Raw genomic sequence first — 288,358 nt, 5'->3', positions numbered from 1 at the left:
GGTTTATATAGCACGTGAACCTCTAGAAAAGAATGCCCAGGCAGGCCTGGTTGCACATGCGCTCAGGAGAGTGAGTCAGGAAGATTATGTTAAATACAAGGTCCATCTGGGCCTCAGGGTATGCTCCTGTCTCAAAACAAAAACAAAAACAAAAACAAAAACAAAAACAAAAAAACAAAAAACCACAATACCACAAACTAACACAGTAGCAAAAACTGTCTGTGCTGTTTGATAAAGAGTGGGCATGAGTGAAGAATGTGGCTGGATAAGAGTACCCCCACAACTGGTGGCAGGTGAGGGCCTCATACCTCCCCTACCCCTTTGAGGACTTCCCTTTCAGATTCTCCTCAGCTTTTCATGGAGAACTTCATCTGCCTGGGTTTGGGGCAGGAATCTTCTGGCGTGTGCCTTCTTAAGAGAGAGAAGAAAAGGGAGAGAGACCACTCCAGGTCTTAATGGCTTGCTTGGGGGAGGGTGGGGGAGCTCAGGTCCTCTGCAAGAGCAGCCAGCTCTTTACCACTGAACCATGTCTCTAAACCCTAACTTTGATTTCTCCACCTCAGTTCAGGGGAGACAGGCAGTGAATAGGAGGGCAGACAATCAGAAAGACCTTGCTTCTGAAATTACAATTTTCATTGTAAAGTATTCAAGATTCCAAGGCGCCATACTTCAGAGTATCTCACTGCCAAAAGAGTAAGTCACATCAGAAATGTTGATGGTTGAGTTTGTTTCTCTGTGATGTGAGAATTCATTGAAAAAAATAAATCTTTGTCAGTTTTATTGGCTTTGATTCACCAAGTGCTACCCATTTGGCTGTTAGCGGTCACAAGCACTTTCATTCAGTCTTAATTACTGATATTAAACTTTTAGATCACACACTAAAGTTCACATAATGATATGTGTATATGAGATATAGACAGGCACTAAAAGGGTTAAAGAGGTGACAGGTTCAAAGAGACCTTGTTGAAAGCAAGATCAGAGAACTGAAAACAATGCCAAGAAAGACACTGCAGGTGACTAGAAAAGATACAGAGAGACCAATCTGAAAGGAGAGGCAGACCCCTGGTGGTCTCAGGCACTGAACAGGTTCAGGATGCAAGTTTCAGGGCTGGGTCTGGATAAATAAGGGTTTGAATAGGTCACATTCAGCAATGAAATAAGTTGGAAGCTGAGCCCCAGGACTGAATCCAAGTGAAGAATTAGTTGCCTGTGGATCATGCATGCCCCTGGAGTGTTTGATGATTAGACAGTAAGATATTACTGTGTCCAATTGGGAGTGTCCCTCTGGTGAGGGGGTTGCCTCCATTGTTGGTCTGGTATGCTTGATCACTGCACAACCTGGCTTTTCTTATACTCCTCCCCCACCCCCGTCATGTGTATGAATGTTTTTTTTTTTGCATGTATGTCTGTGTACTACTTGCATGCCTGATCCCCTTGGGGGCCAGAAGAGGGAGTCTGATATCACTGCAATTGGAGTTACAGACAGTTGTGAGCTGTCACATGGATGCTGGGAATTACACCCACGTCCTCTTCAAGAACAGGTAGCACTGTTAACAGCTGAGCCATCTCTCCAGCCCCTCTCATGTTTCCATGTGTTTCTTATTTCATTTGATAAGTTTAAAGGAGGCAGCATTTTATGTTCATAAATAAGTTACTTGCCAGTACTGTGCCTTATGGTTTGTGCTGGACAGAGGGTGTTTTTTTTTTTTTCTTTCTTGTGTCATTCTGCTTCAGTGTTTGTGCTCAAAACGGAGCAAACTGCTCCATGAAGTATTAAGGGATAGATTTAGCCTGGTAGCCAATGTTTTCTGAACTATAGAGCAAGTTTGAGCAAGGGCCAGCCTGAAAACTACTGTTCTATTCAGCACGGTGTAAGGAATGGCAGGCCAAAATAAGCCATATTGCTGATGCAGTGCTGACAAATACACCCCTGGCTGCCAGAGGGCAGAGGCAGGAGAATCCCAACAGAGAAAAGAGTGGAACCCTGCCTGAAAAGCATAAAAGGTTGGGGGTGTAGCTCAGTGGTAGAATACTTTCCTAGCATGCATGGGGACTTGGGTTTGATTCCTAGTATTGAAAAAAACAGAAATAAAAAAGATTTAAAATAATTAAACAAAAACAAACCGTATAGACTAACCATAAGTGAACCCTCATGCTTAAATTTTAACCATCCTCAAAAAAGTACCTAGGGGATTTTTTTTGAGTAAAAGTTAAATCGAAATCTTGAGACTTAAATACATAAACATGAAAATAACAATAAAGAAAGGGAGATACAATCAAAACACTTCCTTGTCTAGTCTCTGTCTCCCAGGTTCCTCCGGAGAGCAGTGTTAACAGTTCTTTAAATATGCATGCCATATACATAGCAAATGCTGTAGAAAGAAATATGTATAGCATACTTATGTATCACATATTCTTTTTATTATTATGGAGTTCCTTGTACATATAAAAGACTATGTTGTGTAAGTGATGAACAAAGATTATGACTAATATGAATACTGCTGCATCCGTCAGGGTCCTGGCAACAGATGGCATGCTGAAACTGTGAAATTGGGGTAGTTTTAATAAAACGACTGTTTGCAAAGTTGCAGGCAGATTTAGGGAAACCAATAAAAGAGAGAGCAGCACTCGGTAGCTTATCCGGGCTTTGTGGTATTTAAAACATACTCGATTCTGAGAATGCTCTTTAAGAAAAAGGATACAAAATTTCCAGTGGAAAAGTAGATACAAAAACGAATTCAGCATGAGGACGAAATCAGGCATAACAGATCTCAAACTTATAAAACTTATATTTTAAAACATCACAAGATTTAAAGGTCATTATCATATAACTACCAGTTGCATCTCTACCGACTTATTTCCTGCTTTGTATGAATGTGGAGTATTTATGTGTGTGGGGGGGCATGTGTATATGTGAGTGTGGCGTATGCATGTGTGTGAGTGTGGGGTATGCATGTGGATGAGTGAGGTATGCATGTATGTGAGTGTGGGGTATGTGTATATTAGAGTGTGAGGTAAGCATGTGTGTGAGTGTGGGTATGCGTGTGTGTGTGTGTGTGTGTGTGTGTGTGTGTGTGTGTGTGAGTGTGAGTGTGGGGTATGCATGTGTGTGAGTGAGGTATGCGTGTGTGTGAGGGTGGATTATGTGTGTGAGAGTGAGCTCTGTGTGTATGTGAGTATGTAGTTTGCTTGTGTGAGGGTGAGTGTGGAGTGTGTGTATTTGTGAGAGTAAGGTATGCATACATGTGAGTGTCACGTATGCATATGTGTGAGTATGGGGTATGCATGTGTGTAGCACATGGTATGCATGCATGTAAGTAGGGCATGCATGCATGTTAGGGAAGGGTATGCATGTATGTGAGTTTGTGCATATGGAGGCCAGAGGAGAGACATCAGATGGTCTGCTCTATCCCTCTGCCATTCTTTGGGGACAGGGTCTCTCACTGATGCTAGTGCTGGGGTGGCACCAGGAAGTCCCAGAGAAGACTCCTGTCTGTCTCCCGCAGGGCTCGGTTACACTCAGTTATCACATGGGTGCTAGGATTCAAACTCAGACCCCATGCCTGTTCAGTAAGTGCTCTTATCCACCAGACTATTTCTCTAGCCCACTCTTTTGTTTTTGTTTGATCACCACTTCATATGAGATTGACATTATTTACCAAAGAAAGAATGGAAAGCTAAATTTTTCTTTCCTCTGTGTAGAAAAAGCCAACGGCTTTCCTTTTAGGGGAGCATAACTTTGACATTTCAACATGTTCATTGTGCTCAAACACCATGCAGCTGAATACAAAAATAAGTTAATAAATAAATTGTAAAATAAATCACAATGTTTTAAGAAAGTTTAATGTTTTCTGTTGGGGCGCATTTGTAGTTATCCTCGGCCACATATGACCATGGGAAACATATCTGGACACTGTTTCTGGGTGTGTTTTCTATCCAGTGGGTCCAGGAGTGTCTCTCAACAAGGGAAGAAGGGCACTGTAGAGGTGTGACTGGGAAACAAAGCACAGCACCTTGTGTGTGTGTGAGTGTGTGTCTGTGTGTGTGCGTGTGTGTCTGTGTGTCTGTGTGTGTGTCTGTGTGTGTGTGTATGTGTCTGTGTGTGCGCGCATGGTTGTGTGAGTGTGTGTGTCTGTGAGCTTGTGTGTACATGAGTGTGTGTCTGTGTGTGAGTGTGTGTGTATCTCTGTGTGTGCGTGTGTGTGCGTGTGTGTGTGTGTGTGTGTGTGTGTGTGTGTGTGTGTGTGTGTGTGTGTTTCAAAGATCAAGGCATTTTGCAAAGCTAAGAAAACACCCAATTCATTTTCATGTGCAGGACTAGTTTCGTCACTTCCTTATCAGGAAGTACTCAGCCTCCTGCTCCCACAGGATAAAATTGAAAAATCCTTTCTCAGCAGCCTCTTTAGCACCATTCCATCTCATCTTCTGGATTCATCCCTCATCTCCCCCACCCCCCTGCCACACACACCAGTTCTTCATAGAGTACACCTGAGTAACACCCAGCTACTCACTGTCCCCAGCCTTTGCCCGAGAATTTCTCCTCAGCTTGTCCACCCGGGGAACTGACTTCTTGCCTTGAGTGGCAGACAAAATCCTACCTGCCAGAAAAGCCTTTCTCAATACAGTGTCCAGGCTTTTTTCTTTGTCATGGTCTTCTTCTCCGACACAATTGCTGTAGGTGTAGCTCCTCACTAGCCTGCAGAGTTTCTGAAAACCATGAGCTAGGACTTCCAACCCTTATATGCTGTCACTGCTGCACAGGGCCTAGCACACAAGTAGCTGCTTTGTAAGTGTGTGATTTTGTTTTGTTTAAACAAATTCTCACTACATAGGCCCAAATTGCCTAGAGTAATGATCCTCTTGATTTAGCCTTCCAAATTGTGGGATTACAGGGGTGTTCCACTGTGCCTGGCCAGTAAAATGGGCTTTAAATATGAGCATAAAGCAACTGCTATATGCCTGAACTTTCGCCAAAATCCTGTCTCATTTTGTGCTGTTAACAATCCATGAAGCAGTGTTATTATCTTTGTTCTTTTTATTCTTGTTTGTTTGTTTGTTTTGAGACAGGGTTTCTCTGTGTATCTCTGGCTGTCCAGGAACTCATTATGTAGATCAGGCTGGCCTCGAACTTAGGGACCCACCTGCCTCTGTGTCCCAAATGCTGGAATTAGAGCCATTTGTCATCATGCCCAGCCTATTATTCTCTCTCTCTCTCTCTCTCTCTCTCTCTCTCTCTCTCTCTCTGTGTGTGTGTGTGTGTGTGTGTGTGTGTGTACAGGTGCACGTGTGTGGAGGAGAGAGTACAACCTGAGGTGCTGTTCCTCAGAAACTGTGGTCCTTGTTTTTTGTTTGTTTGTTTGAGACAGGGTTTCTCTGTGTAGCCCTGGCTGCCCTGGAACTCTGAGACAGGGTCTTTCTGGGCTGGCTAGCCAGTGAACCCCAAGGATTTTCCTATCTCCACCTCCCTAGCTTTGGGATTATAAACATGTCTTTAGCCATGGTCTGTAAAGCTCTCCCCATTCTGGTTAAACAATGACAATTCCCCAGGACTGATGTGACTTGTTTTTCTGCATTCATGCCCATGTCCCTCTACTGGTCCTCCATGATAGTGATACTGGCTACAAGAGATGTCTATGAATGCCGTACTTTTCCTCAGTCCATCTCCAGCCTTATTTCCCCAGACACACCTCCTCAAGCCAAAAGGGACACATTTCAGTTCCTTTCCCCTTCTGCTCTATAACTTCCCTAAGAGGCTCTGATTCTTGGACTGAGGACTCCTCTGCAAATATTTCTTGTATATAGCTAGTGTTGTCATTCATTTCTTTGTCTGTCCTACTCCCTGACTTTATAGCATTCACCAGCATGCATGTTTATTATTATTATTATTATTATTATTATTATTATTATTATTATTATTATTACTATTTATGTGGTTTCTGGGGGACCATACTCTTGTCTTCATGCTTTGCAAGAAAAGGCACTTAGCCAACTCTGCTGCCCCCAGACTATTAACGTCCTGATCCTTGTAGAGGGTTAGAATCCCAAAATACATCACTTCAACATATGGCTTATTTTAACTTAAAAAACAATGGAGAAACAGCACAGGCAAAAAAGTCCCTGTGCCCTCCTCCCTATTTCCCTAAAAGCAGGACATAAATTTCCATTTGTGATTCTGTCTCCCCTGACAACCCTAAGGTAACTCCAGAATCACCAAGAGGAATCAATTTAACAAACTTTACTAAAATAGCCCTCATTTTCTGCTAGTCTTTGCTCCCCATGTACTTACCTCCCACAGTTTGCCACCCCTAAAAGCCCTTGCTAGTTCTCTACACATTCACTGCCTTTTGTTAATGCTGTAAAAGAGCCTTGATTCTAACCACCCCTCTAGTTACTATCTCTGAGTTTCTCTCCTAAGGCAAGGGTACCTTGGATTTGCAAAGTCTGTCTTTTGTAAGTCAGTTTCCAGCCTCCACTGCAGAATCTGGGGTTTGGGGAAAACGGGGGTTTTGCTTTAAACTCCCTTACAGTTTACAGAGAAAGAAACTCAATACGTTTAAATAATATGGCCACAGCTGTTTCAACCCAGTTCTGTCTGATGTCAAAACTGTGTGCTGGAGCTGGGTGGTGATGGCAAACACTTTTAATCCCAGCACTCAGGAAGCAGAGACGGGAGGATCTCTGAGTTCGAAGCCAGCCTGGTTTACAGATCAAGTTCCAGGACAGCTAGGGCTCTTACAAAGCAAAACACTGTCTCAAACCAAAACAAACAGGCACCTTTGTTTCTCTAAGCAGTTAAACTACAACTTGAGCAGCCATTGGCATCTGCCTATGGCAGGGCTGACCCAACTTCTGAAATAACAGAAGTAGTAGATGACTCTCGCTTCTCTGAGAGATCACAGCCCATTAAGCTTCTATCCCATCCACCCCCATTGACACTCTTCTTTTCAAGGTCATGGGTGCTCTGTCCTCTCAACCCAATGACTACTTTCATCTTTTTTTTTTTTTTTAACTTTCGATGGAGTATTTCATCTCCTTCCCTCCCTTCTTCCCTCCCCTCCTCTTCTAACTCTGCTCTTTCATCTATCTTTAAATACTCAACTTCCTCAGAGAGGGCCTTGAACCAGCCTCTCCCCTGTCCATCTCTTGCCCTTGGTGATCTCTCTCAGTTCTGTGAAGTTTAGGGGAATCCACACGCTGTTATGGCTACAGCCTCCAGCCTCGATGTCTGCAAACTCAGATGCCTAAATTAGTCCATGTGATTACTCGTTCCCTAAGTGTGTCCTCAAATTTCATGGCAACTCCTTGTTTCTTCCCTGAGAGATTTCTTCTCCCACTGCTCCAGTCACCTCTGCTGTGTGACAACCTATTTCAAATATTAATGGTTCCGGAATCTAGACAGAGCATCATGGGACTGACTTATTTGGGCTCCACATCTCAGACCTCAACCAGGAAGAAGCTGTGGTTGAAAGTGAAATACCTGCCCCATAGGTGTGTGTGTGTTTGAACTCTGATCTCCAGCTGGTGGTGTTTGAAGGTTGGGGAACCTTTAGGTGGTGGAGTCTCACTGGAGAAGTGGGTCACTAAGGGTAGGCCTTGAGCTTATAAAGTCTGACTCTACTTCCTGTTTTATGCTCCTACCATGCATGCAAACAGTGTGACTGGCTGCCTCATGTTTCTGCCGCCATACTTTTTCCCTTCCACCATGGCCTGTAAGCCAACACAAACCTTTCCACTTTTAAGTTGCTTCTTGTCAGGTGTTCGACAGAGTTGCTAACCAAGTATAACTCATGAAGAAGACTCGGAGATGAGGGTGACTGAACAGAGGGAGCTGGAATCGCCTGGAAGGCAACTTCACTCATATAGCTAGTAGTTGAGGCTGGCTGCCAACTGGACCTTAGCTGGGGCTATTGACCAGAACATTTGCATGTAGTCACATGACATAGCCCAGGCTCCTTTCAAGGTGGGCAACCTCAAGTAATGTATTTCCCAGGTCTATCAAGCAAGGATTCAGTGTAGGAAGATAAGACCTACAAGGCCAAGAGATGAGCCAACCTGGAGTCTACCTGAGGGCCTAGCGACAGGCACTGTCAGAGGTCTTGATCATGCCTGCCTAGCCAGTGAGGGGCAACCATTCAATGCCAATGGATCAGAAGGCAGCCTAGGGCTGGGAGGAGGGTATATAAGGCTCTCCCCATTGTTGAATAAATGAGTCTGCTGTTTGCCTTTGATCTGACTCTCTGTGTTTGAGGCCATACCTTCTCACCCACTTCCCCGAGGGAGCTCTTAGGACCAACCCAGCAACAACTCAGCACAAAAAGTAGAGTTTGCATGGCTTTGTGTAGTATAATTTTGAAAGACCACGTTACTCTATTGGTTAGAATGGTATTGGAAGGTCTTAGGTCTAAGGGAGGGACAATACAGCACACTGAGGCAAGAGAATATCGGTTATAGTAAGGTCTAGAGAGCCTTGCATAAAGGCTACAAAATTAGTGCAGGAAAGAAACTAGTTTCAAAGAAGAAACACTCACACTCCCTCTACCACCACTAAATACAGCCACTGGCATAGGCACAGAAGCCCTCCAGGGTGTCTGAAAGTCCCTAGGGTTCATTATAATACTATAATATAAACCCCTAGGTGGAAATTTAATACTAGTGAAACCAAAATGCATGAAGTTGTATGTAGAACTACATGTAACAGGACATGTGTGAGAAAGCCCGAGAATGACTGCCCCATTGTTTACAATGCATCAATGTTGAGTTTCTAAACTTTTTTTTCTTCTCTGGAACACACCTCCCTTGGGAAGTGTACCTTTTAATAAACTATCCCTGCCTCCGACACTAGCCTCCTGTTTCTAATCCTCCGTTCCAGGACATTAGAACCTGAAAGTCCTCCAGACATGCCCACTGAACCCCCAGAGCAGCCAATATCACCCCCCTCACCGGGTGGCATAAATAGTACAAGCCTACGATCACTTCATATCACTCACTGGTCTCATTGCTTCCATATTTATCACTTTCTAACACATTTTCCATCTAGCAGTCAAATGTGATCTTGCTAAAATGAAGCTCGTCATTTTCTCTCAGGCAGCCATTTGCAGCCAGGACTTACTCTTATCTTTAAAAGCCCCCAGTAACATCTGGGTCCTCTCAGAATTTAAGGTCACTTTCTTGTCCCTCCACCCTCACCCAGCATCATTTCCCCTGGACCAGGCCACACCCCAGCTATGTCAGAGCATGGCTCAGTTTCTGCTCCATGGGTTTGCTCCAACTGTATTTTTACTGTGGCTTGCCACCCCCCTTCCCAATCCAGTTTTCTCCTTTGTCTAGTTGTGGCTCTGTGAGACCTGAGTACCCACTAAGGTGACTTTTACATATTTATTCCACCTCTTTATGTACACTTCCACATTGCCCCATTTATTTTCTGCAGCGTTCATTTTACAATCTAAGATATTTATTTAAATATTCACTTTTTTATGTTGGACTCTTATTAGAATGTAAACTCCATGAGGGTCCTATCTGACAGCTTTATCCATAGCATCGATCACAGTGCCTGGCACACAGGTGCTGAAAAAAAATACTTGTTTTAATACAACAAAAGCAAGAAGGTGGATAAGTAAATATTCTATTTTCCCAATGGCAGAAAAGAGGAGCCATTTCCTTCTGCATGCCTCTTTAGACAACGAGAAAGAATTCCCTTAAGAGATCACTGCCTTGAGAGCCAGGGGCCAGATGCAGCCTTTCTGAGGTCCTGAACATCTGATCCATGCCATGAATAGACCTGGCATCTTGAATCATAGGCTATCCCTGAAGGAGGCAAGCCTGCCAAGTGATCAAAACAAGTAAGTCACCTGCACTCCGTTAGTGACTGACGTAATTAAACCAGGCTGCTCTCTGAAGCTTGTGGGGGTCTGTGATGGGTTTCCCACGAGCCTCATTTTCTTTCAGGCACTCATTGGCAACTGGGCCTGACCATTGCTTTCAGATAATCATCTCTGCAATCATCCCACAATTCCAAACATTCAAAGTCACCCACATGATGGTTTCCAAACTCCCTGGACTCATTACAACACCACACTTAGGCTTTTTAATCCCCTACCCCCATCTGTGAGCCATAGGCATCTATCTGAGGAATCTAAAGAGAATCATAATGAAAATCATAAATGAAGAGTCATAATAAAGTGGCTGTGAAACCATCCTGAGACTTCTGCCAGCTTCTTTAAGCTTGTAAATAGCCTTAGGCATCAAAAGACCAGCACACTTAGCTACCCAAGGCCTAACGACAGTCTCATTAGACCCAAGTTCCCAGGTTCGCTTTACAGGTTCATTTGGCCTCATCAAGAAGTTACCTTCCTTCCTTTTTATCCACATCACATCTTCAGACAAGGAAATATACCCCCAGCTTTGCTCCGAGGAAGCTTCTGCTCTCTCTGTATTTTACCTCTTACTGTGGGCTAGCTCGCCATGTTTCCTCTCTGTTTTATTCTTGAGAAGGTGTTTAGGTCCCTCACAACCTGACACCTTAATTGATATAAAATGGAAGCTTATTTATCTCTTTTCTTTTGAAACTCGAGAAGCGTTTGTCATTTATGATGTGAAAACAAAAACTGCAACAAGCACACTGTATCTACTTGGCAAAGGTCCCTGTTGAGTTTGAGACACCCCCTTCCAATGTTATGTTCTGACCGTGCCAGCTTTTTGGTACATTTCACTGGCTGCAGTGTCATATGCTTGAGGTCGCAATTCATCTCAATGGCTTGGTACCAAGTGTGCAGTATGAGAGTCACAGAGACCTGAGGAGTGGTGTAGCTGGCTCCCATGCTAAACCTGTTGCGACATCAGGGTGGGGTGGTTTCTCACGCCATTCTGGGAACAGTGTGACTTCTGAATGTGGAATCTGCTTAGCTCTCCCCATCCCCACCGGGCGTTTAGACTTTTAAATTTAACTTTTCTGATATCTAAAGAATGGTTCCATGGCCAGGAAAAAGAGAAAAAATGTTAATGAGCAACATTTTTATCCGTTCTCTAAGCCTTACCCGAGTTGCCCAATTCAGATTGGAAATCTTTAGTATCCATGCCTGATAGAGCAACCTGGAGAACAATTCATTGTGACTGTTTTTATCATCCCCAGTTCCTTCAAAGAAAGGCAAATATTTACTCCATCCGATACTTTGTCTCCAGTCAACTGAGTTTTTTAAAGACAAGGTCTTTTTGAGTGCTTTGTTTCTCTTAAGTACTTTGTTAAGTTTCCTGTTCTGCAGTGGTTTGGTGCTGCTCCATCTGTTCTGGGTTTCCAGAGTTTTCTTTTTCTTTTTCTTTTCTTTTTTTTAATCTCCTCAGGAAATTCAATGGAAAAAGGTAAAGCTTGACTGCCAGTGGATTTTTGTTTCTCCTCTTTCTGGGAAAGAGCCAGTGTGTGTTTAAAAATAGACTGGAGAAATATCTACAGCTTGAGATTTATTCAATTCTCTATTTGCTGTAAAATAAAAAGCAGAATTGGTACATCTGAACTAAAATAACCCTGTAGTTTTCACCTTTTGGAGCAAACAGTTCACCACTGCAGTCTTCAGGAGATGCCAGCTTCACTACAATAACCACATATTCTTACTTTTTGTTTAGCCTGACAAAAGGAAAGAGGAGATTTAGATTATTACAACTGTTCCATGAGAAACACTTGCCAATCAAATATGTACATATATATATATATATATATATATATATATATATATATAGTTATTATGATCCCAACGTCAGATATCCAGGGAAATAAAAATATCCAGGTAATAAAAAAAAGAATGGCTTACTTTTAAAGTTTCCTTAGTGGTGGGCAACATTATTGAGGTATGACTGACATATAATAAAATTTATAAAAGCTAAATATACAGTTAGAGGATACAGAGTAGTTGATAAAGCAAACAGTGTTTTTCAAGTCATCCTCAGACACCCCTGAAGGCCTGTGTTAAAAACCCAACAAAGCACTGGGATGAGCATGATGCATGGACTTCTAGTGACAGATGTGGTTTGAAGGGAAATAGCCCCATGGGGAGTGGTACTATTAGGAGGTATGGCTTTGTTGGAAAACTGAGGGGGGCCATGCTCCAACCCCAGTAAGCAGCAGAACTTGGCAGCTTCAGCCGCAAAGTTCTGGCTTTAAGAAAGGGGTTATGGAATCTTCCTTCTTGACTAAGGAAAGCTGCTGAGGTCGGGCATGTGTCAGGGGAATCCCTGTTAGCATCCAGGCACACCTTGGGCCCCCTTGGGGCACCTGACTCTGTACACAGGTGCAAAAGGTCCCTTTAAGAGACATGCTCTGCCTACTCCCACTCTATTTCTCTCAATGTTTCTCTGAAGAGGCAAGCAGCTCTTTTCTCTCTCTCTCTCTCTCTCTCTCTCTCTCTCTCTCTCTCTCATTTTTCTCTCCCCTCTCCCTTCTCTTCCCTTACTCTCTCCCTCCCCCCACTAAAACTTCTCATATAAGTTTTGTCTGCATAGTATGTTTGTCCCTCACCCAATGTACTTTGGATTCACCTGCCAAGGTCCAATCTCTCCCCATATAACCGTCCCTGCATGGAGGCCTAGAGAGACCATTGTGTGAAGCTGTGAAGGTGAAACCTGGATTACCTTGGAGACCCCAAGATGTTGGATATGCCAGAGCCATAGGATACCTGTGGAGGAGAGCTGCTAACAGAATGGAACTAGCCCAAGAGAAAGCAGTGTGTTGCAGTCAGTTATTACACCCAGATCTCAGAGTGCCCCAAAATTAAACAAGGAGACCGAATCCTGTATATATAAGCAAAGAGGTTTTATTCAAGTTCCAACTTGGACTCTCCATGTGTCCAACACATTGGCATGATCAGAGAGCCTCGAGCTCAGTTGGGGTGGGGATTTTATTAGCAAAGGTTGGTGTGGGGGAATTTCTAAGGTTCAGGACCCCTGATTGGCTGACATTTGTCTAGGGGTGTCTCAGAGAAAGGGGATAGGTGTGTGATGGACTAAAGGACATCTTGTAATCCTATCTACAATGGTTGGAATTTAGGTATTTTCTCCTTGGATGGTCCCAGGTAGTCCCAGTTTGTGTTATTTCCTAGAGTCAGATATTGTCTTAGGGTGAACTGAAACTTCAGGCCTACTTTCTGGTTGGTCTCTATTGAGCCTGCTATGCAGCTTTGTACAAAGCTGCCCTGGGCCCTACATCAATAAAGCTGAAAGGAGTTTTATATCAGACATGGAGATGCAGAGTTTGGAGTTTGCCCAGCTGGATTCTGGTCTTGCTTTGGTTCAGTGTTTTCTCACTATGCTCCCTTCCCTGCATTTTGAAATGGTAATGCGTATCCTGTGCTATTACATGTTGGAAACGTGTGATCTGCTTTTTGATTTTACAGGGATTACAATTAAGAGATTGTATGAATCTCAGAAGAGAGTTTGAAATTTAGAATTTTAAGTAAGTTTGAGGCTGCTGTAGACTATGGGGACTTCTGAAATTGAACTGAATTCATATTTGAATTACGATATAGCTGCAAAAGCCTATGGGGAGGCAGGGAGTGATTCAAAAGAAAATGGCCCCTATAGGGTGTGGTACTATTAGGAGTTTTGACCTTGTTGTTGTAGGTGTGGGCTTGTTGGAGGAAGTGTGTCACTGTGGGGGTGAGCATAGAGGTCTCCTATGCTTAAGCTACACCTAGTATAGAACACAGAGACTCCTTCTGATGCCTACAGATCACAATGCAGAACTCTCAACTCCTTCTTCAGCACTATGTCTGCCTGCTAGCCATCAAGTTCTGGCATGATGGTAATGGACTAATGGACTAATGCAAGCTACTCTGTGGAATATTCCTTTATACTGTATGAATATGTGTCACTATGACTGGTTGAATAAAGAAGCTAGTTGACCAATAGCTGAACAGGATAAAGTTAGGCAGGAGAGCCAAACTGAGAATGCTGGGAGGAAGAAGGGTGGAGTCAGGCGTCTCCAGCCTGACACAGAGGAAGCAGGAAATGTATGAAATGAGGTAGCAAGCCATGACCCATATGGTAGAATTTCGAGAAGAAAGATGGGTTAATTTAAGTTCTAAGAGCTAGTTGGTAATAAGCCTGAGCTATTGACTTACTATATTCATAATTAATATTAAGACTCTGAGTGGTTATTCGAGAGTGGCTGCTGGCACAGGAAAACTCTGCCAACATTACCCCAACTAAATATTTTTCTTTATAAGAGTTGCCATGGCCATGTGTCTCTTCACAGAAATAGAAACCCTAAGACAACAAATTAAATAAGGTGATTCGAATACATTTGTATCCATTGAGCCATTTTGTCAGCTCTCACCTAAATTACTTCCTTAAAGATTCCATCTTCAAAGTCCACACCCAGTGAGATACACTTCCTCCAACAAGACTACGCCCACTCCAACTAGGCCACTCCTCCTAATAGAGCCTATGGGGCCATTTTCATTTAAATCACCATGGGGGTGAATTGAAATGAGAAGAGTATGGATTGTAGAGGCGAGGTAATCCAAAATGACAGTGAAGCCACACCTGAGAACAGACAAGGAAAGAAAAAAAGCACTCTGGAATTTTATCCAGTGAGAACATCTTTCTAATAGACTTCTTCAAATATACCAAAGTTGTAAAGGCTTTAGCCATAGGTCTGGCATGATTGAGGAAGCCCTTTGGGCACAAGGGAACTAATGAGAAATGAATTCCAGGGTCACATACCCTTTTTTTTCTGTTATTTAATAAGTCTTCAAGGGCCAGGCAGTGGTACCCCATGCCTTTAATCTCAGCACTTGGGAGGCAGAGGTAGTTCCAGGACATCCCAACCTCCCCTGCCCCCAAGAAAAAGTCTTCCTCTAAGGACAAAAGTGAAGTCCATTAAGACTACACACTGCTCCTGCTGAGGACCAGAGTTCAAGTCCCATAACCCATGTCAAGGGGCTCACAGACACTTGTAGCTTTTTTTTTAAACAAACAAAACAAAACAAAAAACTCTTTCCAAAGTAGTTTCATTACATAGCAAAGGTGACTGCTGTGTTTGCTATATTTACTACCTTTTCCATAGGGCATAGTGAAACCCTTTGAGCATAAAGTCACTTGTCTGGGAGCAGAAAGGCTCTGAGATCCATGTTTACTGACTTCTAACATGGTCATTCAAAATGAGCTTTGAACCTGGTGTGGTGACCATATCATTCAGAAGGCTGAGGCAGATGAGTTTAAGGTCAGCCTGGGCTACAGAATGAAACTCCCATTTCAAAAACCTAAATATAAACAAATAAGTAAATAAAATGAAGTTAGGATTAGACCATAATTCTCCTTCATGGAAAAGTTAGGAATCAAGTAGATAAACAAGTAGAAGGACATCCTCAAAAGCCAGCAGTACATTTGTATTTTGTGTTTTTGAGGCAAGATTTCACGTGTCCACAGCTGCCCTTGAACTCATCAAAACCTTCTGAGAGGCAGAGTTGTAATCGGGGGAGCATACCTGTCACAACTAACTCAGGACTTCCTTTGTTCACTAGCCAGAGGGCACAGAAAGGACTGAATCTTCAGGTTGCTTTAAAAGTTATGTAAAGATCTGCCAGAAAGATGGCTTAGTGGTTAAGAGTACTAGTTGTACTTGCAGGGCACCCAGGTTCAATTCACAGCACTTACATGGCAGCTCACAACCGTCTATAACTCCAGTTACAAGGGATCTGATGCCTTCTTCTGGCTTCTTTGGGCACAGGGTGCCCACATATACTCGTAGGCAAAATACTCATACTAATAAAATAAATCTAACAAAAAAGTTTTTTATGTTAAGTGTACAGCCATAGAGGAAGATCCCTGATAACCCCTGCCTTCTACATGCTTAACACACACACACACAAAAGAAAGGGCCGGAAAGGAGGGAAGGAATGGAGGAAAATGCTTTTTAATGAAATACACAATATTTCCATTTGTAAAATAGTCAGATTGTTTCCTTATTAACACATATACCCTCCTTGGAAACACCACTTTGGATCACTTTCCTATAAATTCAGTTGTATTTGCCCCAAGAATATGCAGCTCTCTCCCCAAGAGGAAGGCAGACTCTGGTGGACAGGGCTGCTTCCACCTTGAAGTCTGTGGTAGAGGGAAAAAAAAAAAAAACAAAGGATGAAAAGTACTTTGTGTCATGTAAACAAGAGTTCAAAGTTGGGCTTGGGACAGAGATCAGCTACCATTTTGAAAGATGTCCTACACTTATTAACAGGAGGATGTGTAGGGTATGTTGTTGGTCAAACAACAAAGCCAAGATAGTGTGCACTGGGGGAAGATAAGGACCAAGTGATAGGAGTTAAGGTTTTTGTTGTTTGCTCATATTTTGTTTTGGTGATGGTAGTAGGTTAAGATTTTGTTTTGACTCCTCCTCCTCCTCCTCCTCCTCCTCTTCCTCCTCCTCCTTTTTTTTGGAGATAGGGCCTCACGATGTACCCATGCTGACTGTGAACACCTAGCCCTTCTGCCTCAGTCTCCCCACTGCCAGGATTGCAGGTGTGTGCTCCTCTTTTCTTCTTTTATCTTTTTGTGTAGATATGTGTGTGGTGTGTTGAGTATGAGTGTAAGTGTCACATATGTTTATGCTGCATGTGAGCTCTTTGCACATTTTTATTTTGTACTTTTTTTGTAGGGTACATTTGTATAAAGCTGGGGAAAATCATGCCATTAAAGGCAAATGGGATTCTGAAGTTTCACGGGGAATCTGAACACTCAAACCTTTCACAGTTTTTTTTTTTTAATCTTTTAAAAATATTTATTTATTTCTTTATTTGCTGGGGTACCTTTCAGAAGTCTTTCACAGTTCTTACCTCTTCCATGGCCAAGGATGTTCCTGTGTAGAGGAGCAATGTAGATGAGATGGGTGGTCCTGAAAACGTCCTGGCTGGTTCCTGAGGGAGCCCAGCTGACGAACCCTCTGGAATCCCCACATAAGCCCTAGGGAATGTTGGGAACAACCTAATGGCGCAGCATTATGGGATTTTTAGAATAATTATGTTACCTATGAATAAAAAGAATATTTTCAGGCATTGAAATCTCAGGTTTTTAAGAATATTTAGTAACATGGGGAAATGCTCAAATGGTAGCATTAATTTTAAAAAGTCACATGTGGTGTTATGCTTCTTGGAAAGAGAATTATATATGCAATTTAGCTTCTTAAAGGAAATAGACCCAATTGTTAATAAATATTATCACCAGATGATAAAAATACAAATACTTTTGACTTCTTTACTCCTTTCTCTGTTTAAAAAGATCCCAACCATGACTTAGTTTTATAATTAGAACACAAAACATTATTGTTATAAGGGTTTTAAAAGAATGTAACTTATGGAATGGAGACTATATCATGGCTTCAGTGCCGAGCACACAGTCTAGGTAGAGATATTGGCTCTGCCTGCTGGCAAGCCGCTTTCCTCTGTGCCTCAGTGGGAGAGCAGCTGCTCAGCAGGCCCTGGGTTTAGTGTCCTGCATTGCAAACAAAATTGAGATTACTAACCTCATAGGATCACTGTAAGAGTAAATAAGTTGCCAGGCGGTGGTGGTGGTGGCACATGCCTTTAATTCCAGCACTCAGGAGGCAGAGACAGGCAGATCTCTGTGAGTTTGAAGCCAGTCTGGTCTACAGAGTGAGTTCCAAGATAGGCTCTGAAGCTACAGGGAAACCCTGTCTCAGAAAGAAAAAAAAAAAGTAAATAAGTTAGGGCACTGGAGATATGGCTCGGTGGCTTCCAGAAGACCTGAGCTCTGCACGCATGTCACATGGCTCACAACCACCTGTGACTCCAGCTTCAAGGGAACCAATGCCTCTATTCTCCTCAGGCATTTATACATGTATGGCATATACTTTGTCTCTGTCTCTGTCTCTGTCTCTGTCTCTGTCTCTGTCTCTCTCTCTCATACACACACACACAGAAAATAAATCTTTAAAAAACAGTAAATAAATTAATTTTAAACAGTTCTTGGAATAGTACTTAGCATATTAAAAGCACCCTTAATTAATACTATTATTATTGTAGGTTCAGAACTCTGGCTGTTTCCTGTTATAAACTCAACTACTCAGGAAAAGGGGTATTTGCTGAATACAGTCGCAGATTTCCAGAATGTAGAGGAGCCTGCACAGGACATTTACCATAAGAAGTTCCTACAGCTTCCCCAGGCATCAGGTGTTCCTGTTAAATTAGGCAATGGAGGTAAACAGTACAGATAGTCAACTTGGGTTGGTCTTAATGCTGGAGAGGGTGTGACCAGTGAGTGGCCCCTGTTTACTCAGTGAATAGAAGGGTAAAAATGCCTGACTTCTTAGTGGCCTCCAAACTTAGAGTGGTATCCCACATTTTACAGCTGGGTTCAATCCCACGATTCAAACCAGTAGCTAGTACGGGGAGAGTGCGCCGGCCGAGGGTGGGGGGCGACCTGGGATGTGAACCTATGATTATTGGGCTCTGCAATTTCGTATCTGTGTTATTTTTTGTCGCTGTAACGAAAACAATCAGACAAATAACCTGATAGGAGCGACTCAGGAAGGAAGGATTCCTTCTGGCTCATAGGTTTGGAGGAATGTCAGTCTGTTACTGGAAGAAGACAATGTGGGCAGAGGCACTGAAGGAACAGTTGTCTGCTGGCAGAAGCACGTGACAGAGATTCCTCACAAAGCATCAGAGCAGGGTGCTGACCACAGGCCGGAAGCGGAAGCAGCTATAAACTTCAGAGGCCTGTCCCTTGTGACCTATTCGGCCAGTCCTCCCCACCTCCAAAGACTCTATAGCCTCTAAAATAGTGCCTGCCACAAGCCAGGGAGCGAGCATTCAAACAAAACTCAAGTGTCACAATTCAGACTCAAAATTTAACACCACTTAACCAACATCACCGCCTAAGTCCTTCTAACTGAGAAAAACCAGAGCTGGTCCATAGAGACAATCCGTGTGTAGCTGTGTGTCCCTCCTGAATCCCATCCGAGTAAAACAAGCCAGGTTTCAACATGTGTAAAGACTAGCGGCTAACCCAACAGACTGCACAGAAGAATGGAAACTCTTCCTTCATAAAAGGAAGTATGACTGGGAGGTGGTGGCGCACCCCTTTAATTCCAGCACTCAGGAGGCAGAGGCAGGCAGATATCTGTGAGTCTGAGTCCACTCTGGTCTACAGAGTGAGTTCTAGAACAGCCAGGACTGTTACACAGAAAAACCCTGTGTGGGGGGGGAGCAAAAATAAAACAAAAATTACAAAAAGGAAGTACGATTAGGCCCAAGCCCACTGTGACTAAGCATTCTGAATCCTGTGTGCTCTTACCATAGGGAAATCAGGCTTCTTCGTCAAGATGAAAGGCTTAGGGGTTTTCAGCCCCTGCAGCCATTAATCTGTACCATCATCTCTACCATCCATATTCCTACCTGTCTGATGGCAGCCTCTTTTACCTCTTTATTCTTAAATACTAGGATGCCACCACCTCTGTGAAGCCTGCTGCTCTCTCTGGGGACAACTATTCACCCTCAACCTCACTCCCATCCCTACCTTCACCCCCCCATTATAGGATTGCCATCCCTGGGACTGATCCTTCATGACATTAACTCTCTCTGTGTGTAATTGTTCTTTGAGCTGTCACATCTGAGTTATCAAAGACCTCCCCTTTATTTTTAGTAATGGAAAAATAACTTGAGATAACATGAGTGCAATGATCAGCATTGACTGGTATACAATAGGTGCTCAACAGATGTTTTCCACTGTCATGATTCTCTCAACTGGTAAACCCAAACATCAGTGAAACTGCTCAAAGCGCCTGGTTCCTAAGCAGATTTTCCTTGAGTAAGCAAAGGAGCAGACCCCGCCTCTGTCTTGCACACCCCACCTCTGCCTTGGAGGAAGGTGTTGGGTCCTATAGTGACTTGTGTCTCCTGGAATACATTCTTATTTTTGTTTATACCCTCTCAAATAGCTGTGACAAGTGGTCACATGACTGGATAAAATAACCTGGCTGATTTTCTCTACTTGCAAATGAGATTGATAGATTGAAATTTTACCTCTGGGGCAGCCACAGGAAACAGGTGTCCCGCCATCTGTTTCCTCTTGAGTAGACTGAGGCTGCCAAGGGGTTGTACACTGAGCTAAATAGAGGTCTCCAGGAGGACTTCACTTGGCCCACTTGCCAAGTGCAGGCTTCTTTCTTTTCTTCTTGCTGGTTTATTTATTTAATTTTTTTTTTTTTTTGAGTGTCAGTAATTAACGTCCCCAAAGGTGAGGATCCCGGAGAAGTCCAACTTCTTGCTTTTCTGATTCTCAGCAAAGCCTGGGAGATCTCATTTATTCCTCACCCATCCAGGGCCAGCCTAGCATAGAATGCAGAATAGATGCTCAGAAAGTATTTCTTTGATAAATAAAGTTGCTTTTAAGGAAACAAAGAGAAAGAAATGTCTAAACACTAAACCCTGTAACTTTGTGATGTCCATGTCTTTAAAGCCACACAGCAGAGGACAGATGAAAAAGAATTCACATGTCTAGGTAAAATTATGCAACTGAAAGAATGCTTTGTTCCATAGTGGTATTTACATCTTAATTAATTAATTAGCATTAATTGAGCCCTTACTGAAAAATAGGTGCTTTAAGGCTATTGTTTAAAATTTTTTCCCTTGAGATAGGATCTCACGTAGCCCAGGCTAGCCTTTAACTCCTAATCCCTCTGCCTCAAATTCTGACTGCTGTGATTACAGTTACCATACCTGGAATGTCTCATCTTTTATAAAAAATTACTGTCTATTCATTGTACAAAATAATAGGCTCCATTATGACATTTTCATGCAAACATACCATGTTTTTATTACATTCATATACATTCCTCCTTCTTGTCTCTCCTTCCTGGTCCTTTTCTTATACTCAGATAGTCTCCCTTTTCCCTTCATGCCTTGAGTTTTTTAAAAATCCAGATGTACGAGAAAACATGTAAAATCTGTCATTCTGTGTCTGGCTTGTTTCATTTAACATAGTGATTTCCAATTCCATCCATTTCCCTGCAAATTATATAGTGATGTACTTCTTCGTAGATAAGAATACTTCATTGTGTATATGTGTATATCTCACATTTTCTATCCATTTATCTGTCAATGGCTGCCTAGGCTGATTTCATAACTTGGCTATTGTGAACAGAGTCATCATAAAAACAGTGGACAGAGAGCTCTGTTGTATGATGTACTGTGTTCAGTCTAAACATCACATCTTGAGATGCTACAATGATAATGTTTTTATCCAACTATCTGTAAGATGGATAAGCAAGCTTGGGGGGGGCTATGTGATTTTCTCAAAGTCAAAGCCATAGACTAATTATACTGGAACACATATACACACACACATGTGCTTCAAAGACAGTTTCTCTGGCACCAAGAATAGTGTTTGGCATACAGCAATGCTACATAAATATTTGTTGAAGAGTGATCCAGAACAGTCTGACTCCAAACCGTTTCCATGACATTACCTGCTACTCTGTAAAATAGTCTTGTTAAGAATATCAGAGAAAGCAACCCACCTGAGGGGCATTTGGAAGGGACACATGGGAAGTAGCATTTGTCTACAGTTAATAACAGTGGCTGCACCAAGACTAAGGCTCAAGGTTCCAGGGCTCTTAGGATATTTTCCGTAGACTGTGAAACTGTGACTCACTTCCTTGCCCCAGGAAAGCCAGAACTCTGGAGAGAAATAAGAAAAAGTTAAGTTCAAGACTTCTCACCTAAAATTCAAAGCTGTCAACCGGACACTGGAGGACTTCGTCCCTTGGAAGGCTAGATAATTCAGGGTGCCTTTCTAACTCACAGAACCAGAGTTTGATCCTGAGGCAGGGTTCTGAAGGCAGGTGAGCTAGGCAGCTGCAACTTTATTGGAACTACTTCATCATGTATTGTATTTCTCTAGATCCTATCATCTAAAATGAGCATGGGCCTTGAATTGTGTGCTTGTGTGTACCTCTCCCTCTTAACCTCTCTCTCTCCATTGCTCCCTCCGTGTGTGTGTGTGTGTGTGTGTGTGTGTGTGTGTGTGTGTGTGTGTGTGTGTGAAGCCCAGGACCTTGCACATACAGAACACACATTCTGTATCACTGAGTCATATTTCCAGGATGGCCTTGACCTTGTGAATGAAACCATCTGTGTGTTATCTAGATAGCAAGAAAGAGATAGGACCTTGTTACATATACCAGGATGTAACTCACTATATGGCCCATACCAACCTTGGCTTAGTGACCCTCTGGCCTTGGCCCTCAAAATGATGACATGTAACACCACTTTAAGTTTCATTTTATTTTTAATCTCAAAACTATACCTTTGTATATTCTACTGTTAATAAAAATGAACAGCTAGGCAACTCATATCTATTTGTTAAGAATCTAACCAGGTGTGTTTCTATGCCAGGTATACTGTAAAGTAAGTATATACATATATGTGTGTATTTATATGTGCATTATATGCATATAAAAGTGTACATATTTATACAGTGTTAAAGAGACCATATAGAAGTGACCTAGAACATCTCACACCCACAGACAACCAAACAGGCTTGCTATCTAAAATAATAAACTATGGCATTCTTATGGCTTCACAGGCCAAGAGTAGAACTTGTGATTTCATTCCTCCCTTGCTTCCAAGATCCCCATCTTTCTTTTTCCATTAAAAGGAGGAAGGAGAAGGAGACAAAGGAGAAGAAAATCAGGACATAGGGGTGCACACCTTTAGTCTCAGCTATCAGGAAACACGCCAGTCTCTGAGTTTCAGGATAGCTTGGTCTATAGAGCCAGTCCTAGAACAGCCAGGGCCACACTGTCTCGAAAAACCAAACAACAGCAACAATACACACACACACACACACACACACACACACACACACACACACACACACACAAATCTTTTCAAAGCATCCCTTTCGGAGTGACAGTAAACCAGATCCTGTTGGGAGACATTCGGCTTGGGAACCACCATTCTTAAACTTCTAGAAACAGCAGAAAAATCTTCCAGAAAGAAGTCACTGACCTCATCGGAACCTCATGTGCCGACGAAGCCCCAACAAAGGAGAGGATGTGGGGCCACTGGAGCCACGTGCACCGGCTTTTCCATGGCTGACACAGAGGCCTGTCACTGCGTTGCCTGGATTCCTGTACTGTGTCCACGTTTTCCTGTACTGTGTGTCCTGGTGCATCCTCTCAGATCCGCAATGACTCCACTTTCCATGGAAGCAGAGCAAGCGAATCTGGATGCCCAGGATGGCTCCTGTCCTTAACAGGGTCTGTGGTTATTTCTTGCCCCTCTCTCCTCAGTGCACTCCTGCTTTTCTCTAAATCTTCCATCTTGTACATCTCATATTGTTTTCTAAATATAGATGTTCTCAACCTCAGCGAAAAGACCATCTATTAAGAGTAGAACGATAGAAAATAATGTGCCCAGCAGGCACAGCATAAAACAAACAGAGGGTGTATTCAGCTCTTCTTATTCTGCTGCATAAAAGAAGACAGATAAGGCTCCTGGAAATATGGGTTAAGTATTAAGTCCTTTTCCTGGTGTACAGCAGAGTGGCTTTGGAGATGACTAACTCGGCTCCGTAGTCACACACCTGCTTAGAAGAGGGAAAGAGAGACAAGGTGGGGGGTCCAACTTGACCTGCTTGTCCTCCTTTTGCACCTGCCACGACTTGAGAGCAGAATATCACGTCCCAGCTGGCCACTTGTGATGAATTCTGAGACCCCAAGACACCCATCGTCCTTGGAATTAAAGAATTACAAATGGAATTTTTGCACCTGCAAACTGGGAAGAAAGAAAAAAACATAATACAAGAATTTGGAAGGGATCCCTTGAAACGTTTCCATCACCCTTGTCAGGCTGTGTTGTCTGCCCCTGGTGAAAGCCAGCCATGCATATGAGGAAGGGCTCTTGAGGACCATTTAGCTTTTGCACTGAAATTAATTTTGGTTCGACAGATTAACCATAAAGATGCTTGTCGGCTGTAGGTGGGCCAAAGCCAGCATTAGGAGAAAATCTAGAAAAATTTTACAGGGATGGTTAATGGCTCCTGCAAAATTAATTTAAATTGAAATAGGATAAGAACATATGGAAAGAATCAATCATTCCCTATTTTGAGTGAATATTATTTTAGTATGCATAGATTTCTGATATAATTTTTTTCCTTTCCCTTAAGGGATGGGATGCACTAGCACACCAAGTCTTTTTGCAACAAGGAGGGTTCCCTCCTGCCAGGAAAGAGGAGAAATGTGTTTTATAAATCCTTTTCCTTCTACTGCCTGAGATGTACATCTGGGGCTCCACACACTGATAAAAAGCCCTCCTAGAAAATGCAGCTCTGCTCATGGGATAATTATGCTTTCCTAGGGTCTGGTCACTGGCTCTGGCTTCCATTTAGAAGCAGATCTGGGGCCACTTATTATGCATGTCCACATGAACTGGATGGTTTATGGAATTTAAATGTACAATGAGAAGAAACTGCAACGGCAACAGCAACAGGATGGAATTATAAATGTATTTTCCCAAGCATTTGGAAAGAAATGGACTACAGTAACAAAACCCCCACAGCCACACAGCCACACTCTTGTGCTCCCGTTCTGTGTGCAAAGCCTTCCCACCCATTAGCTCCAGCTCCTCGCCCCCACCACTGAGAATGGACCAGGCAGGTGTGCCCCTCTTCAGAGATTAGTGTAGTAGGCAGGAGTGACATTAATGTTGTTTCCTCTCTAAGGAATTTTCCTGGTAATATTTATAGTTTATTCACCTAAGATCATTTATACTTTGTCTCAAAAAAAATTAAAGACGTTTTATTTTATGTGCTGTGTTTTCCTGCATGTGTACATTTTACTGTGCGTGCAATGTCCACAGAGGTCTGAAAAGGGTGTCAGATGCCTTGGAACTGGAGTTGCAGATGGTCATGAATCACTGTGTGGGTGAACCCAGGTGTTCTGAAAGAGCAGCTGGTGCTCTTAACTACTGAGCCATCTCTCCAGCCCTCTCAGAAAATAAATATTTCAGATAACAATATTGGGGGGGCTGGAGAGATGGATCGTCAGTTAAGAGCACTGGCTGCTCTTCCAGAGGTCCTGAGTTCAATTCCCAGAACCCACATGGTGGCGCACAACCATCGGTGCCCATCACATTAATCCCTCTTCTGCTATACTCAAAGACAGGTCACTCATATACATAAAATAAATTAATAAATATTAAAATATTGATAGAAATCCACTTCCAGAGCTGGCAAGATGGCTCAGCATGCAATGTACCGACTGGGCAAGCCTGATGACCCGAGTCATCCCTGGAACCCACATGAAGTCTTGAACCCTTGATCCTTCTGTCTCCCAAGCACTGGAATTACAGATATGCACTACCTTGCCAAGCTGGGTATTGAACCCAGGACCTGGTGTGTGCTAGGCAAGCAACCTACGAACTGCACTTCATCTCCCATCCATGTCCCTCTCTTTTCACCTTGGATTTGTTGTCATGTGTACTCACACCTATTATGTGCCAGGCATTAGTCTAAGAATTGTTAATACAAATATCCAAAGAAGAATTTCAAAACAACATTCCACAACTCTGGCGACAACAGGAATGAAGCCAGAAAGACATCTATTTGCAGTATTGGGGCCAGTGAGGATATAACAAAGTAGTGAGAAAATTGGGGAAAAAAAAAAGTATTCCTATGTGGCTGGGAAGACATGTTGAGTTTTGCAGAGAGCAGAGGAACCAGGGTTGGGGTGTGAGCCCAGTGATAGTCTGTTTCAGCCTCCCTCGGGCTAGTGTTACAACTGTTCCGTCTATCCCCAGTGCTCATTGTCTGGGGAGCAGGGGCCTGGGGAGTAGTTAGTTGCAGATTCCAGTCAATGGGGTTCAAACATCAACTGTACAAAACCTGCAAAGCGGATGATGTGGAAATGGATATATAAATAAGAAAAGCAGTGGAAGCGTGCCAGAGAGAAGGGTAAGTCTTCAAAGAGAACTGGAGGACAGCAGGGTAAAAGAATCAGGCAGTGCCTGGCCAGAAGAGCAACGTTTTGGTCTTGCTGGGCAGAATCTCAATTGTGTCCTCAGCCAATGTCTGTAACTGTTAGTCTACCTACTTCGTAGCCAAGCTAATTCCTACCAGGCTGTGGCTGTCTTCAAACCTCTGCCTCGCCCAGAATTGGACTTCAGTAAGCATAACTTACGTGGTGAACGGATGTAAGGACGGAGCAGAAGTAAGACAAACAGTATGTGCTCCAAGCACATGAGGCCTTACCTATACCCTCTGAGTTCCATTTTCACTCATCAAAACATTTCCATATTTCTCTTTTGATTTCTCCTTTGACCCATTGTTCAACTGGGAGTGTGCTGCTTAATTTCCCTAATACTTGTGTTTCCCAGATTTTCCACAGAGAAAGGACAATGTTAAAATGTCTCAACTTGGGAGGCCCCAGATGAACCGGGGTTGGAGAGGACAGTAGGACACAGGGTGGGGGGAGTGGTTTCTCAGCAAGTGATCAGAATGAAGTCATATCTGTGAGCCTTTCGCCACACCCCTCAGAGGACACAGATGTTTCTTCTGTTTGCGGGAAGTCTACACATAGTCTCAGACCTGGGAAAGTGTGACATGTAGCAGTATGGGATTCTCTTAGATAAAAAGCTAGAGCTAGACAATGATTCTGCTTTTTTCTTTTTCTTTTCTTTTTATTTATTTATTTATTTTTTGGTCTGGAGCTCTTTGGACAGTTTCTTAATCTCCTTAAGTGTCAGTCCTCACCTATAAAATGAGGATGGTAGTCACACCTGCCTCATAAGGTTATTGTATAAACTGTGATAATTCCTATTAGACACAGCACCACAGAAAGATTCTTTTATTTTGAGACAGGGTCTTCTTATTCAAGACTTTCTTCTAGCCAGCTGGTGGTTCATGCCTTTAATCCCAGCACTCGGAAGGCTCAGGCAGGTGGATCTCTGTGAGTTCAAGGCCAGCCTGGTCTACAAAGCTACATAGAAAAACCCTGTTTTGAAAAAAAGAAAAAAAAAAAAAAGACTTTCTTCTTGTTCTGACAAGACACTTGACTAAAGTGACGTAAGCAAGAAAGGGTTTGGTGTGACTCAGTTTGAGGTTCAGTCCACAGGGTGGGAGGGTGTGGCAGCAACAGTTGCTCTGGCTGTGGCAGCTGGTCCCCTTGCATCTACAAAAGCAGAGAGACGTGAATGTGTGTCCTCAACTCACACTCTCTTTACTCAGTCTGGGACCTGAGCCTAAGGGATGGTGCTGCCCACAGTCAGGGTGAATCTTCTCTGCTCAGTTACAGTTCTCTGGAAACAACTTATAGACAGGCCAGAAATGTGTCTCCTAGGTGACTCTAAAACTTGTTGACTATCAAAATGAGTCATTACTGAGTCTCACTAGGTGGCTCAGGCTGGCCTTGAACTTGTGAAGTAGGACTACTTCAACCCCTGAGTGCTGGTTTAGTAGGGGAAGATTTTAGTAAATGTCAGCCAGGATTCTTACAAAAACCCTGAGGCCTAGGATCTGGAGCTTTTAATATCAACTCTGCTACAAACCCCCAACACTTCCTGGGTTTGAACACTGACTCTCCCCTGGAACAACCTGGTGGCTTTGACTGGTCCCTTAGTCTCCACGAGTCTCTGGACCTCAGTGTCCTTGTCTCTCCAAGAGGATTGAGGGTTGACGTGAGTGGATGAATACACATAAAACTCTTCCAATAGTCACACGTTCCTGCTACACTCACAAAAGTTAAATTCTTATTAGCTTTGGAGACGAAAACCAATAAAAGACAATTTAGCAAAAGCAGTTGTTAAGTTGTGATCAGTGCTAGGAAGGCCATAAAATAAAGCTATGGAGAGAGTGGACAAAGGTGTTTCATTCAGGGGTGATCAGGTAAAGCCTTTCCCAAGAAAGAGAAATCGAGCTGAGAGCTAAAGGGCTACAAAGAACTGAGATACACTTCGTTTTCAACTTGGCCAAAGATGGATGGAAAAGCCTTCCTGGAAGAGGGAACAGCAGATATAAATGTCCAGAAGCAATTTCAGATGGAATTCCTAACAACACCAGCAACAGCAGAGCTGCTGACCATGAAGGCACCACGTTTGCATGGGCTTGATAAAGCTGACACCACATGATGAGACACAGTACATGTGCTAAATGCATATACCCGAACTTACACAAGCAAGGCAAATGCTTTACCACTGAGCTATACAATAGTCCAGACAGAAACAATCTAACAAAGAACAGATTTATTTTGGTATATGGTTCCAGAGGTCTTGGTAGAGGTCACTTGGCCCTATTGTTTCAGGTCAGCCGGTGACACATAGCATCTTGGGGGAGGGGCATAGTGGGCCTGCTGTTTATCACATGATAGACAGGAAACAGAGTGCTGGAGTTCTAGGGGACATGGCATAGCTTTCCAGGGAGAACCCCCAGTGAACTATTTCCTTCAACTAGGCCCCACCTTCTGATTTCCATCACCCCCCACAACGCCATCAAAATATTAATCTGTCCATTAATTGGTCAATTGATTATACATATGTGTATTTATAAAATCATGTATACTCATATATGTTACATATAAAAATGTTTAATGCATGGAAGCAACTGTACATCAACTTGTGCTGCAGGTAAATTTGACTTTATGTGAGTCTCAAAATAGGAGTGAGTGCCTGTTGCCTTTTCTGAACTTGTTTTTTTGTTTTTTTTTTTCGAGACAAGGTTTCTCTGTGTAGCTTTGGAGGCTGTCCTGGCACTCACTCTGGAGACCAGACTGGCCCCGAACTCACAGAGATCTGCCTGCCTCTGCCTCCTGAGGATTAAAGGGATTAAAGGCGTGCACCACCAACGCTGGGCTCCTTTTCTGGACTTTTATCTTAATATCTTATGTATGTCATTTATTAGGAAGCCTCAGATCCAATCAATATTTTAAAAATATCCAGGTCTATTAGTGTCTACTTTTATGGATTGTAGATATTGTTGATATTAACAAACAACTCTAGCACACAGCCAGGAACCCTCAGGATACAACTACTTAGTGAGGATTGGGTCTATCAGCTGGGGACTAAGCCTTTTGGGGGACCTTTCATTTCCAAACTATAACATTGGCATGTAATTGGCCTGGGATTCTTTTTTCCCTAAAGACTCTCAGATAAAAAAAAAGAATTGTCTTGAGTCTCAGAAGAGACTTTGGGCTTTTGAATAATATTAGAACTCTTAGTGGGATCAAGATGCATGATGTGAAAAACACAAAGAAAAAGAAAATAAAAGAAAGTTAAAAAAATAAGAAGTCTTAAGATTTTGAGAACGCTAAAAGAAGTTTGCATTATGAGATGGATGTGGGCATTTGAGGATGAGGGGTAGACTGTTATGGTTAAAATGAACCTTTTTGGGTTTCAAGGAGTTGACAAGGAGTAGACTTGTGATGTCTACTTTTCATTGTTAATCTGATTTGGAATCAATTAGGAGACTCACCTCCAGGTGTGTATCACACTAGGGGGGTGTTTTCAGGGAGGTTTAACTGGAGAGGGAAAACACACCTTGAATGTTCGTGCCATCATCCCACGGAATAAGGACCCAAGTGGACTGAAAACGGAAAATGGAAAAACCAGATGACCAGCAGTATAGGTCTCCTTTCCTGGCTGCAGACACAATGTGACAAGATGACTTGCGCTGTGGTTGCCACTATACTCTCAAAATGTGAGCCAAAACAAGCCCCTTTTTTCTCAAGTGCTTTTTAACAGGGTTTTGTCAGAGCAACAAGAAAAGTAACTGATACATCTAAAATATCATCACCTTCACACATGATCATTATCCTCATTTTGTCTTAATTGTCAACATGATATAGTCCAGAGCCATCTGGAAGGAGAAGTCTCAGTTGAGGAATTGCCTAGATCAGATTGGTCTGTGAAGTGTCTATGAGAGAGGGTCTTGATTATTAATTGATGTAGGAGAGTCCACTCCACTGTGGGCAGCACCATCCCCCAGGCAGTGGTCCTGGGCTATACAAAAAGCTAGCTGAACATGATCCAAAGATTGAGCCAGCAAGCAGCAGTCTTCCATGGTTTCTGCTTCAGGCTCCTGCTTTGAGTTCCTGCTCCGATTTCCATCACTGTTGAATTGTGACCTGGAAGTATAAGCCAAACCCTTTCCTCTCCTAGTTGCTTTTGGTCAAAGTCTTTTATCACAGCAACAGTAATCAAACTAAGACAACCATAAAAACCAATTGATCTGGTTGGTGGCTCCCATGGTGACCTGTGCAGTTCTAGATGCTATATTTAGGCGAAAGATATGGGATGAAAGATATTGTTCATACCACCATGGAATTGGTGATCCAGCAAGAAAGATAGACAAGCAATCCACCACAAACAATACAGAAAATGCACAATCAGGGTTTGTTTTGGTTTGAATGTGAGCTGTCCTCCATAGCCATGTGTTTGGACACTTGGTACCCAGCTGATGGGGCTGTCTAGTGAGCTGTAAAACTTTTAGGAGGAGGAGCCTTGCTGGAGGAAGTGGCTTACTAGGTGTGGGCCCTGAGATTTAATAGCCTGGTGTTACTCCCTGTTTTCTCCCAGCTTCCTGACAGATGATACCATGTGACCAGCTTTTCTCCTCCATCTGTTGCCATGCCTTCCCCATCATGCTGACTGCAACTAAACCAAAAGAAACCTTGCTCCCTTCTGTTGCATCTTGTAAGGTATTCGTTCATTGCAACAAGAAAAGTAACCAACACTGGGCTGTGCACAAGATGTTACAGGAAGAGAGCATCTGTTGGTGGAGTTGAAAGTTCATTTTCCTCATGGAACATAACAGTGACCAATGGTTGGCTTAGTTGGCACAGATTCCTAGGCACAAAAGTCCAGCCTTGTTTTCCTCATTGCTTCCACCTTCTTTGCTATTCGATAAGCATTGTTACTGGATAGATACTAGAGCCTTTTGTTTCCTTTGGTGGCACTCTAGTTGCTGTTTGTCATTATCTCTCAGATGAGCCCCATTTTTTCTCATGACCTTGAGGATGTAAGAACCAGAGTCAATGCCCCTATAGTTTGGCTCCATCCTTTGAAAACCCTACTATTCTTAGTTGGTTGTGCCCTTTTCTCATTTCAAAATTCAGAGTGCTTTGGAGGTAGAGGCTGAAGATCAGAAGGTCAAGGCCAGCCTCAGCTGCCCCAGTGAGTTGGAGGCCAGTCTGGATTTCATGAGATCCTGTTTCCAAAGATCAAACCACCTGGCCATAAAACAAAACCAACCCTAAAACAATGTGAAGCCCCTACAAGATAGCTTAAGACATTCTTATTTCTCTGTGTGTGTGTGTGGGGGGGGGGGAGCATGGTTGCTGGCTCTGTGCTTGAGGGGAAGCTGTAACTTAGGTGATCCTGAACAAAGAATGGGCACATCTTTCTTGCCTCACTTAGCTTCTCTATATACCTTCTCTCATATTTTTGGAAGAGTTACTTATGTCCTCTAAATCCTCCAAACTTTACTTTCTAACATAAAATGGTAACACAGGGATTCATAGCCTTCAGCTTGAAGGTCCCCCTAATCCCTTAGGAAGAGGTAAAAATCCCTGCAAATCTCTTTGGGTGAGTCCCTGGTACTTAATGGTTGATGGTTTGGGGTTTTTGGGTTTTTTTTGTTTTGTTTTGTTTTGTTTTGAGACAAGGTTTCTCTGTGTAGCACTAGATATCCTGGAACTCATTCTGTAGACTAGGCTGGCCTTGAATTTAGAGATCTACCTGCTTCTGCCTCCCCAATGCTGGGATTAAAGGTGTGTTCCACCACCACTTGCTATTAGTTGGGGTTTTTAAGGTTACACAGCAGTGAGAAGAGAGGAAAGCGGGTAACTATTCCTAGGAGCCAGAGAAGAAGCATGGACTTAATTCAGACAAGCATTCTGGCGCCCTGCTATAAGTGGAGAATTCCGGATTTCCAGAAGGCTGGAGCTCTGTGGCTAGCTCTTTCCATCCTTTGTCTGCAACCATCAGATGCTACATCCTGTAGCCGTATTTTCCTTGTCTCCTTCCTAAATCAGCCATAAATCATTGTCAATGCTGAGATTTCCACAAAAATTCCCTGTGGTTTCTCTTCGTCTGGCACTCCAACTCTCACGTCGTGATTCCCATTGGCAATAATGTCGGCATCTGCTCTCTTTACCCGAACTGTTTGCAAATGCTTTGAGATCAAGTCCTTGATCACTACTCCAAAGTTCAACTTCTGTTCTCTCGGAGCCAAAACACACACTGCATTATCCAGTTTAAATAGTTTCCGATCCCCGTCTGATCGGCAGGCTTCATCAGCTCCCGCTTATTGGCATTCTCCTTCTTCATTGCTCTTAATCCTTTCCGTTCACTCACTGGAGGGGAGATTAACTTTGGTCTTGAACCATGCTAACAGCCATTCCGTGCTTCATTCCCTTGCATCCACGATATTGGGGACTTAGTTTGCACACTCTCAAAGGCAAGTTATTGGAGCCCATCTGTTTGGTTTTCCACCCCATTGGCCTAAGATGTGTACAAAGACCTACTGTGAAAGAGCATTTTCTGTAGGTTAGTTTCTTCTCTCTGGCTCAAAGCATGCATGGTTCTCATGTTTGAAATGTGTGTGTGGTTTGGTGTTGGTTTGGGATTTCTAAGTGCAAGTACGCATGCCTCCGGGTTCGATTGGTTTTGTTTATATACTCTCCTGAACCACTTAGCTGGACATTTCTTCAGTAGAGCGGGGTACACCATTCTGAGCACTGCCAGGAAGTGACATTTTTACAAGTGGTTCTTTGGGCATAGACACTGTTTCTGGTCTCGTGAGAAATACATGTTCATATGCTTATATGTCAGTACACACATGCAAAACTAGTACAGAAATTAATAGGGAAATATGCCTGGCCAAACCCAACAGCCCACAGGAATCACATCTACACCGGCAGAAAAGCTTTCCTCAGGTTTTCAAAGATACATTCACATTTATATGAATATCAGAGGAAATCATAAATTCAAATGAAACTCATTAATATTCTCATGCTACAAGTAGTAACATTTGGAAGGTGCTCCTGTATCGTTTGCTACCCTGTTTTGAGGCAGGACGATCATCACCCTGTTTACAGAAGAGAGCACCAGTGACTCATTCAGGGTTTCACAGTCAGCTTAGGGAAAAGGTACAAGCAGACAGTTGACAGAAGAGAAAATGCAATCGCAGATAGAAAAACACTCAATGCTTCTAGTAATCAAAGAGACATAAATTAAGTCCTTAGGCATCATTCCATCCTACACCTGGTTGGGGTGGGAGTGGGGAGGGGGAAGGGAGCTAGTTACCCAGTCACTCTGAGACACTTCAGCAGCAATGTCAGTCAGGGTAAGCTTTCAGGAAAACCTTTGTTAAATCTTAGGAATAACAACTTCCCTTTAGCCCAAAAATCACACTAGAAATTTCTTCTTAGAAATTTTTTTAAAAAAAGTATTTCTTAGTCATTCAAAAGAAAGGTCCAGATGCAGCAGGGCTGCTGGAGGAAGTTGGAGATGAAGGTATTCTAAAGAGACACTTGTGTCTGCCAGTTGTTCAGATTGTTAAAACAATACTCGACCCCACCCCACCCCCAGCCCCAAATGGGAATTTCCTGAGAAATCTCAAGCTCTGAGAAGGAAAAGGGACCAGACAGGGGTATCTTGTCTCCTGGAAAGAAATTTTTACACAGTTCTAACAACTTGTGGGACCATCTTACAGAATGAGACTGAAGCCCAGACAAGCACAGGTCCATGGTGCGCGGGACCACACCGTGACCTCGACCTATCTGACTATAAGTCCTTGGCTTCCTACTTAAACTTTGATTTTACTTCAGGGCCCCAAATACAGACTTCAGAGCATTGCTGGATCTCACTGTCCCTCTTCCCAATGTGGCCACAAGGAATAAATCTCCTTTCCATGCTTTTAGTGTTTAATTTGACTTATAATTGGCTCATTGAGGATAGGTGTCTGGACCTGACAAAAAGGACTAAAATTTTGGGGCTGCATCCTTCATGTTTTCAAACAAAGAGCAATCTGCAATTCCAAATACAGGCAATATGTTAATAAACTATGTAACACCATTGAACTAGAACACTACATGAGACCCACCTGAGTGCTGAGACCACAATTATGAGTGAGAATGGAAGCAGAAAAAAACCTATGCAACGGCGAGTGAACCAGAGTAGACATAAAATCGTGCCTGCTTTATGATCATAACTATATATTATTATACATACATATGGTCAAAGATCAGCATGGGTCACGAAATGAAAACTCCCAAGTGTCAGATGGCACTGTGCTGACTCCATTTCTTCCCATTTGGGTTTCGTTGTTCTCCACATGTTGTAAAATCAAGAATGGGGACAAAATTCTGTTCTTATCTTTTGGTAATACATAATTTCTCTGATAAGTCATAGAATCTTTGGGGTTTTTAAAATTTATTTTGTCTTTAACTTTATGTGTATGGGCATTTTGCCTGTATGCAGTGCCCTTGGAAGCCAACAGAAGATGCTGGATCCCCAGGGATTGGAGTTACAGAAGGTTGTGAGCCACCAAGTAGGTGCTGGGAATTGAACCCAAGTCTTCTGGAAGAACAGCCAGTACAATCACAGTTAACTCTTCAGCCCCTCAAAGTCTTTGACTCTGGGAGCTGGAAGAGATTTTCCTAGGCCTTGGTACAGCTTCCTAGTCGTGCAATCAACACTCTGAGGCGTAGACAGATTTTTCTGTCCAGCCCAGTCCCACCACCCCTCAGCTCAAATAAACACACAAAGGCTTATATTAATCATAAACTGTTTGGCTCTGGCTTCTTATTGGCTAGCTCTCTCTTAATTATTAACCCATATCTATTAATCTGTGTATTTCCACATGGACTTGGGCTTACTGGTAATGCCTGGTCCCCTTTCTTCCTCAGCAGCTACACGGTGTCTTTCTTTCCTCACTCTCTGCCTTTCTTTTCCCAGAATTCTCCTTGTCTGGTAGCCCCGCCTATACTTCCTGCTGGCCAATCAGTGTTTTGTTACACCAATAAGAGAACATATATTCACAGCGTACAGAGAGCCATCCCCATCACTGAGGCATGAAGGGATTGAGCTGCTCCATGGCTCACATTTAATTATCAGTCAGAACTTGCAAAGGATTCCCAGTGTGAGGGTGTGGAGCGTTCCCTGCAGGGAAGTGAGGTGCTCGATCCCTGACTTGAAATGTTAGTGAACAATGGCCATCTTAGCCCAGTTCTACATCCTTATCTACAGTATCAGCCACCCCCCTCTCCCCACCGGGAGGAAACTTTAAGCTAAAACAAAAGTCCTGTCTTACTCGGATCTAGCAGCACTCATTGTGTCTATTTTTGGCACTTCAAAAGATGTCAAAATATTTATAAGGAAGATGAATATTTCAATAACAATGGGAAAGCCGCTAGTCATTTTCTAGTGATGACAAGAGCAGGAATGCAATTAAGATTTGATAAATCAATTGAATTTCACCTTCCAAAACTTAAGAAGTTTTCTCACACTGACTAGCAAACCCTCTAAACTTTGTAAAAAAAAAAAAAAAAAAAAAAAAAAAAAAAAAAAACAAAAACAAAAAACCCTAGTTTCTGGAATAGAAATGAGGATCATGATCAGATACAGAAATGTTTGCACAGCCTTGTAGAGGGGCTCTCTTCTTATCTGTGACCACAGTAAAAGAAAACCCTCATGTGCAATCCCAGGCCTGGAGAAGTCGGCGTAGGCGGGAGTTCAAGGCCAGCCTGGACTGATGGCAAAGTTCAGCCTCAAAGTAACAAACAAAACCATAAAACAGGATATCCCCAGGAAGAGAGATCTATGTGGCTTCTGAGATGTTCTATGGTGTGTGTGTGTGTGTGTGTGTGCGAGCGCATGCACATGGGTGCTCAGGTGTCTTCCTAACCACTTTCTACCTTGTCTTTGGAGACAGGGCTGGCTTTTCATTGCACCCAGAAGTCGGAGGCTGGAGTGGCTGGCCAGTGAGCCCCAGAATCCTCTTATCTGCCTCCCCAGCACTGGGATTGCTGGTGTGTTCCCCAAACATGTGTTCTCTTGCTTTCATACTAAATATTTTACAGATTTTAGAGGAGAAATTAGTAGAATCAGTGTATCTCAGGTGAACATTCGAATGAAATAGTTGTTTTCACCGTATCTAGGGTAAACTTCAGAATGACTAGTTCTTTTCCTGAAGAAATCATTGTAGGCAACAGTGATTATTTTCTGTGGTTTATAGAGCTGATTTTCTGAAGGAACTTTGCAGCCTTGGCATGACTTTGATCACAGGATGGTCTGGCATACCTGGGTGTCTTGACTTATGGGGTATTGCAAACAGTACACAATAAGGACTAAAGTTGTAGGAGTGTGATGTTCTCCTTCAGAAAAAATATAGATTAGATCAGGGGCTTTGACATGTGGAACTCATTTTACCCAAAACAACTTTTGTGTAGTGATCAATAAATACGACTTTACATGGCTGTTCACAGAAATGGTTCCTCCCTGCCGTGTCTTGTATCAACACTCTTTCTTTGTCCCAGGAGACACAGAACACCCCACAATAGACTTAGCTATCTCCTCATCCCCTGAGACTCTTTGTTCTTAAGCTTTCTTTAGATTAAAATAGCTTCCCGGTGGGCTCCAGGACAGGTGGAGAAATGCTGAAGCAGAATTAGAAGGGGCAAATTGGTGGGGACAGCAAAGTTGCTCAGTGGAGAAGCAGGACGTTAAGTCAGCAAAGCTGATTAGCAGGAACTATGTGAAAGAACTCCGTGCTCACACTGATCACAACACACCTAAGTGGGTGGCTTTAGCTCGCTGAGTTCAAGGGGACTTTCATAAAAGAGCAGCAGCAAAGGGCAACTTTTTGACAGCCATGCCCTGAGGCTCTCTGCATTTCACCTTTAACAGAGTAGGAAGCCGCACTGGCTATGAGGAGTCCTGCAGCCTCACTGAGTCTGGTGGGAAGCCCAAGAACACCAGTGAGTAGAGGTTCTGGGAAATGCTAAGCAAACTGAAAATAAGAGAGAATAAGCAACAAGAGAGGGCACTGTTCTTTTTTTGTTTTTTTTTTTATGAGATCGAGATCTCACCTCTACATGCAATCTTGTAGAGTCATGTTGTTCTGTGTTCAGGATAAAAACTATTCAAATTTCATCATCTCCTTCTGCCATTCCCAACTCTAAGCCAGTTTATAATCCATGGAATTCTGTGATATTTTCCTTTAAGTTACAATTCAGTGCCTTTCAATCTAACTATATATCAGACTCTCCCACATAATAACAAACACCATTGCCTAGAATCTGAATCTAACAGTAGACCCAAGGCAGGAATGCGTTTGTAACTTCCGAGATAGTTCTATGAACAAGCAAGCAAGCGAGGAGATCCAGTGTCCCAAGAGCAGTGAGAAGCCGTCTCATTTTAATGTGTATACAGTCACCCGGGGAGCTTGTTAAAGTGCAAATACTGGGTGGGTTGGTCCACTGGGGACCCAGATGCTGAACAGCTAACAACCTCTCCTGGTGATGCTGTTGTTACTATGTATAAACTGCTTCAAGGTCTAGAAAGACCACAGGAAAACAAAGGTAGATTAGAAATTCTCAAGTAGAGTGGACAGAAATAAGAACAAAATTATGAAATTTTCTTCTGTCATCAGAGAGGCTTCACCCAGCAACTGATGGAAAGAGATGCAGAGACCCACAGCCAAATATTAGGTGGATCTTGAGGAGTCCTGTAGAACAGGGGCAGGAAGGGTTGTAGGACCCAGTGGTATCAAGGACACCACAAGAAAACCCACAGAACGATCTTCTGGGTTCACAGGGGTCCACAGAGATTGAACCTACAACCAGGGAGCCTGCATGGAACTGACTTAGGCTCTCTGCATTAATATTACAGTTGTGTAACTTGGTCTTCATGTAAGACTCTTAACAGTGAGAGCAGGAGCTGTCTCTGGCTCTGTTGCCTGCTTTCGGCACCCATTCCTCCTACCGGGTTGCCCCATCCATCCTTAAAAGAAGAGAAAGTGCATAGTCTCCCTGCAACTGGATATACCACGGAAAGCCCGCCTGTATCTGAAGACAAACAGTGGAGGAGGAGTGGATTGGGGCCGGGCACTGGAAAGACCAGCACTTCAATTGTGGTGTGAAAACAAAAATAAACAAACAAAAGTTTAAAACAAACAAAAAAGAAATAGAACAAAATTATCAAACTTTCAATGAAAAGCACAAAATAGAAAATGTACATGGCTTTTTAAAAAAAACCTATTATCTTAGCTAGAAGATTGAAAAGCAATGGGCTCTTTTTTTAATATGAGGAAGAAATGAGTGTGGGATTGCTGTGTTTTAAATGGCTGTGTTCTATACGTCACTCACCGAAATACATACATACATACATACATACATACATACATACATACATACATACATACACACACATATGCATACATACATAATACATGTACTGTGGTCTTTCTATTTTATACCCAGTATCGTGTGTGAGGAGTAAGGGGGATCAAATACCTTACCTTAGCTTCAGGCCCTCTCTACCTGCTCACCACTCTGACTATGAAGGCTGTGTGAAGGGCTGAACTGTACCAGGCTTTTCTAGTGAAGGGCTGTGCAGCCTGAGCTTTTCGGTGACTCTTAATTTCCTTTCTTTCTTTCTTTCTTTCTTTCTTTCTTTCTTTCTTTCTTTCTTTTTGCAGATTTTTTTATTTGAATTAGAAACAGGATTGTTTTACATGACAATCCCAGTTCCCTCTCTCTCCTGTCCTCCCCTAGCCCCCCCTCCCACAACTAAAACCCAACCTAACACATATCCTTATTGTTACACCTGGATTGTGAGGCCTTCCATAGGGCCTATCTTATCTTTTGGGATAAGGCCTAAGCCCACCCCTGTGTGTCTTGGCTCAGGGAGTATTCCTCTATGTGGAATGGGCACCCAAAGTCCACACCTATGCTAGGGATAGGTACTGAACTACTACAGAGTTCCCTGTTGTTCAGGTCAGCTGTTTCTGTGGGTTTCACCAGCCTGGTCTGGACCCCTTTACTCTTCACTCATCCTTCTCTGCATCTGGATTCCAGTTCAGTTCAGTGATTAGTTGTGGGTGTCTGCTTCTACTTCCACCAGCTGCTGGATGAGGGCTATCGGGTGGCATATAAGTCAGTCATCAATCTCATTATCAGGGGAGGGCATTTAAGGTAGCCTCTCCTCTGTTGCTTAGATTGTTAGCTGGTGTCATCTTTGTAGATCTCCAGACATTTCCCTAGTGCCTGATTTCTCTGTAAACCTAAAATGTCTCCCTCTATTATGGTATCTCCATTCTTGTTATCTTCTATTCTTCCCCTGACTCAACCTTTCTGCTCCCTCATGTCCTCTGCATCCCTCCTCTTCTCCCCTTCTCATTCTCCTAGCTCCCTCCCCCCTCTTCCCATGCTCTCAATTTGCTCAGGGGATCTTGACCCTTTCCCCTTCTCCAGGGGACCATGTATGTCTCTCTTAGGGTCCTCATTGTTTACTAGCTTCTCTGGCAGTGTGGATTGTAGGCTGGCAATCCTTTACTCTATGTCTAAAATCCGCATATGGGTGAGTACATACCATGTTTGTCTTTTTGTGATTGGGTTACCTCGCTCAGAATGGTTTCTTCTAGTTCCATCCATTTTCCTGAAAATTTCAAGATTCCATTGTTTTTATTTTTCCAATGAGTAGTACTCCATTGTGTAAATGTATCACATTTTCTCTATCCATTCTTCAGTTGAGGGGCAACTAGGTTGCTTCCAATTTCTGGCTATTACAAATAGTACTGCTATGAACATCATTGACCAGATGTCCTTGTTGTATGAATGTGCTTCTTTTGGGTATATGCCTAAGAGTGGAATTGCTGGATCTTGTGGTAGACTGATTCCTATTTTCTTGAGGAGTCACCAAAGTGGCTGTACAGGTTGGCACTCCCATCAGCAGTAGAGAAGTGTTCCCCTTTCTCCACATCCTCTCCAGCATAAACTGTCATTGGTGTTTATGATTTTGGCCATTCTAACAGGAGTAAGATGGTATCTCAGAGTTGTTTTGATTTGCATTTCCATGATGGCTAAGGATGTTGAACACTTTCTTATGTGTCTTTCAGCCATTTTATTGAGAATTGTCTATTTAGTTCTGTACCCCACTTTTTAATTGGATTGTTTGGTGTTTTGGAGACTAGCTTCTTGAGTTCTTTGTATAGTTTGAAGACCAGCCCTCTGTCAGATGTGGGATTGGTGAATATCTTTTCCCAGTCTGTTGGCTGCCGTTTTGTCTTGCTGTGTCCTTTGCCTTACAGAAGCTTCTCAGTTTCAGGAGGTCCCATTTATCAATTGTTGATCTTAGTGTCTGTGCTACTGGTGTAATGTTCAGGAAGCAGTCTCCTGTACCAATTAATTCAAGGGTATTTCCCACTTTGTCTTCTAATAGGTTCAGTGTGGCTGGATTTATGTTGAGGTCTTTGATCCATTTTGACTTAAGTTTTGTTCATGGCGATAGACTTGGATCTATCTGCAATCTTCTACATGACCGCATCCAGTTATGCCAGCACCATTTGTTAAAGATGTTCTCTTTATTCCATCATATAAATTTGGATTGTTTGTCAAAAATCAGGTGTTGACTCTTAATTTTTTATTGTTGATAAAATACCATGACCAAAAGCAACTTGGGGAGGAAAGGGTTTATCGCAGCTTACAATTCTCAGGCCACACCCCACTATTGAGGGAAGTCAGGGCAGGAACTGAAGCAGAAACTGAAAGGCAAGAGCTAAAGCAGAGGCAATGGAGGGGAGCTGTTTACTGGCTTGCTTCCCAAGGCTTGCTCAGCCTGCTTTCTTGTACCACCCAGGATCACCAGCTAGTGGTAGTACTGCCCACAGTGGGTTGAGCCCTTCCTCAGAAATCATTCATCAAAACACCCCCACAAACTTGCTTATAGGCCAATATGATGGACACATTGTCTCAATTAAGATTCCCTCTTCCCAGATATGTCTAGGTTTGTGTCAGTTGACAAAACCAACTAGTACAGTGACAAGACCTTACACCAAGGGTCAGGCACAGTCCATGGGAGTTATGCATGGGGAGGAATGGTTGGAAAGAGAGCACTGAGTATGAGCAATGTGGGTAGAAAGGTCAAGTAGTTAGGCAGAAAGCAACAAGAACCTGATTGTGTAAGGCTGGGCAGAACACGGGGGCCAGTTTGGTTTCTACTGTAAAGTACACATTAGCATAGCATCTCCCACCTTAGCCATTTTGCAGTATGCAGCTCATTCTGCACATTACACTGCTGTGTCATGATTACTGTCCATCTGCAGAATTCCTTCATCTGAGAGCAAAATAAAAGCTCTGCACTGACCCACTTTCCATCTCATGTGTATAATGATTAGTTTATATATCTTTAAGGTCCACATATCTACCCTGAGTTGGAATTTTTCTCTCCACTTTCTCTCTGTTTCAAGACAAGGTCTAATGTAGCCCAGACAGGCTTCCAACTTGCTATACAGCCTAGGGTGGCCTTGAACTCATGACTCTCTGCCTCTGCCCTTCAGTGCTGGAATTGCAGGTGTGCAGTCCTTCAATGAACAGTATTCCATTGCAGCAGATGCCATGTGCTGTTTACTTAGCTAGCTGACAGTCACTTGAGGTATTTCCACTTTGGGGCTATTACAAATAATGATACTACAAACATGGGTGTACAAGGAGCTCTTTAGGACTTTTAAAAAATTCCTTCTAGCTTCTCCATGTCCCCCACAGCACTTATTTCTCCCTCCTCCCCACATCTTCTTCTCCCCTCCTTAGGGAACTGAACCCAGGGCCATATACTAGGCAACGACTCTACCATTGAATCATTTTTTTTCCTTTTTAATTATGTGTCTGTGTATGGCCACATTCCTGTTGAGTACAGTTGCCCCTTGGAGGCTAGAAGGAGGCGTTGACTCCCCCTGGAGCTGGAGTTAGGGCTGTTGTAGATGCTAGGAGCTGAACTCAGGTCTTCTGTAAGGGCAGTACTTGCTCTAAACCACTGAGTCATCTCTACAGCCCCATTTTCCCCTCCTTTTTTGTTAGTACTCATTCTAATGGGCATGAGGTATCATCTCATAGTGGCTTTGAATTTTATTTTCTAATAATGAGAACCCTTAAACAATTTTCATGTCATCAGCCACTATTTATACATTCTTTTTGAAGACATGTTCATTCAAGTCCTTTGCACAATTTAAATTCCTTTTTCATTTCTTTTTGGAGACAGATATTCACTGTGTTGCCCAGGCTGACTTCAAACTCTCAATCCTCCCGGATCAGACTCCTGAGAGCTTAGATTACTGGATGTACCATCCTGTCTGGTGTCTTTTGCTTATTTTCTAATCAGATGATTTCTATTGTTGAAAGGTAAGGGTTTTTTTGTTTGTTTCTTATTGTTTTTACATAGGGAAATTCTGCCTTCTAAATCCTTTTCAGATACATGATTTGCTAATATATCCTATTCCATGGTATAAGCCACTTGAGGCATACAAGTGAACAGACCCCTCCCCTGAGGACTTCCAACTGCCAGGTTTTACCCACTGAATACTAACTCTTCTAATGGCTGGGTCCAGCCCCCACCCTACAGAGAAAAAAGCCCAAGCTCTGGACTTGAAATCCCACCAAACCCCACCTTGGAAAGGTTCACCCTGAAAAGTTCCACCCCTTTCCCCAAGAAAATCTACATAAGCCCTGCCTTCTGCTCAGATCTCTGCTGTTGCTTGCCTAGGTTGTTCCCTCATTAAAATCTCTTGTGTGAGGTTTGTTGTGCAGCGTGACTCTGGTATTCCTTGCTCCTGTCTGCCAGGATACCTTTCCATTTGAGTTGTACAGCTCACACGTGGCTCACCTCTGCATTGCTAAGTCAAACCTTCGCTGTTGTGTTGTGCATTCAGAGATGCTGATTTGAACTGTGATGTGATCCAAAATGTCTAATTTTTCTTTGTGTGTTTCTGGCCATATCCTTGAAATCATTGCTAAGCTTAATGTCATAAGATTTTCCTCTGCTTTTTATTCTAACCGTTTTATAGTTTTAGGTTTCAATTTACATTTTAATCTCCCTTAATATTTGTCCCTGGTATATAAGAAAGATTAAAATTCCGTGATTTGCATGCAGATAACCAGTCTTCTCAACATGATGTTGAAAAGACTATCGTTTCTTATTGAATGGTTTTTGACCCACAAAAATTGTGACTCTATGTGCATCTTCTTATTTCTGGACTTCACGAAGGCCAGTATTTGAGATTATTTGAGAATCAGGTGATAACTGAGAGGGTGGTCAAAGTGCATGCTGGGAGTCGCCTCAGGGGCATTCACCTCAGGTGAATGGCCTGTGGCGTGAGTGGCACTCTGTTGCTGCTCTTCACCTGCTGAGAGCCATCTTGCAGATTTCTTCCACCTGTGACTGGATGGATGGTGAAGATGCTGGAGAGGGCTGATGTTCTCTGAGCAGAGCCCTTGTGTGTAGCAGGGAGCTGACTCATGTGAAGCAAGGGGAGGCACTACTGCAGGGGCATTGAGTGCTAGACAGTAGGTGATATAGAAACTATGCTGTTAGGCTTGAGCTGGGTAGTACATGACGACATTTCGTCTTAAGGGGACCCCCAAAGGATCTTAAAATAAATATAATGGGGATGGCTAAACAATATGTGCAAAAGCTGGTGACTATTGGAGCCAAAACTTTTGAGTAGGGGTTGCTAAACTTGTCTGAGCCAATGGACATCCATTCTGAATTGTCAACATCTAAGAACAAGGGTCTACCCATGCTCATTGCAGTATCCTCTGTGTCCAGCAGTTTTTCACAATAGATGTGTAACAAATATTTGCTGAGTTGGTCACAAAACAAGAAATGACCATATCAATCAAGAAAGCCCCTTTTCACTGCTGGAGAGGGTTTCTTGGAACTAATAAAATTATTATTATTATTATTATTATTATTATTATTATTATTATTACTGTTATTCTACTGGTTAGAATCAAACCCAGGACTTCAAGTGTGGTATACAAGTGTTGCATCACTGAGCTACACCCTCAACCCTAATTTAAACTATAAGATTTCATTTCTCTTCTCAAAATAGATACAAATCTTAACCAGTATCTGTATTAAGTCATGGCTCACCAGAGACAGAACCAATAACACACAAACACACACACCAGATAGTAACACACACCCCCCAACACACCACACACACACACACACACACACACACACACACACACACACACACACACACACACGAAATAGTAGCACACACCAGGAAGGGATTCAGGATTCACCAGAGGAGTTGGCTCATGTGAATATGAAGGCAGACCATCTGGCGGTAAACAGTGCACGGTGGAACCTCAGCGGAATGGATGGTGGAACTTTCCGCCCAAGGTTGATGGCCTGAGAACTTGAGGAGCTACTGGCACAAGTCTCAGAGTCCCAGTACAGCAGAGTTCTCTCTAGAAGAAGGAGTTGGCCTTTCCTCTTCCTGTTTAATTCTGTCTGGACACCCCTCTGATGAAGCCTCCCCACACTGAGGGCTGATCTCCGAAATTCAGTCCACTCGGTTGTGCACCAATCTCCTTCAGAAACACTCACCCTCACACTGAGAGACAAGGATTTGCCAGCTATCTAAATATTCCTTTTTCTAGTCAAGTTAAAACCTAGAATTAACCATCACACTATTCTCCATAAAAACAAAATCTCTATTATAATCATGTAAGTCAGTATATGACCAGCTACTAAGAACTGGTCACCTCCTGGATTGTGTGTGTTCACTCATTGCCATAGTGTGCAGGCAAGCTGTGTCTTCATTTACAGTTAAGGACATTGGGGTCTGGAGATACTAAATGTCTTGTTTAAGGTCACACACAGTGGTAGTGAAGCCAGGATTTCTACCTACCAGAGCCCCGTGTTTCTCCTGAGAACTCTTTTTACTTCTTTCTACCTGGGAGTCATCATTCTTTCCCCTAGCATGCATTCCTATTAGGGTAAATAAGCACATTTTCTCCAGTCTCTAATCATGACTCTTATAAACAAGCCATTAATAATAATCTTTTATCTGTCTCTAGTTTTCCTTCTAGTTCTACAAGTTTGACACTAACACAGCATTTAAAATATTTCGTGAAACACACTCCCCCACACACTCACATACACACACAAATACACACACACACACATATAAACACACACATATGCACATGAAAATACACACACAAACACACTGTTGTTTTGAGACAGGCAGGTCTTGAACTCATCCTCTTGCCCCAGACTGGTCTCTTAGCTCAGATAATTTGGAAAGCCCCGGTCTAGAGCCAGCCATTTGTATAGAGCTGATAGGCAAGGCAAAACTACTGGCCCCCCTCGGCCTTTTATTTTATTATTTGTCATCTTAGCAAAGATTTTTCATGCACTAGAGTTCCCGGCATGAGCCACAAGTTACAACTTTGGAGCCCATTTAGTTTGTAGTTCTTATATTCTAATGGGCTGCAGATTCCTCCCATCTCCAAGACAGGGGAGTGGCCTTGGGCTTATGGGTTGATGCTGAAGAATATGATGGTGTGTCTCCTTGAGCATACTCCTCAGCAAAAGAAAGGAGGAGGAAGAGGAAAGGGTGGTGGGAGATGGGGGAAGGAGAGGAGGAGAGAGAAAGGGGGGTGAGGAAGAAAGGGGGAGGAGGGAAAGGTAGAGTGCGAGCACTCTGAACTCCACAGTATTGGTGAGTATGCTGTTACTTGGCATGGGAAGGGGCAGCAGCTGACACAGGTGGTTGTGGTCCTGCCCTCCTCACTACGGGGAGAGGAGGGACACCTTGCCTAATGTGAGAATATGGGACTGAGTCTTACCCACTCTTTCTCATGGAACAGTGTGCTCTGTAATTGGCTTCACATGAGTGCAGTCCTGTGACTGCCTGGCCAGTGGTCCTGATTCTGGAGTTGAGTATTAGTGATTGTTTCCGTGCATCCTAATTATTAGCAATAGAACTGATGTCCTAGCTTGCTTTCTGTTGCTGTGGTAAAAACACTGACCAAACCAACTTGGAGGAGAAAGGGGTGTTGGCTTACACTTCTACATCACACTCCATGGCTGAGGGAAGTCAGGGGAGGAGTTCAAGTGGGAACCTAGAGGCAGGAACTGAAGCAGAGGTCATTGAGGGACATTGCTGACTCGCTTGCTCAGCTAGCTTTCTATACACCCCAGGACCACATGCCCAGGGGTGGTACCACCCACAGTGGTCTGGATCCTTCCACATCAATCATTAATCAAGAGAATGTCCTACAGACATGCCCTAGGTCAATCTGAGGGAGGCACTTCTCAGCTGAGGTTCTTTCTCTTGTGTCAAGTTGATAGACACAAACCAGCCCAACTAAATGTGAACCCTGGTCTTTTCACATCTTAGTAGGTCTCTGTGATTCGAAATATAGGCAGGAAACATAGATGCTACTTTCTGGTCCCCTCTGAAAACTCACCAGATTATGGGGACTCTACCAAACTAGTCTTGACTATGGGTTATCCTAGCTATTCACTTGCCCTCCATTGACTTCCTGACAGAGGGATAGAAAATTTTGAGTCACCTGGGTGTTTCACTCTTTCTGATTCCTAACTGGTTCCCCAGGAAACAGCAATCTGGCTTTTCTCCTTCACTGGGTCTGAGGATTTTCTGGTTGGGCCAATGACTGCTCCCAATACCTCTGAATATATCTGATCTATATCTTCCTAGATTCAGGAATCAACACACTTGACATGTCATGGAGGAAAACAATCCAACCACAAGCCTAAGAACTCTGGAATAGTGAGAATCAGATAAAGGGAAGTGTCTATTCTAAAAATTGCCAAGATCAAAATGTCCTATCCAGGTAAATGGAAAAAAGCATATGCCCCTGCAGGCTCCTTAACTCTGTGGCTCAGTTACATCTCTTTTGATCTTTTTCAAGCTCAGGCAGGGGACATTTAAGGACAAAGTTCAGTTCCATGAAACTCAGTTGGGAGCCACTCTTGCTACAATTTTCCCTGACCTTGCATTTCCCTTTGGGTTACTGGAGCAACATTAGCTGATCTGTGACCGTGCCTTCCCCGACCCCTGCACCCCCACCCCACCCCCACCCCTGGCATGTGCCCCTTGCTTCTGCTGATAGCTGTGCCTCCTTATCACTCTGCTAATATGACATGCTTCTTCATCTGGACTTTGCCTATGCCATGAGCCTTGCCTTTGGCTGAACCTCCCTGAATATGGTATTTATTTGCCATATACCATATATTGTAGTTGAAATCCTTAAGAAAGATAGTGCCCACCACTGACAGAGTTGAGCCCTCTGATTTGTTGCTCAGTTTTCTATTCCCACCCCATTCATCACTCAACTTTCCCATCCCAAACATCTAATGTAGAAGAAGCATAAGTGTTAATATGTGACTCTAGACTTCAGCACATCTCTCTGGAAAGCTCCAACATAATAACTATTAGTACAACTCCTCAAGTAGGCTGAATCCAGAACTAATTTACTTCCTTCCTTCCTTCTTCTTGCCTTCCTTCCTTCCTTCCTTTTTTAATTATTTTTATTTCTTTTAGATTTATTTTGAGTGTTTTGCTTTTGTGCTTGTCTGTGTACCACATCTGTGCCTGATGCCCAAAGGGGTCAGAAGAGGGTGTCAGATCGCCTGAAACTGGAGTTACTGATGGTTGTGAGCCACCATGTGGGTGCTGGGAATCAAACCTGGGTCCTCTGCAAGGACAAGTGTTCTTAACCGCTGAGATGCACCCCCCCCCACACACACTTTCTATGCATATGAAAACTCAATTACAGAATATTGCTGTATGACTAGAGCAAAATTCAATGTAAATGGGCCACAGTGAAGAAAGTACTGATGGTTTCAAAAGCTTAGGTGAAATAAGAAAACGTTCAGCCACAAAATCAACTAGGTTTCACAAAATCAGGGACTTTGGACCATGGTCACCCCAGTTGTATATCTCTGGTGTTCCAATTTCCACACCAGGCCAGGAAACTGGCAAGAGCTGGAGCAGGGGTGACCCCTGCATGTGTTGGGCAGGGTGTCAGACTATAGGAAGACTTCCAAGGGGCCCTGTTTTGTCCTGGAGACCATCCTTGTGCATATGACCAGCTTCTCACACCCTGGATGACAGACAGCTCTATCAAATGTATTCCAAGGTGCCAAAGCTAGAGCAGGAGGAGTAGTGGAGAAGCAGAACACATGTCAAGTGTGCTGAAATTCAAAGCCAAGTTATATGCCAATAATACGTTCAATTGACATGTGTCAATTAGAAATTAGAAATATAAATGTATACTTTTTTCTTTCAAGTCAAACTAAATGACTTTTCATCTAAACTTGGAAGAACATGAAAAAAGAAAAAAAACAAACAAAAAACAAAAAACATGAGGGAAGGTTAGCTTGCTTACCCAGGGAATGCACAGGACCTAATTCTCACTTCAGCACAGGGCTGCTGGGCACCCGGCTCCTGGCACTGTAGGTGGCAAACAAACTCCCCAGGTCCCCACTGAACTAAACTCTAAAGGCCAGTGAGAAAATGAGCAGCACCTGGGATGGGGCCGCCGTATCCACCATTGGTCCCACCCCCCCCACACCCCCCAGTAAAAGATGTGCAGAGAATTTCCTTGCACCATTTGGCAAGGGAAGGCAGCACCTGGAGGGCGAGTTAGGATGGGAAGGCATACAAGAAGTGGAGTAAAACAAGCCGGCTATAATGAAGCTTTGTCTCTGTAATCTCCAGAGCCCCAGCATTCTATTAGGAAAGATAGCTGCTGAAGAGGAGAGTGGGTGATTAAGAATACAAGCGTGTGAGGACGAGGAGGCACACCACTTCCTGGATTCCCAAATCTTACCTTTCATTTAGATTAAGGGGAAAAAAAAAACACACCCTATCTTTTAGAAATTCAAAGTGATTGTATGTATTAAAATAAATGAGGACTGTGAGGGAAGAACTATGAGAAACGAGAAAAGCAATTATTCTTGGAGGCAGAGATTTTCCTCTTGCTTCAGTGCCGTGTGCTATGCAGGCAGTTGCAGCCATTTTCTCTCCGGCAATTTTTAGGACTGAGTTCCCAGTGCTGCCCAGGGGTGCTGTGGTCTCAGCTCACCTGCAGGAGCTACACACACAACTAAAGAAGGTGGAGAGGGACCATTGTGTTGGGCAGAAAAGGCCTCAGGAGGGAGACACATTACTCCAAGCAGGCAGAAATCAAGAGAAAGGAGGCAACGATTGCATCGTGTTGCTTGAGCTAAGAACATTAAAAAAAAAAAAAAATTAAAACCCACTAATACAATCAACTCAACAGCATCTCATCATGAATCTTAGGAAGTCACAGGTTAGCACAGTTTTCCCCAGTGAAAAAGCCTGGAAAGCCTGGACGGTGGACTAGGAACTGTCTCCAAAAGGAACAGTAGGTGGAGAACACTGCTGAGAAACTTTTATTTATTTATTTATTTATTTTTTGAGACAGGGTTTCTCTGTATAGCCTTGGCTGTCTAGAACTCACTAAGTAGACCAGGCTGGCCTGGAATTCAGAGTGCTGGGACTAAAGGCGTGAGCTACCACTGCCCGGCACCAAGGAACTTTTATAAGTATAATGCAAGTCACATTTTTCCTGCTGCCAGTCCCATCAGCCCAAGTAGGAGAGATGAGATCGGGGCTTATTACAGGCAATCAACAGCTGGCTTTCTTTGAAACATCTGAGAGCAGAGCATATCCTCCACCACCACCACCACCCTGCCCCTGCCCCGAGGGGTCCTTGCTCTACCAGAGAAAATCAGAACACTGAGATGCCAAGTTCACCGCTATTTGGACACTGTGACTACTTCAAGACCAGTTCAGACTCCCTAACCTCTTTATATAATGCTCAGTGGTTCTCAGCCTTCCTAAAGCTGCGACCCTCATGCTGTGGTGACCCTCAACCATAAAATCATTTTTATTGCTACTTCATTGCTGTAATTATGAATTGTAATTTAAATAACTGTTTTCCGATAGTCTTAGGTGATCCCTGTGAAAAAGATCGTTTGCCGATTAACCCCCACCCCCCCCACCCCCGGTCACGACCTATAGGTTGAGAACCACTACTCTAGCTGTTCCTTAGGAAAGGTTAAGTGGTTGTGAAACTCTGGGCAACAGGGAATCAAACGCTACTGTTTTAAGCTCTTGGCCAAGTAGTGGCGCCTGTAGCCTGCCTCTGACAGCCCCAGCAGCAGCCCGGGGTGGGCTGTCTTTGACCATCTGGAGGTTTTAATGTGTTCCATCCATCTCATGCCAATCTACTTTGCCAGAGTCGGGGTCACTGTGCTTGAGGCCTCTGATGTGTTGAGGGGAGCTGTGCCCTGTGGCCTCCTGCATCCCCCGTGCAGGGGCACTTGTGCCTTTCCTGTCTGATGCTATTTTTCTTGCCCTCCGCAGGCTCTCACCTGCAGAGCTATTATTTCTTGCTTGTTGCTGCATGTTGCTGATTCATACTCATAGGAAAAAGTAATTTTGTCTTCAACACCTCTTCCCTGTCATTTAAGGCATATGTTAATGAAAGGCAGATTTTGGCATCTACTCTCCTCTGTAGTTCTGAGGCCACAATACAGATTCATTAAAAAGGAAGATGCAAGTGTTATTTTACTTCTATTTATAGCTATAACCATACCAAAGGCAGCTTGCAGGATGCCTTTGTGCCTTTCAAATCCCATACCGTATTCCAAGAAAGGATACACATTTCATGTTTGAATCGGCATTAATGTGGCATTCATGTACATACAATGTTTTAAATAAAGATGTTTCACGCATGCGTTATCACTCACACTTCCTGATTTCACAGACTTTAGTTTACAGAGCAGCAGAATCCCTCTGAAAATGTTTTAAGGGCCTTTCCTCTTCCCTGAAGCATGGAATTTTTTATTTTTTTGTTCCTTCTAACTTAAACTGAGGAGTATGCAAGTGATGTGTACTCCGCTAGGAGGGCTGCCAAGTGCAAGGCCCAGCCTTCTGGGGGTGGGGTAGGAGCAGAGCTGGGCAGACTCAAGAGCTAAAGAGAACCAACTGAGGCCTTCTTGCATTGTCATTCCTCACAGGTCATTTCCCTTCCTTCCTTTCCCTTTTGTAATTTCGGACAAGTGCGACCTACTTATTCCACAGAACGACTGGATCTCCAATGAGAAGGAATCTTGAGGTTCCTCTGAGCCAAACTCCCATCAGCTTTGCAGCGGATTCAGATGCTCTCTCTTCTCCAGCATCTTTTCCGGCAGCCCGGGAGCCCACAACGAGAAGGGGTTTGGAGTCAGGCAATTCCAGGTCTACATTCTGCCTGTGCCACTCAATACCTCTAATATCCTGGGCAAGTCACCTAGCATTTCAGAGCCCCAATCTCATCTGCTAAATGGCCCTGATAACAGCTAATTCACAGGCTCTTGGGAAGCAAATAAGTACCTACTGTATACACAATCAACACTCAGAGCTGAATGGAGAGTATCGAAGTGTTTCAGTGGGACCTGGAACCTAGGCTTTCCTGGGAGACTCCAGGCAATGCCTTTCCGCAGCACTGTACTGTCTTTCTGTCACAGTGTCTCAAACTCCACTAAAAAGGGTCTGTGGAGTGCTGCCCAAACTGCCTTGTAGACGGTAAACGTTATTAATAACAATACCTCACACATTCAGTGCTTTGGAATTTACAGTGCACTCTCACAGGGGTGGGGGGATGTACCCCGCCAACGTGTAGTCTACTGATGACTAACAGGCAGGCAGGCAGGCAGGAGGAGGGGAGGCTTTGTAAGAGGTCCATTAGCGATGCAAATGTGAAGTCATCTGCCCTTGTGAGAAGCATAATAAACATCAGAACCAATTAGGTAACAAAGCTGATATATTCAGGCTTCAGATCTTCATGAGCTGGAAAACCATAGAAGGAGAGTGAAGCAGTTCCCGGAGAGAATGAAACTGTCGGGGATGGGCTCAGATGACTGTGGGTTTTGTCCCCAGGAAGGCAGTTATTTGCATATGGGTGAATTTTCACACACCAACTAGAGTGGAGGAGCAATGATTTACAAGTACTTCATGGAGGAATCAGGATGTGTTCAGTTTGGAACCCAAACAAGTAGTTAACAGAAAGTCAATGGCAACTGAGCGTTTTAATAGGGAACGGGAAACTTGTAACAACAGAAACCCCTGCCTTGACTTCCTCGACACCTTCCCAAACAGATCTCATAGGACAATGCTCCCAGGTGGACAGTGCTCCAAAGTGACTTTCAGAATTGGAGAACATAGAGCATACACTTTTAACCTGTTTTACTCTTTCCCTCTGTAAGAAGATGAAGGAACATACCTTTTTCTGTTAGAGGGAAATGAACTCTCAGAAAAGCAGCTCCCTCAGAAATGGATTTTAAAATATCAGCCCCTGCTAACCATGGTCCTAGCTCTATGGATGTGAAGGGAATTAAGATTTCTAGAAGTTATCAGCTATTTTAAGCTAATACCCAAACAGATACCTTTGTGACACCTCATGGTTTCACAGTACCTACAGGAGAAACTCCCTTCTTTCCTTGGCTTTCTCCTGCTTAAATCTACATTTCTGTCTGGCAGCAAACCTGAGAAAGGAGGCTGATGCAGGTAGGCTAAGTAGAAAAAGGACTGATAGACAAACAGAAGACAGTGGGGGTGGGGCTACTTTGGGGATGTTCAGAGATTAGGAGATCTGTGCTGGAGAGCGCCCAAGACAGCCCAGTTTGTGTCTCAGAGTCCAAATTTGGTTGATGTATTTTTGAAGCTTTTAAAGGTTAACTCACATGCTGTAATACATTATAGAAAGATATGAAGCTGAATTTTACTGAGCCAGTCAAGAGGCTGGCTTCAATCTGCTATTTAGAACTGAGAGAGACAGTACAATTTACATGTGTGAGAATGTGCGAATAATTTTACCTTCTGTTGTTTTTTAAAAACCACCTTGGGCCATGGTTTTTAAATGGAGACACGAGAAGATCTGTTGGGGTTCCCATAGCAACATTAACTTATCTAAACTGCCCAGTTGTATATAATACTTTCTTGACTGTTTTGGCTTTTAAATGTAGACTTTAATTATGAAATACAAGTGAGTTAAGACTCGGGGCAAATTCTGACTCTTCTATTTTACTGATGTGTGCATATTTAAACAGAAACCTTGATAGCTGTACTTCTAAGGACTTGCCACCAAAGGCAAATATATTCCAGAATCAGCCTGTGGTTTTCCTCACCACTGATCACTGACCCTCACACCACTTTATATGCTATAGACAAGTCTTCAACAAACCTCTCTAAATATGTTTGTAAAACACCATGGCTGGAATGAAACAGAAAGGAACCAACCAACTTGGATGGCTCCAGTCTGGAGACTAGAGTCACATGCTCTAGTCTGTTTACAAGCTGGCTTGCCCCAGCTCTCAGCACCATTCCTCATTAATGCCCTACATACAATGATCTAATTTGAGTACTTTGAGAACAGGCCCACTTCCTTCCAGAAGCTTGGCTCCTCCCCACTCTCCCCCACAGCTTCTCCCTCCTTAGAAGGGTGACTGCTGCCACCTTCACTGTGTGGTGGTGACAATGATGACTGAGCATTTTCAGACTCCATGTGTTCTGGGGATACCAGCAATTTAACTGTTCTGCCACAGCGTGCTAGGAGGTCAACCTGTTATCAGGCTTAGGGTTGCAATTTGTGCCCCAAGTCAGGTCTGACCATCCTTCCTCAATAAGCCAATTAAAAGAGAATGGGTGGAACTTGACTCTTAAAGAGGCCTTTTGTGCCTAGTAGTGATGTAGCAGCCATAGGACCCTGGGCTGGCCAGGGTACCGCCTGAGTGCATCCTGCCAGACAACAGGGGACAGGCCAGCATAATGCCTAAATCCTAAAACTATCGGGTTACAAACCCACAATCCCAAATGGACTTATTACAGTCTTCTAGGAAAGGAACTTCTAAGTGATTTTAAAAGTCTCACCTGAAAATCTAAGCATCATGGAGGCCAGGGCAGCAAGATCATACTCTGTGTTGAGGCTAGCCTGGGCTATGAGTCAGACTGTTTCAAACAAGCAAACAAATAAGAAAAAACTTTTGTACCTGGATTTTTCCAGACCATGGCTTTCAGAACTGTGCATTTATTTGTTCCAGATCAGTTCATCATTTGCTGATTGCATGGATCGGTTTATAGAGACCAGCTCTTGAATTCTTTCCTGGCACATCCTCAACTGTCTATTTAAACTTCAGAACCCCAAAGACTGAACTTGGGGAGGTCCCCAGGATCTATCTGTCATTCTTCCCAATGTGTCCACATTGAGTTAGTCTCCTTTTTCTGTTTTTTTACTTTACTTTGGCTCTTTCTGTTTGTTTGTTTTGCTTATTTTTGGAGGCAGGGTTTCTCTGTGTAGCCCTGGCTGCCCTGGAACTCACTCTGTAGACCAGGCTGACCTCAGACTCACAGACATCTGCCTGCCTCTGCCTCCCAAATGGTGGGATTAAAGGCGTACAGCATCACCACCTGGCTACTTTGGCTCCTTGAATTGACTTATTGAAGATGGATACACAGACCTGAGTTGGGGCACAAGTTGTGACCCTAACGTTTGATAATACATAATAGAAACATTCAGTAAACATTTTGTTAACGAGGGACTTGTTTTAGGAACTCTTGCTTTTTACAAAGGGCAAACAGGGAGCCAACATATTTTCTTTCTGAAGCAAGGGAACAAATACATTTCTAATTGTTAGGAGAATTTTCTTGAATATACAGTATAACAAAAATATATTTATTATTATTTAAATTGGTATCAATATACAAATATACACACCAATGTAAAATATTCGAGACTAGTGACTGTTTAAAAGTACACTCAACAAGTATAAGTACATTCTTTTATCTCATCATTTCTATGCTGTATCCCCCTTTTTATCCTTCAGAAGGAGATCCTTGAATCTAACTCCTTTGCTTACCCTTTTTTCCTGACTGTGACCAATATCAACTTGTAACCAACCCCCCTAAACGATGACAAACATCTATAACCCACCGAATGAGCAAAAGCCATCCATCCCAACTCTTGGAAATGTGGGTGTTGTAATCTCTAGATTTTTTTCCTATGGTCTGGGGGTACTGGAATATTTAGAAGACTCTGGGAAAATTGAGATAATGGTCAAATCCTGGGAGATTTAATTGTATTATTTGTTGTTCAATCTCTTGGTAATGGGGAAAGTGCAAGGCTTATCTGAAGACCTGGCTGGAATAGTCTGTGAGGCTGGACCATCTCCGTCAGCAGCCTTGAAGCTGTTCTGGATGTAGACCTCTGAGGAAACTGCAACAGACGCATTCTGAAAAGCTGGATCACCTGTTTTTATTGATGTCTGGTTCCCTTGTTCTAAAAAAACATATAAACTTTCAAAAGTAACATACATACGTGCATTCACACAAGTATGGAATGTGTGGTGTGCACAAGTCAGTTAAAGATGATTTTTTGTTGTTGTTGTTTTATGTTTGAACAGGTAAAAGACATCTGTTAACTTTGTAAGTCCATTTGTACTGTATAACCAAATTATAATATAAATCTCTATCCATCCATATGAAAGGATGGCATGTAATAATAAGTCACAAGGACTCTGTAGACAACAAGATTTATCTTGTCTCAGGGCTGTTCTCATGTCAAGGGATCAGTTTACAGGTCACCTGTCCTGTAGTCTTTTTTTGCTTCCTCCCCAATGTCTGTAGCCAAGATACTCAGGAGGTCTTCCCCAGTAAAATCTGATCTCTATTAATCTGGAAGGAATCCACAACTTTTTGTTTCCTCTCCCTCAATGCAACATTGTCCAACTTCCACTTTGAAGTTAAAACATTTTAAAAATATATAGGTTGGTTTAATTTAGCAGTTTCTATAATCCAATGTCTCTCAGCTACTATCATTTGTTCACCAGCAATCAAAAAATTCAAAGACAACACAATAACATACAGGATCCAGACTCCCTGAGTATTTCCCATCTCTATGTGGAGTATTCTTTGTTTTTGTTTTTTTTTTTAAATATTGCTTTACTCTTTCTTTAAAGACTTTACTATTTTTTAAACTATCTATTTACTTACGTTTATGACTGTCTATATATCCTTTTCCTTAAGCCTATTTAGAGTTTGTTTCCGTCTGAACCTGCTTTACTGCATATCTGTAATCTTTTCTGTCTGCATGAGCAAAATCTTAAACTGCCCTGCAGCTTAGCTCATGGTGCACTGGTGGTTAAAGCATGCTGGTAGCTGCCAGGAGCCGTGTCTCTGAACCACGGATTGCATGGTTCCAATTTTGAGTGTTTAGAACCTTTTTTTTAAAGCTCTCTCAGGTATTGTGTGAATATTATGTGGCCCCACATTGGACACTATTTGTAGTGAATCTTTCTCTGTCCTGCCAGACATCCAGTTCCCAAATCATGACATGGAGACTTACTATTAATTATGAAAGTTCAACCTTAGCTTAGGATTGTTCCTAACTAGTTCTTATAACTTAAATTAACCCATATATTTTAATCTACATTCTTTTATGTGGCTTGTTACCTTTAATCTGTCCTCCCCATCCTGCTTCCTTTCCATCTGGCTGGCAGCTCTCCCTTCTACTTCCTAGGGTTCTGGGTGCCTGAAAATCCTCTCTAGTTATTGGCCATTCAGCTTTTTATTAAACCATTCAGAATGACGCATCTTCAAAGTGTACAAAAAGATTATTCCACAACAGATGCCCTATTCAAGCAGAGATACTGATGGCCTCTGCAGGCAGTAGGCACATACAGGATGGTGCCTGAATATATGCAGCACAGACATACAGTCAGGCAAAACACACACACACACATATATTCCAGCAAAAGTAACTTAGGGGAGAATGGGTTTATTTTAGCTCACAAGTTCAGATTACAGTCCACCAGGTTACAGCAGGGAAGTCAGGAACACGAAGGAGCTGGTCACATACATAGTCAAGAGCAGAGAGAGAATGAGCACAGACATGCCAGGGCTCAGCTCAGTTTTTCACTTCCTACTCAGTTCAGGATCTAAAACCCAGGGAATGGTACTGCCCACAGTAGGCAGATCTTCCCACATCAATTAACGTAATTAATACTCACAGGCAGCTGACAATCTGCCTTCCCAGGAGAGTATAGCCTATGTCAAGTTGGCATGAAAACCAACCACTACAGCCTGATGATCTGCACATTTAAGAATAGCCAGAAAGGGATTTAACAAAGGCCACAGTTCCCCATTTTTGGAAAGGAAGAGAAACTAAAATTATATTTCAGACATTAGGAAAGGGAGGGGATAGAAAAGGGGGGTTGGAGAAAATAGATTAGAATGAAACAAAAACAATAAACTTTTTAGCTGGGTGGTGGTGGCTCGCACCTTTAATCTTAGCACTGGAGAGGTACAGGCAGGAAGATCTCTGTGAGTTCAAGGCTAGCCTGGTCTACAGAGCAAGTTCCAGGACAGCCAGAGCTACACAGAGAAACCCTGTTTTGAAAATCAAACCAAACAAAACCAACAAACCCTCCCACAAAAAACAAATAAAAAACCCCAATAAACCTTCATCCTGGGCTTGTAAGTTCCCCTAAAACAAGGCACGCTGAGCCTCTGCTACTGTGTGATGAGAGAGAGCAGTTCCACTGTTTGGGAATGCCTTCCTATGCCCAATAGTAAAGTAGATAGTTTTTCTTATTTCTAAAAAAATGGACAGGTTACATTTCTCAAAACTATCAGTAATTTAATTCAAAACCATAAAATTCAAGGGAACATGGTTAGATGAAACAAAACCAAACAAACATATTTCAAGTTCTGAAAACACAGAGGGTGGGTGGGATGATCTTTCAAGTCACTTCCGTATACTTAAAATGTCCAAGGAGCTCAGACAGCAGAGCAGCAGGGCCACGGATGCTCTTCTTCTTGCTGTCTTTGGAAAGAAGACTTTGAACAACATCACACCTTGGTTTCATACCTTAACATGATACATAGCTCTGTTGTGAGAAAGGAGATTGCTAATTTCAGCTCCTTTGAGTCCAGTGCAATGGTTTCTGGAATTTTCCTTGAACCCACACTCGGTGCATTGCCACTTGTTTTTTCCTGTTAACTTGCAAGCGATGATCAACCAGATTTTGCTTTTCATGTAATCCGGCCTCACAGAACATATGGTGGATTTCCCCTTTAAGACAAAAGTGGCAGTCAAAGATATAATACATGACAGGGGAGAGGGGAGGACCAATGTCCAAGGAGGATTGTTCATTCAAATTTCATTTATACCAAGAAGTACTATACAGTTAAGTGAAGGAAACCCACAAAACCAAGAGTGGCTCTTTTATCTTCTCTATATATTGCAAGTTTAAACACACTGACGGGGGCAGCAGGGTAGGGGCAGATTAGAGTGAGATGAACTATGGCTATAATGTTTTGAAATGTGACTGCTTCATGATCCTTTGTTTTACAACCAAAGATTACATATTATCAAGTTTGGGGAAGCCCTTGGATGCAGGATTCACTTGGTGCTGTCAAAAGTACTGGTTTAAGATAAGAAATTCACTAGTGAGAACTAATTTTCTTTATATGTATAAAAATAAAATTCTTTCCTGTGGCATATTCAATTTTTTTCATATCCAGGCTAGCAATATCTCTAAAATTACAGCCTGCACATTTACTCTAGTGTAAGTGAAACAAATGACTCGTGTGTGTGTGTGTGTGTGTGTGTGTGTGTGTGTGTGTGTGTGTGTGTGTGTGTTGTTTTTCGAGACAGGGTTTCTCTGTGGCTTTGGAGGCTGTCCTGGAACTAGCTCTTGTAGGCCAGGCTGGTCTCGAACTCACAGAGATCCGCCTGACTCTGCTTCCCAAGTGCTGGGATTAAAGTCATGCGCCACCACCGCCCAGCCTACAAGTGACTCTTTAAAAGTAAATTTAACTGGATTAAAAGGCAACGGTTATTTACATGCTTTTATGTGGAAGTGTTGCAAGCACCGGGGCATGAAGGCATTGGGTGTCCAATCGCTGCTGAGGCCTTGTGCTCACAGTGTCTGAGTGTCTCCCTGCAAACTGTTACTTGAGGAGAGTTTTCACAGTTCATCATTTACCTTGGGTAATAGATCAGCATACCTTTTGTAAAGAAATAGGCTCTGGTACCATCTCCTCGGACATAAAAATTTTCAGATAAACAACGCCCTAAAAAAAAATAATAAAAAGGAAGAACTTGACAGTTCCTTGAAAAACAAGATAAATCAAAATAATTTGACATGAAATTTTTTTATATTCCAAAACCACATTAAAACAACTTAGAATTCAATATACTATTACCTTTAAAAATTTTTATCTTTATTTTTAATTATGTATATATGTGTCTGTGTAGGTATATGCTCATATGTGTGGGTGCCTGGAGATGTCAGAAGAGGGTGTTGGATCCCCTGGAGCTGGAGCTACATGTGGTTGTGAGCTGTCTGGTGTGGGTGTGGTCTCCAAATCCCCATCTTCTTCAAGAGCACTTAACCACGGAACCCCTAGCCCCTGCTACCTTTCTTAAAGCGAAGCTGAGCATTATCATATCTTCCATGATCCCGAAATAATAACATTCCTCCAGGCTTCAGCAACCTGGACAGTCGGTGGACAACAGCTTGCATCCTAGGAAAACAAAGTAAGATAACCTGTGTGGAAACGTTTTATATGCTAGGGTCAACCTTCCTGGAGACAAGGTAAGAAGATCTCAATAAGCCAAAGAGATCATACATGTAACAGACAAAAACAAACAAACAAAAGACAACCCACAAAAGCATTTTGTATCCAAAGGAACCAAATTCAGAAGTCTAAGACTTTCAAGAACTAAACTCAGCTGGGAGCTACAGAGCTTGACGTCCTGTATCATAGCTGAACTGCAAACCACAAACTTATAATACCAGACTTTGAGGCTACAGCAGGAGGATCACGGGTTCCAGACCAGCCTTGGCCACATAGTGAGACCCTGTGTCAAACAAACCAAGCAGTCAACTCACATACCTGTCTCCACTTATGTTTCTGCGATTAAATACAGTAGGAGACAAAGGTAAAGGCACTTCATTTTCTGCAAAATAAAACAATATGCCAGAGCTACCCCAAACTTACCAGCTAAACAGGTCATCTTTCCTCCATGTTAGTTCATCTCCTTCCTTCCTCCCTTCCTCCCTTTCTCCTTTCCTTCCTTCCTTCCTTCCTTCCTCCCTCCCTTCTTCTCTTTTGTGTGTATATGTATGGCACATATGAGTATGCATATACATGTTCACATACATGTGTAAGCACACAGCTGACATCATGCAGGATTTCTCATGAAACCTAGGTTCTGCTTGTTTAGCTAGCTACCTTGATCCTGAGTCCTGTCTCTGCCTCTGCCTCTCGAATGCCAGGATTATAGGCAGCATCCATGTGTGTTTGGTTTTTCACCTGGGTTCCTGTAATCGAACCGGGGTCCTCAGTCACGCACAGCAGGCACTTTACCCCCAGAGCCATCTCCTTAACCCCTGACTTCTTCAATTAGTTGAAAGGTACCCTCATCCATCTCAAGATGGAAAGATCATTTTTCTTTTTTAACTGTCCTATCCACGTGCTCACCAATTTTTTCCCTCTTGCTTCTTCTCCCCACCCCCCCCCTTTGCTGTTTCCTGTTTCCCATTGGCAGTTCCTTGGCACTGCCGATTACCCCGCACCAAGCCCAGAAACAAAATAATTTCCTAATATACTACATATCCTTCCTGTTAATTCTCCATGGATGTTACCAATGAATTGTCTGACTTCAAACAATGGTCCTGGAAAATCACCTCATTGCCAAAAAGATTTTCATGATTTTAATCCAGAGGGCAAAGTTTTATTTCATACCGGGTTTTCAGGATTAATCCTACCAATGGTGTTTCTACTGCTTTCTAACCAGAGCTTTTCTCCCAACCAAACACGACAGCACAGTGGCCTCTGTGGTCTGTGCAGGCCTTTGTGTACATGGTTTCCTCTCAAAGAAAAAGAACTCTTTTTTCCTTATTCTTTTTTTTTTTTTTGACTGTAGTCACTTCTCAATTCCCAGCTCAACATCAGGAGACTCTGGCTTTATTCTTGTTAATTCCTCATCCTGCTTCTGTAGCATGCAATCAAATACGACTTCTAAAATAAATCCTGATGTAGTATTTTGGGTTCTGTGTTCATGGCCTATGTTTTGTGGCCAGAAAGACTCAGGTCTTCTATGGATGCTAAGTGACAGGCATTAGCTGCCCACAGCTCCAGGGAATAGGACTCGTGGAGCCCATAGGGAATGACAATGAGGGTACAGAACTTTTTGCCATTGCCTGATGTGGGAAGGGAGGGAAATGGCAGCTTACAGCACAAGGCTTTGTTGTCTCTCTTTTGTTTATTTGATTTTGGCTTTTAAGACAGGGACTTACACCATAGCCCAAGATGGTCCAGAATTCATTATGTAGACCAGGCTGGCCTCAAACTTGCCTCAGCCTCCTGCCTCAGCCTTCTGAGTGCTAGTGTTACGTAATAAGTAAAGCCACCACACCAGCTCTGCCTTTGCTTTCCTTAAGGCAATAAAGGTGCTGAGGCTTTCTTATTCTGAAAAGATGAGGTCAGCTCAGATAATTTATAAATTCCTTTCATTTAAAACAACATTCATGGCTGCCAAGAAGGCTCAGCAGGTAAAAGTACCTGCCACAAAAGCCTGGCAACTTGAGTTGGATCCCTGGGACCCATGTAAGTATGAAAGGAGAGAAGTGACACTATAAAATAGTCCTCTGGCCTCCACATACATGCTGTGGAACACACAGGACCACATACATCTCTCTCTCTCTCTCTCTCTCTCTCTCTCTCTCTCTCTCTCTCTCTCTCTGTGTGTCTATCTGTCTGTCTGTCTGTCTGTCTGTCTGTCTGTCTGTCTGTCTCTCTCTCTCTCTCTCACACACACACACACGCACGCACGCACGCACGCACACACGCACGCACGCACAATGTAAAAATCTTAAGAAACTATATTTAGTGGAATAGTGGGGTGGAATCCAGCTTCTGCCACACATAAAGAAAGCAGTCAGGTGGTGGTGGCACACACCTTTCATCCCAACACTTGGGAAGCAGAGGCAGGCAGATCTCTGTGAGTTTGAGGCCAGCCTGGTCTACAGAGCTTGTTCCACGACAGCCAGCGCTACACAGAGAAACCCTGCCTCGAAAAACAAAAATTAAAACAAGAAAGAAATGAAAGTACATAGGGAGAAAATAAAAGATGCTATAAAAATAAGTCTGAACAGAGGAGAAATATGACAGAAAGATATTGCATGCTTAGTGAAAAGTTCTTTTTGAAAACTGGAATATAAGCTGGGTATCCATGGTACCAATTTCCAATTTACCAAGCTCCATGGAAGGATTTTGGCCTGTAGCATGTGTGACCCCGAGTTCCAATCCCAGCACAAGAAAAAAAAGAAGGAAGCATACATACATGAAGGAAAAAAATTATATTCTTTGCTCATTTTAGGTCATTTTTCATGCTGTGCTTATATCCTTGGTCTCTTGACAATGAATTAAAAGTCTAAACCTTAAAAAATACAATTTCAAGGTAAATGTATTATGTGCAGAGAAAAATGTCTGGACTTATTAGTAAAATAAGAATGAAATAAAATGTAGGGAAAAAAATCAAACACTTCACTGTGCAGTCACTGTGTAAGTCCTCGTGTAACATCTGAGTGTGTATGGAGGGCAGTAGTGGGAATGGCTTCTCCTGCCATTCCATCTCCTCTTAGGCTCCTGGGAACCATGTAGGACCAAGCTGGGAATGGAGTAGAGGAGACAAGACTCGGACAAGGCCCCTGCCTTAGCTGCTTTCCCCTGTAGCATGAATTCTAATCAGTATTAATAATAATAAAAAAAAAACCCTGAGTCAGGTATTAGGGGGGAAAGCTGAAAAAGATCAGAGAAGCAAAACAGGCAGCCACTAGTTCTTACCTGTACTGAATTCTCAGACCAAAGGGGTGATCCTGTCTCTAGGAATCCTCAGACTGACTGCCTAGACTGCATCTGTCTCTACAAATCCTCAGACTGCGCTGAGCTCCTGTCTCCTCCCGCCTTATATTCCTCTCTCTGTCCAGCCATATCACTCCTGTCTTGACCTCCTCAGTGCTGGGATTAAAGGCATGCCACTCTATCTATGTGCTTGGATCACCTTTGTGTGAGCTCTGTTTCTCTTTTAGACTGGATCGATTTCATGTAGCCCAGGGTGGCCTTGAACTCACAGAGATCCATCTGCCTTTGTCTCTGAGTGCTGGGATTAAAGGTGTGTGCTATCACTGCCTGGCCTCTATGGCTAACTAGTGTGGCTGCTGGGATTGAAGGTGGGTACCACCACTGCCTTATCTCTATGGCTAACTAGTGTGACTAGCTTTGCACTCTGATCTTCAGGAGAGCTTTTTGTGTTAGATCATAAACAAAATATCACCACATTCCCTGCTGCTGTGATAACACACTTTGATAGGAGCAACTTCAGAGAGAAAGGGTCTGCTTTGGTTCACAGTTCAGACTCCACACTGCCATGGTGGGGGCATCAAGGGGTCAGGAGCTTGAGGTGGATGGTCACACCCCATCCAGTCAGAAAGCCGGCAACCATGAGTACACAACAGTGTTCAGTTTGCTCTCTCTGTCTTGTACAGTCCAGGATCTCTTGCCCAGGGCATGGCCCCACCTGCAGTAAGATGGGCTGTCCCATGCCAATTAATGTACTCAAGATTTAACTTCCACAGGCCCATCTTCGAGGTGATTCTAGGTTCTGTCAAGTTTGCAATTGATTTTGGTCATCAAGGCCCCTCGCTACCCTTGGCTGGTCTAGAACTCACAAGAGGTCCACCTGCCTCATCCAAGTGCTGGGATGCCAAGCCCTTTCTTTATTTTGTGCACTTCAGCTGATTATTGTCCTTACCCGGCCCTGGACAGGGTGAGAGGGAAGGAAAAAGAGAGAAAAACAGACAAACTATCAACAGAAACTCCCCAGTTTGCTGACTCCTCACTCTGCTTTTATTTATAGCATGTATCTTACATTTTCTTTCTTTTTTAAAGAATTTATTTATTTATTTATTATGTATACATAATTCTGCTTCCATGTATATCTGCACACCAGAAGAGGACACCAGATCTCATAACAGATGGTTGTGAGCCACCATGTGGTTGCTGGGAATTGAACTCAGGACCTCTGGAAGAGCAGCCAGTGCTCTTAACCTCTGAGCCAACTCTCCAGCTCTTACATTTTCTTTTACTTCAACAACCAGAAAGACAATTAGCTTCCTCCTGTAGCCTCTTCTGATCTATTTTATGATTTATGATTATCTTCAGACTCAGGACCTAGCTGAATTACTTGCCATTTATTTCTTTGTTTCTGCTCCCAATGAGTTACTTTTCTTGAATGTTCTTGGATGTACATGCACAATTATAGTCCTAAATGATCCTAAAGACACTGTTGAACTATTTCTTCATTTTTATTGCCTCTCTTCTATTGGTTCACCTTACTTTTACTCAGTTAAAATGTCTAAAGGTGGGGTTTCCCTGTGCTGTCCACGTTGGTCTCAAACACCCGGGGCTCCAGTGCCTTGTGTCTTAACTTCCCAAGTAGCTGGGACCACAGGTGTACCACACTACATCCTGCCCATTCACCTTATTTTTAGATCATGTCCATACAGGCAAAAAATATGTCTTTACATGATACATTTGAATTTATTTTATAATACACAGAATGAATACTCTATTATAAATGCAATCATCCTATGATATCTCTTTCCCCTTATTAATATTCAGGTCAAATCATGATAAAATACATTATCAGAACCAATTTCAAATAGTCTTTCTGCAGCCTTCTTTGGAATCTATGCATTTCCTGTTTTGAGTACCAAATAGGAACTCTTGCTCTTTATCACCTAAGTCATCCTTTTAACTATTCATATACACGGGGTGGACATTTTGACTATTCTGCAGCAGTGCCAACAGATGAACATACTATCAGAAAAGAAATGCATTGTGGAAATGTAGGGCAAAGTGGCTTAATGGATCCTAATCTATGCATCAGGTATAAATACAACTTCCTTTTTGATTAACTTGGGAATCAAATTTTCCCTCACTAAGTAGTAAAGTGCTCAGCTTTGGATGGGAACTAAAAAGCCAGCAAAGGCCCTAGCAACTTAGCACGTAGGACTCACGTTTCTGTGGGAAGGGATTACTCTATCAAGCAAAATAAATCTGATACAGATCTGTACCCTCTTCTCCAGGGGGCAGGGGAATATGAAATCTCACAAAAGCACAAGTCCTGTGGGCGTGCATGGCGGAACATGCCTGTAATCTCAGCAGTGGGGAAGTTGAGGCAGGAGGGTCACTGGGGGTTTGAGGTCAGCCTGGGCTAGATAGAGTTCAAGGTCAGCACAGGCTATACAGTGAGACTCTAAAAAAAACAAAAATGAAAACCAACATCATGTAAACGTAAGAACCTAAGTCATACTTACGGGGTTAGGGACACTCAGCAGAAGAGCACATGCCCAACATGCATAAGATCCTAAGGTTAATTCCTAGTAACACACACACACATACACACACACACACACACACACACACACACACCCATACACACACACACACACACACCCATACAAATGAACCATGCTTTGTCAAATCACTATAGCCACGATTCCTTAGCAAGCTTCTTTAAAATACAAGTTCAAAAGCCCCTCCCTGGACCTGTGCGAAACCACACAGATTGCAGCCCACCTCTCCCCAAACACGTAAGAAGACACTAAATCAAAAGATGTTTGTTTCTGATCACCTAGTACAATCTCCCTCCTGGGAGTCTATTAGGCTGTTCTGCATCTGTAATTTCCTTGAAGCGCTGTCACTTTTAATAGGTATGTGTCTTGCCAGAATATGCTCTCTTCATTCTGACAGTGACAGAAAGCTCGCTAATGAAGCATTTGACCAGTTTCTCTCTTAAACGTGTGAAGGAAGGAGAAACTGCATTTAAAAGGCTGCATGTTAAACATAGCAGAGTTCACTAATAAATTCTGGGATTGTCATTTCTGCTTTGATAGTTCTAAAAACCACGACTGATAAAGGAGCTTTACACATTAGCATTGCCCTTTCGTCTTCATTTACCTGTCAGGGTGAATAGAAGAGAGCACAAAGACAAGGAGAATGACATCTAGGATCCCATCTGGAAAAGGGTAGGCTAAGCCGTCATCGCACACATCGTGAATAAAGGCAGAACAGTGGGCCTCACTGTAGGACGCATGTGACTGTCATGATGAAGGAATAAAAAACAGGAGTTAGCAGACTTTCAGGGTTTTTTGTTTTGTTTTGTTTTCTTATCTTTTTTTTTTTTTTTAAATAAAGGTCATTTTTAAAATATCCTTTCTTGGATCAGTGAGATGGCCTGGTTGGTAAAGGTGCTTGCTCTCGGGACCCACATGGTGGAAGAAGAGACCTGACTCCCCAAGTTGCTCTTTCATTTCCACATAAGCCCCCTGGTATGTATATTCCCTATCAACAAAATAAGTAAGTGTAATAAAGATTAACATTTTTTTCTCTCTCAAGCATGTTTCATCTGGGAACTTGAACCAACTTCATTTCTAGTTCAGTATTCTAACTTATTTCAAGCTGTCCTGAAAAAACAAAAACCAAGCCAGACAGTTGGTGCCACACACCTTTAACCTCAGCACTTGGAAGGCAGAGGCAGGCAGATCTTGGTGAGTTTAAGACCAGCCTGATCTACAAAGTGAGTTCCAAGACAGCTAGAGCTACACAGAGGAATCAAAAGCAAACAGACCCTTAAAAAAATTAGATTTACATTTTTAAAAAAAATTATCTTTATGTGTATGAGTATTTTGTCTGCATGCATGCCTGTGCCTGGTGCCTGCAGAGGCCAGAAAAGGACACCAGATCCTCTGAGGATGGAGTTACAGATGACAGTGAGACACCATGTGGGTGCTAGGAATTGAACTAGGGTCCTCTGGAAGAACAACAAGAGCTCTTAACCACTGAACCATCTCTCCAGCCCAAAATTAGACCTTTTGATTTTATTTATTTATTCTATGTGTATGGGCATTTCTCCTGTGTGTATGTCTATGTATCATGTGCCTGCCTGATGCTCTCAGAGTGAGAAGCAGGTGTTAGATCTCTTGGAACTGGAGTAAGTGACAGTTGTGAGCCTCACCTGGGTGCTGTGGATTAATTAAATCCAGGTCCTTTGGAAGAACAGTGTTCTTAACTGCTAAGCCAATCTCTTCAGGATTCTCAAGTTAGAACTTTCAAAGCATCTATTTATTCATTTATTTAGTTTTTGGGTTTGTTTTGTTTTGCTTTTCGAGACAAGGTCTTGCTATATAGCTTTGGCTGTCCTGGAACTCACTCTGTAGACCAGGATGGCTTTGAATTTACAGAAATCCATTTGCCGCTGCCTCCCAAGTGCTGGGATTAAAGGTGTGCAGCACCACCACCCTGCTCTCTCTTTATTTTTAATTTATGTGTGTATACATGTTTGCGTTTGCATGTGTGTGTTTGAGTGTTTGTAGGCATGTGTGTTCATGTGTGCGTGCCTGTGTGTGTGTGTGCGTGCCTGTGTGTGTGTGTGTGTGTGTGTGTGTGTGTGTGTATGTTTGTAGGTCAGCTATCAATACCAGCAATCCTTTTCAATTGCCCTCTACTTTGTGTTTTTTTTTTTTTTTCCAACTTTTTTATTTGAATTGGAAACAGGATTGTTTTACATGACAATCCCATTTCCCTTCTCCCACCCGTCCTTCTACCTTGTGTTTTGAGGCAGTGATTTGTCTAGGTTGTCTGGCCAGAAGCCCCAGGATCTTCCTGGCTCTGGCTCCTCAGTGCTGTAATGACAGGTACACCCCAGCTTTTTAACAGCTAGGGATCTGAACTCAGGTCTTCCTGCTTGTGTGACAAGCATGGTCATCTCCTCAGCCCAAGCCACCCTTTAAAGATTTATAAAGCATACCTTTACAAGCTCCACAGCTTCAGGGGCAAAATCACAGCAATAAAGAAAGGATCCTGGAATGTTCCTATGCAAATGGAAAAGGCATTTAAAATGCAGAGGCAGCCATGTTCAAACTGGAGAAGGTGTGACAAGCACTTATCATTGCAGGTAACTTTGAAACTCCTGTCCTGTTGAAGAAGTGCCTGGTGCTGTCTTACTCCATGCTCACCTGGAAATTTCTAAGCCCACCCTCCCACCTTGTCGTTCTCCCCCATGCCTGGCATGCACAGCTCTGCCTTCTCCAAGCCCCTCCAACCCTGTGTCCCTCATTCTTTCTTTATTTGCAACTTGTTTGGCGTTTGAATCTTTCCACACAGGTGCTCTGATGTTTGGACAGGGCAGAAGCACATATAATTTTATCATGGCAATAAATGCAATTTCTAAAACAGAATCAAACTCTAATACATGTTATTATCAAGCATTTATTGAACCTAATATACACCAAGCATGAGAATATGAAGTAGGAAATAAAGTTACCTAATTCAACTACTGAGATTGTGTGTTAAGGAGCAAAGCAGGCCTGTATAGGAATTCTGGATTTGCTACTTCTTTATGAATTTAACTTTTCTGAAAATCAGTTTCAGAAATTTCTTTTTTTACATGGGAATGTTCACCCATGTGAAAATCTTGACTAATTTTAATCAGTCTCCAAACTTAAACACATTCTATTTGGCATTTGACATCCAGAAATGATGGCTGGACTCTGTGTTGTTCATGGACAGGCAGATACTACAAACTCTGTATGTTGGTATCAAACAATCTTTGTATCACGCTGCTTAGAAAAGTTCTGGATTGCTGAAAACAGGTGAGTATGGCACTATCCAGTGACTGTAGGTGAAAGCATGGGTCTGGCTCTTGTGGATTGTATATTTGGGGGCATGGCTGGTTTCATACAACTTTTAAAGGGGGAGAGGACCAGCATCCCAAAGTGTCTAAGTCTTGAAAGTTTTATTGGGACAGGTTGGGATTGCTAACTGAGAATCAGAGTGGCACAGGGCTTAAGGGTGGGATCATATGCTAGGAGTAAGAAGTACACTGATCTAAAGAGTCCAAACTGGCTTGTGGAGAATGTAGAGAGAGGTCTGAAGCACAGATTAAGCTTCTTAATTTGATTCAAGAGACATTTCAGGCAAGGTGGACTTCTAAGTAAATAAGGAATACAAGCAAAACTACAAATATAGCAGCCCTGACTTAGATTATACTCTTAAAAGCTACCTGCTGATAAATACTATAATTCACATATAATTCATCTATTCTGCGGCACTAGGATTTGCATTCGACTTAAGATCTGTCCACACTAGTAGAAGTATAACAAGAAGGACTTGATTATGGAAAGTCAGCCAGCACTAAATTAAAGTAAAAGATCACAGCTCGTGGTTTTGTTTTGTTTTTCATTTGTCTCCTATAAAAACTATGCTTTGTTGGGCAGTAGGGAACCTGACTCTCCTCCCAGCACGTAGGAGGCTGAGGCAAGAAGAGTCAATGTTCAAGGTCATCTGGGCCACAGAATGAGTGAGCCTGTCTCAAAAAAAGAAAGGAAGAAGTATGTAAGTACATCTTAGTACTTTACTCTAGCATAGACTTTGTGATATATCATGAAACCCATATCACTGTGACTTGTGAGCTACTGAGTGTTGTGTGCCTATGAAATGTGCTCAGTTAGTACTCTGTGTGTGTGTGTGTGTGTGTGTGTGTGTGTGTGTGTGTGTGAGAGAGAGAGAGAGAGAGAGAGAGAGAGAGAGAGAGAGAGAGAGAGAGAGAGAGAGAGAGATCTGTGGCTGAGGAGGAAAGGCCTCTGGAACCAGGCTGCTCCATGCCTAACATTTGGCTCCACCATTACTAAGTGATGTACTGGGGATGGTTTCTTAATCTGTCTGTAACTGTTTCTCCATCTTTAAATAGAGGTAAGTGTGATGTTTAAGGTAGCTGGGAGGGTTGAATGGATCTACATGGTAAGGTTTCTAAAAGACTCATGGCTCAGAAAACAAGCACTCAACAGATGTCAGCCATTATTATAGCTGTTGTTGCTATTATTGTTATTATTTTAAGGAAATCTGCTTTTGCCTCCCAGGAACTTAAGACTCAGATGGCCCTCTAAAAATGTCTATATAATTCAGAATGTCTTTCTGGACTCTAGTCCAGCTAACACATGTGAAAGGCCTGCCATCTACCTTTGAGGAGTGACAGAACACCTACTGGACCTAGGATAATCTAGCAGCTAAAGGAAAGCATGTGCCATGTGTCCGTTCTATCAAGGTGACAGCCTGACCTCTGAGATGGAATTCTGACTGCATCAGCATCCCAAGCTGCAGACTTGTGACCACCCCATGACCTTCCAAGCCTTTCTGTAAAGTCAGCTGACTGCCTTGGCTCTTCTCCCAGTAACTGGTGTGCACGTCACTACCACCACCACACCAGCAGACACTGTCTTGGAGGAGGTTTAAGAAAGAAATGATCCCTGGAGAATGATCTGACCCTTCAATTCCAATGTTCTAATTATGGTGAAATATTCTCAAAGTGTAACACATTAATCCTGGGGGTGGGGCGCTTAATTCTCCCTTTGGAAGGCCCGTCACTGTTGGCTTTTAAAGATAAATTATTTCCCCAGGTTATTAAGCACACCTGTAATCCCAGTAATGGAGGATAAAGATGGAAGAATCTTGTTTGAGGCCAGCCTGATGTTTATAGCAAAACCTTGTTGGATAAGGAAGATGAGGCGGAAAAAAAAAAAAAAGAGGAAAATAAGGAGGAAGGGAAGAGGACAGGAAGGGGTGCAGAAGAGGAAGGGATTTAGAACTTTCCATTAGGAATTAACTCAAAAAAGCGGTGAGGCCAGGCATGGTGGTGCATGCCTTTAATCCCAGCACTCAGGAGGCAGAAGTAGGCCTTGTCTACAGAGCAAGACAGCTAGGGCTATGCAGACAGACCCTGTCTCAAAAGACAACGAAACAAAAACAAAAACAAAGAAAAAGAAAGGAAGGAAGGAAGGAAAGAAGAAAAGAGAAGTGAAAGTGCAACTAATACAGACCTATAATCAATACATATTGAGCTCTTGTTATATCTTACTGTTAGGCTACCTGGAATATACAAAGTAGACCCTCAAGAAATTTAAGAACAGCATTCTTAATAATAGCTTGAGAACAGGCATAGAGCCAGTATGGGGTCACCAGGGTGAAGGGACCTGGCCATGTGATACAGGAGGATAGAAAACTTCATCATGGAAGCTGGAAAAGGGAAGACAAGACAATAAATACAAAGAGTATGACTATCCCGATTCGCCAGCACCTCCCGTGCCCAGCCCCAGCAGCTGCCGGTAGAAAACATTAGGGAAGCACTGTATGTTACACTGGATATACGAAAGCATCAATGAATAACATGATGTTTTGGAGATGCATCCTAAATCCAGAGGTGGCATGATTTTGACATTATGGTAGTAATTGTTGAATCAAGGTGGTGGATTTATGGAAATTCACTATACTGTTCTTTGCCTTCCCAAATGTGATGGAAAGTTAAAAAGATCATATTGTTAAGTTAAAAAGATATGCATGCAGACTGGAAATTGCACAGCAGCTATGTTAGCCCGATGGGGACGCCTCACCTCCTCCTGATAGAAGGTCCCCGAAATAGGCTTATGTTGATTTTAACAGGGAAATGATATGACAGGTATTGTATGAACTTAAAGAAAGAATTGGAGAGATCAGAGGAGATCAAAGATATAGAGAGTCTTGTAAGGGGTGGCTTCATCACTGAAACACTAAAACACCAAGGTGAGACTGGTGGTGACCTCGAAGGGGGCGTAAGGAGGACATCTGTGTGTCCTCATCTAGTTCTACCTTCCATCTATTTCTACTTTCCTGCTTGGGCTCAGCACTACCACTCCAGATGACTTTGAGTCGAGGCACAACAATGTGCTGTGCAAAGGGTGTATGTGTGTGTGTGTGTGTGTGTGTGTGTGTGTGTGTGTGTGTGTGTGCGAGAGAGAGAGAGAGAGAGAGAGAGAGAGAGAGAGACAGAGAGAGACAGAGACAGAGACAGAGACAGAGACAGAGAGAGAGAATGAATGTGTCTGTGTGTGGTGTTCTAGTGACACTGATACCATATGATGAGGAGTGAGGTGTGTGCTCCAAACCTAGTTCTCTGAGTAAGGTACCATCTGGTACCCAGGAAGAGCACACTATGTCTGATGTTAAGCAAAGCACAGCTTGGTGGAAGGATGGAATCTCTTGCTCTTTTCTCATTCTGTCTTCTACGTAAACACAAGTTTAAAAACTACTTCAAACCCATGGCTTCAGAATGCTTTTTCAGAATGCGTCCCAGTTCATGAGATGTTACTCACTAAGAATGTGTCTTTTGAAACTTGCTTTAGTCATGGTTTATATGGGAACTCAGAACTCTTGGCATAGGCATGACAAGGTATTCCTGAATTTTTCAACATCCCATAAATATATAAGATTTTGTAGGGGGAAACACTTCAAACTCACTGCAAGGTGTTCAGGATTGGAAAAACACTATTTCCAGCACCGCAGCCAACCTAAAATTGAGAATAAACAAATGTGAATGCACTACATTTCACTCCCAATATTGGATTTTCTATTTAAAAAAATAAACGATTACTAGATTTCTGGGTATGGAAGAACTTGTGAAACTCAAAGGTCAGAAGAAACAAATCACAACAGTAACAATCAAAGTTCAGCTGTGGAAATCTTTACAGACCCACAAAAGCCCCCTCCCAACTGAATTAATAAGTGCACAATGCATTGCAGACACCACAGGGCAATAAAGCATTTGCAGGAGCTATGATAAAGGGCAGTACTCATAAAACAGACAAGCCAAGGGGAGGAATGGGCAGAGCACAAACAACATGGGACCTCTTGATGTCTGAAGAACCAGGAGGCACACTGAGTGAGGAAAATGTATAAACTAAAGCAGGGTAAGAGGGGTCTGGAGATTCAGACCTGTAAGTTTGGAAGCTCGGGAGGCTGAGGTAAGAAGACCAGGCTATGGAGTGAGTCAGTCTGAAGTCAGCCTGAGCGATTTAGGGAGACTCTGTAGCAAAATGGGTTGGGTTGTAGAACTCATCTATCATGTTCAAGGCCTTTGGTTCAAACCCTATGAGTGACCGAGAGAGAAAGAAGGCTGTCTTGAACATGTATAATATTCTTGCTTCTGTCTCCTGAGTGTTGGGTTGTGGAACATGTCCCCATGTCTGGTCGTATTATATTAGTATAGCTTCTTAGAAAGCAGTTTGGGAGTCTGTTTTAAGAACTCTAAACCATTCCAAATATTATAAACTAGAGAATCTAACCCAAGATGGGAAAGGAAATGGAGGTAAAGTCTACACCCAAAGACATTTGCTGAGACAACAATTAATGCCAGAGTATGACAGCAGGAAAGTAAAAGTGAGTATGGTATCTCTCTTGCAGAAGACTGTGCAGCCATGAAAATGTTCATAGATAATGATTACAGGCGGACAACTGTTTATGATGTGATGTTAAATAGAACAATGCAAAGTCTCAAAGCTCACACACAGCCTAAACCAAAGCAGAAAATGTGGCTAAGTAACTTGTTCATGGGATTGTGAGTAATTGTATTTCTCTTATGTACTCTTGCAAATTCTCTGTAATCAACAACTGTTACCTGTAGAATTAGAAAGATGGGGTTTAGGTTCAAAAATGGAAAACCACTATCTACACTAGATTACAGCAAACTAAACTTCTGGCTTACTTTTTATTTTACCCCAACAGGGGTTAAAAAAAAAAGAAAGAAAAGAGTAAATATTAAAACCAAAAGTTTATCAGGATTTAAAAACTGCCCCCAAGTTAGAAAATTGCAGCAAATTAAAGGGGGAAAAAGTAACACAAATGAAATTAAAGCCACAAACTTAAAACTTGATTGATTAAAGATGTGAGTCTGCCCTGAGTATGGCTTCTGTGTGCACTGAGAGTCTGATTAGGTCTGGTCTTTCCACCTGGGCAAGCTGGACTATTCATAAAATAGTGTGGGCTGTACACTTTCATACCCCATCACCTCCTGTCTTGTCCCTTGGACACAGTACCTCCAGTATTCGGAAAGTGGCATTGCTACCAGGAAAGTGCTCTGTCTTTCCAAGCCCTGTGTTGTGTTCTTCCGAGTTCAGGTTGGAAAAGTTAGACCTTCCTTTGCTCAGTGGGTCTGACGAGACACAGCTCTTTCTACAATGGGTTTCTGTTCCCTGCATTCTTGAGAAGTTGCTTCTGACTTGATCCCAGGATGATTCTTCCATTTTCTCTTTAGTGTTTTGATCAACTGGAAGAATTTCAGGAAATTCCCTCAACAGCCAGTTACGATCCTTGAAAAACTTATTCTTATGAGTCTGGTAAAATGTGTCCCAGTATTTGTTAGCATCATCTTCAAACTTAACTGAAACAGAGAGGAAAAAAAAATCCATTTTACTATGAATTGTATTTACTATTGGTTGCTATTTTTGTAACTAAATACCTTTAATAATTAAATATTTAAGCCATATGTGGTGATGCACACCTTTAATTCCAGCACTTGGCGGGGGTGGGGTGGGGTGGGGTGGGGGGAGGGGATAGGGGGATGAGGGGGTGGGATGGGGGCTGAGGCAGGCAGATCTTTGAGTTTAAGGCCAGCCTGGTCTACAGCGCAAGTTCCAGGACAGCCAGTGCTACACATGTCTAGAACAACCTAAAATAAAATTTAAAATATTCAATAAAATACTATAAATATATTACATAAAATGAAAATGGCCCCATAGGCTCATAGGGAGTGACACTATTTGAAAGGAATAGGGTATGTGGCCTTGTTGGAGCAGGTCTGGCCTTATTGAAGTATATCACTGGGAGTGGGCTTTGAGGTTTCAGAAGCTTAAGCCAAGCCCAGTGGCTCACTCTCTCTTCCTCCTGTCTGCTAATCCAGATGTAAAACTCTCAGCTACCTCTCCAGCACCATGTCTGTTTACATGCTGCCATGCTTCCTGCCGTGATGATAATAGAATAAAGCTATGAACTGTAAACCAGCCTCAATTAAATGTTTTCCTTTATAAGAATTGCCATGATCCTGGTGTCTCTTCAAAGCAATAGAACACTGAGTAAGACACATATAATTATCAATAATTGCATTCTAAATTTAATAATTTTAATATTATTATAATAATTTTACTTATCTGACATAAGGCTAAAACATATAAAAGTTCATTAATTTTCCTCAAAAGATCAATATGTAAGATAGTTAATTCTACTCTTAAAAATCTATTTTTCTGCCAATAGTTGGCCATTCCATTTTGTGAGGAATAGAATCTTTGAGAATTATTTTCTGCAGCTGAGTTTTGAATTTTATATCTATCTTTCTCTCTATACATATATAATATGAGATACATACAAGACAGGATCTCACTATGCAGCTTTGACTGGCCTGGAACTTGTTATGTAGATCAGACTGGCCTCAGACTCAGAGATCTGCCTTCTTCTGCCTTTGAGTACTGAGGCTAAAGGCATGTGCTAACACACCTGGCCTAACAAATATATTTTGTGTGGCTTTTTATTTTCTTAGAGGAAGTACCCATTCCAGTCTGTCTCTACAAATGCACTTTAAACCTGACAAATGTGCATACTGGTGATCAGAAAGAATGTGGGAATTATAAACGACCTAACATTAGAGCAAGAGAGTTACAGTTCACTCTTACTGAGTTCCTGGTTCTACATTTGAAGAAAGGAGCTGAAACTGCTTGTAGAGGCCACCCTGTAACCGCATCCCTCACCACACCCCCAAATCCAGAGGCATCTCTTTCTATTGCTGTCTCCAAGAGAATTACTGATGCCTTCCTGAATAGACAAGCTCTTAGGGATGTCATCCCTGGGTTAAGGGACCACAGTTATGTCAACGGTCTCAGAACTTCAGGCATTTCTTAGCCTTCTGTTTCTTTCCATCTCTACTGCGCATTAACAAAATGATTCAAACCAAGGATAGTAACACAGGCCTGTAATTCCAACACTTGGGAGGCTGAGGTAGGAGGATCACAAGTTAGAGCTAGTCTGAAATACACAAAGAATTTGAAGCCAGCTTGAACTATATCAAAAAACTATTGCCACGAATAAATCATGGTAGCACATATCTTTAAGTTTAGTACTTGTGATGAGTAAGGAGGTTCACAAGCTCAAATAAAAACCAAATAAATGAAAGAATAAGCTAAGTAAATAAAATAACTTGCTCACTCTATCTTTTATTGAACGGCCATTTCTTGACTCCAATTATGTAACGAGGCTAATCCTTAGGCTTAATCCATGGATTAAGAATTACCTTTACACTAGTAAGCAGACTCATGACATTTTAAAAGTGCTTTTCAAGTCTGCAAAGCCTCCTAATGAGTATGTAATGATCTCCAGGGTTTAGTGTTGGAGAAGAGTGGGGTATAGGGCAGTATGTGTATTATACCATTCACTGGAAGGAAGGAGGAGAGGAAGAAAACTGCATGTGTACACAAGCATGCAGGCACATGTACTCACATCCTCACTAGCATGCATAGGTACACAACAGCACCAGGCATGGTGGCTCATGCCTGTAATCCCAGTACTGGGGAGGCTAAGCAGAGAACTGTCACCAGTTTAAGGCCAGCTTGGCTACAAATTGGGACACTGTTTCAAACAAACCACAAGACCAAACAAGCAAATTTTAGAAACCTGTGGTTTAATGGAGAATTTTTGTTTAGTTTTGATCCATGTGAATTTACCATCGATTCCCAAACAATGCTGAACCACAAATAAAACGAATGGAATCCTCTCATTCATAATTTCAAAGAGTCTCAACCTATCAATCATGTAGCTGCCTGCAGACAGTGTCCTTCACTTCATGACTGTCCTGAAGCCCTCATAGTTTTCCTTCATTTTTATCCTTATGGCCTTGTCCCAGAGGCCTTCACTCATCCAGGCACACACTTCCTGAGTCCACTCTGGCAACAGAAGTTAACAACAGGCATTCCATTTGCATTAAGGTCTGAGGAATGGCAGTGGGCCCTATCACTATAAGGAATTGTGTGCTATTTAGTCTAAGCCATCATCACATCTGCATTAACCAAAGGAAGCCTATTTATGGTTAGTCCAAAAGTACATATTTATCTTGAAAATAGTTCTGTCTGTGTTCACTTCTAACAATCAAAGTGCACCTGTGTACTGTGGAAGGAAACAAAACAACATTCTGAAAATTAGACTCAGGAGGAAATAGAAAACTTCTAGATTTCCCAAGGGTTTTCTTACAACTTCTTGTCTTCCTTTGTCTTAAGAACTCTCTGCATAACTCACTCTGTGCAGACAGATTTTGTACTTAAGAAAAAGCAGCCCAAAGACCTACATTCAGAGCTAATGAGACCCACATTTAGTCGTATCTCTAGAATTTGGTTGTCCAATATGAATCTACTTATGAAGTGAAATTGAAATGAATCACCATTAACTAGAATTTAATACTACACTGTGGATGATCTCAAAGTGTATTCCCCTAAGAATTAACCAGGGTGGAGTAGGGAATTCAGGAGAGTAATGTGACAAAAATATGTGCAAACAGCTCTATTTATTGTAGGAAAGAAGTGATAACTAACTCAAATGGTTAGCCTGGAAATGAGCAAGCAAACTATACATGCCAAAACAGGGCAGACCTATGCAGCACCTGACACATACAGGATAATAAGAAGAAAAACACTCATACAATAGCTAAGACATTGGTGGCAACTTTTACTTTATTTTATATTCATTCAGAGTGGATGAAAGTTTGGAACAGGGTATTATAATGATTATTAAATAGCTCTATCTTTTACAAAGTTGTTGGCAAAGATAAAGAATAGTAAGGGGGGGCTGGGGAGATAGCTCAGTGGGTAACTACACTTGCTCTGCAAACATGAGGACCTGAGTTCAAATCCCCAGCACTCACAGGAAAACCTCCCATGGTTGTGCATTTCTGTAACCTCAGCATTGGGGGGTGGAGACAGGTAGAGCCTAAGAACTCACCAGCCTACCCAAAAAACCACAAGCAAGCAAGCAAGCAAGCAGGAAACAGTGAGCTTCTGGTTTACTGATAGTAAGGCTAAGTGTACTAGAAGAAGACATGTAACCTCCTGCTGTAGCTTCTACATGCCCACATACAGGCACATACACTTGTACACTTACATGCATGGAACACATAAACCCAAACACAGAACCTCATGTGAATTATCCATTCATCTTGTCAACTTCCTTTAATAAGAATCAGCATATCTGTACAGCCTGTTTAAGTCTCCCATATATTTATGTATGTGTGTGTGTGTGTGTATAAATATACATACATGAGAATTTATGGAAAACAAGCATTATCAGTTATTAATCTGGAATGATGCAACTGTAATAAGTTACATTCAAATAAAAACACATTGGGCACCTAAATTCAACCCTAGCTAGGTGTAGTGGTATACCCCTTTAATCCAGGCCTCAACAGACAGAGGCAGAGGCAGAGGCAGAGTCAGTCACACATCTGTGAATTCTAGGCGAGCCAGGGCTATATAGAGAGACCCTGTTTCAAAAACAAAACCAAACCAAAAATCAAGCAAACAAAAAATGCCAACAGTGGCACACAATTTCAGGCTCTATGTCAAATGCGTTTCTTAGATGTTTTTCCCATTTACTCCTAACAGTATTGTTACCTAGTGACCTATTGTAACCTATTGTTAACTATAGTATTATTAGCCTAGCTGAATTTCTACCTTGTCCTAATCTTGTTTTTCTTTGGGAACAGGATGTTTTTAAGGTTAGACGTTCTCTTCAGGTTAGCCAAAACCAACTGGCACTAAGATAGCTGATCATGATTTCTGGAGGCCTGTTCTTAGTGATCTAATTTACATATGAAGTAACACCCTACCAGGCTGCCTTGGAAAGAATCACCATACTCTAAAAGATGTGACAGTGCCTGAGAACTGCCATTGCCAGAAAAAAACATAGATATTCCTCCCTACACTGACCTTTTCTTCCCATTAACTAACTGCACAAATAATGGGTTTCATTGTGACATTTTCATACATGCATATAAAGCACTTTAATCACAGTCATCCCATTAATCTTTCTTATCCTCCTTCTCCTCTCTCCTTGCTCCTCTTCTTCTCCCCCCATTTCACTTATCCCAAATCTATGGCTTACCTATGCCCCATGGGATGAGATCTATGAGCCCAAAACTCCCACTTGTCTGTGTGATGGACACTGAACAAACTTGGGTTCTTCCCATGAAGCTTCATTTTTACACTCTGGCTTTGCCACATCAAAGGAAGGAAGGAAGGAAGGAAGGAAGGAAGGAAGGAAGGAAGAAAGGAAGGAAGGAAGGAAGGAAGGAGGAAGGGAAGGGAGGGGGAGGAGGAGGGAGGGAGGGAGGGAAGGGAGAGGAGGGAGGGAGGGAGGGAGGGAGGGAGGGAGGGAGGAGAGCTGACCATGGGGGAAGCCAACAATTTGGAGTTAACAGTATTTTTCAGATAGACAATATTATTCCAATTTGTAGATAAGAAATTCAGTGTCAAAGAGCATGAGATATTTTCCCCAAGGTCACCTAGCTAAAAAAAGAAGTGTCAGGACTTAGATTAAGTCGGTCAAATTCCAAAGCTCTTGGTTCTTGGCCATCACATAGCACTATTTCCCTAACAGAAATCTAGTATATGCTCCCTCCAAAATATTCCTAAAGATAACCTTTTTTTTCTGATTCTTATTTTCCTCCCAATTACAAAGCAACACCAAGTTGAAACTAAAACTTCAATGCATTGATAATAAATCTAAAGTGAACCGTGAAACCAATGCTGACTGGACTTAGCCTTCACAAAGAGCTGTGAGTACAGAATCAGTTAAGCCCAGTTCTTTCAGTGAGATAAAATACAAGCTGGATGAAGTTATTGGATGAACTCAGGACTAGCAACAGAACCACACAATGTTCTAGAGTCAGCACCCATGGCGGGAACACGCTGGCATTTTCAACTGCACCCAGCAGTGTCTTCTGTCGATGCTGGCAAGTCCACAGTTCCCCAGAGTGTGCAATGGTTCCCAGGACTTTACAGAAGCACAATAAACTTCATCATAATTATGGACCTGAGACAATAAATACCTCCAGTGTATGACTGAATTCCCGGAACTGAAAGTGTGCCTGCCTATAATGACAGGGAACAACAGGTGCCACTCTCTAACTATGACAGAAAAACTTCAGGCTCACTCGGCTGTTAACTGCCACAAGTTCAGGCCAGGAACCACAAAGAGTCAATCCAGTTTGGGGAAGGCTGAACTGCCTTGACACTAACAGGTGTATGATGACAAATTTTCCTTGGAGGAACACCTTTTTCTTTTGTTGTCCTAGGTTGCTAGCTGTCCAGGATAAATCGTTCTATGCCAATGACAATAACAGGGTTATAGCGATCTGTTTCAGCATAGCCTGATGAGGAAAGTTCTCAATTATTCATTTATTAAGTCCCATACAGCTGAGCAGAACAAGGAATACAGCACACTAACCATGCTTACAGGTTCATAAGTCATCTGAATCACACTGAATATCAAAACTGAAAAAACAAAATTAAACCATTTATGTATCTGGCATATATGATGTGATTAATATGAATTATGAAAATTTATTCTAAGTTGCTATGTGACAAAAAGTAATTTAAAGTTATTTTTGCACATCAATTACGCAAATACCTGAACTCCCAAAGTTGGAAATTTCCACATGTCACTGAAGGAAGTTCACTGCTAATAAAAGAAGACTCTTAAAATTATAAAATTAAAAGTGTAACTCTAAGGGCACTGCATGGAAGTTTTAGAGCCAAGTTGTCTTTGAGGCAGGCACACTGCATTTATCAGCACAGGGTGTTTAATTCCTATGATTTTTTTTTTTTTTTTTTACATAGAACATTCTCTTCAGTGGTAAGGTATTCACAGCACCAAGTGTAGATTCCTTTATTATTACCTGCCGGATGTAGACAACTTATCCTAGGTATGACTTCATTTACAAAGACATTTTAAAGTTGAGATAGCAGCTGCTGTTGTTATTAAGTTTTACACTTGCTATACAACCTGCTGACATATAGCACATGAGATATATTTTAAGGAAATTATAAAATACAATCGTGTTAACTCAAGAAAATTCTGATTATATCTTTTTTATTTCTCTGGGTTAAGCAAGTTTTAAAAGAAATATGAGCTATAATAAAATTGAAAAGTAATTAGGAAAAGAAAACATGGAATTAAAAATCATTAATCTGGGCAATCTAACTGAAAGAAATATTGCTAACTAGAGCCTGGATGCTATACATTTTCATTATACAAATGAGCCCATAGCCATTCGGCAGCAAAAGGCGATTATCTGTCATGCGGAAGATCTTATTTTCAGATTGTGAGGGTGTTTTCTAGCTTCTGTTTTCACCAACAGCTCTGACAATAGGTGAGAAATGGGAGAAGGGAGAGTGACATACAGGGGCCAAAAGATATGTGACAGGGTTGGTTAGCTTGGAAGAGCAACCAGTATTTCCTCCCAGTGGCATTAATAAAGGAGATAAGATCAATAAACAGGGCGCCTGCTCCACAATGCTCTGCAGATAGAACCCTTTGTGATGGCAGAGAATTGGCTCTTTCAGACACTCTCGCAGATAAGAAAAGATGGTGGCTAGGTCAGAGCTCCTTTAGGGCTCTCACCAAGTTTGGGGCCAGAGCAGAGTGATCTATTCCCTTGACCCATATTCATCAGAGGCAAACTAGAAGCCTCACCCAAGACTTCTAGGGGGTCTACAATCCCTCGAAGAGATTCTGCTGGCTGCCTGTCACTGGAATATCCTGCTATTCACTGTGGTTGCTCAGAACACAGTTTTCCTTCTTAGCTACCTTCCTGGCAGTCCTAGCTACATCCTGCTTTATATATAATAGTCCCCCTAGAGTCTTTTCTTGCAGTGTAGTCCCCTGACACCTTGGAGCCCAGAACACTGAGCAGAGGGATGCAGAGGAGACCCAGCAAAAATCTCTACTTGTCTGAGTTATTTTAAAATGGAATCTTTAGTTCTGTATCTTTACAGTAGCCAGAAAAATACTCAGAAGAGACTGTCATAGTAAAAGCAAATCAAATGCCTCAAAGTGGTACTGCAGGCCTTCGTGCCCGCCTTTCCTCTTCCACAGAGAGGCCAGTCATCACCTTTCTATTTTGGTCACACTATGGTTCTGTAGGAACTGTCTTTTTCCTTTACTGCGGTTTCTGAGGCGCTAAAATAACCTCATTAGCTTCACTCAAGTTCATTGTTAACACAAATAGGACAAAGTAGGCGGCCACGCACAGCGAACTTTAACATTATCAGTCCTGCTCTATTTAAGTTCCGAACAAAATATTCAAATGGAAGTTAGGAAAAAGTCCCTGGTTTTTCATATTATAGGATAATGTGCAAATAATACTGTGGATAAGTTTTAATTTTCTGGGAATGAATTAAAACAACTGATAATGCTGAACTTAGTTCAGGCTGGAGTGGCCACTCATCCAGGTGGCCACTAGCAGAAGCTTGAGTAAAGTAGAAAATATGTCTGCGCAGCTGCTGGCAAAGAAGTGCAGTTCTCCTTCCTCAACAACAGTGACAGAGTTCCTGTGAAGGGATGTGATGCTGACTGACTTAAGGCAACACAGTCCCTGGTATAAGTCCAACCCCGATACTCGTTGGCAGTATACCACTCTGGGACTGCCCAGTTAGGGCTCATAAAAATAGAATAATTCCACTGGGGTCAGAGGCTCGTCTTTCCTGTCTGAAGGACTGCAACTAAGGAATAACAAACCGTGCCAAAGGATACAATAGGTCACCAATGACTCCAGAGAGCAAGGTAGGCTGGCACTGGCCCCTTTGCTAGCTCAAGGCTGAGGCTGTCTCATTATCTTAGTTTCTCAAGATACCTTTGCTTCAAATTCCAGCAATCACAGACTAACATCATTTCAACAGTGTTTCATTATGTGCCTTACAAGGAAGACTATAAACATTTTTCCCTGGGGAGCTTCTGAATAGCTGGTCAACCTAAGACTGGAATTCTAGCTTTGGAAGAGGCTTTCTATAAAGTGCCAGATAGGTATTTAGTCTTTATGTGACATTTACAGTCTCTTTGGAACCAAACAGCCCCAAAGCAACCACAGACAGTATGTCAACAAATGAGAACACCTGTGTTCTAATAAAACTTTATTTATAAAAGCATGCTATAGGCTAGGGAGATGGTTCAGTGGATAAAGTGCCTATGTAAGAGTTCAACTCCTCAGATCCTTAGAAAGCACATAAAAGGTGTGGCAGTGGGTTGATCCCAACATCAGAGAGGTGGAGAATGGAGATCCCTGGGGCAAATTTACTAGCTAGACTGGCCAGAATCTGCAAGTTCTAACTTCAACAAGAGACCTTGCTTCTATAAATAAAGTGGAGAGATACTGGGGAAGACACACATATCAACTTCAGACCTACATAAACATGTGAAAACACACACACACACACACACACACACACACACACACACACACACACACACACACACACACACACACACACACACACACACACACACACACACACACACACACACACACACACACACAACAAAACCTCAGTAAACTGGATTTGGTGCATAGGCACCACAGCCTGCTGATGCCAAAGCATGCTCTAAAACATGGATGCCGCCACAGGGTGATCAAGAAAGTGGAATGAGTAGCACCCAAACAAAGCCATGTGTTTGAAGCCTGGCGGAAGGGGGGTGGTAGGGGGGAAGTGTAGGGGGAAGCTGCTCTTTGAGAGGTATGAGGGGATGGAGGAGTCATAACACTGGTTAGGAGTATAAGGAAGCTGCTATGCTGCTGGTGGCCTGTCTCTCCATGTCAGCGCTGCTTACATTGATATGAAAATCTGGCAAACAACATGAGAACTCTTTTGTGAATTATGTAAATTTCTGTATATATTTGGTACTTCAATAAATTATTTATTTTTGACTTTTGAGATGGGATCTTACCAGGTAGCCCAAGCTAGTCGTAATTCACTATGTAGCTCATGTTTGCCTCAAACTCATAGTAACCCTCCCATCGTGGTCTCTTAAGTGCTGGGATTACAGATGTGCACCACTATGCTTAGCTCTTATGAACTATTATTTAAGGAAGGAAGGAAGGAAGAAGGAAGGAAGGAAGGAAGGGAGTGGGCTGAAGAGATAGCTCAGAGGTTAAGAGAACTGACTGCTCTTCCAGAGGTCCTGAGTTCAATTCCCAGCAGCCACATGGTGGCTCATAACCACCTTGAATGAAATCTGGTGCCCTCTTCTGGTCTGCAGGGCACATGCAGGCAGAAGACTATATACTTAATAGATAAAATCTTAAAAAAAAAAAAAAAGGAAGGAAGGAAGGAAGGAAGGAAGGAAGGAAGGAAGGAAGGAAGGAAGGAAGGAAGGAAACCCATGCATCCTAGCACTGGGGGGAAGGCAGAGGCAGGAGGATCACTGTAAACTGGAGGATGTCTTGGTTTACATTTTGAGTTTAGGTCAGCCAGTACTGTATACTGAGTTAGTTCAGTTGGTAATGTGCTTGCCCTGTAAGGAGTATTGTCCCCATCACTCATGTAAAATGAGCTGACCAAGCACAGTGGCATGTTCTTGTAACCCTGTACCAGGTAGGCAGCAGCAGATCTGGGGAGCTGGCTCAGCATGAGGACCTTCCCAAGCATGAGGACCTAAGCTGATCTACAAAATCTACATTAACAATGAACCAAAACAACAACAAAACCTGGCATGGTAGCATATATTATAATCCAGCAATGAAGCAGGGGTAGGTGGGTCACTGGGGCTCCCTGGCTGCCAGCCCAGCCTCCTTCCTGAGGCCTAGACTAGAGAGAACCCTGCCTGATCCCTCCCTGCAAAGGTGAATAGCTTCTGAGGAACAGCACTCTTGGTGGATCTCTGGTCTCCACATACATGTACACACACATATGTACCCGTGTACACATGAACATACACACACACAACAAAAGGAGGGAAGGAAGAAGATGCTTCAAAGACGAAATCATTTTAAGAAAAATCAGGTAGAAGATGGCATATAGAGAGTACAGCAGTCAGGCAGAGTGACTAGGGACACTGGCCACTGTCTTCTGAACATTTTATTCGTGTACTAATTTGGGGTAGGGGGATTTCAAAACAGGGTTTCTCTGTACAACAGATCTAGCTGTCCTGGAACTTACTTTGTAGACCAAGCTGGCCTCAAACTAACTGAGGTTCACCTGTCTCTACCTCAATGCTGGGATTAAAGGTGTGCACCACCACTGCCTGGCCTCAGAGTGCTATTTTTTAACATTGTGGTTAAAAACACACAAAATGGAGCATCTTAGCCATTCTTAGTGCATGATCTCACAGTGTCGGGTGTGTTCACATTGTGAAACAGACCTAGAATTTTTCCCAAATGCCAACTCTCACTCTAACCCCATTACATAGCTCCTCCTTTCCACCTACCAGCCCTTGGCATCACCCTCATGTAGAATGTTTTATTACCCGTTTATCTACAGTGGCCATGGGCCCCAGCCATCTCTGGGAAATGGCTGCCGAATCCATGTTCCCAGAATATCTGGGCATTGTTACATTATTACCCAGGTACTAGCAAGGCACAGTTCTTTCCTCTAAGGCTAAACTTACTTGTCTTTTCATTAACTTATGAACAGACATTCTTTAATAATATTGCTTGTTTTAAACACTCGAGTTTTGATTGTGTTTATCCTTTGCCTATCATGGAGACTGCTGCAATAGACATGCAATGCACATACCTTCTTAAGAGTGTGCTGTGAATCTTTTGGGATATAACTTAAAAGGGAATTGATGAATTATGGGGGAATACTATTTTAAATCTTTAAAAAGTTTTATTTTATTTGTATGAGTGTTTGCCTGAGTATATGTAAGTGCTCCACATGCATGCCTGGTGCCCAAGGAGGTAAGGAGAGGGCGTTAGTCTCCTGGTATTGGAGTTAGAGGAAGTTGCCAGCAGCCTTATGGGTGCTGGGAATGGAACCAGGGTCCTCTGCAAGAGCAGTCAGTATGGCAATCACTCTTAACTGCTGAGCCATCTCTCCAGCCCCTCCATTTTTAATTTTTAATGAGCCTCACAGCAGTTTCCATAGTGGCTGCACCATTCACATCAAATGTACATAAGGACTCCTGTTTCTCTACATCCTTTTCAACACTTGTCACTTTCTAGTAGTTTAACAGTAGCCCAAGCCAAACTTCACAAGCTATTTATGAAGTTGTCAAGGCCTTCCCTGAATTAAACTCAAAATACAAAGTCTCCCAATATAACTGCTTTGATCCCTGCTAAAACCTTCTCCTGGGCTAGGGAGGTGGCTCAGTAAGGGAAACAGCTTGCTGTACAGGCAGGGGGACCCAAGTTAGGATTCCAGGTGTGGCAGCATGTTTTTGTGATTTCAGAGCTGGGAGTGGGGGTAGAGACAGAGCTCACTGTTGGCCAGTCTATCTGAAATAGTGAGCTCCAGAGTCAGTGATAGATCTTGCCTCAAAAAAATAGGATGGAAAGTGAAAGAGGAAGACACTTGAAATCAACCTCTGACCACCCCCCCCCCACACACACTCCCTTATCCTAAAAGGCTAGTGATATTTTGATAGGATTTTTTTTGTTTTACTTAAAGTTTATGAATTTGTTAGAAGTTTCTAGCAAGTGAAATGCACAATAACACACTGAAAGTGGCATAGCTAGAAGGAAAATTTAAAGTTATATTTTCATATCTTGCTTAAAATGCTACCCATATGTATATCTCCCAGAAAAAGCAATATGACTACCAAAAGACCAATTATAGGGTGAATACATAATTTATTTCATTAATTTTGGTCCCACAACAAGGGAAGAACTGGGAATCCCACCAAAGGGAGCAAATGGGTTGACTGGCTGGGGTATGAACTGAGAGCTCTCAAATGCAGAGACACGGTGGGGAGCCCAGTTTTACCTTGTTCTTCTGGAGCAACTCGTGTGGTTGAGTTTTCCTCTACTTTTTTTCTAGCTGCTGCTTCTTCTTCTTTAGACCACTGCATGTGGTCCCTGTTAAGAAAAAAAAAAAAAAAAAAAAGACAGCAAAACATGGTTGACAAGTAGGGAAGGCAGAGCCCATGTGGCTGGGCACTCCATCTCACATCCTAGATCAAAGAATACAAAGTGCTCCATGTCAAACAGACTCGGTTAGTGTCGGATGTTCCTCCTAGTGCTAAGTGCCGCCCTGCACCTCCTGTGTCTGGCTGTGGGACAAGTCAGCACCTTTGGGAAATGGCTGCATTGGTCATGTCCTCAGAACATCCCAGTGCATGACTGTCTGTGGGCTGATATGGGGCCTGTCTTCTAACGGTAAATCTACTGCCTTTTGTTAACTTCAGAACAGGGAAATCTTTTATTTATTTATTTATTTATTTATTTTATTTATTTTGGTTTTTCGAGACAGGGTTTCTCTGTGTAGCTTTGGAGCCTATCCTGGTACTGGCTCTGGAGACCAGGCTGGCCTCGAACTCACAGAGATCTGCCTGCCTCTGCTCTGTCTCCCCAGTGCTGGGATTAAAGGTGTGCGCCACCAACGCCTGGCCCAAGGAAATCTTTAATAGGATTTAATGTTCCTGTTATAACAAACATTCTGATACTCTACTACCAGAAATGTGTGCAAGCACACACATGCGCACATGCACATATGTGTGTGTTTTATGTGGACATGCCAATATCAGTTGTTTCCCTCCATCACTCTATTTTTTTTTTAGATTTATTTACTTATTTATGTATATGAGTGCTTGCATGCACGCCTTTATGACAGAAGAGAGCATTAGATCCTACTATAGATGGTTGTGAGCCACCATGTGGCTGCTGGGAATTGAACTCAGGACCTCCGGAAGAAGAGCCAGTGCTCTTAACCTCTGAGCCATCTCTCCAGCCCCACGCTCTTCATCACTCTATATCTTATTTTTTGAGATAGGGTTTCTCACTAAACCTGGCATTCACCAATTTGGCTAGAATTACTGTCTAGTCAGTCTGTCTCCACATACTCCCAGCTCTGAGATACACATATGTATCACCACACCCTTTAAATGTGATTCTAGGGACCCAAACTCAGGTCTTCATGCTGCATGGTGAGCACTTTACCCACTGAGCCATTTCCTCAGCCACAAGATGCAAGTTTTTATAACATTTAGTTCCTCTCTAAATTTTAAAGTAATTTAAGTTTCACTTTTCTTCTAAGCTATCTCAATTTCTGGAGTAGATTAACTTATATTTAAATGAAAAGATAGTTTTGTTGTTGCTGTTTTATTTGAGACAGATCTCATTGTGTAGGCCAGGCTGACCTCACACTCACGACAATTCTGCTTAAGCCTGCTAGGATTATAAGTGTGTGCCACCATGGAGCCAAATGACAGAGGGCTTGATATGAGATGTAAAAGGCTCATTTTTCTTAAATCTCTCATCTGATGTATTTTTAGTTTCAGAATTTACTCTCTTTGTATGAGAACACAGTATTTTGTGCTGTAAAAATGTTTTTTGTTGTATACTGTGTATGAAGCCCTGGGTTTGAAACCCAGAACCGCAACAAAGAAGGAAGAGGGGTGGAGGAGGAGGGAATAAGAGGAGGAAGTATCTTCTTGAAATGAAAGTAACATCTATATTTCCTGAAGTGATTCATTATTCTAAACAGTGAAACAATCAAATATCCTATATTGAAGTTCCCTATAGCTTATTGATACTGTCTTAGTTAGAGTTGCTATTGTTGTGATGAAACACTATGAAAAAAGCAACTTGGGGAGAAAAGGGTTTATTTTAGCTTACACTTCCAGGTGACAGTCCATCACTGAAGGAAGTCAGGACAGGAAATCAAACAGGGCAGGAACCTGGAGGCAGGAGCTGATGCAGAGACCATGGAGGGACACCACTTACTGGCTTGCTCCTTGTGGCTCACAAACCTGCTTTATATGGAAACCAGGACCCTCTGCCTGGGGATGGCCCACCCACAATGGGCCAGGCCCTCCATCAATCACTAATTAAGAAAATGCCTTATAGGTTTGCAGACAGCCTGGATCTTATGGAGGCATTTTTAAAAAAACATTTCTTTATTGATTCTTTGGGAATTTCACATCATGCACCCTAATTCCACTCACCTCCTGGTCCCCTCATATCCTCCCCTTACCCCTACAGTGCCCCGAAAAAGAAAATCCTAAAAAATCAAGACTAAGCAAGACAAAGCAAGCAAACAAACAAAAACAAACCCTCTTCATTTCTCCTTCTTTCCCTCCTCTCCAACACCTCTTCATTAATCCTTGTGGCATTGGGATCAGTGTGTCACAGAGTATAATCTTTTGTCCAATCTACCCCATCTATGGAAGCATTTTCTTAATTGAGGTTCCCTCCTGTGAGATGACTTTAGCTTGTGACATAATACTAGCCATCACAGATAGCTATAAGAAACAATGGGGCAGGGGTGGAAGCTGAGACAGGTAGACCCCCGAGCTCACTGGCCAGTCAGTGTAACCAAGTCTGAAAACTTCTGTCTCAGAAAAACGAGGTGGACAGCAAATAAAGAAGATACTCAGTGTTGATCTCTGCCTCCATATGCACACACATGCACCTATACCCCCGCATGCACGCAAGACTCTGATCCTGTTATCATACCATATTTGTAATCATCAGAGCAATAAAAAGGGATAAATAAAATTCTTGGCAGCTCTGGTGCCTTGGCAAACATTAATCGAACAGTTGGCATGATCATAATCCCTATATGAATCATTGTCATTTACTATTTATTATAGGTCAGGTGTCACACAAAACACATTTCACATATTTGTCTTATTTGATCTTTTCAGAACTTCCGTAAAAGAGTTACAATCCTGCTTGTTTTATATGAGGAAATAGAAATATAGCCAGGCAGAAACTGAACTCAAACACAGGTTTGGGTCATGTGTGGCTGGAATTGTCTTAAGGCTGCCAACCAGCTCCCGAATAAACATGGAGACTTATTATTAATTTTGAATGCTCAGCCTTTGCTTAGGCTTGTCCCACTAGCTCTTTTAACTTAATTTAACCTGTTTCTAATCATCTACATTTTGCCTTGGGGCTTTTTACCTTTCTTTCATTCTGTATGTCCTCCTTCCCTGCTTCCTCTGTGTCTGACTGGTTGGTCCCTGACGTCTCCCTGGTTGGTGTCTCTTTTTATTTCTTCTCCTGAGCCTAAATTCTTCCTCCTACTTACTCTCCCTGCCTATACCTCTTCCCTCGCTATTGGCCATTAAGCTTTTTATTAGACCAAACAGGTGCCTGAGGAAGGCAAGGTAAAACAGCAACAGATCTTTATGTAATTAAACAAATGCAACACATCTTTGCATAGTTAAATATTCCGCAACAGTCATGTCAAAGTCCATCTTCACTCCTTAGTCCATTAGTGTCTATCAAGGTAGCTGGGAGTACTGGGTGTTTTAAGACTTACTGCTTATTCATCAAGGGCATGATTTTCTTACTGCACATAGAGAAAAGGGACATGATGACACAGTGGCATCACAGGGTTAGCACAGATGGGTGGAAATGCTAGCTCAGCCAGTCAATGCTATCTGGGAAAACAGGAAGAACAGAAAGGAGGGTTTGGGCTTGGGTTGGAGGAAAGGCAAGGGGGCAACTATTCTTCCCAGCAAGAGGTTGGCAATACAGACAGGATCTATACAGAGAACATTGAAAACATCCACTTTGACTGCTGCTCTTCAGCATCTGCTGGTCAAGTTGGGAGCTGGGTAATTGGGATTTCAGAGAGTGGTGAGCAAGATCATGAGTGGGAAGAGCTTCAGGGAGATCAGTTAGACTGCTGTGGTCCAGGGGTAATGAACCCTAGTACCAAGGTGGTGGAAATGGGAAACCAGAAGGAAGAGCTCAGGAAGACACTGAAAAAATCTGTTGTGATCGAGACATGAACTACACCGGGAAGAGTCAGGCATGACTGTAAAGGCATAACCATGAATGTCTAGAAAAGCAGGGCTAAAATGACAGAATAAGGAGTGACCTTGGGTGGCATGGTGAGACACTTGGTTCTATTCTAAGTGGTATTTATGCAATCAGATATGTGAGTACATTCTGGTGACCTAGTTACCTAGCTATAAACATCCCTATTGAAAGGTGAGAAACTGGTTCATTCTTTCCTCTCCTCCCTCCCCACTACCTTAAAAGAAAAGAAAGGAGGAAAAAAGAAAGAAAAAATGAAAAAAGAAAGAAAGAAAGAAAGAAAGAAAGAAAGAAAGGACGGACAGTATCTTGCTATGAAGCCCAAGCAGGCTCCAACTTGCAGTAATCCTCCAGTCTCCGTCTCCTGAATGTTGGGATTACAGACTCAAACCATCATACCCAGCTCTGTCCTTTTAAAAAGGATGTTGGGGGTCTCCATGAAAAGCAAATGAAAATAGAAAAGAATTTCACACGTGAAATCTAACTACAAGTATTTTTAAAGAACTCAATTACAACCCAAACTATCACTAAGCATCTTTGCCGTTTGTTCTAAAGGATGGAATTAGAATAGACTTTTGTTTTTATTTAATTACTATAAAAAGGTGATCACATAGAAACCAGGGCTGTCAACTGTACTTTATATACTGTTTATATGTACATATAAATACTTCTGATGTGACAGTTATAACATTAAAATCAATAAGTCAGTCATTTAAAAATTATGACTAAGGCTGGGGATGAGTTAATTATCTATAAATGTCTACAATATATACAAAAGAAAATGGAACAATTGTGATAGGAATGGTGCCCATAGCCCCAAACACTCAGAAGACCAAAACAGGAGAATTACTTGAGCAGGAGCCAGTCTCAACAACATGGTGAGACCCCATTTCCTAAAGAACAACAACACCACAGCAATAAAAAGATAGGAGGGTCAGAACTCAAGACCAGCCTCTGTTACATAGTCATTCTGAAGCCAGACTGGGCTATATGGAGAGAGCCTGTTTTGAAAAACAAACCTTCATTTAGTGTACAGAATCAAGTCCCGGGACAATGAGAGCAAGTGTGGTCTTTAAAACACTTGTCTTAGACTTGAGTTGTACGTTCTATTTCTTGAGTAGTTTACAGATGTGGTTATTTATTCAATTGCTCTTAACTTCCTTACATTGTTCTTACCTGTGAAGTGAGGAGAGTATCATGCAAGTTTGCTCTGAGGGAAAGAATACCCCACAGCAGTTATGGATACCCCTGCTGCATTTACAGGGACTCTGCAGCTCTTAGCAGCAGCAATCAGATTCCTCTGCAGGAGAACCCAGCAGCCAGCACTAAGGATCTCTTAATTTTTAAGCACGTGGCAATCAGCTAATCAGACAGCCAGGCATTTAACAACCAATGGAAAAGTATTTTCCACTGCTTGCTCATAAATTGCACACCTTGGAATTTATTAATAAAGTGTCTCAAAAGAACAGTGGAGTTCTGTGCAGGAAAATATCTGTACAAAGATGATTACAGGAACACTATAATAGCAAGAACAGGGAGGTGTCAGAAGTGAGTTCAAGGTCTCAAAGAAAAGAAAGACACTGCCATTCCAATTAACATGTCTCCAGGAACTGCATCTGATCAGAAGGGTGTGCTGCTTGCAAAAGTCAAGACGAAGGGCCCAGGGCAGAAGTTCACTTGGTTTTTATTCTAAGACAGCAGTGATCAAGTCTTCTCCTATTGGCTGGGATCCAACCTCACAGCTGTCCTCAAATGGCTGTTCTGATAATGCAGCAGGACTTCATGCTAACAACACTTTTACTTGGTGGGAAGAATTAAACATTGCATAAAAGTTTTGCAAGGTGAGGGGTTATAAAAAATTCAAATACAAAGTTTTACAACATTTAACAGAATCAACATTTATGGTGGCTCAAAGGGATATTACATAGACATTTAAAATATTTAACAAGTAGGCATTTATGTATGTATGTATATATGTATGTATGTATGTATTTATTTATTTATTTATTTATTTATTTATGGCAAGTTCTCACTATGTAGCCTTGGTTGGTCTCAAACTCACAGAATTCTGTCTCTCACATGCTGGGATTAAAGACATGGGTGCCACTGTGCCAGGTCAAGCATGTTTGTATATAAATATAAAGTTTAAAGAAAATTTATCTCAAGTTGAAGCAGTTTTACAATATTAAAGAAAATTTAAAAGTTTCCTATTCTAGCATAATTGTTATTCCACAATCCATAATCTTTAGTCAATATATGTATAATAATTTGTACTAGCATAATTGTTCATAATTTAGAGTCTTTATTAATGTGCATAATAATTTTAAAAAGATGTAATTATAAGTATGTAATTTTAGAATCTGCCTTTTTGCTGGGTGTGGTAGCACACATATTTATTTAGTCCTAGCATCAGGGAAGCAGAGGTAGGCAGATCTCTTTGAGTTCAATGACAGCCTGGTCAACATAGTTCGGGCCAGTTAAGACTGCATAGTGAGACCCTGTCTAAAAGAAAATAAATAAATCTGCTTTTAAACCTCATGTTATTTAATAAACTCTTTCACGTTGTTCCTGAATACTGGGATTATAGGTGCATGCCACCATGTCCACATATAACTTAACAAATGTATAAGGTAATTAGAAAATTAAAAAAATCTTATGGTTAAAGAAAGAAATAGTTTACCAGTTTCAGCCTAAAACTATTTCAATAATTCTTAATTCCATAACAAGGTTATTTTTCTATATGGCTATAAGACCTTCATTATAAATTACATTAGCTCTAAAGGACTTGATTTTTTATATAATATACCTTGTAGTGGGCTCAGTCTCCTGCTATAATTATTATAAAATTATAATCTGAAGTAAATATTTTTAGACACTGGACTAGACAGTGTAGCACTATGGCCCTTAAGGAAAAGAAATACAAAGGTAAGTCCTCATGGTCACCCAGGCATCCTATGTGAAGAAACATTTCTCTGCAGTGGGGTAGAGGTGGAGCCCATCAGAGTAGCGAGCTGTCTCCCCGAAGAGCAGGACTGCATAGACAAGCAGACAAGGGCTTCTGTAGTGGAGTACTCATAAGCTGCTGGTTAGAGGCCAGACGCCTATGGGCTGCAGAGAGCTCTTCTAGGTTTCTGTATTAGTTTCCTGTGTTCAGCCACTGGGGGGTGGGGGTGGAGGGTGGGTGGAAGCTCCAGAGAAGAGAGGACTCTGAGGGTGAGGGTGGAGGGGAGAGGAATGACCACAGAAAGGCAACTGCAATGGTGTGTGGAGACATTGGGGCTGTAGAATGGAGCAGGCTCAACACCTCAGGGGGCCGGGTAAGGCCATGTATTGGAGAAAGTGTTATGGTGAAAGTTTCACCCCAGCCTTATCTCTCTCCAAATTCTGCCACATCTCAGAAAGCCTGCCAAATGATGCCTCTCTGGCAGAGATGCTCAAGACCACTCCCACAGGGTATTTAAACTGCCCCTCAGAAAACAGACTCATGGTTTTTCTGGTCTCCCTTTCCCACCTACTCTCTGGAGGATTGGAAGGCCACCCAGGAGTGTTGTGTCCATTAAATGTGGGCTTTTTCTAATTAGGTTTGATTTGGTCTGATTTAGATTGCTGCATCGGCAGAGAGGCTTAAGGGGTTTAGAAACTTTTCAGAAGGAATTAAGAGCCACACTAGACAGCTAACAACACTTAAAAGGATAGCTTAGGGAATGGTGATCACACCTGTGATTTTAACACTTCAAACACTGAGGCAGGAGAATTCCAAGTTTGAGGCAGCCTGAGTTACCCAGCAATAAAACAAAGCCATCATAAAAACATTTACATATTTATTTAGTTGAGACAGAGTCTCTCTGTGTATTCCTGGCTGTCCTAGAGCTCACTACATAGATCAGGCTGTCTTGAATTCACAGAGATCAAGTCAGTGCAGAGACATAATGTGTATTATGTGTACTCATACTGCAGAGGGGAAGCGCTGGTGTGCCCTGTATAGAAACAGCAGCTTTCCTATGTGTCTGAGTACTGAGGCAGACTTAACTTTTCTATAGGATGCTATTTTTACTTGAAAGAACAACTACAAATAAAACTATAGTTATCTAGGTATTTGGCATATGTTCTCTCTAAGGAAAGTGAAATGAGCCTATCACTTGAATAAAAACAAATACCAGTATTTGTTGCCAGTGATAAATCTGGAGCTTTGAGTAAAAGTTAGAATTTTTGAAAATTTGTGTCTACCACCATGACTCTGATAGCTTCCTAATATTACAGAGTTTTCTGATGAGACTGGTGGTGATATTAATGAATGTGATTTTTAAATATCGTATAATGAAGTGTGTTAGCATTTGGGAATTTTATGCAGAGCAGAAAACCAATCCCATCCAATTCATCCACAATCAATGTTATGAAATGATTCACAGGTAAAGACTCCATCCAAAGTCCACAGTGCACTAACAGGTTCTAACACCCCAGAACATGAGAGGTCATTCTTATAACCCACACTGTAACTAAGGAACTGCCGCTGATCTCTGGTACCAAGAAGAACTTTGAGCGGGCCGGGTGGTACAGGCCTGTAGACCTTGGTAGCTGGGAAGCTGGCTGAGGAGGGCAAGTTCTAGACTTCCTTTGGCTACAGACCAATTGAAGGCCAGCATGGGAGCTCAAAACACAAAGTATAAAAAGGGCTGCTGGGGTAGCTCAGTAGCAGAGTATTGCCTGGCATGTTCAAGGCCCAACTCCTATTACCAAAGTAAATAAATAAACAAATATAAATTGTTTTGAAAAGGCTATCAAGAATACCCTACCTTATAAGTACATATCTGGGTGAGGACAAACTTCCTTCAACCTAAACAACATGTTACAGAATTTGCATGCAGAAGCAGATGTGAGACTCCAGCTTCCTCAGCTAAACCAGATGCTAAGAGACACGCAAAATCTTAGGACAGAAACATCTTTTTGCACTATATTTTTGAGAATTTATAGATATGTTCTTTAACACATGTAATTTGAGTTAAGATGTAATGGTTTCATTATTGTTTTGAAACAATATATTTGGGGGAGCTAAACAATATATTTAGTTTTTGGGACAGAGTCTCCTATGTAGCCCTGGCTAGCATGGAACTCACTATGTAGATCAGGCTAGCCTTGAACTCACAGAGATCCACTTGCCTCTGCCTCCTAAGTTCTGTAATTAAAGGTGTGCATCCCTAGCTTGAACAAATATTTTAATGTACTTTTTAATTTCTACTATGAAAAATATCAACAGATATAATTCACACAAATAATAGGTCTGTATGGTTCTTTGTGACTTAAGAGTATAAAGAGGTCTTGTGACCAAAGTGTTTGAAACCTTTGTCTAGAGAAACCCCTAAAATAATGCAGAAACATACAGCTAAAGAGTCAGTAGAAGGAATAGAGTACAAAGTATGAAATGTACTCAAATCACCGAGTGGTGGTAGCACATGCCTTTTATCCCAGCACTTTGTGAGTTTGAGGCCAGCCTGGTCTCCAGAGTGAGTTCCAGGACAGGCTCCAAAGTTACACAGAAACCCTACCTTGAAAAACTTTAAAAAAGAAAAGAAATTATTCAGATCAAGATAGGAAAAAAGGAGCAGAGAAACAAAAGAAGAAAAGATAACTAAGGATGTGCAAAGAAGTCACATGGAGCCTACTACCCATAGCATATGAGATGGGGGGCAGGGAGGGAGGGAGGGAGGGAGAGAGAGAGAGAGAGAGAGAGAGAGAGAGAGAGAGAGAGAGAGAGAGAGAGGAGATTGAACGGAGATGTTCTGCATAGCTGAATAATGACAATCCCAGAAGGGTGGTGTATTCTCTCTGAGTTGGTCAACAACCCCCCCCCAAACCACACAGGCTATTTGCCAGTGGTCTTGGCTTCTCACCAGACCTACATATTCAACCTATGGCTGAAGTTAGCACCTATCTTGGTAGCAAGACAAGAGAAATTGAGCTGAGACTGGATTGGAAGGTTCCTCCTTGCTTGGCAGATTGCATAGGACTAGAAGAGGCTGTTATGTGGGCAGCTGAGGGAGAAAAGTCATTAGCCGTCTTACCAACTCTAGATGATGTATGCTACAATACCAACCCACCAGGCAAGACATGCTCACTGGCGCAACAGTGGTATGAGTATTATGAGGGAACCAACTGCTGTTGATTGGATTTGAGGCTCCTTCAGAGGAGGGAATTCATGCCTAGTACTGTGTAAATCTAGTCAAAAGCATATGGTTGGTAAGGTCACAGAGACCCTTTCCCTCTCTTGGGAACACTGAATACTGGGAGAAGCCATTGTCTTCAGTGCTGTAGTCACTAATAAATAACCCATGCTTCTGTGGACAGCTCCATACCTATGCTCAGAAGAAGGCCCTGCTTAAACTCAGTGGGTCACAAAACAAAAAGAACAACGGAAAAGACATGAGGAGAGGGCTTCATGAGCATTGGTGTGGGGATAAGAGAGGACAGAGTGAGTGTGATCAGAATTCATTGCATATATGTGTGAAACTGTCAAAGAATAAATTTAGTAACAAAGAAGTGTAATTCACAACATAAGACTGCTGTCTTATGTTTCTTTTCATTTTATCTTTATTTTCCTTCCGTTTCCCTTCCTTCCCTTACTTTTGTGTGCAAATTAAATGTATTTTAAAAGGTGTCACATTGTTTCTGGTTTAATTGTTTTGTTTTGATTTTTGAGACAGGGTCTTAGTATATAACCTGGAATTTACTAGACCAGGCTGTCATCAAACTTGAGTGTTGCCTTTGGATGTGACACTGTGTCTGTCTAAAAAGCATCTTATTGTTTCAACTGATATTTCTTTTACTATTGGGCATTTCCCCCTGTGCTCACAGGTGTTTCCTCCTGGTTCAACTTTCTATATCCACTGCCCATTTATCCATGTATCAAAAGGTTTCATTGCTTTTCTAACAGGGTAACAAATACTCTGAATATACATCCTGATGTATGTGTCTCTCTGCTTTATATTAATCAAGTAAGACTAATACTTCTCGAAGCAGAATTTAAATTAAGTTCTTGAAATTATAATTATTCTATTTCATCAAACTAAGATGATATTATTTTCTGTACCTGTAAGAAAAAAACCTCCTCCAATTACAACTGTAAGATGTCATCAATTGTAAGAAGTGTCATGATTTCAGAGACGTTAATTAGTGCAAGAGTGTAACTCCCAGAATGGATGAGCTGCAACTGTTACAGGTGTATCAGCTAAGAAGTGAACTATTTTCAATTAAATCTTCTTTTCCACTATTTATGCTAATTTATATTACTGACTCCTGGATGCCCACTTCTCTTTTCAGCCATACAAGTATCTCAGTTGATTATTGTTATTAGTAAGTCAATTTCTTACTTAGGACTAATGACTTACAGACATAACATGAAAAAAACTGAAGCCTCCATGTCTAAATACAATGGGATGGGAGCCAGCTTGAGGCAGCTAGCAGTCTTGACCTCTCTAATTAATATTTATTGGGAATCCTATTACATATTAGATGGTGATCTGTGAGTCATTGATGAAGATGATGGGGTAAAAATTGTTGAAGGGTCCCAATCTCTACTAAAGCATAGACGATGGACCAGGCAGATAAGGAAGTGCCAATAGGTAAGGGACATTCTTTCCTTAAAATTAAAATTTAACCAATCCTATACATATATGTTGCTTATGCATGCTACTACCATCTCCAGAACTGAGAGAATGAGGTAGAAGTGAGAGTTTGAGGACAGCCTGGGCCACATAATGAGATTATGCCTCAAAAAAACACACAAAAAAACTGAAAAACAAGCAAAATCCTCCATCTCCCTCCCTCCACCCAGACTAGCATAGTAAACATGACCTCTTGGCTGCTCCACAGAACCTAGTCCAGCGTGGAGCCTGGATCTGTACACATACAATGATGAGGGTAAAGGATATCCCATGTGTCACAATGGTTAATTCTTAAATACCTGAAGAAGATCGAAATTAGTTTTCCCAAATGTTTCTTCCCCTGATCTTTTTAATGGTGCTGGAGATTGAACCCAGGCCTCATGGTTACTAGGCAGGATCAAGCAGAGTCGCTCAATCCTTCTTTCATTACATCATCCTTCTCACTATACAAAACCTCTCATCTAACCAAGCAGGTCTACCTGAGTGCTTCAGAAATGGTCTAGGGGGCTGGAGAGATTGCTCAGTGATTAAGAGCACTGTTTGCTCTTCCAGGGGACCCAAGTTTGGTTCCTAGCACCCACATGGGACTGACAAACGTCTGCTAACTCCAGTTCCTGGAGATCCAACATCCTCTTTTAGCCTCCATGGACATCAGGCATGTGGTATACAGATACACATGAAGGCAAGCACTCATTCACATAAAATAAAACTAAATCTTAAAAAAGAAAAGGAAGAAATAAATGTCTATCTGGACACTCCTCATCTCAAAGTCTGCCTGCTCACATACATTGAGGTTCTTGGCTGTGTTAATCACCATGAGAGTGCACATTTCTATGTGTTGTTTATTTATAACTATGCATCTCCACTCTCCACCTGACAGTAATGACAAGGAAGCCTTTAGAGCGCTCTGGTCAGAGCTGCTAAGAGCTATCCTTCAATTGTTTCCTCTAGACAGAGGAGTCCCATGAATGAACTGCTCATGTAGCTGGACAGCGATACACACCTGGTATGAATTCAGATCTCTTAGACTGTGAAGCCCACTGGGCAGAGAAGCACAAGGGATAGGAATTTAGATCTCGTGGACTCTGAAGTCTACCTTTAGCCACTATATTAATTTTTAGCTTCTGGTAGGCAGGAACTGATTCTTCCAATTTTACACCAATTCACTACTAAGATGTGGCTATTGGGCACCACTGTATAGGGACCACAGCTATAAAACAGAGCTGACTAAGTTCACTGTAAAATCATACAGACTAATAATGAACACAAAAACAGTTGTATAAATAAAGTGTATGGGGTTGGAGACACAGCTCAGCCATTAAAGGCTAAGCTCATAACCAAAAATATATATAAAATGTACATAGATCATAATACTAGTAAGATAGCTAATTCTTAGGTGGTATATTGTTTATTTACTATATACAGACATTTTACATTATACATAATCACTTAATCCTTACAATACTTCATAGGTGGTTATTATGGTTACTATCCCATCTCTCAGATGAAGACACTGAGCTTTGGATGGATCAATTGGCTTCTCAAAGTTAGGTAACTATTGAGTGTGTGCTCTCCATGTCTAGACAGAATCTTTTGTGGGAAGTCATGCTAGAGGAATCTAAAGGAAATATTTATTGATTAACTGTATTAAAGATCTAAGGCTCAGATAGTAAATGCAATGATTACATAAGGAAGATTATGTAATGAAGAACTCCTGCCATCTGTACCGCTTCTGATCCTGGAAATGGTCCATTATTTCCATGATTTATGTAATAGGTCACGTTGCAACATCCAGGTCTTACCTTGAGTCTCCAGAGAATGGCTTAGCTCGGTGTTTTCTTAACTAAAGGTCATAACCCTCTGGGGAGTCATGAAATCAATTCTGTTAGTCTGAACAACATTTAGAAATAGAAACAGAAAACATGGTGCACAGCTCCCATGATAGAGTTAACCACTGACTCTCAGTCTTGTTTTATATGCACACATACTGTCTACACATGCTGATCCATGCAGTAAACTGCACTTTTCTAGAAACATCTTTTTAAAAATCAGACATGTCAAAACAAGAAATACATTCTTAAAGAAGACGAGGAAGAAAATGAGAGATTTTGGATAGGACTGTGGACTTGGAGGAAAAAGAGAGCAAACTTATAAATCTTCTGAGAAGCCCAGCTGAGTGTGGCGGTGCTAATCAGTCTGTAACACAGCAGTCAGGGTGCTGCAGCACGACAGCACTGAAGCCAGTCTGTGCTTCACAGCGAGACCTTGTCTTGAAAGGGCCAAAATAGCAGTAACAGTTATAAATGTTGAAAGTCACATTTATTGATTGTGTATGTGTGTGCACTCACATGCATGCTGTGCACGTGTCTGGGGGGGGGGTTGGGTGGTGTAAAGCAATAGGAGGACAGCTTACAGAAGTTAGTTCTCCCTGGGGCTCAGCAATCAAACTCAGGTTCCCAGGCTTGGTGGGGAGAGTTTTCACCCGTTGTGCTATCTCTCTGGCCCAATAATAAATTTTAAAAAATAAAAAAGGGATGGGGGAGCTGGAGAGAGTTCAGTGGTTAAGAGCATTGGCAGCTCTTGAGTTCAATCCCCAGCAACCACATGATGGCTCACAACCATCTGTGATGGGATCTGATATCCTCTTCTGGTATGCAGGTGTACACGTCCTAGGTCTCTGCTTTGTTTAAAGTGGGACTGCTTTTACATCCATCCATCCACTCATTCACCTTGTTTTTTTGTTTTTTAAGATAAAGTTTTGCTGTGTAGCCCAGGCTGGCCTTTAATTCACAGCAACTCACCTGCCTCAAGCTTCCCATGCACTGGGATTATGGGTGTGTACCATCATGCCTATGTTTTTGACTTTTAAATATTGAAATTTCATGTTAAAATGTCACGTGAATAAGGTTTCACACTGAAGGAAATATCTTCTAGTTAGATCCAGGGCTGCTGACTCTAGATCCTGGACCATGTTCCCTTGTCTCTAACTGAGAGAAACAGTAACTCTCCAGGCCCCCAAAGCCACAAGCCCATCGGGACCAAAGGCTGCTGGATTCCCAAGAGTCCATGATGAGGCAGAATGTAAAAGTCACCACTGGACAGTGGTGGTAGAGGGAAAAGAGAGCAGACAGCTTAGAGAATGGTTGGGGACTTATGAAAATCCATGTGTTGATGGCCAGGAGTTCCTCTGGAGTTCTCATTGCCTGGGAGAGCACCCATGTTCTCTCACAGCCTACAATATCAAACCCTTGGCATGACAGTCAAGGTGGTTTAGTTTGCCTTTTGTAAATTATAAAGGAATATAATATGAGCCACACATATAATTTCAAGTTTTCTACTTAACTTTCTTCTTTTTAAGCCATGTGTATGGCTCACCCCTGTAATCTTGTTACTCAGAAGGTTGAAGCAGGAAGCTTGCTTGAGTTTGAGGCCAGCATGGGCTACTAGTAAGTTCTAGAACAGCCTGAGCTGTGATTTGAGATCCTGGTAATGTGAAAACCTATTGCAACCTCCTCAATAAAATTAACAACAACAAAACCCCAAACCAAAAACAAAACACACACACACACACAAAACCAACTGTAAGTTAAAAGAAGCTTCTAATTCCTATCCTGGGGAGGCTGAGGCAGGAGGGTTAGGACTTTGAGGCCAACTGGAGCTACATAATGAGACCCTGTCTCAGAAAAACAGAACAGAACAAAATAAAACAGGTAAAATTTTTCATAAACTTTTCCATTTAACTCAAAATAAACAATATGTCCATCATTTTAACATGAAATTCAATATAAAACTTGAGATAATTTACCTCTTATTTTATGCTAACTTTTCAACCTCTTACAGTACGTGCGTGCGTGCGTGCGTGCGTGTGTGTGTATGTGTGTGTGTGTAGAGTCCAAAGGACAAACTCAGCTGTCATTCCTAAGGGATCATCCATCTTGCTCTCAATGGCTAGAGAGCTATGCTGATTGGCCAGGGTGTCAGGAACATGCCTGTCACTGCCTCTTCAGTGCTGGCATTACAAGCATGTGACACCATGTACAGTTTTGTTTGTTTTTTCCCAGGTGTACCCTGGTGATGGAACTTGGGTCCTCAGGCCTGTATGACAAGACTTTACAGACTAAGTCCATCTCCCCAGCCCTTCCAGCACATCTAAACTTAGACTCCCCCCATATCAAGTGGCTATCATTATTGCCCAACACAGGACTCACTAATAAACACTTGTATTCCTAAGAAACCCCCAAATTGCTTTTCCATCTCTACAGACCCTGCTCCTCAGGCTAGGCCTGAGGCAAAAAGAAAAACAGGGAGAAGAAAGGACTTTCTTCTGTTGGAGGAGCAAGAGCCTCTCACCCTGGGATATAGTTTAAGTCTCTTAATTAGAACTTCCAGACCACCTGTAATAGACTACAATCTTTTTTTTTCTAAAAAATATCTTCTAAGCAAGATTATGAACCATATGTACATATGCCTTTTATCTCCTGTAAACGATGGATAAGAAGAATACTTTTAACCTTTAAAAATGCTATTACGCTTGGAAATTTATTTTTAAGTTGTGTTTTTCACTCTCATGTGTGACACAGCTCGAGTGAGGAGGTCAGAGGTCAACTGTGGCAGTTGGCCCTATCTACCATGTGGGTCCCAGGACTGAACTCAGGTCCCTGGGCTTGGCATAGCACCTTTGCCAAACCATCTTTCCAGCCTTCTGTGTTTTACAAGGTACCTCATAAAGCACCTTAAAATCTCAGTTACTAAGAAAAGTTCTTTAGATAAAAATAAGCATAACAAAAAATAACTTAAAAAGAAGCAAAAGGAAAAAAATAGGTGTAACAAGATAATTTAATCATTTAAATCCCCCAAAAATTTAACTCTAAAAGCCACCAAAACCGTATGTATGTATGTATGTATGTATGTATGTATGTATGTATGTATGTATGTATGGTCAAAACACAAGACAGAAGGCGGCACTCATTTTTCCTAAGGTTGGGCATTCTTTCTAACCTCCTCCTATTCTCTTCCTCTAAAAACACTTAAATCTCAACAAGTATTTTATTTATTTATTTATTTTAAGGTCAAGTCTCACTATGAAGCTCGGGCTGTCCCAGAACTCACTATGTAGATCAGGCTGGCCTCAAACTCACAGAGGCCTGCCTGTTAAGTTCTAGGGTGAAAGGCCTGTGCCACTACACCCACCCTAGCATGTATTATTTTTGTTCTTCATAAATCCCATACTATACTTAATAAACATTGACTTGGCTTGGTACTAACGGGTCCTGAAATTACTCTCTGTAGGGTGAGTCAAGACCACGAGCTCCCCTCAGTAAGGCTCTCTGAAGAGAGCTCAGTTGTACAGCAGGCAATGCCAGTGAGCTGAGTCTCCCTTGGCAGCCTCCTCGGGTACATCTTCAGCTCTGTCACACACATCATCTTTTCCCCAGCAGTGGGATCTGTATCCTAGGCATTTTAGTCACTCCTCAATTCTTGGCTATGATTCAGTGTGGTATTTGGACATTTGAAGCTTCTCAAAGCTTAGCTAAACTATCTACACAGTCTTCTTCCCAAAATAAACTGTGAGAGTTTACCTATTTTTACTAGTGACCTAAGTTCAAAACTTCAAAATCAAATTCCTCCATTGCCTTTATTCTGCCAATTCCTCTTTATTCTTCCTTCATGGTCTTCCTCACTGGCCATTTCTTGCTGCCGATCTGTCCATGATACTATCAGCAAGTACAGAATCTAGTGTCATCCCTCCTCAGTGACTCTGTGGGACCCGAATGCCACCTTGCTCCTACCCCACCTTTGTCCTACACCATTCCAACCTTATTGGAGATCAGATTTACTCATCTCCTGGAAGAGCTTAAAAAAAGAAAGAAAAACAAAAAGCAGTCAATTTTATTTAGCATCTCCTGAAGATGTCTTATACATCCTCATCTGTGTTTTATATTTCTACCCAGCAAGGATGCTCTTACTCCAGCTATGCTGTGTATATATAAACAAATACTTTTGGGGTGTGTGTGAAAATGGTCTCATTCCATAGCTCTAGCTGGCTTGGCACTTGCTATATAGACATTTGCATCAGAGATCCACCTGTCTCTCTTCCCAAATGCTGAGAATAAAGGTCTGTACCACCACACTTGGCTCCCAACAAGCACTTCTGTGTTAGGCACTGTCCCAAGTACTGGAGACAAAATAAATATTCCTAATTTCAGGTTTTCCCAATGTGAGAAATCTTCCTAGCTGGACATGGTGGCTCTCTCCCTGTATTCCCAACACTCGGGAAGTGGGGACAAGAAGACCAAGGGGTCAAGGTCACATCCTCCTCTGCTACAGAGTGAGCCCAAGGCCTGCCTGAGACACATGAAACCGTCTCAAAACAATAAAAAGTCCCTTTCCTATGTCCATACCGAAGCAGTTTCTCATTACTAAGTTGTTTCTTTTTTTTTAAAAAAAAAAAAAACTTAATTTATTTATTTATTTTTACATCTGGACCTTAGTTTCCCCTCCCTCCTCTCCTTCTATTCCCTTCCCAAGTCGTTTCTTATAGGGCAGTCTATAACACTCAACCCTTAGAACTTGAAGCACTGTGTTGCAATTATTAACCTTTTCATGAACACCCATCTTCCCAAATGGCAAGGTTTTCTTCCAAGCATGAAGTAGGGTCATGCTGAGAAGCAAAGGGTACTGAATGTACACTTGACAAATATCTGTGAAGACAGAAGGGCCTGTGGGGCACCAGGAGCTCTAGCCCAGTGGCTGAGGCCTGTAACACAAGCTACGCAAGAGGCTGAGGCAGAACGAATGATTTGTTCAACCAACAGGGCCACAGGGAGAGGGTCCTACTTAGAAAAGGGCCTGTTCCCCTGGCACCTATCAGTACAGGGGTCTGCAAGGATGCCAGGGCTGCTGGATGTACTAGGGAACTTCCACTTTCCATTTGCAAAGAAGTTCAGAATCTGTAACATGTTATGCTGGCTTCAGGACTTCTACAACCTAAATTAGATTATCAACTTAAAAAAAAAAAAAATCCTTCCTTGCCAAGTGTGGTGGTGCATGCCTTTAGTCCTAGCTGTCAAAAGGCAGAGGCAGGTAGATTTGTGAGTTCGAGGCCAGCCTGGTCTACATAGAGAGTTCCAAGGCTACAAAGAGAGACTGTCCAAAAAAACAAAACAAAAAACAAACAATAAAATCCTTCCTTGGTCATATTGAGAAAAATACATCTAACAAACATACAATATCAAATTTAAAAGTAAGAACTGGGCCAGCGAGATGGTTCAGTGGGTAGAGGTGCTTGCCGCTTGGCCTGATGAGAGTTGGCTCTTCAGAACCTACATGGTGGATGAAAAGAAAAGAGTCCCGAAAGTTGTCCTCTGCCTCCACATGTGCTCTGTGGCATGTGCTTCCCAAATAAATAAATAAAATGTTGGGGAAAGACTCACCACATGTTGTGCTCAAAAACTTTGGCTGGATCAGTTAAAATCCTTGACCCCAGAGGGGCCACTGGGTGGACACCACTCTGGTATCTGTGTGGCACCTTTCCTTGCCTCAGACGACAAATACAGTTTCTCCAAATCACATTCATCCTAGAAAGGACCTGCAAAGTCACAAACAGGTAACTAGTTAGTCAACAAGGATGAAAACAGTTTGCCAAAACCAAACAGACCACAATAAAAAAGAAAGCCACAGATGAACTTCTTTGATGAACATAGATGTAAAAATTCTCAAGAAAACAGTTTCCCAAATTTAGGGAAACAATAAGAAGATTATACGTTATGACTAAAAAGGCAAGGTCGGTTCAAAATATGTAAGTCAATAAGTGTAATAGAGCATAAGTAAACTTAAGGACAGAAACTACATAGTTATTTCAATAGATGCTGAAAAGGCATTTGACAAATTCCAACTTGTGTTCATAAGAAAAATTCTGGATATTTCAGGAATAGAAGCAACATGCCCCAAAGTAATAAAGACTACATACAACAAACTATAGCCAACATTATTGTAAATGGAGGCAAGCTGAGAGTATTCCCTCTAAACTCAGGGATGAGACAAGGATGTCCATTCTCCCCTCTCAAATTTTATGGAGTACTTTAAGTCTTAGCTGTAGCAATTCAACAAGACAAAGGCATAAAACAGATAAAAGTAGGAAAGGAAGAAGTCAAACTATCCCTATTAGCAGACAACATGGTTCTTTACTTAAAAGATCCTATTGAGCCCCCTAGAAAACTCCTAGACCTAATAAACAACTACAGTAAAATTGCAGGATACAAAAATCAGTGTTTTTAGAAAATAGACTCCACATATAACAAAAAAGTATTCTCAGAGGAGAACAGTAGGAAAATATCCCATTCAAAATTCCCCCTAGATTAAGTATTTAGGAATATATCTAAGTAAAAACGAAAAGGTCTGCTACAGACCTACTTCTGATAAAGGAAATTAGAGAGATACTAGATGACAGAACAACCTTCCATGCTCCTGGATTGGTAGTTAATACATGGATACTTTTAAGAATGGTCAATAATACTGTTGCAAATATAGTTCCCCATACAACACACACACACGTTTCAACTCTGACTCAAGAAAAGAATCATTAGTTAAAGCTGGCATTGATAATTAAGTTGACAATTTAAACTTTAAAGGCTATGCCATGCTAAATTTCTGGTAAACAGGTCACCCTCACATCTTTATGGAAAAGTGTTCAAAAGACACTCTCGGTGAACACTGTGCTGCTGTTTGACAGGTCAGCTGCTCCTCATGGCACTCAGCCTACTGCTGTAACCAGTCCACAGAAATGGCGCTAGGTGAGATGCATGTGACAGGCACCAAGTTGATCAGAGGTGCCATTAGACATCAAACCACAATGTAGTGAACACCCTTTCTACCCCGCTGAAAATGAACTTCAGAATGTCAAAAACATCTCACTATACTTTCACAGCAATTTTCAAGGTTTTTCCTGTTGGGGTTTAGTCAGGCAGTGAAAGGCTGGCTGGTCTGTTCCCTCAGTGAGCAGGGCCTGCCCCAGCTCTGGCTCCCTCAGTGAGCAGGGCCTGCCCCAGTTCTTGGTTTGTTTTCCTTCTCCATGCAGTACCACCTTTACTCTCATGTGTCTTTGTTCTTTCTATAGCCAGTATGCTATACAACACCAATAAAACTCTACCTACAAAACTATCTTTAGACCTTTCCACGTTAAATGCATTCATAAAATGTTCTGTATGCCGAAGAGCAGAAACTGATTACACCCACAAAGACAGGTAATTCATGCTCAAAAATGTAAAATGATACAAATGATTCCCACCCAGGAAAGCTGGATCTAAATGTGATTCCCACCTTTCTAATGATCATGTGATACTAACCACTGTTCAAAAACCAAGGAAAAGAAGGCAAAATTTCTCTCACTGTAAATGACCGCACACAAAGGACACAACTAGACTGCACAACCAACGAGCAAAATGTCAGGAGTGTGTGCCTTGCAGGCTGCTGGCTGGCAGACGCAGCTCGGCATGACCAGGGCCTGAGCGTGTGGCAGCTTCCTTGTTTAGGCAGCTGCTTCTTTAATTAATCACACAGACATCTATTTCTTTCACTTCTTTATCATATTTAATAGCCACATCTGGTGATGTACTGCTATTTATCTTCTTAATTAAATAAATATCTAATAAATCCAACAGAAACATAAAAATCTTTTAAATACATAATTTTAATGTATTTAAACTTCTCAGACTAAATTGCCAAATTCTTGAAATAGAGCATGGCTATTTGTGGATTGTTTGACAGACTACATAAAAATGGTACTTTTTGACATAAAGAAAGGAAAAGACCCCATAGACACTGGAAAAGTAAATGGATATTATAGACAAATCTTCATTTATTTATGGGAAAATATCTTTGAAAAACAACTTACTGATAATAACTTTCTAAAACATCACAAGTAAAAGAAAAAAAAACTAAGCAACCTAAACTTATTAAATGAGTATACAATTTAAATAAAAATAAGTTCATGATGACTAACATATACTTAGTGTGTGAGTGGGTATGTGTACATGCACATATATGTAAAGAATAAATCAGAAAATGCAAGTGTTGGCAAGGATATGAGGAAACTGGAAACCTTACACACTGCTGATAGGATGTAAAATGATGCAGCTGCTATGGAAACAGTATCATGAACTTCCCAAAAATTAGACCCAGAGCCAGCGATTCCATTTTTGGGTATATATCCAGAAGGAATGAAAGCAGAGAGAGGCTTGAAAAGATGTTTGTGCGCTCAGATTCACGGTGGCACTGTAGACAAACAGTGAAGTAACCTGAAGTGTTCTCAGAAGGAGGAATAAGAAATACCCAACACTGTATTTTGACACAGGCTACAATAGGGTTGGATCATAAAGACAGTCAAGCTAAGGAAACAGGACCGTCACAAAAGCTCAACGAGCTGTACTGTTCCTCTTAGAGACAACTCCTAGAGCAGTCAGATCCATAGTGACAGAACAGAGTGGTGCTTGCAGAGGGGAAAATAGGGAGTTCAAACACAGGTCAGGAAATGGGAAATGGAATGATGTCAGGGAGAACACATCCAGCTGTATGTAGGAGGAGCAAACCTAGAGAGCTAATGCACAACATGGATTTTCAAAGGCATGTGTTCTTCCCATGTATGAAGATTACATGATGAAATCCAGTATTTTATATGCCAACCTAGAATTTAATTTTAAAAGGTAGGTGTTCACACACTCATACACACACTCATACAAAGGGCAGCTAAGTGAGATTTCACTACATACATGCAGCGACATGAAAATGTCTTACTGCACACCTTAAAGAGACACAATTTTAAAAGGAAGCTAGCTAGATATGGTGGCACATGCCTATAATCCTAGCACTTGAGTAGCAAAGGTGTAAGGCCAGCATGGTGAGACTATGTCTCAAAAAGCAAAGCAAAGCAAAGCAAAACCCACGTCCCTAACAGACAAATACATACATGAATCAAAACAGAACAAGCTAGACCAAGAAACCGGGTGCAGTTTCCGTTGGGGAAGATGGAAAGTCCTAAAGATGGGTGCTGGTAATACTTGCACATGAATGTTTAATGCTTGTAAACCACACACTTAAGAAAGATTAAAATGGTAAAATCTTCTTTTTGGTATATTTTCCCACAATAAAAAACAAACAGCTTCCCTACAAAGAGAGCTGCAGGCCCACAAGTCCTCACCAGTGAACACCAAACATTTACGAAAAACAAAAACAAAAACCAATACCAACAGTACAAAACCCTACAGCAGATGAGAACACTTCTCAGCTCCTCTTCGGAGGCTAGCATCACTGGGAGAATTAAAATGAGTTTGTATGAAAAAAGAGGTTTGAATATGGCCATATCATTATGGTACAATTTTCCCACTGATGGTACTTCCCATTAGATTTTCAGGTTATAAAGAATTTGCTAGGAATAAAATTTGAGGATATCTAAGAGGGAAGGCCTAGGCAAGAGTTTTCTGAGCATTTCTTATTATACTTTAATTGCTGAGGCTGATATAGTCATGAGCTGCATAGCAATATGCTGGTTACAGACAAATTGCATATAGTAGTTTCTCTAAGATTACAGTAGAAAAAAAGATTATAGTGGGAAAAAAAATTCCCACCACCTAGTATTTTACCACACCTTTCCTATGTGTAGACAGACAAAGACTGTTACATTACAGTAGTCATGGTAGCAGTGCAGGAACGTTGTTCAGAGGATTTTTATCTAGCAGGACTGGCTACAACATATAGCTTAGGTATAAAGGGAGGCTATATCATCTATACTGGTGTAGTGCATTGTATCATGTGCACATAATGACAAACTGTCTATTGACATGTTTCTCAGAAGGTATCCCCATCATTAATAAACTGTTTTTAGTTTACGGCACTCCAGTTCCAAGCAGAGAAATAGAACAACAAGACCTCCACACAGCCTAGTTACCTGTTTTGAGCTTTGTTTACTTTTGCATCTAGAAATGTGGTTGCAACCCTTCCCTTAGCTCAAACAAATGTGCCACCTCAAATTCTAGCCCATGTCACCCAGTGGCATTTCTTTTCCTTCCTCTATCCCATTTTCAGCTCAGCGCCCAGCAGTGATCCTTCCACGTGAATTGTGTAAGGGCCAAGGTGAACTCACTGTGAACAAGAGAACAATGTCAGAGCTCTTTAGAGAGCTCAAAGCCAAGACTTCATAGACAACTGGTTGAAGCAGCCATTAAGGAACAGAAACCCAGGAGGGAGAGAATGCTCACACAACCATCAGATTGACAGTGTCACCAACAGTAGCATTGGTGATGCTACCAAGGTCACAGAGTTGTACTGTGATTAGCCAACAGGTTTCCTGCCAGCTCTACTTGAAGTTGGGTGTGGTGGTTTGAATAAGAATGGCCCCCATAGGTTCATATATTTGAATGCTTGGTCACTATGGAGTAGCATTATTGTAAAGGATTAGGAGGTGTGGTCTTATTGGAGGACGGATGCCACTGAGGCGTGGGCTTGGAGGGCTCAAAAGCCCATGCCAGGCCCATTGTCTCTCTCTTCCTGCTGCCTGTGGATCTGGATGTAGAACTTCCAACTTCATGCCTGAATGCTGCCATGCTCCCCACCATGATGATGTGTACTTACCCTATGAAACTGTAAGCAAGCCCCAATTAAATGCTTCCCTTTATAAGAAAATAGCACACTAATAGTACACTAATGATAACAGTAAGTATCTGCTTACATTGGAATGGGGGGCAGCGCATGAAATGGCTTGGGTCCAGTAAAGAGTGTGACAAGCTGAGGACAAGATGGCTTTGATACCCACTGGCCAGTGGCCAGCCATTGGGCTAGCCACCACCATCACCACTTACAGAAGTAGCAGTGCTGAAAGGATAGCTGTGGGAAACAGCTTGCTCTGACTCACAACTTTTGCCAAGTGCCTTGCCCTCTACTAAAATGTATCTTCCTTTTCAGTAATTCACACAACTGTAGATCCATACCAACTACAATATAGTCTACTGGGATTGGTAAAATGTATACAATACACATAAAAATGCTTCTTTTGCTCTCTCTCTCTCTCTCTCTCTCTCTCTCTCTCTCTCTCTCTCTCTCTCTCTCTCTGTGTGTGTGTGTGTGTGTGTGTGTGTGTGTGTGCTCGTGCGCACGCATACACTCACACCCATGTGCATGTTTTACTGGAAATTAAACCCAAGGTGTTAAACAAGGACTTTACCACTGAGCTATAGTCCCAACCACAAAAAAAAAGCACTCCTGAAATAACTGCAAATTTTATGCTTGTACAATAGTTTGATGTACTTTTTTTTTTTTTTAACTAAAAAGGAAGGTTTTAGTTACAGGAAATAGTCCATTATGTATTCTGCAAATTGAAAAGAAATTAAAGCATCAATTTCAATTCATCTGTCATGCAAGTTTCAGTTTAAAAAAGCAGTTAAATGTGTCCCATGTTCAAGGTGCTGCTCCTTGATATCCATGAGGGTTAGCTAAGACCCCAGGATCAAAATCTATGAATGCTCAAGTCTTTCATATAAATCAGAGGCATGTTCATCAAAAAGCCTATTGCACCCTCCCTTTAAAATTTAGTTCATTTTACTTTTTTCTTGTGTATATATGCACATGTATGTCCATGTATATGTGTGTGTTTGTGTGCCTGTAGGTGTATGTACACATGTGTTTGTGCGTACCTGTGTCTATGCAGACTCATACAAAAGATAGAGAACATTGGATGTCTCTATCATTCTCTTGAGATGGTTTCTTATTAAACCAGAAGCTTACCCTTGCGTTTGCTGGCTGGCCAGTGGACTTCTGGGATCCCTGTCTCTACCTCTCCACCTGAGCTACAGGCACACATGGCTTTTTATGTGGGTGCTTGAGGACTCAAACTCAGGTCCTTAAGCTTTCACTGCAAATGCTCCTACCCACTTGGCCATCTCCTTCCTGTAGGGGACAGTGAAAGTCACGCCTGCTAGAAGCTGGCTACAGGTGTGCCTGACCACACCTGTCAGGGTGTGGTCAAGGTGAGGTCAGGATGACGCGTGATAGGGTTTTAAGGGGCTGCAAGGCACATGGGAGCCCCTTCTCTCTGGCCTCCCTGTCTTGCTGCCCCTGGCACGCTCTGGCTTGCGTTTGGCTGCTGTTTATCTAAATAAAGATATCTTAACCTTACAGACTACAGATCATCTCGAGATACTTTCCCTCTACTTATTTTTCTGAGGGCAAGGTCTCCGTCTGGCCAGTGAATTCCAGTGCACTGGGGGTAAAAGCACAAGCCACGATGCCCAGGTTTTTTCAGGGGTTGTTTTTGTTTTGTTTTGTTTTTGACATGGATGCTTAGGACAGAACTCAGCTCCTCATGCCTATGTGACAAGCACTTTAGTGACAGAGCCATCTTCCTGGCCCTGCTTTATTTCTTGTTTTTTGGTTTTTTTTTTTTTTTTTTTTTTGGTTTTCTTTTTTTGTTTGTTTTTTGGTTTTTGAAACAGGGTTTCACTGTGTGGCATTGGAGCCTGTCCTGGAACTCACTTTGTAGATTAGACTGGTCTTGAACTCACAGAGATCTGCCTGCCTCTGCCTCCTGAGTGCTGGGATTGAAGGTGTGAACTACCACAGCCTGGCTCCTGCTTTATTTTTGTTGTGCTGTGGACACTGGGTACAAAGTGGAAAGCCAGGGCCTAAGCCCTTCCTCCATTGCATTTCCCCCGACTATTTATAATACTGAATACAATGTAAATGCTGTATATTTACATTATTACAGTTATTATACTATACAACTCAGGGAATAATGATAAGTAAACAGCCTATAAGTGCAAATACAGTCCTCACCCAAAATTTGTTTGTTTTGTCTTTTGGTGTGGTATTAGAGATTGAACCAAGGGCCTCACACGTTACTGGCAAGTGCTCTACTACTGACTCTTAGTCCCTTCCCTGATCCCCACTACCCTTTAAAAAGCTTTCTGAGAAGCCCCACTAGGTTACTTAGGCGAGATATAAAGCCAGTCTGTAGTCCAGGCAATTTAGAGTTCAAGAATCCTTGAACTCTTAAATCCTCCATGAGCCTCCTGGACTACCAGGCCAAGCTCCAAATATTTATTTATTTAATATGTATACAGTATTCTGCCTACATGTATACCTGCATATTAGAAGAGGGGTTCAGATCTCATTATAGATGGTTGTGAGCCACCATGTGGAATTGAACTCAGGACTTCCAGCAACCTGTGTTCTTTCTTAACCTCTGAGCCATCTCTCCAGTCCAGCTCCAAATATTTTTAATCACAATTAGTTATAACCTCCATTTCCATCAAGGGTATTATTTTAGGGGGAAAAATCAATAATGGACAAAGGAAACTCATGCTCTGACCTGAAGTAACAAATTACATATAGTCATGTATTACCTGACTAGAAACTGATTCCAGTGCAAGCAGTCTAACTATACAAGCCATGTTCTACCCTTCTCTCCCTCCCTCCCTGCTTCCCCCTGCTCTGTCCTTTTTTGTTGGGACAGCTTTAATTGATCTATCTATCTATCTATCTATCTACTCATTTGCCTACTACTTTTGAATATCACATATACCCAAGGTATCCCAGTACTGATTCTTGGGTTTCAACCAGTTGCTAATTTTTCAAAATTGACTTAAGGAGGGCCAGAGTTCCTTCTCTAGTCTCTGTAGCTTCTCTTAGGCCTTCATCAAACAGCTAACAAGGAGAGTACTTATTTTTTTTTTTTATTTCAGTGCTCAAACCTCAAGAGATTTGTATCTAGGAAAGAAAGTTCCATTTTACCAGTAAGCAAGCAGCACAGGTGAGGAATGGAGGAAGGAAGAGGGTTTTAACTTCCCCGCTTTTTAGTGATCCTAACTTAGGGAGACTGCAGTGCTGAGAGGAATGCCAAGGAAACAGAGCAAGAAATCCTGTTTGTGGGAAACTCTTAAGAATTACCCCTGGAGCACTGTGCTAGCTCCAGGCAAAACCTATTTGTAAGACTCCCCAAGAATGATTCCCAGTTGTGTCAGTTCCCTGAAACCCGAGGGAGAGAATCGTGCTAATCATATGCTAAGTGTCTGCCCACCACTTAAAAGTTAACTCCCCTTCAGAGTTTGCTGGGTTCTGAGCCTCTTTTAAATAAACAGATTACCTCTGTTAACTGTTCAGCTTTTCTTCTCAGCTGGGAAGCTGGTAGAGAGGTTTCATTTGGGGATGCAAAGTCATCCAGACAGAGCTGCACTAAACAGCACCTGAGAGGCTAGCATTAATGAGAGGGAATTAAAGTGCTATTGTTGCACTATTTTGGAGAGTAAAAGCCATCAGGTAAGAAACACTTAAGTATCGACTACACTAAGGCGAAAACTGAAGCTTCAATTAACCCTGGCAATTTCAGAGAACTCCAAGGGTGACCATCTGCAAGGCAAACAGCTCCATAACTCGCACATCTTGTTTTAATCTTTCCTTGCATGATTATAATTTCGGGGTATAAATAAGGTTATTAGCAAGAACAGAACAACAACAATAATTACAGTAAGTGCTTGCAGAGCACTTTGATCATGCTATGACGTCAGTCACCCTGCAGCTTCAAAATGGGAATCTCATGGTTAGTGTTTGCTCTCCAGGGCTGTCTTGAGAGGTGGCTACATCTTTTCCCACACAAAGGAAGGCTGCTAGGACTCGGGAATAAGAATAAATTAGGGATTTCAGGAAAGCCCACTGATCCAAAATATCTGAAGGGGTTACTATTTTAATCACTCTGGGAGTGCCATCATATACATTATGCAGGCTCAGCAGAATTAAACTGGTTTAAACTCATTCAATTGTCATTTTACATGTCTATGTCACAGTAACATTTGGAAGTATTAGCCAGTTTGGTGAGCTGATAAATGGCCCTCAGGCACATGCATGCTGATCTATTAGCAACCATTACAAGTGTGATAAATGCTCACATGGATAAGATCCTGGAGTTCTGCCCTGCTTTCCCATTTTCCTGTAGAGGATTCTATCTTTAGTTATACTAGGTAGCAGAAGACACTTGTACCAATACGCAATATTTACTTGGCCATGTTTGGACTGCCCTTATCAATAAGACTGTCCTAGCTGGGAATAGAATATTATATAATTTCCAGTCATAAATGCATATTAGATCTTTAAAAAAACTTGAACTGTATCCTCAATGAATAAAAGTGTCCAAATTACTTTATTTCTACAAATTTAAAGTAAGATGAAGTTTATACAGACAGAGGCTATAGCACAGTGTAAGTTCTATTTTTAAAAACTACAATTGCTGTGTATGGGGGCTCATACCCACAATACCAGCACTTAGAAGTCTGAGACAGGAGGATTTCAAGTTTGAGACCAGCCTGAGCAACACAACAAGTTCCAGGGCTGCCTTGGATATACAAGGAAACCCTATCAAAACAAAACAGAATGCTATAGAATTATAGACAGTATCTAGTACAGGCAAAGCACAGGAGAATGAGTGAGCTAGGTCACTGCCTGCATCTCAAATGACTGCCTGATACTTTTGGTATTTGTGTTGAGAAAAGAGGAATGAGTAGGGGTCTGAGAAGATGACACAGTGGTTAAAATACCTGCTGTCTGAGGACAGTTCAGATCCCGGGACCCAGAGTGAAAGTGGCAGCTTCCCTCTATTCCAGCCTCGGAAGGTGGAGCTGTATTAGCCTATTTGTTTTCCTTACTCATAATTGCCTTAAACCTGAATTTAGACAATGCCCTGTTAAGGCCAAGCCCATTCATATAGAACACAAGTGGTCTCTTAGCATTCTAGTTCCCAGTAGAGTCCTGACCCCTCTGAAATCTCATGAGCAGACTTTACTGTCTACATTTCTGTTGGCATTCTGGTCTTCCAAACTCCCAGAACAAGGGATACTGAGACTAACCATATCGGTGAGCTCTGGGTTTGACTGAGAGACCCTTCCTCATTGAGTAAGGCAGAAACCTAATTGGGAGTGGTTCCCAGGATCAACCTTATGCTCTACGTGCACCTGTGTACCCACACACGTGTGCTCACATATATGCAAGCATGCATACACACATATATATCATACCTACACACACATGTAAAAATAGAAAATAAAAGTAAGGGATAGTTGGGTAGATGAAGGTAAAAGCCAAGGCATTTCAAGTAAGGATTAGCATGCGAAAAGCAGAAAGACAGGAAGAAAAGAAAGAAGGGAGGAGAAAAAAAAGAAAAGATCGCTGATAAACAGGTCAGTAGGTAAAGGCTCCTACCATCAAGCCTGGAGACCTGTGTTCAATCCCTGGACTCTACATGGTGGAAAGAGAGAACTAACTCCTGTAAATTGTCCTCTGACCTCCACATATAAGGACCTGGCATATGTATGCGCCCCTAATAAATGAATAAAAGTGTAATGTAAACAGTGTTAACTGAATGTCTGAAAAGAAAGTTGAGAAAGCATACTAGAAAATAGTCCCATTTTTAAAAGCTGACAAACTGGGGGGGAGTTGTTTTCATTGGTTTTGGTGTTTCTGGAGACAGGGTTTCTCTGTGTAACAGTTCTGGCTGTCCTGGAACTTGGCTCTGTAAGCCAGGCTGGCCTTGAATTCACAGAGATCCGCCTGCCTCTGCCTCCTGAGTGCTGGGAATTAAAGGCGTGCAACAGACTGTTTTTTAAAAAGAAAGAAAGAGAAGGAGATGTGAAGACACATGGAATATTATGGGGATTAAAAAGTAATTTGGAGCCGGGAGGTGGTGGCACACGCTTTTAATCCCAGCACTCGGGAGGCAGAGGCAGGTGGATGGATCTCTGTGAGTTCGAGACCAGCCTGGTCTACAAGAGCTAGTTCCAGCACAGTCCCCAAAGCCACAGAGAAATGCTGTCTGGAAAAACCAAAAAAAAAAAAAAAAAAAAAAAAAAAAAAAAGTAATTTGGAAAACGGTGCTAATTTGAGTAATTCTGGATGAGTGGAACACACAGGACTAAAGACAACAGACAATATAGCTCTAGGTATAGTAGCTGAGAAAGCTCAACAGTCCTGAAAGCACCACGAGTAAGCCAGAATTCAGCTGCTGTGAACAGATGGTTTCTCACACTGGAGTGGGAGGTCAGAGACAAGGAAAGGGAGAAGGTGCCCTGATTCCAACAGTCCTAGATTAGAACTGAAGTCATCACTGAGAGGTCATGTTTAGTTTAATATAAACAGATGTAGATACAAATGAAACATCTGTAGATGTGTGCATATATATATATATATATATATACACACACACACACACACAAACTATACACACACACACAGGAGTCATATGTACACATCGTAACAGTTAGTCTTCATTGTTAACTGGATTATATTGGAATCACCTATGAGACACACCTCTGGGCATGATGGCTATGAGAGTGTCTCCAAAGAAGCTAAATTGAGGAGGGAAGACCCATCCTGGGTGTGAGTGGCACCATTCTGCCAAAAGGGTGACCAGACAGAGTAAAGGGGAAAGCGAGCAGGCCAGCCTGATGAACAGTGGCATTGACCTCCCTCTGCTTCTAGACTACAGATGCAATGTCATCACTAACTCAAGATCCCATCACCACGCTTTCTCCACTGTGATAGACTGTAACCTTCAAACCATATGTCTGAATAAACTATTCCTTACATTGCCGTGTCTGGTATTTTGCAAAGCCACAAGAAAAGGTAATGAATACAGAAGACTGGTATCAAATAGGACAGTCACCATGATGAACCTGACCATGTAGTTCACAGGCCTTCGGAACTGGTTTGAAGGAGAGGAGGATTCTGGGAAAGATAGGCAGAGTGAGCCCTCCAGACAGAGTCATGATGCTGCGGGTGGAGTAACACCATACCAGGCATTACCGGGTAAGCCACAGCCTTGTGGAAATACACAGATTGATAGAAATGGGTTAGTAATTAAGATAGAGCCAGCCAATAAGAAGCCCTAGTCATTGGCCAACATATTATAATTTATATAAGTCTCTGAGTGTTCATTTGGGGCTGACACGTCTGTGGAACCAGGCTGGTGGGAAAGAGTGCTTGTTACAGAATTTAGCAGGCCATTTTGGTGAGAGTTTGGAAGACCAACAGTAGAGCTCATGAGGTTTCAGAGGGGTCAGGACTCTATTGGGAACTAGAAGGGTAAGAGATCACTTAAGTTCTATACTAATGGACTTGGCCTTAGCACAGCATGGTATACATTCAAGTTGGCAGCAATTATGAGTAAGGAAAACTAATATGGTGATAAGGAGTTATCACCCATGGTTACATATCTGGATTTTCACTTAAACCAATCCCACCTCTATATCTCCATACTCCAACCCACCTCTGCTGGCTAGTCTTATGTCAACTTTACACAATCTTGGAGTTATCTGAAAGGAAGGAACTTCAAATGAGAAAATGCCTCCATAAGATCCAGCTGTAAGGCATTCCCCAGCCTTGCCCTGGTTTTTCAACACAGTGTTTCTCTGTGTAGCCCTGGCTGTCCTGGAACTCACTCCATAGACCAGGCTGGCCTTGAACTCAGAGATCTTCCTGCCTCTAACTCCTGGGTGATGGGATTAAAGGCATGTGTCACCATCACCCAGTGAAAGGCATTTTCTTAATTAGCAATTCATGGGGGAGGGCCCAGCCCATCATGGGTGGTACCATCGCTGGGCTGGTGGTCCTGGGTTCTGTAAGGAAGCAGGCTGAGCAAGCTATAGGAAGCAAACCAATAAGCAGCATCCCTCCATGGCCTCTTCATCAGCTCCTGCCTCCGGGTTCCTGACCTGTTTGAGTTCCTGTCCTGACTTCTTTAGATGATTGAAAAGGAACAAGATCGAACACCAGAAACATTATTAACTGGTAATTTATTAAGATTCGATACTCGCACGAGGAGCCTATAACCAGATTTGGCACTCCGAGAAGTCCAGTCCCAGATGCCTCAAAGGTCTGGTTTGTACCCCAAGAGAGAGGAGGAATGCCTCTCCTCCTCGCCCTTTATCCTACCCCTATATGTACGTCCAAATGGGTGTGGTCAGCGGTACAGGTATACAGGGTCTCTCCCTACAGATGATAAACAGCAATATGGAAGTATAAGGCAAATAAACCCTTTCCTTCCCAACTTGCAACTTGCTTTATGGTTGTGATGTTTCAACACTGCAATAGAAACCATAATCATCTTCCTTATTGAGCCGACAAATTCCCATAATCATGGAAATCAATTTTAGCTTTCTGTTAACTGTCACTAAATCTAGCCATTCTTTCTTTTTCCAACTTGAAACAAAGTCTCAGACTGGCTTGAAGTCCTGATCTCAACCACTGAAGGCTGGGGATGTAGTTCAGCAAGGGGGACATTTACCCAGTATGTACAAAGTCAAGGTCATTTCCCAGTAAATAAATAATTAAATAAGCAATAAACAAATAAATGAAAGCAGCATATGAAGAATTAGGTGGGTTGCTGGACTTGATGTGGTTGCAGCCCAGTTTAATAGAAACAAGTGGGCTGAGAACAAACAGGAGAAAAGGTTTAGCAATTAAGCCTTCTAAACTGGCTACCCTGTGTCTCCTAGTAACAAAACCAGTAACACTGTAACAAACAAGGACAACATGCTGTTTTGAGTGAGAGATTCTTGCAACATGGCTAAGACCACAAAACCAAACATATCTCTGAAAAGGAAACACTTGGGCATGGAGAAAAGCCCAAACCTGGACTCCCCCGTTCACCACCTTATTGTAGTCTTCTGAAAGGCAGTCGGCAAAGTTTCCCCATGGGCACATCTTCTCAAGGAGGCTTTGTCAAACAAAGGTTCTGTGAAAATTTCACTGGGTTTTTATTATGATGATAATAATCTAAACGAGAAATCAAGGGGAGCACACGTGTAGCCGCTGCTTCGTTCAACGCCTGTGTTTGCATTTATGATCTTGTTGGCAACAGCACAGATGTAATATGTAAATGATGCATCTGAGTATACAGCACACTGTAAAAAAGATTCCGAAGTATTCTGAATAGAGAAAGGCGGTGAGGGAATTGAGCAGACACACAGCACACAACAGCACAGATGGGCTGCAGTCAAAAGAACCTGTGTGGTGATGGCCACTGCCTTGTTTATAATGAGAGCTGCAATTTAGCTTCCGTAGGAAAACAGCAGTCACACTATAATGCTGTTTGAGTTTTATTGGGTTTGTTACAGTGTTTGTACTTATTCCGATTTTATGGTTGAATGAATAGGCGCTCTATGCACAAAGAGCACATACCTAGATTTGTGTTCACAGACAATATAGTAAACACATTTTACGTCAACCCAGGGGCCTTTGAATGTTTTCCCTTGAAACAGTCCCTTGTTTCTCAACATTGGGAGATACAGTATTAGGAAATTCTACTCCAGAAGATTGTACTCTTCCTTCTCCTTAGTAGTAGAAACACTCTAAGATGGGCAAGAGTATATGGACTGAAGTGGTTTCAGGTGTGGTGAAGGATTTGGCTTGAATTGCATCCAGGGTTTGTCACTGATGTCTTAGCTTGACAACTTCCAGCATGATAACTTTGATCACCTTAGTTCCGTCAATAAAATGTGGCCAATATGATGATTTCAACATACAGGAGACTTCCAGGAGGTACAGGTATAGCACATAGGGCATGGGCATACTGCTGGGTCCATGGTTAGCTTTTGATGCTAGCCAGTGTTACCAATGTTGGCATTAGTTTGGCCCTCCTTTAAGTGCCCACAGGGTTCTGTGGAAATAGGACCAAGCTTTCTGCCAGGAGGCTTCTTAATATAAAGAGCTCTAGCTAGTCCCCACTTCCCAAGGAGGCCTAAGATACCAAAGACCAAGCTTACTGAAGTGGGCTGGGGGAGAAGGGTAAGAGGATCAGCTCCAAGTTCAACCCCGATTGGTCACCTATTACCCCTAATTTTTGGAAGAACTACTTACTTTGCTTAAACTTATAAGTTCGGGTGTAAAATGTAGTCAATTCTTTTTTAGAAGATTTTGTTTTTATTTGTGTGTGTGTGTGTGTGTGTGTGTGTGTGTGTGTGTGTGTGTGTGTGCTCAATCACCATGTGCACATGGAGGATAGAAGGAAACTTGAGGAGGTTGGTTCTCTCCTAACATGTGGGTTCTGGTTCCAGGAACTCAACCAGGATCATCAGGCTTGGTCCAAAGTATCTTTTTCTTGGAGCCACCTCACTGGTCCTCCATAACATTTCACAGAGATCCACCTGTCTCTGCCTCCCGAGTGCTGGGATTAAAGGCGTGCACCACCAACGCCCCGCTCTCTGTAACATTTTTAAAGGCTACCAATTGAAGCTTGAAGAAGAGAAAGAAACACAATAAAGTTAATGAATAATTAATCCCTACCGACCACTTCAAGTAATTAGGTGTTGAAGGGCTCAGTTGGGGCAAGTCAAACTGACAGTGATACCAAGTCTCTTGCTGCAGCAGTGCAGGCAGAAACAGAAAGAGGAGGCAGCTGCCATCCATGTGTTCCATTTCCCCTAAGGAATAGCACAGGGTGACGATCAGGTGGGTCTTGCATCAATGAGAAACTACTTAAGGAGCCTAGAAAAATAAAGGCCTATTATAGACCTCTGAAGCTGGGAGCTGTAAATATGGACATGGCTATGTTCTCCCTGAACACCTGTAACATACTGGCTGGGCCAGCATCTAAGTGAGGAGGCAGCGTCTTCCCAGACACCTTCCAGGCAAAGCTTCACAATCGCTTATGTTTCACCCTGAAAAGTCACATTTGGGATGTGGGCAGAGAGCCTACAAACCAAGGATAAGAATACAGGCATATACGGCTTGACATAAGGAACACTAACCTCAGAAACCATATAAGCTAACAGACAACCCAGTACATGGAGAACAGCTTAGGGCTGGGGCCCCATAACTCGGCTGGTGGAATACCTGCCTAGCACAGTGGGGCCCTTGGCTTAATCTCTAGTACTTTAAACAAAAAAGTTCAGAGAAGTCCATGAATTATAATGTCATGACAGATAATGAGACTATTAATTATATTTTCATCTCATATACAGAAATCTTAGCAATCTACAGCCTATGAATGGTTTTATTCCTAAAATAATTTGTAAGATGGTGGTGAGGGCTCACAGCACATTTTCTCTTTTCCCTCCTAGAGGTAGGGTCTTCTAGCTGAGGCTGGCCTGAAACTCCATGTAGCCAGGGATGACTCTGGACTTCATCTTACTGCTTCCACCTCCTGAGTGCTGGGGTTACAGGACTGAGCTACCATTCCCACTTTCAAGTGGTGCTGGGGATCAAACCCAGAGTCTGGTGTATGCCAGGCAATCATGATAGCAACACAGCTACATCCCACTCTCAGCATATTCTCTATAGGAATATTTTAAGTGGTAATTAAGATACCAGGCTAGTTCACACATACTTTTTAAATCCATAATGTGGAGGAAAAGAAATGTGTTTGTTTATTTCAAATGGCCTTAGAAAGCTGGCAAATTCCATTTTCCCAGATAGCTGAAACACTGCCAACCCATACTGCCTGGGGCAACTTGAATCTTATTTAACACAAAAACAATCTGATTAAATGATGATTCTTTTAAAACAACAATAACAACAACAAAACATAAAACCTGTCAGCCATCTCCCTGCTGCCTGACAACACAATGGGTGTGCAGGAGGTAATGCTGTTTAACTAAACTATATCTGTGATCAAAATAAGATTCCTTTGAATAAGTCATAGCAAGAGATGGCTGTTTCCCAAATAATAACGGAATAGCTTTGAAATTCCATTTCAGGAGCTGCTCCCAGCAGCCCATTCCTCTCTTCCACAGTCTCAACCAGTCGAGCTCTTGGCACTAGGACAATATTCTTTGTTTTCTGAGAGTGTTGCTGTTCTTTTGCTACAAATGTATAAATTCCCAAAGTAACCTGCTCCAGAGATCAGATTCATTAAGGTAACAGTTTCTGGATGTTCTGCTTCCTTAAACAGTCTTCAACAGTCAAAGCTCATAAATCTGGCTCACAGCACATACTGTAACACCACAAATGAGAGTCCTCAGTGCAGGCTCTGCTTGAACAAGCCAAAGCTATCTGGATATATGAGCTGAGTGTTTTAAAAAATGTTCTGAAAGAACAAACATCAGGTTGCACACACTCTCAAGTACACACACACACACACACACACACACACACACACACACACACACACACACACACACACGGCAGGCTGGGCAAGATCTCTATACAAATGACACCAAGAAATAGCATACAGGACTGGTAGGAAGAAAGCTATGCTTCAGCTATGTTACTCTGTAGAATGGCATGGATGACAACTTTAATGAAAAGATAATATGTGAGCTTCTGGAGGTAAAGATTTATGACTGTTAAATAAAAGAAAAAGTAAATTTTCTCTAAAACCATCTATAAAATTAAAGTAATTCCAGTTTTAATTCTAAAAGTAATTTGAGAGTTCATTTGGAAAAATAAGTATATAGGAAGTGTCAGGAAAACACCAGAGAGAAAAAGGGTGATGTGGCTAGATTGGGCTGGACTTTTGGGTGGTACAATGGCAGTGGCTTGTTGGGCAAACCTTGTAGCACCCTATAAAAAAAAAGTCAGTCCTAGTCATGTATCTAATGCCAGGATAGAGCCACAGCAAATGCAGCAGGTTAGGAAGTCCAGAAACTCATCAAAAATACATATTAGAAAGTCTGTCTGTAAGAGCCAGTGTTTTGAATCAGTGGATTAGACAGCAATGGATTATTCAAAGAAGTATATTAAGAAAGTGGGCTACCTGCCATGTGGGGGAAATATTATTTCTCTGCTCCACATCATATATGGCAACTGTAGATAAAATACACTTTGAACATAAAGCAATCACATCTTAAGCTGATGAGGTGGCTGGGCAAGTTAACTATCTTGAGTTCCATCCCTGGGACCTGCATGGTAGATCCTGCAGGTTGACCTCTGACCTTCAAACATGCACCAGGACACATGGGCACACCACTCCACCAAGAACTAAATATATGTAATAGTAAAAAATTTGAAGTTATATCATCTGGGCTTAGGAAATTGCAACTATTTCTAAAAAGTATAGAGGAAAAAATCTTTTAAACTTGATACCAAACTGTAAAAAATGAAAAGAAATCAATTGATGGGGCAGGGGAGACATTTCAGGGGTAAGAACACTTGCTCTGCAAGCACAGAGACCTGAGTTCAAATCCCATATAAAAAGCCAGACACAGTTGTGGGAGCCTGTAGCCCCAGGAAGGAGACAGGCAGACCACAACAGCTTACTTACTGGCTAGTCAGCCTAGAGGAAACGGAGGTTCTGGTTCAGTGTTCAGTGAGAGGCCCTATCTCAAGGCAATAAGGGGGAGAGTGAGAGAGGAAGACCTCTGACTGACACATGCACACATAAGAGCGTGCACCTGCACACTCACATGTATGTACACACACTCACACACACACACACACACAAAATACATGAGAAAATATTTTGGAAATGTTATAAAAGATGGTGGGGGGGATTTGTAAGCTATTAGGATGTTTTATTACCATACATAAGGAATGCTTAGAAAACAAGGAGAAATGACCTCAGTAGAAAATATGCTAATGCCATGAACAGCCATTCACAAAATAAATGCAAATAGCCACTCAGAAATGTTTATCACTAATCATAAGTCTTTGGAGATTCTTTGACCTTTATCCTAAGGCTGAGTCATCTTGCTGGTTACAAGATGGCTGCTGCAGTTCCAGCTACCACACTGACATGACCACTTCCATAGAAAGAAAAGGACCACATCTTTCTTCAGTCTCTTTTTAAGAATGAGGAAACTTTCTCACAAGCTCCCCCACAAAAAATCCACTCTCAAATCTCATAGGAACTGAGTCACACATTATCCCCACGTTAATATCAGGTGAAAGAATGGACTGCTATGAGCCACTGAGAATTCAGCTTCTCAGAATGTGGTCCATGGAGGCCCCCAAGTTCCTATCAAGGATCTTCAGAGGTCAGAACTGTTTTCATATTGACATTAATATGTTACTTACCTTTTGTTAATCGCCATAGTCCACCAATGGTGGGTAGACAATTCAGGCTGGCCTGAATCAAAGAGAGTCAACAAGCCATGCTGAGAATTCTGTCTTCTTCACTAACTGTACTCTTGGGGGAGCCACTCATACTCACATGTCTCTTTAATGAATCCATAAAAAGTGTCTTCACAGAACACAATTTTTACTTTGTCATTTCCTCAAAAATAAACAAGGTATGCCTGTCAGGAAAACAACAGACACCATACATTGCCTTTGATAAAATTCAGGCTTTCAGGCAAAGATTAAAATTCTAATAAATATGTGTGCACCACCGTGAGGTAGTAGCTTTCCAATACTTGTGCACTGCTTTGCTAAAGGTAAGAAACTTTTGATTTATTTAGGACATAATGAAATGTGTCAACATTTGGAGGACCCACTATAATGGATGAACTATTATTTTCCATAGTACCAAGACATGTCACAGGGTTGAAAGCTTCGCTCATTCCACAAAACAGAATAATGAATGGCTGCCATATTGATTCTCTATATAGCTCAGGCTAGCCTGGAACTCTATGTCGACCAGGCTGGCCTTGAGCTCATAGAGATCTGCTCGGGCCTCTGTCTCTGTCTCCCTAGTGATGGGATTAAAAATATGCATCACCATAAGAAAACATGATGGAAAATTCCATTTTTAGAAAGATGTTCTGTAAAATAATCAGAATATATTAAGAATTTGTCACAGCACTGTTTGTACATATGCTGGAAATTAGTTATTTTTATAGTACTGGCTAGATTATTAAATGCATACCCATAGAGAGGAAAAACAAGTATCTGTGCAATATGTTGTCAAAACTTTAAACTTATTAATACAGAAAACAGTTCTCTGATTGAGTAGATAGGGGAGAAAAGCAAGCGGCAACAAAGGCTTCCAAATAGCCCCTGTTCAGGACCTGGCATGCCTGCACCAATGCAAATGTTTCTGACTCAGGTTTCACAGGTGGTCTCAGCACATCTTAAAATGTTCCCTCCTGGTGTGGTCTGCGGTTGATTGGTTTTGTTTGCTTGTTTTGAGACAGGGTATTAGGTAACCCAGGATGACCTCAAAATTGCAATGTGGCAAAGGCTGGTTTTGAACTCCTTATCCTTTGTCTCCACCTCTCAAAGGGGGGAAAAAATCCTCAAATTACCTTTGTACTTTATAAAACAAATTACTTTAAAAATGAGTAAGTAAACAAGTTCTACATAATATCCATACATAGAGGGAAGGAAGGGAAGAAGCTGGCCTGGGTACTAGGTGGTACTCTTGAAAGGTCTCAGAAGCCCCCACTAGGATGTCAAAGTCCAGTCATCTAGAAGCTTCCTATTCATCAACTGTAGCAGGCACTTGCTACCTTGACTTTTTGTTTTTCCTTCAAAATTATGCACATATATGTAATGATCAAATAAGGAAAGTTAACATTTTCTATCATTAAATATTTATCATGCCACTGTGTGGGGAACCTTTGAATGGCTCTCTTCTAGTTCTTTGTAACGTATACTAAGTAGTCATAACTACAGCCACTATACTCTGAGTAGAATGGTGGTTTACTCCATTTTTTGTACCAGGTATGGGATACCTCCTGGTGCCCCTCTCCCTCCCTCCTCTCCCTGTCCTCGAGTGACCACAGTTCTACACTGCCATTTGGCATTATGGCTGCTTTCTCTCCTCATTTAGCAACTGTGCTTCTGATGCACCACGATCTTTTTCATTTATAGTACTTGTTAATCATCAGACAGCAAACACAGATGGCCCCAGTCAAGTCTGCCCAGACCTGGGAAAGCACGTGTGCCCTCTGCTGGCATCTCCAGAGAGGCAACTTCCCAATCAGGCCTTTTATTTACCTTTGGTATTTGTTTTTGTTTTTGTTTTCAGTGAGGAATTTGGGAACTAGTTCCTGGAAGTACTTGCTGAAAGAGACAACTCCTGACTAAAACATTGCTTTGCTTTCTTTCTCCACATCGAAGAGAAACACCAAATTGTTCCGAAAATATATTCGACTGAAAGGATTGTGGAACTTTGTACACTAACTTAAAGCAAAGCGGTAATAAGATTCCAGCGGATGAGAAAGAAGGTTCCTGAGTTCCAGGCCAGCCAGGGCTACAGAGCTGAGCCTTGTCTTAAAAAATTAAAAAAGGAGAAAGAGCCGACAAGATGACTTGGTGGGTAAAGTGTGCTTACATCACATGCCTGGCAACCTGTCCCAGCACATAACTGCACTTGGGTGCCAGAGGCAGCAAGCAAGTTCAAGGCCAGCCTGGCTACAAAGGTGTGTTTCAGACCAGTCAGTGCTACATACCTGAGAACTTGTGTTAAAAACACAAAACAGGGCAGCTTAATCAGAAATCTGCTGAAGAACCAAAAAAGTTAACTTCAGAATCTCAGTGAAGGCATCTATCCTCATTGACAGAAGCCTCTGCCAGGCTCCATGGCTTTGGCATCACTCAGTCATTACCTCACCAAATCAAGAAACTAAGGTTAAGAATTCTCAGACTGGAAAGATGTCTCAGTGGTAAGGGGCACTTGTTCTTGCATAGGACACAAGTTCAATTCCCAGACCCACATGGTGGTTTACAAACATTCATAACTCCAGTTCAGGGGGTCTAACACTCTCTTGTCACCAAACTGGGCACTAGGCACTCACATAGTGCGCAGATATACATGCAGGTAAAACACTCAAATACATTTTTAGAAAAAGGAATTTTCAAGTTCTGGTCTTGCAAATTCAGCATTGAGAATACAGCTTCATTGGCATGCCAACCCCCAAATCAATATGTAGAAGAGGAGCAATGCAGTGACATTCAGCTGTAACCACAAAAATGCCCAAACTTAAACAGAACTAATATATACTGCCACACAGTCCTCCAAATCCTTTCCATGTATCATCTCAGCCAGACCGCTGAAGAACTGGCTGGAGAGATGGCTCAGTGGTTAAGAGTGCTTGCTTCTGCAAAGGGCCTAGACTTGGCTCCCATCACCCACATCAGGGGGTCCATAACCACCTGGAACTCCAGTTCCAGGGCATCAAACACCATTTTCTGGCCTCTGCAGAGACCTGCACACACATGTATATAATCACTCATAGGCACACAGACACATAAACATAAATAAGATAGCTCTTATGAGGGAAACAAGAAACAGCAGTGGAGACAAGGAGATGTGACATGACATTTTGGTTATTAAGGTGACCAATGACGCTAAGCAGCCTCGTATATGGGCTCATCTTTTCATTTGTTTTGTTTTGTTTTAAGACAGGGTCTCTCTATGTAGTCCTGGCTGTCCTGGAGCTTGCTATGTAGACCAGGCTGACTTTGAAAGCATGGAAATCCTCCTGCCTCCACCTCCTGAATGCTATAATTAAAAGTATGAGCCACTAGGCCCAGCTTGTGCTCATCTTAACCACTAAGCTTCTCTACAGAGGCATTCACCATATTCAAGAAAAGTTTAAATTTCTGGGCAGTTCTACATTTACTGCAAAGTTAAGGATAAACAGAGTTCCCAAATATCTGACCAGCCTCCCCTGTGCGGCTTTTGTATAAATTCGGTGAATTTGTTACCATTGATAACAGTAGAAAAACAGTATTACAACTTAAGTCCATACTTCATACTTCATCTGCGTGCCTTCATTTCCCCCTGGTGGCCCTTTTCCCTCCCAGAATCCCAGCCAGGATACCACATTACAATTGGCTTCGTATCTTCTGACCCTGTTTCTGAAAGTAATTTTCTTGTATTTCAAGGATCCTGTATTTTGAGGAGTGGGTATTTTGTAGAATATCTTTGGCTGATATTTACCACATTTTTCTAGAACCACAGTAAGGATGAGGTTTGTTTGGGTTTAGTCTTGGGGCCAGGAAGGAAACCCAGGCCTTAACACATGCTAGGCAAGCACTCTACCACTGAGCTACACCTCCAGCTACACTTCCATCCTAGGGTTGGCTTTTATGGAGGAATATCACCAAGACACACATCACTTCAAGAGCACTGTTCTCTATGTGGCTCATCACAGCTAATCTTGATCTTGATCACAAGGCAGTACTTAATGAGTCTCTTTACTGAGGCGGCACCCCCCCCCACCTTTGCACTGTCGTCTCTGGAAAGAAACTGCAGAGACTTAAGAAGGGAGGGGTTTGCAATCAGATGGATGCTGGTGTCAGCCTTGACTAGAGGAGACTGTAGACCCTTAACTGGTCAGAATACTGAGAAAAAAATGACTGCCAAATGTCCAGTCATAAGTGGGACATCTAGGGCTGGTGAGGTGGCTCAGCAAGCAAAGTCACTTGCTGTGAAAGCCTGGTGACCTGGTCTCTGGAACCCACACAAAGGTGAAAAAAGAGACCCAACTCCAATTGTTTTCTGACCTCCACGCCACTTCCACTCTAAAAATCAAGATGTTTTTAAGTGAGGGAGCTCTATCACCCCTGCTCCAAGGCTCGGAAAACACTGCAGAAGAAGGGGTGGAGAGAATGTGGAGAGCCTTAAGTGATTGGGAGCGGTGGAATGCTGAGCTTAGGTATGGCATGGCTACTGCATTCTTGAACTCACAGCAGCTGTGATTACCTGCACAAGATGCACACAAAATCCGGCTGATCAATACTGTGTCATGGGAGAGGAAGGGGCTCATGGGACCCCACATCCTTCCTTGAGTATTTATATACAGATGATGGTTGTTGGGGGAGAGAGAGAGACATTTTTTTCAGTGGTGTCCTAGTAGTGAGGTGCCCACCCTCCTGTACCAACACTAATAAAATTCACTGGGTCAAAACAAAAACTTGGAAGTAGAAAATGAATTGTGCGTGTGTGTGTGTGTGTGTGTGTGTGTGTGTGTGTGTGTGTGTGTGTGTGCATGTATAACTGCATACTTGCTGAGAAGAGGAACGGGATTAGCAGAAGTTGGGGAGACAAAAGGGAGTGATAGGGTGAATACGATTGAAATACATCATGTATGTGTATGAAAGTGGCTCAATGAAACCATTAATATGCATAATAATAAATGCTATTTTAAGAGAGAGAGAGAGAAGAAAAGGAACAGGGGAAAGGCCATATTTCGATACTGGGATATAATCTTCAAACAAAACATAAAAATTTAAAAACAAAAGAGGAGTGTGGGTTGGGGGCTGAGGGGGTGCAACAGTGAGTGAAGTATTGAGTGAAGTGTAAGCCTGAGGGTCTGGGCCTGAGTCTCCAGCACCTGCCTGAAATGCAGGTGCATCGGTGCATGCCTGTGACCCCAGAGCTTGGTGGGCAGAGAGAGGTGGACCTTGGGGACTTGCTGGCCAAAAGCCTGGCCAGAACAGCGAGTTTCAAATTCAGAGAGAAACCTGTCTCAAAACATAGAGAATGATAGAAGATATGCTGGATAGTTTTGTGTCAATGACAATGACAAAAGCTAGAGTCATTTTGAAAGAGGGAACCTCAATTAGAAAATGCCCTCACTAGACTAGCCTGTGGGCAAGCCTGTGGTGCATTTTTTTTTTTTCTTGACTGAGGATTGATGTGTGAGGACCCAGTTCACCGTAGGTGATGCTACCCTAGGCTGGTGGTCTTGGTTGCTATAAGAAAGCAGACTGAGCAAGCTATGAGGAACAAGCCAGTAAACAGAACTCTTCCATAGCTGAAGGAGAACTTCAGCTCCTGCCATCAGTTCCTGCCCTGGCTTCTCTCAGCAATAGATTGTGACCAGAGAGTTTTAAGCTGAAATAAACCCTTTCCTCTCCAAGTTCCTCTTGGTCATAGTGCTTTATCACAACAATAGAAACCCTAACTAAGACAGAGCACATCAGCAAAGCCCCCAAAGTCAACATATGACCTTCACAAGCACAGACATATATTCCTTAGATACACCTCTATCATACTTTTGTCTTTACCACTTTATACTTACTGATACTACAGGATGCTACAAGTACATCTTGTTTATTCTTGATCCAACACTACAACCAGCCATTTCTCCAAAGAATCTTTGTTTCTTTTATTAGAGTCTGGGCACTGAGTATGCTCTTTGCTATTAGGTTATCTTTGCTTCTGTACTTCTTGGTGGACAAATCAAACAAATACATGTATATAACAAACCAGCCAGATTCCCCATCTATGGCTCTAAGTGCTTACATATGCACACATTTTCATCTACATTGAACTAGAGGTTGAGCCTGCTACAGTCTATCCTCTTAGGATGGGAAAAGCAAACTCTATTTTTCCCCCTTCCCCTTCCTGTTCCTCCCCCCCACCCCAAGGTAACCTCCTAGTTTCAGCAAATGTATACCATCATTATAGTTTTATATAAAATAGCTTCTCACCCTAAAAAGAACAGTCCTCAGTGTACATGACTAAACCCTGTCCACTCCTGCTGTATTCCTCCTAATTGAGAATGCACCGGGTATCATATTTGCATCTCAGGCTTTGCCCTTACAGGAGGCTTATATCTATCTGTAAGCACATGTATCTCACTTTAGTCTTAAATGTATCCGCTCAGCGGATGATCGAATAAACCCAGAGAGAGGAGGTGGCTTTGCTCAAGATCGTAGTAGGTGCTGCTGCTGTAGCTACAACACAACTTTAACTCTTTCTCTGATGCTCTTTGCACTGCACAATCTTCCACTGCAGCCCTAAGTGGGAGTACTTGTGTGGTGCTGAAGGGGTGCTGGAGTCACTCGGATTCTATTCTATGTTGACTAAAGCTTTAATGGCAGAAATATGAAGAAATGGAATCTAGTTCTGGAAATTGGGTGAACTTGGCACCTCAGAAAGCCTCTCTGCTAAGCAACACCCCAAAACGCTGGGTAAACAAACAAAAATACATATTATGTTAACAACATATATCCCTGAGCCAGCAATCTAGAAAGATATTTCCAGAAACCAAAATTCCAGACCTGATTGAGCACTGGAGCCAGCAGCAACCCAAAGCCCACAATGCACAAAACAAAATATGTCACCACATTTAGCTAAATGGATTCATTTAGTCTAACATTATGGAGTGCATTTATGTACTTTACCACATAATCAAAATAGAGAGAAAAAATCATAGATCACAGCAGCAGATATGCAGAAAGTGCTGACAAAATTCAATGTCTAGCTGATCAAATAAACAAAACTTTTAGCCAATATGGAACAGGAGAGAATTTTATTGACCTGATAAAGAAGAGCCACCAGCAACCTGCAATGATAAGGGACTGACTAGGAGCTAGATTCCTGATGGGGAATGCCCTCTGTATGCTGTAACTATGTGTTTCTCTTATTGGTTGATAAATAAAGCTGTTTCAGCCAATGAACAGGCAGAATTTAGCTGGGTAGGAATTCTAAACAAAGAGGCAAGGAAAAGGAAGATAAAGGGCAAATACCATGTAGTCACTGGGGAGTCAAGAGACCCAGGCATCACCGGTAAGTCGAGGTGATACATAGATTGATAGTAATGGGTTAATAATTAAGAGAGAGAGAAAGAGCCAGTAAGAAGCCTAAGCCAAGGGCCAAACACTTATAAATATATATTAAGTCTCTGAGTGGTTATTTCATAAGTGGGCAGAGAAACTGGTCCAGTGGGACCAAGATAGATGGAGACAATCTCCCATTACAGATTCCCTAGTAGGCAGACAGATGGGGAGATCTACACAGATCAAGACGTGTTTACACAACAGTGTGAGAACATCAGCCATCTTGTCTTTCTCCAAATGACCAACCCTAAGCCAAAGGAGGAATATCCTTCAGAACTCCAGCCCTTCAGAAGAGACTGGGTTTCTCCACTTCCCGAGTTATCCTTTTGGGGTGGGGGGGAGGAGCTTTTTCTCTGTGTGTCTGCTGCATGAGTTTCCTCACCCCCAGTACAGTGCAAGCCTTTCTTCACCTGCTGATTCTGACTGATCCTGTTTGTGTGTTCGCCATTTCCTCACTGCTACCTGTTGCCCTCTTACTGCTTCTTAACTTTAACTGGCAGAGAAAATAAACCCTGTCAAGACCCTTAGCTGCTAGCAATGTTCTCCTCAGCGGTAGCTACTCTCTTTATAAATACTGCAGTGAATTATCAGTATTGTTAACTGAGTAGAAACTCAACTGCAAATGTAGGTCAACACAGTAAAAAAGGAAATTGAAGTAAAAGATAAAGGGCAGAGAAGTAACGAAACTGTCACAATTTCCTGAAGGATTATCAACATTGGAAAAACTCCTGAAACCCACAAGTGACGATTACCTTAATTAAAGAGGAAGCCTGACAAGGTTGCTCAACCTACAGAAGACATATGCATGTTTATCTTCTCACAAGAGTAATATTAAAAACTCTAATTGGGCGAGCAAGGTGGCTCAGCAGGTAAAGGTATTTGCCACCAAGCCTGATAGTCAGAGTGTGATCCTTGGGACCCTCATAGTGGAAGGAGAGAAAATTCACTGGGAGTTGTCCTTTGCCGCCATGTGCACCATGGCAAGCACATGCTCCCTTCCCCCAGTAAATACATTGTGTAATAAAACAAAATTTTGATCATATTAAAACTTAATTTTTAGCCAGGCATGTCCGTAATCCCAACATGGGGACACTTTGGCTGGAAGATTAAAGTTGAGGCCCAGGAGCTTCACAATGAGTCCCTGCTTCAAGAAAGCAAAACAAACATATACATACACAATTCATTTATAACATTTGTTAAAAATATGATATTCTTAAGAAAATGCAAAATATAAGTCCTTGAAGGAAAATCATCAAACCTCAAAGAAACTAAAAAAGATCTAATGAAACCAGGAAAGACTTTTTATAGAATAATTTTAAATGGGTAGGATGTTCATGCTCTTCAATTTGATATAATGTCACCTATCCCAATCAAAATCCCAAAGGGCTCTGGAGATGGCTCAGCAGTTAAGAGTACTTGCTGCTCTTGTAGAAAACCCATCCACAGTTTCTAAAGCCCACATGGCAGCTCACAACTGTCTATAATCTCAGTTCTAGGGGATCCAATGTCCTCACCTTATATCAGTGGGCCCCAGGCATGCATGTGGTGCACATACATACATTCAGGCAAGACACTCATACACACAAAATTAAATAATAGGGAAAAAAAACCTCTAGTGAGGTTTTCTGTGGAACTTCAGGGGTTAAAACAAAAAGTACAAATAGGGGAAAAAAGACATTTCTGAAGAGTTGTCGTAAGGTATAAACCTTGCCCGACAGCTGTCAAGTTTTGTTACAAAATTGGCTATAGTATCTAGTCAGCTATTAGCTTAGAAAGACAAAGGGCAGAACAGAGACTAGAAACAGACCCAACAATATACCACAGCTTACATATGGTTCAGATGTGTCCTCAAAGGCTCATGCATGGGAAACTTGGTCCCCAGTGTGGAAAGGTGGTAGACCTGTAAGAACAGGGTCTACTAGAAGGCTAGTGGATTGCTGGAGGCACTGTTCCTGAGAAGGACTAACAGAGTTTCCATCAAACCTCGGTCAGTTCCTAGTTCTTAGAAAAAGAGCAAGGATGGCCCCTGAATCTCTCTGGATTTCTGTCACCATATGATCTCTCGTTCTGATCCATGCTCCCACCATGATGCCATCAACCATGTTGTGATGCAGTCAAGGGAGCCTTCGCAAGAAGACACACAAATTCAGCCACTGGATCTTAACTTTCAGCCTCCAGAAGTAGGAATTAAATAAACTTCTTCATTAAGTACCCAACCTCAGCTATTCTGTTATAGCAAGAGAAGACAGATAAAGCCACCATGTATGAAATTTGATGTAGAACAGAGCTAACACTGCAGCTCTACACAGAAATGAGGACTACTCAATAAATGGTTCTGGGACAAGGGGCTACTCACATATGAAAAAGTAATAAAAATGGATCATTAATTTACATCACTCCCACATTTAATTAAAGACTTCAATGGAAAAAGACACTTTTTAAAGCCTTTAGAGAAGAAAAGAGGGGGGGTATTTTTGTGACATCAAGTTAAGGACTTCTTAAACAAAATCCACTGTTTTAATCCTATACAGAAATTCTACATAATTTTTACCTAATTTAAGTTGAAAGCTGCTTGTGTGTGTGTGTGTGTGTGTGTGTGTGTGTGTGTGTGTGTGTGTGTATGTATGTATGTAGGCACATACACATATATACATAGGCACATGCACATATATACATACATACATACATACATACATACATACATACATCCCCAACAACCACATAAAAATACAGCGTGTGGATGTGTATATCTGTATCCCAGAAAAGTGGAAGCCGAGATGGACAGATTGTCATAGGTAATCAGTGAGCACAGGGTTCAATGAGAGACCCTGCCTCAAAGGTAAGGCAGAGAGAAAACAAGGAAGACACCAGCATCAATCTCTGGCCACTACATGCATGTACACACACACATAAACACAGACACATGCACACACACACACACACACACACACACACACACACACACACACACACACACACCCCACAGTACACATAGGCATTCACACACGAGCTACATATAAATAAATAAGAAACAAATCTTGGGTGAGTGTTTGATATCATAAGATGCAGAACATCTTCAAAGTTTTCTCAAAGTTGATATATTTTTTATAATTATAAATGCTGAGATACCACTTTGCATAAGTAACTAGTGCAAACTGGCAGGAGGCATGTTTAGGTCCATTTCAGATATTGTCGGAAATTCTATCCTAATCACAAGCCAAAATTCATTTCACAACTTATTTATGAAACTCAAGTCTGCAATCCAAACAGCAAATTTCAAACAAACATTCCAACACGGAACAGTCTAATGATATAATAATTGGATGCTGAGGAATGATGGTAGGGAAATACGAAAAAATCTTGGTTTTCCATACTTAAACCATTATGATTCTGCAAGAACAGATGAGCTTGTATAGACAGCAAAAATACTGCAATTCATAGCATACAGTCACCTAGAGTCTGAGCTAATGCCTTTCAGGAAGTGTGCTGTCTGGTGTGACAGCATGTGCAGTTTCAACTGTGCACTCTGTGTGTTCAGAACTACGGCTGCAACATAGGCGGGCAGTGCCAGAAACCCCTCAGATCCATCCCACACCTGGTTTGTGAATTAATTCTTGGTTTTGCATTCAGAAACCTTTTCCTTTTGGCAAATTCCCCATAGCCCCCACATTCAGACATGAGATCCCATAAAGATGGGATTCCAATTTAAGAAGCTGGGCCCACCAGTACATTCTCCATACTACAGCCAAGCTGAAGTTATTAAAACAAACTAGATCACACTACTCCCCACCTCAAAACCTCTCGTGGCTTTCTGTCATGACAGAACAAATTCAAACTCCTTCCTTCAGCCTGAAAGGCTGGTCATGACTCCGTCCCTGCCTACTGCTCTGAGTTTATCTCCTTCCTGGATACAGAAGAGCCACACCAGACTTCTGGACAGCTTAAAACAAACCAACTTTGTTGTCACAGGCCTCTAGGACCCTGCAGTTGAGCTTCCCTTTGCCTGGGTGCTTGCCTTTGTTTGAGAAAGGTCTCATGCTGCAATTCCATAGCCCAGGCTAGCCTCAAACTCACATGGACTGGTCTGCCTCAATCTCTTGCATTCTGAGATTACTAGCATGAACCACCACACCGTCTCTTTCCTGATACCTTCGAAGGGCAGTACTCCTCATCATTCAAGGCCCAGATATAGAGAGGCCTTCTCTGACCACTCTGGCTAAAGTGGGGCTCCCTTTTTCCTTACAATGATTCCCATTACCTGAAAAATCAATGTTTTCAATCAATATTGATTAGATGCAATCCTAAGTACTGTCTAGCTGGTTCTCCTATCACAGTCACTGCTATGCCCTGTGCCAAAACAGGTCCCAGCCCAGGCAGAGGACAATAACTGTTGAACAGTGATGTACAATGGCCTTGCTTCAAATTTTGTTTCTGAGCAAAATATTCAAAAGCCTGAGGGCTAAATATTTAGCTAAAAGATCTTTCTTTAAGCAAATAATATGAGCAGATATTTTGCCAACATAAAACAAAGGGGTAAAAAAAACAGTATTTATTTTACACCCCTACACACAAACTAGAGAATCTGTAATCATAAGCTATGTCTGTTAATGCTATTTTACTTTCTACATATGAAAAACACCTACTTTCTTTTTCTTTTTCCCTTTTTCTCTTCCTTCCTTCCTTCCTTCCTTCCTTCCTTCCTTCCTTCCTTCCTTCCTTCCTTCCTTCCTTTCTTTTGATAAGGTCTCACTATGTAGCCTTAGCTGTCTGGGAACTCCCTGTGTAGACCAGGCTGGCCTCAACCTCTTAAGAGATCCACCTGTCTCTGCCTCCCAAGGGCTAGAATTAAAAGTATGCAGCATCATGACCGGCTTTAAAGGTAGACTTCATAGGGATTTGTATTTCTCATTTCTATTGTAGCTTCCTATTGATTTAAAGAGTAAGAGGAGACAAAAATCTGCATTGATGCTAAAAGTACTTCGTTGCTGGTAAGTTTGGCACATTGGTTTTGTAAGTCATTTGTCCATTCATTCATTCACTCATTCATTCAATATACACATGGATTAACCACATTTCAAGTAGTCTGCTAAAGAGGCAGAACAATATTACAGCTCATTTTCCTGCCCAGGTGCCACAAGCATATGCAGAGTAACATGGGGTCACATTCAAGGTTGCTTGGCTGGAGGGGTAAGGGGAAGGGTTCAAGTAGGACTGTGCCATCTGGGAAGAGTATTGAGCCTAACAGCTAAAAGAAGAAAGGGAGATCTAAAGAAAATCAAGTAGAAAGGCTTGAGCAAGTAGACAAACATTAGAATAGACACGAAGCACAGTCAAGGGATGAGACTAAGGTGTAGCCCTGTCCTACAGAGGTTCTGACGGATCCTCTATGAACCCTTAGGCACCAATGCATGTGTCCTCCAGTGAGCCTGATCAAGAAACCTCTATTTTCAAAGTGATTGAAAAAAAAATCTTCAGGGGCTGGAGAGATGGCTCAGCAGTTAAGAGCACTGGCTGTTCTTCCAGAAGACCTAGGTTCAATTCCCACATGGTGGCTCACAACCATCTGTAATGGGATATGATAACCCCTTCTGGCCTGCAGGGATATATGCAGGCAGAACACTGCATACATAATAAATAAATAAGTAAATAAATAAATAAATAAATAATTTTAATAAAGGAATCTTAACAAAAGGACAGTCAGGATCTTCGAGATGGCCACCCTTCATCTGAGTGTTGTTCAGGGTTTCAGGTCCTACATTTGGGATTATACTCAACAAGATGTACATTTGCCACACATGCAGAGTAGTGAAAAAGTCCTGCTGGTTTTATGTCAACTTGATACAAACTAGAATCATCTAAGAGGAGAAAAATGTCTCCATAACAGTGGTTCTGAACCTGGGGGTCCTGACCCCTTGAGGGTTAATGATCCTTTCACAGGGTCACCTAAGACCATCTGAAAACACAGACATTTACATTATGATTCAGAACAGTAGCAAAATTACAGTTAAGGGATAGCAATGGAAATAATGTTATGGTTGGTGGTCACCACAACATGAGGAACTGTGTAAAAGGATAGCAGCATTAGGAAGGTTGAGAACGGCTGCGCCATAAGATCAGGCTGTAGACAGGCAGACCTGTGGTGCATTTTCTTAATTAGTTATTGATAGGGAAGGGCCCAGCTCATTATGAGTAGGGCTACACCTGGATTTCTATAAGAAATCAGATTAAGCACTGCCATGAGGAGCAAGCTAGGAAGCAGCACTCCTCAATGGTGCCTACATCCATCCACTCCTGCTGGAGTTTGGGTGCCTGCCTTGGCTTCCCTCAATGAACTGATTCAGGATATATAAGCTCCATAAACCCTTTCCTGCCCAAGTTGTTTTTGTGGTGCTTCATTACAGCAGTAGAAAAGTAAGATGCTGATGTATATAAATGATGTTGTCCAGTGAGGGTCAAACAAAGTCCAGGCAAACTGCTGACCAAGGAAAGTTTTTGTTGGCCTTAAATAAAGACTGGGGTAAAATCTGTATCAGTAGAAAAACATGTATAGGTCTCAATGTAGGACAGTATGCACGAAGGGCAGGACAGACTGATTGGCTTTCTGAATTTTTAAGATCTAGCAAAACAGTATCAATGATCAAAATGAGTAAGCATCCACTTGAATTTACTGGTTGTAAAGTTTTGTTCATTGAATTTACAAATACCTGGTATTGTAGTTGCATAAAAGATACATAGGACTTTATCGTTTTATATATGCATATGTTTAACATACTAAAAATACTTTAACAATGGAAGATCCTGGGTTGGATTCTGGATTGAAACATTCTGCAGTGAGTGACTAGGAGCCGAGAAGAACGATGTGACAGCTTTGTGCATTAGTAAAAATCACTCTACAAAAACTGTGGCAGATTGGGATAGAAAATATCCAAGTATAGGCAGAAAGAACAATCAGAAGGCTAATTAATGATATGATAAAAGTGGGAAGGCACTAAACTACTCAGATGAAAAGACTGGACAGAAATAGAACCAAAAGGACTTGGTTGTGGGAGAAGCAAAGACAGTCTAATGACTTTCCTTGGGGAGCTTGGTGGTAAGATAAATACCACAGGAAGGGAACATTCCAGAATGCTTGGTAAAAGAGTGGAGGCTGCCCAAGCTGTGCACACTGTGCAGTTCCTTCTTGCTCCTCCACAGCTCTAGCCTGCTCACTGGCTGTGGAAAACGGCGAGAGAAACCACTTGCTATGATGATTTAAGGGTCAATCTTGATGCCACTCAGGAAGACATGAAAAAACACTTAGAGGTAACTGGCCTTGAAGAACTACCCTGGTAAGAGTGCAAGTGATAGAGAAACATATAAACAGACTTCCCAAGCTTTCAGGGGTCCCAGGAGACAAGCAATTGAATCTGTTAGAACTGGGGAGCTTTGATTCAAATCAGGAAAGGCAGTGCCATTCTACTGGAGCAGCAAATGATGGTGATGTCCATCATGTCTGGGAGTGGGCTGTGTCTGGCCACTGAATAACTCACTGCTGGCACTTTATATGCAGAAGCGAATGAGTGGAGGGCAGAATCACAACATGTCCACTTCTTGCTATTGTTTTTGTTGTAATATTCAACTATAGTGGTGTTCTGAACTATAGTGGAGATCTGAACTTCAGGCCCAGAGCAGCAATGTCAGAGGGAGGTTCGAGTTTCAGACCCCAAGCAGAGTCAGTGAGAGGCTTAAATCCAGCCTGGAAGCAGACTCAGAGGAAGGCCAGAGCTTCAGGCTTGGAGCAGCATTAGGTTGCCAGGAGCCTCAGACCCTGCAGCAGTGTCGGAGGGAGGTTCAAGCTTCAGGCCCAGGAGCAAGGAGCAATGACTTGGTGGAACCACAGCAGTGGTTCCCAGCAGTAGCTTCCAGAAGCTATTGCAAAAAGTTCCCGTGGGAAAGAGCACCTGTGTCCCAGCCAGCATCCATTGCCATTTCTCAGTTGCAGATACCTCACTACTACATCGACCAAAGCACCCTCAGCCCCATCTACACCTCCAATGGGAGGAGTGTCCACTGGCAGCTGTAGCCCCACCTGCACCTCAAGGAGTGACCACCTGAGCATTGGGCTCACTTCCACCAGGAGGAACGTTCACTGGAAGCTCTGCTCTACTTGTGCCTGAAGGAGTGGCCAACAGAGCCACAGCCCCCAACTATACTAATTTGAGAAAGAGAGAACCCCTGAGCATAAGTTCCACCTATACTGATTAGAGGAAGAGATTCATAGACAAGGTAAGCACACACTCAGCAATTATAAAGAGCAATACAGCACCACTAGAAATTAGTGGTGCTACAACAGCAAGACCTGAACATCCCAACACAGATGAAGTAGAAGAAAACAACCCAAAAAATAACTTTATGAGGATGATTGAGGCCCTTAAAGAGAAAATGAAAATTTCTCTTAAAGAAATGGAGGAAGTTGGGCGTTGGTGGCGCACGCCTTTAATCCCAGTACTTGGGAGGCAGAGGCAGGCGGATCCATGTGAGTTCAAGGCCAGCCTGGTCTCCAGAGCGAGTGCCAGGATAGGCTCCAAAGCTACACAGAGAAACCCTGTCTCGAAAAAAACAGAAGAAGAAGAAGGAGAGAAGAAGGAGGAGGAGGGGGAGGAGGAGGAGGAGCAAGAGGAAGAGGAGGAGGAAGAGGAAGAGGAGGAAGAAGAAATGGAGGAAAAAGTTGGGCATTGGTGGTGCATGCCTTTAATCCTAGCAATATGGAGGCAGAGCAGAGGCAGGTGGATCTCTGTAAGTTTGAGGTCATCCTGGTCAACAGAGTTCCAGGACAGGATCCAAAGCAATACAAAGAAACTCTGTCTCCAAAAACCAAAAAGAAAAGAAAAGAAAAGAAAAAAGAAACAGAGGAAAAGACAAACAAAAAATTGGAAGATATCAATAAATTCCTTAAAGAAAACCAAGAAAAAGCAATCAAGCAAGTGAAGGAAACAACTCAAGATATGAAATCTGAAATAGAGGCAATAAAGAAAACACAAACTGAGGGAATTCTGGATATGGAAAATCTGGGTAAATGATCAGGAACCACAAATGCAAGCATAAGCAACAGAATACAAGAGATGGAAGAGAGAATTTCAGGCATTGAAGATAGCTTGTGGGAAATAGATTCATCGGCAAAAGAAAATTTTAAATCCAACAAATCCTTGACACAAGACATGCAGGAAATCTGGGACACCATGAAAAGACCAAACCTAAGAATAATAGGGATAGAACAAGGAGAAGACGCCCAACTCAAAGGCACAAAAAATATATATTCAACAAAATCATAGAAGAAAACTTCCCCAACCAAAAGAAGGACATACCTGTGAAAATACAAGAGGCTTATAGAACACCAAATAGACTGGACCAAAAAAAAAAAAGTCCCCTCACCACATAATAATCAAAACAATAAACATACAGAATAAAGAAATAATATTAAGAGCTGCAAAGGAGAAAGGCTAGATAACACATAAAGGCAGACTTATCAGAATTACACCTGACTTCTCAACGGAAACAATGAAAGTCAGAAGGTCCTGGTCAGATGTTATGCAGACACTAAGGGACCATGGATGCCAGCCCAGACTGCTTTACCCAGCAAAGCTTTCAATAATCATGGATGTAGAAAACAAGATATTCTATGATAAAACCAAATTTAAACAATACCTTTCCAAAAACTCAGCCCTACAAAAGTACTAGAAGGAAAATCACCTACGTCCAAAAGAACACAGGAAATAGATGAGCTTATAGCATCAAACCCCAAAGAAGGGAATTGAACATGCAATGCCATCGTCAAAAACAAAAATAACAAGTACTAGTAATCACTGGTCACTAATATCCATTAATATAAATGGTCTCAATTAACCTATAAAAAAGACACAGGATAACAGACTCGATACAAAAACAGAATCCATTCTCCTGCTGCATATTAAGAAACACACTTCAAACTCACAGTCAGACATTACCTCAGAGTAATGGGTTGAGAAAAAATTTTCCAATCAAATGGACCTAAGAAACAAGCTGGTGTAGCTATCCTAATATCTAACAAAATAGACTTCAAACTAAAATCAGTCAAAAAAGATAAAGAAGGTCATTTCATATTCATCACAGGAAAAACTCCATCAAGAGGAAATCTCAATTCTGAACATCTATGTCCCAAACACAAGAGCTACTGCATTTGTAAAAAAAACATTACTAAAGCTTAAATCACAAATCAAATCCCACACACTAATAGTGGGAGACTCCAACACCCCACTCTCACCAGTGAACAGATCTGCCAGACAGAAGCTTAACAGAGAAATAAGGGAACTAACAGATGTTATGACTCAAATGGACTTAACAGAACATCCCACCCAAACACAAAAGAATATACTTTCTTTTTAGCACCTCATGGAACCATCTCAAAAATTAACCACTTACTCAGTAACAAAGCAAACCTCAACAGATTAAAAAAAAAAATTGGAATAAACCCCTGTACCCTATCAGATCACCACAGCTTAAAGTTACAATTCAACAGCAACATTAATTTCAGAAAGCCCACAAACACATGGAAACTGAACAATGATCAACTGAACCACCACTGGGTCGAGGAAGAAATAAAGAAATAAATGAAAGACTTCCTAAAATTTAATGAAAATGACCGTACAACATACCCAAACTTATTGGACACACAGTGCTGAGAGGAAAGTTCATAACCCTAAGTGCCTACATAAAGAAAATGGAAAAATCCTACACTAGTGAATTAACAGAACAACTGAAAGCACTAAAACAAACAAACAAACAAAAAAGCAAACTCACCAGAAGGAGTAGATGGCAAGAAATAGTCAAATTGAGGACTGAAATCAATAAAGTAGAAACAAAGAAAATAATGCAAAGAATCAATGAGACAAAGAGTTGTTTCTTTGAAAATTCAACAAAATAGACTTTTATCCAAACTAACCAAAAGAGAGAGACAGAATATCCAAATTAACAAAGTTAGAAACTAAAAAGGGGACATGACAACTGACACTGAAGAAATTCAGAAAATCATCAGGTCATCCTTCAAAAACCTGTACTCCACAAAATTGGTAAACTTTAAGGAGATGGACAATTTTCTAGATAAGTACCATATACCAAAATTAAATCAAGAACAGATAAACAACTTAAATACACCCATAACCCCTAAGGAAATAGAAACAGTTATCAATAGTTTCCCAACCAAAAAACACCCAGGCCCAGATGGATTCAATGCAGAATTCTAACAGATGTTCAAAGAAGATCTAATACCAATACTCCTCAAATTATTCCACAAAATAGAAACAGAAGAAACAATGCCAAACTCTTTTTATGAGGCTACAGTTACCCTGATATCCAAACCACACAAAGACACAACCAATTTCCCTCATGAACACAGATGCAAAACTACTTAATAAAATACTGGCAAACTGAATTCAAGAACACATCAGAAAAATCATCCACCATGACCAAGTAGGATTCATCCCAGAGATGCAGGAATAGTTCAAAATACAAAAATCCACCATATAAACAAACTGAAAGAAAAAAAATCACATGATCATCTCACTAGATGCTGAAAAAGCCTTTGACAAAATTCAACATCCCTTCATGATAAAGATCTTGGAGAGAATAGAGATACAAAGAACATACCTAAATATAACAAAGACAATATACAGTAACCCAACAGCCAACATCAAACTAAATGGAGAGAAATTCAAAATAATCCCACTGAAATCAGGAACAAGACAAGGTTATCCACTCTCTCCATATCTATTCAACATAATACTCAAAGTTCTAGCTATAGCAATAAGACAACAAAAGGAGATAAAAGGGATACAAATTGGAAAAGAAGTCAAACTCTCTATGTTTGCTGACAATATGATAGTGTACACAAGTGAACCTAAAAATTCTACCAGACAACTCCTACAACTGATAAACACCTTCAGTAGTATAGCATGACACAAGATTTACTCAAAAAAAAAAAATCAGTAGCCCTCCTATATACAGATGACAAACGGGCTGAGAAGGAAATCAGAGAAACATCACCCTTTACAATAGCCTCAAATAACATAAAATATCTTCAGGTAACTCTAACCAAACAAGTGAAAGACCTGTATGACAAGAACTTCAAGTCTTTAAAGAAAGAAATTAAAGAAGATAGCAAAAAAAAAAAAAGAAAGAAAGAAAAGAAAAGATCTCCAATGCTCTTGAATAGGTGGGATCAACACAATAAAAGTGGCAATCCTACCAAAAGTAATCTACAGAGTCAATGCAATCCCCATCAAAATCCCAGCACAATTCTTCACAGACCTTGAAAGAAGAATACTCAACTTCATATGGAAAAACAAAAAATCCAGGATAGCTAAAACAATCCTGTACAATAAAGGATCATCTGGGGGCCTTCAAGCTCTGCTATAGAGCTATAATAATGAAAACAGCTTGGTATTGACATAAAAACACATAGGTGAACAAATGGAATCGTATTGAAGACCCTGATATCAACCCACACACCTAATTTTTGACAAAGAAGCTAAAAATATAAAATGGAAAAAAGAAAACAAATGGTGCTGGTATAACATAGAAGAATGCAAATAGATCCATATCTATCCCCATGCACAAAACTCAAGTCCAAATGGATCAAAGACCTCAATATAAATCCAACCCCACTGAACCTCATAGAAGAGAAAGTGGGAAGTACATTTGAACAAATAGGCACAGGAGACTACTTCCTAAATAAAACACCAGTAGCACAGACTCTGAGAGCAACAATTAATAAATGGGACCTCCTGAAACTGAGAAGCTTCTGTAAAGCTAAGAACACAGTCAACATGACAAAATGGCTCCCTACAGAATGGGAAAAGATCTTCACCAACCCCACAACTGACAGAGGACTGACCTCCAAAATATACAGAGAATTCAGGAAACTAGAAATCGAACTACCAAATAATCCAATTAAAAAAATGGGGTACAGATCTAAACAGAGAATTCTCAACAAAACAATCTCTAATGGCAAAGAGACACTTAAGGAAATGCTCAACATCCTTAGTCATCAGAGAAATGCAAATCAAATCCACTCTGAGATTCCATCTTACATCAATCAGAATAGATAAAATCAAAAACCCCAATGACAGCTTACGCTAGAGAGGATGTGGAGAAAGGGGAACACTCCTCCATTGCTAGTGGGAGTGCAAATTTGACCAGCTGCTGTGGAAATCAATATGGCAATTTCTCATAAAATTAGGGATCAACCTACCTCAAGATCCTGCAATATCACTGTTGGGCATATACCCAAAGGAGGCACAGTCACACCTCAAGGACATTTGCTCAACTATGTTCATAGCAACATTGTTTGTAATAGCCAGATCTTGGAAACAACCTAGATGCCCCTCAACTGAAGAATGGATAAAGAAAATGTGGTATATTTACTCAGTGGTAAGAAACGATGACAACTTAAAGTTTGCAGGCAAATGGACAGAACTAGAAAAAACATCCTAAGTGAGGTAACCCAAAACCAGAAAGACACTCATAAGTGGATACCAGACATAAAGCAAAAGATACCCAGCCTACAATCCACAATCCCAAAGATGCTAGAACCCTCTTCCAGAAACAGATGGATGCAGATGCAGAAATCCACAACTAACTAACTACTCCTGGAGTACAATCGAAGTGAGGGAGGAGCAAAAATATGAACAAAGGAGTCAAGACCATGATGGGGAAACCCACAGAAACAGAGCTAGTGAGAGATCACTGACTCAGGTCTGACAAATGGGGAACCTGCATGAGACCGAACTAGACCCCCCTTAATATAGGTGACAATGGTGTGACTGGAACAATATATGTGGCCATTGACAGTGGGTCAAAGATCTAACTTTAATGTACAACCTGACTTAGTGGAGCCCATTCTATATGGAGAGAGATCATGCCCAGCCTAGACACAGGGGTGTGGGGGTGGAGAGGTGCCGTGGTCCTGCCTCAAAGAGATGATGGGCCAGACTTAGTACACTTCCTAGGGGAGGCCTTACCCTCTCCGAGGTGGTGGAAGAGAGTGAGGGGAGAAGGAGGAGAGGAGGGAGGGGGAACTAGGATTGGAGTGTAAAACATAAATTAATAAAAAAAATTCCTGAAAAAAAAGTTATGTGAAAGATAAGCACAGATATAAAAGCTCGGCCATGGTGGGAGAACACAGAAGACAAGAGCTACAGGAAGAAGAGAGATGATGAGTGCAATTCAGCAATGATTTGCATTTCACTTCAGCCAAAGAAAATCCAGATATATTTTTTCTGGGTTCCAGTTTTCTCAGTGACAGCTGCATTCATGAATGACCAAATTAACTATTGTAGAGCTTTCTAAAAATATACAAAGAACTCCACCCTATGCTATAAGCAAGTCATGAAATATCAGCAAAAAAAGCCAGACCCTGAAGAAAATGCATTCCTTCTCCTTCCTTCCTTCCTTCCTTCCTTCCTTCCTTCCTTCCTTCCTTCCTTCCTTCCTTCCTTCCTTCCTTCCTTCCTTCCTTCCTTCCCCGTCCAAAACAAAAAACCTTAAGCGCTTAAATTACAACCCAGCACACTCATCCGGTATTGTAATTCTAAGCTGTAGATCAGAAAGCTGGTATGATTACTGGCTTTTTCTTTGAACACCAAAGGAGTGACATTCCAAGCATATGTGGCAGATGTAGACACCACACTAACAAGGTAACGGTGGCATCTGGTATACAGTTACGGAAATTTTGGTGTGCTGGGAATTTTGAACATGCAGGCAGAGCTAGTTAACAGGGAATGTTATTTTTTACTTAGGGAAGTCAACCTGGATTATCTTAGGCAGTTCAATAAGAATGCAAGCATTTCCTATTTTATTCCCTATATGTGGGGAAAATGCAAGCAAGGAAGAGGAAAACACAGCAAGTACCATAAAACCAGCCAGTGTCCCCGCTGGCCACACTAAGGAGAACCTCTGGGAAAGAGAAATTTAATACTACTTTGGTGGGAAAACCAGCATGTTTCACCACTAATTACAACACAAAAGCTTAAGTGTTTATACAACCAAATGTTTAAGTCAACCTCATCCACAACGTCCCATGTGCGGCTGAGGGAAAGCCACAGGGCATACCTTTGGAGGGTCTCACTGGACAGACACAACGCCCCTCCGGACAGTGGCCAGAGCCTCGCAGGGCCACAGTAGGACTGATAGGTTTCCCACCACCAGGGCGGAAAGGAATTGCTCCTTGGGTGCAGGACCCAGAGATGAGGCGCCACCAGCAGGCGGCTGCACAGCGCCCCCAAGGGTCTCCCCGCTAACCTCGTGCAGCCCGGAAGGCGACCCGACCCACTGCGCAGCCCTACGGCGCAACCTATCAGGGCCGGGAGAGGAGGGCTGTGGGCGGGAAGGGGCGGGGCTAAATCAACCCTCGCTCTGCCCGACGGGAATTGTAGTTTTGGAAAAAAGAAACGGGGAAAGGCCGTGGGAACTACATTTCCGGGAGAGGGCGTGGCTACGGCGGGCCGCGAGGTGCAGCCTTAATCCCAAGAGTCCCCGAGCTGCAGGAAAGGCTGTGCGGGCGTCGTTGGTTCTCTTCCTTTGCACCGAACCCGAGTGGTGCTAACTCTTGCTCTCTGTCCCCGAGTGCCCAGTGCGGGGCTCCCGCGTCAGCCTTCCCTTGAGGCTAGCTGGTGGCATCTGTGAGGGGCGCGCCCCTCCACGGCCCTGAGGACCCCGAGTCTCCATGGGCCCGACCCCGAAGGCCAATGTGTGCCGCAGGCTGAGTCGCCGGGCTCTAGGCTTCTTCGCACGCGACGCGGGCGTGGTGCAGAGGACGAACCTGGGCATCCTGCGGGCGCTGGTGTGCCAGGTGACGCCCGCCATACTCGGCATGCCTGGGGTCCATCCTCCCGGGGTGCAGTTTTTTACGCGCTCGGCTTTCACTTGAGGGTCATAAGTGGGGAGGGGCATCCGTCTCCTGCAACTAGGATATTAGTAAATAGGTGCTTACAGGTCCGCCTCATGGCTTTAGTTTTTAAAAGCTTTTGCCTTTCTGCAGACAATCGATTTAAAAGTTGGGCATCCAGTTAAACCAACACGAGTGGGCAGAGGGAGGAAGAATAAAAGAAACAATGTACTTGAAAACAGGTTTAAACGACCCACTTAAAAATGGTTCCATAGAAGGGGGCTGAGTTCTTTCCTAAACTGAAATTCTTTGTATCTTTCAGGAGAGTACTAAATTTAAGAATGTTTGGACAACTCATTCCAAGTCACCTATAGCCTATGAGAGAGGAAGAATATATTTTGACAATTACCGGTGCTGTGTAAGCAGGTAAATTATTGGTGGTGATTTTTTTGCTGTAATTCACCTGAACGTAGTTTTTATAGAACCACGTGGCTTCTTTAGTGCTTAGTGAAACAGGAAAATGGAGAAAGAAGCCCATAATAAAACTAGGTGGAAAATGCATGCGATTTTAAAACCTCATTAAAACTAAAGTTGCAGGTTTCATCTTTGTAAATACTTATTTCACACAAAATTATAGCACAGGCAAAATAATACGTTGCTCAGCACTATTTGCTGTTTTATAACATTTAAAAGATCAGAGTCGAGAAAACATGTTATGAAATAATTAGATGCTCTTTGGGAGACAGGCATTTGTATTTTGTTTTAGAAGTGCTTACTTCACTCCCCCCCCCCCAGGAGAAAATATTCAAACAGAAGCATAGTATTTACAGTTGCATAATATTTAACAACCTCATCTACAACCATTCAAGGTCAGGCTGCAGGGAAAGCCACAGTAAATTGATGCTTCCATGCCAGTTACCTAGATTAAACATTATTGATTTGCCTCTTTCCTTTAGCCTCTTTCTTTTTCTTTCTTTCTTTCTTTCTTTCTTTCTTTCTTTCTTTCTTTCTTTCTTTCTTTCTTTCTTTTTCTTTCTTTCTTTCTCTCTTTCTTAAACTTTTGAAGCAGGGTTTCTCTGTGTAGCCCTTGCTGTTCTGGAACTGACCAGTAGAAAAGGCTGGCCTCGATCTCAGAGATCCCTCTGCCTCTGTCTCCGAAGTGGTGGGATTAAAGGGGTTCGTCACCACTGCCCCACCCTTTATCTTGATGGTAAATATTTTAAAGCATATTCTAAACACACATCCTTCACTTTGCATCTCTAAAAATTATGGATATTTCCTTTCTGTGTGTGCTGAGGAAATAGATCAATCTCCAGTGCCATTCCTCAGGGGCCACCCACCTTGTTGAGACAGGGTCTTATTTCACTTGACCAGGAAGCTAGGTTTCCAGGAGATGGTCTGGCCAGCAAGCTCTATGAATTTAGCTGTCTCCACCTCCTCAACTCTGAGATTACAAGTGGCAGAAACTATGAGAGGTGGGGATCTAAACTCAGGTCCTCTTGCTTTCCTGGCAAGCATTTTTTCAACTGAGATGATAACATCTAGGTTCTTGTTGGATTAGATAAAAACTAGAAGTCAGACTAGTGAGTTTTGAGGTTTGACTTGACCCTAGTGCAGTGGTTCTCAACCTTCCTAATGTTGAGACCCTTTAATACAGTCCTCATGTTGTGGTAACCCTAACCATAAAGTTATTCTGTTGTTACTTCATAACTGTAATTTTGCTACTGTTAGGATTCGTAATGTAAATATCTGTTATGCTGGATATCTCATATGTGACCCTAAAGGGGTCGTCGTAAGCCACAGGTTTAGGATCACTGCTTAATAGTTACCCTTTTTGGTTCTTTGGTGAATCAGCCAACCTACAATTTAGCCTTTAGTGCTAGTGAATCTACCCATGACCCCCCTATTCACCCTTGGACATGGCTTCTAATGATTTATAGAGTGTACATATGCTTGAACTCCTCCACATCTGTTGCAGATAAAGTCAGTTTTATTGGAAAGAACTGTGGGCTATCTGTTTTGGAACTGCTTCTCTGCCCAGGCAGTCTTCAAGCCAACTCTATGGAGCTGGTCACTGGAGGTGATGGCATGACTCCCTTAATAGTAGAGGCTGAGCAGGTGGGCTGGCTGGAATACTCATCTTAGGGAAGGAAGTTAAGGCCAGTCTGGGCCTTACAATGAAAGAGAAGTGATGTTAAGGTCCTATTATTCTACCCTGTAGAGCTTCCATGGGGCCAGGGCTGAAAGGAGTCCTACCTTTCAACTGCACCAATATAGGACTCAGCCTCAACAACACATGACTGGGGCTGGATGAAAATAATGTCACAGTCAAAGCAGCATGAAGGATCTTAGAAGCTTTGGCCATAGCACTTTAGAGCTGTGATACCATCTTCCTTAGCTGAAGGAAGGAGGGAAGGAAGGAAGGAAGGAAGGAAGGAAGGAAGGAAGGAAGGAAGGAAGGGAATGTGTCTGTAGACACTGTGGGCTCCCACTATTCTTACTGAATTCAGGGGGTTTTCTTGAGTAAACACTTCTCTGTGTGCTTTTATAAGAATAACCAAAGGCTTAAGTGCTTCATTTTCATCAGTTTTTCTGAAAACAGTGTCTGTTTTAAGGCTCTGATTCTGGCATTGGAAATCCGGACAATTTCTTGTATGGTCAGGATGTTCATCATACCTTGCAATGTTAACAGTGACCCTTAGGTACCATTTAAAACCCAGCTCATCACTTTTCCAAGCCGGAGACAGTTGTTTTGATTTTTAAAAGTGCAGTCAAAATAGATGCTATTAATTAGTGTCCTAGTGATAACAGACAGGTGTTCTTCACCATGCTGTTGAAGATGGAATCACATGAGATTGCTTTTGCTCCTGTGACATTGTGTTTTATTTAAACCTTAGAGTTACGGAGGGAATGTCAGAAGCGAATAAAATGCTATCCTAAAAAAATTGTTTCTCTTCACAGTAGTTGAAAGCAAACATCTATGGCCACATCTCAGTAGTTCTCAGAGAAGTAGAGACTAGCTGGGGGTGTGGCAGGTTGTAGCCCCAGCCCAGGGAAGCTGAGGCAAGGAAGATTGCTTGAGAACAGCCTGGGCATGGTAGGAATACTGTTTCAAAGTAAGCACCAAGGCTACAGTGTTCACTTTCTTGGTAGGGAGGGGGTAGATAGAGTTCTGGGGAGAGCGCCTGTCCCCTAGATAATACCACAGTCTAGCCTTGAAGTTGCTGGAAGATACAATGTTCAATGATAGTGGAACTAGACACATATTTACTGTTTCTGAAAAGAATAAAATATACAGTGAGCGTTTCCTTTTGTACCCACAAATATTTATTCAAACTAGTGTGTCTTAGGGTTATTACTTGCTGTGATGAAAACCACATAATTAAAGAAACTTGGCACACGCCTTTATTCCCAGCACTTGGAAGACAGAGGCTTGTGGATCTCTGAGTTTGAGATCAGCCTTGTCTATAGAGAGAGTTCCAGGAAAGGCTCCAAGCTATACAGAGAAACCCTGTCTTGAAAAACAACAACAAAAAAGAGAAGAAACTTGGGGGGAAAAGGGTTTATTTGGCTTATGCTTCCACATTACTGTTCATTCCTAAAGACAGTCAGGATGGGAACTCAAATAGGACAGGAGCATGGAGGCTGGAGCTTATGTAGAGGGGTGCAGCTTACTGGCTTGCTCCCACTGGCTTGCTCAGCCTGCTTTCTCATAGAACCAAGGATCACCAGCCCAGGATGAGCACCACCAACAATGGGCTGGGTCCTCCCTCATCAGTCACTGATTTTAAAAATGCAATATAGGCTTACCTACAGCCTGATCTAATCTTACAGACATTTTTCTTTCTATCTTTAAAAATTATTTATATTTTATATATGAGTGCTCTGCATGCCAGAAGAGGGCACCAGACTTTATAGATGGTTGTCAGCCACCATGTGGTTGCTGGATATTGAACTCAGGCCCTCTGGAAGAGCAGCTGATGTTCTTAACCACCAACCCATCTCTCCAGCCCACACATTTTCTTAATTGAGGTCCCTCATCTCTGATGACTCTAGCTTTTGTGAAGTTGACATGAAACTAGCCAAAACATAATGGGAACTTTTTAGTCTATACATTATAATTTTTGAGTATCAGAGCAATAGAATGAACTCAGTAGATCCAGCAGACATTTACAGTAAATGTTTAAGGATAGAAGAATTCAGTATAATGCTGTTTTTGTAAAACAATGTCCAGGTAGCTCCATTTACATAAGGAACATATAGAAAATGAACCGAAATGTGTGTTTGTTTTCAGTGGTTTTATTGTAGTATAAACTATATAATTTTAGTTATGTGTTTACGTGTGTGTGTGTGTGTGTGTGTGTGTGTGTGTGTGTGTGTGTGTGAGAGAGAGAGAGAGAGAGAGAGAGAGAGAGAGAGAGAGAGAGAGAGAGAGAGAGAGAGAATGTAACTGCAGAAACCAGATGCATCAGATCCCCTGGAGTTGGAATTACAGTTGTAAGCTGCCTTATGTGGGTGCTGGGAACCAAATGAGTCCGCTGGAAGAGCAGCAAATGATCTTAACCACTGAGCCCTTCTCCAGACCCTATTATTAACTATTTTAATCTTCTTTTTTTTTACACTTTTTCCTGGGTTTGTATATTAAGGAATTTGATCAGAAAAATACCAAAGAGAAAGGTTAAAGAAAACAAAATAGCAAGTTGTAATTTGGGGCTACAGGCATGTGAAAGAAATACCTCAAATCTGAGCAAAGACTGCCTCCATGTAAAACTAATAATAATACTTATTTTCTATTTTTCCCAGTGTTGCATCAGAGCCAAGAAAACTTTATGAAATGCCAAAATGTTCCAAATCAGAAAAAATTGAGGATGCTTTATTATGGGAATGCCCAGTGGTGAGATTTCTTTCTAGAGCATTGTTGTTGTTGTTGTTTTTAAAGCTCCCCCAAGTCTAAAATGTTTTATTTATTTATTTTTACATTTATTTCATTTTTTTTAAAAAAATCTTATACATGAGTACTATATTTCCATCATTTCTACCCCACCCACTCCCCATTTCAATTCCTTCCATGTTCCCTTACACACTCTTCCTCTCATTCATGGTCTCTTCTTAATTATTGAAAACACACACACACACACATTTTTAAAAAGTTAAATCTGTATTTGGAATTCATTTACTTATTTTGACCAGGCTCCTGTATGAACCCAGGCTAGCTTAAGACTTGGTATGTAGCTGAGATGAACTTGTACCTTGGACTCCACCCACCCCTGAGTGCTGGGATTATAGGTATGCACCACCATGTTCAATTTATTATGAAAACTTTTAAATTAGAGATAGTTTAGAAATCTTAAAAAGTTAGAAACTGATTAAAAGTTTTATAACAATATAGGGTAGTTTACAATCATTCTTGTAAACAACTATAATGTAGCTCTTTGGAAGTAAATTTTTGTAAATTCCATCTATGAATGTAATTAGGAAAATAATAGGAAAAAAGTGAAAACTGCAGTAGTAAAAGTCATCCCGTTAGTCCAGCATTGCCCTGTGTGTGCACCTTTCAGGACAGTGTTTCTATGGGATATGAGCATACAGATACCAGGGGAGCTAGGAGGAATTGGTCTATGGGGAAAAAAATAAACAAGGATATTTGTTAAGTTCCTCCTCAGTCTTTAATACTACTGCTTCTAATAATGCTTGCATGCACAATGATTCTCAAACCATTTGCCAAACTCTTTAATCACAGTCCTTTTTTGAGGGACAGTTCCTCCTTTTTTTAAGTTTTCCATGGCATTGTTTCTCGGAAATGCTCTTAGGACACACTGAAGTGAATTAATCATGTCTGAGAGTCTGGTTGGTTGCTTTTAAGAGAACTCCCAGTCTGTGACCAAAAGTACTATCTAAGCCATGGGCAGCAATAGTCTGAATTTAATGTTAAATTTTTTCCAGGCTGTTTTTCCATAGAGCTGTAATTTTTTTTTTAAACTGTCATTCTCCCTATAATTACTCTCTTTTCATAGAGGTCTCTTTTTTAAAAATTAGAAAGTTTGAAGCCTGTTTTCTTCTTCTTTAATTGAAAGCTGTAAATAATGTGATTTAAACAATTTAAAGCCTTTTAATCTATTTTCTTGAGGGGGATTAGGGAGATGATAGGTTTCTTAATTGAGAAAGTTTGAATATACCAATTCAAACACCCAAAATATAGAGCAGTCCTGGAAAAATAAAGTTAGCCTAATTCTTATTCTCATTCCATAAACATTAAAATGATTTTGTTTTTATTTGTGGTGACACAAGATTTTCTATGAAGAACTCAAAGGAACACTGTATTCCTAATATATGGATACAAAACTACTTTAAAATTAGCACTGTTTATTTTGTTTTGTTTCTGAGATAATGTATGAAATGCCATTTTGGGTTTAAGAAAATAGTTCAAATCTATAATATGTACTTGTTCCAAATGTCTCCCTAATGGACTAGGTAGGGATAGTAGATAGTTTTAAAACTCTTAAGGTCTACATGAGATGATACATAAGACATTATAGTATAAAGCATTCATGTTGTTGCTTACAAATTAAGTATAATTCAGTTAATAACATTTAAAAATTACAACATCAGTGTGGATGCAGGAGGACTAGTTCACAGTCTCCATTATACAGGGTCTGCCTAAGAAACAGCAAAAATAAACAAATAAAACCAAGCAAACTAAAAGCAAACAGTTGTTTCCCTGGAATTTGAGAGGGAAGACAACTCTTGTAGCTTATGCAGAGGTTGTGGCCTCTGCTTTCCTGTTTGTGTTTTACCAAAGCAAATGCCACGTTAATTTCAACTTCTCAGTTCATAACTTTACTAACCAAAATCAAAACATTTGCTCCTCTTTCCCTTCTGCATCAGACCTGTACCATGTCAAAACAGTGACTCTTACTGCTTGATTCTAAGAGCTTCAGTAGTTCTGTTACCACCGCAGCAGCATTGCTAATACTCCTGTTATTGTTGGCTACATTTGGGGAATACTTGGTAAGCGATATTGAGTGAGCTCTTCCAGATGCTGTGTAAATGCTGTGTGTTCATTTGTATATATACATGAATAAACTCATCTAATAAGTTTAAAAGACTAGTGATGAAATGGCCAGTGGGTAAAGTGTTTCTCAGAGACCTAAACCTGACAATCTGAGTGTGATCCCCAGAACCAACAGGAACGCAGAAGGAGAACTGAGCATGGTGACAAACGCCTTGAATCCCAGCACTCAATAGGCAGAGGCAGGCAGATCTCTGAGTCTGAGGCCATCGTATCTATAGAGTGAGTACCAACTGGCCAAGGCTACATAGGCTACCCTGTCTCAAACAAGCAAGAGGAAGAAGAAAACAGTCTTCCTGTTGTCTTCTAACCTCCACATATGCACTGTGATTTGTGCACCCATAAGCACACAATAATGATGACAAATTTTAAAAGCATTAAATAATAATGGCTAAAGTAACAACCCACAGTCTTGTTTTCCCTTGCCGTCTTCATTTGTGCAGTTAATAATTCTCTGGTTTACTCATTTGACGAGGTAACTAACCATTTTCTTTGGACACAGAGTACTGCAGATTGTTCATAGCTAAGCAGTTTCTTTTTATCTCTCTCTCTCTTTCCTTTTAGGGGGAAATACTTCCCAACCCATCAGATTATAAGTCCTCACTCATAGCACTGACTGCGCATAATTGGCTGCTTCGTATATCAGCAACTACAGGGGAAATCCTGGAGAAAATATACCTTGCTTCCTATTGCAAGTTCAGGTATCAACTATGAAGTTCTTATTTAAAGTTTTTTGAGACCTGTGGCCCAGGGAATCTTAAGCCCCTTTTCAGTCCTGCCTTCTGTCACATTTTTTTCCAGTATATTTTATGATCCCAGTTTATGAACTACTCTTTTTTGTTCCTTTACTTTGCTCTGTTTAAAGATCCGAGGCTAGCACCTGACATTATTTATCATTGTATCCCTAACAAGTAGCTATCCTATACATAATAGTTAGAGGTAGATGGCTAATGAGTTCTCTATTCTAGTATAATCCAAGAAATGCAATTTTAACTACAAGTTTATCATTAGATGTAAATTTTAGAATGGTTATGAGTATGCAATTTGTAAAAGTAGTATTTTTAATACTTTTTATATTAAAATTGGAAATAGTGAATGCGTTTAATCCCAGCACTTGGGAAGCAGAGCCAGGTGGATCTCTCTGAGTTTGAGGCCAGCCTGAACAAGTTTCAGGACAGCCAGGGTTACTCAGAGAAACTCTGTCTTGAAAAACTAAAAGAAAGAAATAAAAATAAATTAGGAATGGTTCTTTGTGTGCAGGAGGTTGTTTTATTTGTGTGTTTGTTTGCTTGCATTTTGAGACTGGCTCTCAAACTGACCTCCTGCCTCTTCTTCCCAACTGCTGGCATTGCAGGCATCCACCATCATATACAGTTAATTCTATACTGGTGTTGAAGCCAGGTTTGTGCTTGCAGGACAAGCACTCTCCCAACTGAGCTTCATCCCCAGCCCTGGTCATTTCACTTTCTAATGTTGGAATGCTCTTAGGTTAAAAATGTTTTTTATGGATATCTTCATTTTATTTATTTATTTATTTATTTATTTATTTATTGTGAGTCATCTTCCTTCATGTTTGCCCAGTACCCATGGAAGTCAGAAGGGGCATCAGATCCTTTGGAACTGGAGTTATGGATGGTTGTGAGTCACTATGTGAGTGCTGGAAACTGAACCTGGATCCTCTACAAGAGCAACAAGTGCTCTTAGCCACCAAGCCATCTCAACATCCTCCTCAGAAACTGTTTGTAACTGGAATGGCAGCAGATGCTCTTAATCCCCCAACACTTAGAAGGCTGAGCCAGGAAGATCAGACTTTCACCATTATCCACATATCAAGTGACATATCAAGTTCAGGACCAGCCTGGGTTACAATAGGTTTTGTCACAAAAAAATAAAAATTAATTAATTAATTAATTAAAGACTCTAGAAGAATTAAAATTTGCCAGTTGGTGGTAGTACATGCCTTTACTCTAAGGTAGCGGCAGGCAGATCTCTGAGTTCAAGGCCAGCCTGGTCTACAGAGTGAGTTCCAGGACACCCAGGACAATGAGAGAGAGAGAGAAAGAGAGAGAGAGAGAGAGAGAGAGAGAGAGAGAGAGAGAGAAATTATGTTTTAAGTAGAGATGTATGTATGTAAGCATCTAGAGGAAATTACTAAAGCTATTTGTTTTAAAATAGGTTACCCTGCCTTTATAATTTAAGTTATATTTAAAAAAAAAAAAAAAGCCACACATGGTAGTTTATGCCTGTGCCTGTCATCTCAGCAGGAGAGACTCTCAGAAGTAGGATAGCGGCGTCAAGATCAGCCAGCCTAAGTTACCTAAAGCGTCCTAGGCCAAATTGTATCTCAAAAAAGCAAAAATGTAAAACAAATGTAGATAGGTGAGTAAATGAAGAATAATGCTTTGATTTTAAATATAGAGGGATTGGCTCAAAACTCTAAATTCCTCTTTGTTCTTTCCAAAGGTACTTGAGCTGGGACACTCCTCAAGAGGTCATTGCAGTCAAGTCAGCTCAGAACAAAGGCTCAGCAGTGGCCCGACAGGTCAGCACACTTGTTAAAGCTCATGGCCTTTGGCGACTGATGAGTGCTGTTTAAACTTGAAGATATTTTTCTTCCAAAGCAAAATGTTCAAATGGGTGCCTCTCTGTTTTATTTTTGTTTATGTAATGTGGGGCTCTGGGGATTGAACCCAGGGCCTAGTGCATGCTCGTCTACTGCTCTATGCTGAACTATACCCCTCATCTGTTCTCTCAAAGAATCACCCAGGGTTGTCAGACATGGTGGTGCAGGGCCTTAATCTCAGCGTAGGCAGGAGGCCAGCCAGGGCTACATGGTGAGACCCTGTCCCCCACCCCAAAAAAGCATCACCCACAATTTATAAAGCCTAGACCTAAACTTATTTCTGTTGTAAATTATAAGGAAAGACTTATTGAGCATTTTTATAAAATACAGATTTTATTTTCCTCAGAGGTTTTCTTAAGACAGGGTTTGTAAAAACAACTGTATTAAGAAGCAGTTATTTTCTGTTTGCCTTTGGCAAGATCTGTCTTCAAGTTACTTCTTGTATTTAATGTAAAACATAGCCTTTTAAAAATTTTCCTGTAACATTGACTATCAGGTAAGTTACTTAGAATTCTAGGGTGGCTCTTTGGGGTGTTTTTTTGGTTTGGGTTTTTTTTTTTGTTTTTGTTTGTTTTTTTGATATTTTGTTTTTAGAGAGTCTGGCTGTGCCGCCTAGTCTGTCTTTAAACTGGGATCCTCCTGCCTCAGCCTGCCAAGTGCTGGGATTGCCAGGGTGTGCTACTGTACCTGACTTAGAAACTTTTCACAAATTAAAAAGTCCCTCTGCTGCTTTTACCTTATTTAAATAGCCATATCAGATATTCCATTATCAACTCCTCCCACTTCTGCTTTCCATTCCTCTCTTACCTGCCTCCTTGGCTTTCTGTATCCCACTGAACCAAATAAGCTACTGATTCACTTTTTAAACTTCATCTAAAATTTTAAATAACACTAATTTATTTCTATGTGTGGTGCGTGGAGCACATGGCACAGCAAACATATAGAAGAGGACAGCTTGCAGGAGTCAAACACCTCACCACTAAGCCATTTCACCAGACCTAAACTTACTTTTAATGATGGTTATTTATAAATGCTTCCCATACTTTGCCCAGTCATGTTAACAGCATAACTACATAACTTTCATTGGGGTCTCCTTGGCCCTTTCCTTATATTATCAAGGTGGCCGGCCTGAGAAAGGGTTGCTGTCTATTGTTGCTGTTTTTCACACTCACTGTGTAGCTCTCTGCTTTGGTAAAGGAAAGTTCATAAAAGTTAAATATTCTAATGAAGTAACACAACATTTCATGAGAATTCTAGAAGTACGTGATCTAATGTGTCTCTTTAGGAATTTAAATACCGGAAGAACGAGGACTTCTGTCTAACTCTGGAGGTTTTTATTTATCACCTGATATTGTAATTAAAAGCCTTGTCAGCATTTCTGCATTTGAGACCAGATCCCAGAATATATAAATATTTAGGTTTTAGGTACACGGAGCTTAGCTTAGTAAAAGTGTGTTTTTTTAAAAGGGAAGGTCTCTAGGACTTTAAACATCACACTCTGTATTTGTTTGTGCTTTCGCTTTTATTTCCTGTGGTTTTGATTGATAATCTTCATGTTCAAACCTAATTTCTGCTCAAGCAGACTTTTGCTGTGATGGGGCCAGCAGCTGTGCCACTCCTAAATTGAAGATACTCCCTAGAATTCTGCACTAGAGAAGTCAATAGATTATTTTGCATTTCATAATGAAAATAATTTTTAGGAGCTTGTTTTTTCAAGATAAAGGAGCTCAAAAAAAAAAAAAAAAAGATAAAGGAGCTCTCTTCTCCAAGTTGATAAATCACTCAACCTTTTATTGGCATAGTGTCTGTCTTCAGAACAGTCATAGAATACAAGTACTTTCAGTGATATGACCATGGTAACACCATGCTTTTGGTTAGGCTCATTGTTAGAACTCCAGTTTACAAACAAATACATAGCATTTTGATGGTAAGAAATGCTTCTGTTATGTTTCCCTTTGTAGAATTTTATGTTTATGCACTTTTGGTGTGTGAGGAGCTGGAAGATTGGTAGGCTTGTTAAGTATGTTTGCTTTATTGGTGAAGTAACTTTTCGATCTAAGTAGGTGAATATCCTCAATTCATGAAAACTTTTGTATAATATAAGGACAGATGGATATTCTGAACTTGTGAAGACAGTTGTTTTGTGAAGTACTTTGTAGAGCTACCTATAATTTTATTCTTTTCTTCTAGGTGGGCACCCAGCAGCCTGTTTTGTTGTACCTTGCAGTATTCCGGGTTCTCCCCTTTTCACTTGTAGGGATTCTAGAGATCAACAAAAAAGTAAGAAAACTAAATTTCTTCCTTTTTTTATTTTTGTTGCAGGATCTCACTATGTAGACCAGGCTAGCTTTAAGCTCAGAGATCTACCAGCTTCTTTCTCCAAAGTGCTGGAATTATAAGTTGTGCATCAGCACACTACAATTACTTAAGTGCGATATTTTATTGACAATTAAGTGTAATATCTTCATTTATTTATTAGATATTTTGATTGGGAATGTTCTGTCTATAAAATGTTTACTGATCTGTCTTTTTTCAAATCAAAATGTAAACATTTGACTTGGGAAGAAGCCTAAGCTTCCTGCATGTTTTTATGCCTCTCAGATGGTTAGTGTTATTAGTGTTGGAAATCTGTGGTCATTAGTAAACTGCTATTTTATAAAATCATGAAATACTTAAGGAATTTTTTTTCAAAGGGAATATGTCAAAGCTTGTTAAAATGATCATTAGGTTTCAACAGAATGTCTCATTTTAATTAAAAGGTACAGGTCTAAAACTTGCTTTATAGCATATAAACAAGACTTGTAATGGAATATATAAATTTTCTAACTCATGCAGTTTGGGCTTTTATTGTGTTCCCATTTGTCTTGATTTGTGGACTACATAGAGAAAAGAAGAGCCAAATTTCAATTGAGTGAAAGAGTCAATAGTCTACTTTGTTTTTAGAAATTCTCACTTTGTATAAAGGTTATCTTCAGGGTTCCTGTACTAGTGTTTAAACACTGAAAATATTGTAGGAGACAAGATCTTGAGAATCTACTAGTATTCATTAGCAAACAAGATAAATCTATTTCAACATTTCCTGTTATATAAGCTTATACTAAATTGCATAAATTGAAGAATAATAGTAGTTATCACTTATAGTTTATTTTGTGTTGCTAGTCACTTTAAAGTACTTTAAGACATTGTGACAGTGTATTGTATTAGAAGTTGAGCAGCTATTTACTAATTTAAAAATGTTTGAATTACCCAAGTACTTCTTTTCAAAGTGTGGAACCAGGAGTAGGGAATTAAGAAGCTAAGAGCTACACAACTCAAAGCAAACCATAATTATCTTTCTAAGAAAATGACAAAAAGCCCAACTTGTAACTCCATTGTTTTCTTTATGCTGTGGATTAAGTAATTATATGTGTATTACATTCTACAGCAGGAACAAATACAAAAGGACTGTCAAAGTCAAAGTTGTTCCTGTTTATTTTTAATGTATCCAACATAATCACTGAGGGATTTGGTTTTGATTATTAAAACTCAGGATTACAGTGCATCTTTCACTTATTATATGTATTAAAAGTGTACAGGGGTGAAGCTCTTGAGCAGTCATATGCTTAAGCTACGTTTACCATGCTACATCTTCACTGAGTAGTAATCTTCCTTGAATAGAAGTCAAAACAGATTTTTATTTCCTCTATACAGCTTCCAGTACTATAAATATTTGCCTGCTTTGCTTTTTGTTGAATATTAAAATAGGCACAGAATTGTGTCCTTTTTCAGAGCTGTAGAGAAAATCATCACAAGAGTCAAGAATAGAAATTTTAGGGAACAATAAGCCAAAACCTTATTCTCAATAAATGTCTATAGGGGTTTGGTCTCTATGGTTTTGCTTTTTAAGCAGTTGAGAAATCCAACCTCAGTAGAAATTCAAGATCATAATAGTGACAAAAATCTGGAGTTGGGAACTAGGGAAATGACTTGGTAGGTAAGAGTACTTGCTATATAATCATGAGAATGTGAGTTTAGATCCTCAGTACCCACATAAAGTCCAAGTGTGGCCATGTCTACCTGCAACCCTAGCACTGCCCAGGAAGGGTTTCCCAGGTCTTGCCAGGCAGCTAGCCTAGCTGCAAAAGTGGAAAGCTGTGGGCTCAGTGAGAGAGACCCTGTCTCAAGGAATAAAGTGGAGAGTGGTGGAACAGGACACCCAGTGTCATCCTCTTGTACTGCATACAGGAGCATGGATTTATGTACCTACTCACATACATGCACTGTACCCATGGCACACGAACACACATGGATCTGCAGCTGGCCATTTCTCTTGCAATTACTTTCCAAGGCCCAGTCTTTTTTGCCTTTAAGCAGCTATGAATATTTGTCTTTATGAAGGATATTTTAATGTAAATGAGTCTGTATTGGATATAACTAATAAATACTCATTTAAAATTACATGGCCTCACTATATACCACTGTTCCATGAAAAGTAGAATTTTTAATTACTTTGTATTGACAAAACTGTACAGTAAATGGATGCTGACATATCATTCTGAGCCCTGCATGCAGTGCTTCCATTGATGCTCCAGCCTGAGGATCTAGTGGCTTGCTGCTTGCCTCTAATAACACTCCAACTTCAAGCTGCTAAATTTTAATTGAGTTTTAATGTGGGGCAGAAACCTGAATGACCTGAATATACAGCAGGAAACAAACGCCTTGACTACTCGGAGGATTGGCCTTTTGACATCTGCCTTTCCCCTTAGGTTTTTGCGAATGTCACAGATGCTACCTTGTCACATGGAATATTGATTGTGATGTACAGCTCAGGACTGGTCAGACTGTATAGCTTCCAAGCCATCATCGAACAGGTAGAGAAAATCACACTCAGTATGAGGCTTGCACCGAAGTTTGTTGTTAATGTTTTCAACAAGTCAGGTACTGGCACAGTTATAATTTATAAAAGTTATTGTAGAAATATGAAAAGACACAGTAACCTTTGCAAGAAGGGTGGGGATGATGAACAGAAAGGCACTTGAATAAAGGCATTTTCTCTATCATGTACATGTAAATATTATTTTTCATAAATAGGCTCTAAAGCCACAATTTTTGTTTTGTTTTGTTTTTAGTTCATGCAGCAGAAACTTGACTTAGGGTGTGCATGCAGTCAGGGCGGGACTACTGGGACTGTAGGAGAGGCTCCTTTTGGCATTCCTTGTAATGTTAAAATCACAGGTATGGCTGCTATACAGGATCTTTCAACTTAAGAAAGTAAGTGCTTATATGAATAGTTCTGCATTGAAAGCACCCACACTCTTCTTTCTGCACACTGGCTCATTTTACTTCCATACAAGATGTATATCCCTTACTGTTGAATAAATGTCAGCACAATTCTGTCCATTTTTCACTAGGATGAAGGCCAGAGGATACTGAGCTTTCTGGCAAGTTATTTTACCTTCTTATGCCTTGATTTCCTTGTCTAGAAAATGATGAGTTGCGGGAATTCATATCATCTTAACTTCCTTATAACCTAAGGTTTTTTTGTTTTTTTAATTTTAAGTCTAGGCATTTCTAAGAATAGTGTTTTTCAAGGAAATATTAATGCTGTGCTAACTAAAGATAGACAGATCCTAGACCTATGAAGAATAAAAAGGAAAATTATACATGATTCAATGAGGACAGTAAAAACAGTTCTGCATTTAACTCACTCACTGAGCCAGGTATGGTGGCCCATCCCTCCATGCCAGCACCTGGAAAGTGGAGGCGGAGCATCAGGAGCTCAAGGTCATCCTTGGCTATATAGTGAGTTTGAGACCAGCCTGAGCTACATCAGACTCCTTCTCAAAAACAACTAACAAGCAAACAAAAACCACCCCGATTTATTAAATTCAGCAATGTAGTAAAAAGCCAGCAATTGATTGCCAGTCTGAGCTGCATGAGATTCTGTCTCAAAAAAAAAAAAAAAAAGTAAAATAATAATGTTCAAAAGCATAGCCTATGAAATTGTTTCCTGTTATAGAACAATATAATTTAATGTTTGGGGGGTGGTTATCTGCCAAAGGAAATTAACAAATTAGATAGGGTGTTTGAGTGTCTGTCGCACACTGTGGAGATAGCAGCTCTGTCCAGATCTCTTCTCAGGCATCCAAGATTCAAGGACAGCTTGATGATTGCAGTCCAGTTAAAAGAGGCAATTAGGCTGGGCGTTGGTGGTACACGCCTTTAATCCCAGCACTCGGGAGGCAGAGGCAGGCGGATCTCTTGAGTTCCAGGACAGCTTGGTCTCCAGAGCGAGTGCCAGGACAGGCTCCAAAGCTGCACAGAGAAACCCTGTCTTGAAAAACCAAAAAAAAAAGAGGTAATTAGATAAGTGGCATTATCCTAGTATTTTGGTCTCTACTCGTAATTCACTAAGAGTCACTCATTATGATGCTGAGAACATTTTCATCTATTTTTAACCAATAAACACTATGTTTTTTTAGGTTAACCTCCAGAAGGTTTTCTGATATAGCAGAATAAAACAGGCATTTTTTCCTATCATCATTTGCCATTGTATCATCAACAAATAGGTCAAAAAACAGAAATGAAAGATGCAAGAAAGGAAAAGACAGTTCTGTTTAGTGGCAAATGGTAGTCATATAAACTATGAAAAGTGTTCAGTATGACCAGTTATGCTATCCATGAAGTCTAAAATAAATGTTTTTTGTTTCTGTAGTCCTATGTCTTTTTATAAATGTTCCTATTGCTGGAAATGAATAATTTTGGTGTCACACAAAGAAACACATGAACAAAATGAAAGTAACCAGGCAAGGCAATTTCTTTTTGTGAAAGGAGTGTGCTATGAGCAAAACTGGGCTAGCAAACACGCAGCACCAAGACGGCCTATGGCTTTTATCCCCAACATGAAGGGAGTCCTAGCTATTCCTCAGTGACTGAAGTTCAGTCTTATGGACTATTCCCAACTGGATGATTTGTAAAGTGGCAAGAAAAGGGAAACAAAGGAGCCAGGGAGAGGAGGAGACCTGAGGATAAGCAGGCAGGCACACAGCCATTCCGTGTTTGTAAGAAAAGACTGGATATCTCCAGTCATTACTCAAAGACCTGTAAACTTAACGACCCCCCACATTCTTCCAGTTCTTGTCTAATGTTGTCTTGGTTTTCTCTGCTCCCACCCCATTCTTCTCTCTACTCCACACACTTACTGGATTATTTTGAGACCAATCAAATGATGATGTTATTATATTAACTGTCTTTTAGCATTTGTGTCTATAATAAATGCTTTTAAAAATGATTCATTTTTAAATGAATTAGTCAGTTTAATGAAAAGTTAGCAATACCTCCTAACCTCAGAAATAACCTCTGCATTCAGTACAAACATGTTGAGAAAGCTCTGCTGTATGTAAGTCACTGTATGTATGTCTGGAGCCAACAGAAGCCAGAGGAGGGTGCTGGATCCCCTGGAACTTTATTGTAGATAGAGTTCTGGGAACCGAACCTGAGTTTATTATCACAGGACATTTGAATCTCTTTCATGAGTTACTGATACATGCCTTTTGGCTGTTATTATATTGGAATATTAATATTTTTCTTTGATTTGAAAAGACCTTTGTTTATTAAAGGTATTTTCCTTTTCTTAAAAGTTTTGAAGTATTTTAATATATTTGCTATAACTATATCTATACCTGTTCTTTCTCCCCGGAATTGTTTGTGTGCTACTTTTAATTTTTTTTTCCTGTGTATAGCTCTCAGAAGTAAGAAGAGCCTTGACAAAGCACACATTTCCATTTTAACATGTAACTCCTACATGAGTGATCTTTCTGAAAGTAACCCCTTGAAGATGAGTGACTTTATAAACCAGATATTCTCAAGGTAGAAGCACAAATCAGGAGGCTATAGATGAGCAGTGTAATCTATAACCACAAAAGAAATTATGACCTCATTGCAATACCTTTTCCTTACAGTGTTTAGAGTGGATCTATTATGTTGTAATTAAAACCATGATCAAAGAGGAAGAGAAAAAAAGCACCAACAAGATTTCCTTTGATGTCCATCCCCAAGAGACTAATTGGATATGTCTGTAAAAATTAGCGTGTTTGATGGTAATACTGGTAGTGATGTCTACTCTTTAATAAAGCCTTAATTGTGGCAGACCCTATTCTAGACTGGCTACATTCATTCAAACTAATGTTCCTTCTATACAAGAAATGTAACACAGGACAGCTTTTGTATAGTTGCTGGTATATATCTGTCAGGCTATGAGATGGAAGGCCTCCTTGTCTTTGAAAGATTAGACCTAATTACATTCCTCACTTGTTCAGGGAGTTGACATTGTGGCTAACCCAGAGTCTTATACATAGATCCTTGGGGATGGCTGCAGTTTTATTATGTATTTGTCTCCTTCACCCCCATGATAAGCACCTTCAGCCTCACCCCCCCTTTTTTGTCTTCATGTAGGCCTCATGTTCCCACCAAAATACATGCCTAGAAATTTAACTAATAGCTTCACTTTGTTTTGTGCTATCTTTCTATTCTCTTAACAACCTTCTTTTGTGACTGCATTTTATTCCTTTGAACATAGTAATTTTTCATAAATGGCACTTCATAAAGTATATATACCAAGAAAAGATGAACTTAGTTAATGAATGGTGCAAGTCCACCTAAAATGAGAAGCTAATAAATTTCTCTTGCTCATCTTACAGACTCACCATGTCCACTCTTTGAAGTCTCATCCCTGGAGAATGCATTTCAGATTGGAGGCCATCCTTGGCACTACATCATCACACCTAATAAGAAGAAACAGAAAGGAGTCTTCCATATTTGTGCCCTAAAAGATAATTCCTTGGTAATTTATGAGTACTCAACTTTTTAGTAGTAAATTTGTATTAGAAATTTTTATTCCCTACTTCTGTTGTAGCTCTGTATGGCCAGGTATTACTTTCTCATTTAGACAGGGTCTCCATGTAGAGGTGTCTGGCCTGGAACTTACAGGGATCCTTCTGCCTCCGATACCCCAGTGTTGGGGTTAAAGGTGTACACCACCACATGCTGCACTTGTGAACAATTTAAAATGTAGAGAACATAGGAAATACTGTTTTTTTCACCCAGATTTTTAAAACACGAATTTTTGAAAGATTCTTGTTCTCCCTCTCTCCCTGTTTCCCTCTCCCTTTCTCCTTCTCCCTCCCTGTCCTAGACACTCAGGTAACCCAAGCTGATCTCAAGCTCACTACATAGGCAAGACTGGCCTTGAACATCTGATACTCACATCTTTGCCTCCCAATTGCTGTGACAGTAGTTATGTGTCACCATACATAGTGAAGGGTTTTGTTCTAACAGTTTTACAGCAGGGTTCTCATGGAAAGCATCTCTCAGATGCTGCCGTGGGAACTGTTGCTAGAATATACTCAGGCTGCCTCTGAAATTGCTGTGGAATGTGTTGTTGATTTTGAAGAGAGCAGAACCAGATGGAGTTCTGGAGCTCACAGTGTTGGCGCTGAAATGGTGGGTTTTCAAGGGTTTCCTCAAGTTGCTTCTGGCACCACAGAAAGAAACAGCTCATGGCAAAACAGTAAAAGTTTAACCAATTAAATTCATCTTAATTTTCATTCAAAGTATAATTTCTTTTCTTGATTTTCCATTTGATCATTTGAGGTCTAGCATGGCCAGACATGGCTGGGGATACATTTTCTTCCTTCAGATTGTTTATATTTCCCAAAGGTTCTTTCCATGTTTGTGTGTCCTGGGCCTGCCCAGAGAGCACCTTTACCCACTGACCCATGCTGCAACTCTCATCTTTCTTTGTACTGCGGACTTATGTCATTTATTCCTAGAATCTCCTGTTATATCAGATAAATTCACTTTTTATGAGGTAGACTCAGTGTATTCCACACCCAAGTCTTGCAGGATCCTTGCACAGTTAGTCACTATTGGCTCCAGTGGCTTTTAGAGTCACAGGTCACCACCTTTCACCATGTTGGAGGTCAGCATAGTCTTAGGTCCTATTATCCTCTCTTACTGTTGTCATAGTGTCTTGTAGTTTACTTTTGTAAGAACATTTTTCTCTCCATTTTCTCACTTCTTGGTCACATATAACAGCCTCTGTTGTCCCCCCTCCCCCAGTGAAACCCCCTTTTGTAACATTTTACAAAGAATTTTCTTGCCATTATAAGTCCTGGTGTGACTGTTCACCTCACAACCAGCACTTTCTTCAACCACCAGTACCTATGACCCTCTGTTCCACCTAATTTTGCATCCAGTCATACCTTGGACAATGCATATCCTATACATTTAGCATATATTCTTATGTAAGAATTTATCCTATGCGTTCTTTCATAAGTAAATAAGTGGTCTTTAAGCATACCCATCACATACTCTCTACTATAACAATTACAACATTTGGTCAGGCCTGTATATTAGCACATGTACAAATAATTACCAAGGCAGAAGTTAGTGGATGCACACTGCTATTAGTTCCCGGTACTGCTGTGTAGAAAGATAAAACATGAGTATACATGGATCATGTGTCATAGAGTGCCCACCCACCCCCCTTTCTTGAGACAGGATCTTACTATGTGCCCCTGGCTGTCCTGGAATTCACTTTGTAGACCAGGCTTGAACTCGTAGAACTCTACCTGCTTTCGCCTCCCAAGTAGTAGGATTAAAGGTGTGTAGCACCTACTTTGCTTTTTTTATTTTAATGTCTTAAGTATACCTGCATGTTTTAGAATCAGGCTATTCTTGTCTTAAATGTTCATCAGTATTAGACTCTTTTCTCAGATATGAGAGTTTAATATTTGACTTATTTAAGGAGATTATATGACCTGAGTCAGAGACTCTTGGTTTGGTTACGTGTCTATGTGAATGTACAGACTCTTCTGATTGACAGGCAGCTGTGGGTAGGGTTGGGAGGAGGAAGCTGGAGGGAACTGCATGTATATAGTAATGGAAACTTTGTGGACTTTGGAGTCAGATCTGCTGTTTAAGAGGTTCAGAACATTGGGCAAATATTTATTCTCTTTGTGTGTCAGTCTCTTAGCCGTCAATGGGATTTCAGGCCTCTGCCCTGGCTCAGCTATCTTCTTTCTCATCAGCCCTAGAAAATGAAGACCTGTTTAGGTGTGGGGTTGATATTTGCTTTGAGTGTTATTAAAATTCAATGCAACAGTGATGAAGCATCACCACAGCCGCCAATACACAGCACATGCAGGAGAGGTGGCAGCTTGAGTTACTGTTATTTACGACATGGCACAGGGTAAATCTGTGATGTTTCTGACTTGAAATGTTGTGAATTTGTGAATCCTCATTTGGCCCTCATACACGACCCACTTCACCTACTGTATATTTTCTTTCCTATATCTGAGTTACCAAAAAGGTTGATTTGAAATTTTATTTACCCTTCTAATCCCTGTCTTATTTCTTTTCCAACTTCAGGCAAAAAATGGGATCCAAGAAATGGAGTGTTGTTCACTAGAATCTGACTGGATCTATTTCCACCCTGATGCTTCTGGAAGAATTATACATGTTGGCCCAAATCAAGTCAAGTGAGTAATTTTGTTAGTACTTTAAAATTAAAAGCAATTTTTATAGCATTTATTGACATTTTTATTTTGCTTGTAGCCATTGTAATTTTATGAAAAATTTGCTTGTGCAGAGTATTTCCTGAGAGACTGTTGTCTACACAATCTGGTTTTATTCTTTAGCTTTATCATTACTGTCTGTAAGTATTACATACTGGCTGCATGTATCTGTAGCCCAGTCTGGCCTTGAGTCATGGTCTTTCTGCCTCTGTGCCCTGACTCCTGGGATTATAGGAATGTGCCACATACCTAAACGGGTCTTCATTTTCTAGGACTGATAAGAAAGCAGATAGCTGAGTCAGGTGGCACAGGCCTGAAATCCCAGCTGCCCAAAAGGAAGATTACAAGTTCAAGGCCAGCCTGGGCAACTTTGTGAGACTATATTTTTTAAAAAAACAAACAAACAAGAAAGGGGGAGTGGTGCTGGACATATATTTCAGTGGTAAAGCACTTTCCTGTGGTGAGTGAGGTCCTGGTCCACTCTCTGGTACCCTTAGAGAAAGATGGTGATTTGCCTTTGTTCTGACCTTATATACACTGGTGTTTGTTTACTGTCCTCTTTCGAGTCAACCTTCTACCTTAAAATGATCTTCAAGTGGTTTCCCTGGCATGAAAAATATTTTCTCCTGCTTCTCAGCCTTCTTTGTTATAATCTTTCATGGTTTTGCTCTTCTACTCAGACTCCCACTAACAGATGCTCACTCTCAGTATTTAGTTCCTCTTCCTCATTCAGGATTTTCTTCCTGTTTGATTCTAGCATTCCCTTGATTTAAAAGATTGGAAGTATACTGTCCTTCCTCCAACCCCCACCCCACTATCTACTAACTCAGACCATGCACCTGTCTCATACCAGAAACTTTTTTTTTTTTTTTTTTTTTTTTTTTTTTGACAAGGGCTCTATGTAGCCCTGGCTGTCCTGGAATTCAATATGTAGACCAGGCTGGCCTTGAACTCACAGAGATCCACCTACCTCTGCCTTCTAAGTGCTAGGATAAAAGGCATGTACCACCAAGCCTGGCTTCTCCCCAGGTCTTAAAAGATAAGGCCCTTTGACTATTTCCATTAAGTAACAAAACTTATCCATCGGTTTAAAACATTATCTGATTTCTTTGTCGTCAACTGTGAGGTATCCAGATGTCCCTGCCATGGTGGCTCCTCCTTGCTTGTTCTCTTTGCATTGGGACTTTAAAGCTTTTGAGAACATTGTGATTTTGAAGCTTTTAATGATGTGAACAGATTTCTGTGGGTGGAAAGCAAATTAGTTTATTTTCTCATGATTAATCAGCTTAACCCATGAGATCATTTATACTCTGCAAATCCAAATCTTTAAATATAATCCTAAAAAAAAAAGCATGGTATTGTTGGATGCAGATTTTACTCTCTTTGGAGAGTCCTGCATTCCAGTTAATTGCTGGTCCTGCCTCAGTCACTGTTAACCCTAAGTGCGATTCTTAGCTATATATGCTACAGAAACAACAGTGCAACTATCTACTCTACTGTAGATAGGGGTGGGACACGGGGGCCTGCTTCAGGAAGAGGTGAGGTTTGCATGGCGGTGTCATTAAGCTTGCTGAAAAATGATTTAGGCCTGAGGAAGCCACTGTGTTACCGTTTCAGTGGTGCTCTTCACAGCTGCACTTTTCCATCTCACAAATGTGAGTGTAACAGATTTTGGCAATAAATTAATATTATGACTAGTCAATGGAGGAGAAGTGAGTTGCTGTAGGTTTCCTTTGATGAGTTTCATTTGAGGACAGCTTTGGCGGTTTGATGATGCTTTGCAATCTTGAGTTCTTAGAATTCTTTTTTCTTTTCAGAGTCTTGAAGCTAAGTGAGGTAGAAAATAATAGTTCTCAGCATCAGATCTCTGAAGATTTTGTCATTTGGGCCAATAGAGAAGACAGAGTAAGTCAGAAATATTTATGTCCTTTCTGTAGAGCATCAAGGTAGTGTGTAATATGCATGTTTCCCTGGTAGGCTGCAGACACCAGCTCTGCAGAGTCTGCCTGAGTCACTGATCTAACCTCACAGATGAGATTTGAAGACAGTTGATTATACTGCATTTATTTTGCCTATTTCTTTTTTTTCTCTTCAATTTTTTTTTAGTGATGCATTGTGAATCTTTGGTTCTAAAAAGTTGTGCAAAATTAGGGCTAGGTATGGTATAAATCTTGTAAAACCAGATACCATACATTAACTGTAGCTGTTATTTTCTCTTTAGTGAATAAGCTGAGACCCTTGAAGAGGGAAGTTTCTGAAAGCAGATCTGCCTTTAGTTGTCTGTACTGTACTAAGGCAAAAGTCAGAAGGATGAATGAAGAACAAATCTATAACCTTTAACTAATTAATTTTTGCCTATTCTGACATTTTATCCATTTAAAACCTTTATTAAATTATTTTTCACTGAGTGAAGGATTAAAAATTAGATTTAAATTAATTTAATTTGGAATTTTCTCAGTCAGCTGAAGGATTGTGGGTGTTGGAAGGGCCAGCTGGTTTTACCACATTTTCTGAGGACTATTTTCTTTGATTGCATATAATGGAACATATCCTGATTTTCCTTCCTTCCCTCCCGCCCCCCATAGAATGAAAACTTAATCACTGTTACAGCTTCTGGACGAGTGGTGAAAAGAAATGTCAACCTTCTGGATGATGACCCAGAACAAGAGGTATTCTTTAGTCAAAGATAACAATCCAAGCCAGCAGCCACTCCTGGCCCTGGGGTCGACACTGGATAGGGGATCCCTGCAGTGGGATGGTATGTGTTGTTTCAGTCAGTGTCAGGCACGTCCTGTTTTCTAATTGGGATCTTCTGCATAATTTGTAGTAAAGTTTATAGGGCCAAATATGTTTGAAAATACAATTTAGCTTACTGTTTTTGTGAGGTATGCATTTAATGGTTAGCTCTCAAGATGGTTCTGCAGATAGAAGCACTGTGCACTGGCTGGTGCAGGCTGGATGGCCTGAGCTCAGTGCTTGGATCCTACAAGGCAGCAGAAGAAAACTGTCTTCCCAGAGTTGTCATCTGACCTCCACACACGCACCTGCAAGCACACACACACACACACACACACACACACACACACACACACACACTTTTTAAAAAGATAAATAGTTCTTAAATGACAAATTCTTCAGGGTGAATGATGAATGTAGTTCAACAGTAAAGTCAACTCCTCCTAGCTTCAATCCCTGTAGAAGTAAATGGAAAACAAAACACTGAAAGCCATAAAGTTGATGTTGTTCTGGCAGTACTTTTGGGCTGGAGAGGTGGCTCAGCAGTCAATCATTAGGACCAGTTTCAGGTCCCAGCACCCATGTTACAAACTGGGCATCCTGCAAAGGCCTGCAACTCCAATTCCAAGGGATCCAGTATTCTTTCTGGTTCTGTTTGCCAAAGTCTCCAGGATATTGCTTAACACCTGAAAATCTGGGGAATGACCCATTCGTTATAGGTATATACATAGAGAAACATTTCTACTAATTCTTTCACCCATTTGTTCTCCCCGCTGTCATATTTTTATAAGGGATAGAATAATTAAATTTAAAATATAGGAATATTCCTAGCTCATTAACTGTAATTGACCCAATTACAGACTTTCAAAATTGTGGACTATGAAGATGAGTTGGACTTGCTCTCTGTAGTAGCTGTCACTCAAATAGATGCCGAAGGAAAAGCTCACCTGGATTTCCACTGTAATGAGTACGGGACCCTACTCAAGAGTATCCCACTAGTGGAGTCATGGGATGTGGTATGTATAACCAGTGGAATACTAAGTTGTGGGTATTGGTGGCGCACGCCTTTAATCCCAGCACTTGGGAGGCAGAGGCAGGCGGATCTCTGTGAGTTCGAGGCCAGCCTGGTCTCCAGAGAGAGCGACAGGATAGGCTCCAAAGCTACACAGAGAAACCCAGTCTGGGGGGGGGGGGATCCTAAGTTATAAGAGTTTCCGTTTCAGGTGCCATTTATTAGAACATGTCCCTATCAGACAGACTCACCTATGCCATGACCACATGAAAGAAGTTACTGAAAGAAAAGAAAAAAAAGTTATTGTCCAACATGCAAGACAAAAATGAGTACTTCCTAAGCCTTCTTCCTCTTAGCATTAGGGATACCTTCTTACCAGTACCTTTGAAGATAAAACTTTGTAGTTTTTGAGGCATGTTATTTCCTTACTATAGTCTTTTATTTTCCTTCCAATTTTAAGTTTGGTAGCTTTTTAAAATGAAATTATAATGTAATTATCTCCCACAGCTAGTTAATAAGAGGCAATATCTGAGCAAGTTGAGTTTCCAGCACCTGGAAATATTTTTTTTTCCCAAATACTATAAAATATACATGTACTGGGGATATAGCTCATTGGGTAGAGTATCAATCAGCCTAACATACCAGAGAGCCTGTGTTCACTTGCCAGCACCACCTAAAATGAGTTGTTGGTGGCATTAAACAAGTTTCAAGGGGGCTGGGGAGATGGTTCAGTTGCTGTGCAAATGTAAGAACTTCGAGTTTGGATCCCCATCACCCATATAAATGCTAGTAGGTGTGACAGCCTCTGACTTGGAGGTGAAGACAAAATCTCTGAGGCAAGATTGCTAGATCAGCCAAATCATTAAGCTCTAGATCCAATGAGTAAGGTGGAGAGAGATTGAGGAAGACATGTGACATCTTCCTGTGCCCTCCACACACATGCACACACACCCCTACACACACATGAGGATGCAAATATACAAAAGTAAAAGTTACAAGGAACAGCATACCTTCTGCCTAGGCCTTTTTCTATCAGTAAGGAACTTGAGCATATGAGTGCATGTACTCACTCATAACAGCCTGACAATGTGCAGTGCTGACAATGAATGAACTGGTACTCTGGCTCCTAAGTCCACAGCTCTTTCCAGTCTCTAAATTTTCTGTATTTTCTACATGTACATAAATAATGGGAAATCCATTTCTGACAAGTGTTCCACATCTGTATACATAAAAAGGTTCCTGGGGTACTGCTATGATATTTTGGTAACACAACAGTGCCTATGCTTTTGTGAAAAGCAGGTCTCATATGACTGTGTTTTTGTTACAGACATATAGCCATGAAGTCTACTTTGACAGAGATTTGGTGCTACACATCGAACAGAAACCCAACCGGGTCTTCAGCTGCTATGTTTACCAGATGGTCTGTGACCCTGGAGAAGAAGAAGACATTGTCAATAGAAGTGATTAAGACAGTGAGATTATCGTAACTTGAGAATTTGGTGAAACACCCTATCTATGGGCTGTGTCCAGTTCTCCTTTTCATCTGCATGGAACATGCTGCAGTACTTTCCAGAACAGGTCTTGTGCTAGCTTCAAAGGACTGGCTTAAGCTCTTGCCACAGAAGGCAGTGAGGACTCTGTTTTATGTAAATGCTCTCTAGAATGCTGTCCTAAGAGGCGCAGCATTTTAAAACTTGTAGACAAGGTGCTAATGTGAATGTAAAATGCTAGGGAACAGGAGATGGTTAAATTTAGGTGTCAAGGAGACATCATTGATCCAGGGATAATTAACATGATTCTTTAAAACTACTATAATGTTTTAGTTGGCAAGGCTAGGAGAAAGAAGCAGAAATAAAAACATTAAACATAAAAGCCAGGTGTGGTAGCACACACCTATAATCCCAGTACATGGCATGTAGAGCAAAAAGATCAGGCGTTCAAAGCCAGTACTGGCTATATAGCAAATTCAAGTCCAGGTTCGTCTACATGAGACCTGTTCTCAAAATGACAATGAAAAGATAAATAAATCCTATATACTCTATACCAAACTTTGCTTAAGGATTAGAAATTTATAATGTAAAATCATACTTTTGAGCCAAAAATCATCACAGCTTCTTGGTAAGAAAAAAAAATTATATATATATATATATATATATATATATATATATATATATATATATATTGTGTGTGTGTGTGTTTCTATACAATGATTGTATAGAATTTCTATACAAGAATTGATCTAGTTTTCAAATTACCATTTCTTATATGCTCTTATTCCCATGGCCTGATATTCTCATTGACTGTATTCTGTGTGTGTATGTCTTAATACCAGTGCACTTGGGTGTGTTTATGTGGGTATGTATGCATGTTCATGTGTACATGTGCATTTGGAGGCCAGAAGTCAGCCAATGGTAGTGTTCTCAAGAGCCATCTACTTTGTGTTCTGAGATAGGGTCTCACTGGGATCTGGGGCTCACTGATTACCTTAGTCTGACTGGCTGGTCTGGGATTCTCCTGTCTGCCTCCCCAGCACTGGGATTAAAGGCATACCATCAAGCCCAGATATCTACATGGGGCCTGGGAGTCAAACTCAGATTTGCATGCTTGTGTAGCAAGCACTTTCTAGACTGAGCTATCTCCCAGCACTGAATATTTGTGTTTTTAAAGACTCCAAGCAAAATTGAAATGAAACCTTTTCTTGATTTGTACCCTGTTTAGCTCCTAATACATCTAAAGATGTTGGTCTTATTTTCCATCCTATTTACTCAGTGAATCTGTTTCATTTAGTGATATTTTCCTATCTGTCAAGAACATAAAGGGGCCTCTGTTAGGCCACTTCCATGCACTACTGGCCCCTGGTGGCCTCTTCCTTGTAGCACAGTTGAAACCCCAGGAGGAGTTCTTTCCTGCCTGAGAATCACCTGGTTAGCCAGAGGAAGATTTTGATTGTTCTCAGAAGGAAGTTTCTTTTTCTTCTTAGAACATATTTAATCATGACACTTGAATTCAAGTACTCACCTTTCAGAATGTTAGATAAAGGTAACCTAAGTATAGGGAGAAAGTGGATATTTACATTCCCAGCTTGAGAAATCCAGTTGCTCAGAATCCACATGTTTATCTCATTTTTCCAGTTTAGCCTCAAAAGAATAACTATAAAACAAGGGAAGATCAGCCAGGGCAGGTAGCTCACACCTGTAACTCAAGGACTCAGGGAACTGTAACAGGATTGCTGTAAGTTTAAAGCCAACTTGGACTATGAAGCAAAACCTTGCCTTAAAAACAAAACAAAAAACCTTAATCCCAAAGGCAGAGGCAGGACAATCAAGAGTTCAGTGTCAGCTTGGTGTGTAGTGAATTCAGAGCCGGCCTAGGCTACATGAGACCCTGTCTCAATAAAGCATAAAACAACTGCAGTGAACCATTTTTTATTCAAGTTTAAGGTTAGAATATGGAATTTTAGCTTGGAAGATTTGTGTAAAAGTCTTTTCATTTTGTCCTGACCTCATGTTAAGAGTGGATTCTGTCCAGTTGGCCCTTGAAAGTCTGCAAAGATGTTTCTAATTGATTATGATCCGCAGGACTAAGGAGAAAGATGTTGGCTATTTAAAAATCAAAGAGTTAGTAAATCAAGAAATAAAGGAAACATATAAAATCATCTTTTGTGCATAGAAACAAAGTTACAGGTTGGTTATTCCTTATCCAAAATGCTTAAGGACCAAAATTGTTTTATAATTCACCCTCCTTCCATTTTACAGTATTTGCAGGTACATTATAAGATCTTGGGAATGGGTGCAAGGTCAAAACATGACATTTTTTTGTTTGTTTGTTTAATACATATCTTGTGGCCGGGCAGTGGTGGCTCACACCTTTAATCCCAGCACTTGAAGACAGAGGCATTAGGATCTCTGTGAGTTAGAGGCCAGCTTAGTTAACAGAGTGAGTTCCAGGACAGCCAGAACTACACAGTGAAACCCTGTCTCAAAAAAACAAGACAAACAAAAAATACATCTCTTGTGTATATAACCTGAAAGCACTTTTATGCACTATTTTAAGCGTGCCTATCCGTGTCCCAGCACCTAAGATCCAGTGTTGAATTTTATACTCATGACATCATGTCAGCACTAAAAAGTTTCAGATTTTAGAATGTTTTGGACTTCCAGATTATGGACATTAATGTGCATTGACATCAGGCAGAATGTATGTGAGCTAAAAAAGAAATCTTTCTGAAGCTGAACCTAAACCTATGTAGAATACTGTCTACATGGGAGAACATAGAAATAATTACCTCATGAACAAGGTAATAGCATGTTAAAGTCTATATTTGGATTTACTGCATTGAAAATGCAGTCTCATTTATGATACTTAACAGCTCTGTTTAGTGTCTCTGAGGCTCTGAGATCATTTTAGAGTCAGCATTGGTAATTACAGAGCAGTCAATAGTTCTGTGCCCAGCCCTGTCTAACATATTTACAACTTGCTGTTTTGTGTTTGTTTTTGTTGTTTGGGTGGTGTTCTTTTGTTTGTTTACATTTTTGGTTTTTTTTGGTGTGTGCATCCTTTTGTGTGTTGGGGGTGGGGGGAGCAGTTTTTAGACAAGGTCTCCGACTTCATTGCTATACTGTAGACCAGAGTAGCCTCAAACTGACAGAGATCTGCCTGCCTCCACCTTTCAAGTGCTGGCATGCACACAACACCTAATCCACAAGTTTACACACTAAAAAACAAATCCAATGAGAAGAGCAGCAGCCAAGAGAAGAAAGGATGATGCTGTGTAGGTCTGCATGACCATGTATTTGCTCTGCGTTTTGAGAGCATTTGGAGCAGTGTCTTTAGACTTCAGTCTTGGCAGAGAATCTTTGTTGGTTGTGGAGTTTCTTTTCCTTTAAATCATTGCTGTGTATGTGTGTGGGAGAGAGTGTGTGTGTGCATGTGTGGTAGTAGAAAGAAACTCATGTATTCAGAAAGGCAGTTGAGACATTTCTGAGAGAAGGGATGGGCTACCTCTAGTCTAAGTATAACATGACCTCTAGGAAATTCCTAGTGTAAGCTGGGCCTAATGGTTCATACCTATAATCTTAGCAACTGGGAGGCTGAAACAGGAGGGTTGCCGCAAGTTAGAGGCTAGCCTGGGTTGTATGGTTACAAGCCATACTGGGCTACACAGCCATGTGTAACTCCAGCTCCAGAGGATCTAACATCCTTTTCTGACCCCCACCAATACCCCATATATACATACACTCGAATGTGCACACAAATCCATACAGATACACACAATACACATAAATAGAGGGTGTGGTGTGTGTGTAAAAGAGAGAGCTGTATCCAGCTAACATGATTAGCTACAGCTGCTTAGTTTTGGCCAGTTGTCACAGTTTATGGAAATGTCAGCTGCATGATTGGTAATGAGATGGTTGGTAAAAAAGATGCCAAAAGATACTGAAGATAGAAAAGAATGGAGGAAATGCAGATGCACTCATACCGAGAAGTTCAGTGGTAGAGCACTTGGCTGTTGTGCATGGGGTCCTCGGTTCTGTGCCCAGTGCTGGAGTAACAGCAGCAGCAACAAGGAAAACAATGCATGCTACCTCATAAGGTATGGGCTTGTTAGTGTCTGCACCTGCTCACTCTGAAGCAGGGTCTACTCTCTCAGCAAGTATAGATGTCAAGCTGTATCCTGAGTGACACTGCAAACTTACTGTTCTTTGACTTTCTACAGCATTTATCACAGCTCTGGGTGAAACATAAATCTTGTCACTGTTGCTATTGAACTAACAAGTGAGGAGATGATTTTTTTTTTCTGTTTAAGATATTCCATAATTTCCCAACACCTGAGCATTTTCTTAAACCCTATGTGTCCTTTTTACAAGAGGGGGGCATGTTCTCTCTCTCCCTCACCTTTCCCCCTCCCACCAACCCTGGAATTTCCTATGTAGTCTAGGCTGTACTTGAACTGTGATGAGCCTCCATGCCCAGCTGTGTACACTGAATGTTTTCTGTCTGCTACTGATCTTGATACTGCTGAAGTTACCCGCTTCAGGTATATGCCATTGTTTTTTCCCCTTTGTACAAGGAGGCAAGTGAAGCTTGTACAAAGTTCCGTAGCATAATGACAGCTATTAAGGACCTGGGAAAGTGTCCTTTCCAATAGAGTGGTAGGTGGTTTTTGTTTGTTTTGTGTGGTCTGCTCTTCCACCCCAGTGCTAAAGATCAAACCCAGTCCTCTATGCACACTAAGCAATGCTTTTACTATATTCCATCTCCTAATAAGGTGTGTGTGTGTGTGATAATTTCCACTTTTTGACTAAATTTTGATAAAGTAGAGTTTACTCATAAATTGATAGATGTTTCTTTGTTCAATAATTGGAATGATTTCATATTGGAATGTTCAATAATTCAGAAATGATAGTTTGTAATGACAGTAAATCCCAGTATTAATTACTATCATTTAGCCTGAATTCAATATTTTTTAAGTGTTGGCTATCCACTTGAGAAACAGGAGTATTACCACAGTCTCCAGGCCAGCCTGGGCTACTTAGTGAGCACCAAGCTAGTAAGGACTATACAGCAAGATCCTGCCAGAAAAAGATGATGGCAGTGATGATGATTTTTACAGTTTCTTCTTGTTCTCACTATGTTTGTATATGTTAAACATTTTAGAACCTAAACAAAACTCAGGAGCTAATGTCTATACCCTGTGTTGTGGTGCAATCTCTGGCTCACAGTGTATTTCAAGCAGGGTCTATATTAGTTAAGACTCAGAACCTTTCTCATTAAGTTGGGAATATTTTAAATATACAGTGAAGTTTATATAACTTTATTGTGTGTTATTAAACACCAACCACATAGGTTACATTCTCTTTCATTGCTTAGCTTTTCAGTGCATTTCAAAATAAATTACAAGTGTCAGATTATTTCCCCAGAACATTAGCATGCATGTAATAGATGTATTGCTCATTTAGATTTTAAATTTTTATTTAATATTTACGTGTAATGAAATGCACAGACATTTGTATAAGTTTGCTGAGATTTTGTGATTGTATAATCCAAATCCTTTGTGTAGCTGTGGAGCCTGTCCTGGAACTAGCTCTTGTAGACCAGGCTGGCTTCAAACTCACAGAGATCCTCCTGCTTCTGCCTCCTGAGTGCTGGGATTAAAGGCATGCGCCACCACCATCCAGCTCCTTTTCAAGGTTTAAAGCACTGAAGTCCCTTCCCACCTACTCCTGCTCTGACTCCATCACATACATCCCAGTTTGAGCTACTCAGCATAACAACTGTGAAATTCATTGTATTGGAGCATCGCTTGTTTGTTCTTTTTAATTCCTGAGTATATTACATGAATACATCAGTTTGTTCTTCTGTTTTCTTACTGATGGCATCTGGGCTGTTTCTGCTATTGTTTTCTTACTGTTATGAATAAAGTTGCTATGTTCACGTGTGTGTGTGTGTGTGTGTGTGTGTGTGTGTGTGTGTGTGAGAGAGAGAGAGAGAGAGAGAGAAGAGAGAGAGAGAGAGAGAGAGAGAGAGAGAGAAAGGGGGAGAGGAGGAGGAGGAGGAGGAGGATCAGGAGTTCAAGGCCAGCCTTGGCTATAGGAAACCACCTCAAACATCAACCACACACAACAGAACAGCATCAACAAAAACCCCCCTTATCAGAGCAGGTGGTAGTTCCTGTTTTCCATACCTTCTAAATAGTAGCTCTTCTTTCCCCCTTTTCCATGAGGTATTTTTGTTAAATGGATGATAGTTTAAACAAAACTATGTTTAACACTACCTCTGTGTTATACAGGCCTGATAGTAAGTGTATTAATCAAAGACACAGGACACAGGTGACATGTCCATTGATCACGTACAAGCTCCACTCTGGGTGGCCCAACCACCTTCTTGAACTTACAACAGCTATTGGCAAGCAACTTCAGCTCAGCCCCTTCAGGGGCAAACCTCTGAAACAAGAACTGGTAGCCCTCAAGACACAGAACTCTGAACACCCTTCCCTGGTGTGGAAATTGTAGACTGTGGGGATGTGGGGGAAAGGGCCCTGGACTCTAGACTTCCAGACTTGGCTTCATGCTGGAGACAGGAAGATAAGACATTGCTGTTTATTGTTTTAAATCTACTGCAGCTTTGTCAGTTGCCCTGACTGTGCTCTTTCCATTCATCTCCTCTCATCTCTCCTCCCTTTTCCCCTCCCCTCCCCTCCTCTCTTTTCCTCTCCCCTCCTTTCTTTTTCATAGACATGGTACCATGTAGCCCAAACTTACTTCAAACTCACAATGTAGCCCAGGATGACCTTGAATTTCTGTCTCTGCCTTCTGAGTGTTGGGGTTGTAGGTGTGCATCACTCCAGGTTTTATAAAACAGTGGGAATCAAACTCAGGGCCTCATTCATGCTAGCCATGTACTCCCCCTCCACACACACACACTTAGCTACAGCTCTAGCCCCTGGGATGGTTTTTCTTTCTTCCTTTCTTCTTTCCTTCCTCCCTTTTATTTGTTCTTTTCCTTTTTTCTTTCCTTCCTTCCTTTTTTCTTTTTCCCCTTTCTCCATCTCTTTCCACTTCTCTTCCCTCTTTCTTTTCTTTGTCTTTTTTTTTTTTTAAAGACATAGTCTCACTCTAAAACTGAGGATATCTTGGAACTCTGTAGTCTTCTTGCCTCACCCTCCCAAGGGCCAAGATTGCAGGCATAAGCTGTCATACCAAGATCCCATTCCTTTTAAAAGATATTATTTTAATTTTATGTGTATGAATGTTTTATCTGTGTGTACATCTGTGGACATGTGGGTACTTGGTGCCCAATGAGGCCAGAAGAGGAAGTCCAGTCCCTTGTAACTGGAATTAACAGACGGTTGTGAGCCACCTATGTGTGCTGGGAATCAAATCCAAGTCCTCTGGAAGAGTCAGTGCTCTTAACTGCTGAGCCATCATCTCTCCAGGCCTCATCTCATTCCTTTCTTGACCTAAGACAGGTGATGGGGGAAAGCCTAGACAGGCATCTGGTTCAAATACTAACTTCACCACTGCTTATAAATATTTGTTGAATAACTAAACAGTCTGCTTCAATAATCTTCAGGGGAGGAGGGGATGCTGAGAGATGACCTAGGAGCTCTAATATGTTCTTTGCACCTAACACGTTTTGCTCAGCCACCACCCCCTTTATCTTTTTTTGTTTGTTTGTTTCATTATTGGTTTTGTTTTTTTGACAGAGCATCTCATACATTCCAAACTGACCTCAAACTCACTGAGTTGCTCAAGATGACCTTGAACTCCTGATCATCCTTCTTCCCTCTCTTAAGCATGGAGATTACAGCAGGTACCACTACAGTGTAAAAAACAACAGTTTTTTTTTTTTTCATCTACTCCATCATTTCATATCTTTCCATACTGGGTCATTAAGAGAAAAAGATTCTGAAACACAATTTATTTTCTATATACATATTTCAGTATAAATCTCTGAAAATAACAACTCCTGAAACCAGGACCATTATTCCATTACAAAGTCAATAATATGCTTTTTAAAGAAACTAATGCTTAGATAAAATTATCTAGTCATTTTTCAAGTTAACCACTTGGTTTTTAAGTGTTCTTATAGTTCATGACAACAGTTTTAATGACTTAAAATATCCCAATTAATTCACTGTGTCTCATGATAGAAAATCACTGGAAACTGCCTCCTTATTATCAGTGAACTTTTTTCTATTAAATCTTTCCAAAATACTATACTAATAATGTATTAGGAAAAGAATATTACAGCCAGGCTGGTGTGGGACAAGGGTATCTCACGATCCCTTTGAACACGCCCTCAATGATCCAAGACCTCTCATTAGATCCTGCTTTGTAGAAACCCATTTCACTTCCTAAAAGCACTGTCCTGGGGACCAAGCCTTTTGGGGAGGTACTCTGCCATACTCGAATCCTTATAGCAAAGACTAGCAATCATAGAAGAATAAAACAAGCAATCGCTTTATATATGTGACCTGTGTCTGTCCACAAAGAAATACAAAGTATAATGTCATACTGTGAATATGCTTATGACTCATGTTGACGGCCTGGCCCCCAGTTGGTTGATCCAGTCATTTAGAGGTGATTAGATCATAAGGACTCTGACTCAATGGTTTAATCCCTTAATGGATTCATAATATTATGACATGTTGGGAGGCCATGGAAGGAAGATAGGATGTAGGACTTATTTGAAGGAAGTCAGTCACTGAGGCCATGCCCTGAAAAGTATCCTTATGCCTAGCTCCTTCAGTCCCTCTCTCTCTCTCTCTCTCTCTCTCTCTCTCTCTCTCTCTCTCTCTCTGTGTGTGTGTGTGTGTGTGTGTCTGTCTGTCTGTCTGTCTGTCTGTCTGTCTGTCTGTCTGTCTGTCTCTGTCTCTCTGCTTTCTGGAGATGAACAACTTTGCTCTTGGGGCCCTCCCCACCCCCCAAAAATGGAGTGAGCCAATTGAAGCTAATTAACACATAAAATGAGATGTCATGTTATGGCCTGCCAGGAACCATGGAGTTGGCTTAGCCTAGTTGCCTTGAGAGGCATGCATCATAGGTTTTTCAGGTTAGACTCTGTGGCTTCTGGGGCACTGTGTGCCTTGCAGTTCCTGAGAAACCGAGGCATTCCCTCGGGCAGTAAAGTGTTCAGGCCACTTTGTGTTTCTCTGTATGTTCCCTTAGAAGTCGAGGAAGCATGGGAACTTGCCAGGACAATTGGTCTTAGACATTAATCTTGTGTACCCTGTATAGCTTGAAAACATCATTGTATACTGGCAACTACTACTGTATCGATCCTGGCAATCACCACTGTATTCTGTTTCTGATAGGGGTATAAAAATTCTGAGTGCTCTTAATAAAACTGTCACAGCCTCAGTCTTGCCGTGGCCCCTCCAACCCCAGCCTGTTTTAATTTCTCGATGGCCATATTAGGTGACCTTGGCACCAGAAGTAAGTGCAGGTGCTTACAATGCCCATCAGCTTAACAAACAGCTTTAAAAGAGAGAACAGCAACACACTCTATTGGACATAGTATGAAGGACCACTGTGATACTGTTATGGAAAAATTGTAACAGCCTTTTGTGAGACAGTTTATCGATTTGATTAAAATATTTTATATTTTTGGTTGTGAGCCTAGCCTTTAATGGCTGAGCCATCTCTCCGGCCCTGATTAAAATATTTTAATCTAGCAATTTCAATTAAAATTTTTCCTCAAAAGCATCCAGAAATACATAAAGATGTTCATGAATAGTGAAAACATATAAAAGCACAAATGTTGATGTCAACAAATAAGGAATTCATTAAATAAACCATCAGGATAGCAGTGTCTGTAAGTGAGGCTCTATCCAAACTACTCACGTTTGATTCACAAACCCTTTATTTTCTGGCTATAAGAAGTGTCTTCCTTGTGGTCTGGTTTCCTCATCTGTAGAATGGGATTGCTGTAAGCATTAAATTGGTGGAAACGTGCATCTGATATATACTAAGTGATAACTAAGCAGTCATAGTTTTCATGACTAAATCAGCACAGATCACCAATGCTTCACATAAGAGCTAGGCAATCAGTCTGTTTTAGTACGGAGTGAGACAAGGATGCTCTCATCATTTGTGCCTTGGTAGAAGGCAAGTTTGAGTATTGGGGAAAGGAGTTGTGTCAAGAAAGAAAAGGACCCAGGCAGAAGGAAAGCTGTAGCAAATCAAAGTACTTACAACAAACAGCCTGACTGCAGCTCTGCTGGCCAGGCCACGCTGTGCTAACAGAACATCAATCAGACTATCCATAAATAAAAGTTAAGCAATTGAGAGATAAACTTTTTCTTCCTTTGGGAGTGTGAGTCAGGAGAACTCAGATTCCACGCCTTGCTGGGCTAAGAAGATATGAGGCTTTTCTAGGCTGCTTTTTCTAAGATAACTATCAAATCGTTCAAGTGTTGTTTTCTTATACTCCTATGACATTAGTTTGGTAACTGGACTTTGTAAGACATGAATCTGATTTAGTTGGTTGCCTTCCCTTGATTGGCAGGTCCAGCTGTTCCCTTTATAGATTTAAAAGCAGAAATAAACCTTAGAAGTCATTTTGCTTTAGGACTCTCAACCATTTGTGTGACTTGGACTCCTTTTGCAAGCTAATAAGGCCTCCCCCTCAGAAGATTGTTTTTAAGTGGATTTAAAGTCCCAAACCCATAGCTTTAGGAAACCAATCACACCGAAGAGGACTTACTAACATTTTGGAGATAAAAATAAATTTTTGATGTAATAAAGTATCAGTTAGCATTGATTCAATGATAAGATCTAACTGTAATTCTCAGTAGTAACTAGTGTTACTTTGAAAAAAAAGGCTGAGTTTAGATGATGATCTGTGAAAATTCTATGCCATAAAAGTATAATTGTAGCTAAGTGATAGCTATTGCAAATATGAGTATCATCCACCCACATAAATAAAGACATTGCTCAGTTTCATTCAGTGGTTAATAAAAATAAAATGCTGTTTTCTCCATCTGTGTTTTGTTCACTTCCACCCAGTTAAGACCCTAAATAATACTAAAACTATTCTGTCACTGGTTAGCAAATTATAGCCCAGTTTTTGGTCCCTGTGCATGTCACAACAGGCTTGCAGCAAGCTCAGGTGCCTTGTTCCAAATTGCTTCCTGTTGTCCGCCTGGACCCTGAAGGACCTAGGCTTGGATAGAGTGAACACATAAATGAAGGGAGCCCAGATATTTTGGAACAAAATTAAAATTTGGAGGACCGAGGAGATAGCACTGTCAGTAAAACACTTGCCACACAAACATGAAGGCATGAGTTCAGTAACTATCACCCACAGAAAAAGTCCCAAAGCAAACACGATACTGGGTGGCATAAACATTTAATCCCTAGCACCTTTGAGATAGATGCAAGTGGATCTCTATGAGTTAAAGGACAGACTGATCTGCATAGCCAGTTCCAGGCTAACCAGAGCCACAAAAATGAGACCCTGTCTCAAAAAATAAATAAAAATCAAACCTGCTGGCATATGCTTGTAATTTTAGCTCTAGGAAGGCAGAAGCAGGCAGGTCCCTGGGGCTCACAATACAGCCAGCTCCACCTAATCAGAGAGCCCCAGGTTCTAGTGAGTGACTGTCTCAAAAAACTGATTGATCTGAAAAACAAGTGAAAGTTGGACTTAGACCAGTTAATTTTCTCTTTAAAAACATGTTCACCTAGTGCCAAAGATACAATTAAGTTTCCCCAAGATCTAGTAAGATACATTTAAACTATTTGCCTATAAATTTTCTTTAGAAATATCTGACATCTCTCTGGAAACAGCAAGATGGCTCAATGGGTAAAGCAACCAAGCCTGTGTCCTAATTTCCAGGACCCATTTGGTAGAAGAGACGACTGACTCCCACAAATTGTCCTCTGATCTCTCTCTCTCTCTCTCTCTCTCTCTCTCTCTCTCTCTCTCTCTGTCTCTCTCTCTCTGTCTCTCTCTCTCTGTCTCTCTCTCTCTCTCTCTCTCTCACACACACACACACACAAAATAAATAAATAAATAAATACATTTTTTAAAAGGGAGAAAGACCAAGACTGTTCTAGTGAGAGTTCTTTTTCATACTCCCTCCATCCTTTCACACTTCACTGAGGCCCCGAGTTCTGTTTCTGAAGTGTACTGCCTCTGCAAGCCCTTTAAAAAATGTATCGGTGATGGGAGGGTTATCATTAGGATACCTATTTCTGTTATTATAAAGCTAACCAGAAAGGCCCCAATAAAAACTCCAAAGGTAGAGCTATGGTTTAGAATCCTCCCCAATTGTACAGTCAAGTTCCTTACACAGTATAATGCCCCCACTCACACAGCCCAATGTGCTTATAAAACTTGGTTTTCCCGTGGGAGCTTGATTATAAGAAACATGTTTCAGGGCATTCCATTCCTTGCTAACTCCTGGCTTTATCTTAGACTCTAACCTCCTCAGTCTGTCTGCATGAATGTGTTGTTAAATACTTGCTGTCAACAACTGTTCCAAGCTGTGTTCGCTGTATTTTCTTATTTTCGGTGTTATTCATCTCTGGTATGTGGTGTGCCTTGTGGACCCAGAGAGTGGCCCCTCCCAGGGTAAACGAATTCCGGGAGATAACCTACCTGCCTGTCTTTGATATGCCTCCTATGATAAAAGCATATCTGTCCCATTAGCAGGCTTCCAACTTCGTGCTTTTAAAACACTAATCCTTTTATTTCATTAAGGAGCCTTTGACCACTTCTTGGGCTCGGCTCGAATCACAAACCACAGTCTCAGCCATGAATCTCTTGACCTTGGACAAGTGATTGGGACAATTTTTTTCTTTCTTTCTTTCTTTTAGTACCGGAGACCAAATTCCCAAGACCTCAGGAATTCTCGGCAGGTCCTCTACTTCTGAGCAGTACTGAAGACAACTTTCTGATCCCCACATCACTTGTCTAGGGAAAAGGAGGGGAGAAACTGAGAGTTCATCTTTGATTTTTGTCCGACTGTATGTAACCCTCCATTCATAATAAGACAGAATGCGAGCTGCCCATTACCAATGAGACACTAAACTACCATGAAGGAGGAGAGACTGATATTGGCTCTCAGTTCTTCATTCAGCTTCTTAATAGAACTTTACATTTTTATTACTTATTTTTGCATGCATGGCAACTGGGGTGAACATTTCACGTGCACACATGCGGTCAGAGAGTAACTGCAGAGAACCTGCTCTCCGTTTCCACCAAGTGAGTTCCAGGGATCAGTAGTTTTCCATTTATATTAGTCAGAATACGTCAGGAAACACTAGGTTCACATAAAGGATTTATTTTGAGACGGTTGAATGAATTTTTTCAGAGGCAAAAAACAGACAGAAGGCATCCCAGGAAGGCAGATGAGAACCAGGGACAAGCAACTGCAGGAACTCAAAGCCTGTGGAGGCAAGGGGGGCATGGCAGTGCAGTCAATCTCCTGTGGGAACCATAGCTATGCAAGAGAGCATATCAGAAAGTTTCAACAGAAAGGAAAATGAACAGTCAAGGAGACACAGTGAGATCTTTTCTACCCTTTATCTGTCGGCAGCATCCATCCATCAAACACAACTAGAAGCCTTAGGACAAGGAAAGCTGTAGACCAGCATTTCTCAGCCTGTGGGTCGAGACCCCTTTGGGGTTTGATGACCCTTTTGTTATGTTTTTGTTTAAATTAAAGATAAAGAAGAAAAGAGGAGGCGTAAGATGAGACATATTAGCCATTTTATTATAGGCCAGACAGAGTAGGGAGACTGAGAGAGAAGAGGAACGGAGTTAGTGGCTGACCGCCATGGCCGATCGCCATAGAGACAGAGAAAAGAGTAGTAGAAGCAAACAGAGAGAGGAGAAGAGTAGAGAGAGAGCAAAGAAGAAGCAAAGAGAGCGAAGCAGGGAAGTTGAAACTTTTAAAGGGAAGACTGTGCATGCACACTGAGGTTCCATGCATGCCCAGAGTCCTCATGCAGGCAGTAAATGCGTGGTGGGTGATGTGGTGATGGCACGTCCCGTCCCTGTGCGTGCCCTGACTGTTGTCAGGGGGTGGGGTCTGTCTCTTAAAGAGGTAGAGCGGATCAGCATTAAAGCCTGAACCTTTCGCCTTTCACAGGGAGGGCCAAAGACCATCAGAAAACACAAATACTTACATTATGATTCACAACAGTAGCAAAGTCACAGTTACAAAATAGCAATGAAAATAGCTTTATGGACCCTCTAAAGGAGGAGGTCAGTTTGGAGATCTGGGTAATCTATGGGGCCACTGGTAGTGGGTCAGTATTTATCCCTAGTATACAAATGGACTTTGGGAGCCCTCTCCACATACAGGGATACTCTCTCAGCCTAGACACACTGGGGAGGGTCTAGGCCCTGCTCCAAATGATATGACAGACTTTGAAGATTCCCCCAAGGAAGGCCTCACCCTCCCTGGGGATCAGAAAGGGTTTGGGATAGGGAGTCAGTGGGGGGCGGGGGAGGAGGGGAGGGAGAGGGAACTGAGATTGGCTTGTAAAAGAAGCTTGTTTCTAATTTAAAGAAAAAAAAAGAAAAGAACTTTATGGTTGAGGGTCACCTCAACTTGAGGAACTGTATTGAAGGGTGGCAGCATTAGGAAGGTTGAGAACTTCTCAACCTGGACATCAGCAAGGCCAAAGGTAGAGAACAGAGGAGCAAATAGGCCAACCAACAGAACCAACAGATGGGAATGTAAAAATATGGTCTACTTATGCCAAAAGTAAACCACTATCTTTAACTTCTTTGGTTGAGAATAATGGACTTCTTTTTTATAATTATTTATCCTTATTTTGGGTATTTTGCCTCCCTGTATTGTCTGTGTGAGGGTGTCAGATTCTGGAGTTACAGACAGTTGTTAGTTGCCATGTGGATGGTGAGAATTGAACCCAGTTCCTCTGGAAGATCGGTCAGTGCTCTTAACTGCTGAGCCATCTCTCCAGACCTGAGAATAATGGACTTCTTTGAGGGGGGATGTCTTTCTGTATGCTGTGAATATTGGTTGATGAATAAATGTTGATTGGCCAGTAGCTGGGCAGGAAGTATAGGTGGGGCTATCAGACTAGGAGAATTCTGGGAAGAAGGCAAAGAAGAGTCTGAAGAGAGATGGCATATAGCTGCCAAAGGAGTAACATGCTGGAGTTACCAGTAAGCAAATACATAGTTAATAGAAATGGTTAATATTTAAGAGAGAGCTAGCCAATAAGAAGCCTGAGCCATTATAATTAATATAAATCTCAGTGTGTTTATTTGGGACTAAACGACTGTGGGACAGGACAGAAACTCCGTCTACACTTCTTACACACAAGAAGGTGTCACCATGCCTGGCCCTCCTGCACTCTGCTCTGTGCCTCGGGGAGCTGACCTGCAAGAGCTACATCAAGGCCCTGGGATATCTGCTTAGGTTCTGCTTAGCCACCAGAGGACCTCTCCAGGAGATGGGCAGGGAGGGTAAAGGTGGAATAGTTACCTCCCCTCCGGTCTTTTTCCTTTGAAGGCCCTGCAAACTGTCTGCACCTCTCATACAAGGTTGCCCTCCCCAGTTTTCTCTCTGGACTCCACTAACCCTCTCTGCTATAGGTTTGGGACAGTATGAACCCCTTGTGGTTTCCCACGTCCTGTTCACAAACACAGACAGTCCTTCCTCTTCATTACCAAATTACTCATTTTGAATACGTTGTCCATTCTCTGTCAAGACCCTAGAGACACATTCATTGCCTAACAAACATTTATTGAGTAACTCCTACATGCCAAAGACGATAAAAGGGCCACCTGGAGAGTGGAGAGTGCCATGGAGGCATCATAATCACATCTTTGTAAGTGGTGGAGAGGCACTGAATGCCAATGTGGTTGGGAGTAATACAGTCTGGGCCCTAGAAGGACTGGAGAGTTTCTGGAAGAGGGTCAATGTAGAGGGAGAGATAGGAGTGCTCAGGTAACTCTGAGAGACAGTTACAGCCAACAATATCCAGGGTCAGTCAGACTGTGGTAAGTGATAAGAATGTGGGCTAGGCTGAGTCAGATCATAGGAAGTCTTGAACTGTGGATGTAGCTAGCTCCCTTCCTTCCATTTGCTTAATGTCATGGCTACAGGCCACAGTCTCAAACTCATACCCATGAATCCAGCCTTATTGGTCTAAAACATTTATTTAAAAGAAAATCATACAATATTTTAGGAACTGGAGAGTTGGCTCAGCTGTTAAGCATACTGGCTGTTTTTCCAGAGGACGAGGGTTCAGTTCCCAGCACCCACATGGAGGTTTACAACTCTGTAACTATAGTCCAAAGAAATCCAACGCACTCTTCTGGTCTCTGTGGGAATTGCATGCATGTGGTACACAGACCTACGCAGGTAAAACTCTCACACATATAAAAATAAACCCAAATAAGCAACCCTTTAAAATAATTTTTGTATCTTCTTACTATTTTAAAATTAATTTTAAGCATATATTTGGTGTGTGTGTGTGTGTGTGTGTGTGTGTGTGTGTGTGTGTGTGTGTGTTCTGTGAGCAGTCCAGCATGGATGTAGAGGTCAGAGGACAACTTGCAGAGCAGGTTTTCTCCTTTTTACCCTGTAGATTCAGGGATCTCACTCAGGTCATCAGGCTTGGTAAGAAGTGCCTTTACCCACCGAGCCATCTCACTGGCTCCTTTCTTTGGAAAATCATTTCTTGATGTGCAAGCTCCCACCCCCATACACTATATTTCCTGCACTTTTAATGGTCTCCAGGGGCTAGTGAGAGCATTTCCAAGTGCATTTTAGAAGCCTCAGCATCCAGAACCCTTTCCTCTGAGAGTAGTGCATAATGCTGACAGTGTTCTTGGCCCACCTGGATAGGCAGGATGCCAGCACCTCTTTCTTCATCAAGGTAAGTCACAAGGGGAGGTTTAAGGTTTGGGCAGGTCATTATTGTTCTTACTGTTGAGATCTCTTCGTAGCATGTATCTCAGACTGGCTTCAAACTCTCTTTGTAACTGGGGATGATACTAAACTTCTGATCCTCCGGTCTCTACTTTCCCAGTGGTGAGATTACAGGTGTGCACTGCCACAGCCTGTTTGTTTATTCGGGTCTCAGGTCTTTGTGCACACTAGGCGAACTTTGAGCCTTCTCTTTTCTCTCTTCTCTGTTTTGATTTTGAGGCTGGGTCTCTGTAGCCAGGCTGGTCTGGAACTCACTATGTAGCCTAGAATGGTTTACATCTGTGGCTATTCTCCTGCCTCAGCCTTCTGAGTGATGGAATCAAGTGCCAGTGCCACTACCAGTCTCGGTTCTACAGGTGCTTCTTTACTAGGCAAGGCCAAGTTCACTGCTACCCAGTTCTTTCTCTCCATCCTCTGGGGGCCAAGAATTTCCATTAACTAAAACCATAGGCATTAACCGCATCCAGTGGATCTGTCCCTCCCTGGTAACAAGAGCTTGTGCCACTGCCCTCCCCACGAATAAGGGATCAAGGCTGGAAGAGTTCAAAGAAAGTTGTAAGGCTTGAGCTCCCCGGCGCTCTCCAGGTGAGGAACTCACACCCTGGGAGGCTGGACGCTAAGCCAGGTGGCGGCCACCGCATAGCCAGAGCTCTCCGCTGTCGGTCGCGTGATCAGGGTGTGTGTGGAGGGTGGGAGGGCGACTCGGAGCTCGCGGCACCCCCGGGAGGCCCCATAGCCTGTTACCCCGGTAAAGCTCCTCCCCTCGGGCGGAGACCGCGCCGAGGAGTCGCCGCCCCGGCCCCGCCGCCGGGACAGTACCCCGAGGCCGCGGCCGCAGCGCCGAGTTCTCCCGCAGTCTGTCCGGAGCATGGGGTGCTGACAGCCATGGAGGGCTACCGGGGCTTCCTGGGGCTGCTGGTGTCCGCGCTGCTCGTGGGCTTCCTGTCGGTGATCTTCGTGCTCGTCTGGGTCCTGCACTACCGAGAGGGGCTTGGCTGGGACGGCGGCGCGCTCGAGTTTAACTGGCACCCGGTGCTCGCGGTGACCGGCTTCGTCTTCATCCAGGGCATCGGTACTGGGGCCCTCGAGGGCGGTGGCGGGGTCACTGCGCGGTGGGGACCGCGACGCCATCGAGGATTGCGAGAAATCTACGAAACTGAGCAGGGCCTGCGCAGTCAGGGTCTCGGAACCGGTGCTTTGGTGCTTTGGTGCTTTGGCGCTTTGGCGAGGCCTGTCCTTGAACGTGAGGTCTCAGAGGTAGAGAGGAAGGCGGGGAGCTCCGATGCCCGCGCAGCATCCTTAGTGGGAGCCAGAGGAGTCCTCTCCTCCACCTTCTCCCCTTGTCCTTTGCTCCCGAGCACCGGGCGCCTCCAGGATTCACCGCTGCTGCCTGGCTTCGCTCCACTTGTTGATGTGGCGAAAGTTCCGTGGCGGAGTTTCCTTTGGGCCCGCGGCCCCGAATCTGGGTGGGAGATGCGGACAGGGCGTGTCTTCGAGGGATGGCTGGCCGCCCTGGGTCCAGTTTGCTGCTGGCTGCAGTAAGGCAGCATGGAATCGCTGCTCTCTCTCTCTCTCTCTCTCTCCCTCTCTCTCTCTCTCTCTCTCTCTCTCTCTCTGTGTGTGTGTGTGTGTGTGTGTGTGTGTGGGTGTGTGGGTGTGTGGGTGTGTTGTGTGTGTTGCTGTGCAATGCCACTTGACTGTCACCTTCAGGCACTTTTGCAAAAGGTAGTGACACTAAGAATGTATTCAGAAAAGCAAAGCCATTGTGCTGGGGTTGGTTCGCATAAACTTTTACTTTCACCAGCGGGCTGGAACCTCCTGATTGGCCTCTGAACAGGCCACCTCTTCACCAAAATTGAAAGTCCCACAACCAAGCAAACACAGAGGTGCTGGCTTCGTTCCTAGAGAAAAATGTCTCTGTGTGATCGCACCATCCGTCCCCACTGCCCCCCCTCCCTCCCCCTCACACTTTAAACCGGCTCTACAGCCTCCAGCAAGTGTGGCCAGCCTTCTACAGAAATATGACGCTCAGCCTACCGAGGCTTCTCCGGTGTGAGGTGGGCATCCAAGCCATTTCGTTGCACAGTTCCCAGCTGTTTGAGAAAAGCATATCCAACCAAGTTCCAAAGTTCCAGCCACCAGAAGCACTCTTTCCCTCGTGGTGGAGTCCTTTAGTTTGGCCAGCGCTGTTGATACCCTCTGTTTAATCAAGCAGTCCCAAACATCTCTTCATGGCTTCCATCCACCCAGAATATGTCTGGATACCATGAAACCCTTCAGTGGTTTGGACTGTGTCCTGTAGTTGAGGATGCCCAAGAGAAGACAGTCACAAAGGTTCTAACACTATTGAACATTTTCTGTGTCTCCACTAGATGCATTATATAAGACTAAACAGATGTGGAGGCGACAATGTCCCCAAGGAAATAGAAGTTCTTTCAGCACCTTGTTTTCAACGATTTCCCCTCAACACTTTTCACTTATTGTGCTTTTATGGCAACATGCCTGCTTTCTGAAAAGGGGTCGTTTTAGGAAGCCAAAACTTCATCTAAAATATACTTTGAGACTCTCCATTAATGTTGGGATCCATTTTACTTTTCCTAAAAGGATTTCTGTTTTCTCTAAACTTTGAACTTAATTTGTTACTTACTTCGGAGCAATGCGTGTATATGGAGATGCTGGAAATTTTCCTCTGCTGCTCTTAGGCAAAGCTCTTCTAAGCTTAGTCAGTCTGTTTGTGCTGATGTTCCACTGTTTGTCAACATCATCAGTCCTGTTGACAAGGATCCCAGGTTTGCTGCACATTTTAATCACATGATTCAGTTAAGGAGCGTAAAATAGCCTTTTCATACATGTAGACACATGTAGAGTTCTTACTAGTTCTTCCATACCTTGGTCCTCCTCAGCCCAGCAGCAGAAAGGCTGCAACAGAAGGAGCAAACACAGATGCTCTTTTCTTTAGATTGGTCTTGCATTGCCAGTAAATCCATTGGGGGAGTTGCATTTACTACACCTAACTCATGGCTTAGAGACCGTTCACTGCAGAGTGTTGCTGTTTATAATTTTGTGATTGAGTGGCTGGCTCTTTGCCACTGCCCAGATAAAAATCAGATTAGGTAGATCAAAACTTAAAGTACAGTATCTACAGAGTCCGCAGGGCTTTCACACCACTGTAAGGTCAGAAAAACTGTTGACCATCTTAAATCCTCTACAGACATCTGAAGCTGACTTTAGAGGCTGTGAGATAAACATGGGTCAAAGACTAGCCATGTTGTCACAAGACATTTTACTGCCTCTGGATAGACATTTTATGCTGTAAGATGTTTTATTTCTAGTAGAGAATGTGATGTGAGTTATTCTATAATTCATAGGTATTTGGAGATGATGTTCAATGGCTAAATCACAGTCACTACTCTAAGTTTAAAATACTTTACATATGCATCAAGCAAACAGTAAATAGTATTTGAAACTATTTATTCTTAACTAATAGTTAAGAATAAGGATGGGTCCTTTGGAACCTTTATGAATGGAGTAAGCTGAAGGAAGAAGCCACAAAGAGGGGGCTGGAGAGATCGCTCAGCTGTTAAGCGCACTGGCTGATCTTCCAAAGGACCTGGGCTCAATTCTCAACACCCACACGATGCCTCCCAACCATCTATAACTCCAGTTACAGGAGTTCCTAACCCTCTTCTGACCTCCGTGGGCTTTAAGCATGCATGCGATACACATATATACATACATGCAGGCAAAATACACATAAAATAATTTTTTAAAAAGCCACAAGGTAAATCTCTCCCCTCTGTCCCCTATGTTTACAGATATACTTTGGGGAATGTATGTGTTCCTAAAGTGTAACAGATTATGGGAGTTCTGAAACAAAAATAACATTTGTTATGGTGTCCAGACTGGCCTTGAGTTTCTCTGCTCAAGGGATCATTTTGTTAGAGCACTGCAAGTCCTGGGACTACAGATGTGTGCCACCGACTACAGGTATATGCCACCGATGCAGGTACATGCCACCGACTGTAGGTGCATGTCACCAACTGTAGGTGTGTGCCACTGTTCTCTGCTAAATAAAATCTCCAACTAATGGGAAATCTAGTCAGATTTTGACATGAATGAGGAAGAGTTTAGAAGAAGCTTTGTATGCTCTAAAACAAATGCTTGCTATGAAATAAATATGCTGCAGGGAAATCAGAGAAATGGCCATTGTAAAGAAGGCTGCAGAGAGAAACAATGAAAAGAGTGCTCCAAGTGGCAGCTAACCTTTTTAAAGGTTCAGCATGCTGGAATGGATTCTTCAGTGGAAAGTGGAAAATTCAGGCGTCTACATTAGTGAAAAGAAGTCTTGGCAATTCTATACTCCTTTCCTTTCTGTACATGAACTGCTTTTGTGGCAGAAGCTGAAGGAAGAGAAATTAGATAGGGTAATAATCTCAGGTTGGTTTTGTGAGAAAACTAAACTACATGTAAGTAGTTTAAAAGACTAACAGAAAGAGAGAGCAGTTATTAAAGGCAGTTGGACTAGCCTCCTAATGCAGCTATAAGTGACCAAATTCTGAGATCACTTAAATACATTTGAAAAGGCTCCTAGACTAATCCCTGGCAAAGAAGACAATAGAGAAAGTCCCCAGATGACTTCTCCAAGAGCCTTGGGGAAGAAGTCTTGATAATAAAGTCTCCCAGCTTCTGGGAACTGGGAGTTTTATCGAGTGTGAAGGGACAGTCCAGAGCACCTTGAAACATGTTTTTGTTACAAAAACCACCTGTGAATCACTTAATGATGGAACTGATAGAGTACTTTAAATACAATTATTTTGCTCCTGCTGGATCCTTAGTACCTAGAAGTACATGATAGGTCAGTAATTTTTTCCTGCTATTTTTTTTCCTCTGTGGTATTAGTGAACCCAGGACTGTGTCCATGCTGGGCAAATACTCTACTACTGAGCCGCATTCCAAGCCTCTGCCCCCATTTATTAGAAGTATCTCTCTCTCTCTCTCTCTCTCTCTCTCTCTCTCTCTCTCTCTCTCTCTCTCTTTTCTGTGCTGGGAACAAATCCAGGCCTATTTACACATGCCACTCAAGTGCTTTGCCACTGAGCTATACGCCTGGCAATAAATAACTGTTGAGTGAGTTATTCCTGTCTCATCATTAAATTGTTAGTAACAAAATGCAATTTTGCAGCCACTCATTTGTAATGATAATAATAATAATAACAGCATCTAAAGTAAAAGCACCATCCCCATTGCGTAGTCATTGTTCAGCAGTTTAGAAACACCACTTAGCCAAAGCCAGGGAAGAAAGGAGTCCTGCCATAATGGAAAAGCATCTTTGTTCCCAGGCTTCTTGGCTGATAGCCTGTGACTACCTGAGAACTTTCTGCGCCTCCTCTCACCTTGCCTACACAACTGCCCAGCACTTCCCATCAACCCACCTACTACACACTGTCAGTTTCTCCCCCACTTGGCTTGGCTCCAATATTTTACATCTTTTTAAAACCCATACCATTGGGCTGGATGGATGGCTCAGTGGTTAGGAGCATCTTACAGAGGACCTGGGTTCAGATCCCAGCACCCACATGGTGGTTCACAGCCATCTGTAACTCAAGTTTCACAGGGTCCAACACCCTGTTCTGGCCTCTGAGGGGATCAGACACATATGCAGTACACATACATACATGCAGGTAAAGTACTTATACATATAAAGTAACTAATGAACTGAGTAAATAAACCCTAGACACAAAACCCTGGCACCCTTGACTCTATCCTGTCCTGGCAACTGTCTCACTTTTCTGGGTATCCTTCCATAGAACTTGAAATATGAGTCAATACGGCAGTCCATGATTCCTCTCCCGCTCCTCTTTCTAGAACCTTCTCCACTCAATAATTTCATCTTTCTGCTACACAAGAGACCTCTGGAGCCACCATTCCAGGAAACCAGCTAGCTCATCGGGACACAGGGAAGGAACCAGAGATTACAGCACTTCTCAACAGGCACCCTGGAGGCAACAGTCCATGTAGCTAGCTATCCACAGCCTTCATTAGTCATCCTCACACTCCTTTTCCTGGGTGACAGACAGCTCAGATACCAGGAGAGCATACCTGTGCTAAAGGGATCAGGTCTTAAACACCTCACACCCCACAGGACCCAGCATCTTGTAGGACGCCATATAGACCCAGGATCCCTGTTAAGGGTTTTATGGTGTTTGAAAAATGGCTTCCAAAAGATGAATCTGAATCCTAATCCCAGGTACTGAGAATGTGCCCTCATTGAAAATAGGGTGTTTGCAGATGTAATTAAGGCCCTCAAGTGAGACCGCCCTTGGCTGAAGATGGGCTACACATTTAGTTACTGGCTTCCCTATTAGAGGAAAGGGGTTAGAGACAATGTCTCAGAGGGAAGGCCTTAGGAGGATATGGCAGAGAGTGGCATGGTGTGTCTGAAAGCTGAGGTGTACCATAAACCATGGGTAGCCTGCTGAGGTGTACCATAAACCTTAGCAGGGTAGCCTGCTAAGAGACAAGTACTAAGAAAAATAATGTAACGCACTCTCCCTGATCCTCCACAGGGACCACCCTGGTCAACACCTTGTTTCTGAATTCCTGCCCTTCAGATCTGAGAAAAGAAAATATGTAAATTACCTTTTTTATTTATTTGTATTGTGTGTTGTGGTGTGTGTGTGTGTGTGTGTGTGTGTGTGTGTGTGTGTGTGTGTGTGTACACAATTGTGAAGAGGTCAGAAGACAGCTTATGGGAGTCAGTTCTTTCCTTCCACCATGTGGGTCTCAGGAATTGAATTCAGGCCATCATTCTTGACTGCAGGCTCCTTTACCCACTGGGCCATGTTGCTGGCCCACATTTTAGTTCTTCTTCTTTGTTAATTAATTAATTATTTATTTTATGTATGTGAGAGTTTTGCAAGCATATATGTATGTGTTCCATGTGCATGCCTGGTGCCTGAGGAGGTCAGAAGAGGGTATCACATCCCCTGAAACTGGAATTACAGACAGCTATGAGCTGTCGAGTGGGTTCTGGGAACTGAACCCAGATCCTCCGTGAGAGCAACAAGTGCTCTTAACTATTGAGCCATTTTAAGTGTAGCATGAAAAATAAAAGACCCAAAGACTGATATTGGGGTTCAAGCTTCAAGCTGAAGATCAGAAAAGCAAAGCAGCTGGCTACTAGCTCTTACTCTACCTCAGACTGAAAGGCTCCACCGAACCTCAAACTGAAATCTCCTCAACATGACTGGAGACTCCTGAGACTCAATGAATTCCTATCCTCAGTGTGACTGGAGAATGAATTGCCAGCTCTAAGACCCTGTTTCTGTCTTAAATACCTGTCATGAGCCCTGGGATTAAAGGCATGAGCTCTGTTACTTTTAGACTGATTCAATCTCATGTAGGCCTGGGTGGCCTTGAACTCAAGAAAGATCTGTCCACCGTTGTCTGAGTCCTAAGATGTGTGCCACCACTGCCTGACCTCTATAGCTTGTGGCTGACTTTGCTTTCTGAATCCTCAGGCAAGTTTTAGTAAGTCACAAAAAACGTATCGCAGACACACACACACACACACACACACACACACACACACACACACACAAAACGTATCACAGACACATACACACACACACACACACACACACAAAACATATCACAGACACATACACACACACACACACACACACAAAACGTATCACAGACACATACACACACACACACACACACACACACACACACACAAACGCGCGCCCGCATGCGCGCACACACACACATCACCACAGTGAAGACCCAAAATTTTGATTCTTTTAAACTCTACATTTGTGGTAATTTGCCTCAGGAAAGAAACACAAGATATAACAATTGCCACTGCTCTCTGGGAAACCCAAAGTATTGCCATTCTCATCAAGAATTTATGGGGTTTTCATTGTTCTTCAAAGTATAGACACGGATCACCAGCCAGGGGTTTTTATTGTAAGTGGCATTGCCTAATACCACTGTACACAAGCGACTCTTTTATGAGGACAGGTAACACCAGGTTACATCCTCATGCAGCTAAATATAGGGATGCGTGGAGAGGTGAGGACTGGTATGCAGAAGTCTGACAAAACAGGATCTCCCACTTAGCAACAGCAGAGTGTGCCTATGTGGGGATGCCAGTCCATAACAGCCAGATTCTCCCATTTTTCCAAGAGAGTACAGATATTTAAAAACTGGCTCAAGGGTTCTGGGAAAAGATGGCTCAGCAGTTAAGAGCATATACTGCTCTTCTAGGTGAGTTTGGTTTCTAGCAATCTATCTCTTCAGGCACAGCTCCTGAGGGATCCATCTAGCCTCTGTGGGCACCTACACTGACATGCACATGGCTATATATAATTAAAAATAATACCAGCTGGAGAGATGGCTCCAAAGTTAACAGCACTGGCTGTTCTTTAAGAGGACCTGGGTTTAATTCCCAGTACCATGTGGCAACTCACAATTGTCTGTAATTCCAGTTCTAGGGGATCTAACACCCTTACACAGACATGCATGCACATGAAATAAAAATAAAAATGTCTTTTAAAAACTAGTCCAAACTAAAATTAAATAAGTGAAGGAACCACCGCCAACAGTATGGTGATGAACAAAATTCCCAAATTCCAATCTGTATCCTCCAGATCCCTTCAAGGGGTTCAGTTTTGACTCTGTAGCTTTTAAACTGTTCCTAGATCAGCTTCAGCAATTTCCCTTTAACCATGATAGACTAGAAATCTTTCTCTTAGTATTTTTCTTTCACATGAAACTTTCTTGAAAGATCAAAAGCTCAGCTATGGCAGTATTTGTACCTTTCAGAGTTTACTCTTCTTCATCCAGCAGTTTCTTCATGTATTATCCCGTTCAGCTGATTGGCATTTGTGTTTGTTTTTGAGACTGGGTTTCACTTTGTAGCCCTGGCTTCCTGGAACTTACTATGCAGATCAAGGTGGCCTCAAGCTAGCAGTTATCCTCCTGCCTCTGTGTCCTGGGTACTGGGACAACTGGGGTGTGCCCTGAATTATATACAGCTGCTATATGCCAAATACTGTATAAAACATGAGCAGTGAACTAGGAATGTAAATCATTGGTAGTGAAAGGTTCAGGCATTATGCTGACCTGCCCGCCCTGTTACCTGGCGGAACAGGCAGTACCCTGGTCAGCCCAGGGTTCCATGGGAACTAAGTCTGCATGCAGGTGCAGAGGACCCCTTTAAAAGACAGACACCTACCCATTTACAGTCTCCTCTCTCTCTCTCTCTCTCTCTCTCTCTCTCTCTCTCTCTCTCTCTCTCTCTCTCTCTCTCTCTCCTCTCTCTGCTCTTCTCTTCTCCCACCTACGCACATGCTCTCTCTCTCTCTCTCTATGGCAACCAGCCATGGCGGTCAGCCATTTACACTGTTTCTCTACTCTCTTAGTCTCCCTACTCTGCCAGGCCTAAAATAAACTGGTTAATATGTCTAATATGTCTCATCTTGCGCCTTCCTCCTCTTCTTCTTTATCTTTAATTTAAACAAAAATCTAACAGGTCCTTGCTTACCATGCCTTGGGTCCTAAGGAAGGAATGGAAGACGAGAGGAAGGGAAGATGAGAGGGAGGGAAGGAAGGAGGGAGGGAGGGCCAGAAAAATGGTAGTTTTGCCTTCTCTGTAAGTTGTTTCCATTTGATTTAGAGATAAGTAACATTTTTGTTTTAAAGAATGTAGGTTATAGCTGTGTATGGTGGCACATGCCTTTTTAACACCAGCACTCAGAGGACAGAGGTGGGAGGGTCTCTGTGCGTTCAGTGCCTGTGTGGTCTACAAACCAAGTTCCAGGTCAGTTGAGTGGAGGGTTACTCCTTAATGTTTAGAACTGGCTGGGATAATCTGTTCAACTCCTTATTTGAGCAATCATAAGCTTGGCCATGGTCAAGCAACCAGGTTAAATCAGGGCCAGTACTTTAATACAGCCAATTGTCTAACAATATAAAACTCCTAGACAGGGGCTGAAGAAAGGGCTCAGTGGTTAAAAGCACAGTTTGCTCTTCCAGAAAACCAGGGTTCAGTTCCCAGCACCCATGCAGTGGTTAACAGCTGTCTGTGACTCCAGTTCCAGAGGATCCAATACCCTCTTCTGGTCTCCTCAGGAACTTCCTGCATCTGGTGCACAGACATTGATGCAGGCAAACTATCCATACACATAAAATAAAGATAAGTAAAATATAAAAAGAAAAAAACACTCCTCAGTATTAAAAATATCTAGCCAGTTAATGAATTTTTCCTGCCTTGATACTTTTTACACATATATTTGCTAATATTTGCCTTTGTGATTTTGGTCACCTCACTGCCAGAATGCTGAGCCAAATCCCAACCATCCACATCACACTCTTTATTTCAGTTTCTTGGTATTTCAGCGTGTTGCAAACTTTTCGATTATAGCCACTACAGGATTTTAAAGAGGGCTCTTTGCCCTTTTTTAAAGGTGAGGTCCTCTGGATAGGACCTGGTTAAGTGGGTATACAGGGAAATGAGTCCTAAGGGTGGATGATGCTGTTATGAACGTCCTTCCAGAAGGGAAAAGAATGCTTTATTCTAAGAGGGAAGGAAAGTTTAAGGCCCACTTTGTTTATAGAGACGTCATAAGTGATTTCAAATTCCCATGTACTTCAAACTCAATGGCTTACTCTTAGTTTTAAATTCCCTTCATGCAGTTAAGTGGGCCCAAGTGCAAAATGCTTTTTACTTATTTGAAAGCCACATTTGATATTATATAAACTAGCATTTGTGTCTGTAGTGCAGTTTGTCTTTAGATTTTGATTTGTGCATTTTAGTGATGTGTGTGTGTAGTGTATATTTGCACATGTATATGTTGGAGCACTTAGGCATGTATGTGAGTGTGTGGCTAGAGGGCAACTTCAAGTATCTTTCTCTGTCATTCCCCACCTTATTTTTGAGATAAGGTCTCTCACTGATCTGAGAACTCACCGATTTGTATAGACTGGCTGGACAGCAAGCCCCTGGGACCTGTCTCCAGCCCCAGTGCCCACACTGAAGTCCTCATGATTGCACACATTGCACTTTCCTCCAGCTCCCACTTTGTATTTTTAGAAGAGGATCTGGGCTGGTGATATGGCTCAGTGTGTAGAGGTGCTTGTGGCCAGGCTTGAGGACCTGATCCCAAATCCTGTATGGTGGCAGAACTGACTTCTGAGAGTTGTCCTATAGCTTCACACATGGACAGCAGTACATGTACACACACACGCGCGCGCGCGCGCACACACACACAAATAAATTTTACAAGAGGACCTGTTGTAACAGAAACTGAGATGTCAGCTCGTTTAACCTAATGATTTCATAGCACATAACAAAAGATCACATTGTATGATCTAAATATATTCAAATATTTAAATTATCTTACTTTTTTAAAAAATAGGGTCTTGTGTAGCTCAATGTGACCTGGAACTCACTCCATAGCCCAGACTAGCCTAGAACTAGCAGTAATCCTCCTGCCTCAGCCTCTCAGTGCTGGGAATACAGGTAGGAGCCATCCTATCCACTATATCTTACTTTATAAAAATAAAATTGAAAGAAATAGGTGGTGGTGGTGCACACCTTTAATCCAGTGCTTGGGAGGCAAAGGCAAGAAGATCTCTCTGAGTCTGAGGCCAGCCTGGTCTACAGAGTGAGTTCTGGGACAGCCAGGGCTACACAGGGAAACCCGGTCTCAAAAAACCAAAACTAAACAAACAAATAAATAAAATCAAAAACAAAATAGAACAAACATGAGAATCTATTTATGTGCTGAGGATACAGAATTAATTGCTTCTTCGTTAATTTTTTTTTCACAGATACTTTGTGACTTCCCAATATGTGACAGGCACAAGATGTGTTTATAGACATGTTTGTACTTTCATGAGTCACAAGGTTTAAGCATAGAAGAACTATGATCAGATATTTTCTATATCTGGGGACTTATCTGTCTCCTAAGTCCTCTATCCTTGACCTGATCTCAGTTTGACAGACTCAGGCTTTACGTGTGACAGACACTTGCATATGTAGATGGGAGGAGGGCTGGCATCAATCCAGAGGTCAGCTCCTAGAGAATGTATATTTTCTTATATCCCTGAGTCTTGATCATGCAACTAGGCTCTAACAAGTTTTCTAATAATTTGACTGTATTTCCATCTTGATAGACTTGAGGAAAATTACACACAGTTATGAGCTCCCCCTTGCTCTTAACTTTTTTATGTTAGCGTGTTCTAACACCCATTGCTTTTCCTCTGGAGGTCCTGAGAGTGTCTTTCTCCTACATTTGCCCTCATTTCCTGAAGGGAATGGTCAGAGCCCCCAGAAGAACCCTTGTTTTCATCACCCCACTCCTGCTCCCTCTCCTTCCTTCTCATCCAACCTCAGGAATACAGTCTAGGTTGGTGTGGAGAGCAAGAGCAGTTTTACAGCTGCTAAGAGTAGTTTCTTCTTTTTAAAATGTGGTCTGATTTGTTAAACTCACCCAGTTTTCCTTAAACCCACGGTATTTTGGATATTTATGTATCTTGGAAAATGTGTAAACAGCAGTTGAAAATACAGCATTTCTGGCCAGCCTTCAGTTGTCCAGAGAGCCTTTTGAACACACTCAGCTGTGGAGAGTTCTGGGAAGCCTGGACAGATGTGGAAAGCCCCTTGTGTCCTTCACAGGAAGGCTTCACATCACACAGCTGCCTGTGAAGAGTGGAGCTTAACTGGCTATTGGTTTCACAAACTTATAAAAACATGTTTTACTGTTAAACTATAAGGAATTTGGGCTGGAGAGATGGCTCAGAAGTTAAGAGCACTGTCTGCTCTTCCAGAGGACCTGAGTTCAATTCCCAGCAACCACATCGTGGCTCACAGCCATCTATAATGAGATCTGATGCCTTCTTCTGGTGTGCAAGCATGCGTGCAGATAAATGTATACATAATAAATAAATAAAATATAAATAAAAATTTTAAAATTTAAAAAAACTATAAAAAATTATAATTCGGTTCATTTGGATCAGTGGCAAAAGCACGCATTCCACTTCAGAATTGCCCCAGGCTCTCCCCTCAGGAAAATGACCATAGACGTCAGGGAACTGTTAAATGTGCTCGGTCACTGCCACTATTGGAGAAAGAACATTATCCAGAAACCAGTTTAAAACTACTTGCTACCTAAGAGCTGAGACAGGAGCATTCCTTGAGGTCAGGAGTTCAAGAGCAGCCTGGGTAATAACAGTGAGATCCTGCTCTAAACAAAACAACAACCCACAAAACAAAATACTTGCTTGATTGCAAATGGTTTAAAACTCAAGTTTTGAGCCAGGTGGTGGGAGCACAAGGTCAGTTTCAGTTTTTTGGTTTTTGTTTGTTTCTTGTTCTTTTTCAGTTTCAGTTTTATGTGAAGTTTTGGCACATTCCTCTATGCTTCCTGTAGTACTGGGAAGAATAAAACATTTCACAGGAAGTTCAGTTGTCTTGGAATGTTTGACACTGTGTGTGTGTGTGTGTGTGTGTGTGTGTGTGTGTGTGTGTGTGAAATGACATTAAACCAGGGAATGAATATGTAATGTCCCCCTCCCCAGTACTGGGAATCGAACCCAGGGCCTTGTATATGCTAGGCTAGTGCTCTACCACTGAGTTAAATCTCCAGTTATTTTTTTTAATATAATTTATTTTTATTTTATATGCACTGATGTTTTGCCTTCATGTATATCTCTGTGAGGATGTCAGATCCCCTGGAATTGGAGTTACAGACAGTTGTGAGCTGCCATGTGGTTGCTGGGAATTGAACCCCGGGTCCTCTGAAAGAACAGCCAGTGCTCTTAACTGCTGAGCCATCTCTCCAGCCCTCTCCAGTTATTTTATGTCTTTCTATATTGTACATTTTCACTTTACTAATGTTACTATTCTTGGATCACACAAATTGTAAGAGACCTCATGCTATAGATTAAAGGCCACTGAGCCATGGGGTAGAGGTGTCTAGGCTCCATGATTATACGAGATGTGCCCCTAAATCCTTAAAGGAGAAAAAGCACGAGGATAATACACTGGTGTCTGAGCTGACACTAATTTGGTTTCTAGATTTTGGCCAGTTTGCTGAAAGAGGTTTGTGTACATTTATTTTCAAGGATGTTGTGGGTCTTACACACACAAGTAAGTAGAGCTAGAGAAACCTGAATCAGGGCAGGAAGTCACATTGATGTCGGTGTCCTGTTTGTGATGTCCTGGATAAGTAAGATGCCCAGAGCACCCAGAGAGAGAGTGTTGAGAGCTTTCTGTATGAGATCTCACAGTTACATTCGAATCTACAATTAGCTCAAAATAAGACTTTGGAAAACACTCATGGACCTTCATACTGTGAGGCTGTATTAGGCTCTAGGACACAGGGGAGAAAGAGCAACACAGGAATACGCTGAGATGAAATCAAGTGTCTTGAGCTAGCTGCTAAAGTCTAAGGTGCTGTAATAACTGGCTTGAAGAGATTCACTGAGTCTAGAAATGATTAGACCATGGGTCTCCATGTCCTCAAGGAAACTTGATCTATCAGCAATAAACATCTTTTTATTACATTTATTTAGTCTCTCTGTGTGTGTATGTCTGTGGGGGTTGTGACAGAGCACAGTTGTCCAGATTAGAGGACAATTTGTGGGTTCAGGGGATCAAACTCAGGCCATCAGGCCACAAGCAAAGCTTGTGGCATATGCTTTGCCCTCCTGAGCCATCTGAGCAGCCCTCAATGAGCATTTTTATAAAGTACACACACACATTGACCAGAGAGCAACAATCCCTTGGAGTTTGGGTTAAGTAAAAGAAATACTGTCCTCTTGGTGAAAGCATCAGGTGTCAGACTGGGACAACAGGACGGGACTGGTGGTACCCTACAATGAAAACTTTAAGGAGGTCACATCCACATCCATCTTTGTAGTTTTAGATGTGTTTCTCCTCTCATATGTTTTCATGATCTTAAAGACATTTTAAAATTTTTTTAGATTTATTTGTGTGTATGAGTGTATGCCTGTGTGTGTGTGTGTGTGTGTGTGTGTGTGTGTGTGTGTGTGTATGTATGTATGTATGTATGTAAGTATGTATGTGTACCATGTACACGGCTGTTACCTGAGGAGGTCAGAGAGGGTGGCAGATTCACTAAAATGTGTATTACAGATGGTTGTAAGCTGCCATGTGGGTGCTGGGAACTGAACCCGAGTCCTCTACAGAAGCAGTAAATACTCTTAACCATGAGCCATCTCTCCAACCTAAGAAATTTTAATATATCCAATTATATTTTCAGGTTCCTTTTCCTTACTTCCTGGAATTAAGAAAGTACATGGGCCACAACTGATGGAGTGGAGCCCATCTTCCAAGAAACATTATTCAGAATTTTCAATCTGTCACACATTTCCAAATAGAATTTTCCTGACATGGATCAGATGCTTGGAAAAGGCACACTGTTGTCTTTGGGACAAATTAACAAAAAGTTAATTGTATGTTGGTTAATGTGGACATTTAAAATATTCTAGGGCTTCCTATTGAATTTTAGTGTACATGTTGCAAAGTATATGTAAGGTGCCTTCACTGTCTTCTGTGTATATTAATCCATAGTGTGGATCTATTACCACCCCATGTACTGATGACAGACATTTGGGCCACGATAAATGGTGGGCTAACTGTGGGGTCTGCTGATGAATGTGTGTATCTCTTTCTTTGCCGCACACACTCAGAAGTGAAGTGGCTGCATGGGAGGCTGAGAAGGAGAGGCTGGGAGAAGCAGAAGCCAAGGGTAAAGTTCCTCAAAAGAAACTGTCCAGTGGGTCAAATGGTTGACTTTGTGTTGATTTTTAAACTACTTTGTTCGGTTAGCCATCATCGTGTACAGATTGCCATGGACCTGGAAGTGCAGCAAGTTCCTGATGAAGTCCATCCATGCGGGGTTAAACGCTGTGGCTGCCGTCCTCGCCATCATCTCCGTAGTGGCCGTGTTTGATTACCACAATGTCCGAAGTATCCCCCATATGTACAGTCTGCACAGCTGGGTTGGACTGACGGCCGTCATACTCTATGTCCAACAGGTCAGTGTCTTGCTGTATACATAAACAAAAAGCAAAACAGCCCAGTGACTGTAGATGCTTTCTAAACTTACTCTTTCATTTGTGTCCTGAATAACTCTTGTCTCAAGGGACAATGAACCTCAGAATTCACTGCCTAGGAACTCGGTGTGTCATTTGTCATTTGACACCTGTAGGTAGGAAAGTGGCCATCTCCTAACATCTAGGCTAACATTTCTCAGACTTCAATTCCATGTTCAGGATTCAGTGGCCTAGGTGGAAGCTATGTGTTTCCTTACCACATTCTCTGCTGCATTTTTAGGTTAATCTTTCCTAAGTGATAACACTGATTTTTTTTTAAACCTTTTGCAAGATCTTAAAGGCATGGTAATTTTGTTTTATTTATATGATTTTATTTACTCTTTGCATATATTGTTAAAGGTTTGTATTCTAGAAACACTGTACTGGAAAGAAATTTAATGGCATGTGATCCTTGGCAGTTTTATGTCACAGAGTAAAAGTTAATATTCTGAGTCTTTTGGCTCTTTGTCACTTTGTTGAAAAATCTTGGCAAATGGTACTGATTCATTGTCCTTCCTTGTTAGCACACTGCAGAGCAACTTCTTAGTTGAGGTATCATTGTGAACTTTATTTTTCTATGGCTACAGAGTGAGACATTAGATGGGTACATACCTCCCCAAAGCTTGTCCTAAAATAAATGGCCCCTTTAAAAAGCAGGCATTCTCATCAGGCATTGGCCATTCTTTCTTCTAAATATATATATATATATATATACATATATATATATGTATATATATATATATATATTTAATGAAAAGACATCATGATTCAATGTCATGAATCATGACATCATGAATCATGATGTCTTTTCATTAAATAATGGTTAATCTCTTGGGACACTCTTAGTTATTTGGTTCTATTAGCCATCCTGTAGTTAAGGGCTGGGAATGGAAAGGAGCCAAGCAGGAGGAAGATACAGAATAAAAAACTCTACACCCACTGTAATCTTCCCAATCAATAAGGAAAATAGGTCTAGTTGGATAGCAGAGCCTCGCTCAGATCCCTGGGTCTGGCTTAAGCTTCTGTGACCTCAAAGCCCACCTCCAGTGACACACTTCTTCCAACAAGGCCATACCTATTCCAATGAAGGCCACAACTCCCAATAGTGCTACTCCCTGTGAACCACGGAGGCCATTTTCATTCAAACCACCCCACCAAAAGCATATTAGACAGATACCATGATACTGAAAGAGAAAAATGTAGAAATAGCTTTCCCTTTTCAATTAAAATCTATGTTTAATGTAATTTTCAATGTAAACCTAGTGGGAATCATAAAATTTATTATGCATAAGAATAAATATCCAAAATAACTAAGAAACTTTTAAGAGAGAAATGAAAGAACACCTTCCTTGTTTCAAGTGAGTTATTAGCAAACAAAACAAATACAGGAAGGACCAGAGAGGCTAGAAGAAGCCCAAGTATGTATGTGAACTTTTTCATGTTATAATAATACTTATTTAACAGATTCAGTGCATTTAAAAAACATATATACCTGGCCGGGTGTTGGTGGCGCACACCTTTAATCCCAGCTCTTGGGAGGCAGAGGCAGGCGGATCTCTGTGAGTTCGAGGCCAGCCTGGTCTCCAGAGCGAGTGCTAGGATAGGATCCAAAGCTACACAGAGAAACCCTGTCTCGAAAAACCAAAAAAACAAAAACAAAAACAAAACAAAAAAACAGATTAAGGACCTAAACCAAGGACAAGGAAAAGAGAAAAAAATGTATACAATCTGTGTGGTATAAGATAGGGGAGTCTACAAGGTCGGTAAAAATCCAAAAGCCATACATGTGCATTGTAGCACATGCTTGCCCTTGTACTTGAGCTTGCTGGAGAGAATGAATCTTGTTTTATCATAATTAAACATGGTATTCCTAGAAGAGTTGGAGCCTGGTAGTAAGAGCCACTAGAAAGCTAAGACTCCAGGTAACTGGTGCAGCGGAAAGCACTTCTGAGACCAGAATGTGGAAAATCAGAATCCAAGTTGTATTCTGAGCCTCGGCAAAGGGAAAGGGCTGTGCTGGGAGCAGTACTGCATCTGCATTGTACTGTGTCTGCATCAGGACCCTACCCAGTTCACCCCCAGAAGGGTGTAGTGGCTTACCAAAAGAGTAAAAGAGGCCAACTCAGCAGGAAACAAAGCAAAGCAAAGCAAACAAACAAAAAAGTGATGGTGAGCTGGTAAATCTCACGTATTCTGGAGGCTGAGGCAGGAAGCTCACTGTTCAAAGCCAGCCCCAGTAACTTAGTAAGACATTGTTTCCAAATGAAATGTAAAAGAGGGCTGGGGACACTGCTCAGTGGTATAGATCATTAGCCGGGTATGTGTGAGGTCTCTAGGTTAAATCCACAGTAATGAGGAACCAGTTTCATCTTGCTGCCACCACTTTTGTGGAGAGGACAGGATACCTCAGTCTCCAAGAGCCACACTTGAGTCTTAGCCACATTGCTTCACAGTTTCCCTGCAAGGTCCACCTCCCACACAACGCTATCTGAGTTTATGAGGTCAGTTTGTGCTCCTCCAACCCAATGCAAGGAACAATGCTAATTCAGAGAACGAAGAAGAAGAGAGATTTTAAGATTACATGTTCTGCTGGGGCTTGAGTTCACCACTGTAAAGTCAGGGTTTGCCTGCCAGAGAGTTGGTGTCTGGGTTGTTTGATTAACAAACTAGAAGAACACAAACTATAATTCCTCCAACAGCCCGACGGGCAGTGAACATTTCAAGCCCAGGATTCTTTTCTCCCTGTGAGATGTACATTAGGACATTAAAATCTAGGACATTAAAATCAAACAGGCTCAAGTTTGTACACATATGCTTGTGTGTATAGAAGTCATGGTCACTATAATTACAGGAACGTCTGTGATTTCACAGCCTACCTAGTTCAGGAAACAGGGGCCACCCACCCAGTCTTGATCAGACATTTCTGGAGCTGCTCCTGTCCTTAGCAGTCCCCAGCAGCCTCGAGTTTTCTTTTGCTTGCTCTCTGACTTTGCTTTATATTTTTACCACATACTGTCAATCAGCAGATTAAAACAAAATAGAAATGTGTTGTTCATTGTGGTAGAATGAATAGTCTTGGGCACCTGAATACTTGGTCCCCAGCTGGCATTTGGGGGGGTGGGGTTTAGGTGGCGCAGCCTTGCTGGAGGATAGCCCTGTCTGTAGAAGGAAGTGTTTCACTGGGGACAGGCTTCGAGAGCAAAGGCCTCCCACCACATCTAGCTTACTCTCCCTGCTCTGCAGTTGTTTTGAAGGTGGCGGCTGTCAGCTTCCTGTTCCTGCTACCATTCCTGTCTCTTCCTGCTTTGCCTACCCATCATGATGGAATGAACTCTTAACCCTCTGGAACTCTTAGCCAAAACGAACTCTTCCTCACTATATAAGTTGCTTTGTTCATTGTATATCATCACCGCAACAGAAAAGTAACTACTGCATTCATTTGACCTCTTTAATCGAGCCTTTTAAAATGTTTCATACTATATTCCAAGTTCATGTTTTGTAAAATTAATTTTTAAAAAAAAATTTACATGTATGAGTGTTTTGCCTGCATGTATGTATGTGCACTACAAGGATGACTGGTGCCCTTGGAGGCCAGAAAGGGGCATCAGATGTCCTGGAACTGGAGTTATGGGTGGCTGTGAGTCACCATATGGGTGCTGGAGACCAAACACAGGTTTTAGCAAGAGCAGATGCTCTTAATCAGTGAGCCACCTCTTTAGCCCACAGCATTTTTTAGGGCAACTAATTCAACAGTATTGTGTCCGTTAGCTGCCATCTAGGCTTTTTGTTTGTTTGTCTGTAACATGAGACCAAGCTGATCTCCAACTTACCATGTGGCGGAGGATGATCAAACTCCTGATTCTACTGCCACCACCTCCCAAGTGCTGGGATCAAAGGTGTGTACCACCGTACCCCATTTATGTGGTACTGGGAGGTATCCCAGGGCTTTGTGTATGTGAGATGTCCTAGTTTTTCCATCACTGTGATGATGTCTATTTACTATCAAGGAAAGTGAGGGCAGGGCAGGGCCTCAGAGCAGAAACCTGGAAGCAGAGACTGATGTAAAGACCATCATGGTAAACTGTTTCCTGTTTTCTCTCTTTGGCCTATTCAGTTTGCTGTTTAAAATTTAACTTACATGTTTTTATTTTACATGCATTGGCGGTTTGCCTGCCTATGCATCTGTGTGAGGGTGTCAGATCCTCTGGAACTGGAGTTACAGACAGTTGTGAGCTGCCATGTGGGTACCGGGAATTGAACCTGGGTCCTCTGGAAGAGGAGCCAGTGCTCTTAACCTCTGAACCATCTCTCCAGCACCCATCAGCTTGCTTTCTTATATCATTCAAGATCTCCTGCCAAGGTGTGGTGTAAATACAGTGGGCAGGGCCTTCCCACATCAATCATTAATCAAGAAAACACCCCCTTGCCTGTAGGCAGTCTGAAGGCAGCAATTCCTCAAGTGAGGTTTCCTCTTTCCAGATGACTAATTTGTGACAAGTTGAAAATTAACCAACTCACTAGGCAAGCACTCTACTAACTGAGCTACATCTCCAGCCCCTAACACCCCTCACCTTTTTTTTGGAGACAAGATCCCACTATGTAGTGCAGGCTAGTCTCAAACTCACAATCCTCTTGCCTCCTCTTCAAACTCTTAATTTCTAACAAACCAGTAAATATAAAAGAATGTCTTTGGGCCAGTGAGATGCTCAGCAAATACAGGAATGTTCTGCTAAGACTGACAACTAAGTTTGATTCCAAGGACCTACAAGATAGAAGGGAGAATTGACTCTTACAAGTTGTTCTCTGACCTCCACACCCCACAACCAAGGCACATCTACACACACACACACACACACACACACACACACACACACACACAACTTTAGATTCTAAATAAAAAAATAAAAGATGTCTTTTGTGATTCTAATACTTTATTCATTGTCTAATACCTGTTTGTTTCTTTTGTCCATAAAAAAAATAGGTCTGCATTTCTTTAAGGACTTACAAGGATTCTGAATCGGCTTCCTTTTTATTGAGATGTGTTGCTGTAACTTCTTCCAATTTGAATCGTGAACTTTTCTTCTCTCTCTTTTGATAAGTAGAAATTCTTGGTTGCAATGCAGCCAAGTGAATCATATTCCATGTAGTGTTACAGTTTTTCAATTTTGTTTTCTTTCTATGATTTTATTATTAAGTCCCCACCTTCCCCACTTCCCCATCCTAACTTGCATCGAAACATTCTCCTTCCTTCCATTCTCTCTCTCTCTCTCTCCCTCTCTCTGTTGTTTGTTTTGTTTTCTGAGTCTTACCATGTAGCCCAGGTTGGTCTTGAACTCAAATTGCTGCCCCAGTCTCCAAGTGCTGAGTTTGCTGGCATGCACCACCACCCTCCATCCCCATCTGGAATCTGCTGTAGAATGTGCTGTGATTTTGTATTCCCCCTTCTTTTTTTCTCCATATGGATTATTTTCACAGCATCTTTCCATGACTCTTTCCCTGCTCTTGCCACCTATCTGCAATGGCAGCTCTGTCACATGTTCCTGTCTCTACATCCTAGACAGTACAGGACAGTCTGGGGAATGTTCAGCAAGTATGTAGAAGTGTATGGAATAAGAGATAAGAATCCTTGATTCCTGTTTTGGGAAGGATGTTTCTGAGAGTTCACTGTGGAGTATATTTGCTTTCCATCTCCTATCGCTGTTTTGTAAGAACCTTTCATTACTCTTTGTATATCAGGAGTGAATCTGGAGTTTTATTGCATGCTTTTTCTCTGTTGACATAAACATTATTTCTCTTCTTTAATCCATTAATATAATCAATGGCATCAGTAGATTAAATTTTTAAACAGTGAACTGAAAATGTATTTGATCATCTGGACATTCTCTGTGCTGTGAAATATCTGGATTCTTAGTTCTTTTTCCTCTGTGGTCTCTGGACTTCTCAGAAATTTGGTTTCACAACACTTCTTGGTTTTGTTTAGAGCAAGGGACATTGACTGGTATCTTCTTCCTTGCTCACATACAAAGGACATGCAGTGTTTACAAACACAGGATTTGCAGTTAGGGAGACCTCTATTTGTTGCTTGCTCATTTGTTTGTTTGTTTTGTTTCTTATTATTTATTTGGGTTTTAGTTTTTGGTTTTTGTTTGTTTTTAGACAGGGTCTCATTGTGTAGCTCTGGCTGGCCTGGAACTCCCTATATAGACTGGGATAACTCATAGAGATCAGCCTGCCTCAGCCTCTCAAATACTGGGACTACATGCCACCATGTAGGTGAGACCTGTTTGACACAATGCCTACATTTGTGGTAGGTGGTCACCTTAGGTGAGTTACTTTTCACCTACAGAAGTAAGGCTTATGATCCTTCACAAAGTCACAGGAATCAAAAGCAAATCATGCTTGAAAAGGCTCATCCCTGGGTGGAGCACAATGAAATATGTTAGCTGTTGTCACTAGAGTGTAAACATGTGGCAGGCTCTTTTGTGATCTGAAAATGTCAGCTTTCATGTTTACTAGGGGTCATGGTATCTTCTTCATGGTCAAGAACGTGCATTTTATGTCAATGAAATTCATTTATTTAGCAAAGTTAAATATCTGTTACAATGAAGTACCTTCCTAAGCATCATTCCAGAAGACAAACACGGGTTCGGAGAGGCAGATTCTCTGTGTTTGTGATGTTTTTGGAGAGAGCCGGGTAACTGAGTATTTGGTAGGTGGTGTGTTCCAAGTGTTCTCAGAGAGTACTCTGATGAAAAAGGGGCAAGGAGGTTCCACTGAGACCTGGGTCACAGTCCTAGGGTTGAAAGCCCAGAGCATCTTCTAGCCTGTGTGAAGAGTTTGCTGTATTTGAGGAAGAAGAAGGAGGCGAGGCTGCCAAAGGGTATGGGACATGAATTGGCAGATGTCAAGGCATCCATATAGGAAGTCTAGTGGATGGCATTCTGGGGTTCAGACAAGGGATAAATTGGCACAGAGCTGTGATAGTAGCAGTGAAGGACAGTGGCTAGATCTCAATGATATTTAGGGTGTGAAAGAGTAGATTTGGGAAGAAAGTGATTGAAAGGATGAGAGCCAGTGGGTGACTGAGAAGAGGACCCTGGGGAGCCTTCAAGGACTTGAGGGAAGATCTGCAGACATGATTTGGAAATTGTCCATCAGGACTGGTGGTAGGAAGTCAGTGATGACCTTGGAGGGCAGAAGCAAGGCTGTAGTGGTGGATTGAAGAGGAAGCAGAAAAGCTCTGCCAGGCCCTTTGGGTGAGTGGAGTAGGAAGACCGCGGGCAATGTGGGCAGTCACTGAGCAGTACCACGAGCGAAGTTGGTATTTGGAGATTTGGGGAATATTTGTGTGGGTTTTTTCTTCTGCTTTTCATTAGAGAAGTTTTGGCATGCAAAAATACTGACAGGATCCCGCTAGAAAAGGAGAGTGTGTGGGGACTGGAAAGACACAATAATCTAAACGCAGGAGGCAGGTTGGAGACCAGCTGGAAAATCAGAGATGCCACACCAGCTTCACTGTCACTGAAGAAAGGGAGGAGTCCTCGGGTTGAGACGCTTGTTTGGTGTGCTGGCAGCACACCGAAGCTCTTCTCGGAAGCAGCTCCTGGCCTGCCAAGAGAAAATGATCATTGAGGAGGATAGCATGAACGGAGGTCTGGTTGGTGGAGCAGACAGGAGGGCTGAGCTTCTCTCAACCAGGAGTTTCCATTGATGCACCCTCCCTGGGTGCCATCTTGCCTTTGGTCCTAGTAGCCACGGTTAGGGCTGAGCCAGGCTGGGGTGTTGTCAGGGATATTTGATGGAAAGGTGGAGTAGCAGGGAGCTGTAGGATATCAGCCAGAGGCAGATCAGCCATTTCAGTGACCATAATCTGCTTTATGGACATCCATGGGCATGCTTTTCATATGTTGGTTAGAATTTTTCACCTTGAAAGCAAAGTGTCATTTTGCTCTTGCATGTAAAAAACATAACTTGGATATGAAGTAAGCCAGAATTTCTCAAAGCCTGGTCACTAGGGCAGTAGTAGCATTGGTGTCTCCAGGGAAATGAGAAACATGGGTTCTCAGCTTCCATCCAGATCGACTCAGAATCCACGGGATTGGGGACCAAAATGATTTTCCCAGGTCATTCGGGTGTATGCTCACGCTTGAGAACAATCAATGGATAACACAAGATTAGACATGACGGTAGGATTTTAAAGAAAGATTTATTTATTTTTAGTTCATGTATGAGTGTTTGCCCGCATGTATGTATGAATACCATGTGCATCCTTGTTGCTCTTGGAGCCAGAAGAGGGTGTCAGATTCCTAGTAATTGGAATTAGAGGAGCTTGTGAGCTGCTATATAAGTGCTAAGAAAACTAACCTGGGTCCTCTACAAGATCACCAAATGCTCTCAGCCACTGAGCCATCACTCCAGCACACACACACACACTTACGCACACAAACACACTGCCTCCTGTTTGAAAGATAAAGTCTTATTATGGAGTCCATCTTTGTCTGGAAACTTGGTGTCATTCTCCTGCCTCAGCTTCCCAAGTGCTAGGATTCCAGGCATGTGCCACCACACCTGGCTATGTTATAGCAAGCCCTACGCAAGCGCAGTGAGTACCAGGAACACAGGAAGCTGGTTCATCTTGTATAGCAGACCTAGCACTCAAGACAGCTTGCAGGTCATAACAAAGGTTTCCAAATTTCTGAAAAACGAAGGCGTGAGTGCATATGTAGGATAGCCAAAAGGTGAAGGAGAGGTAGGGAAAGCTTTCATGTAATCAGTAATTAAATTGAATCGTTAGATCCAATCCCTACCTCCCACAAAGCAAACTATATCTGACGTGAAAGCTAGCCATATATCTGTGCCTTGCTCTCATGAATGACTTTTGCAATAAAAGCTTTTTAAAAATGTCTCAAAGTTCACATATACTTTTTTTTTTAAGACACCTGTTTCAGTAGGGCACAGAGACACAGGCCTGTAACCCCAGCATTTGGGACTTTAAGGCAGGAGGATTAGAAATTCAAAGTCATTCTCAGCTGCTTAATGAGTTTCAAGGTCAGCTTGGGCTAACACATCTATTTCTTAAGGTAGGATAAGCTAGCACAATGGGGATATTCATATATTTAAAGAGAGTAATAGCTAACTGAGAAAAGCTCAACTGTCTAAAACAGGATATATAAAAGTAAACCTTTATTATCTAATTATAGCAGAGCCTTAGTTTTCTATTGTGATATGACACCATAGTCAAGATGACTTACAAAAGAGAGTGTTTAGTTTGAGCTACAGTTTCAAATGTTACTGTCCATGATGGCAGAGCAAAGACATGAAGGCAGGGACAGCTGAGAGCTTACATCTTGATCTGAAAGTAGGAGGGAGAAAGGGGGAGAGTGGAGGTAGGGAGAAGAGACTGAAAATGGTGATAGTCTTTTGAAACCTCAAAGCCTGACCCTGGTCACACACCTCCTCCATACCACCACAGAAAACCATACGTTACTTTAAAAACTTATTAAATGTAGAAAAATATAAAAGAAAGACAAAAATCACTGATAATGACAAATCTAAAGCCATGATTACATTTGACTTTAGTACCTTTGGGCTTTTGTTATGCCTACATACATAAAGAAATATATTTTTTTAGATTTATTTTTATTTTATATGTATGAGTATTTTGTCTGTATTTATGTAAGTGCACTGTGTGGGTAAGTGGTACCCTTAGAAGCAGGAAGAGAGCACCAGATCCCATGGAACTGGAGCTGAGGATGACCGTGAGTCACCTTGTGGGTACTGAAAACCAAATCTGGGTCCTCTCCGAGAGTAGACAGTGCTCTTACCTGCCGAGTCATCTTTCCAGCATCCTAGAGGTTTCATTTTAAAACACAATTAAGGTCAAGCAGTGGTGGCACACACCTTTAATCCCACCACTTGGGAGGCAGAGCAGGTGGATCTCTGTGAGTTCAAGGCCAGCTTGGTCTACAGAGCGAGTTCCAGGACAGCTAGGGCTGTTACACAGAGAAACCCTGTCTCGAAAAACCAAAAACTAAACAAACAAACAAACAAACAAACAAAAAAAACAGGATAAGATCACATTTTGTTTCACTTTCATCTCTAAGCAATACATTTTTAGATTTTACTTTTCCTTACCTCCCATTGTGTGAAAAACTGTGTCCACAGTGATGATTCTCCTCTCTGGATTGTGGTCTTCAAATTTGAACGTACATAAGTCACCAGAATATCCTGTTCACACACAGATGTCTGGCATCTAGAAAGTCTGACCTAGCAGGCCTGTGTAGGGCTCAGGCATTGCCTTAAGAGCATCTCTTAGGCACTTGAGGCTTAAGCTCTCCTGGTCATGTTTTCTGTAATCACACTTTGGAAGCTGTTGGCTTTGGGACAGAAGATCTTGAGTTTTTGAGTCCACTAGGTTATAAACTGCTGTCTTCACTTGTAAGGTGGCAAGACTGAGATGGTTAAAAGGAAATAAAGAGTACTGTGAATTGTCACAAATTGTAAGTTTGTATCATCTCATCTTGAAACACTTTCAACAAAGCTAAGCCGTCCATAACACTCCCCCTATCCTTTGAAAAGTAATTTTCTTTTGTTGACTAACTTCTTTAAAAGCAAAAAATAAGATTTAAATTGCTGAAAGATTTTGTAAGCAAATGCCTGACTTCCTGCCTACTGAAATCATTACGTTCTCCAGGATTATGACAGACACATCACTGACTTTTGTGCTCTCAGCATTTGGGAGGCAGAAGCAGGAGGACTTCTGTGAGTTTGAGGCCAGCCTTGTCTACAGATCTAGTTCCAGGACAACAAGGGCTACATAGTGAGACCCTGTAATGAAAAACAAAACAAACATATACACATGATAAGCCACAAGAAAAATGAGACATGTATGTAAAGTGTAAAGGTTGAAAGACATTAAAAGATAATTTGATAATGCAAATTAGAATAGGAAACAAATTAGGAACAAGACTTTGAACTCACCAAGATAGAATAGATAATGAAGTATTTTCTTTGAATTTGTCAAATGCAAATAGACTACTCTATGTTATTTTGTTTCTTTTGTGATTTATGTGTATAAGACTTTTTTGTTTTTGTTTTTCATGACAGGATCCCACTACTATGTAGCCCTGACTATTCTGGAACTCTCTCTGTAGATGAGACTGGCTTGGAACTCACAAAGATCAATGAGATAACATTAAGGATCCTCGAGTAACCTGGCAGTGGTGGCTTACACCTTTAATTCCAGCACTCGGGAGGCAGAGGCAGGCGAATCTCTGTGAGTTCGAGGCCAGACTGGTCTACAGAGTGAATTCCAGGATAGGCTCCAAAGCTACACAGAGAAATCCTGTCTCAAAAACAAACAAACAAACAAACAAATCATAGAGTAAAAATGGTCAAAAAAAATGAGAATGTAAGGACTATGTGTTTCACCAGGAGGTCGCAAAAAAAAAAAAAAAAAGATACAAAGTTGTGTTTCAGAGAACTACTGTACAAAATTCCTAGCTTTCATTGAGCTGAACTATAATATAGTTCCACACTCAGAAAGCACACGGTGGCTGTTGGCTGTGGGGAAGTTTGCCTTTTGATACTAATAGAGTCACTGAAGGAGTTGTGGGAATATTTTGAAATAGCAACAAGACATGCTTTGGGCCATTTTCAGCATATTCAGATGTTAGGATATTAAGTGAACAGTGAGATATGCCCACAGCACATGAAAAGCTCTCCATCCATCACAATGCAAACTACAAGAACTCTAAGTTCTCAGGGCTTTGGACCACCCGGCTCCAGCCTCTGTACTGCCCACCCCCCCTCGGACTTCCCATGCTGTGTACCAGGAGAAAGGAACTATTACACTAGTGTTCTCTTAAATCTTCTCTATTTTTTACTTTTTGATTAGACATGTAAATCCTAAATCAGTACTTGAAAAAAAAAGGTGCTTTTAAATACAATAAGTTCAATAATTGGATAGCAACTACATTATCTTTTATTTTCTTGAAGAGAGGAGAATACTTACTGGGCAGGAGCTGGAACCAAACTAACAGAAGTGTGGAGGTGGAACAGACCAGTGTGTGCAGGGATCTCACCCGTCTCTGTAAAGAAGCAACCCACCGCAGACTTAGTTACTGAGGAAACTAACTGGGGCATCATTTGTTCTTCCTTGTGAAACACATTGTCAGTTTCTTTCTTTCTTTCTGGTTTTGGTTTTTGAGACAAGGGCTCTCTACGTAGCCCTGGCTGTCCTGGAACTTGCTTGGACTCAGAGATTTGACGGCCTCTGCCTGTAGGTGCTGGGATCAAAGGTCATGACATCATGCCTGGCATCATCTTTGTAGGCTGACCAGACTGAGCTATGTGTCCTGTGTTTGGTTTTAGGGGAAAGGAAAAACAAAACAACAACAAAAAGAAACATATTTCCCTTCATACCTAGTAAACAAATTGCTATATCCTTTAAGTATTAAATAATTAAACTATACAAATATGTTGAAATGAAAGTATCTGCTGATCTTCAAGATTCACTTTAAGGAAAAAAATGAAGTGTCCATGTATACATTTAAAAACATCAGCTGTGTAAACTGGGCACACTAAGTCCTACCACTTGAAAAGTTGAGGTTGAGGCAGGAGGATTGAAAGCTTGAGGCCAACCTGGGGAGACACCCTCTACCCCCACTCCCCACCCCACCCCAGTGCACACACTCGCATACACACACACACACACACACACACACACACACACACACACACACACACACTTTCTAGAAGGATATCTGAGACAAAGATTATTCTAGCTGCTACCGTTTGATGTTGGAACTATGCATAGAGAAGTTTGCTGTTTGTTTTCTACCCCTTGGTTCTGCCTCTGCCTCCTGAGTGCTGGGATTGAAGGCGTGCATCACTACACCCAGCTAGAAGAATAACTTAAAGCTGACATTAAATGATAATAACCATTGTGCTCTGGTATTCAGCTTGTCCTAGGCTTTTTGATCTTTCTGCTTCCATGGGCTCCACTGTCTCTCCGGGCCGTCGTCATGCCCATACATGTATATTCTGGACTTCTCCTCTTCGGAACAGTGATTGCTACAGTCCTCATGGGAGTGACAGAGAAGCTGTTTTTTGTCCTGTAAGTCTGTAGCCTTCTTTCTTAATACTTAAGCTAGAAAATGTTAAGTATTTATTCACTGGGGAAACATAATATAGATAGCTATTTCAAAAGATTTACTTTTATTTTTTTGCTTGCATGAGTGTGTCTACTACACACATGCTGTGCTCTCTGAGGCCAGAAGAGGGCATTAGATCCCCTGGAACTGGGGTTATAGGCTGTTGTGAGAAGCCATGTGGGTGCTGGGAAACAAACTTGGGTCTTCTCAAAGAGCAGCAATGCTTTTAACTGTTGGGCCATCTCATTAGCTCCATAAATAGTCATTTTATTATTAAAATTTTAAGTTTAAATTTTTAAATACAATTTATCATCCCATAAATATAGTAATGACTAAAAACAGAATTATCGGGGTTATGAGCTGTGCATTCATCTTTTGGGGGTGTATATTTTTAAGCTAATTGTAATTATAGTATGTATACATTTTTGTTTGTACCTTCTTCCAGGTTTTAAGTGACATGAGGTATCCTAAGTGCTATACGTATTCTTTTCTTACTTGGAATTTTAGAGTATTCTACAGTGTGAATCACAGTATAACCTACATGTCTCTTTAATGCTGTGCTATAAGGACATTTATGTTGAATCTGTACCATGGTTCACTGTGAGCAGGTGGATTCAGTGTATGCTGTGTGCTCGTAACTGGGTCCACTTTCTCTTTCTTCATAGGAAAAATCCTTCATACCATTCATTCCCACCAGAGGGTGTTTTCACAAATACCCTGGGCCTTCTGATTCTGGTATTTGGAGCCCTCATCTTCTGGATTGTCACCAGACCACAGTGGAAACGTCCCAGAGAACCCGGCTCTATCCTTCTTCAGCCAAATGGAGGCGCAGAGGGAATGCAAGGCACCATGGCAATAAGCTCCAGCCACAGCCCAGACTCAGCAGAAGCAGAGTTAAGCACCGAGGGGGCAGCCAGGAAAAGAACCCTTGGCAGCCTTGATGATGCTGGCCAGAGATCCACCATGTGACATGGACAGCCATGTTAACTTCTCTTCCAAAGTCAGACCTACCATTCAGCTTCTCCTGCCTAGTCATAGGCAATTTGGGTTCATAGTGCCAATATATATTGTGGTCACCAGGGAGGATTTCCTGAGAGCGATTATATTGTGAGGCCTGTGAGCTTGCCAAATGTAAAAGGACATGATCAATGTAAGTTGTGATTGTTTCCTGTGTATTCTTGAGCACCCGAGCATTGGATGCACCTGCCAGCGGCTTGTTTGCTGAGCTCACCCTTGGCTTCTGGCTATGCCCCATTAATTCAGCAATTTCAGAACGAGGTAGAACCAGTCCTAACTTTTAAAATAAGATCACAAATACCTGGAACAATGTTTGGATCCTTATGCCACACAACTGTTGTGAGTAAAACTTGGGGGGGGGGAGCGGCACTTTAGGAAAATAATTAGTTCCCTTTTCCTCATGGTGGCCTCTGATCCCTCTCCAGCTAATTAGGGCTCACCTGGGCCCTGAACATGAGTGTATTCATGAGGGTGTTTTGGAGCAGTTGCTGGGTCAAAGACAGCTAAAGAGATCTCTGGTGAGACCTGGAAGATTTTCTTACACACAGCCCAGTGCCTAGACTCCCAGGAGCTGGTTACTTCACAGTTCAGCTGAACTTCAAGCAATGCAAACACGCCTGCGCTCAAGCTTTGCATCCACACACCGTGACGAACACTTTCTATCAAGTTTCTGTTTTATTTTCCAAAGTGCTGCCCTGGCTCTTACTATGTGCCAGCACTCTCCTACTAGGCACTTTACAAATAAACTAGCTCCTTCAGTCTCCAGACAGACGCTGTAGACAGGTACTGTTACTAGCCCCGTTTTTAAGTGAGAGATCTGAAGCTTGGAAAGGTTAGTAACTTGGCCCAACATCACATAACTCTTAAGCTGATGGAACTGACATTCAGATCCCAGCAGTCTGGCTCCCCTGTCTGTGATCCTACATTTCACTATGCTCCTTTCCCATTTATACTTCTTGGCAGCACTGTGCTCCACCCCTGAATAAAGCCGCTGAGTGGAGTTGTTACAGGACGCTGCCTTGCCCTTGGTCCTCTTCCAAGGGGACCCTTTACAGGGTGGGAAAGGCGCCATAAAGTCTTATATGAAGACCTTGGGGCCTCAGCCACTGCCAGCAAGCCAAAGCCTGCCTCGATGTCCTTTTAATCTTAACAGAGCATCTATCTGTCTTGCTGATAAGAAGATCTGGGCTAGGACAGGCACAGCCTTCAACATTGAGTGTTCGTTCCTCACAGTCTTAGCTGCTGTCTTTCCCGGGGGCCATAGGCAGTTTCTTTCCTGATTTTTGTTCTTAGTAGAGGACTGAGATTCAGTGACCAGACTTCTGTCTCAGCTCTGAGGAAAACCTGCAGTAGTAACTGGGGAAATGACGATTCATGGAGATTGGTAGATTTTTTTTCTCTCTGTTTTCTAATTTAAACACTTGGGCATGGATATGTGAGCCTATAGTTCCGGCTGCTTGAGAAACTAATGTTCAAGGATCAGTTCAAAGCCAGCCTAGGCATCATAGTGAACCCTTCTCTTGGGTTTTTGATGGAGTCTCTAGAAACCCAAGTTGGCCTTCCTCTTTGTGTAACCAAAGGTGACTTGAACATGTAGCCTTTCTTGCCTTCACTCTCCAAATGCTGGATTACAGGCATGTGCCACCAGCCACCAGCCACCAGCCACCAGCCACCAGCTACCACGTCTTAGCACAGCTCTGTCTTTTAAATAAAAAACAAAGACAAAACAAAACACAAGAATTTCAATGCGGAGAAAAAAACTTATAGTTTACAGCAAAATATACTGATATGTAGTGAAAATCCTTTAAGGTAATATGATTATTTTCATAGCCAGGTGTCGTTCCAGTGATTCCACACTCAGGAGGCAGAGTCAGGTGGATCTCTGAATTCAAGGCCAGCCTGGTCTACAGAATGAGTTCCAGGACAGCCAGGGCTGTTTCACAGAGAAACCCTGTCTCAAAAAACAAAACAGAAATATGGTTATTTCCAAAGACTGTACAACTCAGTCTATCAGAACTCTTAAACTTCATAACAATTCAGAATTCCCTCAATGCATCATTGCTTTCTTCTTATTTAATTAATTCTATTTCCAAAATCAGTTAACAGCATCAGAAGGACTATGAGGGACCAACTCAAGGTCACTCTTCAGCTAGATAGAGAGTTCAGGCCAGCCTGGGATACATGATACCTATCTCAGAAGTCCAATAAATAAATAAAGATCCTATGTGTGCTAAGTAAGAGTAATTGCATGCTTACACCAAACAGTTTGCTAAATGATGACTCACCATAAAAAACTGGGCCAAATCCTGGGGTTATTTTGGGGGGAGAATAGGAGGCTCACAACTGAGCCCCAAGAATCATGGCTACCTTTCCTTTCCTCATAGGCCCACAGAGGCTATCAGTGCAAGGCTAATTATGTGGCACTATAATAGCTCCATTGCAAGTATTAGAGCACCCCTCATTTCAGCCCTCTATTTTCTCTCAAGTGGGCTAATGTGAGGGTAATATTATAGGTACTTCTTTTCTTTCTTCTCCAGCTTTTATGAAAGGATGCATAGCACAATGTATCGGAAAGATCTTTCTATTTGAGACTCTTCTTTTAATGGGCTCTTTATTACAATGATAATTATACCTTTATCTTTCAAAAGCCGATGTTTCCTGCCTAAAGCATCTCCCCCCAAAAATATCACATTAAAAAGTCTGCAAAGAATAGGGGAGAAGAGAGCCTTGGGTATCAATTCCAAACAGTGATTGAAACCTCCCCAAATAATTATAGCTTGTATCCTCTACAGAGATTATCTGGCTTGGCTTACCCCATAATCTAATTTCAGGAAAGAAAGCTTTATTTCAACACTGATCTATGTCAACATGAAAGCCTTCTCTTTCCCAGAGCTTGGCGAGAAATTGAATATACTATGTTGAATTAATGTCATCAAAAGCATACAGCTTTCCTGTGCTCCTGTCAAACCAAGCCCACCCTCCACTGCACTTTCTCCCCGTTAGCAGTGCGGTTTTCTTTGAATCTGTGCACTTAGAATGGAATGATAGATTAAGGCAAGCATACTTTTTAAGGACTGGTGACAAGTAGTTTCTGTTTTCTAAAGGACAACAGCATAAATTGTATGTCTCATTTTAATTAAGCTTTCTTCCCTACGGAGCTGGAAGTCCCAGTGCACATTCATTGACCATGGCTTCACATGGGAAATGCAAAGGAGGAAGTTATGCCTTATGCCAACTTTACTTGTAATGTGATGGATTATTTAGCTTTAGATGTCCATCTTTTTTTTTTTTGTAACTTCAACAGGAAACTACTATAACTTCTAGGTCTAAAAGTAATGTAGAGGAGAAAATGACTGTTCTTCATCTATGGGCTAGCTACCTGAACACTTTAAGTGGGAAATAATTCTATCTATAAATTTGTCCTTGTATCTCAGGACATTGATGGAAAAGTATTATCTTGACTATTTTATAATTTTTAGGGAATATATGCATCTATTTTTCTTGACCTTTAATATAGCAATAAAAAGCGACTTTTAAGCTTTTTGTGTGTGTTGTCTGTTTGTCCTGGGGTAGTGGTTATAATCATTTTTCTTGAAGTTTCTTTTTCATAATTTATTTTTTAGTTGTTTTTCAATTGGGTTACGGTGAGCTTTTTCTATACACTCTGAGTACCTGTCTTTCTATGATGCTGGAGGTAGTGAGACTGTCAAACCCATGTCATTCCTTTCCGCGCAGGATCTGAGTTGGAGCCCATGGCAATGTGGTAGGGTGCTGCAGACCCTGCCAGTAAATGGGAAGAAAAGCACAAACAAATCTATCCAATGCAGTGCTTGTTAAATAACTGCTCATTGTAACTTTAAAAAATATTTTTGAATAATTGTATGCCTTTGTGTCTGTGTGGGGGGTGTGAGCTATTTATAATTCTTGGTACTAGTGAAGAAACCTTGAAAAAGCCAACATTAGAAGAAAATCTGTTGACTTCATCCCGTATCTTTGCTCTTGCTGAGGTCACTACTTTCTGGTGTTTCAAGGTCCCTCTCTGTCTGGAGACTTCGTGTTTACTATTTATTTCAAGGAGGTCTTCTGCAGCAGCAGTATGTGCTCTTAGGGGCTGAGCCATCTCTCCAGTTCCATCAATGCCTGGATCATTTCAAAATGGATTCCTATTGATGGCCTTTTCACTTGATAATGGACTGCATCTAGCTCCTTTTTAGTTTATCTACCAGTTTACCTTGCATTTTGAATATCATGAATAGAAACTTGAAGAGACTCTAGGTTCTGTTGCTTGCCCCTAAAGCAGTGGTTCTCAGCCTGTGGGTCAAGACCCCTTTGGGGTCACATATCAGATATTTACATTACAATTCATAACAGTAGCAAAATTATAGTTCTGAAGTAACAATGAAATAACTTTATGGGTGGGGGTTACCACAGCATGAGGAACTGTATTAGAGGGTCACAACGTTACCAAGGTTGAGAACCACTGCTCTAATAGGCAGTTACTAAGCAGTGGGTGAACTCTCTTATTTTAGTCTTGGATGAGTTGCTTGGAGTCTACCTCACATATATGTTGGATAAGGGCCAAGTGGAGTTTATGTGCAGAATTTAAAGTTCTTGTACTGTCAATCTTGGTTTGTCAATTTGGGAAACACGAAATATTTTTGTTTTATTTATTTTAACAGAAATTTTCTTTTATTTATCTTTATTATTTTTAATTGTGCGTACGTACGTACGTGTGTGTGTGTGTGTGTGTGTGTGTGTGTGTGTGTGTGTGTGTGTGTGTGTAGGACTGTGCACATGAATGCAGGAAGCCAGAAGAGTTGGGTCCCCTGGATCTGAGTTACAGAAAACTGAGCTGCCTGAGGTGGGCACTGGGGACCGACCTTGGCTCCTCTGCCAGATCAATGCTCACTCTGGATTGCGGAGTCATCTCTCCAGTCCGGAGAGCTTTTTGTTTTAATGGCTGGAGAATGATTGTATTGCTTTGCTTGGAGAAAAGCTGATCCAAACAGCACTGCTCGGGGTGACCTTCCAACTTCTAGCTGAGCCACAGACCTCGTTTATTACCTAATTTAGTTCTCATCAAACCTGCTGCCTGGGAAAGAGGGCTGACTTTAAACATCTTGCAGGATCAGGTGAGAGTCTGACTTCCATTGTAAGGTAGACACAGGCAACAGAATGCTAAACAACTGTTGCCTAGGCTTACAGATGTCAGCCCACTGGAGCTTCAATGGCTGAACAAGGGACAATTCCTCGTAGAAGAATCGGTACAGAACACAGACAAAGCCAGCTCACAGGGAAATAGGTGCACAGAACTAAATACCTCACTACGAGGTAAAGGCATTTTTAACATGGCCTCTGAGAAGTTTATTTCTGGCCATTTGGGTACTTGATCTACAGGAAGCAAGCCATTCAATTTTCTCAACGTTTAATTTAAAATTAAAACTGTGAGACAAGCCGAGTGGTGGTGGTGCACACCTTTAATTACCAGCACTCGGGAGGCAGAGGCAGGGGAATCTCTGTGAGTTCAAGACCAACCTGGTCTACAGAGTGAGTTCCAGGACAGCCTCCAAAGCCGCAGAGAAATCCTGTCTCGAAAAACAAAACAAACAAACAAACAAACAAACAAACAAACCCTGTGAGACAAGTAGAAAGACTGGCGGAAGGAACACATGCTCTCTGTCGGATTCAACGTTTGCTGTTGCTGTATTTCCCTCCTCTCTTTTTCTTTCCCTGTCCCTGCCGCCTCAGCTCTGAAGTCCAGTCACAGACACAACACAGCTTCATCCAGAAACTTCAGCCTGCACCTCTCAGGAGTAAACAGCTGCGTGGTGTTACCTCATATCCACTTGAGGAAAACATACAGGTCGTATCCCAGAAGCTATCATGAGACAGGATGGTTTTCATTTTCACTCCCTTGCGAAAGGCAAGAAGGTGAAGCAGAAGGAAAAAGAGACAGAAAACACTGTGGTGGCTTGGATACATCCCCTGTAAGCTCGGATATTTATTTTTCCCCAACATAGTATTTTTATTGATTTTTTTGGAATTTCATACAATGTACCCTGATGGCACTCACTTCCCATTCCTTCCAGGTCCACCCTGCCACCCTTGGCCCTCCAGAAAACAAAAAACAGAAACAAACAAACCTACCAAGTCCAATTTGTGTTGCCCATATACTCTGGAGCATGGTCAAACTCCCAGTGGCCGGCCTAAAAAAAAAAAGATGGGTCCTTTCCCATCTGCATCCTACCCCTGCCAGAAGCCATCTACATTTCAGCATCTTTATCACAATTTTTTAAGGACTCTCTTCAATAACTTCATATCTGAACTATCCCCCCTCTTTTATTTGTGTGTGTGTGTGTGTGTGTGTGTGTGTGTGTGTGTGTGTGTGTGTGTGTGTGGGAGGGAAGAGGTTGTTACAGAAACCTTCGATGTCTCTCATTCTGTTTGTTATGAGTCTGCATTCACAGACACCACCGCAAAAGAAACTTCCCTGACCTTGGCAGCCGGCGGCAGCAGCATGGATCATGGACCACGTCAACATGGTTTCTGGCAGCCACGTGGATCACGAAAGTCTTTCGAGGAGACTTAATCCAAAAAATGAATCTTTCTTCATCTCGGATATCTCGTTGTTGCTCCGAGCTAGGGTGATCCTGCGGTTAGGCAGTACTCCCTAGTGCAGGACCTGCGCGAGCTCCACGCTGTTAGACCTCATCTTGCTCTAGTTGCGGGCCGCCCTGGCCACGCCCACACGCTCTCTTCCTCCCAGCAGGGCAAGCGGCAGCAACAGTTGGACCTGTAGGCCAAGCAGTAGCATCAACCTAGTGGGTGATGACTGGATGAGGCAGGCTCAGCGGTGGCCAGAGGACCAGCTCTACTTGGCAACGGCATGATCCTTTGTCTGCTGTGGCCACACTCCCTAACCTGTTGTAATGCCACGTCTCTATTTCTGCTTCTCTCTGCCATGTGTGCTGCTCTGTTCCACCATCTTTTTTTCTCTCCTATCTAAGCTCATATATTTGAATGCTTAAACACCAGAGCGTGGCACTATTTGAAAGGATTGGAAGGACAGGAGGCACGGCCTTATTGGAGTAGCTGCGGCCTTGTTGGAGGAAGCGAGTCACTCTGGGTGGGATCTGAGGTTTCAGAAGCCTGTGCCAGAGTCAGTCTCACTCTCTCTCTGCCTATGAATCAGAGTGTAGAGCTCTCAGCTCCTTCTCCCCAGCCATGTTCCCCACCGTGATGATAATGGACTAAACCGCTGAAACTCTATGTGAGCCCCAATTAAATGTTTTCTTTTATAAAAGTTGCCTTGGTCATGGCGTTTCTTAGCAGTGACAAGAAAAAGATTCAGTGAAACTAATATTGTGATTACTTCAGAAAGGACACGTATGGCTTAGAGCAGCAGTGAATATCACACCATTTTAGCATGTCATGTTGGTTGGCAGAGCAAATTATCTTTTTTTCTTATGATTATGCATGTGTGTGATGCGCGCGCGCGTGCGCGCGCGTGTGTGTGTGTGTGTGTGTGTGTGTGTGTGTGTGAGATGCGTGTGTGTGTGTGTGTGTGTGTGTGTGAGATGCGTGTGTGTGTGTGTGTGTGTGTGTGTGTGTGTGTGTGTGTGTACTGGTGCACACATATGATACTTGGAGGGGAGGCCAGGGGAGGCTGTCAGGTGTTCTGCCTTGTCACTCTGCCTTGTTCTTCTGAGCCAGGATTTCTCACAACCTGGAGCTAGGCTGATAGTAATTCCCCAGTGTCTGACCCACAGTAGTGGGGTTATAGGCAAGCACATTGGTACCTTCAGCTTTTCACGTGGTGCTAGGACACAAACCCAATGGCGAGGAGTCTTACCCACCAGGCCATGGCATGGCAAATAGATTATTCTAAGTTCCAGGTTTAGGACTAGTCTCTCTAGTCTCTGTCTTCAAATATTGTAATTTTAATCAGTCCAGAATCTCGTAAGACGTACTCAAATATCCCACCCCACTTTTATCTTGCTAAGACCAACTTGCCCTCTGACATGGGGATCCATAGATATTGGCCAGGAAAAGCTTTCTGTGTCTCTGCCTCTCCTTTGCTCTTGGTGAAGTGTTGTTCCTCGGGGTGGCAGAACCCAGGTCCCAGCATTACCCAGCCTCACCAGGGTAGACCTGGCAGCTCCTTGTTTCTCTTCCCTGACTGTAGGGAGACACCCTAGCCCCACCCAATAGTCCTGGGAGAAGGACCAGGTGGACCTGGGACTCGCCCATAAGGGCGTGGTGAAGGAAAGCCAGGGTGACGTAAGGGAGCTTCTTAAGGGGCTGCATGTGGGGACCCTGGCCCCTTTTGTTTTGGCCATGCTTGCTGGGTTCTATAACCTAGCTCTGGCCTGTGTTTTGTCCTCGTGTTTTCTTGAATAAAGAGACTTTAATCATAACACTTGACTTCTACACTTGTTGAGATTTGAACTTGCAGATTTACCAGCTATACATTTGTTGAATGTTCATGCACAATTAACCAAGATAAGAAGACTAGCATAGCAAGAGAGACAGGAAGTAAGGTGAGGGAGAGAAACTAGTGTGAGGCAGCCAGAGCTGTTCTGGAATGGACAACAAGCTATGGGAGTGGCCCTAAAGTTAACTAAATCCTCTCTGCCTGCATCACAGTGTCTTTCCCTAGTCTCCTTACCCTCTCCTGTATCTGTGTCCCAGTCCTACTATTTCCCCTACTGGAGATCATTCCATTTAAGATGTATGTAGAGCAAGATGGGGGCTGGGGAGATCTTGAGATCTTTCTCTGTCTCTGTCTCTCTATCTCTCTCTCTCATACACACATACATAATAAGCAATCAAATATAACAAATAATTAATGAACAACTGTAATCTTTGGGGCAGAGTAAAATAACGGAAAATTTAAATGCCCCATTATATCTATATTTTCTATAATTAACATTTATTACTGTTTTGTTTTGAGATAGAGTCTTACTGCATAGCTGGCCTCAAACACATGACCCTCATGCCTCAGTTTCCTGAATGCTGGGTTTACAGGCACATACTACAATGCCTTAATTTATTTATTGCTTTTATGCTACAAAAATATCCACAAGTACTTTACAGTATGTATTTTCATCTGCCTAATTGACATGATCCTAGTCTTTGTCTAGTCTAATCTTACAAGAAATGGAAGAGAATAGTTTCCAACAAAAGCAATGCTTTCTTAATATCAGGAAAGAGAAACGCCTCACTCAGTCAGACCTAGCCTAGCTCCTAGGACAGCCTGCTTTGCAGGCATGCTAGCTGCCCAGTCCCCCAGAGGCATAAACATTCACAATCACCCAAAGCTGATGCCAAGTACTGAAACCTAGAAGGCATAACATCATGAGAATGAGCCAGGCAGGAAGACCTGGATTCTCATAAGGACAATATAATGGTCTTGAGGTGTAACTCTGGACAAGCCACTCAATTTCTCCATCCTCTACAAAACCAGGCCCTTCTTTATCCTTTTAGCAGTTAGTTCTTGAGGATCTTCTGTGTGCACAGGTCAGCTCACAGTCACTCAGCTAGGCTCATGCTAGAATACTAAAGCCACACTTAATTGACCATTGAACCTTATTTACCCCCCATTTCCTTCCTTAAACAGAATGATGTAGAATTCTCATAGCTCACAAGTGAAGTGGTACTTGTGTTCTCGAGGGCCCTCAGGAAGAAGGTCAGTGGGGCTTAGGAAGGCTGACAAGAGAGGCCATAACAGAATAAAGGATAAGTTTTAGTCAGGTGTGGTGGTGCACGCTGAGGATCTCAGTGGCAAGAGGATTGCCACTAGTTTGGGATCAACCTGTGCAACAGAGAAAGACCTTATCTCAACCCTCTTACTCCCCCAAACAGTAGGAAACAAACTAAGTAGTTCATCGAAGACAGATCAGAACAGGGAATAGAGAGATAGCCAGCTGTCAAAAGCATGTGTTGCTCCTTCAGGTGACCCGAGTTTGATTCCAGCACCCTTGTCAGGCCACTCACAACTGCTTGTAACTCCAGCTCCAGGGGACCTGACACCTCCAACTGCTGAGACACCTGCATGCATGTGCACCCCCCACAGACATGTGTACACACCCCCATACAAACATGCATACATACATATTGCTGAAGACAATACAAATACATCTCATTTCTAAAGAAAAGATGAACCAGAAAAGACACCACTTGGCCCTGAACAGTGTGGAGGAAGGGAATGAAGTAAGGAACTCTGAGTGAAAGCCCTGGAGATAACCCACAGTTCCAGGTGGCCAATACCTACAGGCTGTCTGAATGCTATGTCCTCTGAATGTACATTCGTCATTCTTTAGTCCAAATGAAGTAATATTTATGAGTTTGCCATCACTGCTGCCAAGGGAAACAACACACTGAGTGGCTTTATTCCTCAAGGTTTGGTTTGTGCACAATGACTAAGTCACAAGCTCTGACAAAGGTGAGGATGCCAGCCAGGATCTGTACAGGCTGGTGTTTGGCTCCATGGGAAAAGCAGCGTGAGTTAAACACAGACAGAAAGGATACAATAGCGTCAGGGGAAGCTATTTTTATGTTCCTCAGAAGATATTTATATTCTTTGCTAGGCACAATGGTTTGATCTGTTCTGTTTCTGGAATATTCTAATTTGATTGTGCTTCCTGGTTGCACAATGACAATTCTGTGAAATCAATTGCTGTCCCTCATTGGATGACAAAGCGCTCAAGAAGGTGATTCAAGGGCTTTGGGTGACACTCAACTGGAAAGCAAACTGCTTACATGAGGTTGCAACCTCGTCACTTATTTGCAAACATGCCTGTGTGTGGCATGATGAAGAGCATCCAAGAAACATGACACATTCACAAAGAAAACAGATCTACTGCAGTAGAGATCCATAGTTACAATCCCCAAACCTTTGCGCAAAACTGGGTGAGCACTCCCTTTTTGAGAGACCTAAGAACTCAGTGTCATCTTATGTCAGAGATCTCTGGTAGTTGTCCTAGGCAAATATAGGACTAGTCAGGTGAAAGGTCACTGTGTACGGACAGGAATACACAGATTTTCACGGAGAGCCAAAGTCAGATGTTCCTGGCCATTATGCCAGTTTGATTTGTTGCACAAATACTTAAAGCAAAATAAATCCGATGCTTCACTATATAAAATAAACGAAATGCCTGATTTCTTCTCTTCTTGTATCAAAAAAGAAATGCCAGTTGAGATAATAAATAGTGTATCGTCGCATCGCAGTGGTTTGGAGATTGCATAGTACATATTCTACAATTAAACATTTACAGTGCAGTCACTCTATGGTCCCAAGGTGATTTCACCACTGATGTGGAAACTTCAGGGTCTCTCTCAAGGTGTGACTTCTTCATCTGGAAGATGAAGCTGAGGTGACTGAAGCCTCAGGTTAGTGACTTTATCTCTTCAAAATCTAGGAATTGTCAGGGGAAATAGATTTGTTTAGTTCTGGCCAAATCTAGAAAGGAAGAAATTGTGCCTGTCTCCTCCTTGCCTCTAGCCATGTCACAATTTGTGGAAAAGATGAAACAAGAGCCTGGAGATTTGCAGGTACAAGTTAGCTGTGACCACATCTCCAGGATGAAGGAAAGCATCTTCCCCAAAGACCAAAGACCAATCTCTCCTCTGGCTCCAGGGACCTTGCGGCTGGCCTGTCCTCACCCACAGCACAGCATAATTTCCCGGAAAATGATAATCCTTGCAAGACTACCTTATGAAATGGAACCACCCCAAATATCCATCAACAGATGAATGGATAATGGAAATGTGGCAACATGGAAAATGAATCTTATTCAGGTGTAAAGATGAAATCATGAAATTTGTCAGAAATGGGTATAAAGAGCAAAGGCTGTATATTCTTCTTGGTATGCTGATGTTAGCTTGTAATGTGTACATGTACATATGTACACAGGTATAACTGTGGGTATAGTGTGAAATTTAGAAAGAAGACCAAAAGAGAGTGGAGTAGATGGTAGGAAGGATGGAATGTAGATAAAAGGGCACAGGAGTCTTGGAAGAAGTTATAATGCTAGTTTTTTCTAGTTTCAACTCCATCATCGTTTTTAAGGTAGACATGTGAATTTCATTGTTTTGGATAATTTCATTATTTTGGATATTAAAGTAGAACTATTTTTGCATTCTGTGAGAATCCAGAGTGGTTGGGGCTGAAGAGATGGCTCAGCAATTAAGAGCATTTGTTGTTCTTGCCGAGGACCCAGGTTTGAATCCCAGCACCCACACAGTGGTTTACAACCACCTGTAATTCCAATCCTCAGGGATCCAATGCCTTCTTCTGACCCCTCAGGCACCAGACATGCATGTAGCACACATTTATATCTAAGGAACGGAGGAAGCCTTGAGTATGTGAGCTCTTGAGTGAATGCATGTTGCTGACATGAGCATATAGTCATGCCAAGGGAAATAGCATCACACCCAGAAGAACAAAGCAAAGCCTTCCCTTCTGGCCCGTGTGTGGATGGATGCCAGTGTGTGCAGAGCATGCCCCCCATAGCTTACTCCCCAGATATTTATGGCCTGAAGACAGCTCCCCACAGGGACTGCTCCTACCAAGATTAGTTTAACCTTCTTCCTTAATCTAGCTCTATACCACAAAGCCTGCTTCTACCAGTGTGTGCAGAGATTAGTCATGTCTAATTCATATTCCATCAACCATCAGTGCAATATGGATTAGACATGACTAGTCTCCTAATACATTTGTCATATGACTCATTTAGAAAAAAAAGTGATTTTTTTTTTAGTTAATTTGTTTTGGGGGACGGGCTTTATAACCAGAAAATTTTTCACTGTTTTCTTTTGTTTAAGACCATATTAAGGCAGACAGTGGTGACACACATCTTAAATCCCAGCACTTGGGAGGCAGAGGCAGATGGATCTCTGACTTTGAGGCCAGCCTTGTCTACAGAGGGAGTTCTAGGATAGTTAGGGCTACATAGAGAAACCTTGTCTTGAAAAACAAATAAGCTAGCAAAAACTATATTGAACCACAATCACTCTATTATAATGTTATTTAATAGTATTACTATATAAAAAGTATGGTAATTAAAATAACTAATAAGACTATCTTATTATTAATGTTTTCAAAAATGGGCCTTCAAATTTTTTGACACATCTCCTATCAAAAATGAAGGTTTAATTCCTCTCCCTTTAAAGGTGGGCCAAACCTAGCAATTCACTTGTAAAGAATGAGGGGCATAGATCTAGTACTGTGTGTGCTGGTCAGTTTTAAGTCTCAATTTGACCCAGTTGAGAATTTAGGATTCCCTGCAAAAGGAGTCTCAATGAATTATCTAGATCAGCAGTTCTCAACCTGTGCGTTGAGACCCTTTTGGGGGTGTGTCAAACAACCCTTCCACAGAGGTCACATATCAGATATCCTGCAAAGCAGATATTTACATGTGATTCATAACCTTAGAAAAATTACAGTTATGAAGCAGCAACGAAATAATTTTATGGTTGGGGGGGTCACCACAACATGAGGAACTATATCAAAGGGTCACAGAATTAGGAAGGTTGAGGACCACTGAGATAAATTAAGCTCATCTGTGGACATGGAACATACCCCATTTTCTTAATTGGGTTAACCAAGGTGGGTAGGCACACCCAAGTGTGAATGACACCATTTCTTGGGTGAGGCTCTGGATTAAAATGAAAAGGAGAGAGTGAGCTGAGGTCTAGCATGCGTGTATTGCTGGCTGAGCACTTACATGCATTGCTAGCTGAGCACTAGCACACATGGACTGCTGGTTGAGCACTTATGTGCATTGCTGGGTGAGCACTAGGACACACACATTGCTGGCTGAGCACTAGCACACATGCACTGCTGGCTGTTCTTGACTGTGGATGTGATATGCCCTCAAGCTCCTGCTATTGTGACTTCCATGGATGCACAGTAACCTGGCACTGTGAACTAAAATAAACCCTTTCTCCCTTAACCAAGGTATTTTAACACAGCAACAGGAACGTCAACAAAGACTTATAACTTCTTTGTGTTGATGTTGTTTCAGTTTTGTGAGGGAGCCCAGACTGACCTTGAACTCACACACTCAAACTCAAGGCACTCCTCTGGCCTCATTCTTGAAAGTGCTAGGATTACAAGTACCCAACACCAAACCCAGAAATACTACACTAATTCTGGGGTTTTCTTTTGAGGTGCTGGTTCTGGGAACCCAACCAGTTCATCATTTGGTGAAGCCAACTTGAACAGGAGTCACACAGAGCAGTCACAGACTGCTGTGTGACAACATTGCTGCTGACATCGTCACTGATATGTGTGCATTCTTATATTACCCTATCTCTGATCAGTCCAGCTAACTCTGAGGAGAAAAGAGAAAGGAGTCCCTTCAAATTCTTCCAACCTATAGATTCATAAGCAGACAGGTGTGGCTGTTTTGAGTTATTTTAACCATAACAAAAACTGAAAATATGGCAGGTACAACTTAGAAGGTCTTCAAGGAAATGTTAGTGAAAGCGTCATTGCTCTTCATTATTATTGTTGTTGTATATTTAGTGTGTGTGTGTGTGTGTGTGTGTGTGTGTGTGTGTGTGCGTGAGCGTGCGCGAGCCTGAGTGTATGTATGTGTACCACATGTGTGCAGTACCCACAGAAGCCAGAAGGGGGAATTCAGATTCCCTGGAACTTGAGTAGAGGCCACCATGAGCCACTTGCTGTGGGTGCTGGGAACTGAACTCCGACCCTCTGGAACCAGTGCTCTCAATTACTGAGACATCTTTCTAGCCTTGTTCTTCACTTATTAGTCAGGGATTCCTGTAGGAAAATGTTACTGGGATGTGATCAGAGGAGAAAAAGTTTGGCAACATTGTCACCTATGGTCACAAGGAGAATAAAATGATGTCCTATCTGAGGAGATCATTTCCGGAATGAGATGGAAGGTACGGCCTAGTTTTCCACAGTGCCTGTAGTAAAATACAGGAGAAGGGAAATAAACCAAAGAGGGAACTGTTTACCACAGCAAATGAAGCTGCATCCAGTGGATCAATTCCAGGGTGCTGCCAGGTCACTCCAGAGGCAAAGTCAGGAGGTTAACCATACAACTGCTGACTGCCCAGAAGTGTTTTAAGGGACCTTCCCAGCAGACAAGAGGCTTGCAGAACTTAAAAGAGAGCCCCATGGAAGCTTTAGGGGAGGTCTAAGAAAAGGAGAGGATGTGCATTCTGCCCAACAGATCTGGTTAGACATCAATTCATATGGTTTTGGTTTGCTAATGAATTATGATCAGCTGAAACTGAAATGAATTTTCAGACTTTTGAATCTCAGCTATTTAAGAGCTGGATGCCATCTAAGGAAACTCTTGGGGGGAAGATAAAGAAGCCCACCCTAAATGCTCTCCTTGGTGCCTTTCTGTTACCTGTTCAGAAAGCCCACAGGCACAACATGGCTCTGAGAAGCTGGTCTTTTGTGGAAGGAAATCCACACCTGTCTATCATCATAAATAGCAGATGCAGACAGAGGCTTCTTTTCTCCAATCCCCTAACATTTTGTCTAGAAAAGAGTGATAGGGTGTGATGCCATTACTGGCTGTTGCCTTGGAGACCCTACCTTCATCACAGGGCAGCTCTTGTTCCTCCTCAGCTTCCCAGAGCCTGTGGCACTTCTGTTCCTCCCAGAATCCCTGATTCCTTTGTTTAAATAGACAAAGCTCAATTATTTGGCCCATTTCTGAGTCAGCAGTACCCATGGAGCCTCTGCCACCTCTAGACTTGATTTCCATGTCAAGGTCATGGACCTCAGGCCTGATTCTAATGCTACGGGAGATGCATCATTTAAAGTCTTAAGGTGGATAGTGAGTACATTTTGCAGCTAGAGGAGAATGTAAAGAACTTATGTTCTGTGGGATAATTGTAATGATCTTAAAATAAACCTGAGGATTCTTTAGTGAGCCTTCCCAACTGAAGGCAGAATCCAGCTGCATTCCCTGGAACAGTGTGGCCTCCGTGCCTTGCTTTCAATAGACTGACCATGGTAGAAGTGATACTGTATGTCCTGTCTAGTTTTATGTCAACTTGACACAAGCTAAAATTATCTGAAAGAAGAGAACCTCAATTGAGAAAATGCCTCGGTAAGATCTGGCTGTAGGGCATTTTCTTAATTAGTGATTGATGAAGAGGGCCCAGTCCACAGGTGAGTGGTGCCATCCCTGGGCTGATGCTCCTGTGTTCTGTAAGAAAGCAGATTGAGCAAGCCAGGAGGAGCAAGCCAGTAAGCAGCACCCTTCCATGACCTCTGCATCAGTTCCTGCCTTTAGGGTTCCTGCCCTGTTTGAGTTCCTGTCTGTACCTCTTTTGATAATGAACAGAGCTATGGAAGTATATGCCAAATAAACCCTTTCCTCCCTAGCTTGCTTTTTGGTCATTGCTTAGTTAAGTTTTTTTTTATTTCTGTGAAGTGACACCATGACTACAGAAACTCTTATAAAGGAAAAACACTTAATTGGAGTGGCTTACATTTTCAGAGGTTTAGTCCATTATCACCATGGTGCAACATTGTGGCAGGCAGGCAGACGTGGTGCCAGAGCTGAGAGTCCTACATCTTGATAGGCAGGCAACAGGAAGTGGTCTGAGATACCGGGCTTGGCTTGAGCATATGAGACATCAAAACTCACCTCCACAGTGATGCACTTCCTCCCACAAGGCGACACCCACTACTAATAGTGCTACTCCCTTTGGGGTTCATTTTCTTTTAAACCACCACAGCCATGGAGTTTAATCACAGCAATAGAAACCCTAACTAAGACACTACATGACTTCTTAAACTAGGTCACAGAAGGGGACCCAGCTTTTGCCTTCTTCTCTTTGCCATCAGGACGTCTACCTTTGGAACTAGCCACTGCTGTGGAAGGATGTCAGGAAGCTGTAGAGAAAAGACCTATGGATGCTTATGTGTCTCTCAACCATAATGATGAGTGGGGGGAAATCAAGTTGCAGAAAGAGATGCAAGAGCTGGGTGGGTAGCTCCATTGACAAGAGTGCCTGCCAGCTATACTTGAAGCCCTGGGTTCAAACCCCAGTCCTGGGTAGCTCAGGCCCTGGTGGTGCACACCTGTAGTCCTAGTTCTTGGGAGGTGGAGACAGAAGATGGGAAGTTCTGGGTCATCTTTAGCTACATAGTTGCAGGCCAGACAGAGCTATATGAGACATTGGAAAGAGAAAGAGGTGGGGGAGGCAGATGAACAGACTATTTAAACAAAGCTTTAAGAACACAAAACCAATGTTTTGTACATTGAAAAAGCAATGTTTTTAATAATAAAAGTATTAAATATACACAGTTCATAATCCATGCCTACCTGGTGGGTCACAAAGCAAAAACAAGACATGAAAATGGGATGGGACGCAGTAACAGAAGGAGGAGGGCTGGTGGAAGCAAGACAGGAATAAGATAGGAGGGCTCATGTGACCAGAGTGCACCCTCTACCTGTATGACATTATCAGTGAACAAAAACTCATTTGTTAAAAAAATGAGCAAAACTCATTTGTTAAAAAATAAATGTATAAAGCTGATGTTTTATACTGTGTATGGATACATATATATTAATAAAAGTGCAAAGAAATTAATAGGAATGATGAACAGGAAATTCAGGGAATGGACACAGTAGGAGTTGTCTACTCTGTAATAATCAAATTAAAACTAACTTTGAAAAGGAGAAATTCAAAAGTTAGCAAGGAAGGGTGTCACACCATGACAGAGGTATGACCTTTGGAATGTCAGCCGTAGGGGGTGATTTGGTGCATATGTAACTCCTAGGTTTGATGAGCAGATGAAAAATCATTCAGTTAACATTCAGCATCCTGATGCATTTATAAATAATTCCAGTAGTAACCTTTTTCATTGGGAAACACCTGTACGGTGCCAGCTCTGATTACTCCCTGTGGATATTGCTTAGCTCAAAATTAATATATCATACTTTCAAGAATGACAGACTGTGGGCTGGAATAGGAGAAAACAGTAATTTATAAGATGGAGTAATTACTGGAGGATCCAGGTACTATTTACTGACTTTCTTCTTTGTTCTCAAGCCAACAAAATTATCGAGTCCACATTCCAGAGTCCTTTATTAGCCTTAATCTTAGGTTGTCTATCAAAAACAATACTGTTGTGGATTAATAAACACCACAAACCAATAATAAACTGCGTAGGCTCTTGGTCTTCCCAGGTAATAAGTGAGCTCAGCCGAAGCATTATCAAAGTGACTGACTGGAGTTCCTTTTTCCACGGCTGTTCACTCCGGCTGGGACAGCCTCTCTGGCTATGCTGCCAGTAATATCCACCAGGTGGCAGCAACCCCACGACTGCCAACCATAGCGGCCTTGGAGGGCAGCAGAGGCCACCTCCGGCTTCTCAGCCACCAAGGTTTAGCTTCAGAACTAGGTTTGGTTGTTTCTTCCAGATATGGGACTTGGGGGAATATTGTGATAATTTTTATTAAAAACAATTGATGCTAATCACAACTAAAATACAGCAATAATTTTATATATAGCAAAAAAAAGTCCCCCTTCTCTTTGTATACCTGATGGTAAATTTTTACTCTGAAATTATGACCAGGAAGAAATATAAGGAATATAAAAGATTGTCAGGGGTCATAGATACTGTGACATGTAACACAGAGGAACTTAGGGCAAAGTGTGTGTGTGTGTGTGTGTGTGTGTGTGTGTGTGTGCGTGCATGCACAAACACAGACATGAACTCATGCTTGCACACACACACTCCTAATCCATGGACTGTACACCACCAAAGTAAACTGTGATCTTGGGTGATAATGTTATGTTAGTGTGATACTGATGTTAGTCTAAATGTGATTTTGATCAGAGAGGCTACATGTGTGTGGGGAACAGGGATGTAGGGACTCTGTACCTCCACTCAGTGTTACTATGGACCCAAACATAAAAAATAAATAAAGTGTATTTTTAAAAATTCCAAAAGGGCATTAGGCATGTGAACATTTCCAGAAAACACATGTCAAAGGAAGCCCGAATGTGGACTATCCAAAGAGAAGGTCTAGGTTAAACAGCAGGATAGTTGACAGATAAGTTACAGCTAGTTACAGGTGGCTCCTCTCATGGGTTGTTAAGGCTGAAATCAATACTGAGACAAACCCACCCAGCCTCTGACTCCTCAAGAAGCCGAGCTTCTCAGAGGAAGAGTGGGTGGTCTTCGAACTCTTCTGAGCTGACACTGCCTTATCAAAGTAAAGGGTGCAAGCGCAGGCCTGGGATGTACTAAGAACAAGGCATGAGAGGCTGTATGGTTAGCAGAAAGTTCTGGCTTTGAAGGCCAAGAACTCAGTCTCTGGCTGGATCCCAGAGGACTTAGGATCCAGCCGGCCTTCTTCCTGTAATGGACCTAAAGATGCCTCGTCTGCTGAAGTCTTGGGCACTGTGAGACTCAAGTGAGATAATCTGATAGATACTCAAAGGTTTGTATATGCAGACATGGAAGTGAAAGTGGAGGGGTTTAAAAACTGTGCTTTGTAAATAATCCAAAACACAAACCTAAAGTTTCTACAAATCACGTCTTTAGGGTAATGTCTCTCGTTCTGGCATGGGACTGAGTGGCTTGGGTCCCGGAATCCTGACTGGGGACTTCGAGAGAATGAAGAAAGGACAGACACACAGACACATGTACAGGAGAGCTGGGATCAGATGGGGTCTGTTTATTAGTCTGTAGGTGAGTAGTCTCAGACGGTAAACATCATGGAGGAAGCTGTGGTTGCTGGTCTCTATACACACTGCTGGTCTCTATACACACTGGTCAAGTACCATAAACACTTGTCTTCCAGCCTCGGAGCAGAGCTTTTGCCACACCTCCTGAGGCTGGCTGGGGGAGCCATTTCCACGGGGCTGAGGCATTGGAGTCCTCAACAAGGTCATTTCTGTGTCAACCATAATATTCACTCAGGACTTCACTCCCTCAGAGCTTCCTCCACCCCCTTCAGCATAGAATTCTTAAAATCCTTGGGATTTCCTTAGTAACAGGGGTGAGAGGAACCACTTTTATTATTCTGAATAGACCCCCAAATCAGAACTGGCAAGCCCACCCACTCTAGGCCTCTGGGAAAGGAACTGAAGTCAATAACCAAAAACCAATGTTTTAATCAATCACAACACAAATCCCAAAAGATGATGTTGGAAGGAACTTCTGATCAGTAAACACACCCGTGTAGTAGAAAGGTGGCACACCCCACCTCCTCTAGGACAAGGTCCCTCTGCTTAGAACTTCCCCTCTGGCAATGCAGTTGTACTCCTTATGACAGCTTTGTTACAAGCCAGCAAGTAACATGAGTTCTATTGTTTCTGGTCTCTGAGATGCTAGGCAAGGTGTAGGGCCAGCAACACACTCTGGTTGACACAGGCAACATGGAACAAATGTATTGACTCATGGTTTTATGTGACACAGGAGGGATGGCTACTTTTACTCTTGGATTTGATGAAGCATGGTCATGTAGAATTTGATGGGACACCAAGTATGACCCAGGAGTCAAAGACAAAGGAGCCCCAGCAAGGCTGGGGTGCTCATGTAGTATCAGAGACACAACAGAGAGGACAAACATCTCTTCCCACAAAGCTAAATACACCTGTGCCTCATCTTAGACATCCCAGTTTATCCAGCACAACAGTTCCCGCCAATAAGGGACAGGAATGAGCTAGACAGTTCCCACCAATAAGGGACAGGGCTGAACTGAAAAGTTCCCACCAATAAAGGACAGGGATGAACTAGACAGTTCCCACCAATAAGGGACAGAGATGAGCTGGACAATTCCCACCAATAAGGCACAGGGATGAGCTGGACATGTGCTTTCACAGTTCCCACCAATAAGGGTCAGGGATGAGCTAGGCATGTGCTTTAAATGATGCTCATCCAAACCAGTTCACTCGGGCTCTACTTTCTAGAAGAAATGGCTTAGCTCTTCATTTTTAGCTTGCTCTCTGCTTTCCAGGTGGCCACAGGCAGCTTCCCCTCTTGATTATTAATTACGAAAATGAAAAATCCAATGGTGGAGTGGTGGGCTTTTCTGTAGTTTTTTGAGATGTTGTCTCATCACGTGGCTGAGTCTGGTCTTGAACTCCTGTGCTCACGTGATGCTCCCGCTCAGCCTCACTGGGCTTCCAGGTGTCTGTCATTGCACCCAGGCATGGTTTTATGCTTGGAATCGGTGCCACACCACTGATCCCCAGAGCAAGCAAAGCAGAAATTCCCATCCATCGTCTGTTTACTTTTGTGGGTGGCCTGTTTTGGAAATCTGCAGGATAACTGTGTTGTTTCCTGAGAAACACAGCTTTAAAAAAACTTAGGCCAGATGAACTAAATATTATTTCTATTTGTGTTTCAACAGGTAATATAACCTATCATCCACTTTGAATGTTAATATGTGACATTTAAATATCTTTTTAATTAAAAGACAACATCAAAATTACGTTTGTCAATCTTATATAATACATTTTTGAAATGTGGATACATACTAGATTTTCTAACTTAATGAAATTAACATATTAATCCACTAACTTCGGGGGAAGTAAAAGTTCTCTCTCTCTCTCTCTCTCTCTCTCTCTCTCTCTCTCTCTCTCTCTCTCTCTTCATTCAATAAGACCTTACCTTGTAGCTCAGGCTGGCCTCAAACTTGTGGTCCCCCTCCTGTCTCAGCCTCCTGAGTGCTCAGGGTCAGAAGCATTCGCCACCAGGCTAGGTGGGAGGGCTTAAGAAACATCCCCACAATTTCCAAGAATGCAGTACTGTGTTCCCCAGTGCTGTACAATAGAGCCTACTTCTCCAATGTGTGTTGCTTCACCCCACTTTCTGTTTGCAGCTGGTGCTTTTATTCACTGAGCCTCCTCCCTGACCCACATTCTGTGTACTTTAACCATCATTTCCTCATTTTCTCCCACCCCACCAGCCCTTGGTGACTTTTTGGGACTCTACATGTCAGTAAGATAATGTGGGGTTTTGCTTTCCCCCTGTACTTGGTTTATGTCATTTAAAATAATGTCCTCCAGGCTCACTCATTGTCATTTGTGGTAGCATTCATTGCATGCTCATTGCAGGAAATACAGATACATTTAACATGTGCTCAGAAATCCCAGATTACCATTGTTAACAATGTACTGCAAACACCCCGGCTACTCAGCAATCGAGGGAAGCCTCATTTCCCTTCACTTACAGAAAATCTCACCCCTCACTTCTAATTTCTGTCCACGTCTTGTCCAGCTTTGCTCCTTATATTAGTCAGGGCTCTCTAGTGGAACAGAACTCATAGCATGAATCTCTATTCTAGGGGGATGCGTTACATGGACTTACATAATACGCTCTGGGTAGTCCAGCCATGCTGCCCTCATGGAGAGAATCTGAGAACCAATCACTGCCCAGTCTCTGAGGCTGGAGGCCTCAGCAGTCACCCTCTGCCCTGAAGACCAACAGGATTCCTGGAAAGCCATAGATCTTCAGTCCACATTGGAAGCCTAAAGAAGCTTCTGACATCAGTGGCAGGATGTAGCAGCAGCAGCAGAATTAACAAGAGGGTAGATGAACTTGCCAGTGAAACTCGAAGGCAATGGAGTAAAAACCTTTTCTTTGGGACTTCTTTTATCTGGCTATTGGAAGGTGCCACCCACATTCAGGGTGGCTCTTCCACTTCACTTAATAGAATCATGAAAATCTGTCATAGGTATGTCCAGCAGCTGGTGGTGCTTTCCAGCTAAGTCGACAAGATTAACCATGGCAAGAGGCAGAATGCTCGGGACACTGTCTGAAGAGCCATTAGTTTCCCATCCTCGCTCAGAAAGTGTTTTATTTAGAAGAAGCAATAGACCCGCTAACTTTGTATTTGTTTTCTTAGGGAACCCATTCTACTTACTCTGGAGATTTAATTGTTTAGTGATTTCTGTTGCTTCCCGCCATCAGCCCAGCAGCCCTTCAGTGGTGAGTCTGTGACTCATACTATAACACAATAATTAAATACAGTAATCCCTTCATGTCAACTCGCACTGTGCTCAACCCATCGCAACACTGTAGGGCGCTGGAAAGATCACCACATCCATATAGACAGCATTTGCTTCATTGTGCTGTCTCCATGGCAACTCTGAAATGTCAGTTTCATCTGTGCTATAACTGACAAAGCTGAGGTTCAAAGCTGTGAGGTGATTTTACTAAATATGAGCTCACAGTGAAAAAGTAGACTTAAAAAAATTCTAGCCTGGGCTAAATTTTGGAGAAAATTTCCTATTAAACTGGTCAGAATTTTTAAAAGCTTTATATAAAAAAAATACATTCAAGAACACTGAACTGGGCTGGAGAGATGGCTCAGAGGTTAAGAGCACTGACTGTTTTTCCAGAGGTCCTGAGTTCAATTCCCAGCAACCACATGGTGGCTCACAACCATCTGCTATGAGATCTGGTGCCCTTTTCTGGTGTGCAGATATACATGGAAGCAGAATGTTGTATACATAACAAATAAATAAAATCTTTTTAAAAAAAGAATACTGAACTACTTCATTTTTATGAATCTAAAAGTACTAGCAAAATAAAACTTTATTTAAAGCATAAAAAGGACATGTAATCTTACAAAATTATATACATTCACTGTATTAAAATAGCTTTTTATGGGGGGCTGAGGAGGTGGCTCAGTCAATAAAATGCTTGCCACCCAAGCTTGAAGACCCCCACACAAAGACGTGCGTAGTGGTGTCTGCCTTCAATCCGAGTGCTGAGGAGACAGGGGCTGGCAGATCCCTAAGGCTCATTGGCCAGCTGGTCTTCCCCAGTTGATGAGCTCCAGGTTCCATGAGCGACTCTGCCTCAAAAAGAAGGTGATATCCAAGTGTGGTTTCTGTTGCTATAATAAAACACTGGCCAAAATCAACTTGGGGGAGAAAAGGGTTTGTTTGTTTACAGTTCATGATTCAAGGGAAGCCAGGGCAGGACCCTGGAAGCTGGAACTGAAACAGAGGCCATGGAAGAACGCTACTTATTGACTGGCTCAGCCTGCTTTCTTCTACAACCCTGGACCACCTGCCCAGGGTGGCACCAGTCACAGTGGGCTGGGCCCTGCCACATCAATCATTAGTCAAGAAAAATGCCTGTGCACAGGGCAATCTGCTGGACGTGATTCCTGAAGTGACTTTTGTGCCAAGGTGACAAAAACAATAAGCACATGTGAATGGCGATAGAGATAGACCTGATACTGACTCTGGCTTCTGTGTGCACTGCACAAATATATTCACATAGATGAACATGTACACAGACATACAACACACACTGAGACACACAGATAAAATAAAATATATTCTGACATATTTTGTATTGGGAGTCCTTTTCTGCTTTTCATGACTGTTTCCACTGCTTTGAAAATCCTGTGACGGTAGCCACAGACTCTGTGTCCATTATGGTATCAAAAACCAGGAGCTAACACTGAGATGTTGCTAGGTAAAAATGTATTTATGGCTAGGCAAAACTTTCAGTCTCCCACAGTAGGCAGAGTAGTCTCTTCCTGCCAGGCGAGCAAGTGATTACAAAAGTGGAATTTTGTAGTTATTTTTATGATAATGGGAAAGGTACATGTTATGGGTTTATGGTGAGATAGTTATAGGAACAAACCCATGAAACATGTTATGGTCAGTCAATTCTTAGAATATACAATGAAGCAATGAAAAATTTTTTTTGTTTGGTTTTGGTTTTGGTTTTTCGAGACAGGGTTTCCCTGTGGCTTTGGAGGCTGTCCTGGAACTAGCTCTTGTAGACCAGGCTGGTCTCGAACTCACAGTGATCCACCTGCCTCTGCCTCCTGAGTGCTGGGATTAAAGGTATGCACCACCACCACCTGGCGCAATGAAAATAATTTATGACATGTTAATCTCAAGGTTATAGAGAAAGAACAAGTCAGAAAAACAAGATGACCTTCAGCTTGGAACATGATTAGAGACTAACATTATGTTTAGCTAGGAAATGGAAGAAAAAACACGGAGTCAGCAGTCCCTGAACAGTCCACCAGAGCAAAAAGACTAGCAGCAGAGCTCCTCCAGGTAAAGGACCACATCCTAAATCCTGCAGGGTCTCAGTGCAGTGAAGCATCTTTTCTCCAGTCTGCCCAATGGACCACTTCCCCAAAGGTCTGTCTCTCTGCTCCACCCACAGATGGAGTTCACCCCAGGAGAAGCCTCTGCCTGGGGATGGAGGAAAAGCTAAGAGTCTCTTAAAGGCACTGTGGGCACATCTTTCCACCATGGAATCTTCCCTGAGGGTTCCCAGCATTGACTGAGCGGCTGCTGGTGGAAGAGCTCAGCATAGAGCAGATCACTTTGCCTGTCTCATGGCATTGAGAGTCCTCTTTCTTCTAGGTGCTAAAGTGTGTGGCAAACCGGCTGTGTTAAAGAGGACCCATCTTGGCTCACTTTTTAAAATTGTTTGCATCTTCTGTCTTCCAATCATGAGTCTAACATACAGGTTTAGGGGCTTGGGGAAACTGAATTTGGAAGAAAATAAGGAGCTGGAGCAAGGACAAGAAGGCTTTCAGATTTTAGAAGTCTGAGCCATTTCTTAGAAAGGTGTGGTCCTGTGGGAAAGTTTTTCACAGTAGAATGAAAGCCAAAATCATATGTGCAACTTCTGGGTCATGCCTTTAAGAGGCAGTGAGAATCCCTCCTTCAGCTCTTTTTGCTATCAGGAGAGTGGGGGTGAGTGCGAGCTACCTGGGTGGTAAGGACGAGGGCAGTCTGACCAACAAGAAAGAGAAGCCTTTGGCCACAATGCCAAAGAAAAGCTATCAAGGAAAATAGTCTAACTGGTGTTAAAGCCACTGGACTCCATTTCCTATCTGCTGAGGTGGGTTTGCTTCCCAATGCCACTGTCTGTGTCAGCTCCCTGGAGTCCCTTTCAGGCTCTGCCCTTTTCCCCACTGTAATTAACTAGGTAAGGTTCAGGTTCAAGGGACAGTTTGTTCTGTACTTTCCTTCTCCACTCTGAGACCCACAGTTCTCAGCTATGCTCTCCGTAATAGCATCACACAATGTTCTCTGCTGAGCTCCCTTTTCTCCACCAAGCTCTCAGGCAGTCAATCAATCACCTGCCACTCTGCTGTCCCAAAGCTCTCTAATTAGGCTCTGCACCTCTGTGCTGCTTCTATTTGGGCTGTAGTTCTGTGTTTCTGCCTCTCGCTCCTGACTGTCTTGTTGCACGGTAGATTGGGACAATTTATCTCCTTCAGAAAACTCTCTCTCTACTCACAGGCTCTCAACTACCAGGACTGGGGATTACTAACCTAAGGAAAACACATATTCTCATGACACAGTCACTCTTAGAACTATCTGGACCTGGACAGAGCAGATACAAAAACTGACACCAGCTATACATATCCCCTCCCCATAGGAATGCTAGCTATGCGTTATGGAGCCATTTCTGGGGATATCCAGCAAGCCAGGCTCTGATGCTGGCATAAGAGAGACACTGCAAGGATCCCAGTTGCATCTTCCCCAGGAAGGCTGCAGGTACCAAAAACAACTGGGGCAAGCTTTGTTTAGACAGCAGCTGGCATCTAACATCTGGGAGGCTGATCGGGGAGGGCAAGACTGAAAAACTATGTCCTAGAGTGACTGATAGTTACAGGGTTGGGTCTCTATTCCTGTGGGTGCCATGAGCTCTAAGCACTCTCCTGAGATACAGGAATATAGATGAGTATAGGGGCACATAACTGTAATCCCAGCACCTGAGAAACTGAGGTAGGGGGTTGCCCCAAGTTCAAAGGTAGCCAGGACTACTGTCTTAGTTAGAGTTAACTTTTTTTTTTTTTTTTTAGATGCTGCAACTGAATAGCAGAATGAGCGGCATGGAAACAGTGCTTGGAGAACCATGGCAACTCTTATAAAGGAAACATTTAATTGTGGTGGCTCAATTATGGTTCAGAGGTTCAGTCCATCATGGCAAGGAGTACGGTGGCATGCATGCAGGCAGTCATGATGCTGGAGAAATAGCCGTGTCCTGTGGAAGCCCACAGAATTGACTCCATTCCATTTTGACTTAAGGTCAGAGAGTTTTTACCTGCCCTAGCTCTTCCAAGGTGAAACGACAAGGATCTCTGGCCTAAGATATGAATGCAATAGGATGCTTGGCTAAGGTGTGGTTGCTGCATGTTCTGCCTCAACAACAGACTCCTTAACTCAGGATACGGTTACTTGATGTTTGTTCCTTTCATCATTGGAAAGGAAGTCTTTTGCCTTCTCCCCTTCTTTTGATGGGGGCATAGAAGATCTTTGAACAATAAACTTGGTCTGACGCCGGTATTCACCAGGTGCCCTTCGAACTCTATCTCTTGTCTCTTGCCTCTTCATTTCCCCAATCGAAGGTCAGCTGGACCCAACAGAGGCCCCAGCAGTGTACGATACTACAGTCCTACATCTTGCAGGCAACAGGATGTCAACTGACTGTCACACTGAGGGAAGCGTGAGAAAAAGAGCCCTCAAAGCCTGTCCCCACAGTGACACACTTCCTTCAGAAGGTGTGGCCCAGATTAAAGGTGTGCCCTCCACCCTCAAGGTCTGAATTAAAGGCATGTGCCATCCAGCTTCCTCCAAAAGGTCACACCTCCTAATAGTGATACTCCCTATGAGTTTATTGGAACAAGAACATTCAAACTCCCACAACTGAATAGGAGTAGTCTATCTCAACAACAATAACAAAGTTTGACTAAACAAATATATGCTAACTTTAAAAAACCAGGAAAACATACTATAGATATGACACACTGAGCTCGCTACATGGCAGAGGATCAGGGCTGTCTTCCAGGCATCAGAACCAGGGCATAAGGATATGCCAGACCAAGAGCAAGAGCGAATGAGTCCTGAATTCCCAAGGTATGCCAAGGAAAAGCTTATTCTACAAGATGACTTTTTTTTAATGTGTTTCAGAGAATGGGAAACATCCGTGCACAGATAATAGATATTAGGGATATAGAAGGACCCCCTAAGATTATATGCAAAGTTAAATTTTTTTTCATTATCTCTTTGTGAAGCATTTATCTAAATTGTTCTATTACTAACAAAAACTTGAGAGTCAGATATTGGGGTTAAAAACCTGATTGATCTAGAAAGCAGCAGAGTAATGACTAGCTGACCCTCTCTCTCTACCTTCTCGGATTGAAAAGGTATGAATGAATGAATCTCTCCAAGCCTTTCCCTATCTCTTACTGTGCCTCTCTATCTGGGTCTTCCAAAATCTGTATGGCTAATTCTGGTCAGCTAGTTGTGGACTCCTCCCCTTGATTCAAGGTCCAACTCTATTGACAGTCTTGTGGTATCACAGTGCAACCAAATACCCCACAACATCTTTGGGTTTCTCAAACAAAATATCATAGACTGTGTAGGCTATCTATTTATTTTTGATGTCTTTGAAACAGGGCTCTTGTAGCCGAGGCTGGCCCCCAACTCATTGTATTATCTGAGGCTGCCCTTGAACTTGTGAATTTGCCACCTCTACCTCTCATGTGCTGGGATTATAGGTGTATGACTTTACTCCCAGCTGAATTTTATAATTTATGAACAATGGAAATTTGCTTTTTATGATCCTGGATGCTAAATCCAAGACCATGACACTGGCAGACTTGGTGAGAGCTCATTGCCCATTTCACAGATGGCACCTTCTCACGTCATCCTCACATGGTAGGAGTGGGAGAAATTTCTCCTGTGTCTCTTTGATGAAAGTGCTAACATCAAGCACAAAGTCTTTGTCTCCCCAGAGACCACACCTCCTAATACCATCATCTTAAGACAAAGTTTCAACCTACAACTAAAACTGAAATTTCAAAACATGAATTTGAAGAGCTGAGGAGATGGCCCAGTCAGTAAAGTACTTGCGACATAAACAGGAGGACCTGGACTCGAGTCCCAGTCATTAGAAAGCTAAGCACTGCAGCACACACCTATACTCTTAGTACAGGAGAAGAAAGGGTGGGCGGATCCCTGGGGCTCACTGGACAGCACTTCTATCCAAACTGCTGAGCTCCAGGAGGTTCACAGAGATCCACCTGCCTCTGCCTCCCAGGTGCCAGGCGTGCGTCACCACTGCCTGGCTAAAAAACAAGTTCTTAACCAACAGAAGAGAGAGATTTAAAACTGAGGACACCGGCACAGCATGTGGAGCACTGGCTGTGCCCACAAGCCCTCCCAGGGGCCCTGCTGTCTCATTAGCTCCACAATCAGCTTACGATGCAGGTGCAGTTTTAATCTTGTCTGGCAACTGAAGAAACTGTGGTCAGTCTTTCTCTAGGGCCAAGCTGGCTTACTGTCTTCATGTCATGACACACACAGGAAAAAAATATTATATAGGAGAAGAAATGGACTTAATAAGAGAGTTAAGTTAGCCACAAATGAGATCAATATACAAAAGATAACCTCAAGTCTATACTTTAGTGAAAATACAATTACAAGACACAAGTTGGAAGGGCAACAGAGATGAAGGCATATTAGAAATTTTTCTTTAAAACATACATAAGGTTTTTATGGTGAAATCATAAAAATTAAGTAGAATATATCAAAGATGAAGTCGGATAAAGAGTTGAGGAACTTTATGACTAGTGGCAACTTGGCTGGAGACTCCTGTGGTCCCATCATCTTGGCTGGAGACTCCTGTGGTCCCATCATTTTGGCTGGAGACTCCTGTGGTCCCATCTTGGCTGGAGACTCTTGTAGTCCCATATCCACGGCTCCTCTAATGGCTGAGGATTTAAAACTCTTGAAGTCTGCTCATATCTCAGAAATTGCTGTGCACAACACATCAACTACAAAACTCAGCTCCCATCACTAGGAGCTTCAAGATTCTAATTCTTTCCATAAAGAAAACACTAGACCTAGTTAGTTCCAAAGACTAATGCAGCATTCAAGAGATGAGTGAAAACAACACCGAATCTTTCAGATACTGACAACAGGATCAGGGTTTCACCTCCCACCTGCGGGGCTGCTGGTGACATCTGGAGCTACCACCAGATAAGACTGGGCAAAGTCGCTTCCAAGGAAACATGATTGGTTGTCTTAAGGCAACTTAGGAAGCTGAGGCAGGGGGAATCTCTTGAGTCTAAGAGTTCAAGATGGAGTGCATAGATAGAGAAACTCCACCCCCTTTCTGTTCCTCCCTCCCGACATGATCTTAAACCAGGTATTAATAAACTCCACCAGTAAATATATTAAAAGCTTAATTCATTGGAACCAAGCTATGTTTATTTCTACAATAAAGTTAATTCAGGATAGACATGATATGCACGCTTTTAACCCCAACACTTGGAAGGCAGAAGCAGGAAAATGTCAGTGAGTTTTGGGCTGGCCTGGTCTACACAGTGACACTCTGTCTAAAATAAAAATCAATTTAACATTACAAAGCCCATTCGGCAACCACTATCATTCAATATATTATCTAATTGATGAAAATGGATTATTTCAACAGATTTTTTTAAAAAGCAACTGATTAGACTTAATAAATTCACCCCCATTTAAAGACTTCCAGTCTGTAGCCCAGGCCGGCCTACAACTTTCAGAAATACTCTGGCCTCGGCCCCCCAAATGCTGGGATCATAGTCTTGAGCCACCAGGTCCAAACCAATAATCATTTTTTTAATGTTAGAAATTCTTGGTGAATTGAGGCTAAAAGGTCTGATAAAGGGAAATCACAAAAATCTAATGGCAACTGTCATAAACCCGAGACCTTAATATAATTTCTTTTGCAACTGGAAACAAGGCTAGAGTGACTTCTCTCACCACTTCTATTTAGATGTTCTAGCTTGCTCCTAAACCAGGAAAAAAAGCAAAAGACTCCAAAAATGACATGGTGGTTAATCTGGGTTGTCAAATTGATACACCTGGGAAGAGGGGACCTCAACTGAAGAATTGCCCCTAGCAGACTGGCCTGTGGACATTTTCTTTTCTCTTTTTTTTTTCTTTTGGAAACAATCTTATTTTACATATCAATCCCAGTTCCCTCTCCCTCCCATCCTCCCATGCTCCACACCGACCCCCTCAATCGACCCCCACACACACTCCCCAAGGATAGTGAGATCTTCCACAGGGGATCATCAAAGTCTGGCACATCCTTTGGGCAAGGGCCTAGGCCCTCTTTCATGTATCTGGACTGCAATAGTATCCCTCCATAGGGAATGGACTCCCAAAGTCCATTTGTGCACTAGGGATAAACACTGGCTCCACTGTTGGAGGTCCCATAGACTGTCTTGACCTCCTAGCTGGCACCCACATTCGGAGGGCTTGGTTCGGTCCAATGCTGGTTCCCCAGCTTTATGATTAGGGTCTCTGTGCCCTCACTAGGTCAGGTCAACTGTTCATTGCTAACTGATAGGAGGCCTAGATGGTGTTGCCCTTGGGTTGTGTAAGAAAGATAGCTGAGCAACCCTGGGGAAGCCAGCTGTTTAACAGAATTCTCCCATGTCCTCTGCATCACTTTCTGCCTCTGGGTTCCTGCCCCACGTTCCTGTATTGGCTTCTGTTCATGATGGACTGTGATGAGAAAGTATAAGCCAAATAAACTCTTTCCTTCCCCAAACTGCTTGTAGTCAGTGTTTTAGCACAGCAACAGAGAAACCAATCTGGAATGAATGACAGAGAGCTCTATGTGGGGATGGTTAGTCAGGAAATCCCAAAGAACTAATTGAGAAATTATTGGGATTCACCCGTGTTTATCAGGTCTCCAGGAAACAAGGTTGATATGCAAAACTAGGGCCAGCAAGATAGATCAGTAGGTAAAGGAGTCTGTTGCCAAACCTAACCACCTGAGTTTAAATCCCCAGATACCACAGGGTGGAAGGAGAGAACTGATTCTCACAAGCTGTTATCTGACTTCCACATATGTGCTAACACGCACGCACACACACACACACACACACACACACACACACACACACACACACACACACACACCACAGCCAAAATAAATGCAAAATAAGTGTAAAATAATAATAAGAATTGCAAACCTATACCCGAGCAATGAATATTTAGAAAACACAACTACAAGGATCAACCAAACAACAACCGAAAAAAAACAAAGTACGATCTGGCAGAAATTCTTCTTTTCCCATTTTCAAATAGTTGCTAATTTATGCTTTTTGACAATATCAATAAACAAAAAGTAAACCCAAATAATATAGCACAGCAGTGGACCCCTCCCAGACTCTGGGTTAGGCACAAACCACACCCAAACACCTGTTTTCACAGAGACCCTTTATTAAGCAGGGAAGAAAAGCTAAAGTGGCTGCTTTCTGACTCAGGGAGAAAACAGCAGCAAATGACCTTGCAGGTGTCATTTTAAGAGGAGAAGAAGTGGAGGTCTGAGTTAGAATGGCTAAGATGCAGTGGTAAAGGAGATAGGGGACAGGGGAGAAGGGGACAAGAGACAGGGGGCAGGGGTATTTGTCCTGGAGGGACAAAGAACTGCCTCTAGATAGAGAGGAGACAGACATGGCAAATAAGCGAAGTTTATAAAGGTAAAGGGGGAAACCCCAAGTTAGGATGAGGTATTTAATTTTAATTAGCATGTTAATTAGAATAGCCAAAGGGACTGTTGGATGCTGGACTTTAATACTTTGATAGCTGGACCTTGTTAGTCAGTCTCAGGAGGAATAGACCTTGGTGGCTAGTTTTAGGGATGTGATCTTACAGTTTTAGCAAGGCAGTGGGAATAGGGAAGAAGGGAAGGCCTGCCAGAGCCACCTGCTCGAGTGGGCTAATGTCCCATCAGCTATCATCAATAAGCATCAATTTCTCCCATGAGGAATTCACTGTTATCCATTAGAGATGTGTTCCACCCGTCTCCAGACACAAGAATCTGAAGATGTTCAAATCCCTTATGAAAAATGTGCACACCCTCCCGTTCCCTTTAAGCCATCTCTTCATTACATATGGTACAATACAATATGCATTTCATGTAAATAGTTATATGCTATTGTTTAAAGAACTATACGGGAAAAGAAATCTATACACATATGCATTCTAAAAACGGTTTTCAACCCGTGATTGATTGATTTGTGGATGCAGAACCGCCAGCTAGTGAGGGCTGACTAGCCTTCTCCACAATCCCAGACCTTGGCTCTAGGCCAACTAGTTTCTTGCTTTTGTTATTTGCAACAGAATCCGGGATTCAGAGCGAATAAAAGAACTGAACAGAAATATAATTCTCGATAATATTGTCTCTGTACCTTATGCACTTATCCTTTCTGTCTCTCCCCAGGGAGAGAGCAGTTATTCTTCCGTATGCTAAATCCAGCTGTCCTCCCCACGGTGGCCATGTAAATCCTGGCACCAAGCACGTCTCGGAATAAAACCAAGGCTGTGGGAAGCTTCCACTAGAGAGCAACGGGTGGCCCCAGGCCCCAAACTGCTCCAGCCATTTTCTCCTAAAAATGTAGGGTTCTATTCATCAAAAACTTTTATATATTCTTGTGATTTTTCTTTTTTAAAAAAGGAAGAAGAAAAACCAACATGATATGCAGGCAGAGAATAAGGCCTCGTGGTTCACAGACCACGACATCTTTTCATTTTCCGGAGTAAGTAAATAATCTCAGAGAGGCATGGCATCGACTGTATTCAGCGTGAAAAAAATGGGCAAGGAGGGATCTGCCCTTCAGTGAAACATCTAAGTGGTCTGTCTGAAGGAAATTGTCTCCTCCACAGACCCATTTAACAAAATGAATTACCCAAGGGCCGAGTGTGAGACACTAAAACTTGGTTTTAATGTGATTTTGAAATATCAGACTTCTTGCCATTTCTTCTCAAGCAAAAGAGAACTAATTACTTAGACATGACTAAAAGTTCAAGACATTTAACCCTCTGCTTTTATTTTCCCTCCTGTTTTCTTCAGTCTTTGAAGACAATTACAGCTCACATGCCTGTGATGCCAGCACTCAAGAGGAGTTGGGAGGAGCACAAGTTTGAGGCCAGCTACACACATAGTGATCTGTGTCTCAAAACAATAAATAAATGCATAAATAACCGAAAGTCCCAAGTCCAAATTATTGTGTGCTTTGTTTGTTTAAACCAAGGCCTCAAGTAGCTCAAACTCAAACTTGTTATATGTCCCCGGATGACCTTGAACTCATGAACAGCATGCCTCCACCTCCCAAAGGCTAGGCTCACAGGTGTGGTGATAAATTATTTGATTTATTGAAGCTTGCCTGAGGATTCAGAAAGCAAAGTCAGCCACAAGCCATAAAAGCCAGGCACACACCTTCAGTCCCAGGACTCAGGATTAAGAAGTAGATGCATCTGATAGTTTAAGGCCACACTGACTACACAAGAGTGAAGAGCAACAGAGCTCATGCCTTTGATCCCAGCACCTGGCATCACACACCTTTAATTCCAGCCATTAGAGAGGTATATAAGATAGGAGCAAGGTCTCAGAGTTGGTATTCATTCTCCAGCCACATTGAGGATAGGAAGGCATTTAGTCTTGGGATTCTCCAGCCATGTTGAGGACAGGATAGCAGTCTTGGGATTACAGTCTGAGGTTTGGTGGAGCCAGGACCGCCTTTCAATCTGAGGTAGAGTGAGAGCTAGTGGCCAACTGCTTTGCTTTTCTGATTTTCAGCTTGAGGCTTGAACCCCAATATCAGTCTCTGGGTCTTTTATTTATTGTAGTACCGGGGAACATAAGCTTTCAAACCATATGAGATTAAAATTGGGGAGATACTGAGAATCCCTATAAAATGAGGTGGTTGGTGCTGTGGCTTCAATAATTTGTCCCCCTGGATTAGAAACTTAATTGAACTATTGTAGTTAGAGATGGGGTGTTTAGGAAGTGCCTAAATTTAGATGAAACTGTTAGAGTGGGTGCTGGAGAGATGGCTGGGGGTTAAGAGCACTGGCTATTCTTTCAGAGGACCTGAGTTTAATTCCTAGCAACCACATGATGGCTCACAAACCATGTATAACAGGATCTGACTCCCTCTTCTGGCATGGATGTATATATACAGAGAACTCATATATAAAATATAAATAAGATTTAAACAAGGCTGTTGGAGTGGAGGCCCTGGTGGCTCCATAAGGAGAGAGCACAGGGGCATATTCCTGTGTACTGCATGAGCAAAGTGTCTAGGGCCACCAAGGTGGCTCAGCAGGGGAAGACATCTGCCACCAAGCCTGACAAACTGAGTTCAATACCCAGAACCCACATGGTGAAAGGAAAGAACCAACCTCCAATAGTAGTCCTCTGACTGTCACGCACACACACACACACACACACACACACACACACACACAGAGAGAGAGAGAGAGAGAGAGAGAGAGAGAGAGAGAGAGAGAGAGCAAAAGACACATAACTAACTAAATGTAATAAAAAAAATGTAAGTGAATACTGAGCAAGGGAGATTCCAGAACTCACCCAGGACAACCAGCAAGGGCTAACCATGGCAGAGTACTGACTGCTAAAATTAAAGCTAACATGGTGAAGGTGTTGGACAGAAGGGGCTGTGCCTAGCCCCCAGGGTGGCAGCTGAGGAGAGCCCCAGGAGAGTGTTGCATCCAGCATCACTCCTGAGCAAATATGGAGCGGTGACGGCAAGGGAGGAGGACCCGCATGGTTAAGATGTCGGGTACTGGATCAAGGTGTCTTCTCACAACCCAGAGAGCACCAACATGCTTCGGGAAACACAATCAAGGAAAGAGAACTCGGAAGTGACTACCTCTGACTCAAAAATAGGAACAACTAGAATATGGGCCCATTTTCCAAGCTGTTGGGATGAAGGCCATCAGCCAGACACAGTAGAAGCAAATATCACCCAGGACCCCTATAGGGGACTTACAGGAGTACAGACCAGTGCTCCACCTAACACCTGCACTCCTCCTGTGCACCCCACAAATTTATAGCCAGCTGGGGAGAAGGGAAGGAGGAGGGAGAATTTCACATCTGGTGTTTATTATTTATTTGGTAGAGTCTGCATTGAAACTAAAGGCTGCAATTGAACTGGGGGGAAAAATCTGGCCTCAAGACTCTAAACTCACACCAGCCATATAGGGATAAAAATGGATGAGCAGTAGGGAGTCTGGTTGATCAGATAGTCTGGTTGGGTGAAAGCAGTGGGTTGGGACATTGGAGCTCCCTGATGGGATCTAGCTTCTGCCATGACTAGCTTGTTACTCTCCCTCTCTCCTAACGGGGCAGTTCTTTCCGCTTGCAGGGCAGTATCCCTAGAGGACGAGTCACCTGGACCTAGACCACCATTTCATTACAAATCTCACCACACTTAGAGCACAGTATTGCTTCTCTTCAGGCTTACACCCTGCCACACCCTTCCAACCCCTCAGCCTCGAGCAGGCACAGGAGCATGTGCAAATGCCAGTTGAATGGCAGTCTTAGATTCTCTCGTTAATATGTGGGAGCAAAACACCTGTCTTAGGGTTTCTCTTGCTATGATGAAAGGCCATGACCAAAAAGCAAGCTGGAGAGGAAAGGGTTTATTAGGCTTACAGCTCAGCATTGCTGTTCATCACTGAAGAAAGTCAGGACAGGAACTCAAACAGGGCAGGGTTATGGAGGCAGGAGCTGAGGCAGAGACCATGAATGGAGAGCTGCTTACTGGCTTGCTTCTCTGGCTTGCTCAGCCTGCTTTCTTACAGAACCCAGGACCACCAGCCCAGGACGGCACCACAACCCTCCCATTGATCACTAAATGAGAACATGCCTTATGACTGGATCTCAAGGAGGCATTTCCTCAGCTGAGGCTCCTTCCTTTGATGACTCTAGCTTGTATCAAGTTGATGCACAAAACCACCCAGTACAACACCCCTTGTGAAAAAAAAATCACTGGGATCTAGATTTTCGATCTTTGAAATGAACTTGAATGAGACAGGATATGTGAGTGCTTCCAGCAAAGGGTTATAGTGTTAGCCATTATTACCAATGACACTAAATTAGAATTAAGCCCTAGCTTCTTTTTTTTTTAAAAAAATCCCTAAATTCTCAGCTCTCTTTTTAATCTTACTTGGGATTTCTCTCATTATTCTCTGTAATCATTCCATGCAAGTAAATCCTACCTAGCAAGACCAGAGAATATCTTATTTCTCTTTATCTTTCTTTTGTATCTTCCAAACTCTGGGGAGTATTAAGCACATAAAAGGTCTGGAATATCAGAATATCTCCAGTTGTTCATCTACTTTACTTAGCATTTATAAAAGAATCTGAAGTATTATCATGGTGGTGTTTCAATGAGAATGGCCCCCATAGGCTCCTGTATGGGCAGAGCCACCCCTGGGCAGGTTGTCTGTGTTGTATAAGAACAGAGCAGGTTGAGCAAGCCAGTGAGCATCATTTCTCCATAGTCTCTGCATCAGTTCCGGCCTCCAGCTTCCTGAGCTCCTACCCTGACTTAACCTCAGTGATGGATTCTGACCCATGAGTTCTAAGTTGAAATAAACTCCTTTCTCCCCAAGTTGTTCGTGGTCATGATCTTTACTACAGCAGAAGAAAGCAAACTAGGACGGTGTCTATAAACATTCCATGATCTATTTCCGTGTCCTTCGACCTGCATATTGGAAGTTGTTCGTTTTGCACCGGCCAATAGACCTGTCTGTGGGGATAGAGACATCCCCATTGCACATCTGCTCCTGAGACGATGAAGTAGATGCTGAGGAGATGTTTTATTTTCTTTCAGTTTGTTAATTGACATACGCACAGGTGGCTAGTGCCTACCCTACTGGACAGCAAATGCAGCTTAATAGAAACTGAGATAGGTGTGGCTGACTGGTGGCTACTGTGTTGGATTCAGATTTGACTGTATTTCAAGAATGCTTTGTGAATAGCTTACTTCCACTAGGGGGCGCACAATGCCTGGCTGTCTTCCACTAGGGGTGAGCCGCCCATGGTGACCAGTTTGTATTCAATCACTTATAAGTGAGTTGCAGGGTAATCGTATTCCTCCTTGATAATTTCTTCTGAATTAATGAGCTTAACTCTATCTAGGAGAACTTCCTCCTATCAGTGATTTGATCGTTCTAAGGTATAATCTATCCAGGAAAGGCAGAGAAAGGCTTCTTCCCTCTCACTCCCAGAAAGTATGAGTGGAGTCCCTAGGGTTTTCAAAGACGAATAATTGGTTTAGTATCACTGTAAACCGACTTAAATGTGCTTCAGTCTATTGCAGCTAGTATCCATCTTGATGCTTGAATTGTCTTCCATTTGGTCTGAGGAAACCAACTGCTCGGAATGAACATCTTAGCCATGACCTGCACGGTTTTTATACCTTCCCTGTGTTTTAATATGACTAGATGTTCTGGCCATAATTAGTTGCCGCTCAAATTAGCCACTTTGGTGAGAAGTGCTGGTCCTTGGGGGTGGTGATGGGAGGGGGAATTGTGTTTAAACAGCACAGCACAGTCTGGGCGCTCAAACTTTTCCTAAGTTTGAGCTAAGGAATGTTTTCCCATTTAAAATGCATCATGCATTTGTATTTTAAATTCAATTCTAGGGCTACATTGGTATTTACTCTTTTGATTTTATATTTGCAACTTTTGTGTTTGAACATCTTAGTTCCTAATGAATGTGTAACTATTTGCTTTATCTTATTACAGGCATTAGTAGTTTAGAATAACTATAGTGATGTTACTTACAGTATCACTCCTGGGAAAGACATCAGGAGGCATCAGAGAGAAAACAGCCTAACAGTGGTGCGCCGCAGCCCCGGAGCAAAGCTGAGCTAGAGACGCGGGTCACGGCCCCTGTGGACAAGGGAGTATGTCCAGGCTTCGGCTATCACTGGCCCACTTTGCCCCATTGCCACCAACTAAGATGGTACCACCGTTTGACCAGCAGGCCTTGCACTTAGCCTTCCTGAGGGCGGAGCGCACCAGGCCTCTGCACTGCCCTCAGGCTGCAAGCACACTGGTTATGCCTGGCGTACAGGCAGTGAGGGTAAGGTAGTGCACAGCAGCCTGGAGCTCTGGCGGGTCCTGCCTCCAGGATGTGCCGCCCAGCTGCACAATATCCCTGTCTCCAAGATGAAGAACGGTGCATTTCCTGAGTTGTCTCCTTGAAAGATTTCCGTGAGCCGGAAAGCTTGTTGATGTCCTTGATCCTGCTGCAGCCAGCTGCTGTGGCTAGGGAAGATTCTTTTGTAGTTGTAAGATGACTGCAGATACATAACTAAGAATGAGAGACTGAAGGCTTCTGTGCCAACCTCTCTTCCTCCCAAATAAAACAGTACAGAAAGGAAGACATGAAAATAGTCCTTAAAAATTTCAATAAAGATGCTAAAGTGCGGGCGGTGATGGCACACGCCTTTAATCCCAGCACTCAGGAGGCAGAGGCAGGCAGATCTCTGTGAGTTCGAGACCAGCCTGGTCTACAAGAGCTAGTTCCAGGACTGCCTCTAAAGCCACAGAGAAACCCTGTCTCGAAAAACAAAAACAAACAAACAAACAAAAACAAAAAAAGATGCTAAAGTGCCTGTAGCTCTTCATAGTCCATGGCTTCCAAGGACTCAGTTATCTCTAAGGGGCTGACCACTGGGAGTTTGACCATGCTCTAATGAATATATGGGCAACACAAATTGAACTTGTTTTTTGGGGGGTGGGGGGGAACGCACACAAGGGTGGGAGGGTGGACCTGGGAGAAATAGGAAGCTAGTGTGATGGGGTACATTGTATGAGATTCCCAAATAATTAATAAAAATACTATGTGGGGGGAAAATATGTCAAGAGGCTGAAAGTTGGAAACCAGCAAAACTCTCTGAAAAAAAAAAAAAAGTTTAAAAGGCTGGGAATGGTGGTGGCGCATGCCTTTAATCCCAGCACTCAGAGGCAGAGGAAGGTGGATCTCTGTGAGTTCGAGACCAGCCTGGTCTACAAGAGCTAGTTCCAGGACAGTCTCCAAAGCCACAGAAAAACCCTTTCTCGAAAAACAAAAAAAAGGGGGGGGCTGGGAATGTCAGCTTGTTTGGCTGAGAGCTTACTGAGTGTCTTAGTCACTGTTCTGTTGCTATGAGGGAACACTATGACCAAGGCAACTCTTATAAAGGAAACCATTTAATTAGGGGCTTGCTTGTAGTTTCAGAGCATCTGTCCACAATCACCATGGTGGAAAGCAGACAGGCACAGTGCTGGAGCAACAGCTGAGAGCTTTACATCACGATCCACAGGCGGCAAGCAAAGGAGTGACACTGGGCCCAGTGTGGGCTTTTGAAATCTCAAAGCTTACTTACATCTGGATCTGAAAGTAGGAGGGAGAGGGGAGAGAGAGTATGTGTATCACAAATTCTAATTGTTTTTAACAATAAAAACCTGGAGTCAGATACAGAGGTAAATGCTGAGAGATCAGAGAGACAAAGGGGCAAACGACAGCTGCATCTTACCTCCTCAACTTCCCACCCAGCCACATCACTTCCTGTCTGTCTGTACAGACCTCCAGACCTCTATGGTTACCTAGTGACTAGCTCTACCCTCTGATCTTCAGGCAAGCTTTATTTGTTAGAGCACAAACAAAATATCACTGTAGTCTTTTGAAACCTCAAAGCCTTACCCTAGTCACAGACCTCCTACAACAAGGTCACACCTCCAAATCCTTCCCTGTCCCGAGCTATGGTCTCGCCAGCAAGAACCACACAGGACATTCGGATCCTTCTGCAGGAAAGCTTTAACTGCATCTTGAGAGGAGAGCATAAGCTTACCAGAGCGGAGACCCCGAGCCAAGAATCCCGTCCCCTAATAAAGGCTGGCAGCCGCTGCCTGGGACGTGTCACCCTATGATTGGCTTCAGCTCCTCAGGCCATATGAGCCACGGAATAGGCAGAGATCAAGGAAATGGAAAATTACCCAGCGCCTGCGCAATAATTTACATTCAGTGCCTGCAGGCACCATCATTGTAATGGAGAATGCAGGGACGGCTCCCTACACTTCCCAAACAGTTCATCAACTGGGGCTAAGCATTCAAATATATGAGCCTTTGGGGTGGGAACATTTTCATTAAAATCACTACACCTAGCAAGTTCAAGAACCTGGGTTATATTCCTGGTCTCTCTCTCTCTCTCTCTCTCTCTCTCTCTCTCTCTCTCTCTCTCTCTCTCTCACACACACACACACACACACACACATTTGTTTTTGCTTTTGCAGTTCTATTTGTACATTGCATCACAGTCAGATTACATTTTAAAACCCCTTTCATGCCTTTTTCTGTGTGGTTAAGAATTCACAACTGATTAATTAATTAATTCATTAATTTATTTTTAATTTTCATGGTTCTTTTAGACATATAAAAACCATTTCACCAGGCAGTGGTAGCACATGCCTTTAATTACAGCATTTGGGAGGCAGATCTCCATGAGTTCGAGGCCAGACCTCATCTAGGGGTGGGACTTCATGAGGTCCTCCCCATACATGCTGGGATTTTGTCTGGCTTGATCTTATGCACATTGTCACAGCTGCTGTGAATTCATGTGTGCAACAGCTTTGACATGTCCAGTAAATACTGTGTTGTTATAGATGTCCACCATCTCTGGCTCTTACAGTCTTTTGTCTTCTTCTTCCACAATGATCCCCAAATCTTCAGGGAACAGGGTGCAGTATATTTGAACAGCCACAGTCTTTTATTCTCTGCATGTTGACCAGTTGTAGGTCTCTGTGTTAATCACCATCTATTTCTTTTCTTCCTTCCTTTGTTTTTTTCTGGGACAGGGTTTCTCTGTGTAACAGCTCTGGCTGTCTTCCAGGCTGTCCTCAAACTCATAGAGATCCACCTGCCTCTGCTTCCTATCTTCCTGCCTCTGTTGGAATTAAAGATATGCACCACCACCGCCCAACCCATCTATTTATCCTTAAGAAGTTTCTCAGATAAGGGTTGAAAGATGCATTGGTATATAGATGTAATGATAAGAATCTATAGGGCAATTTATTACTATATGAATTTTTAGGAAAATGATAATTAGATTCTCCCTGGGACCTATAACATAGTCAGAAATGGGGTTTTGGCCCAGCTAAGAGCATCAGGTATAAGTTCTGTCTTATGGAACAGGCTTCAAATCCATCCAGAAAGTGGTTGGTTACTGCCATAACATTCCTACCATTATTGCACATGTGAACATGACTTGCCAGGCCAGTGATTATTGTGGCTCACAGGGTTCACAGATGGGTAAAACTGTTGGTTATTTTTCTCCCCTGCTAGCCTGCATAGAACCTTCCAGCAGTATGAGAATCAGGTAGTAGGAAGGAAGCTTCTGGGCAGCTAAAAATTAGCCTTTGTTTGGGTTTATCTTTCACTCAAATTAGCAAATCTGACACCAAAAAAAAAAAAATTACATAGTACCATAAGCCCCTGCAGCACACCTGTCTCCTTTCAGGGCTCCCCCACTTCTTCCTTTTGATTTGCTCAAAGTGAGGATAATGGCAGTGGTGGCATGAGCAACTGCTTTGCATAAGTGTGGGTCTGAGCAGCAGATGAAAATACCAAATGGCTTCATTCTCCGTTTTATGTTTGTTAGGGTCACAAAATAGGGAGAAAGCCATTTCACAATTTCTGCTGAGATACGCTTTGCACTCTAAGCATTAAAATTATCCCGGCAGTGAAATAGCAGCATCGAAACTCACCGTCTTAAACTAGAGATTTGGGACTACATACTTAGGAATTCCAGAAAAAGAAAGCACTGAGAGAGGTCACTGAGTTGCTCCTTATCTCTTTCACATCCGCACTAGATGATTTTAAGGAACTGGCAATGCCAAAAATAGATTTGCGATACGGCTTCATGGGTGGCAGCCATGAACATGTGCCTGGTGGATCCATAGGTACAAGGAGTGGAGTTGAGGGGCCTCCAGGCACTGAAGCATTTAATGGCACTTTTCAAGTTCTGAGGCTATGGTCTTTGACACGGCCATGCCCATGTCAACAGTACACATTCACTCAGGACTTCATTCATTCACTTCCTCTGCTCCCTATGACATCTGGCCTGGTTTTGTCTATGTCCCCATGTGTCCTACATGTTCCCCATGCCTGCTCCTGTCTGCTAGATGGAAGCAGAGGACTCTGAAGGCCTAGAGTGTGGTGAAAACAGTTTTATGCAAAGGGAAAGAGAATAAACATTTTAGGTTTCATGGTCTTGTGATCCCTGTGACAACGACAACTTTCTCACCAATGCAGCTGTCCACAGAACAACTATCGGGTGTTGTCCTAGTACAAATTTTATTTCCTCAAACAAACAACAGGGTGGAGGTGTAGACTTGCTTCTTATAGGACCAAGTATTAATATTCCTATTTCTATGGTTGTGGCTGCCCTCTGTAACATGTCAGCCTCAGATCTTTATCTGTGAAGTAAGTTGGACTGGATCTCAGTTCTTTAACAACTTTATGGTTCAAATGACAGTTTTAGCACATCGGCTGTTATTTCTACTCTCCTTCAAGCAAGGATAGATTTAGTATGTGTGTGTGTGTGTGTGTGTGTGTGTGTGTGTATTGGGTGTGCATGCATACATTTTGAAATACTGCCAACCTTCTCACTTCAAACTGTCTCATAAAAGTCAAATTAGATTAGCTCAAAGAGACTAGAGAGATGACTCAACGGTTAAGAGTGCTTGCAGCTCTTCTGTAAGACCCCAGTTTGAGTCTAAGAACCCATGTCTCACATGGCAGTTCACAAATGCCTATAACTCCAGCTCCTCCCTCTCTCTCTCTCTCTCTCTCTCTCTCTCTCTCTCTCTCTCTCTCTCTCTCTCTCCCTCTCTCTCCCTCTCTCTCGCTCTCAAGCGCGCTCATGTACACACACACACACACACACACACACACACACACACACACATAAATCTTCAAAAAATATTAACTCTAAAATATTTAACAATCAACATTTCCCCCTAAAATGTAGGGGGGACCAGGGAGGACAATCTTCGAGGGAAGAGAAGAGCATCAGGTGTCACATCTAGAATGTGACAGATGAAACAGAAAGCACACTGTGAATGAGCCACAGTACAGATTCCCATTGAACCAGCCCACAGGTGTCAGAGCCTGATCAGAGGCATGGCCTGGGAGGAAATTGGGAGTGTTTCTTTAGGAACTCCACAGTGTTGTTTATTAAATAAGCACCCCGGGGGCTAAAGGATTGTTTAGTTCAACAGCATCCAGATACATCAAGAAGACCAGAGTGATGACTTCAGTCCTTCAACAATGGAACAGTTTGCTCAGAGGAGGGAAGTTAATGTGTTAAGTGGGTCATCAGCTAGCATGGTGAGGACAAAAGCTGGGATCTGTATTTGTGTTTGGGGAGCAAGCTGCTTCCTAGGAGCCCTGAGCATCGGGTCTCTCTCAACCACACACAGGTAGAAGGCCAACCAATACTACACTAACATTATTAAACAGAAAAAAGTCTGTCAAAACACTAATATCACATCTGTGTCTGTTCCAGGTTCAATATGCCCAGTGTAACTTCAAAGGAAAGTATTTCCTTGAACTCTATAAAGAAGTTATTCCACACCCCCAAACAGTTATAGTTACTTTTTTAAAAATCATGATATATTATGTATACAGTGTTCTGACTACTTGTAGGCCTGCAGGCCAGAAGAGGGCACCAGATCTCATTACAGATGGTTGTGAGCCACCATGTGGTTGCTGGGAATTAAACTCAGGACCTCTGGAAGAGCAGCCAGTGCTCTTAACCATTGAGCCATCTCTCCAGTCCATAGTAACTATTTCTTAACAATTTATTTTATTTTCTGTGTGGATAGGTGCATGTGAGTGCATTGCCTGCAGAGGCCAGAAGATGTCAGACCCTGCGGACTTGAGTTACAGGTGGATGTGAGCTCGAAGACCTCATTCCAGAGGTAGCCTCCCTACATGGTAAAAAAGAGTACTGGGACTCAAATACACACGCAAATATGCACATGCACACCCACACATGTTACGATAAATCTTTCCGCCAAAAGCCGCCTGAGCCCCACTGCCATGTGTGAGCTTTATGCCAGCTGCCCGCCAGAGTTAGGTCCAAATGAATACACAGAAACTTGTATTAGGTTCAAAGCTGCTTGGCCAATGACTAGGATTCTCATCTGTTAGCTCAGTCTTAACTATCATAAACCTATATATTTTATAAGACTTATCTTATCGGATGCCTTATTGGCGTCCCTCCTTGTCGGTGGATCACATTGTGCCGCTGGAGCAGGAGCGGAGGGGAAAAGAGGGCCCTTCCTGGTTCTCCTTCGCTTAAATATGAGTCTCCTTGCTATGTCACTTCCTGCCTGGATCATCACTTCTCTACTACATTTCCCAGAATCCTCTTTGACTCCTAATCCCGTCTACTTGCTGTCTCATTGAACAAACAGTATTTTATTTAACAATCAATAAGATAAACATACACAGTACATTCCCCATCATACACATGCATACACACACATAGACACATGCATATGCACACACGTGCACGCAAACATACACACGCACCTTGCTAAGCTGCCCCATTGCGTTTCCTTTTACTCACACTTGTTGATCCACTCCTAACTAACCCCCTTATATGTCCAACCTAACTATAGTTTCCTTCTTGGGGAACATTTTATTTTTCTAATGTGGACTCCTGTGTCAGGAAAAAACTTCAGAGTTGTTTTATGAAGTGCACTGTACAGGTTTTCTTGATGATAAGATAAGGGGTGAGGAGATGGCTCAGTAGTTAACAGTACATAGTGACTGCTCTTGCAGAGGACCTGAGTTTGATTTGAAGTATCCACATCAGGACACCTGTAACTCCAGGTCCAGAGGACCCTACACACTCTTCTGGCCTTGGAGGCACATGCAGTCAAATGCACACACCCACACATGTACACATGAGCTTCAGGCAGGAAGACCTTTAATCTGGGTCATGTCTTCCACTGAAAGTCTATATAAGGACACAGAAGAAGGAAGTTTTTGCTCTTTGCCTGCTTGCCTTTCTTTGCCTTGCCAGCACATCCATTCTTTCACCAGCTTTGGAGCCTACTTCTTCAGGATTCCAGCATATACAAAAGACCAGCTGAGATGTCCAGCCTTGTGGACTGAGCAACTACTGGATTCTTGGACTTTCCGTTCAAGCCAGCCATTGTTGGATTAACTGGACTTCATTCCAATAAATTCCCTTTCTATACAGATATATAGACAGATCATTCTGTAAGTTCTATAGAGAACCCTGACTAACACAAGGACTGTATAATCTCAGCCACTTGGAAGGTTGAGGTGTAAAGATGGTAAGTTCACAGCACTGCTTGGGCAGAGGGAATTCAAGGCCAGCCTGGGCAACTTAGTTCGAGTGTCTCAAGAAGTAAAAGAAAGGAGAACGGGGGATATGGCTCAGTGCAAGAGCACTTGCCTTGCATGCAGACGGATTCACTTTAAATTCCCAGCCATATTAGAAGAAAAGCTTAAAGGGGGCTGTCAAGGCCTGTTTTGACCTTGTGAATATACTTCATACCCAACTGGCAAAATTTTATGCACTGGAGTGGGACTCATGTGCATGCCTAAACAGTCCTGTAAAGGGGACATTATCCCACTCCTTTCCCCAATCCAGTAAACCCACTGCTGGGACTGAACTGCATATCAACACAGAGTTCTACTAAGTACTTTCCCCACAAACAACTAGGTTTTAGTATTGAAGCAAGTTTTCTTACTAAAACTCAACACTGGAAGAAGGGTGAGAGAGAAAAGTGTTACACTACTTTAGAAGATCCTATTTTGCTTTGAATATAAATCGTGAGTCTCCAATATTATCAACAGTTAATTTATAAAATTTCTTTTAGCTTTAGTTATTTAGTGTATGAGGTTGTATACACCTGTGCACATGTGGAGGTCAGAGGTGTAATTTAGGGAGTCAGTTCTCCCCTTCTACAATGTGAGTTGCAGAGATGGAACTCAGGCCATCTGGCTTGATGATGACAAATGCCTTTACTGACTGCACCATCTCCAAAGCCCAAAAGTGAATTTTCTTAGCATCACCATAGCAAATACACATTGTATTCCAGCCAACATCAGGACCATTCAAATACAATTGATGACTACAATAGTGCAAGAATTCCTGTGGGTTTTCTGATTTTTTATTTATTTTTTTATTGTATCACTGTGTAGCCCAGGCTGGCCTTGAATTTGTACTCCTCAAGCCTCGGCTTCCCAATCCTAGGAGCACAGGTGTGCTAAAAATTATACCCACCCAGAAAGGTATTTTTTCCTTAAGTCTTGGGCATTCACTAACACCCCGAGCTTCAGTGATGTGCACATTTAATTTTAAGGGAATTGTTTGCTTGGGATCTGGGTTGGCTCTAGGTTTCTTCATGTCCAGTTCAAACACAAAAATTAGTGGTTGGCCACAGAGGATCCAGAAGAAACCTGAGACTGAGAAGGCAAATTACATTACTACCTAGGTTTCTGAGAGTTTTCAAATTAGAAACATGAGATTACTTGGGAAACAAAGGTGGAGTCCACCACAGTAGAATCGCTTCTGAGCCCCTGGGTGTCAAGAAAGTCAGACTGGGAAGTGAGAGCCAGCTGTGACTTAGGAGCTCTCCTCACTAGCAAGCAGAATTTACCAATAGCTTCATTCTCCCTTCCTTTCTTCCTTCTTCTAACCCTTCCTCCATTCTTTCCCTCTTCCTCCACCCTCAACACTCTTGTCATTCTCTCCCTCCCCCTCAATCCATCTGCCTCTCAATCTGTCCGCCTCCTCCTCCCCCTCAAGCCCCTGTCTTTTCCTCCCCCTCAGTCCCCTGCCTCATCTCCCCCTTTTTTTGTTTTGGGATGACTTTTAACCTTCTAATCTCTTTGTGAACATCAAGTTTTGGCTCCCTTAATCTGAAACCTTGCAAGCAGGTACCACTTCCGGAGTTCCTAGAGGCAAATCTTAGCAAATTAGAAAGCCAACTCCAGCCAAAACCAAAAAGTAGCATTAAGACTCATGTGTTCCTTCTTTGATCCTAGCTTCCTGCTCTAGTACAGGGACATTCTTACATATTTCTTACAAACATCTTTTCTTGGGTCTCATTTTGGTTTATAATATCCCTTGAATCATTTTATTTATTAAAAACAACGCGCGCGCACACACACACACACACACACACACACACACACACACACACACGAAAAAAACCCTATTTTTAAGATAAGGTCTCATATAGCGTAGAACTTCCTCTGTAGCATAGGATAACTTTCAGCTTCTATTGTGTAACAGTTTCCTATGAGATTAAAGCGATCCATTTTAGAAAGGCTCCTTAAAACCAGGCTGTTAAAAAGGAAGGTAAAACTGAAAGTGTTGCAGCTCTGGGGGGAAAGATTTCCCCTATGGAAATGTTACAGTTCAGTTGGAAAGGTATCCTGGCAGTCTGGAGCCTAGCAATCCCACAAAGTCAGACCTCACAATAAACCTCACAAAACACATTTCATTGGGAAAGGCACAGAGGGTGGCTGCATCTGTTCCGGCAAGAAGAATCAAAGAACTGAGCAGGAGGCAGGCTGTATATAGGGTTTCTTGAGGAGCAGGGCTTTCCAGGGTGATCTGTGATGGGTGGGATTTTGTGGTGTGATCTTGGGGCATGTCCCAGAGATTGGTAAGATTTCAAGCTCCGGGATTGGTGGGTTTTTGAGATCAGAGACCCATGGGTTTTCAAATCCTGGAAGTGAGCTTGGACTTTTTACCCTACAGAAACAACAGGCATTTTAGGACAGGATAATTACAGAGGTGAGAAACAACAGAGGGTTCTGAGGGGAGATGAGACAATCCACCCATCCAGAAGATCTGTTACAGGAAGTAAACAATTTAAAACAACATCAGGAAGTCCCTGAAACTGACCAGGGACTTCACTATGTCTCCCTCCCTAGTATATATAAGCTGTGAGGACAGGTGAGAGACTCTCTCAGGCCAGCTGAGCAGCCTAGAAGAGGCAGAGGCCATCTGAGTTACCTGGAAAGGCCACTCTTCAATCCGATAAAATGCCTCACTCGGGCTGTGTAGTGCACTCCAGATTTCCAGCTCTCACCTAGGCTGAGTTGACTTTTGGTGATTTAGCTGTCTTTGAATCATTTTGGGTTCTATCAGTAACCCCTCCTTCACATTCCTGTAACAAATCCTGATAAAACTCATTTGTTCACTAACTTGGGCTTTGGGTAGTACCATTACTTTAGTCTGTCATCAGTTCCCTGTCTGGGGTGGCTAGTCATGTTTTCATATATCCCCAGGAGTAGTGTCACACAATAGCTCCTGATCTTCCTGCTTCCACTTCCTGAGTGCTCAGGCCACAGGCTTGTAACTCCATGTCTAGCTTGTAAGATGCTGCGGGCACTGGTAGTTTTATACATTCTAGGTAAGTTCTCTACCAACTGACCTACATCCCTAACTCATTCAAACTATGTAACTACTTTTTTTTTTTTTAGTACCTTCTAATATGCAACTTGGTTTCAAACTTCTAAAGCATCCAACTTATTGCTCATTGTGAATGGACAGTAATCTTGCCTGTCCTTGCTATTGCTTATCGGGCCAAAAACTTGACCAAAGAGAGGCCTGTCAGTCAACACATGCAGTGGTTGTGGCCATTAAGAACATGATGCAGCTGGGAAAAAAGAGCAAGATGAAAAAGCAGAAGTCATAAGTTGGCAGAGAGCTGTAACAGCAAGTGCTTCCAGCTGGAGGCGTGGTCCTCCGTCCAGAGAGCTGTCTGCTTAATAACTCCACCTAGAGAGGTGATGGCAGAAGGATGGAGGGAAATTCTCTGTCCTCTGACGTTTCTATAATGAACTCCACTAAAATGGAATGACAATGGATGAATCAAGAAGAAAAATGACTCTTAGGTTTGTTCAATGCTCAGGGCATCACAGCAAACTGAGTACTTACTCTTTCAGTGAGGTCTAGAAGGTTCTTAACTTCTCTGTGGGAAAACACGAGGCTGTTGGCAGTTTTGGAGGAAGAGCAAATGATTTCCAGGGGAAATTAATGATCCTAAGAGCAGACAATAGTCTGGGACAAAGTTCATGTGGTTGACTTCAGTGTTGTCTCCTGCTTGTGAACCTTGCTGATTAAAGTAAATTCACAACACTCACATTCCTGCTGTCCCCATGCTTTGAGAGAGGAAGGAACAGCATCATTATTCTTCATCTCTCCAGCCCTCCTGTCTTCTGGTAACTACTCACGACCTTACTTTCATGTATGCTTATGTGTGGAGGAAAAGCTGATGTTAACAGGTTATTAGTATGCTGGTGTTCAAGGCATGACTTTCTCCTACTCTTTCCCCATCTCCTCTCTCTTCTTTCTCCTCTAGAATCTGTATTTTCTGATTTTTCTGCAGTTAAAATATGTTACCTGAAGTCTGTTGAGACAGATCAGAGAGTAAAGGCACCTGCTGCCAAACCTAACAGCCTGAGTTCAATCCCCAAGAACCCCTATGGCAGAAGAAAAGAAGCAGCAACTCCCCCAGATTGTCCTCTGGCATCCACATACCCCACATACACACGTGTGCACATTCAAAAGAAATACATATAATGTTTTTAAATTAAAAGTATTTCATGGATAGTAAATGTTTTATTTCTAGTGCTCTGTTACTGAGATATATTTTCAACTCAAGACCATTTAAAAATTAATTAGCTCATTAATTTACTTTTGGAGACAGGATTTTGTGCATTCTAGGATGGCCTCAAATTCTATATGCAACTGAGGTTAACTCCAACCTTCTCCTCCCCCTGCTTCCATCAGGAGAGTAATAGGATTACAAACATGTGCAACCATATTAAGTTTAAGGCCATGCTTGTTTTGTTCATGTCAAGCAAGCACTGTATCAACTGACTTACATCCTGAAGACAAATTTTTAAAGCTATTAAAAAACCAAAAAAAAAAAAAAACATATATATAAAGGAAACCTCTCATGCAAGGAAATCAGTGGGAGAGAGAAAAACAAAAAACTGGCTCATGTCCAGTATAAACTTAGTTCTTCAGCAATTGCTCAGGCATTTGGTGATCTCAAGGGGAGAATGAGAAAGTAGGCATGAGAAGGGGTGGCAGTACAAACGAAGTCAGGAGAGTAAAAAAAATTCACAAAAGACTGGCCAGAAGGTTGGACAATACAAGTATGGCTAGTCCCCTTGTGTTTGCTAACTGGCCTGTCTCCTTTCTAGTATGTTCCAGAAGAATGGCTTTCAGGCCCTCCAGAAAAAAAAAATCATTTGGCTTTGCAGGAGACTCAACACTTCTCAAAGACAGGAGGATTTATGTGTAAGCCTTTTTAGGAAGGGAGACCGGAGACCCACACCAGGCATTGGCTGGAACAAGTGCCATGTAGTTTTGACAGTCCCTGAGCTTTTCCAAATGAGAACACTAAAGGTGAGGGGACGGTAGAGCTGGAAGGTCTCAAGGGGTGCCAGGACCATAACACAACTGGTCATGTTTCCTGGATCCGGGGTTAGATGGTTTCTGAGCTCACAGGGCTAGTCAATCAGCAGGCACTGTTAGCTTCCCTAAGGTCGGGAATGTTACATCTTGATAGTACTTGTCAGAGCCCTTCAGGCTCTCACTACCTTCCTGCCAGGCTTTGAGTTGTCTCCATGAACTCCTGAGGCCACTGTTTGTTCCTGTCCCTGCTTCTCAAATCACAAGGTAAACCTTTCTCCTTCAAGGTCTGCTATGATCTTGATCTTTCTATGTCTTTAGGTTGTGGGGATGGTGACAAAGAGAATGGAATGAAATCTGGATTCTGGAGATGATTTCCCAAGGTGTCAACTCTGCCTTACAGAACTCATCATCACCAAGAAAGACAAAGAATCTAGCATCCAACAATGCCTTCCAACCAGTGGACTTAATGGAGGGGCTTGAGGCCTCAGCTGGGGCAAGGAGTCACAGACCTCATTGGGAAAGCCCTTGCTCAAACAAAGAACTCATCACCCAAGCTCATATGGGCAACTTAATAAATTAAATGCAGTGAGGCAAAAAAAGAGAAAAGATTAATGGGTGCATATATATATATATATATATATATATATATATATATAATATATGGATTTACAAAGAATAAATGAAATGTTTATTGAATTAATAAAATAAAGCAAAAATAATTATGGGATGAAGAGTCACATCTAGAGACAATTTCTATTTAAATGAATTCTGTAATATCTAATAACTCTCTCAGGAAGATGAAGCATATTATGTTCTTTTAACAGTGATGCTTTTGACATTGCATTGTTTGGTACCTACTCTCGATGATGCTTCTGATGAGGATAACCACCTTCAGCAACTGGCAACGTTTCCTTGGGTGAGGCTAATCTATAGGTTTATAAGGGGAAAGGGGGAAAAAAGGTTAAAAGCAATTAGACTGAGGTGAGCTTGTAAAACAATCAATTAAAAAACTGAAGGGGGCGGAGGACATACGAAGTTCTCTGCCACTGCAAACTCGTTTTGTGATGAATGTCCTGACCTATAACATTAGTCTCCAGGGCGCTCAACCAATCAGCCTGAGGCTTTGCCTAACTCTTCCCGCTTAAGACTATTTTAAAGCACAAAGTGAAGCTTGACTTGAGATTAACCTTTCCGAAATAAATAGTTCTGACTTTTTGCTGGGGAATGGAAGAGTTAGCTGCTGTCATACAGATGTATTTTCTCACAAAATGTACAATTATGATTCTTTAACATTTTGAAAAGAGAAGATCAAGGCAATTTGGTTTTAAAACCACAAAAGTTTGATATTTGGCTTCAAGTTAATTTCAGAGAACTTGGTATCTTCACCATCTGCACTTTGGATGTATCTTTTCCCTTTGGTTAAAAATGGTTGTTGACTTTCTGCCAGTGTATTTAAAGTTCAACTACACTAGCCCAGGAGTGACTAATCAGCACTATTACAACTCTTCAAAGCTCATCTCACCTTTGTATATACATTACAAAAGCGAAACAACAACAAAAACTTTGGGTCTGACATACAGATGGTTTTAAACATATTTCTCACATGACTAAAGTGCTTTAATCCCAGTACTCTAGAGGCCGAGGCAAGCAGATCTCTGCAAGTTAGGGAACAACCTCGTCTACACAGAGATTTCCAGAGCTACACAGGGAAACCTTGTCTCAAATTAAACACACACACACACACACACCCTCTCTTTGGCCTTTGATTTTAGAATTTTAAAATGGCACATACTTTGAAGGGTTTAAAGGCTATTACAATACAGAGATACAAGGGCACTGTAACCAACCTTAACCAACTGGAAGGCATTTTCTTTTTCTTTTCTTTCTTTTTTAAAGATTCAGTCTGGGATTCCTGTTTTGTTTTTAAACTTAATTTTATGTGCAATGTTTTGCCTGCATGAATGTCTATGTGAGGGTGTTGGATCTCCTGGGTTACAGAGAGTTGTGACCTACCATGTGAGTGCTGGGATTTGAATCCTGTCCTCTAGAAGAGCAGCCAGTGCTCTTAACCTCGGAGCCATCTTTCTAGCCCCTGGCAGTTGCTTTCTTAAATGTAAACATATTCTTAGAGAAAGCAAAAGGAATAACAGATAACAGGGGTCAGCGATTCAATATAAATGACAGTTGTCGGATCAGCTGTAAACGCTATCAGACATACCAGGGCACCTTCCCTTTCTCCTGAAAAACAAACAAACAAATGGTTCTATTAGGTATCTGATTTGGTGCTGGAAAAATTGCTGTGGGCACAAACAGAGGAGAGAGCTGGCCCAGGTAGGTCTCTGTTCCTTGTAACTATGTGGGTTGCATGCATTTGCTGGTGGTGATGACAGTTTGCCCCAAGATGGCCCACATTATCCTCACATGAACTGTAGTCTCAGGGAGCCTCTGTTCATGGGAGCTACCAAGTCAGGCCACACCACAGCATGCCCTCACACACAGAAAATGGATGTCAACTCTCGCCACTGAAGGCCAGGTCACCAATCCTGACTGTGTGGTAAATGCAGAGGTTATTTGTCAGCTATTCAAAAGCAGCCCAGGATTTTGCTAGTGGAGCAGACATTGGTCTGCTGGGCTAGTCATGGAATTAGGACGTTACCAAAACAATGGTTTCATAGAATTCTACAAAGGCTTGGGGTAAATGTTTGTCTTTGCCAAAATGTATTACTTTGCATAATTTGGTTGGACCCAATTTTAAAAGACTTGTTCTAACTTTTATTTTACATTTACAGATGGTTTAAAGATATATCTACATTTCCAGAACACCTCCACCCCCCAGTTTTGAGGATCCACCCTGGGATACTTGGTAAATATCTTACCACTGAGCAACACCCCTCACCCCAGGTCATATTTCACCTAGTCTGAAAGCTAGAGATTCTGGGGGCAGGGAGTTAGGAAAGCAACTAAAAGTGGCTTCACAGAGTGTATTGTAGAAGAATTCATTGAAAAAATCTCTTTTGTTTTGTCGTCTTTAAAATTAGGTGAATGAAAGAAGCTGGCTTTGAGTGGAGCCAAGTAGAACCAAGAGACAATTTCATCTTCATTTCCAAGTAGATGTATTACAATTAATACATCACTCTCTAGTACTGAGATTATTGGCAGAACTCAGTATATCTTCTAAAGAAAAATAAGATGAGGGCTATTGGTGCAGCTGAGCCTGGAGCACACTTTGAATGTGTCCCTGCTTAGCATTAGAGAGAGACAGAGAATGGGGAAGGAGGAGGAAGAGAGAGGAAGGAAAGAAAACTGTCATCAAAACGTTCTCCCAAATGTTTTTATAACAATACACACACAAACTAAGACAAAGAACAATTAAAGAGATTATTTCACCCGGATGTAAAAACTTAATAACAAGTCACTATAGTTTTGTGTAGGAGCGGCAGACTGGGGACCACAAACAGAACTACATAAATGTGGAAGCTTGCTCTATCACTGCTGGCATTGCAGATCCCTCAGGAAAGAAAGCACTAGCTACTTATTGGTGCCGGGACATTGATAACCTGGAGGAAAAAGGGAATTCAGCTGGACCCCTAGTTTTTACTTTTCCACCTCAGCTATACCCCTAGCCTTCAACTCCACTGTGAAGTAACAAAACAACCCAAAGCTTCATGCATGCTAGCCAAGCATGCTACCAACTGAGCTACATCTCCAGCCAATCTTTAGTTTTGAAAGGCATTTATTTTTGTGTGTGCTGATACCTGCAGAGGCGAGCCCTCAGAGCTGAGTTACAGGCAGTTGTGAGCCACCTGATGCAAATGCTGGGAGCCAGAGTCAGGTCCTTCGAAAGACCAGCAAGCACTGACCACTGGGCAATCTCTTCATCTCCCTTTAATATTTATCTTATATATAAAAAATCTCTACAAACTTATTAATGCTAATAAATTACCTATAACTTACTTCTATCCTCTTACCTTGTTGCATAACCTAGACCCCACGCACCCACTGCAGACATTATATATTTGTCCTTAAGTTTAGCAGTTAACCTGTGGGTCAGTTCCACCTTTGGGATGCATATCAGATATTTACATTATGATTCATAACAGTAACAACATTATAGTTATGAAGTAGCTATGAAATAACTTTATAGTTGGAGATCACCACAACACGAGAAACTGTATTAAAGGGTTGCATTGTTAGGAAGGATGAGAACGCTGGTTTAGAGGGGATGACATGACATCACCCTGGAGTATGGGATTTGCAATGAATTAAGGAAGTTTCCTTCTGTTCCTAGTTTTACTAAGAGCATTGTTTACTTTATTTATGAATGGATGTAAAATCCTTTTGCTATTGTTCCATCTACCAATATGAGGATATGTTTTTCTCCTATACTCTGTTAAACTACAAAGTTCATTTTACAGATTTGGAACTTTTGGCCTCTGAGCAAATCTCCACGTCTTTAATTGTTTTAACTTTTGCTGTTTTTTCTGTATACATATTTCCTTTTTGGTTTATTCCTGGTTATCTTTTTTCATATTTTATTTCATAAATATCTTTAGAAATGTATATATCTGGACTCTAGAAATATGTTGATTTCTAGATGCTATTAAAGTATCTGTATGTTCTTTCAGATTTTTTGTGTGGGCAGTCATGCCCCCTGAAACCAAGTTTAATTTTTTTTCTCCCCTACCTCTCCCATTGTACCCAGATGTTGAACTATACTGAGTAGAGACAGTGGTTATCTCTATCTAGTTGGTGAGCTTAAAGAATAGTGTTACATTTCACATCAGTGGTGGTTTGAATAACAATGGTCCCCTATCATATGTTTGAATACTTGGTCCCCAGTTGATGGAAAAGTTTGGGAAGTATTAGGATGTGTGGCCTTGTTGGAGCCTATGTATTATTAGAATAAGCTTTGAGTTTTCAAAAACCCATGTCATTCCCAGTTAGTGCTTTCTCTCTGTCTCTGTCTCTGTCTCTCTGTCTCTCTGTCTCTCTGTCTCTCTCTCTGTCTCTCTCTCTCTCTCTCTCTCTCTCTCTCTCTCTCTCTCTCTCTCTCTCTCATTTGTGGATCAGATATAAGCTCTCAGCTACTGCTCCAGGGTCATGCCTGCCTGCTGCCTGCTGTCCATCACGATGATTGTGGACTCTAAGACACTGAAACTGTGAGCTAGGAAAACATTTTTCTTCTATGTAAGTTGTCTTGTCATGGTGTCTCTTCAAAGCAATAGAAAAGTAACTAAGACAACATCTAATATTTGTTTTATTAATTGTCTGGTGTCTTTTATCAGGTTAAACGGTCCCTGTCTACTCCTGTTGTTTTACATTGTCCACGATTATCAAATGATACATCTTCTTGATGTATCTCAAGCCTCTTTTCTTTGTTAATTGAAATAGTCAGTGGGTTAACATGGTGTGAGAAAAAAGCTTCTGGTGGTTGAATGAACTCTTCTTTTTTTCCTGTGATGCCTCACTTTACTATGCTTTATCATCTGCCTGCTTCTTTCCCCACCTTCTTTTCCTACTTGATTCTTCTCCTTCCTCCCTCTCTCCCTCTCTCTTTCACTTTATCCCTTTCTACATCATCAGTAAGAGAGAGAGAGAGAGGAAGGAAGGAAGGAAGGAAGGAAGGAAGGAAGGAAGGAAAAAAGGAAGGAAGGAAGGAAGGAAAAAAGGAAGGAAGGAAGGAAGGAAGAGCTGGCTGAAGCCCAGTTAGGATATTTATTTTAATGGATGTTTTTTTACATTAAATACAAAGTTTCTTTGTGTTTGGCATGACCAATTAGTGATGCCTAGATGCCTAGGAAGAGAATCTGGTAGTCATGTAAAACAATACTGACTGTTAAATGAGGACTTCAACCCTCTGTTCATTACTACCTGTTTTGAAACATTTTTGAGAGCAATTCTGTCCCATACATAACATGTTAATTCTAGACCTTTCTGCCTGGTGACACTCAATAATGAAGAGGAACAATTTAACACTGTAAAAAAAAATCAAAAGTTCATGGAAGCAAGAGCTTTTCCTCAAATAAGCTGTGATGATTTTCTGGTGTCTTCTATGAATCTTTGGTTCTGTGCATTGTGATCGGTAGGATACCCACATTCTCCTTCTAAACAGCTCGAGTAAAATTTCTTGTGATGAGATATTATTCCTGAATGATAAAGATGGTTTTAATTTTTCTGAAAAGCCTAGAACATTTCCCTCAGTCCTTCTAGTCTATTTTATATTTTAAAATATAAATATCATAGTATAAATATATAATATAAATATTATAAAATATCTAATATTTTAGAATCTTCTATTAATATTTTTTTCCTACTGACTTGGTAACTAAATGTCAAATCCTCTTCACAAAAAGCAAATCTCTTACTCAAACTATAATTAAATTGCAGTAGACATAGTTTAAAAGGGTCAGGGATCTGATCAAAAGAGAGGGCAGAAAGATTGTAGGAGCCAGAGGTGATGGAGGACTCCAAGGAAATGGTATCTTCCAGACACAATAGGACAGCTAGCTGCACGTATGAACTCAAAAGACTGTGGCAGCATGGGCAAGGCCATCACATTAAGTCAGACAGGGTCCAAGCACTGAGAAAAGGAAGTGGACCCACCCCTAGCCAAGAAGCTGTTTAAAAAAGGAATTTTTTCTGTGGTGTGTAGGGTTTGGAAGTGAGCAAATCCAAATTTGGATAATTTGGGTAATTCATGATGACTGATCACACATTGAGAGGCTTAAGTTCATTACATTTATGATGACTATTTTTCCAAATGAGTTTATATTTATGATCACTTATAATAGATGCATATTTCAATATATTAAAATATAAGGACCTAGAAAAAAAACAAGGTAGAAAACAACGTAGAACTCTAGATAATGTTAATATCCAGAGTTCACGCACCACTTGTAATAGACCTGACACTTGGCTCTACATATTTTGAATAACTAATAGAACCACTTAAATAAAACAAAATGAGACAAACAAAGCAAAATAGAGTGCATATTTTATATTACAGCCCAGTCTGGCCTTGGCTTTGAACTCTTGATCATCCTGCCTCTTAGCCTCCCCAGGGTTGGGACTACAGAAATGCACAGCCATGCCCGGCAATAGTCACTTTCGTAGAAGACAATATAGCAAGACAGATCCTGTAGACAACATAATCTATTTCATCCCAGATGTCAACCTAAACCAATCACAGCAATCTTTTGTCTTTGGCCATAAGTGGGTAAATAATGTGTTTGCCGCTAAAAAGTATCCTTATTCTTACATTAAGAGAGGATAAGCCGGGCGTTGGTGGTGCATGCTTTTAATCCCAGCTCTCGGGATGCAGAGGCAGATGGATCACTGTGAGTTCGAGACTAGCCTGGTCTACAAGAGCTAGTTCCAGGACAGCCTCCAAAGATACAGAGAAACCCTGTCTCGAAAAACCAGAGAGAGAGAGAGAGAGAGAGAGAGAGAGAGAGAGAGAGAGAGAGAGAGAGAGAGGATAGTGTAAAAATATAAAATAAAATAAAAACACCAAAGCCTGGTGTTGGTGGTGCAGACTGGTCTCCAGAGCAAGTGCCAGGATAGGCTCCAAAGCTACACAGAGATTTACCTGTCTTTGAGAGGTAAATCTCTTATATTTATATTTATCTCTTATATTTACATCTCTTATATTTACCTGTCTCAGAGAGAGAGAGAGAGAGAGAGAGAGAGAGAGAGAGAGAGAGGATAGTGTTTATGAGTTTATATGCACCATGTGCATGAAGGAACCCAAGGAAGCCAGAAGAGGGTATTGGATGCCACCCTGCATTGGAGTTACAGGCAGTTGTGAGCTGCCTGTGGATACTGAGATTGGAACCTGGGTCCTCTGCAAGAGCAGCAGAAACATTTAACCTTTGAGACATCTCTCCAGCCCATTTACCTCTCCCAAGTATCTCACTAATGGCCCCAGGCTGGCCTCAGCCTCCTAAGTGCTGGGAACTACAGGCATGAATTATTGTGCCTGGGTTATGCAGTATTAGGGATCAAACCCAGAGCTTTGAGGGAGCTAAGCAGGCACTCAAGCAACTGAGCTATACCACCAACCCCTGGTGCCCATTCTTTGCCTGGATATTGTGTCAAGATATTCTTAGATCTGATCAACAGCTGTCTTGCTATCAGCCTGAAAACAAAGCCAAGATGCAGAAATGGGCAGAGCCACAGAGTCTGCAGAGTCCGGTCTATCATGTCATTTTGGGCCATATGATACCTGGTTGTGTGAGCTAGGAATTTTTTTTTCCTGCTTAATGCAATTTGAGTTGGGATTTTTCCGTTACTTGTAGTTAACATCCTAAATAATAAGAAACAAACAGGCTTCAGTCTACTACCTAATTTGTTTCTATGAAAACTTGAATAAAAAAGCCAAATATTTTTAATTTTTAAAATGATTTACCAGCAGCCAGGCATGGTAGCAGACATCTTGAATCCCAGCACTTGGGAGGCAGAGGCAGGTGGATCTCTGTGAATTCAGAGTCAGCCTGCTCTACAAAGCAAGTTCTAGGACAGTTAGGGCTGTAACACAGAGAAACCCTGTCTTGAGGGCTGGAGAGGTGACTCAGCCGTCAAATGGTAGGCTCACAACCAAAAATAAAATAAAACCTGTCCCGAAAAATAAAAACAATCACAAAAAATTTACCAGGCTGGGGAGATAGTTCAGTCAACAAAGTTCTTGTTCTACAAACTTGGGATCTGCATTTCAATTCTCCAAGCCCACAAAAACAAAAACTTCCAGACATGGCAGTTCATGCTCATGATTGCATCATTCCAGGAAGGTGCAAACCGACAAACTCCCAAGGCTTCTCCCCAGCCAGCCTCCTCTGGCTACTGAGCTCACGGCCAGTGAGTGATCCTGTCTCAAAAAAACAAGGCAGATGCAGGAAGAACAACACCTAAAGTTGTCCTCTAGCCTCCACACACATGCACAAAACATATATACTCACGTGTGCACACACATGCACCTTCACACTTACACAGTTTACTTGTTTGTTATTTATGTCAGGACAAGATGTTGCTACATAACACAGGGTGGCTTTGATTTCACAGTCCTCTTGCTCTTGCCTCCCTTGCTTTTGCTGGATTTTCACACATGTGCCATCATACCTTAACACAATATTTTGAAACAGTTCTTTCATCTATAAGTTTGCGTAAGTAGCACCTACTATACAGACTTGATATAAAAATTCAATAGGTAAAAAAAACATACAATATGTTTAGCATGGATCCTGCCACATAGAAATAGCTTCCTAAAGATTTGAACACTAAGGAGAAATGCAAACAATTGTCAGGCTCTTTGAATGGCAATCGAACTTTCTCAGGCAGTAATTCAGGTGCCTGTCATTCATGAGGACACAAGGCAACTGATACCTCTTGATTTGCAAGGGCATCTGGACGATCGTTATTAGGAGTTTTGTTTATTAATCTTAACAATAGTAAATATCTAAAACCTAAACTGTGAACTAACCAGCCTCATTCCACTAATCTGTGTCCTTTTTGAAGGGACACAGATAGGGCTCAAGTGTCACTATCAAGCTCCCAGATGGGTAGCTTTTCTGGGTCAGCTCTTTTGTCTCTTTATCTCCATAGATGAGCCTGCTGTTTCACGGCTGGTCTTCCAATTTGTTCGGCAAGTTGTGGGACAAGGGTTCCTTAGGTCTGACAGAGCCAAATACTTTAGAGCCAGTCTATGACAATACAGGGTTGTGACAGTTCATCACTAGACCATCTAAACCCAGTGCAGTGGTCACACAGCATTGGGATCTTACCATTCAGTCAGAAGGGAATCTCAATCAAGAAGCTGGGGTGAAGGTGTCTGGGAGAGGAGGTTAGCAGGGCAGGAGAATGAGGCTGGCCACACTGGGGTCTCTCTTTTTTTTTTTTTTTGGTTTTTCGAGACAGGGTTTCTCTGTGTAGCTTTGGAGCCTATCCTGGCACTCTCTCTGGAGACCAGGCTGGCCTCGAATTCACAGAGATCCGCCTGCCTCTGCCTCCTGAGTGCTGGGATTAAAGGCGTGTGCCACCGACGCCTGGTCGGGTCTCTTTCTATAGAGCTGCTTTCTACCTTTCTCTAGGAAGAAGCACAAAATGGTTCATTTAATTATGCTTCTTGGAAACAAGGACCATGTCGTCTTCAACAGCACTCACTGAATATTCTGAGGGTGGTTTCTGAGCATATGGTGCTTGTATGTGTGTGTGCACGCTGCATGTGCACACACACAATAGTTTTTGTCATCTTGACACGAATTAGAGTCACCTGAGAAGAGGGAATCTCAACTGAAGACTTGCCTCTATCAGATTGGCCTATGCACATGTCTGTGGGGCATTTTCTTGAATAGTGATTGATGTGGGAAAGCCTAGCCTACTGTGGAGAGTAGCTCCTGGGCGGATGGTCCTGGGTTGTGTAAGAAAGGAAGCTGAGTAAGCCTTGGAAAGCAAGCCAGTAACCATTATTTCTCCATGGTCTTTGATTCCATTCTTGCTTTGGCATCCCTTCATGATGGATTTTGACATGGAAACTGAAATAAACTCTTTATTCCCCAGGTCACTTTTGGTCATGGTATTTATCAGAGCAACAGAAGCTACACTAAGGCACTACATATGCGTTCATGTCCATGTGAGTGTGCATTTATATGTGTGCAAACGTATGTGAGCATGAGGTGTCTTGTGTTGCTTCTCTATTGTATTTTATGAGACTGGCAGGCTGGCCAGCAAGCTCCGGGGATCCGCCTGTCTCTGCCTCTCCAGCACTGGGATTACAGGTGTGTGGTGTCACATCTGCCTTTCACGTGGGTGATGGGGAGCCAAGCTCAAGTCCTCATGCTAGCACATTACCAACTGAGTCATTTTTGAAAATAAAATTTAAATGTTAATCTCTTTAAAAAGAAAGGTATTAAGTGTATACTGTTGCATATAAACTGTGTTTGGTTTTACACAATGCAACATTTCAAATACATATTTCCACATTTCAATAAATGTACTTCTTTAGTTGTATTTCTACAACATCATTTTTAAAAGCTTCCTGTTACTTCACTATATAGAATCTATATGTTTGCTTGGGTATGGAGGCTCATGCTGGTAACTTAAGTCTTAGGTATCTGACACAGGAGAGGGAGGCTAGCCTAGGTTAACAACAGCAGCAAAAACATGTAAATTCTATAGGATAAATAATGTGCACAGCCAAACCAGAAGCATGGGATTCTTAGACTTCTTCAATATTTTTGTTGTTATAAATAAAATTTCATGATATTTGGGATTCAACTCCTGTAAACCTTCTCACTGAACTCCTGACTTCCTCAGTGGAATTGAGGGTTCAAAGTATTTATATTATGCTAAGTTTTAAATTTGCAAATTTCAAAAGATACCTTTAAACCTTCTTATGTTATACATTTTCCTTATAGAAAAATTTCTCCTTCTTTCTCCATATTTAGCATCATAGCCAGCTTACACTAGGCTGGCAGAAATTTTACTACCCTGAAACGTAATGGGTTTTATTTTTAACTAAAGTTAAGAAAAAAAAAAATCAGCCATCTCCTAGTTGTTCACTTCCTTGAATTCCTTCCACACCTGGAGTCCTAATAATTGGTTTTGTAGCCTAATCTTTTGGTTTATTAATACAGGTAAATCTCTCTTGTAGTTCTATTCATCTTTTGATTAAATTGATCATATTGCATAGAACAGTAAGCTGCCAGTATTCAAGTGAATTCAAAGGAGGCTGTGCCAGGCCTTTTTGATTTGCAAATCTACATGTAAATGCCATTCCACATGGCAGTTAAATGCTCAGCCTTCTGATATTAGCACAGCATGAAAAGCAACAGTTTTTATATTTGCAAGAATACATTTCCCTTAAAAACATGCATATGTTAGTATGCATACATATGTATATGCCTTTTCTGCTATGGTATGCTTTATTGCTTACAGACATGGAATCAATTATTTAACTACCAGACCAGATTACTTGCAAATACATTTGGCAATTGTTTCTTATCTGAAGAAGACAACTAACTGGGCATTTCTTTCTCTGCTACTTCCTCAGCCTGGCCAAGGAGAGTATAATTTAGTAGTTTATTTAATGACTAACATGTTTAAAGGCTCAGAAAATGCTGATAGCTAGACAAGGGAGAAAGTAGTTCACAGCATGGATTATTTCATTCACACAAAGCTGGAAAAATGTGTAGAGAAATATGGCCAGTTTAGGAATAACTGTTATGACATGTGTAAGTTCCCTCAAGTCAATGTAATGGAAGTATGCAAAGTCCATTAAAAGCCAATACAGTAAGTCAGCATTCTTAGGAGGCATTGTGGACATGAGATTATCAGGGTTTTTACATTAGGTGGGGAAATCTGGTATTTAGAAATGGCACATTGGAGAGTAGTACCCTGACTTTAATCTTCTGGATGAAGCAATGAACTAATTAACTGTTAAGAGCCATTGATCTACTTTCCACACCTCTGGGGATCGATCGCACCCAAAACCGAACGGAGCCAGCCCTGTGCTTTGCTCCCCAGCAGTGACCTCTCTGATTCAAATGTAAAATGCTCTCACAGATGAAATTCACTAGGACGAAATGTTCAATAGAAAGATTACATTTCCAGTGGGGCAGAAAGATATTTGCCAGCATCTCATTAAGGCTTCGATACAAAGTCTTGGATTTCAATCAGAGCTGAGATAGAATGGCAATAATCCAGGAGCAGGACTCGAGCTGGGGCTTTGTTTCTCGTGGCGTTATGCATTTCCCTCCCCCTTCCCATTTACCATAAAATCTTGAAAAAATTTCCAGGAGAATAGATATGGAAAAGAAATAACCCCGTAGTCATTTTAATGTCAGCCACACAACGCACTCTGTGAAGCCTCTGTGGCCTGATAACTTTGCCTCTCACTCAAGGAGGAGAAGGTGACATCATTTACATTTAGCCCAACACATGAGAAAGGCTGAAAAAAAAAAATCCCTGCACCGTAAAGATGGCATCAATTCTTCCACCTCTGCAGCCCCACCTCCCATCATTAATATGGTCCAGCCATTTCCTACCAGCATTTTATTCTCTACCCCTAGAAGTAATTTACCGACTTAATGGAAATGTGAGAGATTTGCTTTAACAGACTTTATGAATGTAAGCAGAAGTTCCCACTGAACATTTCCCTCTGGAGAGAGGTTATCCTTTGGCCAGGGGGCATTTGTAATAGTTCAGTAATCAGAAAAGATTTGCTTCTTCGGACTTGCTAATTTGCTCAGTCTCTTAAGTAACAAAAGGGTCTAAACTCTGCCTCTCAATTTAAACTGAGCCCCATAAAAGCTTCCCGCTTAGCAAGAAATCGTAGAATTCACATCTGAGCTTTTAGCCCCATTACAATTTGTGCAAGCTTAATATCACTAGAGCCTGATTTCAGCTGCGGGGAAGGTGTGGCTTTTTGTGGAGTTTCGTTCTGTGTCTGGGAAGGAGCCGCTCCGGGAATGTGTGGACAGGGCAAACTGCTGCACAGATAAAGCTTGCTTTCCTCAGATGATCGGAATTTCTGAGTCTGAGGCAGGTTTCACACGAAAGTGAAACTTCTGCCTTCAAGTGAGGACTTTGGACTGGATTTTGATGAGAGGGTGGAAAAAAATCAACTGTATTCTTCTAAAATTGCACGGTTGCATCTCAGTTAGGCACAACTGTGTCACTGTATTCACAGCTGTGTCCCTAAGAGCTGGGCAATAGGATGGTCCATCAGTACAGGCTGAATGGGGTGACTGCAGTTGAGAGGCACCATTGTCATGGTTCAGCCATGGGGAGAAAATTCCTTTGGCCGTGTGTCCTTTACCCAGTCTTTGACTGACTCCTTTGGGCTGGTTGTTAACTCTTCCTGCTTTCAGATGCTAAGACCTGAGTACTAGTTCAGCTAGCCAAACCATGCAACTTCCTGGGAAAATGTATGGTGAGGACTGGGGTCAGTTAGCCCAGAAGGCAAGTAGAATGAAAACCTTTCAGTTTATAACTTTGTCAAACCACCTTGATGCTTTCAGAGATATGTCAAATCCCTAGTGTTGTTCTGTTTGTTTTTTTTTTATTATTATTGTGGTTTTGAGACTAGGTCTCATCTAGCCAAGGTTAGCCTCAAACCCACAAACTAGCTGAGTGCGACCTTTAATGCCTGGTCTTCCTGGCTCCCCCTGTGAACTCTGTATCTGCTGGGCTTACAGACCTGCACTACCACACTCTGGAGTTGAATTTTTTCTTTTTTTTCCGAGACAGGGTTTCTCTGTGTAGCTTTGGAGCCTATCCTGGCACTGGCTCTGTAGACCAGGCTGGCCTCGAACTCACAGAGATCCGCCTGCTTCTGCCTCCCTAGTGCTGGGATTAAAGGCCTGTGCCACCAACGCCTGGCAAAA

General features: G+C 42.0%; 3 protein-coding genes, 1 long non-coding RNA gene and 1 pseudogene across 6 annotated transcripts; 3 read left to right on the top strand and 2 right to left on the bottom strand.

Moving 5' to 3' along the window:
• Positions 1-10,817, bottom strand: part of LOC113836282 — a 55,878-nt pseudogene extending 45,061 nt beyond the window's left edge.
• Positions 10,818-56,859: 46,042 nt separating this feature from the next.
• On the bottom strand, positions 56,860-148,413 carry Mettl8 (methyltransferase like 8). Of its 2 annotated transcripts, XM_027420209.2 has the most exons (10): positions 148,195-148,412; positions 106,083-106,237; positions 86,988-87,079; positions 74,076-74,419; positions 72,502-72,551; positions 67,982-68,045; positions 66,133-66,272; positions 59,522-59,628; positions 59,110-59,175; positions 56,860-58,171 (listed from the first exon to the last, which is right to left on the bottom strand). In XM_027420209.2, the coding sequence occupies exons 2-10, from the start codon at positions 106,223-106,225 to the stop codon at positions 58,014-58,016; spliced, it is 1,164 nt and encodes a 387-aa protein (XP_027276010.1). In that variant the 5' UTR covers positions 106,226-106,237; positions 148,195-148,412; the 3' UTR covers positions 56,860-58,013. The 2 variants fall into 2 exon arrangements, with proteins under 2 accessions (XP_027276010.1, XP_027276011.1); XM_027420210.2 differs by lacking the exon at positions 59,110-59,175 and having other exon boundaries at positions 148,195-148,413.
• A 170-nt stretch (positions 148,414-148,583) lies between these two features.
• Positions 148,584-178,690, top strand: Dcaf17 (DDB1 and CUL4 associated factor 17). Of its 2 annotated transcripts, XM_027420206.2 has the most exons (14): positions 148,586-148,933; positions 149,292-149,395; positions 153,773-153,863; positions 156,603-156,739; positions 158,502-158,580; positions 160,852-160,941; positions 163,407-163,511; positions 163,770-163,875; positions 167,340-167,482; positions 170,071-170,180; positions 172,034-172,121; positions 172,802-172,885; positions 173,813-173,968; positions 175,292-178,690. In XM_027420206.2, the coding sequence occupies exons 1-14, from the start codon at positions 148,808-148,810 to the stop codon at positions 175,430-175,432; spliced, it is 1,560 nt and encodes a 519-aa protein (XP_027276007.1). In that variant the 5' UTR covers positions 148,586-148,807; the 3' UTR covers positions 175,433-178,690. The 2 variants fall into 2 exon arrangements, 1 of the variants encoding a protein (XP_027276007.1); XR_004770503.1 differs by lacking the exons at positions 163,770-163,875; positions 172,802-172,885; positions 173,813-173,968; positions 175,292-178,690 and having other exon boundaries at positions 148,584-148,933; positions 172,034-172,066.
• A 2,822-nt stretch (positions 178,691-181,512) lies between these two features.
• On the top strand, positions 181,513-188,584 carry LOC113836275. Its single transcript, XR_003486308.2, has 2 exons — positions 181,513-183,276; positions 188,289-188,584. It is a non-coding gene; the product is annotated as an uncharacterized LOC113836275 (long non-coding RNA).
• A 4,311-nt stretch (positions 188,585-192,895) lies between these two features.
• Positions 192,896-226,225, top strand: LOC100767807 (cytochrome b reductase 1). Its single transcript, XM_027420205.2, has 4 exons — positions 192,896-193,457; positions 208,248-208,456; positions 221,476-221,630; positions 222,333-226,225. Exons 1-4 carry the CDS (start codon positions 193,271-193,273, stop codon positions 222,634-222,636), a joined length of 855 nt encoding a protein of 284 aa, XP_027276006.1. The 5' UTR covers positions 192,896-193,270; the 3' UTR covers positions 222,637-226,225.
• The last annotated feature ends 62,133 nt before the right edge of the window (positions 226,226-288,358 follow it).

The sequence above is a fragment of the Cricetulus griseus genome, chromosome 6 (assembly GCF_003668045.3).
Source record: "Cricetulus griseus strain 17A/GY chromosome 6, alternate assembly CriGri-PICRH-1.0, whole genome shotgun sequence".
Lineage (NCBI taxonomy): Eukaryota > Metazoa > Chordata > Mammalia > Rodentia > Cricetidae > Cricetulus > Cricetulus griseus.
Note: the sequence above shows the minus strand (reverse complement) of the source record. Positions and strands in the feature narration are given on the sequence as shown.

Coding starts and splice junctions, on each gene's coding strand:
- LOC100767807 (XM_027420205.2), top strand. CDS start 193,271: ATGGAGGGCTACCGGGGCTTCCTGGGGCTGCTGGTGTCCGCGCTGCTC. Junction 193,458..208,247: donor CGTCTTCATCCAGGGCATCG/GTACTGGGGCCC, acceptor TTGTTCGGTTAG/CCATCATCGTGTACAGATTG. Junction 221,631..222,332: donor GAGAAGCTGTTTTTTGTCCT/GTAAGTCTGTAG, acceptor CTTTCTTCATAG/GAAAAATCCTTCATACCATT.
- Mettl8 (XM_027420209.2), bottom strand. CDS start 106,225: ATGAATGTGATTTGGAGAAACTGTATTTGTCGTCTGAGGCAAGGAAAG. Junction 87,080..106,082: donor GTTTTTGAGCACAACATGTG/GTGAGTCTTTCC, acceptor TTTTCTTAACAG/GGACCACATGCAGTGGTCTA. Junction 72,552..74,075: donor CCACTTTCCGAATACTGGAG/GTACTGTGTCCA, acceptor TCTCAATTTTAG/GTTGGCTGCGGTGCTGGAAA.
- Dcaf17 (XM_027420206.2), top strand. CDS start 148,808: ATGGGCCCGACCCCGAAGGCCAATGTGTGCCGCAGGCTGAGTCGCCGG. Junction 170,181..172,033: donor GTTGGCCCAAATCAAGTCAA/GTGAGTAATTTT, acceptor TTTTCTTTTCAG/AGTCTTGAAGCTAAGTGAGG. Junction 172,886..173,812: donor ATGATGACCCAGAACAAGAG/GTATTCTTTAGT, acceptor ACCCAATTACAG/ACTTTCAAAATTGTGGACTA.